General features: G+C 43.8%; 1 protein-coding gene across 2 annotated transcripts; it reads right to left on the reverse strand.

Annotated features, from left to right (window-relative positions):
• Nucleotides 1-57,395: 57,395 nt before the first annotated feature.
• SNX30 (sorting nexin family member 30) lies at nt 57,396-183,091 on the reverse strand. 2 transcript variants are annotated; one of them, XM_082255845.1, is made up of 9 exons: nt 182,835-183,091; nt 109,063-109,251; nt 106,541-106,651; nt 96,664-96,822; nt 89,236-89,431; nt 80,928-81,127; nt 72,991-73,077; nt 62,451-62,603; nt 57,396-58,197 (listed from the first exon to the last, which is right to left on the reverse strand). In XM_082255845.1, exons 1-9 carry the CDS (start codon nt 182,838-182,840, stop codon nt 58,138-58,140), a joined length of 1,161 nt encoding a protein of 386 aa, XP_082111971.1. In that variant the 5' UTR covers nt 182,841-183,091; the 3' UTR covers nt 57,396-58,137. The 2 variants fall into 2 exon arrangements, with proteins under 2 accessions (XP_082111971.1, XP_082111970.1); XM_082255844.1 differs by having other exon boundaries at nt 182,546-183,091.
• Between the last annotated feature and the right edge of the window lie 89,081 nt (nt 183,092-272,172).

Raw genomic sequence — 272,172 nt, forward strand, 5'->3', positions numbered from 1 at the left:
GATGGTGCTGCCCATCAGTGCTTATCAGTGCCGCCCATCAGTGCCACCCGTCAGTGTCCATCAGTGCCACCCGCCAGTGCCCATCAGTGCCGCCTATCAGTGCCCATCAGTGCCGCCCGTCAGTGCCCATCAGTGCCGCCCGTCAGTGCCCCCTCTCAGTGCCAAGCAGTGCCACCTCTGTGCCCAGCAGTGCCACCTATCAGTGCTCATCAGTGCCGCCTATCAGTGCCGCCTATCAGTGCTCATCAGTGTGGCATATTAGTACCTCCTCATCAGTGCCACCTCATCAGTGCCCATAAGTGCCGCCTCATCATTGCCCATAAGTGCCACCTCATCAGTGCCCATCAGTGCCGCCTCATCAGCGCACATCAGTGAAGGAGAAAATTTTATTTATTTTCAAAATGTACTCGCAGAAAATAAGAAAAACTTTTTTTTTCAAAATTTTCTGTCTTTTTTCTTTTTTTTTTGTAAAAAATAAAAACCCCAGAGATGATTAAATACCACCAAAAGAAAGCTCTATTTGTGTGAAAAAAAATGATAAAAATGTCATATGGGTAAAGGTGTAGCATGACCGCGCAATTGTCATTCAAAGCGTGAGAGCACTGAAAGCTTAAAATTGGCCTGGATGGGAAGGGGGTGAAAGTGCCAGGTAGGCAAGTGGTTAAACGGGAAATGTCAGGCCTTAGACTCAGAACACTCAAAATGGAGTCCCGAGTGTTGGCATGTAGCAATGTAAATGGGAGATTTGAAAAAAAATTTCTCCATTTGGCTTTCGCAAAAACTTTTCCAATTTAAAAAAATAACATTTTCATTTAGAAACTTTTTTGTTCATTTTAAAAACATGTGGGATGAAAGTAATGTCTTAATAGAGAATAGTTTCCTCTAAACTAAAGAAGCCCACAATTGGAACATTATGTGGTTGTAAGCCTATTAGATTAAGGGAAAAGCTAAGGTGCTGGATGATTGGATTCCCTGGATTCCAGTGATGAGGGCTCTTCAGGGAATACCATATAAACATGTGCAGAATGAAAACAATTGTTTAGTTTTGATATGGTATTTACATAGATTTGTTTAGTTTAATTAATTTAATTTCGTTTTCGAGATTCGTTTTGTTTATTCGAATTTGAATTGATATAAATTCCATTCAAATTGCATTTGAATTAGAATCAAATTCCATTCTAAATCAAATTTATTCTGTTCGAAATCCAAATTTCAGAAGAAGGTTGAATAGTTTCTATCTTATTCTATTCTTTTTTTTTCTTTTCTATTGTATTCAAACTCAAATTTATTCTATTTAAAATTAGAATTTCAGAAGATTTTGCTTTATTATATACCATTATATTCCTTTATTTTCTATTCTATTTTATTATGTTCTTTTTTTTTCTATTCTATTTTGTTCTGTTTTACTCTATTCTTTTCTATTTTATTCTTTTATTTTCCATTTTATTCCTTTATTTTCTATTGTATATTTTCTATTCTTTTATTTTCTATTCTGTTATGTTTTACTCTATTCTTTTCTATTCTATTCCTTTATTTTCTATTCTATTTTATTCTCTTCGAAAATTCAAATTCAATTTGAAAACTTTTTGAATTTGAAAACTTTTCAAAAACTATTCTAATTCAACGCAAAAACTATTTGAATTTGAATTTCCTCTGAAATGTAATTTTATTGTTTCGGATTCATTTAAATTTGTTACTATTGTAATTCAGAAATTCGGATACATCCGAATTTCAGAAAAATGAAAGATTTGTCCGTATTTCAATTCGAACTAAACGACCCGCACGTGTCTAATACCATACAGCTGAAAACCACCTCCTAAAACCCACTAGTTCTGGGTTTTTTTTTTTTTTACAGCCAGAAAACGCCCCTGCCAAAAACTGCTGATAACAGCCTATGTGTGCATGGACACATAGGATAACATGCTGTGGAGTTTACTGGCTGTAGAAAAAAAACATCTTATGCCAAAAACAGCAGCTGTAAAAACGTTCATTGTGCATGAGGCCTAATATCTGCATCCATAACAGGCAGCACTCCTGGCAGATTAAATAACAGTGACAATTACCATAAACAATAGCAGTTGCAATAATAACAATTTACAAAAGAGATATTATCAAACCTAATTTCACAGGGTACCCGAAACCTGGCTCAAAGGGGCAAATACAAACCCCCTGAGCCTTGACTTATTGGGGAATTCTAAATACAAGATATATTTTGTGACAGTGCTAAGTCCTGTCACTGTGTACATGGAGGTAGAAAGCACACAGGGTTCTTTTGAATGCAGAGTAAAGGGTTCCAGAATACTTGTACTGAGCGGAAAATGTGGGTTCTGGGATTCCCATATTGGGTCATGAAGCCTCCAACCCAGTGTCCAGGTCTTACTAGGACCTGGCAGGCTGTGTGTGCGGATGTGCACATCCTTTATAAGTATAGGCTTGGGCATAGTTCACGACTACCCTTAGGAGACAGGCGTGCTTCATAGAGGGGAAAGGTGTGCTTCACCCAAACCCCAGAGGTCTCAGAATAGGAGACAGCAGGGCTTCATATGGGTGCCAGGAGATTCCCCCATCGAGATGCTAGGATGTGGGCCCAGATAGCAGAGAGCTGCAACTAAAGAGAGATGAGAAAGCTGCAGTTGGTGTATGTGAGAACAACTGTGCTGTTAGCTGGTCTGGTTGGAAAAGGCCTCAGCATCAGTGCTGCAAAGAGATGGAGCCAGGAGTCTTAGTATGATTTTTGTCCTTTTCCTGTTTTTGATTTGAATGCTGTATGAAGCTGAAACCCCTATGTGGGAATCCTGATGTAAGGAACTTTACTTTATTTTTACAAGACAAGCCCTGAAACACAGTTCTGCCTATCGTGGACTCACTGGAAAATGTTAGTACCACTGAGTTACATTCTCCCATATCACAAAACTAGACCCACATATATACTGAGGGGCTAAGGCTCGGTTCACACTGATGCGACATAGAATCCAACTTGTGAGACCCCAAGTTGGATGACATGTGAAATTCAATGTTTCCCTATGAGAGCCGTCTATCCAACTTTAGAAAAGGTTCCTGCACTACTTTGGTCTGACTTGGGTACAACTTTAATGCCACAGAGTGTAAAAAGTCACATCAAAGTCTGACCCCAAAGTTGCACTAAAAGCTGCGCGACCCACTGTGAACCGAGCCTAAAATTGCCACTGTCCAGGGGAAATGTCCATGGCTAGAGAAAAGTCTCCCCATCAACATTCTTGAAATCTGAGCAGTCACTTGGGTATTGAAATACTGAACGTCCAGACTTCGGAGTCAACCTGTCAGGGTGCAATGCGACAATGCCACAGCTGTGGTCTTATATCAACCATCAAGGAGGCACAAAGAGTCAGTCAGCCCAGTAAGAGGTGAATATCATCCTGTCCTGGTCAGAGAAGTCTGGGCCATGCCTGATAGCAGTTTTTATTCCAGGGGGTCCCAGACATAGATCTGTTGGCATCCAGGTTCAACAACAAATTGAAGAGATTTGTGTCCAGGACCAGGGATCTACTCGCAGTCGGAGTGGATGCTTTGGGGACTCTTGGGAGGATTTATGCCTTTCCTCCGGTGCAGCTGATACTGCATCTGTTAAGCAGGATCCAGCTAGAAGGGAAACCAGTAATCCTGGTAGCTCCAGCATGGCCGAGGAGGATTTGGTATGCACAAATCCAAAGATTGGCAGTAACAAGGCCTTGGGTCCTTCCACTGCGTCCGGACCTACTCTCTCAAGGTCCGATATTCCACCCTGCTTTACAGTCTCTAAATTTGACGACTTAGCTATTGAAGCCTTACTCTTGAAGGGGCAGGGTGTATCTGGCCCTGCAGTTTCTACCCTGATAAATGCTAGGAAATTAGTCTCTAGAAGCATTTTTTACAGAGTCTGGAAATTAGTGATCGACCGATATCGGTTTTTCGTTGCCGATACCGATACCAATATTTTGGCCATCGCATATCCGGATTGGCTGATATTGCCCGGTATTTTTGCACATTTAAAATTTTGCAAAATAAGCACAAATTTTGACACAAATCTGTTAATAAACATGTTAATCTTTATTTATAATTAACATTTTTAACATTAAGGGCTCGTTCTTCACACCTTAACTGCATGAAAACTGATAGGAAAATTGCACTTGCAGGGACATCAGTTTCACATCATCTGATTGTGCATAATGCATAATAAACTGCTGCAGTAGTGCATTCACTCACTGCAATAAATTTAAATCACTACTGCAGTGCAGTCAGTGCAAAACTGCTAGAAAAAAAAAAAAAAGCTAGACAACAGCTACACAGTGGATTAGACTGGAGTCAGTGGACTACCTCTGCAGTAGGGCACTCACTGGATTCAGTGTTGGGGTAGTTACTCAAAAAATGTAACTAGTTACTAGTTACTTCTGTAAATTGTAATGAGATTACTTTACTAGTTACTGCATTTGAAAAGTAACTTCACTACTTATTACTTTACTCTCCTCTTTCTTAATTGACCGTGTAGAAGAAGATACATGACACTCTTTCTGCATAGAGTTTACTGTATAAACACAGGCTTTGGGAAACATGAGAACAAAACCTGAAAAAACAGAATAAAACAAAGTGCAACAAAAAGTCATAAACTTCATCCCTCTCTATTCTTCGAAATAACGATTGTATCGCACGGCTTGGGTAACGCAGGAAAGCGCATTCCTATAGCCTAGTAAAGTAGTGTAGTTACTTCCTATAGCCTAGTAAAGTAGTGTAGTTACCAATATTAGTATTGTAACTAGTTACTTTACTTAGTTACCAAAAAAGTAATGTAGTTATTGTAATTAGTTACTTTGTAACTAGTTACCCCCAACACTGACTGGATTTACTGCAGTTAGTGCAAAACTGCTAGAAAAAAAGCTAGGCAACAGCTAGACAGTGGATTGGATTGGAGTCAGCGCACTACCTCTGCAGTAGGGCACTCACTGCAACTACTGCAGTCAGTAGTAGTGGACACATACAAAATAAATAACCATCAAATATAACACGGCTACTAAGACCTGATCAACTATAAGTAAAAATGGGGATTTAGTCCCACCATATGGCCATGCCCACCACTGCGTCAAAGTACCCCATTGTCAGTGGGTCTTACACTGTCCATGCGCTATCCTATGTACTTATGTATGTATATTGGTTTTATAGCAGCACCAGCATTAGAAATGCATGTCTAGAGTGTGCCCCCCCAACCCTTTGTTTGTTATACATTCAGTCCTGACCAGACTGCTGGGGTTGAGCAACCCACTCTCCCACATCTGTACTTCGTTATCAGTGTCCACTAGTAAGCAGATATAGGAAGACTCGGAGTCCCGGTATTGTGCAGTTTTAGCAGTGTTTTCTGCAGTTAGCACATCTCTCCCATGCAGGGAGTAAGTATCTCCAATGGTTTAGAGAGGTTGGATTTATCCTTCTTTTTATGGACAGTGTAGGACCCACTGACAATGGGGTACTTTAAATAGAAAATAGTGTATTGCGCTCAACAAGAATAAGAAATGAAAATAAATTTACATCTAAATAATCCAAATTGTTGGTGATTCCCACACAATATGAAAAACCTTTAAATGAAGGTGTAATGAAAAAATAGTGTACACATAAACATATAAACAGGCATGTTATCTATAACACATATAGGATGAGTAAAGTCCTCAGATCATTCACACTGATCCCAAAACAGCCAAAGAATGAACTTCAATGAATCAGGAGATCTTCAATCCAGTCATTAATGAATCAATATATCCTTATATGTGAAGTAGAGGGAGTAGCCCCTTACCAGATAATGTTGCAATGTGAGCCTTAGTCATGAACAAGCACTTTCCACACGTGAATAAAGTGAAAGATCACCCAAGTGTTAGTGCAAACTTCTTACCAGAAGTATGGAGAGGGTAGACATGAACCAATGTTGATATATGGATGCGCCCGGTGAAAGGTGTCCAATGGCGGTTCCAATACGTGGACTTAGGAATTCCTCCACTACACCTTATCCAACTTGCAAATGTGGCTGGTTATAATATTCTCTAGTGTAAGTGTAGTGGTGTGCCCCTTTATCCAGATGCAGGTGCAAGTCCCTTTAACTCAATTCCCCATAATCCTCTGGGCTCCCAGCATCCCCTGAGTTCCAGGACATGCCCAGGGAGTATAAATGCCAGCTCCGCCCAGCTTCCTGTGCTCAGAGAGATCCTGCCTGATGGGACAGCAGTGACTGGGCAAGTGAGCTGTCCCCAGGTGCTGGGTCCTCATTCGATAAGCCTGGTGTGTGGGCCTCCAGCAGTGAGCACAAGAGCACGCGGTATTTATCCAAGCCCCAGTCACTGGAGAGGACTCTGTTACAGTCCATGTGGAGAAGTTGTCCAAGCAGTGGGTTGGTCCTATCTACGGCCCCCAGAGCCTCCTGACCAAAGTCAGCATCAGCAGTGCCTGTGTGAAGTCTGTGCCAGCAGGAAATACCCTCAACTCCCAGTCTGCTGAATGAACGATTAATCTCTTGGAACACGTGAGAATATTCAGATCTTTTCCTATCTGTAAACTGAACTCAGAACACTCTGCTGCCATCTAGTGGCCATTACTAGAACTGCAATATAATTGTTTTCACACGTTTTATGAATATTTCTCCTTTCCTCATATTGCTGTTTTGTACTGCAAACCCCTGTTCACATGATCTCCTGTGTAATCTACGTTCCACATTGTTAAGTAAAGTAGAAATTGCACATCACCACTGGTCTGATCATTGGCTGATACCATTACATAACACTTGGCGTCACGAACAGGATCAGCCATGTCAGTCAGTGGTGAGGGAAGCAGCACTGAAGGTGTCAAACAGTCTGCCATAGCTTCCCTATTGCTGGCAGGATTGCTACCACAGCAACTGCCTAAGTACACAGGACCAGATCAGGACTTGGATGACTGGATTAGGAGATTGCGGGGCTTGATCCGGTCATATGGGGTGCCACCCACACAGCAGGCAGATCTGGCCATTAATGCCCTTGAAGGGGAAGCAAGGAAGTTAATTTTGCACCTTCCAGCAGAGGACCAGGATTCCCTAGACAAGATAATCAGCCGCTTGGAAGCAGTGTATACCCAACCGGTTGCATTAGGGGATCTTAGGGCTCGCTTTATCAGTAGAAGGCAGAGAGTGGGAGAATCCATTCCGCAGTACGCTCTGGAACTGCAGGATATAGCAGCCGAGATCCGACGCAATGAGAGGAGGCGAGCAGGACGTGCTGGCTGGAGTGATACAGACGGGTGGCTGAAGGATCAGTTTTTGGATGGACTTCTGTCTGACAAAGTCAGGGAAAAGCTACAAGAAAAGGACAGAAGTAACCCAAACTTAGAATTCCATGAAATTTTAGAAGCAGCTATCCTGTATTCAGAGCCCAGACGTGCCAGTGTGGACGTTCTCATGGCCAGCACAGGGGATAAACCATGTAAACTGCCACAAACTGAACAAATAGCTCCATGGGAGGTGGCCATCCACAAGCTGACAGAAGGAATGGCCCAGCTCCAGACAGAACTTGCCACGCTGAGGCGCGAGCGAGATAATCCAAGGGGGCCAAGGGAGAACATCCCTTCATGGAGAAACCGATCACCGCCCCGCCGGCGACCAAGAAGGGAGAGGTCACCCTCCCCATGTTGGGGCTGTCAACAAAAGGGACATTGCTTGAGGGACTGTCCTGATCAAATACCAAGGGGGCCATTAAACCCAGAGCGCCCCGGCGCTAGGAGTCAAGCAGTGGGGCGGTCCAGCAAAACGACTCCCCAGTCACACACGGAGGACGTGGGGGTCGATTGCCCTGTGGTACATGGGTACTTCGATGGCCAAGAGATCGAGTGTCTCTTCGACACTGGCTCCCAAGTCACTATTCTACCAGAACCTTTGTTCCAGCAATACTTCCCAAAGAAGAAAATGAGTCGAGATACCCCATGGCCCTCACTGACAGCTGCCAACGAACTTCCTATAGAAGTGGTTGGGATTACCTGGATAAAGGTAAAACTGTGGGGACAGGACCTTGGCCAAAAAGGTGTGGTGGTTACACGTGTATCCGGAAAAGGACAGCCGCAGGTGATATTGGGCATGAATATCATCCAGGGGCTGAAGCCCGAGCTGTTGAAACGATGTCCTACCCACCTGGGACCACCTAAAGAAGTTAGAAATCTGCTTCTTACCTTGGCAGCACTAAAGGACAAACACGTGGCCAATGCCCTATCACGGTACCCTTCAGTACAACCACAGCGAGATGTGGATGAAGAGGCTGAAGAAGAAGAAATTCCACCCGTAATGAGGGCTAGACCTAAGAGTCAACCACGGGTGGACCTCATCCATGTATTGGAAGAGTATAACTGGGCGGAAATACAGAAGAATGATCCTGTGATTACCCCAGTAAGAGAGGCGATGCAGTTACAGCGGTGGCCCAGTAGAAGAGAAAGATCGCGACTGCTGCCAGAGACACAAAAACTGTTGGGTGAATGGTCACGTTTCCTCTTGAGAGATGGCATATTGTATCGCAGAATAATGTTCCCCCATGAATCTTCGGTAACCTGGCAGGTCGTACTGTCACGGGCCAGAGCTAGACAAGTGGCAGAAAGAATTCATGTGGAAGGAGGACATTGGGGTGTCCACAAGACATTCGCCTGGTTCAAAAGGCAAGCCATGTGTGTGGGGCTGTTCCAGTTGATTAATCAGATATCTCAGCACTGTGCGGTATGTTCCGTGACAAAAGGGGCTGAGGCCCAGGTGCCTCCCATGACTTGGAACACATCTGCCCCATTGGAAGTACTAACAGTTGAATTTCTCACACTTGACATGTCAGAAGATGGACATCGCTATGTCCTTGTTATGGTGGATCACTTTACTAAGTTTGCAGTAACCGTGCCAACTCATGACCAGACTGCAAAGACTGCAGCCCAAGCAGTGTGGAAGTATTTCTGTCTCCCTTATGGCTGCCCTCAGAAGATACATTCAGACTAAGGGCCCTGCTTTGAAAGTGAGTTCTTCCAGGAATGGTGTCACTCCTTAGGTGTCAAAAAGACACATACGACCCCATACCACCCACAGGGTAACGGAGCATGTGAGAGGTTTAATAGTACCCTGACACAGCTGTTGAGAGGACTGGCCCGTGAGAAACGAACCAGATGGACCCATTACTTGGCTGAAGTGGTTTGGAAGTATAACCATACTGTGCACTCAGCGACAGGTCGCTCTCCTTACCATGTGATGTTCAGCCGTACTCTTGGGGGACCCACAGATCTATGGGGAGTTGTCCCCACTGAAGAAATGGAGTATACTCCAGCATCCTGGATTCAAGAGTGGAGGCGACGCCTGTCAGAAGTCCAACAGTTCGTAAAGGATCGAACCTGGGTGGAACAAGAAGAGTCAGGAACGGAGGTCCATGACCTGAAACCTGGAGACAGGGTCCTGATCCGGCACAAAGGTGCACATCAGAAGGGTAAGCTACAAACTCCATGGGAGGAAATGCCTGGAGTTGTGTTACGGCAACCCAGTCTATGACATACAGAAGCAAAATACTCAAGACAGGCCAAGACGGTTACACCGCAGGCTCCTTAAGCCTATTGAAAGCTACAGGGAGATTCATGGGAGCTCATCTAGAGAGACAGAAGAACAGGTTTCAGAGCCACCAGTAACAACCCCAACAGAGAATCAGTGTTGGCTATTCCCTGTTCCCCCACTGCTACCTCCAAGTCTCTCAGGAGAGATTACAGGTACAGACGATGCCGTACAGCCCAATGATTGCCCAGCTCAGATTCCTAATCCTGCTGTGGAGCCCTCTGACCCGCTGTCTACCGAGAGGCCTGAAAGTGAGGATGCACCTTTGCCTGCTCCTGGAGAAGAGCCTGAACCTCAACCCTTGAGATGTTCTCAGAGGCGCAACTTTGGGAAACCACCTGAATGCTTTGCACAAGAGGACTTTGTATGGTCTGTGAACTTGCCTGGGATCGCAAGTTCAAGTGGGGTGGAGTGTAGTGGTGTGCCCCTTTATCCAGATGCAGGTGCAAGTCCCTTTAACTCAATTCCCCATAATCCTCTGGGCTCCCAGCATCCCCTGAGTTCCAGGACATGCCCAGGGAGTATAAATGCCAGCTCCGCCCAGCTTCCTGTGCTCAGAGAGATCCTGCCTGATGGGACAGCAGTGACTGGGCAAGTGAGCTGTCCCCAGGTGCTGGGTCCTCATTCGATAAGCCTGGTGTGTGGGCCTCCAGCAGTGAGCACAAGAGCACGCGGTATTTATCCAAGCCCCAGTCACTGGAGAGGACTCTGTTACAGTCCATGTGGAGAAGTTGTCCAAGCAGTGCGTTGGTCCTATCTACGGCCCCCAGAGCCTCCTGACCAAAGTCAGCATCAGCAGTGCCTGTGTGATGTCTGTGCCAGCAGGAAATACCCTCAACTCCCAGTCTGCTGAATGAACGATTAATCTCTGGGAACACGTGAGAATATTCAGATCTTTTCCTATCTGTAAACTGAACTCAGAACACTCTGCTGCCATCTAGTGGCCATTACTAGAACTGCATTATAATTGTTTTCACACGTTTTATGAACATTTCTCCTTTCCTCATATTGCTGTTTTGTACTGCAAACCCCTGTTCACATGATCTCCTGTGTAATCTACGTTCCACATTGTTAAGAAAAGTAGAAATTGCACATCACCACTGGTCTGATCATTGGCTGATACCATTACATAACATAGCTCCCCCATGGTGGAAAAAAAATATAATGTGCCAATAGTGCAATATCCTTTTAACCGGTTGCCAACTGCGCACAGTATATTTACTGCGGCAGTCAGCCCCGGCCAGGCAGAGTGATGTAGATCTACGTCGCTAGCCTGTCACCGGGTTTTGAGCCAATAGCGGGCGAGCGCGCGCCCGCTGAGGCTCGTTCACAGAGGAGTCCGGGCGTGTGACCGGCGGACCCGATGTCCGCCGGTCACACTACGATCGTCGGTAGAGCTGGAGAAAGGCGGGCGGCTTATGTAAACAAGCCGCCTGTCATTCTCCCCTGTGTAAAAATGGAGATCAGACGGTTCTACTATGTAGAACCGTTGATCTCTGTTTTTACAATAGGAGACCTGTCCCACTACAGTTAGAAACACGCCCCTAGGACACACTTAACCCTTCCCTGTCCAATAGTTAACCCCTTCCCTGCCAGTGTCATTTTTACAGTATCAGTGCATATGTATAGCACTGATTACTGCAGTAATGTCACTGGTACCCCAAAAGTGTCAAAAATGTCAGTCAAGGATCCGATCTGTCCGCCGCAATGTCGCAGTACCGCAAAAAAAATCGCAGATAGCGCATGATCAAAAAATCGCACAGGTGATCAAATACCACCAAAAGAAAGCTCTGTTTGTGGGAAAAAAAGGACGTGAAATTTGTTTAGGTACAGCGTTGCACGACCGCGCAATTGTCCGTTAAAGTCACACAGTAAAAAATCGCAAAAAACCCCCTGGTCAGGAAGGGGGTAAAATCTTCCGGGGCTTAAGTGGTTAAAAAACTTTATTAAAAATAAAAACACACTTGCATGGCAGAGGAGGAACTAAGCACAAACAATGGTTCCAAGATGCAAAAACGTGGCGGCCTGCAGTGCGGACCCTGTGGTGTGACGGCGTGGCTGCTCCTACCGACACGTTTCTCCTTATCAGGCGTCAGCTGGGACCGGAGCACTGGGGTACTTTGACGCAGTGGTGGGCTTGAGCACGATATGGCCATATGGTGGTACTAAATGCCCAATTTTACTTATATTTTATCAGGTCATAGTAGCGTTGTTATATTTGATGGTTATTTCTTTTGTATGTGTGCGCTATCCTTTGTAGTTATGTAAGGAAGGGATTAACATCAGGGGCAATCAAATGGTTAGGTGTGCTCCTAGGGAGTGCTTTCTAACTGTGTGGAGACTGACTGCAGGAAGAGAAAGATCTGTGTTCCTGATTAGTAGGAACACAAGATCTCTCTTTTCCTTTCTGACAGAATGACGGTCTGCCTTGTTTACATAGGCAGACCGTCTTTTTATCATTACTCCGAATGATTGCGGGTGGCCGGCGGACATCAGACCTGCTGATTCGCTCCCCCTGGGTCCAATCACAGCGGAATCGTGGCTCCGGCGGCACGTGCACGCGCCCCAGAGCCGGTAGATAAAATCATGTGCAGATACGTGATTTTGCACTTAAGGGCCTCAATGCTGCAGTATATGTACGTGGGGCGGTCCTTAAGTGGTTAACCGCTTGCCCGACCGCCGCACGACTATTTACTGCGGTAGTCAGCCCCCTACAGGCAAAATGACGTAGGGCTACGTCGCTAGCCTACGAGCCTCTAGAGGCCCCCGCTCGTTCACTAACTTTTCCGCGCGAGTGACCGGCGGCTCCGATGTCCGCCGGCCACTCGCGGTCTCCCGCTGGAGAGGGAGAAAGGCAGGCGGCTAATGTAAACAAAGCCGCCTGCCATTCTCCCTGGTGCAACTGCAGGGATCATACGATCCTGCTATGTAGGATCGTATGTCTCTGTGGTTACATCACACGCCACGCCCCTTTACAGTTAGAATCACGCCCCTAGGGACACACTTAACCCACTGATCACCAATAAAGTTAACCCCTTCCCTGCCAGTGTAATTTTTACAGTAACAGTGCATATTTATAGCACTGATTACTGTAGTAATGTCACTGGTACCCCCAAAAGTGTCAAAAATGTCAGTCAAGGGTCCGATCTGTCTGCCGCAATGTTGCAGTCCCACAAAAAAAAAAAAATCGCAGATCGCCGCCATTACTAGTAATAAAAAAAAAATATATAAAAATGACATAAATCTTTCCCGTAGTTAGTAGACACAATAACTTTTGCGCAAACCAATCAAAATACGCTTATTGCAATTTTTTTTACCAAACATATCCAGCAGAAAACAAATCGGCCTAAAATGTTAAAAAATTTTGATTTTTACATTTTTTTTGGGGAATTTCATATAAAAAAATTTGAAAAATATTGTTATTTTTTCAAAATTGTCGTTATTTTTTTGTTTATAGCGCAAAAAGTAAAAATCACACAGGTGATCAAATACCACCAAAAGAAAGCTCTGTTTGAGGGAAAAAAAGGACGTCAATTTAATTTGGGTACATCGCCGTACAACCGCGCAATTGTTTGTTAAAATCACGCAGTGCCGAATCGCAAAATAGGCCCTGGTCTTTGAGCAGCCAAATCCTGCGGGGCTTAAGTGGTTAAGTACTAATTAAGTGCCAGGGGAACACAGACCTCAAAAAGAATCAAGAAAGGTCAACTTTTAGACACACAAATGTAAAAAGCATAATAAGATCTCTCTTCTAATCATATTTCTACTTTGTATACACTGAAGGCTTAGGCACAAAACATTAACTTTTCCATTCTTTCTACAGGTCAGTCTAGCTAGCACACAAAGGACAGAGGTCAACCTCATAAACCAACTTAACAAATAATTGCAAACAGGATCGAAAAGATAATTAAACTGAAATAACCCTGTTGTCTGGTCTAAGGCCACAGCAGTGAACAAATACAGTGACAGTTAAAGAGGAAGTAAACCCTCCTCTACAACTTGTACCTATAGGCAAGCCTATGATAAGGCTTACCTATAGGTACTGTAAATATCTCCTAAACATGTACCGTTTAGGAGATATTTACCTTACATGTCGCCAGTGACGTCACTGGCGCATGCGCTCTGAAGGAACGGCCGATCGTGCCGTTCCTTCAGAGCCCCGTGCCGTGACTGTCGGCTCCCGCGCGCGTGCGCGGGAGTGACGTCACCGCGGCTCCGGCCAATCAGATGGCCGGATGCCGCGATCCCGGAAGACGGGCGACTAGACATGTCGCCCGTCATAGAGGTAAGAGAGCGGCACGGCGGGGGCTCGTTCTGAGGTAAGTATTGCATAATGAGCTAATATGCGATGCATACTAGCTCATTATGTCTTTCTTTTGCAGGGTGTAAGAAAAAAAAAAAAATTTTATTCGAGTTTACAACCTCTTTAACAGATTAAAGGCATATTATTGCACCTTCTGTAAAAATAAATAAATAAAAAAATACACCCATACTGCAAAAGGAAAAAGTGCGTTCTTATCAATTTGCATGGAAGCCCATAAAAATATTGCAACCGCAATTAGTTGATCACAGGTGCAATGCAGAGGCCCCTGCAGACCCCTCCCCCGCGCCAGTTCTGTACGGAGGTATGTACCTTCAATTATAAAGCTGGAGGAACTAATCAATGGCCTGCAAGTGAGTGGTCCATTGAGAACTATGAGTCTAACTGCAGCCATAGAGAATGGGACTTGTAGTCTTCCATTCACAGAGCTATGTAAATGAATCTGTGAATGGATGACATTAAAGTTAGGCTTCCACCCTTCTGTGCATGCGGGGGCAGGGTGGTTTGAGGTTGTTGAGCTGCGGAATGGCACCACATAACACCCTAAATATGGTTGTAACATAACACAATATTAGAAAGGTAGAATTAGCCTTTAATGATGGACACACAGAAAGAACATACATAGAAGGAAAAACGAAGCCTTTAATGGAGGACATGCAGAAAGAACACACATAGAACACGCAACTCTGCTTTACCCAGCTGGAGGTAAAATAGTAATTTGATGTAGCCAATAAACAGCTGGGGGTCACGACATATCCTGAAGCTTTGTCAGTCAACAGGTGTCAGGATGGGCATGCCAGTAGACAAGTTGGCTTCTCTGGGCTAAGATGTCTCCTCACAGGTAGGGTTGAGTGAACACGGACTGTATTGTTCGGGATCGTACCGGACTTTTGGGTTTTCGGTACCCGGACACGGACCCGAACATTTTACTGTATATTCGGGATACAGTCTGTTGTTCTGTAATTTATTTCATGTTTTGGCGCGGTTTTAATGGCGCGGTTTCAACAGCTGCAGGGCACCCAATCAACAAGCGTTTAACTAATGTGTCCTTAGAAGCTATCACAGCCATTCCTACTAATGGCATGGCTGTGATTGGCCAGTGCAGCATGTGACCCAGCCTCTATATAAGCTGGAGTCACGTAGCGCCGCACGTCACTCTGCTCTAACTACTGTAGGGAGAGGTTCCTGCTGCTGCTTATTTGAGGGAGAGATAGGAGATTATTGTAGGGGCAGGCTGGAGATTGCTTTCAGGGAAAGAATAGGACACAGGACAGAAGAATGTTCTTTAATCAGACAGCGATCTACATCGATTATATTGTGTGGGGGTGCAGTGCACGATCTTTTTGCCCTGACTTGAGCCCAGTGAGGAGGAGGGAGAATTTTTTTTTTTTATCAGTCTGTTAGGTGGGCGGCGTGCAGCGGCCATTTAATGCAAACTCAGTGCATATGTGTCTGCTTAATCTTCTAATCTGCTATTCAAAAATCACCAATTTAAGTGAAAAATAATTATTTTTCAGTTTTTTATTCATACTTTACTGTGACATGCACCGTTTAGACACTGCTGTGTTCTAATGTGCTATTCAAAAATCACCAATTTAAAGGGAAAAATAATTATTTTTCAGTTTTTTATTCATACTTTACTGTGACATGCAGTGTTTAGACACTGCTGTTTTCTAATGTGCTATTCAAAAAACACCAATTTAAGGGAAAAATTATTATTTTTCTGTTTTTTATTCATACGTTACTATGACATACAGTCTTTGGATACTGTTGTTCTATTCCGCTATTCAATAAACACCCATTTAGGGAAAAACAATTAAATTGCGGCCTAGTCTGCATATGTTACTGTGAGATACACCCTTTGTATACTGTTGTTCTGTGCCGCTATTTAATAAACACCCATTTAGGGAAAAAAAATTAAATTGCGGCCTAGTCTGCATATGTTACTGTGAGATACACCCTTTGTATACTGTTGTTCTATGCCGCTATTCAATAAACACCCATTTAGGGAAAAAATATTAAATTGCGGCCTAGTCTGTAGCTGTACGTGTGAGATACACCCTTTGGATACTGTTGTTCTATTCCGCTATTCAATAAACACCCATTTAGGGAAAAAAAATTAAATTGCGGCCTAGTCTGCATATGTTACTGTGAGATACACACTTTGTATACTGTTGTTCTATGCCGCTATTCAATAAACACCCATTTAGGGAAAAAATATTAAATTGCGGCCTAGTCTGTAGCTGTACGTGTGAGATACACCCTTTGGATACTGTTGTTCTATTCCACTATTCAATAAACACCTATTTAGGGAAAAAGAATTAAATTGCGGCCTAGTCTGCATATGTTACTGTGAGATACACCCTTTGTATACTGTTGTTCTATGCCGCTATTCAATAAACACCCATTTAGGGGAAGAAAGATATTAAATTGCGGCCTAGTCTGTATCTGTGCGTGTGAGATACACCCTTTGGATACTGTTGTTCTATTCTGCTATTCAATAAACACCCATTTAGGGGAAAGAAAGATATTAAATTGTAGCCTAGTCTGTATCTGTATGTGTGAGATACACCCTTTGGATACTGTTGTTCTACTGTATTCTGCTATTCAATAAACACCCATTTAGGGGAAAGAAATATATTAAATTGCGGCTTAGTCTGTATCTGTACGTGTGAGATACACCCTTTGGATACTGTTGTTCTATTCTGCTATTCAATAAACACCCATTTAGGGGAAAGAAAGATATTAAATTTCGGCCTAGTCTGCATCTGTACGTGTGAGATACACCCTTTGTATACTGTTGTTCTATTCCGCTATTCAATAAACACCCATTTAGGGAAAAGATATTAAATTGCGGCCTAGTCTGTATGTGTATGTTTGAGATACACCCTTTACATACTGTTGTTCTATTCTGCTATTCAATAAACACCCATTTAAGGGAAAATTAATACTTTTGCAGCATTTGCTGATTATGTTACTGTGAGATACACCCTTTAAATTTGTTTGGCGCATCTCCTTCCACCACGAGGATTGCAGGGCTCTTCAGTTTGCCTCCTGTTGCTAACTCCTCCGCTTCCTCATCCTCATCCTCTACCGCACAGGTGTCAAACTAGTGGCCCTCCAGCTATTGCGGAACTACATATCCCATGAGGCATTGCAAGGCTAACAGTTACAACCATGACTCCCACAGGCAGAGGCATAATGGGACTTGTAGTTCTGCAACAGCTGGAGGGCCGCCAGTTTGACACCTCTGCTCTACCGCCTCCACATCCGGTCAGCGTAACACCTTCACCACCAACTTCAGCACAGCCAGGGGTAAACAACGGCAGGCAGTTTTAAAACTTGCCTGTTTGGGGGAAAAACCCCACACCGCGGAGGAGTTGTGGAGGAGCATGGAACAACAGACCGATGAGTGGTTGGTGCCAGTAAGCCTCAAGCCCGGCCTGGTGGTGTGCGATAATGGGCGAAATCTCGTAGCAGCTCTGGGCCTAGCCGGTTTGACACACATCCCTTGCCTGGTGCATGTGCTGAATTTGGTGGTGCAGAGGTTCCTTAGAAATTACCCCGATATGTCAGAGCTGCTGCAGAAAGTGCAGGCCATCTGTGCGCACTTTCGGCGTTCTCACCCTGCTGCTGCTCACCTGTCAGCGCTGCAGCGTAACTTCGGCCTTCCCGCTCACCGCCTCATATGTGACGTGCCCACAAGGGGGAACTCCACTTTGCACATGCTGGCCAGACTGTGCGAGCAGCAGCAGGCAATAGTGGAGCCTCAGCTGCAGCACGCACGCGTGAGTCACTCTGCGGAACAGCACCACTTCACCACCAATAGCTGGGCCTCCATGCGAGACCTTTGTGCCTTTTTGCGCTGTTTCGAGTACTCCACAAACATGGACAGTGCCGATGACCCCATTCTCAGCGTTACTATCCCACTTCTATGCCTCCTTGAAAAAACGCTTCTGCGATGATGGAAGAGGATGTGGCACAGGAGGAGGAAGAGTGATCATTTCCAAGGCTTTCAGGGCAATCATTCACAAGTGGCTCAGAGGGTGGGTTCCTGAATCCACAAACGCCAGGTACACAATTTTCCAGCAAGGGCACAGTTCTGGAGGATGACGAGGTGGAGGATGAGGAGAAGGAGATGGAGGAGGAGGAACCATGTTCACAGCGGGGTGGTACCCAGGCCAGCTCGTGGCCATTTCTGGTGCATGGCTGGGGTGATACAGAGGACACAGACAATACACCTCCCACAGAGGACAGCCTTTCCTTGCCTCTGGGCAGCCTGGCACACATGAGCGATTACATGCTGCAGTGTCTCCGCAACGACCGCCGAGTTGCCCACATTCTAACTTGTGCTGATTACTGGGTGGCAAGACTCCTGATGGGGACATAGGGTTTCCATGGTCTGCTGAGCCAGAAGGCCTGGCAGACCCCGTTCTTCAAGGTAGCTGAAGCCACCTCGAATACTAGGTCAGGGGGATCTCCCGAAGAGAGACCCCCCCCCAGGGCAGAGGAGTAAGGAACCTGAGGGCCACACATCTAACCTTCCAAGCCCCCATCAATCCAGCAGGTTTGCATAGCCGCCACCCAACCTTGGTCAGGCCGGATGACAGCACAGCGCCCTCACTGAATAACTGATAACAACAGATATTACACTTGATCTTAGCCAAAAGGTTGAGAAGCGATGCTGGAGGCATTCCCACCTGACAGCGGGGGCACAGTGGAAGCACAAGGCGAAGGCAGAGGAGGAGGAGTTCGCCAATGCAGCTAGGACACTGCCAGCACCTCAGAAGGCAGGGTTAGCATGTATGAAATGTGGAAAAGCTTTGTCGGCACGCCACAACAACCAGGACCACCAGCTTATTTTTTTTTTGAACACACTCAGACTATCACGCGGTGGGTGCATAAAAAAGTGCACACCAAAAAGTGAAACACAAAAAGTGCACAGGGTGTACACTAGTGATGTCGCGAACCTAAAATTTGCCGTTCGCGAACGGCGAACGCGGACATCAGCAAATGTTCGCGAATCGGCGAACCGGGTGAACCGCCATAGACTTCAATAGGCAGGCGAATTTTAAAACCCACAGGGACTCTTTCTGGCCACAATAGTGATGGAAAAGTTGTTTCAAGGGGACTAACACCTGGACTGTGGCATGCCGGAGGGGGATCCATGGCAAAACTCCCATGGAAAATTACGTAGTTGACGCAGAGTCGGGTTTTATTCCATAAAGGGCATAAATCACCTAACATTCCTAAATTGTTTGGAATAACGTGCTTTAAAACATCCAGTGTGTGTATACGATCAGGTATGATGTTGTATCGATCAGGTAGTGTAAGGGTTACACCCGCTTCACAGAGACAGACCAAACTCCCCGTTTAACGCACCGCAAACAACCGCAAACAGACCAGAACCGACCAAAATGGGACAGGAACTGGGTTTTAAGGGTTAGGGTTAGGTTTAGTGTTAGGGGCTAGGGTTAGGGTTACGGTGAGATACTTAGGGTTAGAGCTAGTAACCCTACCCCTATGCCTCTAACCCTAACCGTCTAACCCTAAGCACTAAAAATAACCCTAACCCTAGCCCTAACCCTAACCCTAGCCCTAACCCTAATTCTAATTTTTTTTCTGGTTCTGGACATGCTACACAGCTGAAACTTCACAGGTACACTTTTTAGACCCCCGGACACCGAATCACACAAAAAAAGTTCTTAAAAATCGTCATTTTTTGATAGAGAGCCAATTATTGGAAAAATTAAAATAAAAATAGAAAAAAATAAAAAATGTGTTTGGATTTAGCGTCTGGGGGGTCTAAAACGTGTACCTGTGAAGTTTCAGCTCTGTAGCATGTCCGGAACCAGAAAAAAATTACGAATTAGGGTTAGGGCTAGGGTTAGGGTTAGGGCTAGGGTTAGGGTTAGGGTTAGGGTTATTTTTATGGCTAGGCTTAGAGGGTTAGGGTTAAGGTTAGAGGGTTAGGGTTATGGTTAGAGGGTTAGGGTTAGGTTTAGTGTTAGGTCGATAGGGTTAGGGTTACGGTGAGATACTTAGGGTTAGAGTTAGTAACCCTACCCCTCTAACCCTAACCCTCTAACCCTAAGCACTAAAAATTACCCTAACCTTAGCCCTGACCCTAACCCTAGCCCTAACCCTAACCCTAGCCCTAACCCTAATTCTATTTTTTTTTCTGGTTCTGGACATGCTACAGAGCTGAAACTTCACAGGTACACTTTTTAGACCCCCCAGACAATAAATTCAAATAATTTTTTTTTTTTTCCAATAATTGGCTCTCTATCAAAAATGACAATTTTTAAGAACTTTTTTTTTGTGTGTGATTTAGTGTCCGGGTGGTCTAAAAAGTGTACCTGTGAATTTTCAGCTTTGTAGCATGTCCAGAACCAGAAAAAAAAAGATCATTTTTCAGTAGAGCAGGGATGGTGGGAACCCCTTTTACGCCTATATGATCTTTTTTTTCTGGTTCTGGACATGCTACAGAGCTGAAACTTCACAGGTACACTTTTTAGACCCCCCAGACACTAATCCAAAAAAAAGTCATGCCTGCCACCGTATATATCAGTGGTGGGTGGGCAGTGGCACTGCAGTGGGCACAGTACACTCTGTGGACCTGACAGTCACTGGCACCCAGGCAACTGCAATTATAAAAAAAATATATATATTTTTAATTTGCAAGCTGCTGTGCCACCGTATATATATCAGTGGTGGGTGGGCACGCAGTGGCACTGCAGTGGGCACAGTACACTCTGTGGACCTGACAGTCACTGGCAGCCCAGGCAACTGCAATAATAAAAAATTTTTTTTTTTTTCAATTTGCAACAAGATGCTGTGCCACCGTATATATATCAGTGGTGGGCAGTGCACTGCAGTGGGTACAGTACACTCTGTGGACCTGACACAGCACTCACTGCAATTATGACAGAGGAAAAAAAATAAAAAAAATTTAAAATGCAAGGTACTGTGCCTGTGCCACCCGAAATGAGTGTGGTGTGCACACAGTACAGTCTGTGGTGGGTCTGTGGCCTCTCACACACAGCGGGCAGGTAACTGCAGTGCACAATATATATATATATATATATATATATAAAATACTCAAATACCAGCCCTCAAAAGGGCTTTTGGGGACAATAGATATATATATATATATATATATATATATATATATATATATATATATATATATCACAGAACAAAAAAAATTACACAAATACCAGCCCTCAAAAGGGCTTTTGGGGACAATAGATATATATATATATATATATATATATATATATATATATATACATCACAGAACAAAAAAAATTACACAAATACCAGCCCTAAACAGGGCTTTTTGGGGACAATATATATATATATATATATATATATATATATCCAAAAAAAAACTCAAATACCAGCCCTAGGAAGGGCTTTTTGGGGTGCTGTCCTTACAGCAGGAGTGTACCAAGAACACTGGCTAACAACAAGACCGGGAACACTGACTAACTGTCCCTAGCTATAACAGCAGCAGCAGCACTTTCCCTGCTCTCAGTAACACACTGCTTCAGAAATGATCTAAGATGGATGCTGCCCTTGCTTATTTATAGGAGGTGGGAGGGTGTGGGAGGGAGGTATGCTGATTGGCCTGGAATGTGTCTGCTGACTGTGAGGTTCAGGGTCAAAGTTTGCCTCAATGATGATGTATAGGAGGCGGACCGAACATCGCATATGTTCGCCCGCAGCGGCGAACGCGAACATGCTAAGTTCGCCAGGAACTGTCCGCCGGCGAACAGTTCGGTACATCACTTGTGTACACATGGTCCCTGACCCTGATCCCCTGGGGCGCAAGGCTCTTGACAGGGACTGGGGTACTTACACTGGTTAACCTGGCCGAAACCAGGCAGCCCCGTTCTTTAGGAGGTCTGCTGGAACAGACCACCCCAAGTACTAGGTGGGGCTCTCCCAAAGAGAGACCCCATGAGAGAGGGCAAACCAAGCCAGAAGGCCATATCCACCCCCTCCCAAGACTTTCAGGGACAGGCCCAAGGACCTACACCCTACTAATCACACTGTGCAAAATAAAGTGTACCGCCACAATAAAAAACACAAAACGTGAGACACACAACACATACAAGTGGGGAAAGGGATAGTGGAGAAATGCAAGGTTAGTGTCACGTTGCAATACTATGGCAGACCGTTTGGCCAGGAATAAAAAATTCCTCTGGTCCTGAATCCTGACCAAAAGGCCCAGCCCTAGAGGCAGGTGTGAAAAACGTGTGTAGGAAGTGCAGTGTCCTTGGTGCCATACTCATAGTGTTGCCATCCACCGTGAATTATGGCACCTCCGGAACTGCCACTCCAGGGGCACATACACCACAGTACAGCGCACCTCTACATCAGGGACTCCTTCCCTCCTCCACACACCGTGGCAAAACTAAGGGGGGAGGCTGCTACAGCGCACCTCTCCATCCGGGACTCATGCCCCTACAGCAGGGGTGCCCAACCTTTTGAGGAGCGAGGGCCACATTAGTGCCTTGGTAACCGGTCGCGGGCCACACTGAGTGGAGTGGGCGGATGACGTGTGCATGTCCACTCAGCATATGCAGAGCAGACACAGACAAAGCCCTATCTATTCTATGGGCCCCTGATCTGATTCGCCCAAACACAAAAAGACAGATTCCCTTCTGTTTTCTTAAGTGGATTGGATTGGAGATAGGCGGGTGTAAACGGACACAAGTCCATTTACATCTGCCGCTCTATAGAGGAGAATGGAGGGTCCAATTGGGTCCACCCAAAAAACAGACAGACGGACCTAATTAGACCGATTGTGTCAAAGGGGCCTAAGGCTGCTTTCACACGGATGCACTGCCGTTTACCTGCACCTCAACTGACCTCAATCTTCACCTCTTTCTTAGGATTCCTACACGTATCGCTGGCTGCTACTGTCCCCCAGGTGGGTATGGCTGGTGGCTGCTCCTGGCTGTCCTACAGGCTGGTACTGCAGGGTGGTACTGCTGGTGGGTTCTGCTGGCTGGTACTGCTGGTGGGTACTACTTGTGGGTTTTTCTGACTGGTACTGCTGGAGGGTACTGCTGGTAGGTGCTGGTGGGTACTGCTGGCCGGTACTGCTGGCAGGTACTGCTAGCTGGTACTGCTGGCGGGTACTGATCGTGGGTTCCGCTGGCTGGTACTGCTGGCTAGTGCTGGTGGGTACTGTGGCTGGTACTGCTGGCAGGTACTGCTGACTGGTACTGCTGGTGGGTACTGCTGGTGGGTTTTGTTGGCTGGTACTGCTGGTGAGTACCGCTGGCTGGGGCTGGTGGGTACTGCTGGCCGGTACTGGTAGCGGTTACTTCTGGCTGGTACTGCTGGTGGGTACTGCTGGCTGGTACTGCTGGTGGGTTCTGCCAGCTGGTACTTCTGGTGGGTTCTGCTGGCTGGTACTGCTGGTGGGTACTGCTGGCTGGAGCTGGTGGGTACTGCTGTGAAGTACTGCTTTCTGGTGCTGGGCATCAGTGTGACAGGAGACTGCGCTTGAGGAAGCATGCAGCTGCAGTAGAGAGCAGAGCCGATGCTTCCTGTATCGCTCCTGTCACAGGCAGAATACATTTGGTATCACTCTGCCTGTAACAGGAGCCGGCACTATACAGGAAGCAACAGCTCTGCTTCCTCTAGTGCCAGGTCCATTCTTCACACTGATTCTCATGGATGGTGGGTCGGGAACCCGCAATCTGGGCTTGCCGACACGCCATCCCAGAGCAGGAGGTGGCGTCGGGACCCTCGGACTCAGTAAAATTTTCTTGGGGGGAGCAATTGCCCTGTTGCCCCCCCCTCCCCCCCTGGATCCGCCCCTGATCTTGCATGACTCCAGCTTTCTATGCTTGTTGAGTTTTTTCAAGTTTAGCTCTGGGTGCAGATCGCCTGATATATATATTTTTTTTTTGGGCTGCAAACTGGACCAGAATTTTTTGCTTTTCCATCAAATCCAGTAGCCTGGCTGGCTGGAAGTGAGCGAAAGGTGGACATCCCTTAAACCTCCACCAATATCAAATCGATATAGCTGATATAGCCCGCTGATCCTGAATATTTTCCATCCAGGTGTGTGCTCAAAGCTTCATCTGGCTCCCACAGACAGCCCCTGGATGAGTGCACCCTTAAAAGGACTTCTGCTGTTCTCCCAAGACAGGTGCCTTAGATTTTTAAGGCTTCAACAATGAACATTGGGTACTTCCCCAGTTTCCTTCTAATATTTACCCGGGCTGTAGGATTTTGCCTCCTTGAATCTACCCGGGCGTTGCTGCCTGTATGTTGGACCTTTCTAAATTTTTCTGTTTTTTGTCAGATGATATCTGCCCTGACCCTGAGTGGTCACCCTTGAGATGGCTTTATCCAGTCTACTCCCAAAAAGTATCTTGAACTAGTTTGATTATAAGGTGATATCCACCTGACCATGACTTCAGCCATAATGCCCTCCATGCCATGACCGCGTGCAACGTCTCTCTTGAAGAACATCAAATGACGTCTACTGACGTCCCCACCACAGAGTCTCCTGCCAATTTCAGCTCTTACAAAACTGTTACCACCTTCTCTCTCTCTCCACTTCCTCCAGAAGGGCTTCTTTAATATTAACCATCCAACTAGATATTGCTCTACTTACCACTGCAAATGGTATTGCTGGTCTGCAGGCACCTGCAGATGCTACAGTGCTTAAAAGCACTTCAGATTTAGATTTAATTTTTAGACTAGAGTGTACTTGAATGTCACCGAAAGGTGACGTGGATTTCCAGTCGAATTAATAATGCATCCACCATCGGAGGTGACAGCAGCAGACTGACCTTTGGCTCTTTCAGGGGCTACAGTTTTGACAACCTGTTGTTTTCACGGGCCTTTTTCTCTGGCCATTGCTATTCTTCCTGGTTTACCTCCTCCAGTCCATCAATGAAGGGAAATAAGTACGTTTTACCCCTGTGGAGAGTTTCCTCCACTTCCCCTCAGGCAACTGTCTTTTTAACTGCCCTTGTAAAAGGCTCTATTAGGCAAAAGTCAAAGCCTGTGCCCCCTTTAATGTCTTCGTCCTCCGACAAGCTCCAATTTGGACACAATCTGATGGATCTGGTTGGAAGTTCTGGGCAATTTGGCCGCAGACTGAGTAGAGGCTTCATGTATCGACTCCTTGGCTGATTCTTTAATCAAGGCCGCTACATCCCTGACATCCCCTTCGTTGTCACTCGCCACTTCCTCTAAGTGGACTAGCTTGTCAGGCAATGACTTTCCACCACATAGGCAGCAACCATTGTGGCTGGTAAACCTGTGGCGTTTGTAGACGGGGAGCAATAATAATGAGAGGCAAGATGATGACCTTGATCAACATTGCCTGGATGTCTGTGCCTAAATGGCGACTGTTTCGGGATTTAGAGGGCTCCCTCCATCTTGAGGTTCTTGCAGGGCTGTATGCTGCTTGCTCCAGGCAGACTTGACATCCTAACTTGTCAGGCAATGACTTTCTACCACAAACACAGCAACTATTAGCCCTGGTTCACACTGCCGTGACTTGTCATGTGACAAAGTCGCATGACAAGTCGCACCCCATTAACGGCAATGGAACCATTCTAATCGGTGTGTATCCAGTCACTCTGACTTAGAAAAAGGTTCTTGCACTACTTTGGGGCTACTTCATCCCGGCCTTCAATTACTTCTGTTAAAGAAGTCGTATGCAAGCCACGATGAAGTCACGTAGGGATGTCGGCTTCAAAGTCGCGCTGGTGTGAACTGCCACTTGGGGCTGGTAACCTGTGATGTTTGTAGACAGGGAGCAATAATAAGAGGTGAAATGATGGCCTTGATAAACATTGCCTGGATGTCTGCTCAGATGGTGACTTGTCTTGACCTTTAGAGGGCTCCCTCCGCCTTGAGGTCCTTACAGGGCTGTAGATATTACAACAGTATTTGCTCTGTTATTCCCAACACCTCAACTACTTGACTAATAGTGCTTGCCCTGCTGCAGCCATCTTGGAAATGACAAACGCCCATAACACAGACAGGTGCAGGAAAGCACTGACAAACAGCTAAAAGAAGGGAAACGCATATGCCAAAACCCACCACTAAGGATGGGCCGAACACCCCCCTGTTCGGTTCTCACCAGAACATCTCGAACAGGGAAAAAGTTCTAGCGAACATGTGAACTCTACTAAAGTCTATGGGACACGAACCTGAAAAATCAAAAGTCCTCATTTTAAAGGCTTATATGCAAGTTATTGCCATAAATAAAAGGTGCATGGGGACCTGGGTACTGCCCTGGGGGACTCGTATCAATGCAAACATTTTTTTTTAAAACAATCGTTTTTAAAGGAGCAGTGATTTTAATGATGCTTAAAGTGAAACAATAAAAATGAAAAATTCCTACAGATGACCTATATCTAATACGGAACTTATGCAAGTATTCTTTGTTTACTCTCTACATATGCAGAATGTATTATTACCACGATATCTTTGTTGTATTTCTTTTTCTTGTTACGAAGATTAATAAAAAACTATTAAAAGTAAAAATGAAAAATTTCTTTAAATATAATGCCTGGGGGGGTCCCCTTAATGTGCCTGTAAAGTGGCCTATCTGTGCGATTTATAGAGCCTGCTGCAGCAATACTGAACCATACCAGGCCACATGCCCTCAACATGGGGGGGGGGCTCTGCCCCCCAGAGGACCTTGTTCCCATGTTGATGGGGACAAGGGCCTCTTCCTAGCAATCTTGGGCTGTGGTTGTTGGGGTCTGCGGGTGGGGAGCTTATCGGAATCTAGAAGCCCCTTTACCAAAGGGGGCCCCCAGATCCCGCCCCCCCCCCCCCCATGTAAATGGGCATCTGGAACATTGTACCCCTACCCATTGACCCAAAAAAGTGTCAAAAATTAAGAACCACAGGAAACTGTGTTTGACAAGTCCTATAAAAAAAATAAAAAAATAGTGTCCCTCGATATAAATCCATTGTCAACCACAAAGTCTCCCGAAACCGGAAGAAAAAAATGCTTCCGCCTCTTGGGAGGCCTCCTGCCGTCTGCCTTCTCTCCGCTTTGACAGCTCTTACAGTATCTCACAAAAGTGAGTACACCCTCACATTTTTGTATATATTTTTTATATCTTTTCATTTGAGAACACTGAAGAAATTACACTTTGCTAAAATGTAAAGTAGTGAGTGTACAGCTTGTATAACAGTGTAAATTTGCTGTCCCCTCAAAATAACTCAACACACAGCCATTAATGTCTAAACCGCTGGCAACAAAAGTGAGTACACCCCTAAGTGAAAATGTCCAAATTGGGCCCAAAGTGTCAATATTTTGTGTGGCCACCATTATTTTCCAGCACTGCCTTAACCCTCTTGGGCATGGAGTTCACCAGAGCTTCACAGGTTGCCCCTGGAGTTCTCTTCCACTCCTCCATGACGACATCACGGAGCTGGTGGATTTTAGAGACCTTGCACTCTTCCACCTTCAGTTTGAGGATGCTCAATAGGGTTTAGGTCTGGAGTATTGCTTTGCCAGTCCATCACCTTTACCCTCAGATTCTTTAGCAAGGCAGTGGTCATCTTGGAGGTGTGTTTGGGGGCGTTATCATGTTGGAATACTGCCCTGCAGCCCAGTCTCTAAAGGGAGGGGATCATGCTCTGCTTCAGTATGTCACAGTACATGTTGGCATTCATGGTTCCCTCAATGTACTGTAGCTCCCCAGTGCAAATGTCATTCCTTCAGTGTTGTTACATGAAAAGATATAATAAAATATTTACAAAAATGTGAGGGGTGTACTCACTGTGAGGGACACAGAATCAGATCCCTGTCCTTCTCACTAGCTTGTGAGGACAAAGGACCAGCCAATCTCACACCCCGCTGTCACTTACATAACAATGTCCCTCCCAGCTGCAATCTGCACAACGATTTTCCAGCTCGCAGGACCACAATCTAGGTGCCAGAAAGCTGAGAGCGATTTTCACTGGGCTAATTAGGCAATTAACCCTTTAGCTGCCACCACTTCTGTTTGGTCCGAGAGGGAGGAAGCTCTTCATTTTAGAAATACCAATTATGATTTTAGAATAATCGTCTGTAAGACACACTGTCACCACAGACAGGTGTGTTCATAGAATTTATTCTATACAGTAGCATCCTACAAGAGACAGGTTCTTTGTTAGCTTGCATTAAGAGCTTAGGGACAAGGTTAACACTTTTCAAAATAAGGTTTTAATAATAAAAAGGTCAAAGTTGGTGAAAATAAAGTATTTACAGAAAAAAGGTGTTTTCAAAGAAACAGACATAATTCAGCAATAGAAAAATAAGGTAGAATTGAGGAGGAAGAATACTTGCAGTCAATGTCCTGGGCAGGGCCGCTGATAGGGGGGGACCACCAGCCCTCTTGTAGGGGGCCCGAGCACACAGGGGGGCTCACACAGGAAGGGGGATTAGTGATGGACAACAAATACAGAAATCTTCCTCCAGCACCTGAATCTGATCTGTCCCTCTCCCTGCTATCAGCTTTTATCTGTTGAGAAAGAGACAGTCGTCCCTCACTAATCCCCTCCCTTGTGTGGGCCCCCTCCCAGCACTGGCTCTGTTATTTCTGCTCAGGAGTTTATTTGTAACTTTGTTTCTCTCTCTCTGTCTCTCTGATCACTGAGCTCCAACTGCCCAGCCTGTATATTTTTCTCATCTCATCTTAATTTTTATTTAGTTCAGGTTCACATGTGTGCGATCACAGAGATCGCATGTAATTCAGAGCGCACTGCTCCTAAAATTACATGCAATGTCTGTGCGGTGCAAATTCAGCCATATAGTTGGTATGTCTGAATTCGCACCGCAATCGCACTAAAACACGCACAGGACCCTTTTTTTGGTCCGCAGCAGAATCGGATCACATGGTGGTTCACACCAGTGCGATCCAATTCTGTGCGAACTTTCAGATCGCACTACGATATGCGATCTGATTTAGGGGTGTCGTTAACTTTGAATTGACACCCCCTACGTATCGCATATGGCAGTGTGAACTGCCTGTTGTGCGGATGCGATGCGGGAACACGCTGTATGTTCGCAGCATTCCCGCATCGCATAAATGTGAACCGGCACTTAAGGCCCCTTTCACACATACGGTCCGTTTATCCGTTTTTCATCCATCCGTTGACGGATGAAAAAACGGACATCAATGCATCTCTATGTAAAAACGGATGACAACGGATGATCATCCGTTAACATCCGTTTTCATCCTCTTCCGTCAATGTCTGTTTTTTGGAACGGATGAATGCCCTATTTTTCATCCGTCAAAAAACCGGATCGGACGAAAAACGGATGTAAATGGACAAACGGATAAAACATGGATGCAAAAACGGATGAAAAACTGATACATTTTGATGTGACTGAACTGATGAACTGAATGGACCGTATGTGTGAAAGGGGACTAACAGTTTTTTTTTTTTTAGATTTAGCAGGAATTATGTGAGTTATGTTATATTTGTGTCTGATAATAGTGATTTTGTTGTAATTTTAGCTAAATATATCTTTAATATTTTCTTGGGGGGCCCTGCCAGGTCGTCTGTATAGGGCCTCGCGATTTCTAACAGCAGCCCTGGTCCTAGGTATTATCAGAGTTCAATCGATGAGCCAGGTGTGATCGGTTCCTGCTTTGATGTTACCATGAGGATTCATTACTTTTTCTCTGGGATCAAAGGGGTGTTGACAGATGCAAAGAGACACCAACAACCCTGGTGCATTGAGCTGTAATGGGGAAGGGAAGAGCCCTTTTCTTAAGGCCTCTTGCACACGATACTCCTGTTTGGGCATCTTGCGGCTTAAAAATGCTCAGTACAGCTTTTTGAGCTAAAATACAGCCCATTAATTGTAATGTGCCTATGCACACAGGCGCTTAAACAAGCGCTGTGTATTCTTCAGTAAGAACAAAATAAAAAAATCTGCATTTTTGGTCAGTAATTTAAGCCTCAATACTCGCGAATACACGCGAATACACGCGAATACTCTCAAATACTCGCAAATACATACAAGAAAAAAGGTCTGGAAAAAAGGAGATGCTCAAACAGGAGTATCGTGTGCAAGAGGCCTAAGGGTGTAGGAGCTGAAATAGGTTGTCTGATCTAACTGGCAATTGTGGATCGGGAAGTAGGATGTTCTCTACATTGACCTACAGGAAGAACAAAAAGAGACTTATGCTGACTATACACTAGTAGATGTTACAACGAGAGTATTCGTACGAAGATTCTTTGTACATTCAATGAATGAGCGAATGTCATTTTGAGAATTTAACTTGCATTTAAAGTGATACTAAAGTCTAGTTTTTTTCCTAATAAAAACAACAAACATGTTATACTTACTTCCTCTGTGAAATGGTTTTCCACAGAGCAGCTCAGATCCTCCTCTTTCCAAGTCCCTCTTTGGTGCTCTTGGCCCCCCACCCCCTCCTGTTGAGCAGCTTGCTATGGGGGCACCCTAGCCAAGCTGCAGCCTCCTGTGTCCATTCAGACACGGAGTCACAGTTTGGCCCCGCCCCCTCTCTGATTGACTACCTGGGTTTGGTTGACAGCAGCGGGAGCCAATGGTGCCGCTGCTGTGTCTCAGCCAATTAGGAGGGAGATGGCCTGAGGCACTCGTGTACTTTGCTGGATAGAGATGGGGATCAGGTAAGTATTAGGGGGGCTGAGGGGGCTGCTACACACAGAAGGCTTTTTATTTTAACCACTTGCCGACCGCCGCACGACAATTTACTGCGGCGGTCAGCCCCGTACAGGCAAAGTGACCTAGTACTACGTCGCTCGCCTGAGAGCCTCTAGGGGGCGAGCGCGTGCCACCGGAGGCGCGCTCCCACCCCCGCTCGTTCCCTAACATGTCCACGCGTGTGACCGGCGGACCCGATGTCCGCTGGTCACTCGCGATCTCCCGGTGGAGAGGGAGAGCCGCCTGTCATTCTCCCTGATCTAACTGCAGGGATCATACGATCCTGCTATGTAGGATCGTATGTCTCTGTGGTTACATCACTAGCCACACCCCTTTACAGTTAGAAGCACGCCCCTAGGGACACACTTAACCCCTGCATCACCAATAAAGTTAACCCCTCCCCTGCGAGTGTCATTTTTACAGTAACAATGCATATTTATAGCACTGATTACTGTAGTAATGTCACTGGTACCCCCAAAAGAGTCAAAAATGTCAGTCAAGGGTCCGATCTGTCCGCCGCAATGTCGCAGTCCCGCAAAAAAAATCGCAGATCGCCGCCATTACGCGTTAAAAAAAAAACACCAAAAATTACAGAAATCTTTCCCTTAGTTAGTAAACGCAATAATTTTTGCGCAAACCAATCAAAATACGCGTATTGCGATTTTTTTTTAACAAACATATGTAGCAGAAAACAAATTGGCCTAAAATGTTAAAAAATTTAGATTTTTACATTTTTTGGGGGGGGGGGAATTTCATATAAAAAAAATGTGAAAAATATTATTATTTTTTCAAAATTGTCGCTCTTTTTTTGTTTATAGCACAAAAAGTAAAAATCGCACAGGTGATAAAATACCACCAAAAGAAAGCTCTGTTTGTGGGAAAAAAGGACGTCAATTTCATTTGGATACAGCGTCGCACCTGTCCGTTAACGTCACGCAGTGCCGAATAGCAAAATAGGGCCTGGTCAGGAAGGGGGTAAAATCTTCCGGGGCTTAAGTGGTTAATACATAGAATGTATTAAGATAAAAAAAAAAAACCTTCTGCCTTTACAACCTCTTTAACATTCACATTTAAAATAAGTGTAATTCCCAAATGAACCACGTAATTTGTTTGAAAAAAAAAAAAATCCATCCTGCGCCTTCAAATTTTACCCTGCTATCCAGTCTGCTGTCTCCAGTACCAGCTGCCTGCACACCTACCTGCTTGCCAGACTCACCTGGTGATCCAGAAATCTTCAGGCACTCATGCTACTCTACACTCCGGTTCCTCCTGTCTGCACTACCAGGGGCCCCGAGTCAAGGGCGTAAGAGAGGCCTACCTCACCATATCAGGCTCAGCTCCAGGTACGTGATAGGCACACCTAGTAATTTGTGAGTGTATACCTTTAAATGACACACTGACACAAGACAAATAGATTCTTACTCTTTAGTTCTGCTTTACTCAAAGAAGAGACTTGAAAAGAGTTTTATTCAACTAGGCCCTGGACAAACAGCCAGGCTCAGTTGAAATAACATTAAAGAACAGTAAAAAAGTAAATACATCAAATATACACAATATCTTGCAGTAAGTGAATGAATCTCTCAGGAAGCTATACATTACTATAAGAAACGCTTTTACTAAAGGGGAACCCCGGGCCGGCCCATAATACTTGTATACTGATAAAAGACAAGTTCCCACGATGCCTTTCTTCCAGTCTCAGGAGTATGATGCATGAAACCTGAGACCAACACTAGAGGTATACAGAGATAATCTAAAAGAGTATAAAGTAAGTCTGCTTTATCAAATGATGGTAGTCCGCTATATACAGGCAGGAGAGTCCTGAACCTGTTACATGCTTTGTAAATACACGCAGAGAGAAACAGGTTAAGGTGACAACAAACAAATGACTAACATTTTCATGAACCTGAGCTCAAACTCAAAAGGCTCATTTCATGGCACAGAGTTGACAGGGAAACCTCCCACCAATCGTTATAGGAAGGGAGGCTGTTCTGCCCACAGGCCACTTTAACTGGGATAACCCCACCAGATGTGCCAGGGAGAGAGTCAGATTCGTTCTTCACCAAATTTGTGGTGAAGAGATTAGGCACTTCGAGAGTCCATTGAGATGTGAGGTCAACCTCCTCAGAGCTTTCACCCAGAACTCCATATGTCAGTCTCTTGGGCAGGTGAATAATTCCCCCTATCCCTCTGTTCTTTAGGTTCGGGGATCAGTGGTTCACCAACCTCTTCTTCCTCTAATTCAGCTGCGACTTCTTCATCAATGAAAGGGTGAGGGTCCTCAGGATCTGCTGCCTGTAGAGGAGGCTACGACAGTGGCGGCCAGTGTGTTGGGGACGCATGGAGTTCAATGGGGCTTTTTTTTTTTTTTTTTAGTCTCCTGATTAGAGCCAGAGGCTCTAATATGCTTCAGCAAATGGTGGACCTGGGGCGCAGAGCAGTGCGCCCGAGCCCACCCATTGTGTGACAATAGCGAATAAAAAAATGCTATTGTCACACGGATCCTCCTCCTGGCCAATCAGGAAGTAGGTCCGATATGCGCTTCCTGATTGGCCGAAAGGCAAACCCCATGCCATTGGCCGAGGAGGAGGCGGGAGGACTGAGGACTCAAGGAGATGCTGGGGGGGGGACTGAAGAGAAGCCACCGCTACATGTAAGTGCACTGGTCTCGGCGGGAGCTTGGCACGCTGTTCACTCTGCATCGAAAGGGGCATGCTGGCATCTCTGCATTGAAAGGAGGCACGCTGGTATCTCTGCATTGAAAGGGGGCACGGTGATCTCTGCATTGAAAGGGGGCACGCTGATCTCTGTGCATTGAAAGGGGGCATGCTGGTCACTGCATTGAAAGGGGGCACGCTGATCTCTGTGCATTGAAAGGGGGCACGCTGGTCTCTGTGCATTGAAAGGTGGAACGCAGGTCCCTGTGCATTGAAAGGGGGCACGCAGGTCCCTGTGCATTGAAAGGGGGCACGCAGGTCCCTGTGCATTGAAAGGGGGCACGCTGGTCCCTGTGCATTGAAAGGGGGCACGCTGGTCTCTGTGCATTGAAAGAGGGCACGCTATGCCTTAATTACTTAAGGCCCCTTTCACACTTTTGTGACCTCAAAGTCACGCAATTTTTTACTGCATTTTTTGCCGCAAAGCAATGCCTATTACATTTTTCTATTTGCGCCCCCCAAAAATTTTGAGCACCAGCCGCCTCTGGTTGGGGGCGCAGGGGTGCCGCCCCCCCATCCATGCGTCCGGCCCCCTAATCTGCATGCAGGGCGCCAGACGCATGGAGCTTAATGAGGTTTTCTTTTTTTTTTACATCACCTGATTAGAGCCAGAGGCTCTAATAGGGCGATGCAAAGGGTGGAGCCGGGGCGCAGAGCAGTGCGTCCTGAGCCCACCCATTGTGTGACAATAGCGAATGAAAATTCGCTATTGCCACACCGATCCTCCTCCTGGCCAATCAGGAAGCGCGTCCGATACGCGCTTCCTGATTGGCTGCATGGCAAATTCCATGCCATTGGCCGAGGAGGAGGCGGGAGCGGGAGGACTGCAGGGGACGCGCCGGGGGACAGAGTGAGGAGAAGCCGCCGGGACTGAACAGAAGCTGCCGCCGCCGGGACTGAAGAAGAGAAGCCGCCGCCACCGCCAGGACTGAAGAAGAGAAGCCGCCGCCGGGACTGAAGAGAAGCAGCCGCCGGGTAACTGCATTGGCTTCGGGGGGGCCCACACTGCATTGAAGGGGGCACGCACGCTGGTCTCTGCATTGGTGGGGGCATGCTGTGGCACGCTGCATTGATTGGGGGGCACGCTGTGGCACTCTGCATTGATTGGGGGGCATGCTGTGGCACTCTGCATTGATTGGGGGCACGCTGTGGCACTCTGCATTGATTGGGGGCACGCTGTGGCACTCTGCATTGATGGGGGCATGCTGTGGCACTTTGCATTGATTAGGGGGCACGCTGTGGCATTCTGCATTGATTGGGGGGCATGCTGTGGCATTCTGCATTGATTGGGGCATGCTGTGGCACTCTGCATTGATGGGGGAATGCTGTGGCACTCTGCATTGATTGGGGGGTACGCTGTGGCACTCTGCATTGATTGGGGGCACGCTGTGGCATTCTGCATTGATTGGGGGGCATGCTGTGGCACTCTGCATTAATTGGGGGCACGCTGTGGCGCTCTGCATTGATTGGGGGCACGCTGTGGCACTCTGCATTGATTGGGGGCACGCTGGTCACTCATTTTTCTGTTTGCGCCCCCCCAAAAATTTTGAGCACCAGCCGCCACTAGCAGGATCCCTTTTCATAATAGGCCATTTCTTCTTAAAATTATTTTCCATAGGACATATTGCAGCAAAATCTTGGAAGGAGTGAAGAACCTCTTAAACCATCCCTCAGAAAATGCACAATCAATTTGTGCATGAATGCGAAAAGTCTTTTTTGATCTGGTCTGCTTCTTAGGCCTGGTTCACACCTATGCAGTTTGCTTTTTATCCGTTTCTGCAGTGCTTTTTTGTGGCCCATTTTTGCATACGTGTTTTTCGCACGTTTTTTGATGCATTATGCATTTTGCATTTTTTTATGCCTTTTTTTGTTTTTTTGGCCAATTTGTTGTTGGGCAGATTTAAAAATGCAAAGCGTAAGGCAAAAATCGCAGAACCCAAAAAGCATTGTTTTGTGTTTAAAAAGGCCTGTGACCCTTTCCAAAAACACAGCGGCTGAATAAAAGCATAGATGTGAACCTGTCCCATAGAAAACTATGTTAAATGAACTGTAGTGCGTTTCTGCAAAAAGCACCAAAAAACGCATAGATGTGAACCAGGCCTTAGTGCCTATAGGGGCTTTTTTTGGCTCTGGAGAGTTAGGTTCTACTAGGCAAAGACTATTGTCCACAGGAGATAGCATTTAAAGCAAAGCTGTAGCATGTAACGCATAAAAGGCAGAAGAAGTAAAATCCTTTGCGGTTTCTGCTAGAAAATCAAGGCCCTCAATGCTTTTCTCCACATTATCTTCAAATAAAGGAGGGGCTGTCTCTAAATCCTGAACAGGGTCAGGGGGAACAAAGGATGATTACCGTTTCTGGGAGCAATGAAAGTTTCCCAAGTACAATGCTTCCGTATTGTGTTTACATTGGAAGTGTGGTGACATCATGGCACTTCCAGTTAGTATGGAGGCTCAGAATCTCCCTGCAGCAACAGATCACTGCAATAGCGATCTGTTTGTGGATTGCACAACTGCATAGGGGGTCTGAATCAAGTCTGCAATGACCAAAGCTGGATTTATGTAGTAGTAAGGTGGCCGATATTACCGATATTTTGGAAAGTGCTTGTTCCGGAGTGATGCCTGCAGCTAGAGGCATCACCCCAGTACCGGAGGAAGTACATTTCTTCAGAACCCTGTGTCGGGACCGGCGGCTCCCCCGCACACATGCGGGAGTGACGCCACGCAGCTACGGCCTGTAGCATAGCCGGATACCGCGGACCCGGAAGGAAGATGGGTGAAGATGCATGCAGCTTTCAGCAACGAGGAATTTGTTTGGAGGTGTCACATAATGTGCTAGTATGCGATGCATACTAGCACATTAGGCCTTTACTTTTCTGGTAACAAAAAAGGAAAAAAAATGACTTCACTTCCTCTTTAAGATAAAAAAAACCTGGGAAAGGAGGATGCAAAGTCAACCCTTACTTATTCTAATAAATAAAACACACAACTCACCATCCTTAGTCTTGGCATAGAAATGGCCGCGGCACTTTATTGGTTTTATTTTATAATCATTTTAAAATCTTAATATTATTCATTCAACAAATAATCAAAATATTAAACCAATACCAAAATATACAATCTGTATATAAATATCAATAAATAAATAAATAAATCAATCTCGCTTAGTCACAGAACTCAAGCGAAAATATATAACTAAAGTATTAACCAAACCAAAAGTCCCTCTTGATTCAAGGGTGACAATCAACCACATAAAGTGCCTGTGACAGGAGGGAGGGAGGGGAGCTCATCAGGCAGCCTCCAGTCAGGGAATGTGAGAGACCCTCAATGCGGACCCCCTTATATAGAGGCTGCCTGAAGGTTCTAGAAGGGGCGCGCGGGTAGAGCTTTCCCGCCCAAACTGCGCTGCGTTCTTAAAGGGGCAGCGTCCCAAATACATACCACAAATTAAACTGTATATATATATATATATATATATATATATATATATATATATATTTTATGTTAAATACAATCATTGTCGCATCCCCTTCCCCATGTCTGCGGGCGCCAATTCTTTCGCCCGCTTTTCCTGGGAAAGGAGGATGCAAAGTCAACCCTTACTTATTCTAATAAATAAAACACACAACTGACCATCCTTAGTCTTGGCACAGAAATGGCCGCGGCACTTTATTGGTTTTATTTTATAATCATTTTAAAATCTTAATATTATTCATTCAACAAATAATCAAAATATTAAACCAATACCAAAATATACAATCTGTATATAAATATCAATAAATAAATAAATAAATAAATCTCGCTTAGTCACAGAACTCAAGCGAAAATATATAACTCAAGTATTAACCAAACCAAAAGTCCCCACACGCCGGGACTAGTTGGAAACTAGACCCGGCCCACCCACACCCGCGGCCATCTCTATGCAAGACTGCAGCCCTAAATTAAAAATGTCTAAACCTACTTCAGATAAATGCACCCATCTTGCCGATATAATCCTGGAAAAATACCCTCAAGGTCTGTATGACGAAAAGAAAAACCACCTATCAATGGCATAAATTTAGCCATTGCATGGCTGATCCTTCTCCTCGTTTTCTCCAAAGGTCTCAATTCAGGCAAAACCGACCACTTCAAACGTGGCACTATCTCTGAAAATATTATAACCAAATTAGGAAAAAACAGCTTAAAATGATACAAATCCCTATTCATTCGAAATAACAGCTCTAAAGATTTTAAACCTCCAATGTCATTCCCACCCAAGTGTACAACCAGTATGGATGGAGTTGGCCAAGCATCCGATAACCGGTGAATTATATAAGGAAAATTTGACCATCGCAAACCACGAATTCCTTTCCATAAAATATGAAAATGCTCCTCGGGTAATGATACATTTTCTGAACAACATCTCTGCGATGCTCTTTTATGGGCCCAATAAATGAAAGAATGTCCAACCATCCATACTGTGGCCTTGGAACCTGAAATTAGACAAAGAGATTAGGTCTGATGTAAGAGTTAAATCTCTTAGACTCCCACCTACCTAAACGCTTAATCATGGCTTCTTCAAGACCTAATCTGGCTGCTTCGGAGGCCGCCCCTATCCTAAATGAATGAGTAGTGATATTTAGCTGACTAAGGCCTAAATGATTCAAACAGCGGTTTAATACCGCTGAAAATTTACATTTTGTTAATGGACGCATGTCCTGATGAACTAAAAATTTTCCTTGACCCTTAGGCCTGATGGCTAGATTACTAGAAATCACTATGCATGGGCATATAACAGGCTCACCGCAAGCAGCCAGATGTAGCCAACGCCCCTTTCCTAGTTGATCAGTTTTTGAACATCTAATAAAGATGGATACCTTATTAGAGTCCAAAATGACTTCGTTAAAACAAAGGCCCGTATTACTTGTTCTGCTACTAGCTACCAGCTCAGATATCCTTAATGCCCCGAAGAAACATGTAACGAAAGCTGTAGAAAAAAGACAAGACTCAATGTCTGAGAAACAGACCACCTGTGTGGCCAAACAGAGTTTTCTTAACAACTCAAATGAAATAGGTCTACGTGTGTCCTTGACAAACGTAAGCTTCCTATAGCCCTTAACCACTTAAGCCCCGGAAGATTTTACCCCCATTCCGACCAGGGGGTATTTTACGACTCGGCACTGCGTGACTTTAACTGACAATTGTGCGGTCATGCAATGTGGTACCCAAACGAAATTTACGTCCTTTTTTTCCCACAAACAGAGCTTTCTTTTGGTGGTATTTGATCACCTCTGCGCTTTTTATTTTTTGCGATATTAATAAAAAAAGAGCGAAAATTTTGCAAAAAAATGACATTTTCAACTTTGTCTTTTAAAAAATATCCAATATACTCAATTTATGTATTTTTTTTTTGGCCAAAATATATTTAGCTACATGTCTTTGACAAAAAAAAATTCAATGAGCGTATTTTTATTGGTTTGCGCAAAAGTTATAGCGTCTACAAACTATGGTGTAAATACAGAAATTTACGCAGCTTTAATTTTTGACTGCCTATCTCATTTCATGAAGTGCTAAAATGGCAGGGCAGTACAAAACCCCCCCAAACTACCACTTTTTGGAAAGTAGACATCCTAAGGAATGTTCTGAGAGGCATGTTGAGCTCATTGAATATTTCATTTTTTTGTCACAGGTGTTTGAAAAATGACTAAAAATTTTTTTTTTTTTTTTTTTTACACAAAGTTGTCATTGAAATGATATATTGCTCACACATGCCATGGGTATATGTGTAATTACACCCCAAAATATATTCTGCTGCTTCTCCTGAGTACAGGGATACCACATATGTGGGACTTTTTGGGAGCCTAGCTGTGTACGGGACCACAAAAACAAATCCCCACCATCAGAATTTCAAAGGGCGTACATTTTTCATTGCATTTTCTCACTACCTCTAACGGTTTAGGAGGCCCTGAAATGTCAAGATACCACAAAACCCCCCCAAATGACCCCATTTTGGAAAGTAGACACCCCAAGCTGTTTGCTAAGAGGCATGGTGAGTCCATGGAATATTTTATATTTTACCACAAGTTTTGGGAATATTACTATTTTTTTTTTTTATTTTTTTTTTTTTTACACAACGTTGTCACTAAAAGATAAAATTCTCACACATGACATGGGTATATGTGGAATTACACCCCAAAATACATTCTGCCACTTCTCCTGAGTATGGGGATGCCCCATGTGTGAGACTTTTTGGGAGCCTAGCTGTGTACAGGACCGCGAAAACCAATCAACACTCCCAGGTTTTCTAATGGCGTAAATTGTGCATGTCACCTCTGCACTACCTGTCACAGTTTCGGAGGCCCTAAAATTCCAAGATAGCACAAACCCCCCCCCAAATGACCCCATTTTGGAAAGTAGACACCCCAAGCTATTTGCTGAGAGGCATGGTGAGTCCATGGAATATTTTATATTCTGCCACAAGTTCCGGGAAATACATATATATATATATTTTTTTTTTTTTTTTTCACAAAGTTGTCAGTAAATGAAATATTGCTCACACATGCCATGGGTATATGTGAAATGACACCCCAAAATACATTCTGCTGCTTCTCCTGAGTACAGGGATACCCCATGTGTGAGACTTTTTTGCAGTCTAGCCGAGTACAGGTCCCCGAAAACCAGTCCCCGCTTTCAGGCTTTCCAAGGGCGTAAATTGTTGATTTCACTCCTGACTACCTATCACAGTTTCGGAGGCCCTAAAATTCCAAGATAGCACAAAACCCCCCCAAATGACCCCATTTTGGAAAGTAGACACCCCAAGCTATTTGCTGAGAGGCATGGTGAGTCCATGGAATATTTTATATTTTGCCACAAGTTCCGGGAAATATATATATATATATATATTTTTTTTTTTTTTCACAAAGTTGTCAGTAAATGAAATATTGCTCACACATGCCATGGGTATATGTGAAATGACACCCCAAAATACATTCTGCTGCTTCTCCTGAGTACAGGGATACCCCATGTGTGAGACTTTTTTGCAGTCTAGCCGAGTACAGGTCCCCGAAAACCAGTCCCCACTTTCAGGCTTTCCAAGGGCGTAAATTGTTGATTTCACTCCTGACTACCTATCACAGTTTCGGAGGCCCTAAAATTCCAAGATAGCACAAAACCCCCCCAAATGACCCCATTTTGGAAAGTAGACACCCCAAGCTATTTGCTGAGAGGCATGGTGAGTCCATGGAATATTTTATATTTTGCCACAAGTTCCGGGAAATATATATATATATATATTTTTTTTTTTTTTTTACACAAAGTTGTCAGTAAATGATATATTGCTCACACATGCCATGGGTATATGTGAACTGACACCCCAAAATACATTCTGCTGCTTCTCCTGAGTATAGGGATACCCCATGTGTGAGACTTTTTTGCAGTCTAGCCGAGTACAGGACCCCGAAAACCAATCATCGCCTTCAGGCTTTCCAAGGGCGTAAATTGTTGATTTCACTCCTGACTACCTATCACAGTTTTGGAGGCCATGAAATGCCAAGACAGCACAACCCCCCCCCAAATGACCCCTTTTCGGAAAGTAGACACCCTGAGCTATTTGCAGAGAGGCATGTTGAGTGTTTTGCAGATCTCACTTTTTGTCACAAAGTTTTGGAAATTGAAAAAAGAGGAAAAAAAATGCATTTTCCTGTTTTTTCTTCATTTTCCAAAAAAAATTAGAGCTGCAAAATACTCACCATGCCTCTCAGCAAATAGATTGGAGTGTCTACTTTGCAAAATGGGGTCATTTGGGGGGGGTTTGTGCAATCTTGGCTTTTTATGGACTTCAAAACTGTGATAGGTAGTAAGGAGTGAGATCAACAATTTACGCCCTTAGAAAGCCTAAAGGTGCGCATTGGTTTTCCGGGTCCTGTACGCGGCTAGACTGGCAAAAAGTCTCACACATGGGGTATCATTGTACTCAGGAGAAGCAGCAGAATGTATTTTGGGGTGTCATTTCACATATACCCATGGCCTGTGTGAGCAATATATCATTTACTGACAACTTTGTGTAAAAAAATAAAAAAAAATAAAAAAAATGTTTTTCCTCGAAACTTGTGGCAAAATATAAACTATTCCATGGACTCACCATACTTCTCAGCCAGTAGCTTGGAGTGTCTACTTTGCAAAATGGGGTCATTTGGGGGGGTTTTGTGCCATCTTGAAATTTCAGGGCCTCTGAAACTGTGACAGGTAGTCAGGGGTAAAATCAGCAATTTACGCCATTAGAAAACCTGAAGATGTGGATTGGTTTTCGGGGGCGCGTACACAGCTAGGCTCCCAAAAAGTCTCACACATGTGGTATCCCTGTACTCAGGAGAAGCAAAAGAATGTATTTTGGGGTGTCATTTCACATATTCCCATGGCATGCATGAGCAATATATCATTTAGTGACAACTTTCTGTAAAAAAACAACAAAAAAAAAAAAATAATAATTTTCCCGAAACTTGTGGCAAAATATAAAATACTCCATGGACTCACCATGCCTCTCAGAAAAAAGCTTTGGGTGTCTACTTTTCAAAAAGGGGTCATTAGGGGGGTGTTTGAACAGTTCCGGCATTTTATACTCAATCTTATCCACACATCACCCACTCTTCTAACCACTTGAAAACCAAGCCTTTTCTGTGCCTTTTTGTTTACATGAAAAAATATTTTTTTTTTACTAGAAAATTACTTTGAACCCCCAAACATTATATAATTTTTTAAAGCAGAGGCCCTATAGAATAAAATGGTGGATGTTGCAAATTTTTTTGTCACACGGTATTTGCGCACAGATTTTCCAAACGCAATTTTTGCGAAAAAAATACATTTTTTTTAATTTATTGCACAAATACACTATATAATTCCAATTTTTTTGGTAAAATTTAAAAGATGATCTTATGCCGAGTTCATAGACACCTAACATGACATGCTTTAAAAATTGCGCATGCCTGCGCAGCGACAAAAACGTATGTACATTTTTGAAAACCTTTAAAAGTCTCTACAGGTTACCACTTTAGACTTACAGAGGAGGTCTACTGCAAGAATTACTGCACTCGATCTGGCGATCGCGGCGATACCTCACATGCATGCTGCAATTGTGGTTTACATATGACACTAGACCACCGCTTGCGTGCGCCATTGCGCGCAAGCACCGGGGGTAAGGGGGGGGGCTCAATTTTTTTTTTTTTTTTTTTTTTTTTCTTTTGCTTTTTTATGTTATTTTGACACCTTTCCTTTAATTTTTTTTTTTTTAAATCATTTTTATTGTTATCATAGTGAATTTAAATATCCCCTATGATAGCAATCTGTAGTGACAGGTACTCTTTTTAAAAAAAATTGGGGTCTTTTAGACTCTAGATCTCTCCTCTGACCTTAACGCATCTGACCACACCAAAATTGGTGTGATAAAATACTTTCCCAATTTCCCAATGGCCCTGTTTATTTCTGGCGAAACAGAAGTCATAAAATGCTCGTAGCCTCCGGCATCTTAGGCCATAGAGATGATTGGAGCCATTCTCATCTCCAATTAGCTCTATGGTTAGATAATTGAACCACCGGCTGCACTCTCGGGTTAACCGGTGGGACAGGAGAGCCAGAGAAAAACCATGGAAGGCTGCGGAAGGCGGCGGTGGGGGGGGGGAGGCCCCTCCCACTGCATGTAAAAGCAGTCTAGCGGCCAATTACCTGCTAGAATTGCTTTTACATGTAAGCCGACCGCTGGCTGTAAAAAACGATACCAAGATGATGCCTAAATCTGCAGGCATCATCCTGGTATAACCACTCAAAGTCCAGCAACGTACCAGTACATTGCTGGTCCTTGTTTGGCATATAGGTTTTTTTTTTTTTCATGCAGCCTGTGGGCTGAACGGAAAAAAAGAGAACCTATCAGAAATCAGCACAGGAATAATGCGTAGTATTACTCATCATTAACCGCCCAAACAACCACCCACTGAATTTAATGATGGGTATACACGACACTATCCACGTATACCAAAATAGGATTTTAACTGCAGTGCTGAAATCAGAAAATCACCACAGCTGCTATCAGCAAAGGTATCCATATATGCTGAGCGCAAACGCTGTTTGTGTCAGAATATATAAAATCAATGCGTGGTAGCCGACGAGGGACCTGCAAGAGAAACAGGTCACAAAAGAATGAAAAAACAAACAAAGGACATTGAAAAAAAGTATAGTAGGAAGGAGTAGAAGGACATATAAAATGACTGACAACAACAGTTTTTGGATTTTCATCATTAACCGCCCAAACAACCACCCACTGAATTTAATGATGGGTATACACGGCGCTATCCACGTATACCAAAATAGGATTTTAACTGCAGTGCTGAAATCAGAAAATCACCACAGCTGCTATCAGCAAAGGTATCCATATATGCTGAGCGCAAACGCTGTTTGTGTCAGAATATATAAAATCAATGCGTGGTAGCCGACGAGGGACCTGCAAGAGAAACAGGTCACAAAAGAATGAAAAAACAAACAAAGGACATTGAAAAAAAGTATAGTAGGAAGGAGTAGAAGGACATATAAAATTACTGACACCACAACAGTTTTTGGATCCTTTTATTTTTCTTTCTAACTGTTCCTTTACTTCTTGATTTGGGAGGGACTGCGATCATCTGCGATCTTCTCTTCCAGCTTGGGTCTCTCAAAATGTCGATGGACATCCAACATCCTTCGAGACCCTGTGTTTATGTGCCCTACACTGTGTCGTGCTGTACCCTACGCTAATAATCCACTAGTGTATGGTAGCGCTCGAAACATTCCCCGATGCAGAGACCAGGTTGGTCAGGACATTTGGGACAATAATAACGGGTGTCACGCCTAAATCCGCGCTTGCTACAGACACGACATCTTCTTTGGGGCCATCTTTGGGTAGGGGTACTCGGGAGGACATGTGAAAAATGCCTCTCATGCAGCCGGCTCACTGCATCTGGAAGGGGAAGTTGGGCAGGCATGCCTCCTGGGTACAGGTAGGCAAGGATGATCTCTTCCTGGAATTCCCGGAAAGATCCAGTTCGTCCTGACGCCCTGTATAGGACAAAGGCGTTCAGCATAGCCAATTGGTATAGGTAAACAGACACTTTTTTGTACCAGCGTCTGGCTTTACGGGCAACTAAATACGGCGCCAAAAGCTGGTCGTTAAGGTCCACCCCTCCCATGTTAAGGTTATATTCGTGGACACAGAGGGGTTTCTCCACAACGCCAGTTGCCGTAGGAATTTGGATCGTCGTGTCTGGGTGAAGGGAGGACAGAACATAAACATCCCGTGTATCCTTCCACTTCACCGCAAGTAATTTGTCCGTTTTCAAGCAGGCTCTCGCCCCCCGACTAAGACGGGAATCTACAAGCCGTTGGGGGAAGCCCCGGCGATTAGGTCGCACGGTGCCACATGCGCCAATTTGTAAATCAAGAAGGTGACTAAATAGTGGCACGCTTGTATAAAAGTTGTCCACGTACAAATGGTACCCCTTTCCGGATAAGGGTGACACCAAGTCCCAAACGATCTTACCGCTGCTCCCTATGTAGTCTGGGCAGTTGGGGGGCTCCACACAGCTATCTTTTCCCTCATAGACCCGGAAACTAACTGTATAGCCTGTGGCCCTGTCACACAATTTATACAGTTTGACCCCGTACTTGGCACGCTTGCTGGGGAGGTACTGTTTCATAGCAAGGCGGCCAGTAAATTTAATCAGGGACTCGTCAACGCAGACAACTTGTTCGGGGGTAAACAAGGCTGCAAACCGCTGATTGAAGTGGTCTATGAGGGGCCGAATTTTGTGGAGCCGATCGTATGCAGGGTCTCCCCGAGGACGACAGAGTTCATTGTCGCTGAAATGCATAAATCGCAGAATTTGCTCGTATCTCGTCCTGGACATAGAGGCAGAGTACATGCGCATATGGTGAATTGGGCTAGTGGACCAATATAGCCGCAATTCACTCTGTTTAGTTATGCCCATGTGGAGGGAAAGGCCCAGAAAGATCTTAAATTCGGAAACCGTTATAGGTTTCCAGCCGAATTGTCTGGCAAGGTGTGAATTTGGGTTGGCGGCGATGAACTGTTGTGCATACAAATTTGATTGATCCACAATAGATCTGTAAAGATCTTCCGTGAAGAACAGCTCAAAAAAGTTCAGGGGCGTAAAACCAGCTGTCTCCACGTGGATTCCAGGTTGGGCGGTGAATGGGGGAAGTACTGGCGCTGTAGTATCGGTGGGTTGCCAATTAGGAAATGCCAGCGCATCAGGGAGGGCACTATGGGCTCTACGGGCCTGTCTTCGAATACGCGGTGGCTGCGGGCCACTACTTGTGCTAGCCACCGCACCAGCTTCAACTGCACTTAGGGGACTCGCCACGTCACCAGGTCTTACTGCAGTGCTGGTTGTACTAGGTCCAGGTTGTACTAGGCCGCTGGCGCTTGCCAGGTCGCCAGAAGGATGAGCGGCACTAGTACCCACACTCTGCTCCATACGAGCACCCTGCGATTCCTGCATCACAACAACTTCAGAATGGGGTCGGGTACGCCTGGGTCTAACAGGGACCCATCTGTCGTCGGAGCTATCTGTCAGGGAGCCGCTGCCGTCATCAGGTTCATATACTGACACTAATTCGGTCATTGTAGCTTCCCCTTCGCTATCAGATGACTCGGTCAGCATATAACTGAGAAGCTCTTCATCCCTGTACGAACGTTTGGTCATTTTGGCAACTAAATTTACTCGTACAGTGATGCGACTCACAGGTAATAAAAGCACCTGGTTGTCGAAGACTATTTCAAGCGCTACAAAAAAAACTGCTAATGCTAGCAGGGATCAGGCCTGACTCTGCTAACACAGCGGTTTTGTGTCTTGTGTTTTTTTGCAAGTGACAGTAATCTATTGATTACTACACTTGCCTGGGTGAAAGGGTTAAACGCAGGTGCTGGCCGGAATCAGTACTGATCGTGCAAACACCGCGTTTTGGGAACACTAAACTATGGGGGCGCTAGTATAGTTCTGATCAGATCAGATATTGATCTGTTCAAACACTATACTAGAAATGGAAGTGTAGGTGCGTGCGTGCGTGCGTGCGTGCGTGTGTGGCAATCAAGGGGTTACTTCTAAACTATGCGCTGGGGATCTGGGGGGGGTGGCGGGGACCCTAAACCTCCTTTGGGAAAGAAACTAGCTAGCTAGCGCAACCTCAAGTCACAATGACACCAATACAAAATACAGTAAAAACAGTATATTATGTGTGTATTAGTGCTAATGTGACAGAGGGTGTAGGGGTTAACGGGATGTGATCAGGGGGGGATCAGGGGTTTAAATCTTTATTGGAAGGGACTGGCGGGTATCCTAAGGATAAAAGGAACGGTGGCAAGCGCTAAACCTGGTCACAAGTCACACTTATACGGGTATATAGAAAATGCTATATACTGTATACAGTGTGCGTTGTGGCAGGGGGTGTAGGGGTGATCAGGAGGGGATCAGGGGATTAAATCTTTATTGGGCGGGTGGGGGGGACCCTAAACCTGCTTGGGACACAAACTTAGTCGCCTGCGCTAATTCTGATCACAATGACACTAATACAAAAATACAAAAACACAGTATATTACGTTTGTATTAGTGCTGATGTGACAGAGGGTGTAGGGGTTAACTAGCGGTGATCAGGGGGGGATCAGGTGGGATCAGGGGCTTAAATCTTTATTAGGGGGGGGTGGCGGGTAATTCAAGTGGAAAAAGGGGGGTCGCAAGCGCTAGACCTGACCACAAATCACACTTATACGGGTATATAGCAAAATGCTATATACTGTATACGGTGTGTGTTATGGCAGGGGGTGTAGGGGTGATCAGGGGGGGGTCAGGGGCTTAAATCTTTATTGGGCGGGTGGCGGGGACCCTAAACCTTCTTGGGACAGAAACTTAGTCGCCTGCGCTAATTCTGATCACAATGACACTAATACAAAAATACAATAACACCGTATATTGCGTTTGTATTAGTGCTGATGTGACAGAGGGTGTAGGGGTTAACGGCGGTGATCAGGGGGGGTTCAGGGGGGATCAGTGGGTTAAATCTTTATTAGGGGGGGGTGGGGGGTAATTTGAGTGGAAAAGGGGGGGTCGCAAGGGCTACACCTGTTCACAAATCACACTTATACAGGTATATAGGTATATGCTATATGCTGTATATAGTGTGTGTTGTGTCAGGTGCTGTAGGGGTTAATTGGGGGGGCGATCGGGGGTGAAATGTGCCTATCTAACTGTGTGTGGGTGTGCTTGGTGCAGTACTCACAGTAAGATGTGCTCTCCTCTCACGCTGGATCCGAAAAGACCGTTGTGGGGGGAGGGCACATCTCCTCTAAGCCTGTGTTTACATTTCACAGGCTTAGAGGATGATCTGATTGGGCAGGACCGATCAACAGGTCCAGACCAAAAATGATTGGCCTGGACCTGATGACTGATCGGTTCTGAACCCAATCGAGTCATCATCGGCGGCGGGGACGCGCGGGAGCGCGCACAGGGCCGGCAAATTGTGCTGACGTAGGCCTACGTCAGTTTGCCTGGCCGGGGCTGAGTGCCGACGTAGATCGTCGTGCGCCGGTCGTAAAGTGGTTAAGAGCCTGTCTTACTGTGAAAAAGCTATTACAACTATGGCCGTTATCAATTTTTTTAAAAAATTCGATTCCCACTAAGATTTTGTTGATGTGATTGTAAGACAACTGAGAACTCATTAAAGAACCCATAAAGGCCAACACTACTTGTTCATAAGGTGGCGTCGGGGGTAAACCCAGCCCTTGACAGAACAGAACCCATTTATGCCATGCAGCTGAGTACTCAGGCCATGTCTGTGGGGCCACCGACAATTTTATTGCAGAAAAAAAGGGCTCTAAATCAGGTTCCATAAGTGGTCTGGACAAAGAGATCCCTCCAGATCTGCCTTCGGGAGCAGTTCTCTGAATCGTCTGATCTGGAAACTAGATAAAGTGTCAGCAATGCAGTTTGATGTACCGGGGATATGCTTCACTTTCAGCCATATATTAAGCCTCAGACACAGGAGGACCATATAGCGCAAAAGACGTATTACATATATATTTTTTGAAGATAAACAATTGACTGCATATAGCACACCTTTATTGTCTGAATGCACCAAGATCCTCCTGTCCCTGAAACTGGAACCCCAAAGTTCCAAAGCGACCAAAATTGGGAATAATTCCAACAAAACTATGTTTTTTGTTAATTTCCTTTCTACCCATGATGCAGGCCAAGAACCACAACACCAGTGGGATTCCCAAACTGCAGCGAAACCAAATGATCCCGCCGAATCTGTAAAAAGTTCTAAGTCAGCTGCTGATATCCAGTCGCTTTGAAAAAAGGAACGTCCGTTGTAATCTGCTAAAAAACTATACCACACTAGTAAATCTTCCTTTAAATCCGCATTCAATCTAATATGGGAATAAGGTGACTTCAAACCTGACATGGCCAAGGCTAAACGTCTTGAAAAAACTCTGCCCATAGGCATGATCCTTGACGCAAAAGCCAATAAGCCCAGTAAAGATTGAAGCTCCTTTAAAAGAACTTTCTTCCTTCTCAAAAAATTACTGATCAACGCCTGTATCCTAACTATTTTTTCAACTGGCAGCTGGAATTCATTTGAAACAGTATTGATCGAAATGCCTAGAAAAACAATGGAAGTGCAAGGAAAAACTGTCTTGTCTTCAGCCAGCGGGATACCCAAATATTTACAGATTAAGAAAAATAATTTTAAAACTAAAGAACAAAGGTTAGAATCCCGAGGACCAACGAAAAGAAAGTCATCCAAATAATGTAAAATGCCTCTATAACCTGATTCGTGTGTCATGACCCACTGCAAGAAGGTAGCGAAAGTCTCAAAATAAGAACACGACAGGGAACATCCCATAGGTAAGCAACGATCAAAAAAATAAAAACCTTCACAATAAAAACCTAGGGAATTAAATGAGTCCAGAGAAATTGGTAACAATCTGAAAGCGGATTGAATATACTATTCAATACTGAGGAGACAGTCTTAGTTCCCAGTAGGGGTCTCCCTGGGTTGGGGCAGACCTCTTCTGGTCCCCTTTTCAAGGTGCACGGTGTTTAATCTTTATTTTTCTTATTGTGGAACTTAATGGGATGATTTGCCTACTCACCCATAGTGGCATTCGGGAGTTTTAAAAGGGCTGTTCAGTATGTTTACAAGTGTCAAACTTTTGCTTTCTTTGCATGGTTCATAATGCTTGTTATGTATTTGTTCCTTTACATTACAAATAAAACATTTTTGAAAGTAAAAGAAAAAAAAAAACTATATGGTCACCAGCCCACTTTCACCATTTCAGCAGTCTCGTTTTGAGCATGTGATGCAAGTTCCTTTGGCAATATTCTAAAACATTGAAGTGTAGATAAAAAGCTCTTCATGCAATCCTCCACTCTGAAGTGAGTAAATAATGTAAATTCTCTCAGTGAAGTGCTCTAAGTTCAGGAGAAAAATCAATAAAAGCCATCTTTTGTGCTCTTGCTGTCATTCATTTTGTTTAAGTAAGCATTGCAACCAGGTACATTAGAAACCTCCACAATGGTGTAATTCAGTCGATACCACCCATAACAAATACCACAAATTAGCAAATAAAAGCTGCAGGACATCGTATTCAGGTCATACATGGAGGCATGCATGTAGACCCTTGGCACAATAAAAACAAATACTTTGCCTATTAGTCTATACAAAAATAAAAATGTGTGATAGTGTATTATATGAATATGCGTTATTAACCACTTCAGCCCCAGAAGGTTTTACCCCCTTCCTGACCGGGCCCTATTTTGCGATTCGGCACTGCGTTAGTGTAACGGACAATTGTGCGGTCGTGCAATGCTGTACCCAAACAAAATTGACGTCCTTTTTTTCCCACAAATAGAGCTTTCTTTTGGTGGTATTTGATCACCTGTGCGATTTTTATTTTTTGCGCTATAGGCAAAAAAAGAGCAACACACATTCTGCTATAGGACATTCCAAAAAAAAAAATTAAAAATCAAAATTTTTTTAACATTTTAGGCCAATTTGTTTTCTGCTACCGTACATATTTTTGGTTAAAAAAAAAAAATCTCAATAAGCGTATTTTGATTGGTTTTCGCAAAAGTTACTAACTACGGGAAAGATTTGTAATTTTTATTGTTTTTTTTTTTTCTTTACTAGTAATGGTGGCGATCTGCGATTTTTAGCCGGAACTGCGACATTGGGGCGGACAGATCAGAAAGGCACAGCCAGATCACAGTTTTATCTAAGCTGAAACTGCTGATCTGTCCCTGCCTGTCTGACGGAAGATCCTGGGTTTCCTGAACGATCGCAGGAGGTCAGCGGCAAATTCCGCCACTCCTCCCGCAGCGTCTAAACTCTAGTACTACGTGACTGGTCGCAGCCAAGGTGTGTGTGTGTGTGTGTGTGTGTGTGTGTGTGTGTGTGTGTGTGTGTGTGTGTGTGTGTGTGTGTGTGTGTGTGTGTGTGTGTGTGTGTGTGTGTGTGTGTGTGTGTGTGTGTGTGTGTGTGTGTGTGTGTGTGTGTGTGTGTGTGTGTGTGTGTGTGTGTGTGTGTGTGTGTGTGTGTGTGTGTGTGTGTGTGTGTGTGTGTGTGTGTGTGTGTGTGTGTGTGTGTGTGTGTGTGTGTGTGTGTGTGTGTGTGTGTGTGTGTGTGTGTGTGTGTGTGTGTGTGTGTGTGTGTGTGTGTGTGTGTGTGTGTGTGTGTGTGTGTGTGTGTGTGTGTGTGTGTGTGTGTGTGTGTGTGTGTGTGTGTGTGTGTGTGTGTGTGTGTGTGTGTGTGTGTGTGTGTGTGTGTGTGTGTGTGTGTGTGTGTGTGTGTGTGTGTGTGTGTGTCTTCCACTGTGACTAACTAAAAAAAAAAAAAAATGATAGATTAATTTATAAAGTGGGTTTGGTGCTGCTACAGAAGGGGAAGGCCAATTTTTAGGCCTATTCAAATCCTATATACACAGTGTGCCATAATAGATATACAGTGATTCACAATAGAACTAGCTTGTGCAATTAACATATTAAACTGACCAGTGCTGCAAGTGATAAATCCTTATGAGCTTAGACAAATGACAATGGACAGTATTTCAAAATTCATATAAAGTAACCAGTGATGCAAATAAATCCTTGTGTGATTAGAGAATAACAATGAATATTATATCCTGTGACCAATGTTCCAAAGCTCATATAAAAGTGAAAGAAAGAATTTCTTTATAAAAATCACACTTTAGATTATAAACTATATTTGTTTATTGATTGGTTACTTGCACTTTACAGTATGAATTTACTGTATATACATTATCCCACAAAAGTGAGTACATCCCTCACATTTTTGTAAATATTTTATTATATCTTTTCATGTGACAACACTGAAGAAATGACACTTTGCTACAATGTAAAGTAGTGAGTGTACAGCTTGTATAACAGTGTTGCTGTCCCCTCAAACTAACTCAACACACAGCCATTAATGTCTAAACCGCTGGCAACAAAAGTGAGTACACCCCTAAGTGAAAATGTCCACATTGGGCCCAAAGTGTCAATATTTTGTATGGCCACCATTATTTTCCAGCACTGCCTTAAACCTCTTGGGCATGGAGTTCACCAGAGCTTCACAGGTTGCCACTGGAGTCCTTTTCCTCTCCTCCATGACGAAATCACGGAGCTGGTGGATGTTAGAGACCTTGCGCTCCTCCACCTTCCGTTTGAGGATATCCCACAGATGCTCAGTAAGGTTTAGGTCCTTTACCCTCATCTTATTTAGCAAGGCAGTGGTTGTCTTGGAGGTGTGTTTGGGGTCGTTATGTTGGAATATTGCCCTGCGTCCCAGTCTCCAAAGGGAGAGGATCATGCACTGCTTCAGTATGTCACAGTACAGGTTGGCATTCACGGTTCCCTCAATGAACTGTAGCGCCTGCAGCCCCAGACCCTGACACTCCCACCACCATGCTTGACTGTAGGCAAGACACACTTGTCTTTGTATTCCTCACCTGGTTGCCGCCACACACGCTTGACACCATCTGAACCAAATAAGTTTATCTTGGTCCCATGAGACCACAGGACATGGTTCCAGTAATCCATGTCCTTAGTCTGCTTGTCTTCAGCAAACTGTTTGTGGTCTTTCTTGTGCATCATCTTTAGAAGAGGCTTCCTTCTGGGATGACAGCCATGCAGACCAATTTGATGCAGTGTGTGGCGTATGGTCTGAGCACTGACAGGCTGACCCCCCACCCCTTCATCCTCTGCAGCAATGCTGCCAGCATTCATACGTCTATTTCTCAAAGACAACCTCTATATATGACGGTGAGAACGTGCCTGTTCTGAGTGGAACCTGTCCTGTTAAAGCACTGTATGGTCTTGGCCACCATGCTGCAGCTCAGTTTTTAGGGTCTTGGCAATCTTCTTATAGCCTAGACAATCTTTATGTAGAGCAACAATTCTTTTTTTCAGATCCTCAGAGAGTTTGCCATGAAGTGCCATGTTGAACTTCCAGTGATCAGTATGAAAGAGTGAGAGCGATAACACCAAATTTAACACACCTGCTCCCCATTCACACCTGAGACATCTTGTAACACTAACAAGTCACATGACACCAGGGAGGGAAAATGGCTAATTGGGCTCGATTTGGACTTTTTCACTTAGGGGTGTACTCACTTTTGTTGCCAGCGGTTTAGACATTAATGGCTGTGTGTGGAGTAATTTGGAGGGGACAGCAAATTTACACTGTTATACAAGCTGCACACTCACTACTCTACATTGTAGCAAAGTGTCATTTCTTCAGTGCTGTCACATGAAAAGGTATAATAAAATATTTACAAAAATGTGAGGGGTGTACTCACTTTTGTGAGATACTGTATATTTGATGTACATTATCTATTGATTTAATTATTTGCTGTAACATATGGGTAAACGCTGTACATCGTTCGTTTTAATTTAGGGTAATGTGATTCACATTACAGTTACAGCAGCGTCAGAGATATTTGTTTTGGTGATAGAGCGTAATATTTGGTAAAATGATTTTCCAAGAGAACCTTTTTTTTTTTTTTTTTTTGCAATGAAAACAACCGATAGACATATCTGAAAGATACACTATATTGTCAAAAGTATTGTGACGCCTGCCTTTACACACACATAAACTTTAATGGCATCCCAACTCTTCTGGGAAGGCTGTCCACAAGGTTTAGGAGTGTGTCTATGGGAATGTTTGACCATTCTTCCAGAAGCGTATTTGTAAAGGTCAGGCACAGATGTGGACAAGAAGGCCTGGCTCGCAGTCTCAGCTCTAATTCATGCCAAAGATGTTCTATCAGGTTGTCAGGACTCTGTGCAGGCCCAGTTAGGTTCCTCCACCCCAAACTTGCTCATCCATGTCTTTATGGACCTTCATTTGTGCACTGGTCCAAATAATTTGGTGGAGGAGGGATTATGGTGTGGGGTTGTTTTTCAGGGGTTGGGCACTTAGTGAAGGGAACTCTTAAGGTGTCAGCATACCAAGATATTTTGGACAATTTCATGCTCCCAACTTTGTGGGAACAGTTTGGGAATGGCTCCTTCCTGTTCCAACATGACTGCGCACCAGTGCACAAAGCATGTTTATAATAAACAGCATATCTGTGGCTCTGTGGAGGGTGACATTGGCAGTTACTGTGATTCCTGCAGGTAACAGGGTACATACCATTACACATAACAAATGTTTGCTGCTGAATCCCCCCGCAAAAAAAAAAAAAAAACCTAACATAAAGAACAAACAAACCCAGCTTGATCCTAAATGAAAATGTTACAAAAGTGACGTTCTGGAAAAGAACTACCAATGACTTTGCCAACTATGTGTTTGTAGGTGCCCAAGCTGAAAATGGGATAGATTCGTTCAGGGCTTTTTTTCCTCAGAGAATAGGTGCTGGAACTCACCTTCTCCGCCCACAACCCCACCCCAACTCTGCCCACAACCCCGCCCCCAGCCACACCTTCCTCAGAGGTGAAAATTACACGGTTACCAAATAGTACAGGAGACAGTCAAAGACTGCAGACATACTACAGGAGACGGTCAGAGACTGCAGACATACTACAGGAGAGGGTCAGAGACTGCAGACAAACTACAGGAGACAGTCAGAGACTGCAGACAAACTACAGGAAATGGTCAGAGACTGCAGACAAACTACAGGAGATGGTCAGAGACAACAGACAAACTACAGGAGAGGGTCAGAGACTGCAGACATACTACAGGAGATGGTCAGAGACTGCAGACATACTACAGGAGAGGGTCAGAGACTGTAGACCTTCTACAGGGGAGGAACAAAGACTGCAGACATACTACAGGAGATGGTCAGAGACTGCAGACATACTACAGGAGATGGTCAGAGACTGCAGACATACTACAGGAGATGGTCAGAGACTGCAGACATACTACAGGAGACGGTCAGAGACTGCAGACATACTACAGGAGAGGGTCAGAGACTGCAGACACACTACAGGAGAGGGTCAGAGACTGCAGACACACTACAGGAGAGGGTCAGAGACTGCAGACACACTACAGGAGAGGGTCAGAGACTGCAGACAAACTACAGGAGAGGGTCAGAGACTGCAGACATACTACAGGAGAGGGTCAGAGACTGCAGACATACTACAGGAGATGATGTGAACCATATTACATGGGGACACAGACAAGAATACATTTATAGTTCAGCAAGAAAGGGGTTAAACCTCTGACAATATTTTTATGGCTGTTCCTGTCCCAGGGTTAGGAATTGGGAAGGGGGGGGGGAGGAGAAGTCTCCTTTTTGGGGGAAAAGTCTCCTTCCAGTGGTGTCACAGAAATAGGAAATCTCCCCCATTGGTTTTACATGGTCAGGAAGTGAGGGGAAGTCTCCCTCTAGTGGGGTCAAAGGACAGGAATCACAGGATAGGAAGTGAATGGAAGTAAAGACCAGACAGACTGCTCTCCACACTCTATCTAGAACACAATAAAATGAAGGTTGGATGTTAGGCTGTGATGATGACATGCTGAGCCCTGTGCTTCCCCAGAAACTCCCGCCCTCCTGCTGCACACTGACTCTGCATGTTCTATCTGTGTTATGGAGTGGTCAGGGGGGTGGAGCCTCCTGATAACACAGCAATCATCTCCTCTATACACAGATTACCCCCATACCTGTCCAGTGCACATAGTCACAGAGGACCCAACTACAGATTCCACTACATCTGTCCACCTGACTGTCCGCACTCCACCCCTACTGGTCAGAGGACAGAACAACCACCGCTTGAAAGTACAGCCACAGAGCTCTTTATGACCACAATAAAACCACTTGAGCTGTCTCCTGGATGGATGGACAGAGCCTGGTGAATGTCTTAGCTTCAGGCCGCTGTCACTATAGAGGTTGTGTGAACGATGCCTATAGGTCTAAACCCCTGGTGCCCACCATGCTGTCCTTTGGTACTTGTGCACTTGGACCCCAGCAGACTGCAGTGGGAACATTAATTTATAAAGGTAAGATAGCAGAAATCTGTACTTACCTCATGTAATATTCCCCCAGTCTCTTAGTCTTTTGGCATGTCTTCAGCAGTCACCAGCGGCATGGCTCTGAGCCATGCTGGAGGAGGTGGGTGGAGCCAAAACAGACTAGGCACGGAGGAGGAAGAAGTTCCTCCTCTGCTCTGAATGCTGGGTCCTCTCCTCGGCCACATAACGTGACGTCACTGGTTGCTAGATGCCAACCGACAGGCGATTCTAGCATCCAGTGCTGGAGGCAGCGAACAGTGCAGGGCAGCGCTGCTGCTCCTGAATCACATTAAATAATCACCCCATGCACCAGCCCAGGATCGGCCCTGGAGCATGGAGAGGACAGGGTTGCCAAAGGTTCCTGAACTCCGTTCCGGTGCGTTTGCGGCAGAAAAAAAGCTCTGGTCACATTCAGGCAATTTTGCTATGAAGTGTACTGATCTGAGTCTACTAATCCCAAGTAAGCAGATGGAAGCAGTAAATAGTCATATTTCTTTTATAGGATTAGTGGAGGAGAAATAGGTTGTGTGTTTGAAAAGATTGTTCCCCACATACCACCAGCATTTTAAATGGCATCATCTGATCTCTGAACTTTGTGGCAGCATTTTAAATGTCTTGTGCTCCAGTGGACTCCTAAAGTCCACCCATAAATGCTATCAACATTTTACAAAAAACAGTTTATGAATAAGGAGGTCATTATTTTTGGTATTATGATAAGCACTATATAGGTTCCTGCTGATAAGTAATGACAGGGGTGAGTCAGAAGTTAAAATGAGTGGTACAAGATGGCAATGTGTATATTCTCACTGCATAGTCTTACAAGGTTTAAGAGAGTTCAAAAAGTTTATAGGGGGGTGGGATGGACAGCAGTAGATGGGCAGCCAGCTCATCAGAGTAGGAAGGGCTCTGTGGAAGGAAAGCAGACACAAAGAGCAGCGCTGATCTAAGTGCAGTATTTACAGTGGCAAAGATACACTTTATTAAAATGCACTTACAGACCGGAAGGGTAAAGGGGGCATGTAGTAAGCCACATTGTGCGGGTCCGTCCTAAGGGAAGGCTGGGGTCCTCAGCGTGTCACGTTGCAGGCAGCACCAGTGGAATCCGGAGCTTCGGGTCAGTAGCTACTGCCGGCAACATGACATGACAAGGACCCCAGCCTTCCCTCAGGATGAACCCGCACAATGTGGCTTACTACATGCCCCCTTTACCTTGCCTGTCTGTGAGTGCATTTTAATAAAATTTATCTATGCCACTGTAAATACAGCAGTTAGATTGGCGCTGCTCTTTGTGTCTGCGTTATTTTTGGTGGCCTTCAAACAGTTGTCGAGTTGATTTGATCCATTACTATTAGCTGACACACACTTATAAAAGGGGTCCTGTGAAGCCCAATACTGCTTTGATTTATATTGGATGGGGCCATCAACCTAATCACTTCATCACCAACTCACCCTTGTGTTCGTAGGGTGTGTGACTGGCATATGGTCTTTCAATAACAAGCACAACACATTTTTCAGATGTATTTTATTATTTTAAAAAAGTCATAAACATATTTACTTTAAATTTTAGTTTTTTTGCATGGACAATCAAAACCATTAACAAAAAAATAACTTCTGGACCAGTTGTTCCCTTTAATCTGCTTCAGATAAGGCCCCAGTGTAAACAGAACTCTCCTGCTCTAATCTGGCTTTATGGCATGAAATATCAACATGTTGCAGTTTTTACAGCTTTAAATTTCAGGGAAAAGAATGAAGCACATCGAGGGGGAACTTCATGCCACCAACACAGTTCATGCGAACATCTGGAACCTCTGGTAAGGAGGCAAAGGAAACTATACAACAGGACTGTACAAAAAAATCAGTGATGTCAGTCCTCTGAAAGATATATAGAAAAAGAGGTAAACGCCATAGAAACATTTTTCTGGAAACACACTCTGTGAAGAAACAAAATGAGAAGCTGCATTGCTGTGGGACTTTAAACTCCTTTAGTGGCTCAGCTGTAATAGATAAAGCCTCTTCTGCTTAGTGTTACGCAAGTGAAAAGCTCCTCCACCCTGGAGTGGTTGTGTGAGTTTCATATTGTGTCCAGGACTTTTCTTAGCTCAGTTAAAGCAGCTTTTCATGTCGGAATTTTCTAGAAGAGCAGTAAACACACATAATAAATTTAGAAAAGGGGAATGGGGGGGTCAAGAAAAGTTAAAGTTTGGTATATTTGCTTTGTAACAACACAAGTGAAGGGTCCTTCAGGCTGTTAGTCACACTGTATGAAGAATTGTGCAACAGGTTCAAACGTAACGCCAGACGGTCTTCATTTAGGCTCTGGTTTATCTTGCAACAGCGGTATAATGGACTCCCATGCAGTAAGGCACTAATAGAGGGACAAAAAACAAGTGTAAGAGATGAAATTCTGTCTCTAGATCATTTATATTTGACATTTTTTTCACATCCTTGTAAACTATGGTGAATCATTTTGGTAACTTTTATTAAATACTAGAACATCTCTATAGTATCCATTATGTTTGTTCCTTATGGAGAGATGCAAATCAGAAAACGGGCTTTGCCACCAAAGGAGAAAAGGCATTCTTCACAGTGCAATTTATTTATAAATCGTCAGGTTTTCATAAGGTGCAACAAACCGATTCATTAAGGGGTTTTTTCACCTACAATCTGCACAATGCACTGTGCAGAGGAATGTTCAGACTTTCACACAGATGCCTCCACTAAGCGGAATCTGCTTGCTCAGTGGGGGATCTCCCTGCTGATCCTAGCTGAGCAGGCAGATGACAGGTCTGTGTCCGCTATGCAGAGCAGACATGGACACAGTCCCGCTCTCCTCTATGGGGCAATCAGATGGAAAAGGATCATCTGTCCGTTTCCATCCAATCCGCCGGACAGATGGAAAATAGGACCACCATCTGTCTGTTTTTGGCAGACAGGATTGGATCGGATGGTGGCAGGTGTGAGCCAACATGTCTCGGCTGACATCCGCCACTCCATAGAAGACAAAGCAGGGTCCAATAAGGTCCGCGTGAAAAACTGACAGGCGGACTTGATCGTACACCCTGTGTAAAAGGGGCCTAAGGCACCTTTCACACAGGCGGACCGTTCAGACACGCCTGTCAGTTTTTTTGGCGGATCTGAACGGTCCCCCCATGCATTCCTATGGGGCATCGGATGTCAGCAGAGACATGTCCGCTGACATCCGACCCGATCCATCAAATCTGGACGGATGGAAGCCCTGTTTTCAATCCGTCCAGCGGATCGGATGAGAACGGACCGACGATCCGTTCCCATCCGATTTCCCCCATAGAGATGCATGGAGAACTGACAGCTGTGTCTCCGCACACAGCGCAGAAACACAGCTGTCATCCTTCTGCTCAGCGGGGGATCGGCGGATCGATCCCCGCTGAGAAAAGCGGAGTTCGTTTGACGGACAGGGTGTGTGAGAAAGAGCCCTTAATCAACGTCCTCCCCTTGGACAGCGAGCAGCTGACATTTTAGTGTGGCTGTTCGCTCTCATTCCTGGCTGTGAACTCTGACATAGTGATCATATGCAGGCTGCAGATTTTAATGACATAAAGACAAGCCTTCAGGCTGCATTGTTCATCAACAACGCCATCTAATAATATTGTTACCGTCAGTATCAGCTGCACAATTAAAAATAATCATTTGTGCATTTATCAGCCTGTATTAAAAACAGAGCCATCTATTAATAATGTCACCGTCAGTATCAGCTGCACAATTAAAATTAATAATTTGTGCATCAGCCTGTACTAAAAACAGAACAATTTTTATTTTTTTTTTACTAAAACATACCATAAAATGCATTATATTTTATTAAAAATGTATTTAACCACTTGCCGACCGACCCACACAGATTTACTGCAGCAGGGTGGCTCGGCTGCACATCAGATCTACGTGATTATGTGCACACGGTTTCCGCGGCGCACACACGCCACCTGAGCCGCGCTCCCGCTGTGATTAGACACAGCAGGAGGCAGACCGTGGGAGGAGTGGGTTCGATCGCTGCCGGGCTCCCGTGATCTTCGGCAATACCGACAGGAGAACCGTCTGGAATGTAAACAATGCAAGACGGCTCTCTTGTCAGAGAGGCAGGGAAAGATCGTGTGATTCAGATAAGCTGAATCACCGATCTCTCTTTGCCTCTGTTCAATCCACCCCCCCAGATCTAGAAAGCACAAATAGGGAACATATTTAACCCCTTGATCACCCCCAGTGTTAAAACCTTCACTGCCAGTGTCATTTATACAGTAACAGTGCATATTATTTAGCACTGATCCCTGTATTAATGTCACTGGTCCCCAAAAAGTGTCACTTAGTGACAGATTTGTCCACTGCAATGTTGCAGTCCCGATAAAAATCACTGATCGCCCCCATAACTAAAAAATAAATAAATAAACAAATAAAAAGCTTATAAATCTATCCCATAGTTTGTAAATGCTATAACTTTTGCGCAAACCAATTATTATACGCTTTTTGGGATTTTTCTTTTACCAAAAATATGTAGCAGAATACAAATTGGCCTAAACTGATAAAAAACAAATTCGATTTTTTTTTATTGGGAATGTTCTATTGCAGAAAGTAGAAAATATTGGTGTTTTTTTCAAAATTGCCGCTCTTTTTTTGTTTATAGTGCAAAAACGAAAAACCGCAAAGGTGATCGAATACCACCAAAAGAAAGCTCTATTTGTGGGAAAAAAAGGACATCAATTGTATTTGGGTATGGCATCGCATGACCGTGCAAATGTCAGTTAAAGCAACGCGGTTCCGAATCGCAAAAAATGGCCTGGTCATTAAGGGGGTCAAACCTTCCGGGGCTGAAGTGGTTAAAAATGATTTCAGTATACAAATAAGGAGTTTACCGACACATGTTGTTGCTGTTAAATTTAGCCTAGGCATCAATGACTACTAGGAATGAAAAGGTAATTTATATGGTATTCTTAGGATCAGAAGTCTTTTTTTTTTCTCCCACAAGCCAAAGGCATTATGGCTTGTGTATATGGGCCTTAAACAGGTTTGCTATAATACACCCTCCTTAGCAGCAACTCCTGCTGGCATGGAAATGTATGCAACTCACTCCCCTTCCTTTTACAAGTATTTTGTGATTTGCACAAAGAATTGCAATCATCAAATAACCACATTTTCACCCTAGTCCGCAAGTCACCTGCACATTGCATATCTGAAAAATATCATCACAGTGCTGTGATTTACTAAAACTGGAGAATGCAAAAGCGGGTGCAGCTGCCCATGGCAGCCAGTCATCAGCTTCTAACTTCAGCTTGTTCAAAAAGGCCCCTTTCACACATACGGTGCGTTTGTCTGTTTTTCATCCATCCATTGATGGATGAAAAACGGACATCAATGCATCTCTATGTAAAAATGGATGAAAACTGATGATCATCCGTTAACATCCGTTTTCATCTGCTTCCGTCAATGTCCATTTTTTGGAACAGATGAATGCCCTATTTTTCATCCGTTAAAAAAACGGATCGGACGAAAAACGGATGTAAACGGACAAAAACTGAAACATTTTGACGTGACTGAACTGATAAACTGAACGGACCGTATGTGTGAAAGGGGCCTTAAAGCGGTTGTAAACCTAAAATAAAAAAAAAAAACACCTGCAAGACAAAGGCATAATGAGCTAGTATGCATCGCATACTAGCTCATTATGAATTACATACCTTAGAACACGCTGTGATTGGCCGAAGCCGCGATGACGTCACTCCCGCGCAAAGCGCGCAGGAGTCATTTTCCGGCAAGCTCCTGGCAAGGGAAGCTGAAGGTCCGCCGGACCTTCAGAGCGCATGCGCTGCTCACCTGAGCGGCTGCATGCACTGCAAATATCTCCTAAACCGTGCCGGTTTAGGAGATATTATTTGTACCTACAGGTAAGCCTTATTATAGGCTTACCTGTAGTTAAAAGTGAAAAAAAGCGGTATACTACCGCTTTAAGCTTTGACAAAAAAAAAAAACTTGGAAGCAGTTTTTATGCACAGCTGCACCAGATTTTGCACTCTCCAGTTTTAGTAAATCAACCCCTATATGCCTGAAATGCCTCAGCTTTCAAGAAACATAACTCATGGGTAATCAGTTAAAAAACAGTAACTATAACAGCAGCTATTTGAGAGTGAAAAAGTAGTAAAGTCTCTACCTTAACTTGTACCTACTGATAAGCTTTCAACTAAATTCTCCTAAACTTGCACCAATTAGGAGATATTCACATTGGCAAAAGCCGATGACGTCACCTGCGTATGTTCATTGACGCTCTGCATTAAAGGGCATATAGTATGCCGTGGAATGCCAAACAGCCGAGGCCCATGAACCCAGAAGGAAGACCTGGAAAAGACAGACCCCAAGCAGCAGTGACAGGGCAGAGGGCTTCCTTTGAAAGGTAAGTCATAATGTGCTAGTATGCGGTACATACTAGCATATTATGGCATAAACCTGCAGGGTACCCATTTTTTTTGCGGTTTACTACCAGTTTAATGGGTTCCACACATACTTCTAAATAAGAACGCTAGTCAAAAAAAAAAAAAAAAAAAGCTCACAACATTAAAATATGGCATGCATGAATTCTAAAATATTTATTCTCTTAACCTTTTCGTAATATTGAATGTTTTTGTCAGCCATTCCCATGAGCAGTTGGCGAAAATCTTGTCTCTTGTTATTCTGCCACCTATCCATGTCCGCTTTCAAGTCAGCATTGAAGCATTCTACTTTGTCCTGGCACTTCTCCACTTCAGTTGGCACCTGAAAAAAAGAATAATGCATAATTAAAATATCTGTAAAGGCTACATAGCGAGGTTTCTAAGAAAATGAGGTTCGTACTTTTTAGTTTCCCTTTGGTTACACAGCGCTTTACTCAAAAGGTGACTTTTGAACAGCTTCACATACAAAAAGGTTTTTAGCTCCTTTATTTTTAAGTGCATATTCTTCGGGACCTTTCTTTGGTAATTTTTGAAAACAATATATATTTTTCATATTAAGCAAAGAAATTGACAAAAATGATGCAGTTTTTAGTTTGTTTAATGAGTAATGTATTTAGTTTAATCAATACTACTACAGATATTTTTGCTAAACTATTTTGAACCAGGGACCCAAACCATATGTAGATTTCATTAAATACACAACCTATGGTCGATAAACAAGTGTCTATATTTTAGATTTTTAGATATTAGGCATTTTCCTGCTACAATGGCTGTACTTTTCAAACTGGCCTGGGAGGACGATAATGTACAGCAGGGCCATTGCTAACAGGTTAATTAAAAGAAGAAACTATCAGTTAAGAAAATAATTATTTCTAGGCTAGGTTTATGTATGAGTCCTTACTATGTTAATGTGTGTGCATATACAGGTGCATCTAAAGTAGAATATCATCAAAAAGGTAATTTAATTCAAAAAGTGAAACTCCTATATTAGATAGATTCTTTACACATAGAGTGATACATTGCAAGCATTTCTTTATTTTATTTCGAAGATTATGGCTTACAGCTAGTGAAATGCCAAAATTCAGTATCTCAGAAAAGTAGATTACATAAGACCAATAAAAAAAAAAGGATTTTTAATACAGAAATGTTGGTTTACTGAAAGGTATGTCAATGTACAGTATAGTATGCACTCAATACTTGGTCAGGGTTCCTTTTGCATGAATTACTGCATCAATGCGGCGTAACATGAAGGCGAACGTCCTGTGGCACTGCTGAGGTATTATGGAAGCCCAGGTTACTTTGATAGCGGCCTTCAGGTCGTCTGCATTGTTGGCTCTAGTGTCTCTCATCTTTCTCTTGACAATACCCCTCAGATTCTCTAAGGCAGTGATGGCGAACCTTGGCACCCCAGATGTTTTGGAACTACATTTCCCATGATTCTCATGCACACTGCAGTGTAGTTGAGCATCATGGGAAATGTAGTTCCAAAACATCTGGGGTGCCAAGGTTTGCCATCACTGCTCTAAGGGGTTTAGGTCAGGCGAGTTTGCTGGCCAATCAAGCTCAGTGATACCATGATCATTAAACCAGGCATTGGTACTTTTGGCAGTGTGGGAAGGTGCCAAGTCCTGCTGAAAAATTAAATCAGCATCACCACAAAGCTGGTCAGTGAAGGGAAGCATGAAGTGCTCAACAATGTCCTGGTAGAGGGCTGAGCTGACTTTGGATTTGATAAAACACAACGGACCAACACCAGAAGATGACATGGTTTTGCAAATGATCACTGACTGTGGAAACTTCACACTGGACCTCATCCAACTCGGATTCTGTGCCTCTCCACTCTTCTTCCAGACTCTGGGGCCTTCATTTTTAAATTAAATGCAAAATTTACTTTCATCCAAAAAAAAAAACAAAAAAACTTTGGACCACTGAGCAACAGTCCAGTCATTTTTCTCCTTAGCCCAGGTAAGACGCTTCTGACATTGTCTCTGGTTCAGGAGTGGCTTGACCCAAGGAATGAAAGAGCTGTAGCCCATGTCCTGGATATGTCTGTGTGTGGTGGCTCTTGAAGCACTGACACTAGCAGTAGTCCACTCCTTGTGACTATCCCCCAAATTCTTGAATGGCCTTTGCTTCAAAATCCTCTCAAGGATGCAATTATCCCTGTTGCTTGTGCACCTTCTCCTACCACACTTTTTCCTTCCAATCAACTTTCCATTAATATGCTTGTTTACAGCACTCTGAACACCAAGCTTCTTTAGCAATGACCTTTTGTGACTTACCCTTCTTATGGAGGGTGTCAATGACAGTCTTCTGGACAACTGTCAAGTCAGCAGTCTTCCCCGTGATGGTGCAACCTACTGAACCAGACTGAGAGACCATTTAAAGGCTCTGAAAACCTCTACAGAGGTTTTAAATTAAATAGCTGATTAGAGTGTGACAACCATGCGTCTACAATATTTCCCTTTTTTCATTATATTTTATTTTCCGAGATACTGAATTTTGGGTTGTAGCTGTAAGCCATAATTATCAAAATTAAAAGAAAGAAATGCATAAAATATATATCACTCGGTAATGAATCTATATACTACTGTATACGAGTTTCCCTTTTTAAATTGAATTACTGAAACAAATGAACTTTTTGATGATATTCTAATTGTTTTGGGATGCACCTGTATATATCAAGCCAGGCTTGATAAAGGACATGGTTCCCAAATGCATTGCCTTGGTTACCATACCACACACTGAACAGAAAGTGAGCAGATACACACACCAGCCAGGCTTTAGCCACCGATAGTGCCGATAGTGGAAAGCACTGTTGAAGTGCGGGTGTGTGTAATACTCTCTTACTGGTCTGTCAGTGATCTGAAGGTGGAAGATGGGACTGAGCAGTCATCCTGCAAATACCACTGACCCCACTTACTGGCTACTCCCTTTTGCAGAATGGCTGTGCATAGAGCACCCTATTGATATTTGTATATGAAAATAATGCAATGTGTGTTTTAATGTGAATAAAATATTTTTATTATACCAGATCTGTGTTTCCTTTTGTCTTATTTATTTGTAAATGCCTCTCTCGTATAGACATCCAAAAGCCCTAAGACTGCAGAAGGGTGCCGGCACCATGGATGGGATGACAGCAGTCCCTGCAGACTCAGAGCTGTAATTCAAGTGACACTCTATAGTATTCTGCTACACGCCACCCCTGGCAGTACATAAAAGTTTATTTAGGGAAGTGAGGAAGGAGCTTAGAAGCTGGGTCAGCACAGAAGAGGAGAGGGAAATTCCTTTTTCTGGAGAAATCACATTTTTAAGCAAGTTTAAAGGCATATTAATAGTCAAATAATTGATTGAAAGGAAAATGTTTTTCCTTACAACCTGGATATATATATATATATATATATATATATATATATATATATATATATATATATATATATATATATATATATATATATATATACACACATACATACATACATACATACATACATATACACACACACACTATATGGTCCAAAGACTGTGCAAATCTGGCCCTCATAGCTATATAAAATCTGACATACCATTCCAAAATCCCAAGCATTAATATTGAGTTGCCCCCCCCCCCTTTCTTTTTTTTTTTTTTTATTAAAACCTGCATATAGCTACTATATGGCCAAAAGATTATGCTCACCTGCCCTTCATACCTATATAAAAACATATCAAACATCCCATTGCCCCCATAAAAGGCAGGATTTTTGAGTGTGCCTGTGGGAATTTGGGCTCATTTAGCCAAACGAGCATTTGTGAGATCAGGTGTTGATGTTGGATGAGAGGACCTGGCCCACAATCAGCTTTGACTCTCATCCCAAGGGTGTTTAATAGGGTTGAGGTTAGAGGTGCATCAAATGAAAACTGAAAATGACAGTTTTTTAAAAATATATATATTTTTATATAGAATTGTATTATCTTTGACTTTTTAATTAATATAATGAATTTAAATGAATATGAAATTATTTTCGCCCATTATTGGCACCTTTAAGGCAAGAAAAGATCAAGAAAGGTATATCCCTTTAAATTCTATGTACCATATTTTTCGCCGTATAAGACGCATAAGATGCGTCTTATACGACAAATACACATTTTGCCTGCATTAAAAATGCCCCATTAACGACCATTAAACTAACCGGCCGCGGCTGGTACTCGCGAGTATTCAAATTACACTGGCCGCCATCTCTGTCTTGGCTCCAGTGTGTGTGTGTGTCACCTCCCTATGCTGCTGACTGGCCGAGGCGAGCAGGGCCGGGGCGAGCGGCAATGCTGATTGGTTTGGAGCAGTGTGGGTGGGCGAGCTGTGGGCGGGAGCCAGAGCAAGAGAGCGGAGCAGCTTTCCAGGCAGCACAGCACAAGAACGAACCCGCTTAGCAGTTACCACAGACAGTGAAGGCAAGAGAAACAGGATGGTAAAAACCTCCACTGCACCTCTGTGAGCCCCCTAGGTGATAAACACGTACCCTTATGTCATGTGACTGGCGCTTTGTATGATTATTTCAGCCTGGCTCTCCACACACAGATTATATATCAGCAGAGTACTAGAAACTCCTCAAAACTTTCCCTGAAGACAGCAAAGACCTGAGAATCTTTATTTTCTAGATTTTCCTCCTTTAAATATGGTATGTCTTCACACTGGTCCCTTGCTCTTCGATTGTGGTGTTAAAAATCCTGCTTGCTGCATTTTTGTCAGTTAAAAGAACTGCACCAAATACGCACCTCCCCATTTAAATGCATTAAAAAACGCATCAAGAACGCAACTGTGTTAAGTTTTTGATGCCGTTTTTGAGTCACATGACCTATGAAAAACAAACCATAAGCACTGTAAAATTGCAGCGAAAACGTGTGCGCTTTGCTTTCAGCACCATTATGGGCACCTTTTTCAATTGCTTTTAACACCATTTTCGGGCCACCAAATTTTTGGTGCTTTTCTAGTTAAGGTCAGGGCTCTCTGTAGGCCACTTAAAAGGATAACTTCACCTTTAAAAAAAAATAAAAAACAACAAATGCAAATTGTTTTGCAGGTAAAAAATGTGTATTATATTTTGTTGCCTGAAAAGCAATGCACCCGTGAACAGCAGATCTCTGATGCGATACAGGACTACTGCAGACCAGTCAGTGTATCTGCTTGCTCGTACCTCGTATGGACAAGCTGATACCCTCTGACAGGAAGAATCAATTAACTACCACAGTGCTCACTGCTCCCTGGTTGTTTATTAAGAACTACAAGCCGACAGCCGCTATAGCTGTCAGGACTTGTAGTTTTCCATTCACAGAGGACTGTAAATGAGTGACGTGGCCGGGTGGGTGAAGCCCCGCACAGCTGCATTTTTTTTTCTTTACATTTTGACAGCTAGCAGGGGGAGAAGATCCCCCACTAGCTGTCACAGCAGGGGCTGGTCCTTTTATAACATGTTAAACCCTAAATATGGGTGTAACGTAACATGCTATGAAAGGTGAACTTATCCATTAGGCTTCTCCAGATCAAACCATTTCTTTACTGACCTGACTTTGTGGATCTAAACTAATTTTGGTGGGGTGTCACTTTACTTTTTGCCATATAGTGTACCTAGAATTATTTACTGGTATTTAAATGCGGACATTACTCAGTAAACACAATGCTCTCTGTGTATAGCAGATACTGCAAAAGTGGTTGGACCCTGTTCACAAATGTATATTGTAAAGTCCATCTAAAGCCAAAACTTTTTTTCCCCATTATAGGTGAGGTTGTAACAGTTAAAATTCCTGTCATTTTTGCAAGCTATGTGCCACTATGCTTCCTAACCTGTAGCCACAACAGGATTTGAAAGGTGTAAATTCTCCAAGGTGAGAAAAGTCTCCTATGAGACAGCTATCACCACAACAAATGTTCTAATTCGGAGATTTCCCCCTTTATTCCTGTCCTAGTGACAATTCAAATATTTTGGATTTTGCCATCACTTTCTTTCCCAGTGATATTGAAAAATCCCTAGTGGTGACACAACAATAAAAATAGTTGATAGGGGTAAAAAAAAAAGGTTTCACGTTTAGATATTCTTTAGGGCCCTTTCACAATGGTGCACTTACAAATGTGCTATGCATTTTGCAAAGACACATAGAGTTTTTGACATGTTTTTTTATTCATTTTTGGTGCATTTTCGGGATTCATGACTCCCAGCACGCATGGGTAAAACTTGGACATGGGACTCAAAAAACGCACCGAAAACATTTTCCCATTCATTTCAATGAGGAGGTGGGCTTTTTTAACCACTTGCTCTCCAGAAGGTTTTCCCCCCTTCATGACCAGGGTTTTTTTTGCGATTCAGCACTGTGCTACTTTAACTTGCAATTTCTCAGTCATGCAACACTGTAAATTAAATTTCTATCTTTTTTTACACAAATAGAGCGTACTTTTCGTGGGATTTGATCACCACTGGGTTTTTTATTTTTTATTATATAAACGAAAATTGAAAAAAAAAATCATTATCTTCTACTTTCGATTATAAAACCTAAGCAATAAGAAAAAGAAAATCAAATGTCTTCATAAATTTAGGTCAAAATGTATTCTGCTACATGTCTTTGGTAAAAGAAAATCTCATTATGTGTTTTATTGATTAGCTGTTATGACAGTTATAGCGTCTACAAACTATGGTATATATACTAGAATTTATGCAGCATTGATGCTATACTGGTAATGGTGATGATCGGCAACTTAATATGGGACTGTGATAGGGTGGCAGGCAAACTGGCACTAACAGACCCTCGCTGGGAGGTACACTAACTGACATCAATAGTGACACTAATACAGTACTGTAAACCAGGAGTTCCCAAACTGTGGGTCGGGACCCACTGGTGGGTCGCGATCTGCGTTTGAGTGCGTCGCGCTGGGCCGGAAATCACTGTGAGCAGGCCAGCTCAAATTGTGCTGTGCGAGCCCACACAAATTACAGAGAGCCAGAGCAGACAAATCGCGATGGATTCAGGACCACGCCAACACAGTTTACGGAGGCTGGTCTGCATTTCCCACGAGATGGATACTCGCATCAGTGAGTAACCATTTCTATGGCATTGTAATTTTGTATTTGTACGTATGTGGGCTGTTATGTAGGATAGGTTCATGGGGTGCAGAGCCAGCTCCTCAGTCCTGCTGTCAGTCACTGCCACAGTGGTGGTGGCTAGAATGGCAGCTAGATTCTCTCAGCTATAGCGGGCAGAGACGGCAGCCTCGGTGTCATAGGAGGACCAGGTGGTCCAGTGGTGTCAGGAGTTCATGGCAGCTTCTGTGACCCCAGTAGAGGCTCTGAAGGAGAAGAGACAGGACACCAAGACCCGCATAGAGCTCCTCATCATGGAGACTCTGGGTGAGGTGTGCTGGGCCCTAGAGAGGGCAAATAGGGGCTTCACCTTCACTGTGGACCGCTGGGAGAGGAAGGAGGGTAAGTGCCATATAGCCGGCTGATCACTGTCCTGGGGTGGTTGATTTCTGTCCTCTGCCTGCCTTATACTGTCTATGAGGGTGCTGATTACTTACAACTATTATTTCCATTAATATAGCGCCAACAAATTTTGTAGCTCTTTACAATATTCAATTACAAGCAAGTGGGTCCTGAAAAATAACTGAATTCAGAAGGGGGTCTCGGCCCAAAAAAGTTTGGGAAGCCCTGCTGTAAACTGTCACTGTACTAATGACACTGGCTGGGAAGAAGTTAAACTATGGGCAATCAAGGGATTAACTGTGTGCTTAACAAGTGTAATGTGTGTTGATTTTACGAAGATCTGGCTGTTTAAGGCTATGTTCACACTGGCATTAAAAGCAGGCGTTTGAGAGGCGTTAAAAACATCCCTCAAATGCCTATGCAGAAGATACAATAGACAGCACACAGTGCTGTTCACATTATCAAAACATAAAGATTTAGCGTTGCGCCACAATTGAGGCCTCATATTGAGTCAGGAGGCATTTGCGGCCTTTCAACGCCTCCCATTCAGGTCTATAGTAACACTTCGCAAACGATCTGGCAGGCAGTTGTGGTGCATTAAGATTAGTTTATTTCCTGTAAGGGAATGGGTGTTTGTGAAGCAGTTTTAACTTGCCTTAACGCTCTTCAAACGCTTCAAAACTGCCTACTGGGCGTTTGGGGAGCATTGTTAACTCGTCATTAACGCTTGTAAAATGTCAGTATAATGCCCATACTAAAGCTCAATAACGCCAGCCTAATGCACATACTAACACTATAGGAGCGTTTGTTAGGGCGTTAGAAGTTTAGCCAAGTGTGAACAAGCCCTAAAAGCAGGGAGAAGAAACAGCCCGATTGCTGCTCTGTGAAAAGAATCCTGTGTGTCTGTACACACAGGGCTCTGTGCTGTGATTGGACACAGCTGATCAGCAGGTCTCAGCCATAAATCATTGGGTGACAGCTGTTGACAAGATCACACTGTGTCCAACCACAGTGCAAGTCAGCAGGGGGCGTGCCCCAAACGCAGAAGCAAGCTGACAGCAAATATTTACGTTACTGAGCCTACAGCTGCTTCTCAGTCACAGTAAGAGCCGGTTCACACTACCACTACCAGAAAGTCGCCCCGTGACTTGAAGAGACTTGTGCACTACTTTGAAGAGACAGACGACTTTGTCTGTGGGGAATGCCCGGCTAATCTCTTTCTTCTTCCTGGAAAGTCTGATAACAAGTCGTGTCAATTAAGATAAGGAGGCGACTCCCATTGAAGTATATGGGACAGTCGGATCACAGGTAGCCTCAAAGTAGTACAGGACCCTTTTCTGAAGTCGGAGCGACTTCAGTAGTGCCAATTAAGACGGCACTGATTGATTAACATTGCTTTTGTTATGTCAAGCTACCTGAGGCAACACAAGTTGCCTCACAAGTCGCGCTAGTGTGAATGGGCTCTAAATCTACTTAAGCATGCACTAAAAATGCACCATGCAGGACTTTTAAAAACACATCGCACCTGCAGCGCATTGGTGTGAAGAGTTCCATGGGATTTAAAGGGATAGATTTTTCATGCATTTTTGTTACGCTTTTTAACCACTTGCAGACCGCCCGCCGGCTTTTTACTGCGGCAGGGCGGCTCGGCTGCATCCAGTCAAGTAGTACTACGTGATTGGAGTGCATGTGGTTTCGGCGGCAGTGCGCGCGCCACCTGAGCCGCGCTTCCGCTGTGTATAGACACAGCAGGAGGCGGGCCGCGGGAGGAGAGGTGGCAATTGCTGCCTTCCTCCCGCGATCGTCCGGGAAGCCGAGATAAGACCCGCCTGCTTATGTAAACAAAGCAGGCGGATCTTCTCTCAGACAGGCAGGGACAGATCAGCAGTCTCAGCAGTCCCCACACACAAACCAATTTAAATATGCTTTTTGGGTTTTTTTTTTTTTTTTTACAAAAAATATGTAGCAGAATACAAATTGGCCTAAACTGATAAAAAAATTAATTTTTTAAACATTTTCTATTGGGAATGTTTTATAGCAGAAAAGTAAAAAATATGGCGTTTTTTTCAAAAGTGTCGCTATTTTTTGTTTAAAGCGCAAAATATAAAAATCACACAGGTGATCAAATACCACCAAAAGAAAGCTCTATTTGTGGGGAAAAAAGGACATCAATTTTATTTGGGTAGTTAGTAGACGCAATAACTATTGCGCAAACCAATGAAAATACGCTTATTGCGATTTTGTTTACCAAAATATTTAGCAGAAAACAAGTTGACCTAAAATGTTAAAAAGTTTTGCTTTTTAAATTTTTTTTTTGGGGAACGTTATAAAGCTGAATGTGAAAAATATTGTTTTTTTTTTTTTTTTTTTCAGAATTGTCGCTCTTTTTTTAGAAACATAGAATGTGTCGGCAGATAAGAACCATTTGGCCCATCTAGTCTGCCCAATATATCTGAATCCTATGAATAGTCCCTGGCCCTATCTTATATGAAGGATAGTCTTATGCCTATCCCATGCATGCTTAAACTCCTTCACTGTATTTGCAGCTACCACTTCTGCAGGACCGCGTTTGTTTAAAACGTAAAACCTAAAAATCGCACAGGTGATCAAATACCACCAAAGGAAAGCTCTATTTGTGGGGAAAAACAATTTTATTTGGATACAGCGTTGCATGACTGTGCAATTTTCTGTTAAGAAAAATCACAAAAAATGGCCTGTGTCATTAAGAGGGGCAAATCCTTCTGGGGCTGAAGTGGTTAAAAACCAAAATCACATCAAAAACTGATCAGTGTGAAAGCCCCCTTAGAATTTATTTTATAATATTGCTTGATATATTGCAAGATTTTGGAACAGGCATACCTCTGCAGCATGTGTGTAAAGAGGAGAACAATATTCGTGGGACTTTAAATGAGGTAAGTCACTTAGTCGATATCAGGATTAGATAAAATCTAAGAATAATAAATAATTTATAAATGGTTTATTTGATATTTCTAAACCATTTATAAATTATTTATTATTCTTAGAGTTCATATAATTCTGATATCGACTAAGCGACTTACCTCATTTAAAGTCCCACGAATATTGTTCTCCTGGAGAATAGAGGTTTGTCACTTAAAAAAAGCATATACTTCAGATCATATCTTTTTCTTTGTCTGTGTGTAGGAGGCTACAAAATTACACTCCATTCAGAATTGAAAAAAAAAAAAAGATGAAATCTAATGAGGCTGCTAGAACCAATTCTAATCAGATCTAAAATCTCACCCCAGTTCTTTCTTCTCTTCTCACGGCTGCAGCGTCCTGTTTAGCCTCATATTCTGCTTGCACTTGATCCCTTTTCTTTAGTACATTCTAGAAATATAGCAATACAATTATTAGTTAGCAGCTAGGAGGATGGGTTCTTGCAAAGATAACTTTCCGATTAAAAAAACAAAACAATAAAAAAACATGTGAATAGAAGAAACTCAAGAAAATGAGTGTTGAACCGTGTATCTTTAGATCCTTAGACTGGCCATACATGCTAAATGTTCTTGTACAGTTTGCTTTTAGATTTAGCTTAAACTATGTAGTGCAGGGCTGGACAAATTTGCTTGAAATCTAGGAGCCAGCTAAAAAAAGTTAGGAGCCAGTTTTCTTTCACGCATGCAGAATAGCCGGCTTCTGTCGGACCAGCTGCCATACACACGGGCCGAATGGCGGCCAGTTTTTATTGAATCGGCTGATGTTGCCCGGCATTGGGCCCGTGTGTACTTGGCTTGATGGTGTGATGGGCAGTGGCTCACTAGGGAAGGACAGTGCAACAAGTTGGAGGCCATAGGAGATCCAGTAACTCATGCCATCTTAGGTTCCTTTCCCATGGGCACCTCCGCTAAGCGGAATCCGCTTTACCAGTGGGGATCTCTCTGCTAATTCCCACTGAGCAGTTGGACGACAGGGCTTGTCTGCTTCGCTATGCAGAGTGAACATGGACACAGTCCCACTCTTCTCTATGGGGCATTCGGATGGAAATGGACTGCCTGTCCATTTCAATCCAATGCCATCTGATTTGATCCATCAGACGGATGGGAAAGTAGGACCACCATCCATCTGTTTTTGGCGGACAGGATCCGCCACTCCATAGAGGAGACTGAAGGGTCCGATCAGGCCCGCCTGAAAAACTGACAGGTGGACCTGATCAGACAGCCCGTGTGAAAGGGGCCTTCAGCTGTGTAGCATGACAGGGAGAGCATCAAAAATAATTAAAAAAATCATTTTAAATGGGGGAAAAATTTTTTTAAATAAATAAAAAAACATTTTCCAATTTTCAGGGGTTGTATATGGAACAGAGGCTGTTCTGACCAGCTGCCCCAAACTCCCTGTCCACTCACCGATAAGGACAGGGCACCAAATCAAGCCCTCATCTTCAACCTCTTCTCTGAGCAGTGAGAGCAAACAGGGGAAACCCTCAGCGCTGACAGTTGCAGCCCCAGCCACCACAAGAGGGCACCAGTTCCCCAACGTAAGCGTCTCCCTACAGCAGGCCGCAAAGCCACGGCCTCAATTACTAGCTGGCGCGGCATCCTAATCTGCGCACTTGCCGGCGGGAGCCGCATGGGAAAAGACACCTGCGGCAGTGTAGCCCAGATGTCAGGCCGCTAATTCTAGTCGCCAATGTGACCCGGCGCCCGGGGTTTGTCGAGCCCTGATGTAGTGCAAGGGCCTGCCTAATTGGATACAATTAAAAGTTGTTTTTACCTTGTATTATATGGTTTTTGGTAAATCTAAAGGAAAATTGTACAAGAGCAATGAACATGTATGGCCAGCCTTGGTTCTGACTTTGAACACAAATGGTACAATCATTTTTAGGGCTCCTTCACCAGGTGTGGCAAGATTGCTGCCCAGCAAAGTCCCACTGCAAGACAAGGCAATATGACAGACGTTGTACTGGTGTTAAAGCGGTTCTAAAGGCTAGACATTTTTTAATCTTAATGCATTCCTTGCATTAAGGTAAAATATGTCTTAACCACTTGCCGACCGCCGCACGACTATCTACGTCGGCGGTCAGCCCCTCACAGGCAAACTAACGTAGGGCTACGTTGCTTGCTTGTGAGGGTCTAGGGAGCGAGCGCGCGCCCCCGGGGGCGCGCTCCCGCTCCCGCGTGGTCACGGACCCCCCCGCGCGTGTGACCAGCGGACCCGATGTCCGCCGGTCACTCGGCGATCGGCGGGGGAGAGGGAGAATGTCAGGCAGCTTGTGTAAACAAACTGCCTGTCATTCTCGCTGCAAAGACACTGATAAAACAGATCTGGTATGTAGATCCGTTGATCAGTGTCCTTACAGCTAGAGCCACAGCCAATCACAGTAGAAACCACGCCCCTAGGGACACACACAGCCCCTCCCTTCCAAATAAAGTTAACCCCTTCACTACCAGTGTATTTTTACAGTAACAGTGCATATGTATAGCACTGATTACTGTAGAAATGTCACTGGTAACCCCAAAAGTGTCAAAAATGTCAGTCAAGGGTCCGATCTGTCCACCGCAATGTCGCAGTACCGCAAAAAAAATCGCAGATCGCCGCCATTACGCGTTAAAAAAAAAAACAACAAAAATGACAAAAATCTTTCCCTTTGTTAGTAAACGCGATAACTTTTGCGCAAACCAATCAAAATACGCTTTTTGCGATTTTTTTTACCAAACATAGGTAGCATAAAACAAATTGGCCGAAAATTTTTAAAAATTTTGATTTTTACATTTTTTTTTGGGGGAATTTCATATAAAAAAAATGTGAAAAATATTGCTATTTTTGCAAAATTGACGCTCTTTTTTTGTTTATAGCGCGTGATCAAAAAATCGCACAGGTGATCAAATACCACCAAAAGAAAGCTCTGTTTGTGGGAAAAAAAGGACGTCAAATTCGTTTAGGTACAGCGTCGCACGACCGCGCAATTGTGCGTTAAATTCACGCAGTGCCGAATCGCAAAATACCCCCTGGTCGGAATGGGGGTAAAATCTTCCGGGGCTTAAGTGGTTAATAAGTTTATCACTCCCTCCCCTTTCTTTATACTTACCTGAGTTATCCATCCATTGCTGTGTCCGTCTGCACCCACCGCTGCTCTCTCCTTCACACAGGCACAGAGGCAGCAGTGGGAGCCATTGGATGCAAGACTGTCTTTGTCAATGTAATATTATACATCTGACATGAAGGTACTGAAAATTAATAGATCAATCTTGATCACAGGAATTATCCGAGAGTACAAAGAAATTAGGAATCCATCATGCAGATATTAATAAAGAAGCAGTGGAGATGAATCAAGCATAAAGCAGCAGCAGGCATGTAGAAGCAGAGTGGGATTTGCAAGCAGTTTGTTTCCCTTGCTAATCCTGCTCTGACAACCTTGACACATTTGATCTCTGATTCTTAACACCAGTAAAACAGTTATATTCAAGCCATGTATGATCTATACACTCACCGGCCACTTTATTAGGCACACCTTGCTAGTATCGGGTTGGACCCCCTTTTGCCTTCAGAACTGCCTTAATTCTTCATAGCATAGATTCAACAAAGTGTTAGAAACATTCCTCAGAGAATTTGGTCCATATGGACATGATGGCATCAAGCATTTGCTGCAGATTTGTCAGCTGCACATCCATGATGCAAATCTCCCGTTCCACCACATCCCAAAGGTGCTCTATTGGATGAGATCTGGTGACTGTGGAGGCCATTGGAGTACAATGAACTCATTGTCATGTTCATGAAACCAGTGGTGAGATGATGTGAGCTTTGTGACATGGTGCATTATCCTGCTGGAAGCAGCCATCAGAAGATGGGTACACTGTAGTCATAAAGGGATGGACGTGGTCAGCAATAATACTCATGTAGGCCGTGGTTTAACGATGCTCAATTGGCACTAAGGAGCCCAAAGTGTGCCAAGAAAACATCCCCAACACCATTACACCAGCACCAGCCTGAACCGTTGATACAAGGAAGGGTAGATCCATGCTTTCATGTTGTTTACGCCAAATTCTGACCCTACCATCTCAAAGTCGCAGCTGAAACCGAGACTCCTCAGACATGGCAATGTTTTTCCAATCTTCTATTGTCCAATTTTGGTAAACCTGTGCAAATTGTAGCCTCAATTTCCTGTTCTTAGCTGACAGGAGGGGCACCCGGTGTGGTCTTCAGCTGCTGTAGCCCTTCTGCTTCAAGGTTTGATGTGTTTAGAAATGGTATTCTGCAAACCTTGGTTGTAACAAGTAGTTATTTGAGTTACTGTTGCCTTTGTATCATCTTGAACCAGTCTGCCCATTCTTCTCTGACATCAAAAAGGTATTTTAATCCACACAACTGCCGCTCGCTGGATATTTTCTCTTTTTCTGACATTCTCTGTACACTCAAGAGATTGAAGTGTGTAAAAATCTCAGTAGATCAGCAGTTTTTGAAATACTCAGACCAGCCTGTCTGGCACCAATAACAATGCCATGTTCAAAGTCACCTAAATCCCCTTTCTTCACTATTCTGATGCTCAGTTTGAACTACAGCAAGTCGTCTTCACCACATCTACATGCCTAAAAGCATTGAGTTGCCATGTGATTGGCTGATTAGCAATTTGTGTTACCAAGCAATTGAACAGGTATACCTAATAAAGTGGTCGTTAAGTGTATATTATAGCAGATAAGGTGGCTAGTGGTTAGGGTTTAAAGGGGTGGCGCCCATAGGTGGGGAAAAAGGCTGTTCTAATTTTTATGGGGTTGGGGATAGGTGTGTTGTTCTTTTAATAATTTTGCATGTTATAAAAGTTAATACATTTGATATTTTTTTTATTCATCAACTACCTCTTTATTTGAATTTCCCTTATGTAGTAGGGGACCTGCTGTAACTATGGTGGGATGGGCACGTCATCATTTATAACGGAGAGTCCCATTAATAATTTATATATATATATATCTTGGTATTTAAAGGAATGTGCATTTCCTGTAAAGAACGGGTGATGCTCTGCTGTGATTCATATGTGAAAAACATTGATACTACTGATCGTGTCCAGTCATCATAAATGTCATCTTATTGCTTGAAGTAAACTGCACCCAAGCAGGGGATAGAAACAAGTTTACTTTAATAGTGGCCCAACAAGCAGTATTACCTACCAACTTTTTGAGATAGGAACGAGGGACACCAATTAGCAAAACGTATTTAGACATAGGACACACCCCCTGTCAGTTCCCCCTTAAGGCCCCTTTAATACTTATGCAACTTGACCTGCAGCATGGGAGCAAGTCACATGACAAGTCGTACCCCATGATTTCTAACGAGTACCGTTCATATCTGTGCGACTTAAAATTGCAGCAGCTTCAAAGTAGTCCCTGCACTGGTCCGACTTTGATGCGACTTGAGATTCATAGACCTCAAGATTAATCACAGGCATTGCTTCAAGTCCAGTCAAAATTGCGGCGACATCACGCGACTTTCAGGTCGCACAAGTGTAAAAGGGGCCTTAAGGAGAATTATAAAAAAAATAAATAGTTAAACCTACAAGTGCTTTTTTACCACTACTATTCCTTTAATATTAGCTTTCGAAATTTGCAAATGCGCCATTTTAGAAATTGGATGAAAAGTTTAGCACTGGAATTAAGGAAAAAAAAGTGCATTTTATATACAACTATATAGATCAGACCAAAATGAGGGGGAATGAGGGACTTTGTTCCAAATCAGAGACAGTCCCTCAAAATCAGGGACAGTTGGGAGCTATGGTATTACCTACCTTCACCTTGATCCACCACGGTTTTGCTCAGCCGCTGGAAGCAAAGATGAATGCCTGGAGCTTAACCTTATAGAGAGCATGTGATTCACACCCTTGCATTTTGTGTAATAGTAGCACTGGTACTTGGGGAATAGCTGCTCAGACAACCACCGCTTCCACTCTTTTCACCACAACGGCTGAACCAAGCAGTGGATTTACTACACTTACTAAGGGCAGCAGGGGGGAGAGGGAGTTAAGTAGGTTTGTTGCTTTGCCCTTACTTTTCATTTGCAAAAACACAGGTACATTCCCCCCCCATAACAATACACCCGTTTGCCGAATGAGGGATGCTTTATGTCCAAATATATGTGGAAGTTTAGAATCTGGAAGGTGTCCTGAATGGAGGATCCACAACAAGAGGCAAGAGCTGCCTATTGCTACTATTCATTTAGTTTTTTTTTTTTAGTAATTCCTTGTTCATGGTAGGGATTAATACCATATAGAAGACATTCAGATATATCTATGTTCAGGTAAGTTGCTTGTGTGATAAATCAGAATTAAAGTAAACACTAAAGTCTATATTATATATAATATTTTTTTTTTTTAATAATAAAAATAAAGGTCATATTTACCTACTTTGTGCAATGATAATGAACAGAAAGCACCATCTTCTGCTCTTCTGGCAGTTCCCCGCCAGACTTGTCCTGTCACCTTCTCTAAGTGACTCCCTAGCAAGCAGGGGACTAAGGAGGCCACAGTGCATGCGCGTCCATAGTCACATACAGCACCAGTAAGCCACGTCCCCAAACCCTTCCCACAAGAGTATGATTGTCTATGGCTCTGCTGCCCTTAGTCTCCCCTGTAAAAGCAGTAAGTGAGGAAGAAGTGTTTGAGCCAAATGATAGCCCTGGAGCCGTGACAGGAACCAGGTGTTTGGAGACTGGAGGGCTAGGACAGATAGTAAGGCGTTTTTGCACATAATACATTAAAGGGTAACTCCACTTTCGTGGGGAACAAAAATAGCAAATAAAGAAAAAACAATCTAGAATATACAATTGCGGCACAAATCATATTGTAATTACATTTTTTTTTTTTTTTAATTTCCTTTTCTTTTTCAACCTGCAGCTGTTGTAATTTTCTGGAAATGCAATGCAAAATGGTTACCTGGAGTTGTTCTGTACACAGAATGTATACTGACCACACCCCAGAAACATCATTTCCTGCTTGTGTGATTGGCTCACCAATTTTCCCAGAAGTCTGCACTAAGATACAAGTCAGATTTCTGGCAACCTCTGCGACAAAAATGTCATTTTTATTCTACTCCCAATAGAAACACGTCTAAAGGGATGCAGGCCTAGCAGATTTCCTCATTGGTGCTCTGCAACTGCACAGCTGATAAGATAATTATGAAAGCACTCCTATTAGACCCACTCAGCACAGAGGAACAAACAGGGATTTCTTCAGAATAACAAAAGGTAGGAATCTGCAACAAAGTTTGTTAAAATCCTTGTAATGTACAGAGATCACCCAGAGGGGAATGTTTTTTTTTTTTTTTTCGCAACAAAAGTGGAGTTACGCTTAACGGTTGAAAAAAAAAAAAATGTTTCAACTTTAAAATCGACTTTAGGATGACAAAAGCTGGCCATGTCAGGGTGTAGCAGGGCATCTCATACCTATGGTTTTGTTTGTTGGGATGTAGGGTGCCTGACTGGAGTACAGCTTAAATGCTTGCGACAGAGGCTTCCGATTTAGGGAGACAAATGCAGTATTCTTTTTAGTGGTGCTGCCGAAAAGTATTAGCCCGAAAATAAGGTTTTCAGCATTGTGCTGAAATAACAAAAAGTGCAGATAATGGCGGCCGAAAAACACCTGCGATTTTACCTTTCTTATGGTGTTTTTCAAAGATCATGTGACTCAAAGAATGCATCAAAAACATAACACGAGTGCATTTTTGTTGCGTCCTTGCTGCGTTTTCAATAGGGAGGTAGGTGTTTGGTGCGGTTTGCCAAAAATGCCAAAAAAATGCAGCAAGCAGGATTTTTACCACCGCTTCAAAAGGCACAGATAATGGCCAACAGAAAATTCATATTAATTTATATTATTTAAAATGTCAAATATAATACGAGTTAAATATATATATATATATATATATATATATATATATATATATATATATATATATATATATATATATATATATATATATATAAAACTTTTTTTTTTTTTTTTAAATGTCAATTTCGGTTTCAGCTAAGTGCATTTAGAATTTTCGGTTTCGGCACCAAAATTTTCATTTCGATGCACCACTAATTCTTTTTGTTGCTTTGCTTCAAATCTGAGTTGCTTCAAGCGATTTTCCTTTCACATTGCCCTTGCATAAAAATGTAAAGCAAACAAGGCCCATGTAAACAAGATATAAAGTAAATGTTTAATAGAGCAAATCTAGATAGAGGAGAATTTGTTGTAAGCAGGAATAATCAATCACCTTCATGGATTCGGAGTAAAGGATATACTCTCTGAGTACTGGCAGGAAGTCTTCGGTCATGTCCTCCGTCAGCTCTTCTAGTGCTGTGCTGCAGTTCCCAATACAAGCAGACACTCCCTCTAGTGGCTCGCTTAGCTCTCCTTCCAGGGCACTCCAGGTAGAATAGACCGGACCATATTCCCGGAGCTCCACTAGATATTCTAACATAGACAACACAATCGTTTTAAGTCAAGAACAAAATGTACACATTTGGAGCAATTAGAAATGGCAACAAATATGAATTCTGCATTCTGAATATTCAGCAGATACATATACTGGGATTTAACGCTCTTGCGAAACTAACAGGCTATATTAATTTGTAAAAGCAATTTTAAATGACCCTAGAAAGTATCTACAGTATATAAGATGTGTTGCTCAAAACACGTCACACTGCTGTGGAAGAATATATTAAAATTGCTTGCTTTTAACAGAACCACATGAAAATGTTTTTTCTTTTAGTGAAAAAATGTGTCTGTTAATGAGATGTTTAGGAACAGCTTTTAAACGAATAACCCTTGAATGCAATTTTTTTCTTTGATACAGTGCTCACTGCTTTTCTACCCTGTGATTTATCATTTCTGCCTTTGGACTTTTTAATTCATGTTTTTTTTTTTTTTAATTCCATGCTGTGCTTCCTTGCTTTCATACAGATACTGAGAAAAAAACAAATGAAATAAAGGATTACAACACATTTGCTCATACATAAAATTCTAGTATAGGTAGCTCTTCTCAGCTCTCGGGATGTATTCATTCAGTACTGTGTTTTAGTGAATGTTGGTGGCTCTGGCAGGGTTCAACTGCCACCACAATCAATGAGCTCTAGTGGGCTTTTGATTTTGCTACAGAGTAGCCTACAAAAGAGTAATCTGTTGCACCCTAATCCGGAAACTCTGTAATGTCATCACTAAGGCCCCTTTCACACAGGCGGACCCCGTTCAGATCCGCCTGTCCGTTTTTCAGGCAGATCTGAACAGATGCCCCATGCATCTCTATATGGCATTGGATGTCAGCGGAGACATGTCCTCTGACATCCAATCCGATCCAATCCGTCAAATCTGGATGGATGGAAACCCTAATTTCCATCCATCCAGCAGATCGGATCAGATGAGAACGGACAGACGGTCCGTTCCCATTCCGATTCCCCCATAGAGAACAGCAGGGACCTCACACAGCGCGGAGACAGAGCAGCCATCTGCCTGCTCAGCGGGGGATAGGCGAATCGATCCCCCTCTGAGAAAAACTGAGTCCGCCGATGGACTCCCCTGTGTGAAAGGGGCCTATCAGTAGTGGGAATTTCCATTGGTTATCCTTGAACAAAGAACTAGGCTAAAACCTTTACAGTTCTACCCTGTCTTATGAAATGACAGATCACCACAGTAGTTATCTACTGTTCGCTGATGCCCACAAGCCATACCGAGAGACACCAACTGGGTTTTTACCATAATAAATGACAACTATTTTTAAAGAAATTTGACAAATCAGTCATGGATTGCCAGATCGTTATTGATATTTGTCAGGTTCATCAACTGTATACCTGTATGTATGATAAAATGGGGATAACTCTAGGTGACGGCATTGTAGACTGACAGTGTGAGGCCTTGCGATGGTGGAAACAGAAGAAAACAAAGGATTCTTAAAGTTGTAGCTTGAGAAGCTCCAGAGGGTCTGTGAGCGGAGAAAGCAGTGTTTTCAGCTATCTCTTGGTTTTGTAATCCCTGATCGGGCCTGGAGTTTGAAGGTTCCACAGCTTCTTGGGTGGGAAGAAACCTTCAATCCTGTGCCTTCAGCCTGTGTGAGTACACAGGTGTGCAGGGTCTTTATAAGCCAAACCTGAGGATAGCTCCAGCCAGATGGTCTCAGTCAGGGGTCAGGTCAGGTTTGCCCCAGTACAGGAATCAATGACAGGCAACAGTCTGGAGATATTTTGGATCATTTGGCCCCTGGCTCTTTGTTTGGACATCTTCTGGGCCACAGAGAACCACTCTTGTGGGTTAGCTCTCTTTTTGGTTTGACCATGGGGGCTTCCAGATTCCCACAGTTTCTGGGACAAACGTTGGTTGATGGCTGACACACAAAGTCTTTTGGTTTTACTTTCTTGCCTCCTTTTTTTTCAAAATTTCAGTTACATCTGCTCCTGATGAAGTGAATTAATATTCACGAAACATATTGAGATTTAAGATATAATCCAGCCATTCATTGGTTTCTCAAGCTCTTGAAATGTTACCTTTGGTAATTGTAACTCATTATTTTTTTAAAAATAGTTTGACAGAAGTAAACCAACTATTGTGTTCTATTTAACTGTCTGTATGTACAATAAGAAGTGTTTTAAGTTTGGTGGATATTGAATAAAATAATAGGATTTAATATAGATTTCTGTTGTTTTAGCATGCATTGTGTTCCACAGCGAAGCTCTGCCACTATGGAAATGAGCAGGAAATCGACACAGTTTGCATGGCGGCTGACTGCAGGGCTACAGAGCATAGGCTTTGAGTGGTCTGCCAGTTTTCTCTGGATTTGCTATTGCCCGATGGGGCTCTGTAGTTTGGAGACTCCCAAGAGTCTTAGGTGGAATGGGATCTCCAACCAGGTGTCTGGGTGTTATGGACAGCCAACAGGGTGTGTGCCCAGGTGCACACAGCCCAAATAACAGTGGGCTGGTAAGAGCAGTAGGGGGGGTGGAAGGTGGCATGTGAGCAGTGGGACACTGTAGCCCGTGTAAGGGGGATTCTATGCCCAGGGATGAGGGAGCCAGTGAGTTCAGGGGGCTTGGTAAGTTTTTCATTTATATGTGCTCAATGATGTTGAAACCCCTGCGTAGGAATCCTGGGTGGACTTTTGATTTTTTTCCCTTTTATTAAACGTAGGCTACCTGGCCCTTAACGATAACATCTGTGTGACATGGACTCCTTGCATCTACCACTGAGCTAAACACCCCCCAATATCACACTTGATAAAGTTCCGAGGGCATTGTTTTTTTGCGTATTTTGTAGAACAAGGAATGGAGGCAAGTCTATCTATGCACCAGCCCATATTGACTAAATTGTGATGGCTCCATTCATTTTCCTTTTCAGGCTTTCTTTCTTCTATATTCATCTGGTGGTCTAGCCAGTAAGTCGGTTGTTTTTCAACAGAACAAGCTCTCCAACAGAATGTATCAATTATAGAGATGAGACAAACCATTTACCACTGACATGGGTGCTTACATTGATTAGCTTTTATGTAAAACCTTTATCCCAAAAGAAAAAAAAAAAAAAAACTGTTTGCTGTAACTGCTCATACAGTATTAGTTGGAGTTTGGCTTCTCTTTGTCAGTGTATCTAAATTTGTTAGTGCATCTAACACTCCCCTTCCTCCAGACTGACAAAGCTGCTGTCCAAAGGTGGCCCTGTTTTCCTTCATCCAGAGTGGGGTCACTCTAATACAGGAGGTGTGTTACTGGCCAGATCACCGGGTGAAAACAGAGAGGGGGAGAAAAAGCCAAAAGAAAAGAAAACTAATGCAGCAAACACATCGAACGATTGTTAAGCTGCAATACATTACATTTTTGATTTTGGGTTTAATACTGCTTTATATAATAGATCGCAAATAATCTAAAGTTAGGGTTGTTGCTCAAATGCTATGAGCTCTCCTCTAAACAAGTAGGCAATGATCTGAAATGGAAGCTACTTTATGCCTATAAAGTGATGGGAGACTATATGCAGACTACAAAATGCTTCCAGCTAGTCATTTTTACTGCCCATAATGTCATCAATAAATTGCAGTTGAGGGGGAATGTGGATGTTAAGGCAAGAAAACTTTGAGAGCATGTATCTGTGCCAGAATGACACAGGCAAACGTCTTATGACTTCAAAGGATCAGCAGAAAGATTTTGGTTGACACATGCGTGGTGTTGCATCACAGAATTGCTTGCATAAACATGATCTGCATGGAACAGTCATCAGGAGGAAGTATTACCTGCAATCTCATCACAAACGTCAACATTTGAGGTTTGCAAAATAGCAACAGCAGAGGCATCTCGGAAACAAATGCTGTGCACTGATTGAAGTGGGTCTAACTAATCCTCAAACTGCTCTGACCCCTTTCTAACTCCTATTCTAACTATCCTATAAAGTGAAGATGCTTCTACAAACCTATTCTGAGGGTGCTCCAGTCCATTCACGTGATCTCCCCAGTGGCTAGCTTCAGGGGAGCGGAGAGATCACCAATGGGCTGCAGAGCCTGGACAGTGGCGTCACCCATAGACCTAAAGGGGTTGTAAAGGTTTGGATCTTTTTAATTAAAAATAACAAAACATGTTATAATTACCTGCTCTGTGCAAGGGTTTTGCACAGAGCAGCCCCAATCCTCCCCTTCTAGGGTGCCCTGGCGTCGCTCTAGGCTCTTCCTCGGGTGCCCCTACGGAAAGCCGCTTTCCCTGGGGGCACCAGTGCGGCGTGCTCCCGAGTCCTGCTGCTGCATCTATTGACACAGACAACGAGACTTGGCACCGTCCCTTCATGTCACTAGATTTGACAGTAGCGGGAGCCAATGGCTCTGCTGCTATCAGTCTGTCCAATGAGTTGAGAGTGAACGGCTAGAGCCACTGGGCTTGTGCACGCTGCTTGAACACATGGGCTCAGGTAAGAAAAGGGGGGGGGGGGTCTGGGGGGCGCTGCAGCAGAGAAGGTTTTTCACCTTAATGCATTAAGGTGAAAACCTTTGTAACTTTACAATCCCTTTAAGCATAGTACACACAAGCCAAATGTCTGGCGACATCGACAGGTTCAATAAAAAACAGCTAAAATTCCAGTCCGACAGAAGCCGTCATTTGGCTGGCTTCTGTCAGACGTGCATGCTGGAAAACCAGCAGGCAACCAGCTTCTTATCAGCGCTCTCAGTAGGAGTATTCTGGCGGGGGAGCTCAGCAAAAGAGATTGCTTTACTAACATCAGATTGTTAGTACAGCAGCTCCAACCGTAGCTGTCAGTTTTTTTTTTTTTTTCCTTAAACCTGCTGGGTTGAACGAAAATAAACTCATGGTGTGTACTAGACTTTACCATGGGCATCCATGGTCAGCTGTCTCTCCTCTCCCCTGAAGCCATTACTTGGAGCCAATCATGTGACGGGAGAATCCTCAGAATAGGCAAGCATGGGCAGCTTCCTCTTGCAGGGTAGTTCGAATAAGAATTCAGACGGTGGGGGGAGCAGGTTTCAGCTTAGTTAGATTAATCCTGGACTTTCACTTTAAATACAAATTGAACTCTTTGGCCACAACTATAAATGACAAGCTGTGATCTTTGTTGAAGGCCGTGTTACCAAATACTGACTTACTAAAGTGTTCAATCCTTGCACTTACCACAAATTACCATTTTCTTTATTCCTACGTTTTCCTTAGGCAACATGTTTTGTAATTTAACAGTTTCCCTCAGTAGTTTACTACTTTTCACCCACACAATTAACTAAAATAAATTATGTCGCCTAGGGTGCGCAAACTGTAGCAAGTAACTGTATACTCAGCAAAAATGTAAGTTTTTACTAATGCAAACTTATCTCTAAACTCTAGTTAAAGGAGAAGTACAGCAAAAGCTTGTTTAGCTGTACTTATACTATGGATCACAGGAGTGCAGTTCGTTTTGTACTCCTGTGACCCATTTTCAGCAGAGCACGGCCTGAAGTCCGCTCTCTGCAGACGTCACAGATGTCGGCCCAGGTACCCCGTCATCACGACCCCGGAGTCGGAATCCGCCAGGTGCCTGGACCGACACCCGGCTCAGCCTCTCAGCGAGCCGCTGAAAGGCTGAGCTGGCCGCTTCGCCCCCTCTACAGCCCAGCTCTCCAGTGAGCGAGGAAGGGGCAGAGCAGAGAGCTGTGAGAACCGGGGTGTTTGATCGATCGGTTCTCAGCGTAGAGGCGTCGGGGGACCGATACAGCATCGGACCAATGCTGCATTTACCTAGGTAAGTATGAATAAAAAATAAAAAAAGCAGAAACCCATATTTCTCTTAGGATGGCTGTGCCAAGAAATTATTTCTCAAGTAAGCATGCTGGGACAAAGATGTACGCGGCAGACAGGAGGACGCATCTCCTCAGCCTTGCTTCCCCCATTGATTACTCAGAGGTTACATACCATGGGCACAAGGATTTACATGTGCCATCTAGGGAATGGATTTTAGAAGAGTTTATTCCAAATTGATGAATTATAAAAGGCATTCAACTTGGAGAGACACCTATTGATGATTTTCGATACCATTATTTTTCGCCATTTAGTGGGCACATGCAGTTCTGTGGCGTAAAATATTTGCTATTTCTTCTACACTACCTCATCTTTATTCTGTATAAAAATAAATCCAATTTCAATGTGCAAATATGCAACATAATAAATTGCAACTACCTTTCTTTTTATCCTAGAGGGCTTCTGCATTCAGAAAATATAGATTGTTCTGAGGGGTGTAAGTTATTCAGACCTATTTTATCACTCTCATTAACACCTTCTCATCCAGTCGACTCCTTTTACTCACCTTTAACTCTCTACTCCGTCCTTCACTGCCTCCACCCACTAACTCACTCATTGCCCATTTAAAAATAAGATTGATTAAATTTGTGATGAAATCTGATATCCCCCCCATATCCACAGGTACAAACAACACTTCCCTTATTAAACCCTGCTATTATAGACAAGGTTGCTAAACCTATTTCTAATGCCCACTTGACCACCTGTCCCCTGGACCCAGTTTCCTGTCAAATACTGCGGTCACCCTCTGACTCTATCCTATACGCTCTAAACTTACATTTTTAGTCTCTCCCTCTCTTCTGGCATCTTCCCCAACTCTCTTTAACATGCACTAGTTACCCCCACATTTAAAAAGCCTTCCTTGGACCCCACCAATCTTAACAACCTACGCCCCTTGCTCCCCTTCAGTCTGGATTTCGCCCTCAACACTCCACAAAAACCGCTCTGCTAAAAAACTAAAAAAGATTTACTAACAGCAAAAACCAACAGACACTATTCTGTACTCCTACTTCTGGATCTTTCAGCTGCCTTTGATAGGGTTGACCACCTCCTCCTCAAAAAAAAAAAAAGCTTTACTCCTTTGGTCTCAATGACAGTGCTCTTTCCTGGCTCTCATCCTACCTATCCTATTGCAACTTCAGTGTCACTTACAAATCTACTTTTGCCTCTTCCTTTCTCCATCGGGTCCCCCAAGGTTCTGTTCTTGAACGGCTCCTATTCTCAAATTACACCTCCTCCCTGGGTCAGCTGATAGCCTCCCATGGCAATTTAATATCATTTCTATGCTGACGACACCCAAATCTATCTGTCTACCCCTCAGCTCACAAAATCAGTCTCCTCAAGCATCACTAATTTACTAACAGACATATCAGTCTGGATGTCACACCATTTCCTCAAACTTAACATGTCCAAAACCGAGCTCATATTTCCTCCCCCACATGCCCCTTCCCCTAAGTTCTGATCAATGGCACATCCATCATCAACCCTTCCCCATATGCCAGGGTGCTAGATGTAGTCCTGGACTCTGAACTCTCCTTTCAGCCCCACATCCAATCACTTCCCAAAGCTTGCCGCCTTAACCTCCACAACATCTCCAAAATATGCCCCTTCTTAACGAATGTCACAGCAAAGCTCCTAATTCACTCCTTCACTAACTTACAAAGTCATCCACAGCTTTGCCCCCAGCTACATCACAACTGTATCAAAATACCAACCTACTCGTTCGCTTCGTTCCTCCCAAGACCTAATGTTCTCTAGTTCCCTTCACCCAGTTCACCTCCTCTCATGCTCACCTCCAGGAAATTTCCCAAGCCTCTACCATCCTTTGGAATTCCCTCCCCCAATTTGTCCATCTCCTACTCTATCCACTTTTAGGTGATCCCTGAAAACTTTTCTCTTCAGAGAAGCCTCCACCTAACAATTGTACTTTTATTTTCTTCATCAGCTCATCCCCCCAGTTATTACCTTTTGTATCACTTGATCCTCCCTTTTAGATTGTAAGCTCTAAGGAGAAGGGCCCTCTGATTTCTCCTGTATTGAATAGTACTGTAACTGTGCTGTCTGCCCATACGTTGAAAAGCACTGTGGAAATTGTTGGTGCTATATAAATCCTGTATAATATTAATAGCCAAAAATGCAGATTTTAACATATGTGCAAAAAAGATTAAAATAGTTCCAGAGGGAAACTAGATGATGTTTAGTAGAAACATGTAAATGGTAGTGCAAGATCAGCATATAAAAAAAAAGTATTAAAATTCTTACATATAGTGCAGAACATACCTACTTCCTCTTTAATAATGCGTTGTGCTATCCTGTCAATAGTTCCAAGTTTTAATGCAAAGGTGTCCAAATACTCTCCTATGGCTGAAAATTCCACAGGTCGATTTCGGAGCTTGTACCCACTTGTTACATATCGAACAGACTCTCCCATCTTTGAAAGCAGAGTGGCCCCCTGTTTTTTGTGACTGTTCAAATCCTACATGTAAAACACAAGTAGATTATCATTTCAGATTAAAATAGTTGACTATTCCCAGCAACTAAGTAACTCTGGGACTTTTTTGGGTGCACAAGTTACATATAATATCCCAATAATAACAAAACAAAGAAGGGGACATTTTAAGAACTGAGCAGGAACATGCAAAAGTATCCCTTTGTGTACTTGTAGACAACTGCCGATCCAGACCTGCTGATTAATTAGATACAGATACAGCCTGAAAATTGGGCAGTCTCCCATATAACTGCTTAGGATATGTTGGCCCTTAACAAAGCATAATAAATAGTTTTATATATTGGGTTTTATCTAAAGAAAAGTGTTAACCTTCCCATGCATTTCGCCCCTAATGGGCTTAATGTTTGAACCCTTAACAATTAAGCCCACTAGGAGATGAAATGCATTCGAGGGACCTCTCTGGCAGGTGGAAAGCAGAGCTGAAGCCACTTTACATTACCTAGTTTAGTTTTAATCACATTGATTTGACGTCATGTGTGCAATCGGTTGCTATTTTTCTGTGGCATGTTGTAGCCTGACAAATTGTTTTATACAACCTGCACCGGTGCATTTCATGTCATGTTGGTGGATATCAGAGATAGGAGCAAAAAACCTTAGTTACTTACCGGTGACGGTATTTCTAAGAGCCTTTCAGGACAGCACCTGGAGAGAGCGCAGCTCCACCCAATCCACAGGAAACACTGCAAATAAAAACTCCTCCTCTTCCACCATGCCTCAGTCATATAGTAGCCTCCGACATGCTGGAAAACATAAACTACCACAGGTTAAACATTTACAAATTATATTATAAACAAAACCAAGGGTGGGTAGCTGCTGCTGTCCTGAAAGGCTCTTAGAAATACCGTCACCGGTAAGTAACTAAGGTTTTCTCAGATCGCCTTTCAGGACAGCACCTGGAGAGGATAAGCGAGTAACTTACACTTAGGGTGGGACCACTGCCTGCAGAACTTTTCTGCCAAAGGCTTGATCCTGAGCTGACAACAAGTCCAACCTGTAATGTCTAATAAAGGTTGAATAGCTGGACCAGGTAGCTGCCTTGCAGATTTGATCAGACGAAGCACCGGCCCTTTCAGCCCATGAGGTTGCCACAGACCTTGTAGAATGCGCCAAGATGCCTTCTGGAGGTTCTTCTCCTTGAGCTACATAAGCCTGTTCAATTGCCCATCTGAGCCATTTGCCTAAAGTGCTCTTTGATGCTTTTTCTCCTATACGGGACCCTGAGAAGATGACAAATAATGCATTTGTCTTTCTAAATTCCTTAGTTACCAGGAGGAACTGAAGTAAGCATCTCCTCACATCCAAGGTATGAAAGGATTCTTCCCGAGTATTACTAGGAGTTGAGGAGAAAGTTGGTAAGACAATTTCTTGTGATCTATGAAAAGATGAAGCAATCTTTGGAAGAAAGGCTGGGTCCGTTCTTAGGACTACTCGATCTGCAAAAATTGTCAAAAAAGGGTCTGAAATTGAGAGGGCCTGGATCTCACTGATCCTCCTGGCCGAGGTTATTGCTATCAAAAAGATAGTCTTCAAAATTAAATTCTTCAGGGAAGCCTCTTTTAAAGGTTCAAAAGGAAACTTAGTCAAACCTTGTAACACACTGGTCAAATCCCATTTGGGAAATACTTTAAGGGCTATTGGCCTGTTGCGGGCTAATGCCTTGAAAAAACGAATGATTAGAGTCTCTTGGGACAAAGTCTTTTCGAAAAAAACTGAAAGTGCCGCTACTTGCGTCTTTGAAGTACTTGCTGCTAGTCCTTTCTCCATTCCCTCATGGAGGAACTCAAGCACTGAAATTAAATTTTTTAATTCAAAATTTTTGCTGGAACACCAAAAGTTGTATTTTCTCCAGACTTTCAAGTAAATATCCCTAGTCACCTTCTTCCTGCTGGAGAGAAGGGTGGAGATAACTTTTTCTGACAGGCCTCTGGCTCTCAAGATGTCTTCTTCAGTAACCACGCTGTCAGTTGTAAGCGGTCCAGTTCTGGGTACACTAGGTTCCCCTGTGTCAAAAGATCTCTCCTGTACGGAAGTTTCCAGGGAGGTTCTGAGGCAAGATTCAGCAGGAGGGCGAACCAAGGTCTCTTTGGCCAGTAAGGTGTAATCAGAATCAAGTTGGTCTTTTCTTCCCTGAACTTTTTGAGAACCAACGGAATCAGTTGGAATGGAGGGAACGCGTAAGACAAACGGAAGTCCCATGGATGGGCTAGAGCATCCAAGCCCCAGTCCTGATCCTCCCTGTGTAGGGAAAAGAATCTTTGGACTTTGTTGTTCTGTTGACAAGCGAACAAATCTATTTGGGGAAGACCCCAGACTTCCACGATCTGCATGAATACTTCTTGATTCAGACTCCATTCTGATTCCAACACCTTTTTCCTGCTCAGCAGATCTGCTAGAAGGTTTTGTGACCCCTTCAGATGCACCGCTGTCAGAGAGGCTAGATTTTTCTCCGCCCAGGAGAGTAGCTGTATTGCCAGATCTGATAGCTGTCTGCTTCTTGTGCCTCCTTGCTTTGACACGTAGGCCACTGCTGTCATGTTGTCCGACAGAACTTGCACATGATGGCCCCTGACTGTCTGTTGAAAGGACCAAAGACCCAAAAGGATGGCTTTCAACTCCCGCCAGTTGGATGATTTCCTGGACTCTGCTTTGGACCATGTCCCTTGCATCGTCCGGCCTTCCAGGTGGGCTCCCCAACCCCACGAACTGGCATCCGTCGTCAGACGTTTGTTCGTCTGGAAAGTCCATTGCAGACCTTCTTCCAGATTTCTGGAATTCCTCCACCACCACAGAGATCTCTTTGCTTTCGTGGAGATTCTGATGGATTTCTCCAGATGTTCCGGGTATGACCAACTCTGCAGAATGTCTCTCTGGAGAAGACGGGAATGCAGTCTTGCCCACTGCACTGCAGGGATAGCGGCTGTGAGCAAGCCCAAAGCTGCCATGGCCGACCTGACAGTAACCTGATGATTGGTTTGTAATCGAGCAACTGCGTTCTGAGTCTTCTCGATCTTTTCTTGAGGTAGAAACACCTTCTGGAGGACCGAATCTATTCTGTATCCCAGAAATTTTATCTGCTGAGATGGAATCAAGCTGGATTTCTCCAAATTCATGAGCCACCCCAGACTCTCTAGGTGGTCCTGAGTCTCCTGAAGGTGTACCAACGTCTGGCTCTTGGACTCTGCAAAAATTAGCAGATCGTCCAGGTAAGGGACAATTGAAATACCCCTCAGCCTTAATGGCTCTAGGGCATCCGCCATTACCTTGGTAAACACCCTTGGAGAAGATGAGAGGCCAAAGGGGAGGGCCCTGAACTGCAGATGCCAGACCGATTCCCCGAGATTGACCGCCAGCCTTAGGAATTTCTGGCACTCCTGATTTATTGGGATGTGCAGGTAAGCGTCCCTCAGATCCAAGGATGCCATGAAACAGTTTGGGGACAACAGTTTGGTCACTGAATAAATGGTGTCCATCCTGAAGTGCTTGTACCGAATTGATCTGTTTAGGATTTTCAAATTTAGGATCATTCGGTACTTGCCTGAGGGTTTTTTCACTAGAAAGATCTGAGAATAAAACCCACGGCCTTGTTGCCCCCTCGGGGACTTGGATAATCACTTCCTGTTGAATCAGCTCTTGTAAAAGAGACATAATTGAGGAAGCCTCTTCCGGATCCCTTGGAAGGGGAGTAACATGGAATCTGCTTGGAGGTGTCTCCGAAAACTCCAGTTTGTATCCTTGAGCCACTATATTCTTTACAAAGGGGCTTGCGGATACCTCTTCCCAACGTGGGAGGAACCATAACAGCCTTCCTCCCACTGGAAGACTGTTGTCACTTGCTTTTATTGGCCTGGTCAGGTGGTCTAAAGAGGACTCCACCTTTCCCTTTGCCTTTATGGGAGGTCCATCTTGATCTCTGATCTTGTTCACGACCTCTGTTGGTTTGTTGAACAGAACGAAATCTCTTCTTAGGAGGCGATTTCTTTTTTGACGGAAAGGCCTTCTTCTTATCCGCCGTTCTGTCAAGAATTGCTTCCAATTCAGGCCCGAAAAGCAAGTCACCGGCAAAAGGTAAACCACAGAGTTTCACCTTAGAAGCTGAATCACCTGTCCAGGTTTTCAACCAGACCGCCCTCCTGGCAGAGTTGACGAGGGCTGCTGACCTGGCAGACATTTTGATAGACTCAGCAGAAGCATCGGCCATATATTTTACTGCCTTTAGGAGCAGCGGAAATGAATCCAGGAGATCTTTCCTTGCTGTTCCAGCCTCCACATGCCCTTTAAGTTGTTCGAGCCAGCACTCAAGATTTCTGGCTACCACCGTGGAGGCCATGGCCGGCTTAAGGCTGGACGTAGAGGAATCCCAAGCCTTTTTAAGGAGAGAATCTGCCCTTTTATCCATGGTGTCTTTCAGAACACCCATGTCCTCGAACGCCAAATCCGTGCGGCGAGACACCTGAGAAAAAGCAGCATCCACTCTGGGCTTCTTGTTCCATAGGTGCGCCGTATCCTCTTCAAACGGAAATCTCCTTCTTAGGGATTTAGAGAAAAAAGGGGCCCTCTCTGGGTCCTTCCACTCTTTTTCAATAGATTCCGTAAGGACTTTATGAACAGGAAAAACCCTGCGCTTTGTCTGTTCAAGGCCCTGGTACATTCTGTCATGAAGTGAAACTTGCACCTTTTCTTCTGCGATTTCCAACGTGGTGTAAATCGCTTTCAGCAACTCAGCAACCTCTTCCAAGGATAATTTGTATCTGGAAGAACTAGCCACCTCTTCCTTCTCTTCCTCCTCTGAATCCCTGATGGAACAGAGAGCACTCTCCCCCTCATCTTCTGAATCGCTTGACACTGCAGACTTAGAAGTAGACGGCTGGGAAGATGTACCACCCGTTTGTTGGGAATCTGATAGAACTTGTGGCGTCCTGGATAACAGGGAACGAACTGAGGACAGGGTGTCTGTGAGTTCTTTAAATGAAGATATGAATTCATTATTCTGCTGACTAGACTCTTCCTTCACAAGGTCAGCAATACATGCTTTACAAAGTGGTTTCACCCAGGAATCTCTGAGTGGATTCTTGCATGAAGGGCATTTCCTTGATGCTGGGGCTCTTGTCTTCACTGTGGCTTTAACCTAGTAAAGAAAAAGCCACCATGAAAGCCCAATAACCACTATAAAATAAAACCACCACCTAGTGATTTCTTGCAAGGGAGAAAATCGTGACCCACACCAAAAAGGATCAGAAGAAAAGACTCCCAGATGCATATATATCCTGTTAGACTGGGAACAGTTACTCAGTCTACAGGGCAGGCTACAAAGGAGGAAGGAAGAAACCCCACAATAAAAGCTCACACAGTAAAGAAAAAAGAGGCACCACTGCACCTCTCCTACCTGAGCTTGGCCGGCGCTGGCGGTGCCTGCTTCCACCGTCGCTGCAGACTTTTCCTCCATGTTGTTGAAAAGCGCAGCTTGCTGGCAGATCTCTCCATTTAAATACCGCTTCCCGCGTCCTCCTCTGTGGACCGGAAGCGGAAGCGCCGACCTCATGACCTGCCTCTGACCCCTGCGTGTATTGCGGTTGGAGCAAACGCCGCCACGCCCCCACCGGAAGTCCCGTCCACCGGAAGTGACGCCGCGCGTCCCCGGGATCAGAGTCCGAAAGTGCGGGAGATTCGAATGCCAAAAGCGGCTCCCCGCCCGCCGACCGGCCGAAGCGCGGACCTCTGACGCCCGGACCGGATCCTCCGATGGGTTTCAGCTCCCCTGAGCGAACGAGGTGAGAGGCTCCGGAGCATACCCCCTTTGACACTCCAGGGAGGGGAGCTGGGATGGTCTCCATGCTGAAACAGCAAACAAAAACTGGGCAACAAATCCTTCTCTCCCCCTGGAGAGAGTGCAGCCCTTCCACATAGCTCCTGCAATGCTTCCACCATGGCGGAGGAAACACAAATGACTGAGGCATGGTGGAAGAGGTGGAGTTTTTATTTGCAGTGTTTCCTGTGGATTGGGTGGAGCTGCGCTCTCTCCAGGTGCTGTCCTGAAAGGCGATCTGAGAAAATTGTACTTTTTTGGTTGTCTCCAAAGTTTGTATCTATGTTATAAATCAATAATTGTGGATTTGCAGTGGAGCGCAACTACTCAAAGTGAACCTGTGGAGTTAAAAAAAAAAAAAAAAAAAACTGAACAAAAAAAGAGTCCAAAAGTTCGCTTGTTTTATAATGCTAGATTATAAAGCCCTCAAGCAGACTAAACAAGAAAAAACAAAACAGGATTATCCATTCACACAAGGTGGATAGAGGAATAATCCCCACTGACACTGCAAGACTCTGATCAGTGACTGCAGGCGATTGGCTTCCACCCACCTGATCGAGAAAATGTTTCAAACAAGCCTGTTGGACAAAAGTCAATTGTGGATCAAAATTGGGCCAGTCTCTGCTAAACTGCAGCGCTAACTGTGGCCAAACTCCCCTCTGATACTTACGCATTACTGCATGTGGGTGGGTAGGCAACTCAGACCATTTTTCTTGCACTCTTTTTCCAACTAACAGGCAGCCATGAAAGTAAGATATCACAGACCCAGCACCAAAGATAAGTCACTCTGGCTAATCTCTATAGCTTTAGAAATGCTCACTGGCAAGAATGGCATTTTGCAGTTGGCAATTACCACACCACAAGAAATAAGTTGATGGCATGTTAATATCTAAAGGGATCTGTCATGAAGCAAAACATCTGTTTTGTCTTTCCCGGACTTTGCTGCTTACTAGTTTTGGCAGGGAATCCAAACTTCCAGTACTTTTGTTGTGTACTTTTGGACAGATTGGAATGGGCAAAAACATGCTGGGGAGATTTCCTCTCACCTATTGGCCCCATGAAGTCCTGGCACACTGGGTGTCACTTGCACAGGAAGTAAGGGGCAGCAATGAAAACCATTAAAAAAGGTTCCAACTATTCCCTCATGCTATCCAAATAAAAATAAAAAAAATATATAAAATAAAATAGGCAAAATGGTGGCTTAGTTATTAGCACTTGTCCTTTGCAGCACTGGGGTCCCCGGTTTGTATCTGTATAAAATGACATCACTATATTATACACATTTTTTTGGGCTAGAATTCAAAACTTTTTGAGAACAGCCAAAAAAGCATAAGGGAAAAGCCCAGAAGAGGGTAATCCACAGAACTACATACAGAGTCATCTACTGAACGCCAACCTTAGATGTGAGAAAAACATGGAAGTGCTCATTGAAGGAGAGAACTGGGTGGTCTGCAATCCTCTTAAGAAACTTGTCCAAAGCCCTTCTTCTGGTCTCCACAAATTCTTCAGAAAAACGGTCCACTACACCTTTCACTACAAATTTCTCTGGAAGAGGCTGTAATAAAGACAGAAAACCCACAAATGAGTGTCGCAATACACATTACAGCTCATAATATGAGCTGTGTAAACATAAAGAGAAAGACATGACAACATCAGTTTACAAGTAACTAAGTAAAAGGAAACATGTAATGAGAAATAAATTTAGGCTGCTAATGTTAAAGTATATGTAAACCCTTACGTTGTAAAACAACCTATTTCATTTAAAATAGAAATGAAAGGCCAAACATTTGTGTACGGATATACATTGAAAAAAACACACACACAATAAAATAACTTTTTCCCCCTTTTGTTATTAGTGATCACATTCCCTCTGTTCCCAGCTGCATAAAAGCTGGGGGAGGAGGAACAGCAGTATGCAGATCTTCTCAGTGAATGGATGTGCAAGGAGCATGTCAAGACAGATCTGATCATTGAAGGAGAGCACACTGAGTTTCTAGCATAGCTAAAGAAATGACCACGCTGTGTTCTCCTGCTTAGTGTGGTCAGTGTTTAATAGATAAGCAGAGAGACTGGCAGGAACACCAGGGATTTCACATGAAGGAAGCAATACAAAGAGAACAGGGTACTTTTTCATACAAGTACATGGTACAGCAAGCTCATATCAGGAATATGAAATGTTGGTTTACACATTCTTTAATTTCATTCCTGAAAATGATAATCATCTGGCTGTCATGTTGGTCCATCAAAGCAAAAATATAGAAAAACAGTCCCGCTTTCATGGTCTTCAATCTGACTTTGAGTCACTCATCCAGAACAAGCATGCAGATTACAGACAGGCAGGCAGGCAAGCAGCATTTTTACAAAAAACATGCAATGGTAGTGTGAATGTTTCTCTGATGACAGGTTCTATCTAATACCACTGCAATATATAATGCACATAAATGACTCTGTCAGTTAAAGCTCCGCTAAACCAAGAACACACAATAAATTATTAAAGCTCTCAAGGATTTTAGTTGTACTTCATTGTTTTTTTTTTCTCCCCAGGCATTTTTCCTTTTTTTTGTTCATCTGTTGATCCTGTCCATAATACATTGCCTGTCCTAGGATGACAATGCTGACTCAAACATACTGTATACAGTGCTTTAAGTGGGCCAGTATGCACTGGTACTCAGTACCGCCACTTCCAAATATGGTTCTTGAGCATACCGCCACCTCTCTGTGCGCCTTAGCGTACCAGTACGCTCATTTTGGACATCTACGCCCTCAATTGCCCCCCCCCCCAAGAATATTTCCCACTCCAGAGCCAAACCAGTCACCACCAGTGAGTCCCCCTGCTCCGGATTCCCAGCCCAGGCCAGGGGGGGTGCTCTGTGGGGACCCTGATGTGGGGTGGGGGGCGAAAAAATTTATAGGCTATAATAGAGTACCGGCACCTCTTTTGGGCCACTTAAAGCGGAGTTCCGGGCACAAAAACTATATTTTTTTTTTGTGCCCGTCCGCTAGTTCAGCCTAACCTGAAAAGGAATTGGATAGTTAGATTTTTTTTTTTTTAAAAACTCACCTTGTAATTGACGATCGTAAATACTCACCTATGACAGCTTCCTCCCTCGGAGCCGCGGCTCACCCCGTCACTTCCTGTCTCGCTATGATTCCTGGGAGCTGAACGTCATAGCTCCCAGGAATCAATGCGCCGCACCGGCCCCGCTCGTCATTTCCGGGCGACGCCGCATTCCCCTGCTAAACAGCTTCTGGGCATGCACAGAAGCTGTTTAGGAATGCGGCGCCGCACCGGAAGTGACGGGAGGGGCCGGTGCAGCGCATTCTGGGACACGAAGACGCGGAAGAAGATGGAGAAGAGGACCGCGCCGGCTTCAGCTGCCCACAACCGAGATGGAAACGCTGTGGAAGAAAACTTCTAAGTAAGTATTTCTTCTAAAAGGTAAGTGCGAACCGGGACAGATCAGAGGCTAGCCATTGTGGAATGTGCTAGCCCTGACTGTCCCGGGGGTATGTTCAAAAAAAAAAACGATTCTCTGCCCGGAACTCCGCTTTAAAGCACTGACTGTATCTATGAAGGAGCAGGGTTATCATCCTACCACAGCAATTGTGTCATCCTCCTCCTCTCCTTATCTCCATACCAAAAGGGAGATTATGTTCTGCAGCATATACTAGGACAGGGCTAAAAAATACTGCTTGAGATTTCAGTTCAGCAAAGTTGTTAAAAGCTCAGTGGATTTTTGGCAGGATCAAGGGGTATTTTATTGGACTTAACAGGGTGCTGCACCTGTCCCTGCCAAGTACTTCAACGCCAGGAGCGACACACTGCTTCTAGATGGCCCAGTATGCAAGTGGTCTTTGTGTCTACATGCACTTCCACAAATCAAGAATAATTTCACAATGCTTGCAGACAAAAATAAAAAGAGGAAATATTTCACTTTGGTTTAAGGACTTTAAACCAACAAGGTCATGGTATTAAAAAGGCAGATTTTTTTTGTTTTAAAATAACAAACAAGTCATACTTACCTGCACTATGAAGTGGTTTGCACAGAGCAGCCCCGATCCTCCTCTTCTTGGGTCCCCCGCCAGCACATCTGCCCCCTCCCTCCTGCCTTGTGCCCCAATAGCAAGCAGCTTGCTATGGGGGCACCCGAGCAGGTGCTCTGTATGTCCATTCACACATGGAGCACAGCTCGGCCCCGCCCCCGCTCTTTCCTCATTTACCCACTGGCTGTGATTGACAGTAGCGGGAGGCCGGGAGCCAATGGCTACCACTGCTGTCCCAGCCAATGAGAAGGGAGAGACCTAGGAGAGCGGATGATCTTGCGCACATTGCTGGATCAGGCTCAGGTATTAGGGGAGGCTGGGGAGAGCTGCACACAGAAAGTTACGTTCATAAAGGTAAAAAATATGCATGAAGGTAAAAAACCTTCAGCCTTTACAACCACTTTAAGCAGGATAAGATTTTGTGCAGAGAATGATTGAATGTGTGAAAATATTTCCAATCCTGAAAGTGATTCTAAGCCCCGGTTCACACTAGGGCGACCTGTGAGGCGACCTGGTCGCCTCACAGGTCGCCTCCCATAGGGAAGCTACGGACCCGTTCTAATAGGAGCGACACAAGTCGCTCCGACCTAGAAAAAGGGTCCGGAGCTTCTTTGGGGCGACCAGGAGGCGACCGCCATAGACTTCAATGTTATGAAGTCTGTGGCGGCCGCTCCGAGGTCGTGGCGCGCTGCTCGCACCGCGATCTCGGAGGTCGCCCCGGGAAGTAGCGTCGCGTGTATGTGAACTGCCGCTTAGTTGTGGTAATGTGCAGCAACACACATGCTATGCATTGACTTAGACCCCGTTCAGACAGGGGCGACGCGACTTGCTGGGGCGACCTGTGAAGTCGTGGTGCACAGCATGCACCGCGACCTCGGCGCGACATGCACGGACTTCATATCATTGAAGTCAATGCAAGTCGCCTCCAGGTCGCCCCAAAGTAGTACAGAACCGCGATCTCGGAGGTCGCCCCTGAAAGTAGCGTCGCGCCAGTGTGAACCGGCGCTAAAGATTAGCTTAAAAAAACAAATAAATAAATAAACATGCTAAGTGCATCTGCTCTAATCAAAGGTTTTGTACAGAACAGCCTGATCATCTTTCTCTGGGGTCCCCTGCCTGCACTCCTGGCTCCTCCTCCCTTCCAAGTGCCCCCATAGAAAGTTGCTTGCTTTAGGGGCACTCACGCAGGCTGGTGAGGAGCTAATTTTGGAAGGTTTTTTTTTTTCTACCTTAATGTGGAGAATGCATTAAGGTAAAAAAATTTGGCATTTACAACCACTTTTAAAGTGTTACTAAACCCACAACAGTAAAATCGGTCTGTATATGCAGTAAAACGTGCTGGTTATACTCACAGTGGAACCTAAGGGGTTAATCCTCTGCATGGTGTAACAAAGCTGCTTGATCGTGCATGTACAGATCCTCCTCTTCCACTGACTCCAAACATGTCTGGATAAGGCAGAGACTTTGGAGTCAAGGCTGCACATGCTCAGTTTGGTGTGTATTGCTAGAGAGTTATTTTTTTTTTCTTGGGAAAGTGCATGTGATCCACACAGGGCCAATCAGCACTGTCCAGACAGAGGGTCAGAGGTCAGGGATCCCAATAGGAGAGCTCAATGCAGTATGGAAACTCCTCCTACAAGCTTTACTAGGAACTTATAGCAGTCACAAGACTGCTATATACTGCTGATGAGAAAAGGTATTTAGCAGTTTATATTTACTAAAATAATTGCATTTCCATGTTCTGTGTACTGTGGGAGATCAGATATAGTGAATGCAGGCTCCTGGGTTTAGTAACACTTTAGGGTACAAAACCTTAAACCTTTTTCAACCACTTTAATTAATAAATGCCATGATTTCCCTTTGGACTCTAACTGGGATATCGGACATACTGTTCATATAAAAAGAAAGCTGGCAGCCTTCTCTCGGTTTGTCAGACTTTAGAAACTCTGATTTTACCCTGGATAATACATGCAGCATTTCACAACCAGTGATGAGCAAACTTACTGTTGCCAATACATGTTAATCCGTCCGCAAAACAAACTGATTTATAGAATGATGAAGCTTCTCTGAAACACATCCACTGGTTAATCATATTCTATACTATGAAAATAGCACTCTGGTTTAATTTTTATCAAAAGCATCTGCATAATAAACAGCGCTCCCTCAAGAAAGCTGAAATGTAATATAAACATTAAAAAAAGTAGCAATCCATTGATCTACTGATATACAGAATAAACAACATATTTGTTGCCCAGATTTGGAACACCGTATAGGAATCAAATTAGACATGTTCCATCGCAGTTCTCTAAAAAAAGAATATATATCTTTGAACAGTACCTATAATGTAAGAATAATCTAAATGGTATCATTACCAATTTCTCAACACAAAGAACTTATTGCCCAAAGCACAGATTATCTCAAAGTCGTAAAAAGATTTTGAGTGTAAGATTGTATTGATAGTCTAAATTATGTATAATCCTTTTTTAAGTGTTTACTAAACCAGTGGTCTCCAAACTGTGGCCCTTTGCTTGCCGTTAACAAGCCCTTGGGGCACTATTCCTCCCACTGATACAAGACATTATTCTGCCAACTGACAGTGGCAATGGGGCACCATTTCTCCCATTAACACCAACAATCGGGTACCATTCCTCCCAATGATATCAACGATGGGGCACTATTCCTCAACTTAATACCAAATGTGATGTTTAGGCCCCTTTCACACTTGTGCAACTTCAAAGTTGCGCGATTTTAACGCAACTTTTTGCTGTGATTTTGATGCGAGTTTGACTAGGCTTATAATGTCTTTTACTCCAAACACATCAAAATCATGCCAAAAGTAGTGCAGGGACTACTTTGAAGTTGGCGCGACTTCAAGTCACACAGATATGAATGGGGCTCATTAGAAATAATGAAGAATGACTTGTCATGCGATTTTGCAGTCCCAAATCGCATGAAAAGTCGCACAAGTGTGAAAGGGGCCTTAATCCCACTGATGCCAAGCAAATTTCCACTCCCGCTGGCCAAAGTTGGGCCCCTCTAAAGTCTGACGGACAACAACCTGGCCCTTTGTTTAGAAAGTTTGGAGACCCCTGTACTAGAAGTTGCATATTATGCACACATCAGTCATCTCATGATCATCTCAACTGCAGCCAGTGTCCAAAAGAGAAGAGTGCCCTACAGATGCATATGCAGTGGTGCAATGCTTTAAGTTCAGTGTTCTGCAATCTTTTCTAATTGGGGGCCAATTGTGTGGCAAAACTGGGTCATGAGTAGTGGTGATAAACTGGAATTTTATCAAAAACACTTGCAATACGTTTAGCACAGGTTTATGTATTTTAAATGCACTTGTGTTGACGTGCTTTTTTTTTTTTAAAACATATCTATGAAATTGCACAGCAGTCAAAATACTTTATCATTTTTTTATCCCAACATGCGTTGTAATGTGCTGTCCTGCATTTCAATGAAGGATGTGCCATTTCTGCACAGAGTACACCAACACAGTGGGTTATTATGACCTTGGGCTATTGTAAAAGGTGGATTTTAGTCTGACACTGTACTGAAGCCTGCATTGAGCATTTGCTTGTTGTGTGAATGGGCCCTCAGTAAAGTCGTTGTGATGCACTAACTGTCTAAATGTAAGAGCCAAGCAGGTCAACAAGCTTGCTTAAAAAAAAAAAAAAAAAAAAAAAAAAAAAAAAAAGGGGGGGGGGGGGTTCCTGCTGAATTATTTACAGCCCATTCACACAACCCAGTGTGTAACTGTACATTATGTTGTGCTTTGTCGCATTTGAATTGTATGCCTATGCACCAAAAAGGTGCATGTACCATTTCTGGCAGTACATTGCAAGTTAGTGAATTGCCATGTGTTGCCCTGCAATGTATGAAATAATAGCACCTCATTAAGACCCCATTCACACTAGCGCGACTTGTCAGGCGACTTGGTCACCTGACAAGTCGCGGTGGGTCGCTCGCCATTGAATAGTACAGGACCCGTTCTAATAGGAGCGACACAAGTCTCTCCGACTTAGAAAAAGGGTTCTGTACTACTTTGGGGCGACCTGGAGGCGACTTGCATTGACTTCAATGATATGAAGTCCGTGCATGTCGCGCCGAGGTCGCGGTGCATGCTGTGCACCACGACTTCACAGGTCGCCCCAGCAAGTCGCGTCGCCCCTGTCTGAACGGGGTCTAAGTCAATGCATAGCATGTGTGTTGCTGCACATTACCACAACTAAGCGGCAGTTCACATACACGCGACGCTACTTCCCGGGGCGACCTCCGAGATCGCGGTGCGAGCAGCGCGCCACGACCTCGGAGCGGCCGCCACGGACTTCATAACATTGAAGTCTATGGCGGTCGCCTCCTGGTCGCCCCAAAGAAGCTCCGGACCCTTTTTCTAAGTCGGAGCGACTTGTGTCGCTCCTATTAGAACGGGTCCACAGCTTCCCTATGGGAGGCGACCTGCGGCGACCTGTGAGGCGCCCAGGTCGCCTTAGTGTGAACGGGGGCAGTAGTTGGAATATGCCACTAATTGGCAACAGTAGCAATAACAAAAAAAATAAAAAAATATCATGTTTTGCTGCTAGTAATGGGCAAACGAGTTCACTAGATTTTGTGAAAAACAAAAAAGGACTAAATTAATAAATGGTAAGAGTAAAGAAAAAGAGGAGAAAAAAAACAGAAAAATTTTGCTCTGGATTCCCAACTGAGCTTGTATTGCCAGGCCAGCACTTGCAAACCAGCTGGTTGTACAGCCTGACTTGTGAAAAGCCAGCCTAATTACAGGATTACGCAAATTAATTCTAATATAATTATGGGAATATCTGTAATGAGTTTCCAACATTCATATTGTGGTGCAAATCAACTGATTGCTACTTTGAGACACTTCTAAACAAATACCTCTAAATAAGCCTATTGAACTGGGAACAATGCCATAGAACCTCCCTATCAATATTAGTGATCGTTTAAATTGTTCATGTTCAGTAATATTGCATGCGGTGTTATCAGACTAAAAAAAAAAAACACCACAATTTTTTTTTTCAAGGAACCTTGGGGGCTTATCAGTTTTTGAGTGAGGCCACGGTATATAGGAACATCTGTACTAGTCAGCATTTTAACCCCCACCAAATACCCCCTAAACTAAAATTCCCTGAAAATGGAACCACTTTACTCCTAAAGAGAGGCCTTACATTTAAATGTTTTTTTCCTTAGATTTTAGTAGAGATATCCAGACTTACATAATATAGTTTACTTCCTTCCCACCACACCTTCTGTTTGTAGGGGTCTCCTTTAGTTAGCAGGCTGCCAAGGAAACCCTTATGTGTGTACGGTCCCACCCAGGGCTGTGTGTGTCCATTCAAACACACAACTCCCAGCAAGCCACACCCCTGCTCCCTTCCCCTACACGGCTGCTGGAGCCAATTGCTCCCTACCCTCACTGCCTCCTCTACAAATTGGAAGCTTGGGGAACAGCCAGAGGTACAAAAAAATTATCTAGTACTACTTTAACTATATCCAAAAAGGCGGTCTTGACATGTAATTCCCCATCCACCTAAAACCTAACCCCTGCAACAAGCTCCTAAAATCTAACTGGTTCAAACGTATTCAGAAATTAAACCTAAAACACACTTAAATTGGTTCTAAAGGCAGGACATACCCAGCATTAAGGTAAAAAAAAAAAAAATTGTCCCATTGGTTACATTGCACCCTTACTTCCCTTTATACTTACCTGAGTCCTATCTTTATCCAGCGCTGTGGCACAGGACTCTACATTGGCTCCTGCTGCTGTCAATCAACTTCTGTGGGGAGAAAGCAGGGGGGGGGGGGGGCGCGTGTTGGGCCAATCTGCTCTGTGCGTATCAGTAGACGAACACAGCCCAGCTCAAGGGTGAGCCCAGCTCAAGGGTGAGCCCGCAGGTGCGCCCCCATTGGAGATAGCTTCCTATGGGGGCACACAGAGAAGAGGAGGAAACTAGCGTACCGGCAGCTGACCCTAAAAGAGGAGGTTCGGGGCCACTCTGCACAAAACCATGGCACAGAGCAAGTATAGCATGTTTATTTTATTAAAAAATGTAAGCTTTACAATCACTTTAACACATAAACTAAGCCTTAACACTAACCCTTATTCAGCTACATACTTACCTTGGATGCTGGTTTGTAAGCAGTCCCAAGCACAAAGCATGCAGTGCAAAGATAACCAGCACCAAAAGGAACTGTTCCTAAAAACATAACCGGGCTTCTTATGGTAGTAGACCTAAATACATAGTCCCATTAAATACTGACACATGCAGAAGCATCAGCAAGTCTAAACTTAAAGTGATTGTAAACCCTTACATATAATCAATGAAGTGATTGCCCTCAGGTGATACACAGAGATGAAACAAATCCTCCTACATGAGTTGTATCTGTCTATCTGCAGTCTTCTCTTCCCTACAGAATTTATAAAGTTTGTCTGAGCTGTCAGAAATTAGACGGTGGAGAGCTGGAATTACACAGTGAGGAAAGCTCTGAGAGCTTACTGAAGGGAAAGGACACACCCCCTAAGGCTGTCAATCACCGGCTGCGTGCTGAAGCTCCCTCCCCTGTCAATTTTTTTTTCCCTTGGTATCAAGAAGACTTGCCAGAAGTGATTCATGCTGATGGCAGAGGAACAAAGCAGCAGACAGAAATGACACTTAAGCCCCGTACACACGTACCGAATGTCGGCCGAGCGATCGGCCGTCTTTTGTCCGGTGCTGTCCTGTCGGCTGAAAAGTGCAAAAGACTGCACACGAATTTTGTCGGCCAACAACAGCCGACTGCAGAAGTGATGTCATGTGATGGTTAACTTTCCGTGTGTTTTTTCTTTTCTGAGCATGCCCAGTCTTGCTAATCTGCTGTTTGTCGGCCGAATTCTGTACTGACTGGCGAACAATCGGCCGTTCTGGTGACGGCCAACAAAATTTTTTTATAGCCTGCACACCCGATTCTGTTCGGCCGAAAAGTCGCTGTCGGTTGTCGGAAGCATCGTACTAACAAGCCGACAATCGGCCGATCGTTCGGCGGCCGAATATTTACGGCCGACAATCGCTACGTGTGTACGGGGCTTTAGTGCTCCTAACTGAGACAAGTACACACTATATAGAGATATGCTTTGTTCATATTTCACGTCTGAGGTTTACAACCACTTTATACTCCTCAGGTCACTACTTCTGAGCAGCTTATCCAAACAGCAGCAACATACTACCTACGGGAATGAAGTGAGTGGGCTGGGTTTCTTCAAGTTTATTCCTCAACCAATCAAAGTCCTGGTACCTTCGACGTATAGAATACTCAGGGAAGTCAAACTCCGCTCGTGTTGTCTGAAAAATAGGAAAAGACACAGAGGTTTCTTCTCAACTTACATCAGTTTTTTTTTTCCCCCAATATCAATTCCCAAATGATGCAGATATTTAAAACTAGATTTTCCTGTGTGTGGCGTCCCCTGTCAGAACACCATAGCTCAGCGGGGGAGATCGCTATACTAACGTCAGATAGTTAGTACAGCGGTTCCGGCCGGAGCGGTCAGGTTTTTTTCATTCAACACACTGGCTTGAACGAAAAAAAAAAAACATTAGTGTGTGCCAAGCTTTACAAATTTTCCTTTAGATATACCAAATCCATATAATATGAGGTCAAACCTAAACACTTTCAATTTGTATGCAATCAGGCAGGCCCTTACACTACTTAGTTGAAGGTAAATCTAAAGGAAATTGTACAAGAAAATTGTATACTGTATGGCCAACTTTAAAGTGCTTGTTCACCTTAAGGCCCCTTTCACACTTGTGCGACTTCAAAGTTGTGCGATTTACCGTGATTTTGCCACGACTTTTGCCTCGATTTTGACTGGGCTTGAATGTCCTTGGCCTCAAAATCGTGCCAAAGTAGTGCAGGGACTACTTAGAAGTTGGTGCGACTTCAAGTCGCATTGATATGAATGGGGCTCATTGAAAACAATGGAAAACGACTTGTCATGCGATTTTGCGGTCCAAAATCGCGGGACAAGTCGCACTAGTGTGAAAGGGGCCTTACAGAAAAAATGTAAAAGGTGAACACAGTACACCCAGGTGGTGATTTGCTAGGTCCAGAAGTGTTTAGAGGTCAACCTTGCCACAAAAGGGGGGCTTGGGAAGAAAAGGGATGGGTAGGAAGTTGGCTGGGAGAGTATGGCTTCCTGTATGAGAGGAGGGATATTGCACCATCATCTTCTCGTGTCTCTCTTTGCTGCTCCTAGCCCCTCTCTCCTGTCGAGTGCCTCCAAAGCAAGCAGCTTGCTGTGGGGGCACCCAAGCCAAGCTGCAGCTATGTGTGTCTATTCAGACACGAAGCTGCCTTTTAGCCCCACCCCCCTCTCCCAACTGGCTAACTGCTTTTGATTGACAGCCGCAGGAGCTAATGGCATCTGAGCCAATCAGGAGAGAGAGTCCCAGACAGCTGAGGGACTCGTACTCATCGCTGGACAGAGAGGGACCTTAGGTAAGTTTTAGGGGGTGCTGGTTCAGCTGCTACACACAAAAGGTTTTTTATCTTATTGCATAGAATGCATTAAGAAAAAAAACCTTCTGACTTTACAACTCCTTTAATATCAAAGGAAAACTGGCCCAAAACAGTGAAAAAATAAAAAATGTTTTAAATTCAGCTGTACATTTCTTGCCACTACCATAACCATGCACCAAAAAACACCCCAAAATAAATTTTCCTGCTCCTGACGATCGCAGCAATTCCATGAATGTGTATGGTATTTTGTTATTTAAACCCGTAGTACAGCCCAGAAACAAGAATGCACATTTTGCATTTTTTTTTTAACCTACCTAAAAAACACACTGACACTAAAGTGGGTTACACACTACAAGAAAATCGGGCGAACGATCGTCCATTTTTCCGCGTTGTTTCATAGCAAAACAGAACCATTGAACGAAAATTCGTATGAAAAGTCTCGTACCACAAAGGCTTTTTTATGTTGTTTGTTTCTGATCATGCGCAGTCATATTTTTCGGATTTTTCTTGTACAAAAAGCGCCCGAAAATGGTACACATTAAACAAAAATCGTTAGTTTTTTTTCCTGTACAAGAAAAATTTTGGCGTTTGTCCCTTCGAGAATTTTCGGACGAAAATTCGGAATCGGCTGTCGAAAATTGTGTACACACTGTAGGAAAATCATACGAAAATTCTTTGGATGAAAATGTTAGCACGATTTTCTTATAGTGTTCTGGCCTTAACTAACACTATTGCTAACATTTAAAAAAAAACTGGACTCTAAACTCAAACACTAACCCTGGCACTGGCCGAGATCAAACCTTGATCTAGGTATTTTTTTCCATTATTATTTATTTATTTTTTTTTTACACACTTTTTTTCTCTCTCTCTCTGCAAGGACAGAGATACAATGTGAATGGAGGGGAGAGATACAAAGACAGAAAACATGGGAGTAGGCTTCACATTGACTGATCACTTTGATAGCCAATCAAAGGCTATCACAGCGATTGGGTGACCCAGGATCTGGAGCTCCGGGTCCCAAATGTTAGAATGAGGCCTGCGGCTCTTGGTAAGACCCCAGTCTGTGCGTTGCGAGCGCGCCACAGGGATATACGGAAATATGCGGCCCCACAGAAAAAAGCTCAGTGCAGTGGGACTGCATATTTATGTATGCTCGGCATCCAAGGGGTTATTGCAGAAGTGCTAATGGATTATATTTGATGATTTCAATAGCTCATTCCGTGTTTACTTGGCTTACCTTGGTCATAATACGATAGGTTATATACGTTTCCATAGTGCACACATGCTTCTTTGGGTCATCAACAGTAACAAAAAGGTCCCTTGTCTCTCCATCCATGTCATCATCTAGCTGTAGCCTGTTAAGAAGTGAAGATGATGATGCTGGACTTGAAGTATCTGCTGGGGTACCATTGGGTAAACTAAGGTCCTATGACAACACAAAAAATATTACTGATGAAATAAATGCACAATAAAGCACAGTACATTAAGAAGCATTATTCACTAGTACCTTACAAATTGGAAAATCCAGAAATCTTTGGTTTTTCTACCCTAGGACTGTCGGTGTTTAAAATACAGTATAATACACTCCCTCCCTGTATCTTACTCCTTTCAGTTTGTTAAAGGAAATAACAAGAGAGGACAATGCATAGGTCAGCAAAATATCCATAACAGGGGACTTTTTTGGCTTAAATGCTCCTAGACTGGAACAGCATATGTACTTTATAAACACATACACTCTGTAAACTAAAGGCAGAGAAAATAGGGTTTGGTATAGTTCTAGTAGGACTGAGCATTACATTAACATAGTACTGCTATATTATATATAGATACATACATACACATATATTTATTATATACCAAGACAGACTTAAAAAAAAATGACAACTACTGTATATGTTTTACTTGGGGTAAAATAAATGGCTACAGGAGAATCCTTTGTTATTCAGGAAAAAAAGCCTGCATACATATAATGGTACAACGCAGTGTCAGGCTATCAGAAAAGCATAAAGAACAATATAAAGTCCCCCATCCTTTATGTTACAAGCTTTACTGTATAATTAAATGACTAGTAGCTTTAAACACAAGCAAACTTCACTGAACTCAAATCAACAAATGAATAAATAAACTTTAAAGCGGCTCTTCTGTCATTTTTTCCATCTTTTAAATCCTTTGCACTTGTTGTTTTACTTAGGAAAGTAAAACATTTTTTTTTTTCTGCCAGTAAATACCTTATACAGCACTCTTCCTCATTCTTGTCTGGTAAAAAGCCTAAGCTAATGAAATTTCACTTTTGTGAAAGTTTGCCAGCAAGGGAGGAGGGGTGAGTCAAAAGAGAGCCAATGAGAGCTGCAGAGCTGGAGGGGGCTGGATGAGGGTGGAGATAACAGGAGACTGCAGAGATTCATGAGTTTTCATCCAGAGAGGAAAAATGTGCAGGCAAGCAGTGGTGTGAATGTGTCTGTCTGTCTATGTGTGTACATTATGTGTGTGTGTGTCTGTGTATATATATATATATATATATATATATATATATATATATAAATATAAATATATATATATAGAGAGAGAGAGAGAGAGAGAGAGAGAGAGAGAGAGAGAGAGAGAGAGAGAGAGAGAGATTTCTGTAGCATATTTGGCAAGTAAAGAATCACAGTACAGTAAACCCCCGCTCCATCGCGGTTCAGTTTTTGCGGTCCCGGTATATTGCGTTTTTTTTGTAATGTTATTTTACTATATAAATCATTAAAAATGAAATATTTTTGTGTTTTCCATAGCTCTTGCTATGTTTCTCAGTATATTTTATGTGTTTAAATGAGTTTCTATTGTTTTAAAAGTGTGTTTAAAGACCTTAAAATGCTTTTACACGTACAGTGACAGTAAAATAAACATGCCTACAATGCATTTTAATAGGGTTTTTCTATTTCGCGGATTTTCACTTTTCGCGGCTGGGTCCGGAACGTAACCCCCGCAATGGAGGGGGGTTTAATGTATATATAAAATAATATGCAAAGTGGTGTGGAGGGAAGCTGCAGAATGGCAGAGATGTTTTTATTACAGAATATGTGAGCAGACTGCAGTTTCTCTTTAAGCTCCTCAGTCATTTCAAACTTGTAAAAGTCCAGCCTAGGTGCAGGTATTCGGTAATTAACAAAAAACATAATTTATTTGCATGTTTGACTTATTTTCACTGTATCATTAGGGGCATCACTTCCCATACTTCAGGGGTAAGCCTCGCCAAATGTCATTCTCCTTTTCAATGAGAGACTTAAAGTGGAACTATGCTGCATCTGTGCACCACAAACCAAAAATGCTATTCAATAAATTTTTAATATTCTAAGCAAAAAAAAAAGTAGTTTATAACAAGTAAATATGATATACTTTCCTATCTATTTACTAATGCTAGCAGCATGAGGATTAAAAATGATTAATGTTGATTGAGAGAAGGCCCACTTCAAGGGCCCATAAACAGACCTGTAGTGAAAGAGTCACGGACCTGGAACAAGTACCCAGATAAGGAGTTCTGACTTTACAGACTTTCGTATATGCATTACTAGTTATGGGTCAGAAACTGAGAAACGATTTAAGCCAGAGACAGCCTGGTAACTAGTATTGTTAGAATAAGGCCAGGGAACAGTATACTCATTAAGGTAGCATTGAGGTGGTACAAAGGGAACCAAAAAACCCACCTGTGAAGTACTGTGAGATACAGCATTGCCTTCTTAGAACAAAGTAAATCTGCATCCTCACTACCCAAAAACAATAGAGCCAGTAAAGCCATATCTGGCACTGATGAGGACTAAGAGGCCTTAAAACAGCTGTAGGCTCTGTAAAATTATGCTTATATCTGTGCTATATACCAGTGGTTCTGGAGGCACAGATGGTCAAAAGGAGCAAAAAGGGATCGTTTGCAGGACTCTGTCTATTTACATATAAGGCTCCGATCACATCTTGGCATCCTGAAACGTGGGAAGAACCGCCGAGATCTTACGGCGATCCCGAATCAGGGCAAATCGGGGGACGCCCATGCGATTCCCGTCACTTCCAATGGCAACCAAAATGCGGCGCAATTTTGCCACGATTGTCAGCCAAGGAATTGCAGTAAACAGAATCATGGGATGCCTGTCACCCAAAAAAAGTACAAGAACTTCTTTTGGGTGACAGGAGACCTGTGAATTCTGTTTTTGCTCGATTTTACCATGATTTGTCGGGCGACAATCGTGGCAAAAATCGGGCCGCATTTGGGGTACCAATGGACGTGACGGGAATCGCACTGTCGTCCCGTGATTTGCGGTGATTCGGGATTGGGGGCAGAATCATGGCGATTCTGCTCACGATCCGGAATACCAAGATGTGAATGGAGCATAAAGCAGAGTCTAAGCTTCTTGTTTTGGGGGTTTTGGTAATATCTTCTGTTAGAAAGCAATGCTGCATCTGATAGAATGATGTCAGCAATGGCAGCCTCCCAAAATGTCTTTCAGTACAGGCTTTAACAACATGCTTAGGGCTCGTGCACGTGTGTTGATTTCGGAAAATGAAGCAAGTCTCATTAATGCATCTATTAGTTTTTGGACACGTTGTTGCATTTTTGAAGCATTAAAAAAAAAATCAAATCAAGAATTCTTATTAAATGCCCATGAAAGTATTGTTTTCTTAGTGATGGTGATTAAAGAAGAAGGAAATGATCTGCTTTAGGGGGGTTTAGGTTGTGGTGTAATAGCAGGCATATTTGTAAATTCTCTGCAAGATGGATTTGTATACTTTGATGGATGAATGGATTTGTAGATCTGTGATACTTTGACGCTCAAGATGATCATTTAAAGAATGGCCCAACAGAAAAAGTAGGATGTTGCGCCAGTACTGGGTGCATCCCATAGTTCGCAGAGAACTTCAGAGGGGCATCTTTATACTCTTCACCATAAATGTGAGGAGTACCCCCAAAAACTCTTTGATTATACCTGCATGAAGGTGTCCACGGTTGATGCTTCTTGAGATTGTTAGACCCCCAACTGATACGAGCCACATGCGAGGCATCCTGTGCCACCAAAAGAACATCTCCTTTTAGCTTTGTGGTCAGCCATGTCTAAGTATTCTCTTTATTGCTATTTCTGAAAACCCCCAGCAAGTTCCCCTGCCTTGTGATTGGCAGTGAGCAGATTCCATAGTTATTTGTCTCAATGTCAGGTATTAAATCTGTCCACTGCTCATTTCTTCTGAGTACGGATATATTAATATCAGCCTTCATAAGACATGTTGGCACCACCACTTCCATGCACCAACACGAGATAGTGCTGACACCGACACTTTGCTTACACAAACAGCTTTGCCACTGGCAATAATGCTCAATGCCTCTGCTCTTGCCTGGTATTGTCAGGATTGCTGGCTGGCTTTATGCTTTTGCCTGCAAACAGAAGTAAATGGTGTTACCACATGACTGTTCTTTTCAAACAGGTAAGTGGCTGGAGCCCCTCTGTCTCCCGTCTCTATTATTTCCCAGTGTATTCTGGGATGCAGGAACCTCCACTGCCTCTCCCCCAGCACCCAGCTAACACTTTATAAATGCTTCACTAACACACCGTAAATGCTACAGGTACAGTTACGGCATGTCAGAATTGAAATTCTGATAAGCATCAAAGCCTCATGAAAGAAACGTAATGCTTAATTTTTAACACAACACAACTGTTCCTGTGTCTACTGCATTACCTCGTACCAATTGTAATATTCATGGCAGCCACTGAAAGACAGTTATGAGGCTTTAAAGATGCTGCCTAAATACAGCTTAAAACACAGGGTATTGAGGTACGTGTGAACGAGCCCTGTTCTTGTGCACTGGGTTTTATAGCCATATTGTATGCCCAGCAAACGTACATGGTGCCTTTCAGGGCTTGGAGAGCTGTGATTGCTGCAGTACAGCCTGCATTGTACATGCATGTACAGGTGAACACTAATGCATAAAAGAATCGGAGTCCACAAGAGTACCCTTGCGTACAGCTCTTGCTTTTGTGCATCAGCATCTACAAGAGCACGGTTGTGTACAGCCATGTACTTGTATGTCGTGTTAATTTTGACCACGAAAATATTTTCGTTGAGGAAATTAACACTATTTTAGTCGACTAAAACGATGCAGTTGACTTAAATATGACTAAAACTTAAATTGCATTTTAGTCAAAAGACTATGACTAAGACGAAATCAAAATTTGACGTCAAAATGAACACCGCTTGCATGACAGGATGTACACAATACTTACAGTTTCCCGTGTACCAGAAAGTACCCAGAAATTAAACTAGGCATATAATATGCCTCTAAATTCCCTGTGTGCATAAACACCTTAAGCTAGTAACTCACTATTGGATTTTGAGAGCTGACTGCAAAAATCAGTGCTGGAACAAATTTCCCCTTGTGTCCATTATATTCTGACAGCAGCTACATCTGATTAAGTGCAGCCGCTGTTTGGCTGAAATTTTTCAGTCAAGCTCCTTTAGTTTTTTAATTGAAGGATGTTGGGTGAAAGGGGGCCAACAGGGTCACCTAAGTAACATATTTTGCATATTGTTAGGCCAGCTTTACTAGACAGGGCACAGGCAGTTATCAGAGCGTAGCCACAAAGGTTGGGAAATATAAATCCTGGTAACAAAGTGAAGAGGAAAAAAAAAAACTAGATTTTTGTTGTACCGTAAAATCCTTTTCTCTGATGTTCATTGACAGGCACAGCTCCATATCTTCATGACCCTTGGGTTATGCTGCTCTTCCTAGGAGTAGGACACTAGGTGGAAAAAGGGTTAACAAAAGTTAACAAAGCTTAACTAGGCCTAAAGGGCAGTCCCAGGGGGTATACTCCCACTTCTTGCTCTAGGATCTCAGTCTTGTAAACTAGCAGTGTCAGAAGAATACATAACCCAACTTCACAGAGGGGTGGGTGCTGTGTCTGTCAATTAACATCAGAGAAAAATATATTACGGTAACACAAAAATCTAGTTTTCTCTTTCGTTCATTGACAGACACAGCTCTATATCTTCTTGACCCGTGGGATGTCCCAAAGCAGTGTCAACATAGGGGTGGTAAGAACACAGCAATAAGCTAAACGTTGCCAACCAGGTAAAACCAGAGCCCAAACAGGAACAACTGGAGCTCACCTGACAAAAAAAGTACACCCTCAAAGAGGACTAATCCTCTCCAACAGCAGGCTGCAAACCCTTGCAGTCAAAAGGAGGCATCTTAAGATGCCAACACATCCACCTTATAAAAAATGTTGTGAAAAAGTGCGTGGACAACCAGGTGGCCGCCTTGCAAACCTGCACCACTGATGCCTAATGACGAAAGTCCCAAGAGGCACTAAGCGCCCAATTAAAAGGAAGGGAACACATGCCTTATTTATATGGAAACCAGAGACAACTTTTGGAAGGAACGACTGGCAGGGCCCGAAGCACCACTTTATCTCTGTGAACCACCAAGTAAGGTGAACGACAAGACAAGCTGCCAGCTCCGACACCCTACGTGCAGAAGAAAACTCCACCAAAAAGACCACCTTCTGGGACATGTAAGCAGTGGAATCTCGTGAATATTTTCCAACAGCGGTTACTGAAGAACCGACAGCACCAAGATGAGATCCCACAAGGCCAATGGAAACGCACTGGGAGGAGCCAAGTGAGTGGTGAACCCCCCGAAAAAAAAGGTGCGAACCACAGAAAAACGTAGCCAAAGGACGATGAAAGAAAAAAACCGCAAAGGCCAAACCTGGCCCTCGGAGGTACCTGAGGCCAGACGCTGCTCGACAGCTCGTTGGGAGAAGGCCAAAAAATCCGAGTCACCGAAAAGGAGCAGGAGTGAACCCCAAAAGATTCCCATCCGCAAAGTCTGCCCCCACAGTCAACCCGCACAGCGCCTCCCAGGTTAAGGAGGGCGCCAGGCAGACCATATGTCCACCTCCCTGAGGGGGGGGGGCAGCTCGAATAGCCTGCTCAACAGCTCGGTCGGCTTGGCCAGCAGCTCGGACAACCAGCGGCGAGTAGGCCACAAATCCAAGGCCTAAATTTGGGGCTCGATCTGGCCGTGTGAGTCGCGAGTCCGCCAGCAGCTCTGTTAGCTCGATCAGCCATTCAGACAGCTTGGTCAGTCACTCGGACATCCAGCTTCGTCAGCCGCGAGTAGGCCGCAAAGCCGCGGCCTCAATTTTCAGTCCAATCCGGCCGTGTTAGGCGCGCATTCTTCGGCAGTATCGTCCGCTATATTATCAGCTCGGTCAAGCCTCGGACAGCTTGGTCAGGAACCTGGACAGCCGCGAATAGGTCACAAAGCCACGGAATACATTTTCGGCCCAATATAGCCACGTGAGGCGCAGACCTGCAGAGGAGACATCCGCCCCCCCCCCCCCAGGCTATAACCACCGCAGGGAGCCCAAAGGACATTTCTGCCCTAGTCACTAACCCCCCGGGGGCAGGGAACTTGCTCAAAGACCCCCGTGTGCGATCCGGACAGCCCGGTCAGCAACAACCACATCCACCCCCCCCCCCTTACTGGAGAAAGTGGCAAAGCCAGCTCCTACCTCACCCATGCGAGGGGGGGGGGGTGTAGGGGTAGGTTGGGGCCAAAAGACCACCGTGACTGTTAGAGGGGCTGGGGGGAATGGAAGGGAACCCGGGGGTCTGACCATCCCAAGGAGGGGCCCACATCCCCCCTGAGGGACCACAAAGGGAGAGGGGGGACACTACTTACCACACCATGGAACTGGGTGGGCACCACTTTAGGCAGACCACCTTCCCATCTTGAAATGAGGTGTGTTGCCGGCTAGAGGTACACTGTGACTCAGGCAGGGACAAGATTGTGTGCTTCCTCATGAGGTGTTTCAATTGCAGGCCAGTCCACGCCCAGTGAGATTATGTTGCGGTGGAGCTCAGACCTGTGTGCGCTCACTGGCCAGACTGGGGAGACCTTAAGGATCTAGAGTCTGTTACCCAGTATGGCAGTTGGATTGTAGTTCTCACAGGAACAGAAAATAATGAAAGAAGAAAAAAACTTGAGTTTAAAAAAGGAAAAAATGCCAGGACCAAAGATCCCGGCAAGGAGCTGGGTCCTTACTCCTGACTAGTCAGAAAAAAAACTGAGATCCTAGAGCAAGAAGTGAGAGTATACCACCTGGGACTGCCCTTTAGGCGTAGTTAAGCTTTGCTAACTTTTGTTAACCCCTTTTCCGCCTAGTGTCCTACTCCTAGGAAGAGCAGCATAACCCATGGGTCAAGAAGATATGGAGCTGTGTCTGTCAATGAACATCAGGGAAAAAGATTTTACAGTAAAACCAAAATCCATTTCTTTTTCTCTTCACTTGGTTACCAGGGCTTTATTATTCCCAACCTTTGTGGCCATGCCCCGAAAGCTGCCTGTGCCCGGTCTAGTAAAGCAGGCCAAACAATATGTGAAATTTGTTACATGGGCGACTCTGTTGGCCCCCTTCCACCCAACATCCTTCAATTAAAAAACATATTGCTGTGGTCTTCCCAGCCCTATGTTGACACTGCTTTGGGACGTCACACGGGTCAAGAAGATATGGAGATGTGTCCGTCAATGAACGAAAGAGAAAATAGCTTTTTGGATAATAAAAGGTAATAGTGAGGATAAAAGCAGCCTTATTCACACGTGCGAGTAAGTGTCAGTTGCCACAAAACTCCAGCACATTCCTGTGGCTGGATTCACAGGTGGTTGCAGACAAATGTGGCCACTCCGCCTATACAAAGCAATGACAGGCTGACAGGAGTGACTGTTGTTCGTGGGTGTTTGCAGGTCATCATACATGAGTAATTACCTGCAGTTTGGGACTGCCCCTTGTCGCAAATTGCATTCAGGAGTAATCATCTGTCTGTAACTGCAGGTGATCAAACTGCTACATGTGAAATCGCATGAGAACACCAGTGTACAGCTGGGAACACTTTTTCAGCTTTGTAAAGGCTGAGCAGCCGCAACTATCCACATCTACCTGTGAATCCAGCTGCAGGAATAAAGTGGATGCTTGTCGCAACTGTCACTAATCGTATGTGTGCATGAGGCTCTTTGAAAAGTTTAAAATAGCAGACAGGTAAACTTTATGGAAAGTATGAAGAACGGTTTCTGCAAAGCAACATAATAAAACAATGGGGAAAAAAATATCACACTTCCTCTGAACTTTACACATTGTCACAAGACTGCTTGACCAGGTTCTCAACATTAATGTCATTGAACAAAAATATTTAAAAAGCCTGTGCTTCTAATAAGAGTAGTTCGTGCTTAGTATTTTAGGTACACTGCGGTGTGTTTCTTACATTTTGAAGTGTATGTAAACCCTAAAAATAACTTTTTAGCTCCCCTTTGGTCTGTTAGATATACATTTTTTTTTTATTCAGTTTGGCATGTACAAAAAAAATATCTGTTGATCCTGCCAGAAAACACGTGAGCTGATAAATTCATAGGATGGTCTGCTTTAGCTGTTATCAGTTATTCCCACCTATCTCTGAGTACAGAACACATTTCCCTATTTTATAGGGAAGAGGAGAGGGGAGGTGTTCTATAGCCCTAATACACTTCCATAGACAGTGCAAAGTGAAGTGTGAGCATTGCCACCCTGGGGCAGAAGAATGATATTGGCATGATCACTAGGTGATAAGGGAAAAAAATATAAAAGCAAATGCAGCAGCCAGTTATAAGGACTGGCAAATCGCAATAATGGGATTTTTGACTTACCGTAAAATCTATTTCTCTGATGTTCATTGATGGACACAGCTCCTGTTCTTCTTAAACATTGGGTTATACTGCCCTCTACAGGAGTAGGACACTAGGCAGAAAAAAAGTACGGCTAGGCCTTTGGGCAGTCCCAGGGGAAATTCTCCCTGTCTCTGCTATAGGTACTTATTCTGACACTGTTACAAGCAGTGTCAGAAGAATTACACACAGAGGGGGTGGGTGCTGTGTCTGTCAATGAACATCAGAGAAATGGATTTTAAGGATGCGTGGCAAGTCAAAAATCCCATTTTCTTATGCTTTCATTGACAGACACAGCTCCTGATCTTCTTAACCATTGGGACGTCCAAAAAATGGATTTTTGTAAAATCTTACCGTAAAATCCTTTTCTCTTAGCTCATTGACAGACGTAGTCCTCGGTGATACAGCACCTTCGGGTTATGTTGCCTCCACAGGAGCAGGACTAGACAGGAAATTAAAATGCTCTGGCCACACCTTAGGGGCAGTCCCAGAGGGTATATCCTCTCTCTCTCTGCCTCAGCAAATCAGTTATGTCACAAAAGCAGTCTTTAGAGATTTTAACCCAACCCAACTCAAAAAACAGAGGGGCGGGGACTACGTCTGTCAATGAGCTAAGAGAAAAGGATTTTACGGTAAGATTTTACAAAAATCCATTTTTCTCTATCGCTCATTGACAGACGTAGTCCTCGGTGATACAGCACCTTCGGGACGTCCCAGAGCAGTATCACAAATGAGGGGTGGGAAAATGGAAATCAAATCCCAATCTAGAAGGCCCAACCGGTGCCAACTAGAAGTTTACAATGCTCATCCTTAATGATGAGACTCAACAAAAAGAAATTTTTCAAACAGAAAAAAACCCTCGAGGTAGACCACCGGTCTCCTCAAATTGCGGCCTGCAAAACCTTGCGGCCAAATGAGGCATCCGCCGATGCCATCACATCAATTTTATAGAATTTTGTAAAGGTATGTACCAACAACCAGGTGGCCGCCTTACATACCTGGACCACTGACGCCTGATGGCGAAAGGCCCAGGAAGTACTGAGCGCTCGAGTGGAGTGCGCCCTAACAGGGAACGGAGGACTCTGACCCTTAATAGAATAAGCCTGTACCACCGTCTGTCTAATCCATCTGGCAATGGTCGCGGCAGATGCAGGCAACCCCTTTCTGGGGCCATCCGTGATCACAAAAAGTGAATCCGTCTTACGGAATGATTCCGTAGCTTTCAGGTATACCCCGATTGCCCGAACCACATCTAAGGAATGCAACGCATGTTCCCGATGATGCTTGGGCTGAGGACACAAGGAAGGTAGTACAATATCTTCATTCAGATGAAAATCTGAAACCACCTTAGGAAGAAAGGATGGCTTAGGATGAAGTACTACCTTATCCCTATGAATCACTAGGTATGGGGACTGGCATGATAATGCAGCCAGTTCTGACACCCTGCGAGCAGAAGTGATAGCCACCAAGAAGGCCACCTTCTGGGATAAAGTAAGCAAGGGAATCTCCCTGATGTTTTCAAAGGGAGGTTTCTGTAGAACCGACAAAACTAAATTAAGATCCCAGGGCGGTAAGGGCGCGCGGACTGGTGGAGCCAGGTGCCGCACCCCCTGGATGAAATTCCGCACCAAGGACTTGGTAGCTAAAGGTTTCTGAAAGAAGATTGCTAATGCTGAAACTTGACCCTTGATGGTGCTCAAGGCTAGTTTCTGCTCAACCCCTTTTTGCAAAAAAGCCAATATTCGAGTCACCGAATAGGTACGTGGAGGAAATCCTAAAGATTCGCACCACGCAATATAAGTCTTCCATGTGTGATAATAGACCTTGCTGGAAGTCGCTTTCCTTGCTTTAATAAGGGTAGGAATGACTGAAGCTGACAAACCTCTGTCCTTCAGTACTTGGGTCTCAATGGCCAGGCCATTAAAACCAGCGACTGTAAAGCACGATGGTAAATTGGTCCTTGAGACCACAGACATTCCTTGAGACGAAGTTTCCACGGAACGTCTGCGACTAGCATGTCCAAGTCGGCCAGGCCGGCTTGGCGAGGCCAGCCTAGAATTTCTAGGACCACCGTTGCTGACTGGATCTGAACCAGGCGTCCCTAGAGCTATCTGGCCTCGACCATCCGAGAAAGTCTGGTCGTTTTCTGTTCCCACACATTTATCAGATACCTGATTACTATCAGGAAGGGTGATCTTTTCTGGTTGAACCTCAGGGACCAAAGTCACCCGGCTAGAGGCTTCTTGGTCTGTCTGGTCAACCAGATCCGATTCCTGTGGGGAATAGAGACTAATCTTAGGAAAAGGTAAAGGAAAAGATCTATTCAGGGAACGGTGACTACCGCTCCCTGTAGTACTTAAATGTTGGAAGGGAAGAATCGCACCGGTAGTAGTAGTCGATGCTCGATCTAATGTCCTGAATACCGGTGAAAACGTCCCCCCACCCTCAACACGGGTGGGGGCGCACCTTCAGGCTGTGTAATCCTTTGCTTCGGGTTTGGCTGAGTCGGTCCTCTGTTTGTCCGACCAGCCCTTCTTGAACCCTCCTGGAGGAGTCTTGCCTTTCCCGCTTGTTCCAGCCGGGCGTACGAACCCTTTATGGGCGGTAAAGAAAGGTCCTCGCTTGTTGCGAGGTCCCTTAGCTTTAGCAGCCTGTGGCAAAAAAGTGCTCTTGCCCCCCGTGGCATCCTTAATGATTTCATCTAGGGTGGCCCCAAATAGACGATTCCCCTGAAAGGGGAGATTCGTCAAGGTCTTTTTGGAACCTAGGTCAGCTGACCAGCATTTTAACCACAGCACACGTCTGAGGATTACCGCTGACATAGATGCATGCCCTAATAGGGGAGTAGTGTCCAAGGCTGCGTCACAGATAAACTGTAGCCCTTGTATAATCTGTTCCATCAAATCAGATGTTTCCTGGGGAATATCTTTTCCCCTAAGGTCTTGGCGTACCAATCTCGCCCATTCCGTAAGTGTCTGGGAAACTAGACCAATAACAATTACTGGTCTAAATGCTGACCCTATCAGAGAGAAGATAGTGCGGGACTCTGCTTCCATCTTTCGATCCACCGGATCCTTAAAGGACGAAGTGTCCTCCACTGGGATAACCGTGGCTTTATTCAGCCTGGAAATAGGTGGATCCACCACTGGTGGTACCGTCCATTTCTTAATGAAGGATTCCTCAAATGGATAGCGTCTAGCAATACGCTTGGAAATCGTAAAGGTACGCTTAGAATGCTCCCATTCTCCTTTAATTTTATTACCAAAACACTTGGGTACAGGAAAAACCTTCACCGTTTTGATGGGCTTGTTAGTACCAAAGGGAATCTCTGTTTCAGTTGCTTCTGCCGGTAAAACCTCAAGTTTTAAGGTTTCCCGCACTGCCACAACTAGTGCGTCCACCAATGCTTCTTCCTGAATTATAGAGGGAGAAGGAACGTCCTCCTCACTGTCTGAGGGAGCTTTACCTGAGGTAACAGCTCTTGCAGAGGGACCTGCAGCTGCAGTGACCATCTCTGAATCTGAGTCAGAGGTGTCAGATAATATAGGGGTAGGCGGGGGTCGCTTCCTTGACCCTCGTCCCTGACAGGCCGCCTCCACCTGAGCCACCATAGACTCCAAAATTGCTGTAAATGCCTCCACACTCTGTGCACCGGCGGGTCCCGTGGCCCCCTCGAGGGAAACAGGTGGGGGAATTTGTGTGGCAGGGTCCATGATTATTCGAGTAACTTCCCGGATAATACAATTCAAAAATAAAAAACTTTTTTTTTTTTTTTTTTTTCAGACCCCCAGCGCCACAAAAGCCCCTTAGTGTTACCTGCTAGGGATCCCTATCGATCGAGAGAGAGAGAGATAGACCCCCAGGCTCACCACTTGATGCTCAGAGTTTAACTGCAACAGGTTACAGCGCTGTCTTCACAAACAGGAAGTCTCTTGGCTGGCCGCCCCTCTGCACGCCTTCCGGCGCCTCTCCTAGCTCCACGAGGTGTTTGGATCACCTCAAACATGGCCGCCCCCATGCTGGAGACACGAGGCTACGCCAAAATGGCGGCTCGTGCGATCCAGCAAAAAAAATGGCGGCGGCCTATACCGAATAGCGGTGTGCTGCAGAGCACACAACACCTTCTCTGCATGGGGATTTGGCGTGGTTGGCGGTACCGGCCCTGGCGGACCGCCTGGCCGTTCGGAAGGCCTGCTATAGCTGGAGATTTGACTAGGAAGGCAGTCTACATGTCCGTGGCTTCTGACTGGTAGGTACTTTATTATTATCACAGTAAGATTCCCAGACTGCCACTGATTACAATCTTTCTAACATGTATACAATTAGATTGTTAGCTCCCAAACCAAGCCTCCTGGCTTCTTGCACATAAAATCACACTCAAAGTAGGGGGATCTGTGCCAAGTTATAGGATAGAGGGGGACTCTATCTTACCATACAGAGAGGGGCCCGCGTTCACCACAAGACCCGTCAGGGGAAAAGGGGGAACATACTACTCACCATACCGGAACCAGGCGGGCACCAACTCCTGACAGTACCCCTCTCCACCGGGGCGGGAGGGCTGTTGACCAATACGGACGCCGTGACTCATGGTCCTTGGCGTTTCAGCGAGACGTTTAACTCACGGGGTCAGTCCCCCAATGGGATTTTGTCGCGGCCGACCCAGCGCGGAGCTATGGCCTGCACGCGCTCGTAGGCTGAACTGGGGTGACCACCGGATCTCAACATCCAGCCCGTCGACCAGTTCAGCTTTCTTGCTTGAAGATCTCACAGGAACACTGGAGAAAAAAGCGGTCTAAAAAATCTTTTTAAGAAAAAAATCTTGCCAGGACCGAAGATCCCAGCAAGGTATCTAGGTCCTTACTCCTAACTAGACAGAAAAAAACTGATTTGCTGAGGCAGAGAGAGAGAGGATATACCCTCTGGGACTGCCCCTAAGGTGTGGCCAGAGCATTTTAATTTCCTGTCTAGTCCTGCTCCTGTGGAGGCAACATAACCCGAAGGTGCTGTATCACCGAGGACTATGTCTGTCAATGAGCGATAGAGAAAGCTAGTGTTAAATATGAGGGGTGGGAACAGCGGAAAAAAAAATTCCCAAGGCTCAACTATAGCCAACCAGGTAAACAGGAGCTCAACCAAAACAACTGGAGCCCACCTGAAAAAACAATACACCCTCAAAGAGGACCAAGTCCTCTAAACAGCAGCCTGCAAAACCTTGCGGCCAAAAGAAGCATATGCAGATGCAAACATCCACTTTATAAAACTTTGTGAAAGTGTGCACCATCAACCAGGTGGCCGCCTTGCAAACCTGCGTCACGGACGTCCGATGATGGAAAGCCCAGGAGGCACTGAGCGCCCAAGTAGAGTGCGCCTTGACAGGGAAAGGAGAAACCTGACCCTTGATGGAATAGGCTTCACCGTCTGTCTGATTAATCTTAAAATGGTCGCAGGGGAAGCGGTTCACCCTTTCCAAGGCCCACCAGTGAATACAAAAAAAAGGTAGTCTGACTTCTTAAAAGACTCAATAGCTGCCAGGTACACCCTAATTGCCCGAACCACATGCAAGGCATGCAAACGATTTCCTTCGGATGTTTTGGCCTGAACACAGGGAAGGTAACACAATGTCCTAATTCAAATGAAAATCGGAGACAACCTTTGGAAGGAACGATGGACAGGGACAAAGAACCACCTTATCTCTGTGAATCACCAAGTAAGGTGAACGACAGGATAACGCTGCCAATTCCAACACCCTGCATGCAGAGGGGATATACACCAAAAAAAGGCCACCTTTTGGGACAGCGTAAGCAGAGGAATCTCCTGAAGATTCTCAAAAGAAGGCTTCTGGAGGACTGAGAGCACCAAATTGAGGTCCCAAGGCAGCAACGGAGACCCCACTGGAGGAGCCAAATGCCAAACTCTCTGAAGAAAAGTGCGAACCAGGGAGTGTATGGCCAAGGGCGTTAAAAAAAAAAAAAAAAAAAAAGATGGCCAAGGCCGACACCTGGCCCTTAAACCCCCCCGTTGAAGGAAGGTCAAGATCCGAGCCACAAAAAAAATGAAAGAGGATGAAACCTAAGAGACTTACACCACGCAATGTACGTCTTCCACATACGATGGTATATCTTCCTAGAGGTAGATTTCCTAGCTTTTAACAGTGTTGGAATTACCAACCTCTATCCTTCAGCACCTGGCATTCAACAGCCAAGCCGTCAAAGCCAGTGACTGTAAAGTAAGATGAAATATTGGCCCTTGGGACAGCAGATCCTCCCCGAGAGGAAGCTTCCAAGGAATTTCGGCGACCAGCCGCACCGGATCGGCGTACCAAGCCCAGCAAGGCCAGTCAGGGGCCACTAAGATGACCGGAATCCCTTCTGCCTCGATCCTGCATAGAAGTCTTGGCAGAAGCTTGAGAGGAGGGAAGGCCTAGATCAGATGATACTGACCCCACAGGGCCACCTGCCAGAGGATCCCATGACACAAACCTCTGCACCTTTCGGTTGAGCCGAGATGCCAACAGATCCACCTCAGGATGCCCCACCAGAGACACAAGTGATGAAACACCTCCAGATGAAGGGACCACTCCACTTGGTCCAACACCTGCCAACTGAGGTAATCCGCCTGCCAGTTTTTCACCCCGGGAATGTGTAAGGTGGAGAGGACTGGAACGAAATGTTCTGCCCACCTTAGAATGCCAGCTACCTCCAGAGCCACCAGGACACTTTTTGTGCCCCCCTGGTGATTGACATAAGCCCCTGAAGACAATCCGTCCAATGTTCCAGGCACAATCTGATCGCTCGGAGTTCCAGGACATTGATCAGTAGTCTGGACTCCTCTAGTGTCCAGACCACCTGAGCAGAGTTTTTGCCGAGGACGCCCCCCCCCCCCCCCCAGACAGGCTGGCATTCATGGTGACCACTGTCCAATACAATGGGAGGAAGGATTTCCCCAGCTGAAGCGCCAGAGAACAAAGCCACCATATCAGGGACTTTTTCGTTCCCCAGCTCAGCCAGATCTGAATGTCCAGAGACTGTGGATTCTTGTGCCATTTGCCCAAAATCTCCCTTTGCATAGACCTTGTATGGAACTGTGCAAACAGAACCACCTCAAAAGGTAGACACCATCAGGCCCAGCACCCGCATGCAAGTCCAGAGGGATGCAGCGCGTTGGCTGGACAAATCCTTCCTCCCCTTGTATTGGACAGTGGTCACCATGGATGCCAGCCTGCCCAGCTGGGGAGGCATCCTCTGGAAAAATTCTGCTCAAGTGATCTGAACACTGGAATAGTCCAGACTACTGATCAATGTCTTGGAACTCTGAGCGATCAGACTGTGCCTGGAACATTGGACGGATCGTCTTCAGGGATGTCAAGTGCGCATTCAATAGGACAATGCCACAGCCTTGACTTATGTCAATCACCAGGGGGGCACAAGAAGTGTCCTAGCTGCTCTGGAGGTAGTCAGCATTCTAAGGTGGGGAGAACGGTTTGTTCCAGCCCTCTCCACTGTACACATTCTCAGGATGAAATACTGGCAGGCGGATTATCTCAGTCGGCAGGTGTTAGACCAAGGGGAGTGGTCCCTTCATCCGGAGGCGTTTCATCATTTGGGTCCTCGGTGGGTCATCCCCAAGGTGGATCTGTTGGCATTCCAGCTCAACAGAAAGGTGTAGAGGTTTGTGGCACGGTCAGGGATCCTCTAGCAGTTGCCACAGATGCGCTGGTGGCCCCCTGGGGTCAGTACCATCTGATTTAGGCCTTGCCTCCTCTCAAGCTTCTGCCAGAACTTCTACACAGGAACGAGGCAGAAGGGATTCCAGTCATCTTAGTGGCCCCGGACTGGCCTCACTACGCTTGGTACGCTGATCCAGTGCGGCTGGTCGCCGATGTTCCTTGAAAACTTCCTCTCAGGGAGGATCTGTTGTCCCAGGGACCAATCTTCCATCCTGCTTTACAGTCGCTGGCTTTGATGGGTTGGCTGTTGAACGCCAGGTGCTGATGGATAGAGGTTGGTCGGAGTCGGTGATTCCAACGCTGTCAAAAGCTAGAAAATCTACTTCTAGAAAGATCTAGCACCGTACGTGGAAGACGTACATTGTGTGGTACGAGTCTCTTGTCGTTCATCCTCGTTCTATTTCGAGAGCTCGGATCTTGACCTTCCTTCAATAGGGGGGTTGAGCAGAAACTGGCCTTGAGTACTATCAAGTGCCAGGTGTCGGCTTTAGCAATCTTCTTCCAATGACTCTTGGCCACACACTCCCTGGTACGTAATTTTCTTCAGGGAGTTCGGCACATGGCTCCTCCAGTGCGGTCTCCGTTGCCCCCCTGGGACCTCAATTTGGTGCTCCCAGTTCTCCAGAAGCCTCCTTTTGAGAATCTTCGGGAGATTCCTCTGCTTATGCTGTCCAAAAAGGTGGCCTTTTTTGGTGTACATCACCTCTGCACGCAGGGTGTCGAAATTGGTAGCATTATCCTGTCGTTCACCTCACTTGGAGGTTCACAGAGATAAAGTGGTTCTTCGCCCCTGTCTGTTCCTTCCAAAGGTTGTCTCCGATTTTCATTTGAATGAAGACATTGTGTTGCCTTACCTGTGTCCCAGGCCAACACATCCGAAGGAAATTGCTTTGCATGCCTTGGATGTGGACCGGGCAATTAGGGTGTACCTGGCAGCTATAGAGTCTTTTATAAATTCAGACTAACTCTTTGTGCTCACGGATGGGCCTCAGGAAGGGTTGTCTGTTTTCTCTGTGACCATTTCCAGATGGATAAGACAGATGGTAATTCAGGCCTATTCCATCAGGGGTCAGGTTCCTCTTTCTCCTGTCAAGGCGCACTCTACTCGGGCGCTCAGTGCCTGCTGGGCCTTCCGTCATCAGGTGTCAGTGACACAGGTTTGAAAGGCGGCCATCTGGTCATCGATGCACACTTAGACAAAGTTCTATAAAGTGGATGTGTTGGCATCTGCGGATGCTTTCTTTGGCCGCAAGGTTTTGCAGGCTGCTGTTTAGAGGACCTGGTCTTGTTTTTTTCAGGTGGGCTCAAGTTGTTTTGGTTAAGCTCCTGTTTACCTGGTTGGCTATAGTTGGCCTTGGGAATTTCTTTTCTTCTTTTTACGTCACCAGTGCAGTACAGCATCGTCCTATAACTGGTATGACGGTGATCAGGGACACTGACTGGCGAAAATACAAAAAAAAAAAAAAAATAATAAGTTCATTTTTTTTAAATTTTTTATAAAAAATGTTTAACACACTGTTACCATAGTAACATTGTACTCTAAGGGAAGCGATCAGGATTTTTTTTTTGTTTGCTTATAGCAGTGAATTACATTGCTATAAGCAAGATTTTACTGAATGAAACTGATTCACTCAGTTTGTTTTGTTGTGATTAACTTTGACCAATCACTGCTAATCACATGGCACAAATGGGCTGTGATTGACCCTGTCTGTACTATGTGATCAAATTGATCAATCACAGCTAGAAACACAATTGTACACAATGGATGGCATAAAAGGAAGCCATCCATTGGGTACAACTGTCATGTGACCTGCTGTAATTGGTCACGGCGACCACATGGTACCGGACACGGCCGATGACAAATCGCACAGCTGCGTGAGCACCGCTTTCTGACAGGGCGCCATTAGATGTCCAGTCAGGTTGGGAAAGCCACCGTCAGGCCGTCATCCTGCTATAGGCCGGGTGGGGAAGGTGTTAAAGATTAGTGGCAGAATGATGTCACTTATTTATCATTAGTGGCAGAATGAGGTCACTTATTTATCGACATTTCTATAGTTTAGCAAAACTGGAATTATTTTTGTAAGGGTCATAATTAGAAATATGATATACCAGTGCTCTATTGCATAGGGCAGGTCAGTGACCAGACCTGAACCTATAGCTTTCCTACAACGGTGTGTTTGCTCCATTTTGAAGTGCATCCACTAAATCAATAGGCAATAGGCAGGCAAGAGACTGGCCAGGGAGGGATAACTGACACAACCGGCCAACTTAAACATGTATTGCAATGTATCAGAAACATAAATCCCTGTTTTATGCAAAGTTTGCATAGCATTGTACAGAAGGTTCATTCAGGATTTTTTAAAGGGTTATGATTAGTGGCACGTAGTTCATCTCTAACTGAGAGCGAGGTAGAATTACATAGCAGTCATATGACTTTTAGTTGCAGTGTACGGAGAAAGACTGAAGCAGTCATCCCTAACCCCCAAGCAGCCAGACTGTATTTGTTGAAATTGCAGATGCTGCAAAATCTGTGTCTGGGTTTCCAAGGCTGGAGATGCAGAGTACTAAAGGTTTGCACTTACCAACTGCTTCCAAAATGGTCCATTCAAGCTCCGCTACTGAACAGAACTCACTTAGTAAAAGGGTATTTTGTATTTCAGCTAAAACTGAAATTTAATTTGACTGATTTTTGTGCTGTGTGAAAAACTCTAAAGTGTATAACAGTTCCAAATAAATTAGCTCTGGTTCTATAAAGCCACCATAGCATTTTAGAAAAGCCATGGATTTTTTTTCCTGACTGTGCACACAAGATTTCTGCTGCCAATCATGGTGTAATTAACAGAGAGCAGAGGGCTGAAGAACTTATTGGCGCATTTATTTTTAGCTACACTGCTCTTATGTGGGTGACAAATTGTTTAGTTCCCAGTAGCTTTCAATCCTGTATATAAGTGAGACTACTGTCAAAAGGTAGGGAAAGACGGTCATTTATTACTGCCCCTTGCAGAAAATAAAAATGAGCACAAAGGACTCTTGCACTCTTGCAGCTAAATGACTTAAAATAAATATTAATTTAAACAAAATGTAATTATTACAGCAGTAGTAACTTTCTATGTTCAAAGTCTCATTCATGCACATTGTTGCAAAACTGCCGTTAACTGCTGCAAGAAGACAGACCAATAGCATTATGCAAACGGACAAAAATAAATAAATATACAAAAAGTAGAGGATAGCTTTTTTTTTTTTTTTTTTTAATAAGAGTAATCAGCTAAAAAAAAAACTCATTAAAAATGTTAAACTTTTATGTAATCCCCCCAGTTCATATAGCACTTGTTCTGACTCAATGCCCTAATGCAGAATAAAAGCAGCTCTTTATTTTTGTTGATACTGGCTGTAGCTACACCCTAGTCCCAAGCCCAATTTATGGGTTATGCTGTGGGGGGAGGTACAGTCAGAAATGAGCCCCCATCCCATATTTAAGCTGACTGTCGGACCAGCTGCCATACACACAGCCGAATGTCGGATGTTTTTTTATTTAACTGGCTGAGTCGTCAGACATTCGACCCGTGTGTACTAGGCTTTAGTTGGGAGGAGAAGTTTGTATTGCACATGAAGGATATTTTTTGTTCAACCATCCACACATTTGATGTGGATGGGGAAATCCCCCCACTTTGTGTGTTCTGACAACACCATCAGAATACAATGATAGCTATAGATGGCAGTATTGATAGATCGGGAAAAACCAAGGCTGGTTGCAAAGAAATCAATCGGTAGAACAACTTCTGTACAACCAGCACCAGGGTGTCCATACATGCATCAAAATGTGTCCAGTTCCCGCTGAATCGTCCTCATTTCAATCCATGTATGGCCAGCAAGACATACGGGAAAGAAAGACAAAGATGCATCTAATTCAGAGGATTTTATCCGGTGTGCTGCTCAAATGGACTTGCGAGATAGAGATTTTGAAAAGCGCCATGAAGAAAATTACCACCAACACTGAAACAAATTTTGATAAGGGATGTGTACATGTGTTCTGAAGCCTGGTCATATGACACAAGCTAGGGGAAAAAAAAGGAAGTATTTATGAAAATATATTTAACAGAAAGCACAGGAAGATCCTTTATCAAAAACGGAAGGATGACATGTTTTTGACTGTGCAAAAGATAATGGTTTCAAGAGATTACCTGCTGCTCTGTCAACTGTGAAATATAACTGAATCTAATCTATGCCAAAAAGTATTAAGTGCCGGTTCACATGAGTGCGATCACAGAGATCGCATGTAATTCAGAGTGCACTGCTCATAAATGACATGCGATCTCTGTGCGGTGCAAATTGCAGCCATTCAGTTTGTATGGCTGAATTTGCACCGCAATCACACTAAAACACGCACATGACCCTTTTTTAAATCCACAGCAGAATCGGATCGCATGGTAGTTCACACTAGTGCAATCCGATTCTGTGGGATCAGATCAGTTTAGACATTAATGGCTGTGTGTTGAGGTTTTTTGAGGGGACAGAAGATTAAGTGCCGGTTCACATTTCTGCAATCACAGAGATCGCATGTAATTCTGAGGGCACTGCTCCTAAAATTACATGCGGTCTCTGTGCGGTGCAAATTTAGCCATACAGTTTGTATGGTTGAATTCGCACCACAATCACACCTAACTCGCACAGGACCCTTTTTTTGGTCCACAGCAGAATCAGATCCCATGGTGGTTCACATGCAGTTCGCACTGCGATATGCGATCTCAACTGGGGGTGTCGTTAACTTATAATTGACACCCCCCTGAGTATCGCATATGGCAGTGTGAACTGCCACGGGTGTGGATGCGATGCGGGAACACGCTGTATATTCGCAGCGTTCCCGCATCGCACAAATGTGAACCGGGACTAAAGCCCAATGGAAATTTTAAATTAGCTAGATACATTCCAAGTGCATCAAAACAAAAGGCATGCAAAGTCTTGTTTTCTTTCCAAATCAGCCACAACTTAACTAGAAAAGTCTGTCCCCTGCCAGAATGCTGTAGACTTTTGCTTTCTGTGGGGAAGCAATGGACTGTCTGTAGAGATCTGATATGTCCTCTACTGATTCGGTACTAGAGCTCTCAAATAGGCAAGTAGCATGAGCCTTGCTGATTGCAGAGCAAATGGTCTGACTCAGTAGGGAGTATGTTGAACCTCTGCAAAAAAAGATCACTGCTTCCTCACAGACAGCAAGGGTCCAACTTTTACAGGATGTTGGCAGAGGACAGGCTTTTTTACTCATGCTGTGGCTGCTTAAGGCCTCATTCATATAGGCCTGTGCAGCAAAAATAAGCCTGGAGCTGCATGCAGCCAGCCTGTTACTGAATGGGAACACAGTACAGACACAGTCGCAAGTCCAAATTTGACAGGCTGTGTCCATACAGCCACTGCATTCCCATTTAGAAACATAGGCTGCCTGCACACAGCTCTAGACGGCTCCAACTGCATAAACAAAACAGTGATTCATTCACGCTGTACGGACCTCGGTGTCTGTATAAATGGGGCTTTAGAGAGGAAACAAACTAAGACGTTGAACACCTTTTGTTTTGATGCATCTAGAATGCATTTAAAAACAGGGTAAAGGGTTCTTGCGCACTGCAGCTTGAAAAAGCTCAGTACAGCTTTTTTTTTTTTTTACGGAGCTAAAATACAGCCCATTATTTGTAACGTGCCTATGCACACAGGAGCTTAAACAAGCATTCTTCAGTAAATAAAATTAAAAAAGAATGCATTTATGCATATCAGGAATTTAGGCCTATGGCCTCTTACACACGATATTCCTGTTTTGAGCATCTCCTTTTTCAACTGTAAATTTTAGGCGTATTTGTCTTATTGAAATGCGTGCATTTTCAAGCATATGCACTCTCGTGCAAATTTGCTTCTTTTGGCACAAACATATTCTTGCGTTCTTGTAAATAACGTAAATTAGCATTTTTTTTTTCAGATCAACAGTATGTTCACGTGCGTTCATTTGTTCACAATTGTGCGTATTTGCGAGCATTTGCACGCATTAGGCGTAAATTACTGTTCAAAAATGCAGATTTTTTTATTTTGTTCTTACTGAAGAATGCACGACGCTCATTTACGCGCCTGTGTGCATAGGCACCTTACAATGAATGAGCTGTATTTTAGCTCAGACAAAAAAAAAAAAAAAAGCTGCACTGAGCTTTTTTTAAGCTGCATGCTCATTTACATACTGTGCAGAACATGAACGCAAGAATATGTTTTTGCGCATATGCGTGAAACTACGCGCAAATACATACAAGAAAAAAATTGTTATCAATGGGAGGAATAGCGCCCGTCATTGGTATTAATGGGAGGCATAGCGCCCCGTCATTGGTATCAATGGGAGGAATAACGCCCCGTCATTGGTATCAATGGGAGGAATAGCGCCCCGTCATTGGTACCAATGGGAGGAATAGCGCCCCGTCATTGGTACCAATGGGAGGAATAGCGCCCCGTCATTGGTACCAATGGGAGGAATAGCGCCCCGTCATTGGTATCAATGGGAGGAATAACGCCCCGTCATTGGTATCAATGGGAGGAATAGCGCCCCGTCATTGGTATCAATGGAAGGAATAGCGCCCCGTCATTGGTATCAATGGAAGGAATAGCGCCCCGTCATTGGTATCAGTGGGAGGAATAGTGTCTCGTCATTGGTATCAATGGGAGGAATAGTGTCCCGTCATTGATATCAATTGGAGGAATAGTGCCCCGTCATTGGTATCAACGGAAGGACTAGTGCCCCGTCATTGGTATCAATGGGAGGAATAGCTTCCCGTCATTGGCATCAGTGGGAGGAATAGCTTCCCGTCATTGGCATCAGTTGAAGGACTAGTGTCCCATCATTGCTATCAGTAGAAGGAATAGTGCCTCCTATTAGTGGGTGGAAGGGTGCCCCAAGAGCCAGATAAAGGCAAGAAAAGCCCGCATCCAGCATGCGGGCCACAGTTTGGAGACAGAGGAGGATAGAAGGAGAACAGAAGACAAAGTGAAAAAAGTAGGGCTATGCTGTGTGGATTTTAGAACTGAATGAAATGAAATACAAATACTTTGGCAGGTAAAACATCTAACTTTTCTGTATATTATTAGATACTATCATGACCGGATTTAAAAATAAACTTTCTGGAGTCTCAACAGAGGTGCCTCCCTTCACCTCTGCTAGGCCTTTGAGCAATCTATGTAGGGAAAGAAAAATTGGCTGGTTTGCTGCGTTAATATACATGCTCTACAATCTACACTGATCAAATTCTCTCTAAAGAAACACTCATTGTGAAATCCCTGGAATATACAATGACATTTCCTGCAGTCAAATGGAGCATTTCATATACAACACAAACAATTTACCAAACTACACCCTAAAAAGAGTAACGTTAATTATATGGTGCTTTACAAATTCAACACTCTACCTTGAAAAGCAAGCCTGGCTAGAAAAGATATTTGACATCTCTGATGCAAGGCATGCTCACAATTTTGAAGCACTCCTAAAATGAATGCGTTGTTGGAAGGGCACATACACAAAGATGCAGAACCACTTTTGTAGACATCCTTGTGGTAGGTCTAGCTAGGAAAGTTTTATAAAAATGAACATAAGTATGTAAAGACCCATTTTGATATAACCAATGTCTTAGGCGTGACAAGTAGTCATGTAGAAAAGGGTCGGCTTTGAGCACTACATTTTTGACAATACTATGTTGGGGACAGAAGTAGTAAGGGGGGCACTTCAACCAAGGTTTAGAAGCATTTTAGGTCATCTTTCAATCTAGTTTGAATTAGTGTGAAGGTAGCCCAAAAAAAAGACACCAAAAGGAAAATATCATTCTTACAGCATCTGTCTAGTAATTTTTCCCTTCACAAACCTAATATTCTCCTGCACTTTCCAGAACTATATAAATTACTATTTTCTATGGACTCTTTCCAGATCTATACAATTACATTCTTCCATTGACCAAAACCCCCGTGTTAAAAAAAAAAAAAGCACTCATGTAAAGCACTCTTCATTTATAATAATAACAGTCACAAAGTAATAACCCTTAAATTAAAGTCCAACATTTCTACCAGGTAGGCGTTTATTATAGAAGAGGCTCTGTAGGTTTGTTCTGCGAAAAAAGCTACTCTCCTGTCTCTTAGCAATGTTCCAGACTCCATGTTTAAGCTTGTGTTACATTTTACACCCATATTTAGGAAGTAACATGCAACATGCCAAGCAGACCCCCACTCCCAAAACAGCCCCCCGCAGCACTTGCCAGATTTGAAATTGGCGTGGCTGTTTGTGGCACTGCCCACACAGCGGCGCCATTCATTCACAGAGATCTCTGAATAAATAAACTACAAGTCCTGTCTGCCAGTGTGGCAAATGAACTTGTAGTTTTTGATGAGACACAAGTGCGGAGATCTTGCACTCATAGTCCATTAGCACTTTCCCCAGCTCTATAACTGAAAGATGAAGTTCACCTTTTAAAAAAATAAATAAATGCACATAATTTTGCAGGTTACATTTTTATTTATTTATTATATTTTTTACATATTTTGTACAGCTGTCTGCCCGTACCTCCATACAGGCAAATAGATACAGATATGCAGTCAATGAACTGAGAGGGCGCTCACCAACGCTTTTGTAATTCATTGAGAACTGCTGCTGTGAAAGATGGGACTTATAGCGGTCTCTTTCATAGTGCTGACTTGCCCATTCAGAATGATTAAAAAAACACAGTTCATAAAAATTACTTTAATAATTTACATTAAAAAACATATTCCTGAATCACAAATACAATTCTTATACCCAGGAATGATAATAGACATAATAAAAACAAAATACAATGATTCACCACCCTCAAACTATTGAAGTTCTGATCCTCCCACAGATCTTCTGTATCATAAAGTATGACCAGTGTGAATGGAGGACAGCAGACTCCTTCTGACACGTTTTGCCTTTCTGGCTTCCTCGGGGGTACTTCGTAAAGAGGGTTCAAAATGGGTGAATAGCTGAATTATGGTCTCAGAGGGAATTTTTAACCTCCACCTCAGATAGTCAGGTAGTCTCCTAATGTTCCAACGGGAGTGGGGCGGTATGTATCTAAGCCCATATAGGGGAAACCCGCCCGCAAGGCAGGGGGGGGGGGGAATGATCTAAAACAGGGGAGAGAGATACTTGACCCAAACTGGCACAAAAGGCCTCAATTCCAAATGTGCTTATTCCCAAAATTTAGGGCCAGAGTTCAGTTGCTTCTGCCGACACCAGGGACACTAATCCCTCCAGTGCCTTTTAATCCTTGCACCACAACATGAATCCCCTCCTTTTGGGTTTCAAATTCATTATTGGGATGTGGTGCTGACGTGACTGACTAGGACATCACTTTACTATTTAAACATATAGCTATCTCGGTGACCTATCTCTGTGAATGAATGACGCAGCTATGTGGGGGGAACCCTGTACAGGCGCACGGTTACAATGTAACAGTGGGTGTGGGACGAGGATCCCCCACCTGCTGTCACAGGGAGGCTCAGGGGAAAAGGTTGGCTGCTGCATAGGGATGCACCGATCCGATATTTGGATCGGATATCGGCCCCGATACGGGCAAAATTGCTGGATCGGGGGATCAGTAAAATTAACAGATCCACGGGCCGATCCGGTTTTGCTCTTCATAGCTTGTGAGGGAGCAGAGAACAGCTGTCAAAGAAAAGAAAAAGAGCCTCCTGCAAATGCCTTTCAACTCTCCCAGTTAAGTAAACACAATGATTACAATGTATCTTTTCGTTTCGTCTGCCGGAGGAGGGAAGTTTAACCTCAAAAGCCCCGTACACACGTACCGATGGTCGGCTTACAAATGTTCCTCTTTTCTCCCCGGGATGTCGGTGTCTGCTGAAAAGTGCAAAGACAGCACAAGGACAGCACAAGAATTTTGTCCGCCGACTGCAGAAGTGATGTCATGTAATGGTTAACTTTCCCTGTGTTTTCTATTTTCTGAGCATGCCCAGTCTTGCAAATCTGCGGTCTGTCGGCCGAATTGTGTACTGACAGGCGAACAATCGTCCGTTCTGGTGTCGGCATACAAATATTTTCATGTTTGCACGAAAGACTTTTGTCCGCGGATTGTGCGCAGACATCTGTCGGAGGCACCATACTAACACGCGTACAATCGGCAGATCCTTCGTCCACCGACGTTTGTATGCCGACGATCGGTACGTGTGTACGGGCCTTTAAAGACTAAACCCATGACATTTTAGATTTTGAATGCACAATTGTTATAAAAGGTATCTGCCGATACTGATCCGGAAGTATTATTTTGTTATAAGCTCACAAAACAGTACTTCCGGATCGGACTCGGCGATTTCACAAAGCAAAAGATCGGGATCGGGACCTAAAAGTCGGATCGGTGCATCCCTACTGCAAAGTAACATGTTACATGCTATACCCTTAATACAGGTGTAACATGTTACAAAAGATGAACTTATCCTTGAAAGCCCATACCTCAGTACAGACAGGGAACTGGAGGAAGAGCACTGCAGGCTCAAAATAATCCATGCATGTGTGGGAATCATGCAGACCTGACCAATAAAGACAGCTGAAAAAATTGGTCCGGAAAGAACTCAGGACGAAGAGGTCAATGGCAGTTACAAGGAAGATTGCAGCCATCACGTGGGCAGATAATCTGCAATATTGTGCAAGCATGCTGTGCCCTACATGCACATTATGACAAAAGTTCTAAGCACTGCCAGCGGAGTTTAGTTCTGCTCTAAAATAGTTTTGTTGCTCTAAAGCTGATGATACACTGAGGGAATTCAGCTGGTTCCCATAGAGCTGGCCAAATTTTAACCAGCGGATGGCCCTGTCATCACCACTCCACCCAACATCCTTTGATTGAAAAACTGAAGGAGCCAGGTGGAAAGTTGTTGGAGTACCTGAATGTGATCAGAGACCGGCACTGTTCTTGTATGGGAATGGTATGAAAGATGTAGTGTTCTATAACCCTTAATAAATAACATACTATATTAAATACTAAATAAAAATAGACTAGACACAAGTTTGTTTGGAAATAAAAGGCCGCGGCTGTTTTAATGAATGGCTTGACATACATGAAAATAATTCTCATACTTTGTTTTTATTACATCTTCAGATAATATAAACAGCAACCTAGCCCCTACGGCTCAGGTTGACAAATTTCACTCCAACATTTAAAGCCATTATCCAACCAAGGATAATAACAAAACTTACTAACGTCCACCAAAGCCACTTGCTAAGGCGACCGCATTAGCCAAAATTATAAACAGGCCGCGACAACCAAAGGGGCGGGAGGGTGGGGGAACGAGGAATGTCAGTCCTGAGGAGATGAGTGACCCGGAGTCCCGCGGCCACAGCTTAAATAGTGCTCCCAGAACCGGCCTGAGCTGGATTTTCTACCAAAAGGCGGGCTGTTTGAGCGGGAAACCTAGCTCCACGCTCAAATCTGCCCAGATACAGCTGACCTAAAAGCGGGAATAACTTAATAATAACTTAATTTTGAGCGGGAGAACCCCACACAAATGAACCAGGTCAAAAGTTCATATCAGACTATTACATGGCTAACATTCTAGTAGCCAGCACATTAAAACCTTAACCCAGTTTAATCCTGGTAATTATTTAAATTTATTAACCCTTTCTCCCATCCCATAAAGAATTGGGGGCTACAGGAACCCCATTCTTTTTATTCTGACAGACGGAGGCAATGGCTGTTGTAATATATGAGCCGCAAAAGGGAGATTCAGTCATCAGCATGGTTTATATCTCTTTGGTTCATCTGGCAGGCTGAATGAAAGATCTATGGGTGTACAGGCACTTAAAGTGACATTTTGCTATTGTTTCTTAATACCCCTTGTTACATTACTAAGCTCTTGTTCAAAAGTAAAATAATAGCAGATCTTACAACGGATAATACATTTGAGAATCAGAGTGCATAGAATACTCTTCAGTGTACATATCCAATGATGCCTGCCAGTAAAACATCTAAATTTATGACCAGTGATCTCTGGCTTCAAAACTTTCTCAGCCACTGACCTGGAACAAGTACAACGTTTTTTTTTCAAGCGCAGTCTCTTTTTTAGGGCAGCGACCAAGAATATACTGAAGCCACAGGATCAGAAAGACAGGGAACTGGTATTTTGAGGCGAATACAATATTACCTGGAGTATTTCCTTCATGACAGATTGCCTTTAACCCTATATAGATTTATTAATTATTGCTCTTAATATTTTAAGCCACCTCCCTCCTGGTCTATAGTAAAAACAGTTCAGTGGGAGCACTGTTATCATTTGACATCCTCCTAATCGTGTGCCTCATGTGTGCCCTAGGAGGTGTGCAGCGGCCGGACCTGTGACCTGTAAGGGCAGAGGAGGGGTTTGGGGTCTTTTAAACCCCCAGATCCCTCCACTAGAGTACCTGTCAAGTTATAAAAATAAAAAATAATTTTTTTTTTTTTAATGTACGAAAATATCGGCCAATATCGGCAGATACCGATAAGCATTGGCCAAAATATCAGTATCGGCAACGAAAAACCGATATCGGTCGATCAATAATATATATCAGTTTGTAACTCTATAACTTTCACACAGACTAAACAATATAGACCAATTTGGGGTATTTTCCCCCCCAAAAAAAAAAGTTATAAAGATTATTTGCAAAATTGTATACCAAAATGTGGAGGCATTTCTCAAAATTTTAGGTATTTTTTTGTTTATATAGCAAAAAAAAAAAAAAAAAAAAACAAAACACCACCAGAGGTAATTAAATACCATGAAAAGAAAGCGGTCTTAAAAAAAAATATTATAAAAAATGTCATTTGGGTACAATGTTGCATGAGTAACTGTCATTCAAAGTGTGAAAGCACTGAAATCTGAAAATTGGCCTGGGCAGGAAGGGGGAAAGTGTGGCTGGTATTAAAGGGGTTAAAATGACTCCTTCATTAGAAAAAGTATGGGCTGCCATTACGAATTTTCCTTTTAGAATGTTAGTTCCCCAACTTTAATTTTGAGGCTTTGGCTTCAACGTTCTCTGAGACTCTGGATCAGAACAAACCTACCAAAAAAGAATTCTGATGCCTTTCTGATGTTCATTTACAGCATGGGTGTCCAACCTTGTGGCTTCTCTGGGCCACATTGAGTGTAGAGAAATTTTCTCGGGCCGCATATAAAATATATACTATAGTTAAGGTATACAAGTAATAAAATGCCACTGCTTCCTTCCCGCGCCACCACGCCCCCCACACTAATTTAACACAACTAGAGGATGATCGAATGAAATGGAATCAGTATATATGGAGGTTTACTTCTTCTGAGAGATAGTAAAGGAACACTCTAACCACCAAGACCACATCAGTGATTTAAAGTGGTCATGGTGGTAGGAGTCAGAAACACTGCACATGCCCCCCTCCCCCCCCCCTCTGAGGCAGCCTTTGCCTACCGTTAGTTGGCAGCTGCTGTGGCCGTGCCCCCGACCTGACTTCCTTCCTCCCCAGCAAAAAAAAAAAATTGTCAGGGGGCAGTGGGCCGCATTGCCTGAGGTTCTGGGCCGCATGCGGCCCTCGGGCCGCAGGTTGGACATGCCTGATTTACAGCATGCTTGTTTCGGTCTGTGACTTAAAGAGTAACTACATTTTTTGTGGGGAAAAAAAAATAGCAAATAAAAAAAATAAAAATAATAACATTAGATTGTAAACTCTTCTGAGCAGGGTCCTCTTAATTCTCTTGTATTTTATTGTATTGTAACTGTATTGTCTCCCTTTTATATTGTAAAGCACCGCACAAACTGCTGGCGCTATATAAATCCTGAATAACAACAACATATACAATTGCGACAAGTTATATTGTAATTGAACATTCTTAAAAATGACGCAATCTGCAGCTCTGTATTTTTCTGTAAAATGCAATGCAATATAGCAACCTGGAGGTGTTCTATACCAGCGAATGGCCCTGTCATCGCCACTCCACCCAACATCCTTTGATTGAAAAAATGAAGGAGCCAGGTGGAAAATTGTTGGATTCATGTAAGCAAGGAAAGTTTTTCCCCTTTGGAATTGGTGGGCTTCAGTGGGGCGGGGGGGGACTGTGGATATTAAGTAGGAGGGCTGTAAATCTTCCTTCATCTTGGAAGAAGACACGCGGACGAAGAATGTTCCTGCCCTGCAGCCCCTGTGAAGGAGCAGTTATTCCTTAAGTGGTCATCTTGCCTTGGCAATTGGGGTCTTTGGAGGCCTTTTAAAATCTGCTGTGATTATCATATATGGGGACCTATCTGAGGTATGGAGTCCCCTGTGAAAGGACAGTTAATGGTGGGTTAACTGGTAAGCTAAACTGAAAGGTATCTGCAGAATGTTGAGGCTGTCCCCGAACCCGTGCGGTGCGGCTGGGGACTGTGGAAGTAGTTACGCAGATACCAACAAGGATATTTGTCAATTGGGGCCTCCAAAGATCAGCAACCTTATGTTTATTGTTATGTCTATTGTTATTGGAATATTTAATGTTGTTCTTGTTTTTAAGGAATGTTTTGTTTGATTTAATTGGTTAATAAATGGCCGTTACGGCCAAAATTTTTATTCCAAATGGTGTCTTGGTGGTTATTTCGTTTTGTTGGGGTATTAGGGTGGTATAGGCCAGTGGCCTTTATTTCTGGGGGGTGCTGATTACATCCGTGGTGCCTTAGTTATGTTTTTTTTTTCTCAACAAAAGTTGAGTTACTTTTTAAAACGTATTCTATCCAGGCACAGCCAAGCATAGTTATTTATTTTTTATTTTTTAATTGAAGGCCAGCAATGACAATCCTCTAGTTTTCCTATGTCAGATTGATTTTAACAAAGATAATCAAGCATGTTAACATCTTCCCATTTGGTCATAATATATGCCTCACTTGCACCTTCAACATCCAGGTAAACAAGTCATATAACTGCATCATTTGCTGCAATGATAGTATTCAAATACAATTTCAACAGCTCAGCCCTGTTTCCCAAACAACCCAATTGTACAATCTTATTTAGATCCATCTTCCTCAATGGCCTTCCTGATTTACAATTTGGGTTTGTGGCATGGTGGTGTGGGCTTTTAAGGATTAAAACTGGTGCGGAGGAGGCAACATATCGCCTTCCAGCCATCTGGCAACCACAGTGAAAAGCGAACTACCCCTGCCACAAAAAAAAAAAAATAGTTTAGCAAAAATAAGAATAACAGCCCCAGAGAATGCACCTTCAAAAATAAGTTAGCAAGGACAATAAGGCCTAGTTCACAGGGGCATACTACCCGTGCCAGGTTCTTTTTTTTTTTCCAACAGGTGAACCATAGAACAGAGCACAGTTCAGCACAGCAAAAATGTCACTCAAGGGTAGTGATAAACCAAAGAGGATTAAAAGTCAGGCTGGAGAACTTGCTGAGAGCAGGACGGCCAGTAATATTATGCAAGTGAGAATGAAAAATGTAAAGACCGGCAGAAGCATTGGTCACGGGCGAGGGAAGGAATCCGCCAAGACTTTTACATTTATCAGAAAAAAGAAAAACAGAAGAATAAATGAAGGTGAGAAAGGACAAGTGAAAGGAAAATAGCAAAGAAAGGGGGGGGGGGTAGGTTTGGCTGAAGGTAAGCAGACCAAGAGACTCTCCATCTAAAGCTCCGTACACACGAGTCGAAATTCAGCCGGAATTTTCGTCCGACAACCAATCTGCCGATTTTCGGCTTGTTAGTATGATGCTTCCGACAACCGACTCCGACTTTTCGGCCGAAAAAATTCTGGTGTGCAGGCTATAAAATTTTTGTCCTCCGTCAAAACACGTCCGATTTTCATGCAGTCAGTACAGATTTCGACAGGGAAAAATCCTATGAACAAGACTGGGCATGCTCAGAGAAGAAAGAACACAAAGAAAGCAAACCAACACATGACATCACTTCTGAAGTAGAATTTTGTCGGTCGACAAAATTCGTGCGCAGTCTAGAGCACATTCCAACCAACAAAACACCACTCTGGACAAAAGATGAACGACCGGTTGGCGGAAATTCGTTGCGTGTGTATTAGGCTTCAGAGACACTACAACCCCGTCAAGGCAGAGCTAGACGCCAGTAGACTTATGTATTTCTCTGAAAAAATAAACAGAGTCCAGTAAAACAGGTGCAGGTCCCATGTTTCCTCAAGGCGGAAGTGAGGTCCTCCATTCGCATTATGTCGTTCAGCGATTTATTCCACTGAGACACCGTGGAAGGGGATGTAGATTTCAATTGTGCCAGGATACAAGCCCTGGCCAAGTAAAGGAGATGTCTCACCAAGGAATGGTGGTACTTTTGCTTTGAGAGTGAACTGAAACATACACTGAACAAAATGATAAAAATGCAACACTTTTGTTTTTGCCCCCATTTTTCACGAGCTGAACTCAAAGATCTAAGACTTTATCTATATACACAAAAGGCCGGTCGTTCACAAATCTGTGTTAGTGAGCACTTCTCCTTTGCCAAGATAATCCATCCACCTCACAGGTGTGGCATATCAAGATGCTGATTAGACAGCATGATTATTGCACAGGTGTGCCTTAGGCTGGTCACAATAAAAGGCCACTCTAAAACGTGCAGTTTTATCACACAGCACAATGCCACAGATGTAGCATGTTTTGAGGGAGCATGCAATTGGCATGCTGACTGCAGGAATGTCCACCAGAGCTGTTGCCCGTGAATTGAATGTTCATTTCACTACCATAAGCCATTTCCAAAGGCGTTTCAGAGAATTTGGCAGTACATCCAACCGGCCTCACAACCTGCAGACCACGTGTAACCACACCAGCCCAGGACCTCCACATCCAGCATCTTCACCTCCAGGATCATCCGAGACCAGCCACCCGGACAGCTGCTGCAGCAATCGGTTTGCATATCGAAAGAATTTCAGCGGTATAATAAGCATGCTGTCTAATCAGCATCTTGATATGCCACACCTGGGAAGTGGATGGATTATCTCGGCAAAGCAGAAGTGCTCACTAACACAGGTTTAGACAGATTTGTGAACAATATTTGAGAAAAATAGGCCTTTTGTATACATAGAAAAAGTCTTAGATCTTTGAGTTGAGCTCATGAAAAATGGGGGCAAAAACCAAAGTGTTTTGCGTTTATAATTTTGCTCAGTATAGAAGACATACAGCTGGGTCTTACTCAAGGGACAAACCCCCGGGCATGACCAGAAAATGTGGAACAGTCAGTGGCGGCCAGTGTGTTGGGGGCGCAGGGGCACCGCCCCCCCCATCCATGCGTCCGGCCCCCTAATCTACATGCGGGGCGCCGGATGCATGGAGTTCAATGGGGCTTTTTTTTTGTCACCTGATTAGAGCCAGAGGCTCTAATAGGCTTCAGGAAAGGGTGGACCCGGGGCTCAGAGCAGTGCGTCCCGAGCCCACCCATTGTGTGACAATAGCGAATGAAAATTCGCTATTGTCACACGGATCCTCCTCCTGGCCAATCAGGAAGCGCGTCCGATACGCGCTTCCTGATTGGCCAAAAGGCAAACCCCATGCCATTGGCTGGGGACTTGGGGAGGAGGCGGGAGCCGGGAGGACAGAGGACTCGCCGCCACACCGGAGAAGCCAGGAGCCGCCGCTGCCCGGAAGGCAGCAGAAGAGGCGGAGATCACGTGTGGAGTGGACTGGAGCAGAATGGGGTGAAGGAGGGGGCGGCCCCCAGTTCCCCCCTTCGTGCAGTGCCGGTGATTGAGCTGCTCAGGAGGGGGGAGGGATCGGGGAATATAAAGACCAGGGAGCAGGAGCGGAGACTGCAGAGCCTGAGTACCAGCGAAGGGTGCAGAGCCCCTCCATCCACTGAGACCTGCAGAGCCCCACACTGACCCCCTCTACAGATTTCTCTTTCTCCATAGAGGAGGTAACAATTTGCATTCTCTTGCAGAGATTTTCCACACTGTCAGCAAGGCTGAGGTAAGTGCACTGGTCTCGTGCAGGGGGGGGGGGGGACACAATTACGCTGGTCTCTCTGCATTGAAAGGCGGCATGCTGGCATCTCTGCATTGAAAGGGGGCACAATGGCATCTCTGCATTGAAATGGGGCACAATGGCATCTCTGCATTGAAAGGGGGCACAATGGCATCTCTGCATTGAAAGGGGGCACAATGATCTCTGCATTGAAAGGGGGCACAATGATCTCTGCATTGAAAGGGGTCCCACTATACCTTGATTACTGAAGGCCCCTTTCACACTTTTGTGACCTCAAAGTCACGCAATTTTTTGCCGCAAAGCAATGCCTATTACATTTTTCTGTTTGCGCCCCCCCCCCCCCCCCCCAAAAAAAAAATTTTGAGCACCAGCCGTCACTGGGAACAGTGTACCACTGAATGCGCTGCACCTCCAGCAGTCAGAGACCCGACGTCTGGGAACAAGCGGTGTAGCCTTTCCAGGACCCTGCACCATCTGGTGAGGAGTTTGGAGGCAGGATCATATTTGCCCGCACAGGTAGTCCATTCATCCCTGTGCAGACAATCCCAATTCATGCCTAGACAGCCATACAGGTGCACGCTTCAGAATGCACACAATCTAATTTTGGAGATGTGTACCCACACCCGTTAAATTGGGAGCAACGGCAGCATCCATGCAGCCACTGCATTCCAACTGACAATAATGGGATTGCCTGCACATGGATTAATAGAACACCTGTGCCTGCCTGGCTGGGTCGTGTAGTAAGACCACGTGAACTAAATCTGGCATGGCAATTTCAATAGAAGTTGCATGGATGCTCTTTCCTGAGGGATGTTATGGGGAATTATAGGAAGCAAATAACCTTTGATTGGAAAAAGACAGCACAAACAAGCCTTTATCAACCTTTTAACAAGGAAGGAACTCTTGAAATAATGCATGCCTCAGGGAATCCCTGCAAGAAATTGTTATATCTACAGCTCATTGTACATTAGCATGACCAGTTAGCTGTAGATAGAATAAAAAATTGTATTAAACCCTCAGTGTTTTTAATCCAAACACATTGAGCAAAATAAACTACAGTATTTGTTAACCATCTGAAGTTTACAACGTTCACTGCTTCTGGCTCCTGCTTTCTCATTGCTGCTTCTCCAAACATCTGGTCTTCATGATTTAACAGTGGACAGAGAAGTCTCAAGCCAGTCTGTTAGCTTTGAGAAGGGAGGTGGGGGAAGGAGGAGGGAGGAGTAGGGGAGTCTCGTGCCACCCTAGCCTATGGGGCTGTGTGATTCTATAGATGTGCACAGTGTGGGTTAGACACAAGTCTAGTCTACATGCAAGGATGGCTCCATGTAAGTGGTTGAAACTGGAAGCAACTTGCAGGGTGTATGGCCATCATTAAAATACATACCCGGTTATTACCAATCAAATGGCTAATTACCTTTGCAGGTCAAAGTTCTTTTACGCCTGTCAGTTTTATTCATTTATTTTTTTTAATAATGGAACTTGTTCTAAAAATTGGAACATAGAAAATCTATTGAAGTCCACCAACAGCACCGTAACAGATTCCATGCGCAACACCGTTTTTTTAACCACTTAAGCCCCGGAGGATTTGGCTGCTAAAAGACCAGGGGGTTTTTTGCGATTTTTTACTTTACTTTTGACTTTAACAGACAATTGCGCGGTCGTGCGATGCTGTACCTAAACGAATTTGACGTCCTTTTTTTCCCACAAACAGCTTTCTTTTGGTGGTATTTGATCACCTGTGCGATTTTTTTATCATGCGCTATAAACAAAAAAAGAGCGTCAATTTTGCAAAAATAACAATATTTTTCACATTTTTTTATATGAAATTCCCCCCCAAAAAAAATTTTTTTGATTGGTTTGCGCAAAAGTTATCGCGTTTACTAACAAAGGGAAAGATTATTGTCATTTTTTTTTTTTTTTTTTTTAACGCGTAATGGCGGCGATCTGCGATTTTTTTTTCGGTACTGCGACATTGCGGCGGACAGATTGGACCCTTGACTGACATTTTTGAAACTTTTGGGGGTACCAGTGACATTACTGCAGTAATCAGTGCTATACATATGCACTGTTACTGCAAAAATGACACTGGCAGGGAAGGGGTTAACTGTATTGGAGAGGGAGGGGTTAAGTGTGTCCTAGGGGCGTGATTCTAACTGTAAAGGGACATGGCTATTGGTGTAAAAACAAAGATCAACGGTCCTACATAGTAGAACCGTCTGAGATTCATTTTTACACCAGGGAGAATGACGGGCAGCTTGTTTACATAAGCCGCTCCGCCTTTCTCCCTTCACCGGAGCGATCGTAGTGTGACCGGCGGACATCGGGTCCGTCGGTCACACGCACTGACTTGTCTGTGAACGAGCCGCGGCGGGCACGCGCCCACCCGCAATTGGCTCTCAAGTCAGTGACAGGCGAGTGACGTATCCATACGTCACTCTGCCTGGCCGGGGCTGACCGCCGCAGTATGTAGTCGTGCGGCGGTCGGCAACCGGTTAAGCGCAATAGTTCTAGGTATGCTGAATTCAACATATACTACTGTCCAACATTGATGTGTATCCCCACTATCAACTGCTGATTTGGGCCTGTGTCTCCATACTTTAACATGGGTATGGAACATGGTATTTGTTGGCTTTTTCCTTGTTATTACTGCTTCTCTCCTCAGGTGTTATATCTCTAGTGGCCTCCATCTATTCTCTAGTGACATTAAAGTGGTTCTAAGGCCCCTTTCACACTTGTGCGACCTGAAAGTCGTCTGACTTTGCTGAGATTTTTTTTTCACAACTTTGACACAATTTTGCCATGATTTTGACTGGACTTGAAGCAATGCTTTTGTATCCTTGAGGTCTATGGACCTCAAGTCGCATCAAAGTCGGACCAAAGTAATGCAGGGACTACTTTGAAGTGGCACAGATATGAACATTACCCATTGGAAATCATGGGGTACGACTTGTCATGTGACATTGCAGTCCCAAGTCGCAATACAAGTTGCACAAGTGTGAAAGTGGCCTAAAGGATTTTTTTTTTTACCTAAAATAAGAAAAACGTGTAAACTTACCTGCTCTGTGCAACAGTATTGCACACAGCAGCCTGGAACCTCCTCTTCTGGGCATCCTCACCAGAGCTCCAAGCGCTTCTCTTCCATGTCTGCCACCACAGCAAGCCACTTGCTATGGGGGCACATTTTTAGGCTCACTGCAGAGCCAGGTTGTGTGCATGCATAGACACACACAGTGCGAGTTGGCAAGGTTTGATTGACAGCAGCAGAAGCGAATATGGAAAACAAGAGGCTCTGAGGAAGAGGCTAAGCCTCGAAACGCGTAAGCCTTCAAAAGCTTTAAAGGACGGTACATCTTTCGGTTCTGACACTGACGGCAATATATATTATTTTGATATGCATGTATCAAGAACTCGTTTGTGAGTATTTTTACCTTTTTATTCAATAAAACCTTTGTGAAGAATAATGCGCTAGGCTGGTGTGCCCTTGTGTTTGTTTTTTGGTTACACTTCTCCTCTTCCATGTCTGCCACCACAGCAAGCCACTTGCTATGGGGGCATATTTTCAGGCTCACTGCAGAGCCAGGCTGTGTGCATGCATAGACACACACAGTGCGAGTCAGCAAGGTTTGATTGACAGCAGCAGGAGCGAATATGGAAAACCTGACTATTGTAAAGTCATACTTACCCCTTACAGCCTGCCTATACAGCTTGTCCTTGCACTGCCTATTCAGCTTGTCCAAGGCCAATACAGAATAGCAGACGGGGCTGAGCCAACACTTCATAAACTTTACTCACCTAAGAGGTTAGTTTTAGGTGAAGCTGCTTATTAACAAACATGTTCTGAAAAAAGAACAGACTGGTATATTTAGAAAAATGCAAGCAATTCAGAATCATTTGTCGTTCTAAAGGACTGTCTGTAAACGACATATTCAGGAATAGTACTATCTTGTTAAATATTATTTAAATTTCTTACCTATGAAATATTCAGCTCCATAGAAGAGACACTTGGTTATCAAGTAGAGATTGCATTTAAAATGTATAACTATTTGGATTTAGAGTCACAAGGCAAGTCTTACTAATTGCTGTCCGCAAATTTTTATTAAAAAGGGTAACTCCACTTTTGTGGGGGAAAAAAAAAAATCAGCAAATAAAGAAAAAAAACAATATAGAGTATACAATTGCGACACAAGTCATATGGTGATTGGCTGTTATTAAAAATGACCTTTCCTTTTCAATCTGCAGCTGTTGTAATTTTCTGGAAATGCAATGCAATATGGCTACCTGGAGCTGTTCTGTACACATAATGTGTACTGACCACACCCCAGAAACATCATTTCCTGCTTGTGTGATTGGCTCACAGATTTTCCCAGAAGTCTGCCTAAGATACAAGTCAGATTTCTGCCATCCCCTGCAACAAAAATGTCATTTTTGGTGAGATACTCCCAATAGGAACACATCTAAAGGGGTGCAGGCCAAGCAGCTTTCCTCATTAGAGCCCTGCAGCTGCCACAGCTGATAGATAATTATGAAACCACTCCCATTAGACCCACTCAGCACAGAGGCACAAACAGTGATTTCGTCAGAACAATAAAAAGTAGGAATCTGCAACAAAGTTTGTTAAAATCCTTGCAATGTACAGAGATCACCCAGAGGGGAATGTTTTTTTCTCAACAAAAGTAGAGTTACGTTTTAAGCATTTATTTGCAAAAGAAACAGTAATGCCCCACACACAATGGGTGTTTAGTCCCGAGTGCACCATGCAGCCCCGCTGACGGGCAGCATGTAAAACTCTATGAGGAGGCTGAAAGCTGCTGCGGCTGGATGGTGCACCAAGTGGATATAACATTTAGGCTAGTATGTGCCAGGGAAAAATGCAAGGGCATTCATCCCTGAGCATATACTACCCTAAACTCTAGTACCACTAAGATTGCAAAAAAAAAAAACTGACAGCTCAGGGTCGGAGCCACTGTACTAACAGTTCGATGTTGTTAGTGCAGCAATCTCCCCTGCAGTGCTAATATGTTCTGACAGGGGGGCGACCGCCCCACTAGAACACTCAGGTTAGCGCTCCCAGCCATTGGCTGAGAGCGCTGATCGAGAGCTGATCGGCAGCCCTTTTTCCGGTCATGACTCTTCGACAGAAGCCCGTGTGTACTAGGCTTTAGGCACCTGGGCTTAATGGCCAGTGGGCATGGGGCCTAAGGGCTTAGTAAGACTACATGCACATAGAGGATTATTGTGCAGCACTACAATCAAGTTCACTCCAATGTGTGTAAGATTAAAGTGGTTAAAGGTTTTTTTTTTTTATCTTCATGCATTCAAGGTAATAAAAAACCCCAATGCTTACCTGAGATCCCTCTCGATCCATCGATGTACACGAGATCATTAGCTCTCCGGGGACTCTCTCTCATTGGCTCGCACTGCCGTCAAATCACAGGCAGTGAGCCAATAGACACACAGAACCGCAGCCTGGAAGGGCGCCCCCATTGCAAGCTGCTTGCTCTGGGGGCACTTGACAGAAGGTAGGGGCCAGGAGCACCTGAGGGGGCTGGGGCTGCTCTGTGCAAAACCAATGCACAGAGCAGGTAAGTATGACATTTTTGGGTTTGTTTTGCCTTTAATATCACTTTAATGCTTTCAGTGAGAGCATATTGGAGGATCAGAGTGTCTCAGAAGTAAAGATAGGCAAAGGTTCACCAATCTGTGAAAAGCTGCGCCTAAAAAATGTCGAACAATTTCAGAATAATGTTCCTCAACGCAAAATTGCAAAGACTTAAAAATAAAAAAAAAAATAAAATATCTTCATCTACAGTACATATTTATCATCAAAGGTTTGCGATAATCTGGAGAAATCTGTGTGCAAGGGACAAGGCCAAAACTCAATATGGGATACATGTGATCTTTAGGCCCCTAAGACGGCACTATAGCCCAGTGGGGAAGATCGCTGAACAAACCCCACATGGTTAGTACAGTGGCTCCGACTGGAGGGGGCAGCTTTTTTTTGTTCAACACGCGGGGTTGCATGAAAAAAAAAAAACTAAAATAGTGTGTACATGGCTTTAGAGCCCTTTTATACTTGCATGTGGTTTGTTAATGTAAACATTTTAATAACATGTGTTAATGTGCATTGCATTAAAATAGAACTATAGGCAAAACTTTTTTCCCCATTTTGGATAGAGTAAGGGAGGGTAATAACTCCTGTCAGGTTTTTTTTGTCATCTGTATCCCATTGCAGAGATTTCCCTTCACTTCCTGTCTCATAGCCAAACAGGAAGTTAAGGGATCTCTTCGGGACCCCAGGTCTTCAGAAGTAGTGTCCCCATTGGAAGATTTTCCCTCTATTACTTTTCTTGGGACAACCCAAAATTTGGGATTTTCTTTTCACTTTCAACGATAATGGTATACAGGACAAATAGAGAGGGTGAGTTTCCTTAATGGGGGGGTGTGGTATACAGGACAAATAGAGAGGGTGAGTTTCCCTAATGGGGGGTGACAGGTGCTCTAATCCATCTCCACTCAATCCAAAAAAAAAAAAAAAAAAAAAAAAAAAAAAAAGGTTTTGCCTTTAGGTATACTTTAAGGCAGGGGTTGGGAACCTTTGGCCTGCAGGCCGTATGCGGCACGCAAAATCATTTGGTCCGACCCCCGGATGCCGCTGAGTCTGTCTCTCAGCTGAGCTGTCAGAACGGAGCTGATGTTTCCTGAATAGTTCAGGAGCTCTGTCCTCACAGTCTGAGTCACAGGCGGAGTGATATCAAATGCACTCTGCCTGTGATCAATACAGGAAGCATCTCCTTCCTCCAGCACAGCGCCGCTCCTAGCCAGCAGTACCCACAGTAGTACCAGCCTGAGCCAGCAGTACCCACAGCAATACAAGCCAGCAGTACCCATAGCAGTACCAGACAGCATTTCCCACCAACGGTACCCACCAGTGGTACCAGCCAGCAGTACCAGCCTGAGCCAGCAGTACCCACAGCACAGTACCAGCCAGCAATACCAGCCTGAGAAAGCAGTACCCAAAGCAGCACCAGCCAGCTGTACCAGCCTGAGCCAGCAGTACCCAAAGCAGTACCAGCCAGCTGTACCAGCCTGAGCCAGCAGTACCCAAAGCAGTACCAGCCAGCTGTACCAGCCTGAGCCAGCAGTACCAGCAGTACCTACAGCACAGTACCAGCCAGGAGTACCAACAGCAGTACCAGCCTGAGCCAGCAGTGACCCACAGCAGTACCCACAGCATAGTACCAGTCAGCAGTACCAGCCTGAGCCAGCAGTACCCACAGCAGTACCAGCCAACAGTACCAACCAACAGGAACAACCAGCTGTACCCACAGCAGTAACAGCCAGCATTTCCCACCAGCAGTACTTTTCAAAACTTACCACGGCAAAGAGTCGACTGCGCTCCAGACTGACCGATGCAAACCTGGAAAACCAGTTGCGAGTAGCAACATCATCAATACCAGCTAACATCACACACCTCACCAAAGAGAAGCAGTTCCAGCCATCACATTAGGGTGTGTTAATTTAATGTTTGACTAAATATAACAGGCACATTGTTTAAGTTGATAATTTTGTACGGCCCCAGAATGATGTTATAAATATCCAAATGGCCCTTGGCAGAAAAAGGTTCCCCACCCCTGCTTTAAGGCAACCCATTTATTATGGATGGACTGTCAACGCAACACAAAAAGATGATTAAACATGCATGAGCCATTTTTTTAACAAAGCAACACACCAAAACACACAGTATGTACATTGTGGTGCAGTGCAGTGTACTGTGCATTGGGGTGCCATTCCCAATAAAAGGCATGTAACACACAACACAGAGCAGGTTTTTGCCATACGTTGCAGCACTTTTCTACAACATACAAGTGTGAATGGGCCCTGAAATAACACCGGTCTACTCCAGTGCATTGTATTAAGGCAGTGCAATCAAATGAACACACCAGAACAGAAAAAACGGACATTATTATTATTCTAATTATACAGTATTTATATAGCACTAATAGTTTGCAGAGCACTTTACAACATGCACATTTTCTGCAATGTAGCACACCACAATGCATGGTAGTCGGTACCACAACACATAGCAGTGAATCCAGTTTAAAGGATACCTTTAAAATAAAAAAGATAATTTAAAAGAAAGATAATTTTCTTGAGATTGTTGGCTAATCTCCATTCTACAAAAGAGAGGCTAGAAATGCCCGATGCCCAAAGCAATTGTTATGAATTTTCACACCATGGACATCCTGGACTGAACATCATCCTTGTATTGCAAGTGTATGATTACATTTCAATTACTAAAATGATCCAAAACAGCGCACTAAACTTATGGACCATAACTGAGTTTAGCTGCTCTGGAGACTTGATTGTATGAAATAAAATCTCTTTGAAAATGTCCCTTTAGGCATTGTTCACATTATTGGTTATTTAGTGCATTTATTGCTGTGTCAATAAATGGGAAAGAGACCATCCCGATATACTCTCCAACATAAAAAGTATCTTCTAACAGCTGTCCCAACTGGACAAATAACCACAAAAATGGTACTTTAAAAATGGAAGTGCATTTCAGGAACCCTGCTATAACCTGATGTCAATTTGAGAAAACGTACTGCCTGGCAATTGCTTTTGTAGCAGTAATGTAAAAATAGTGAGCCGTGCCTTTATTCCCCTGATTGTGCACTATATCAAATTAAACTGTAGTCCTAGGTGAGATTTTGTAGCAAAAGAGATATTTAGAGGGAATCTATAGTCAATTTTCTGATTTTTTTCTGATATTTATGCAAACCTAATCAAATGAATGTAATCCTTCAGAATGTATATAAAAATATTAAAAATGGTTAATTTTACTAAATACACATACACACACACACATATCATGTGTACAAGTGCCTTGAAAAAGTATTCATACTAGGGATAGACCGATTATCGGCAAGGCCGATATGCACTTTCCCCGATATATCGGTCCCGGAACTGGCCGATATTGATGATATTTTTGTGATGTCACTCTGCCTTCTTGGGTCGCCATCCCTCGCCTTGGACAGCCTCGTCTGGAGTTGTGACTAGTCTCCCGGGAGTGTATTACAGCGAAGGATGCACCGAAATTTCGGCCACCGAAATTATCGGCCGAAAATGAGTTAACATTGCCAAAAATAAATATGGCCGCCGTGGGGAAGGAGGAGGGCGCAGCGCAGCGCAGGGCAGGTTTTAAAAGTCCCGCCTCTGGCCGGCCGGCCGTCCGCTTCTTAATGACGTCCCTACTACGATCTGTGCATTATGAATGGACATAGCAGGCGGGGGGGGGGGGGCGGGGCGAGCGGCCGCTATAGACTATGTGAGTTATCCCTGTCAGCTCAGCGTGCCTATGTGTGAATGAGAACAGAACTGACCTGACACCGGGCGGGGGGGCGGGGGGTGCGGCCGCTATTAGCTGTAACTATGTGAGCGCTTCACTTCCCTGACAGGCATGTATCTCCGCTGACAGGGAAGTGAAGCTCTCACATAGTTACAGCTAATAGCGCCGCTCCGCCTGCCCCCCCGCCCGGTGTCAGGTCAGGTCTGTTCTCATTCACACATAGTCGCGCTGAGCTGACAGTGAAGGATCACATTAGTTCTAACTATAGCGGCCGCTCGCCCCCGCCCCCCGCCTGGTATGTCCATTCGTAATGCACAGATCGTAGTAGGGACGTCATTGAGAGGCGGTGCCGCCGGCCAAAGGCGGGACTTTTGAATGAAGGACACCCGAGGAGGGGGACGCTGAGGGGGTGGGGGGGAGATGGGGGGGGGGGCTGAGGCAGCTTACCAATGGTATTTGTATTATGCAGCATGAGGGGTTAATGTATTGTCACTGCAGGTCACTCATCTATTAGTGATCGACCAGTGGCAGGTAATTAACCCTTTTGTGCTGCATTAGTGCAACCAGTATCAGTGTTAATTAACACTGGTTGCACTGATACTGGTTGCACTAATGCAGCACAAAGGGGTTAATTACCTGCCACTGGTCGATCACTAATAGATGAGTGACCAGCAGTGACAATACATTAACCCCTCATGCTGCATAATACAAATACCATTGGTAATTAAATTAACCTCTTGCCAACCCATCACAGTACATATACTGTGACAGGGTGGCAGCGAAAGGTGTATGTCGCTGCCTGTTTTTGGTGTATGCCCCTGTTCTATCCATTTTAAATTTTTTTTGGGGAAAAATTAATTTTCGGTTTCGGTTTTCGGCCAAGGGCATCCTGCATTTTCGGTTTCGGCCCAAAATTTTCATTTCGGTGCATCCCTAATTACAGCCATATACCCACCCACAGCAGCCCGGTGCCAGCCAGCCACCCACAGGCACTGTACCAGCAAGCCAGCCACCCACAGGCCCTGTACCAGCCAGCCAGCCACCCACAGGCCCTGTACAAGCCAGCCAGCCACCCACAGCCCCTGTGCCAGCCACCCACCCACCACAGGGTACCAGCCAGCCACTGACCCACCCACCACAGGGTGTCAGACAGCCAGCCACCCAACACAAGGTGCCAGACAACCAGCCTCCCACAGACAGGGTGCCAGCCAGCCAGCCACCCACAGCCCCTGTGCCAGCCACCCACCACAGGGTGTCAGCCAGCCACCCACCACAGGGTGTCAGCCAGCCACCCACCCACCACAGGGTGCCAGCAAGCCAGCCATTAACCATTAAACAAAAAATTAAGGGCTCTTTCACACGGGCGGTCCGTTCAGATCCGCCTGTCAGTTTTTTAGGCGGATCTGATCGGATCCTCCAAGCAGCTCTATGGGGCAGCGGGTGTCAGCGGAGGTGACACCCGCTGCCATCTGCATCCGATCCTGTGCTGAAATCTGGACGGATGGAAACCCTATTTTTCCATCCGTTCAGTAATCGGAGCGGAGCAGATCTGATGAGAGCGGACAAGCGGTCCGCTCTCCTCCGATCCCCCATAGAGGGCAGCGGGTGCTGAGACACCTCCCTCTCCGCTCTGCAAACGGAGACGGAGCTGTCATCCGCCCGGCTCAGCGGGGATCGCGGATCGATCCCCGCTGAGCAACACGGATCCACCTGCGGAGGCGGACCGTGTGAAAGAAGCCTAACATGTTCAGTACCAGATTTGTGTCAAAAATTTTCTTTATTTTTCAAAACTTTAAATGTACAAAATATCAGCCCATACCGATACCTTGTAAATAACAGAATCGGTATCTGCCCTGAAAAAAACATATCGGTCTATCCCTAATTCATACCCCTTGAAATTTTCCACATTTTGTCCTGTTACAACCAAAAAACATACATGTATTTTATTGGGTATTTATGTGATAGACCAACACAAAGTAGCACATAATTGTGAAGTAGAAGGAAAATGATAAATGGTTTTCAAATTTTTTTACAAATATCTGAAAAGTGGGGCACGCATTTGTATTCAGCCTCCCTTTACTCTGACTCTAACTAAAATCTAGTAGAACCGATTGCCTTCAGAAGTCACCTAATTAGTAGAGTGCATCTGTGTGTAATTTAAAGTGATTGTAAAGTGTCCTTTAGAGCCGGTTCACACTGGGGCGATTTGTCAGGCGACTTGGTCGCCTGACAAGTCGCCATGGGTCGCCTGCCATAGATTAGCACAGGACCTGTTCTAATAGGAGCGACACAAGTCGCTCCGACTTAGAAAAAGGGTCCTGTACTACTTTGGGGCGACCTGGAGCGACCTGCATTGACTTCAATGATATGAAGTCCGTGCATGTCGCTCCGAGGTCGCGGTGTGCGCTGTGCACCGCGACTTCACAGGTCGCCCAGGCAAGTCGGGTCGCCTGTATGTGAACCGGCTCTTACTTATTTATTTTTTAACCACTTCCGGACCGCCCACCGTGTATTTACGTTGTTGCTTTGATGTTAAATACTAACCCTGGTATTTTTCTACACAACTAGCGGTCTTCTTTCACAAAAAAATGGTCCCAGCGGCGAATCCGCGGTATCACTTTTATGTGCAGCGGAAGAGGTGCCCCCCTCCCGCCGCTTCCCGGTCTTTTTTCCGGTTACTGCAGCAGTCAGTAGCAGGGAAAATGATCCAGTCCGTTCCAGTCCCAGGCAGGAAGTCAAGTGAGGGCAAGATGGCCCCCACTCGACTCTATGACCTTGGAGGACCGGGGCGACATCATACGTCGCTTCCTCCCAACGGCCTTAAAAAAATGTATTTTTTTTTTGCTTTTAAGCGTAGATGTGAGATCTTTTTGACCCCAGATCTCACAATAAAGATGACCTGTCCTGCTTATTTTTATTACAGGGGATGTTTACATTCCTTGTAATAGAAATAAAAGTGATCGAAATATTTTTATTAAAGGGGACAGCGTAAAAATAAAAAGGTAAAATAAGAAAAAAAATAAAACATTTAAAGCGCCCCATCCCTCCCAGCTCATGCGCCGAAGAGAACGCATACGCAGGTTGCTCCCACATATGTAAACAGTGTTCAAACCACACATGTAAAAGGTATTGCCGCGATTTAGCGAATTCTAGCCCTAGACCTCCTCTGTAACCTGTAGAAATTTTTAAAGCATCACCTATGGAGATTTTTAAGTGCCACAGTTTTGTCGCCATTCCACGAGTGTGCGCAATTTTGAAGCATGACTTGTTGAATATCAATTTTCTCAGGGTAACATCTATCACATTATACAAAAAAAGTTAGCTGTTTTCTTAAAACTTAAAAAATTTTTAAAATCAAAAAATGTATTTTTCCCCAAAAAAACGGAATTTTTGTAAAATCTTACCTGTAAAATTCCTTTCTCTGAGTCCTCCGACAGTCGCCGCCTCTTCATATTCGTCACATATGGGGTATTAGACTTTGCTCCGAAGGAGTAGCTAGGCAACAGAATATGTTAACATTAAAGCTTTTAACATATCCCACCCTCAAGGGGTGGTCCCCTCAGTCAATACCCTCCTACTTCCTGCAACCATATCTCAGTTTCAGTGGAATAGCAGTAGAGTATACAACCAAACCCCAAAAGAGGGGCGGGGGCGGCGACTGTCGGAGGACTCAGAGAAAGGAATTTTACAGGTAAGATTTTACAAAAATTCCGTTTTCTCTTACGTCCTCCGACAGTCGCCGCCTCTTCATATTCGTCACATATGGGGACGTCCCAAAGCAGTGCAAACATGAGGGGTGGGAAACGCATCCGCGCCGAAAGGCAACGCAGTCTCCGCATCAAAGAAAGGAACCTTACCAAAGGAAGGAAACCAGCTGGGCTACAGGAAAAATAATTGCTCAACAGGAGCAACAACCCAGGAAAAGACAAATAACCAGGGGATAAAAAAAACTTATCCCAACAGCCAGAGGTCCCCAACAAGGGACCCTAGGGAATTGCCGCACTAAGAACCTTGCGGCCAAAGGAAGCATCCGCCGATGCCTGAACATCTACTTTGTAGAATTTTGTGAAAGTGTGCACGGTCGACCAGGTCGCCGCCTTACACACCTGGGCTACAGAAGCCCCATGACGACAGGCCCAAGACGTACTCAGAGATCTTGTAGAGTGCGCCTTCACAGGCACAGGGGGAACCTTCCCCTGCAAAGCATAGGCCTGTTCAATGGTCTGCCTGATCCATTTGGCGATGGTAGAGGCCGACGACGCCATGCCCTTCCGAGGACCCTCTGGAAGAACAAACAAGGAGTCCGTCTTTCGAAAAGACTCAGTCGATTTAAGGTAAACCCTTATCGCGCGAACAACATCCAAAGAATGTAGTCTCACCTCCTTTGGATGTTTAGGCTTCGCGCACAGCGAAGGCAAGACAATATCTTCATTAAGATGGAATTCCGAAACTCGCTTCGGAAGAAAAGAAGGATTAGGTCGCAAGACCACCTTATCCAAATGAACAACCAGATACGGAGACTTGCAGGACAAAGCCGCCAGCTCCGACACTCTGCGAGCCGAAGTGATCGCAACCAAAAAGGCGACCTTTTTGGACAACATGGACAACAAATTCTCCCTGATCTGTTCAAAAGGAGCACGTTGTAACACAGATAGAACGAGATTCAAGTCCCAAGGGGGCAGAGGATCCCTCCTAGGAGGAACCAGAAGCCGCACTCCCTGAACAAAAGTGCCAACCAAGGAGTTGGAAGCCACGGGACGTTGAAACAGAACGGCCAGCGCAGACACCTGACCCTTTATCGTAGCCAGCGCCAAACGCTGATCGACACCCGTTTGAAGGAAGGACAGCACTCGGGAGTACGTGCGGGGTGAAAACCTCCTGGACTCACACCAGGCAAAATAGGCCTTCCAAGTACGGTAATAAACCTTTCCCGAGGAAGACTTCCTCGCGTTGATCAAGGTATGAACGACCTCTGGGGAGAGACCCTTCTCCTTCAGGACCTCGGTCTCAACAGCCAGGCCGTCAAAGCCAGTGACTGTAAAGCAGGATGGTATATCGGCCCTTGAGACAGGAGATCGTCTCGAAGAGGCAGACGCCACGGGGCGTCGACCACCAGATTCACGAGGTCTGCGTACCAGGACCGGCGAGGCCAGTCCGGTGCCACAAGAATCACCGTGCTGCGTTCCGAGTGTAACCTGCGAAGGAACCTGGACAGCAACTGAATCGGTGGAAACGCGTACATCAGCTTGTACTGATGCCACGGGGCCACTAACGCGTCCGACGCGTCTGCCCGAGGGTCGCGCGTCCTTGCCACGAACCTTCTCACCTTGTTGTTGAGACGAGACGCGAACAGGTCCACATCTGGAAGACCCCACTTCGCGCACAACATCTGGAAGACAGCCGGGTGGAGAGACCATTCCCCCTGATCCAGGGTCTGGCGACTCATAGTCCGCCTGCCAGTTCTCCACCCCTGGAATGTGAACCGCCGTTATCGCCGGGACATGAGTCTCGGCCCAAGACAGAATGTCGGCCACTTCTCGAGCCGCTCGGGCACTCCTGGTGCCCCCTTGGTGGTTGATGTAGGCCACCACCGTGGCATTGTCCGTCTGCACCCGAACTGGGCAGCCCTGCAGCCGGTCCGTCCAGCGATGAAGACAGAGATTTATCGCACGCAATTCCAGAATGTTGATCGGAAGGGAGGACTCCCCCTCAGACCAAGTCCCCTGGGCGGACAGAACGCCCAGAACACCACCCCAGCCCGACAGGCTGGCATCCGTGGTGATTACCGTCCACGAGATAGGACGAAACGACTTGCCCCCGGACACCATCGGGGACTGGAGCCACCACAGAAGGTCTCTTCTGGTGCGATGACTCAACGAGATTCGAAGATCCAGAGATTGAGGTCGCCCGTCCCACATGGACAGGATCTCCGCTTGGAGACCCCGCGTGTGAAACTGGGCGAAGGGAATCGCCTCGAAGGCCGAGACCATCAATCCCAGACATCTCATGCACGTCCGCAGAGACGAGTGCGGAACGTCCCTGAGGGACCTGACTTCCTCCTGAAGAGTTCTGAGTTTGTCTTCCGGCAGGAAGACCTTCGCCTGCACCGAGTCCAGGATCATTCCCAGGTAGGGAAGATGAACCGACGGACTCAGTGTCGACTTTGGAAAATTTATCGTCCAACCAAACTCCTGCAGAGTTTGCATCGTGACAGACAGGTCCTTCTCCAGACCCTGGCTGGTCGCAGACCGAACCAGAATGTCGTCCAGATACCCCAGGACAGAAATGCCCTGGGCCCTCAATAATGCCAGAACCAGTGCAAGCACCTTGGTGAAGACCCGCGGAGCCGAGGCGAGACCAAAAGGCAACGCCACGAACTGGTAGTGATCCTCCGCAATGGCGAATCGAAGGTACCTCTGGTGACCCTCGAAAATGGGGATGTGAAGATACGCATCCTTCAAATCGATGGAGGCCATGAATTCCCCCGGAACCAGGGCAGCCACCACCGACCGCAGGGATTCCATGCGGAACTTGCGAACCCGCACAGAGCGGTTCAGAGCCTTCAAGTCCAGAATTGGACGAACCTTGCCCTCCTTCCTGGGCACGGTGAACAGATTGGAATAAAACCCCCGAAATCTGTCCCGATGAGGCACCGGAACCACCACTCCCTGAGCCCTCAGGTCCCGCACCGCCAGGTGCAGGTCCCGTAAACCCCCCCGGAGACAGCTGAAGATTTGAGGGAAAAAATCTGCTCTCCGGTCGAGAGAGAAACTCGATCTTGTAACCAGATCGAACGATCTCCTGAACCCATCTGTCCCGCACGCGGGCCAACCAGGGTTGAAGAAAACCGAGCAAGCGTCCCCCACCCCAAAACTGGGTGAGGGCGCCCCTTCAGGCCGCACTGTTATGGGCTGCGGATCCGGACTGACCGGACTTCTGTTTCCCAGACCAGGGCTTCTTTTGAGAGCCTCGACCTTTGAACGGTTTGCCCTTGTAGTGCGACCGAAAGGCACGAAAGGACCCCTGAGGGGGCCGAAAATCAGCATGCTTCTTCCCAGAAGCCCCCTTAGCCTTGGGGAAATGGGGCAAGAGAGTGCTCTTACCTCCGGTGATCCCCTTAATCAACACATCCAAGGACTCCCCAAAAAGGCGAGACCCATCATAAGGCAGATTGGCTAAGGTCTTACGTGAAGATTGGTCCACCGACCAACATTTTAACCAAACCAGGCGGCGAGACAACACCGCCACGCTGTGCACACGTGCAGCCAACGGGACTAAGTCCAAGTCCGCATCACACAGATACGCGACACCCTGGTGGATTTGATCCACCATATCCAGGGTCCCCGGCGAGGCCGAATCGGCCACTAGGACGCGCCTAAGCATCTGCGTCCAACTTGCGACAGCCTGGGCCGCCATGAGAGAGGCAAACAGAGCCTTAAGCATAGAACCCGTAACAGAGTAAGTATGACAGGCAAGAGACTCCAATCTCCTATCCGTGGCGTCACGGAACACTGGGGAATCCTCTGCAGGAATCGCAGTGGATTTGTTTAAAACCGCAATTGCGTGATCCACCGGGGGTGGCACACACCACCGTTCATCAGTGGAAGGCGAGAACCACCGTTCATCAGTGGAAGGCGAGAAAGGATAACGCAGCTTGAACCTACTTGGCACAGCAAAAGGTTTGCGTAGATTGCGCCATTGTTCCTTAACAGCGCGCTGAAAATCATCATTGCAGGGAAAAACCTGCGGCGTCCTGCGTTTTCTCTGCATCCCATAAGCCGCCAAGGCAGCGGGGGGACACACTTCATCCTGCAAACACAGCGTTTGTTTTATGGAAGCAATCAATTCATCCATGATTGCAAGCTCTTCAGGCGAGCCAGGGGGAGAATTATCAACCCCTTCAACTTCAGCCTCCACCTCGGACCCCACTAGATCCAGGGAGGAGCGGGACCCCGATAAGGAGGCCCCCGCCATAACAGCCCCATCACCTTCACCCTCAGAATCAGAGGAAAGAGAAACTCTGGGTCTCTTAGTAGATTGAGCAGCCACCAGCATCTGCACCTGAGCAGCAAGGCCAGCGCAATAGTGGCTAAATCCCCCCCTGGGGGGGAAACAGCGGTCCCCTGGCTTTCCACCAAGGCGGTAGGAAATTTGCCCTCCTGAGAATCCATTGCCCCAATATCAAATGCCGGATAATAAAGGGTTAACTGCCCCTTTAACAAGCGCGGCGAGCGCAGCCCACCGCACCACACACAAGCACAATGAGACCCCCACAGGGACAATAAAACTGACACAGGCAATGGATAAGAAGGATATAACCTGAGGAGACCCTCGCCGCTGCTGCTGCCTCGATCGGTGTATCCTGGAGAAGAGGAAGTGATGCGGCCAGGGCGCTCTATTAAAGCCTATGGGAGGCTACAAGAAAATGGCCGCCATGCATGTAGAACATGCGGCCGGAGCGAGTGCAGGCAAAAAGGCGCCGTTTGTATAGTGCCCAAACATGCCACAAAACATGCCCCACAGCACACAGCTTCTCACACTGACAAGGCTGACACACACAGTGTCACACAGCTCCCCCCCCCCCCTTGCAGCCCACAGCATGCAGCCGAGTGATAGGGAGACAAACAGTGAGAACAGAGGCAGGTTACACAGTCCCAGACTGACACCCCCCCAGACAGACAGGTCCCCACATAGATACACTTACCTCACAATGGCGTGGGGGACCCACACAGGCGAACAAGCCGCTGCACATGAGGCAGGGAGAGTCGCATACAAGACGCACAGAATGGGGGTTAAGAAACCGCACAGCGTCCAGTGAGGTAGCCACCTCACCAATCATCCCTGCACCGAACAGGGATGGGTCGTTCACTGTGCCAGGAGCGTTACCTGGCTGAACGCTCGATGGCAGGCTGGGATGCCACTGACCCACGACCTGCGACCAGGGGGATCAGCCCGAGACCCAGCCCGCATGATCCTCTTCATCCGAAGAACTAACTAATGCTGACAAAAAGAACAGCTAAGTAAAGGTAGAGAGAAAACTCAAACAAAAAATCAAAAAAGAAGAAAGAGCCTGGGGCACAAAGCCCCAGCACAGAGAGAGCCAGCCACTCCTGACAAGCTAGACATTGAAACTGAGATATGGTTGCAGGAAGTAGGAGGGTATTGACTGAGGGGACCACCCCTTGAGGGTGGGATATGTTAAAAGCTTTAATGTTAACATATTCTGTTGCCTAGCTACTCCTTCGGAGCAAAGTCTAATACCCCATAAGTGACGAATATGAAGAGGCGGCGACTGTCGGAGGACGTAAGAGAAATTGAGTTTGTAAGACCGCTGTGCAAATACGGTGTGACAAAGTATTGCAACGATCTCCATTTCATTCTCTAGGGTCTCTGCTGGAAAAAAAAAAAAGTCAATGTTTGGGGGTTCCAAGTAATTTTTGCGGTAAAATCGCGCAAATAGAACTTCAGAGAGCCTGTTGCCCAAAAGAAGTTCTTGTACTTTTTTTGGGCGACAGGCAGCCTGCGATTCTGTTTGTGTGTTTTTACCGTGATTCGTCTGGCAACAATCACACCAAAATCACACCGCGTTTGGGGTGCTATCGAAAGTGACAGGAATCACACGGGCGTCCCGCCATGACCCAGGATCGCGGACAGAACCGCAACGATTCTGCCCGTGATCCGGGACGCCAATCTGTGAACAGAGCATAAAGTTTCACTCAAAATTGCACAACTTTGGAGTCGCACTAGTGGGAACGCAGCCTAAAGACTAATATAAGTCTGGTAAAAAAAGGTTGCTAAAAGAGATTAGGGTAAATATCTTTTATCAGCTTCAGGGTTGTCACGTGACGGGAAATTACGGCTCATCAGCTGCAGTGGATGAGAGGAAGCGCTAACAACGGAACAACGGGGGAAATGGAAGTTTGTGGGTGGCGTCATTACTCTGGGATTTTAGCCCTGTCATCAATCGCTCACTGACACAGGGGAGCCGCAGCTCCTAGAACACGTGATGGTGCCAAAGCTGATCAATTAAAGGAGAAGTTCACCTTTAAAAGACTTTAGGAGCCTGTAAAGCATTGCACCCATGTTTAGCAGATCATGAGTGCAATGCCAGGCTCCTGCAGACTGTCAGTGTAGTTGTCTGCCTGAACCTCCGATAAGGGCCGGCAGTTACTAAATGACAGGAAGCTCAATAAACTACCTACAGCGCTCAACAGGACCCTGGAAGTTAATTGAGAACTACAAGCCGCAAAGCCTGATAGTAAAAATGATGACCCTGATGAAGTCAGATCACGAGCTGACGAAACGCGTCGGGTCGTAGGACCTGTGACTGCGCCAATACGTCATTTCCGGCTCCCGATGGAACGCAGAAGGCGTTCCTAACCCGGAGACCGCGATCATCCTTAATGCCTGGATATCGTTTATGTTTGTAAGTGCATCCATTTTATAATAAATTACTTTATATTAAACGTACTTCACTATCGAGACCCTTCTTTCCTTCTGGGTATATTGTGTGGGAGCCTATACCCAGGTCTAATGGTATTGGAGGAGGAATCGCTTTGGAGTATGTGAAGTTGATGCCTATTTTGAAGCCTGGTGTCTATTATATCCATTCGCTTTATAGACCCCCTATAATTGAAGGGGTCCACAGAATCTGGTAAGCATTCATACACTGTGGGTGTTCTGGTGGAGGTGTATATTGCTACCAAGCGTGTATCCCTCATCTATACTTGGATATTCATTGTCAACTCATGGACTATTTGGTTATATATTAATTTATGGACATTTTACAGAGATGTTGCACATTTTGGGAATAATCCATATCTTCCAACACTGCACTTTATATTTATTTGGCATTATTTGCACAGATTTGGTGTGTTATATTTATATTTATTCATTTTGATACAATTTGCACTTTATTTTTCACCATCTGCACAATATTGTATTTGTTCATATTTGTGATTTAGTTGAGCGCAATCTTTTGATTAGTAATAATTATTTATTTTTTTACTTTTCATGGATCACGTGTTGATTGCTGCTTCTAATTTAGGATTTTCCTACACTATTAATATAGAATTTATTGATTTTTACTCACTGTTTTTTATTCACCATTTAAATTTTACTTCCTTTGCGCGGGTATTTTGGTCATTCCACATTTTATCTTTCAAAGCATGATAGTAGTTGTAGTTCAATAATTTACATGGATCTGCGAATGATCATTGCGGCTGTGTGGGCTGTGCCCCTTCTTGAATTGTAACAGCAGATGTGGGGAGAAGATCCCCTGCCCGCTGTCACGGAGAGGAGGGAATCTGGGGAAGAGCAGGTGGATGCTGAACATATTACATCCTAAATATGGGTGCAGCATATCCAGAAGGGTGAACTTATCTTTTAAGTATATACCTTGATCTCAGGGGAGGGAGCTCTAGTGCACAGCCTGTGGTTGATGGCCTCAGCTCTGTTCCTGTGTGCTGTATGAAGGGCGTGTCTCTTCCCTCCAATCGGCTCTCAGAACTCATGTAACTGTAAAGAGCTGTGTAACTTCAGCTCTCTGCCCCCTGTTCTCTGACAAGCTTTATAAATTCTGGCCTTTAAAAAGCTGTAGAGCAGAGAAGACTGTCAATAAACAGGTACAACTTATGTAGTATTTGTTTTATCTATGTGTATCTCCTGAGGCCACTCACTTCACTGGGTATACGGAAGGGTTTACAACCACTTCAAGTCTATAAGCATCAGTTGATCCACCCAGAGATCTCCATCCAACCAATACCAGACCACAATTTCACATAGCCCCGATTTAGGTCTTTACCAGGTGTATTGTCTTTCCACCCCCATATTCAGGAACACATATGCTCAGACAATCCGAGTGTGCAGGTTTACAGAAAGATCTTTCATAAGAAAGATCCTTTGGTGGTTGGATCATATCTCTCCACATCCAATTACCCTGTGAAGTCTACAGGCAGCCTAAGACAATAGAAGCACTAAATTGACCTCCATCTTGGCAGGTTTACATTAAAATTACTAATCTATCTGGTTAGGTGACCTATATAAAACAAATACATAAACAAAGTAGGATTCATCTACTCTCCATACAAAAGGTAGAAAAAAAAAAAAAAAACGTAATTTCAGGAAATCCAGCAGATGCTTTCCATAAAAACATTAGAAGTATGTCTTCCGGGTGACTGAAGATCCCTGTCCGCAGATATGTGCAGACAAGCAGAATAGAGGTGTCCAGAATTTTGATGCCTGCAAGCTGACAAGTTTCAAATCAAAATATGTCCAAGAAGTGAAGAAGAACCACAGACAGAGCTTGACAGGCAGTGCTTAGACCACTGACAGCTCAGAAGGAGAAATGCAGTTCACTACTTCAGAACATGTCAGCTTATTTATTAGACTTACAATTCCCCTGTATATTCTTTCATCTGTACAAAACCCAAAAACAAAAAAAAGTATTATGTTCTAGCTTACCAATCCTTAAGCCCTTGTTCACACCAGTGCAATTTGTCGTACCACTTGAGAGTTCAAAGTTGCATGACAAGTCGCACCCCCATTAGTTGCAATGGAACAGTTCAAAATCAGTGCGACTCAAGTCACAGCATTTTTGAAAAAGGTTCCTGCACTATTTTTGTGCAACTTCATTGCGACTTGCACGAACATCTGTTAAATCGCGCAGCAAGCTGTCCTAAGGCCTCATACACACTGGACGTTATCAAAAACGTCAGTAGAAAGCTGTAGCTGTAAAAGGCGTTTTTCAGCGTTTTTTACCTTTTTTTAGCTGTAGCATTTTTTTTAGCTTTTTTGTTTTAGCAAAACTATACTCCCACAAAAGCTTATGGCTCAAAACCTTGATAAAGGCTGAATAACTAAGTTTTTTTTGCGTTTTTCAGCTTTTATCAGAGTTAAAGCGTTTTTAAAGCTGAAAAACACCTCCTTAAACCCATTATTTTTTGGGATTTTTTTTCCAGCCAGAAAATGCCCCTACCAAAAACTGTGTGTGCGTGGACACATATGATAACATGCTGGGGAGTTTACTGACTGCAGAAAAAAACATCTGACGCCAAAATCAGCCGCTGTAAAAACATCCAGTGTGCATGAGGCCTAAACAGTCAGCTTTGCATTTGGAAGACTGCTGCACAAATATGGTGTGATAAAAAATATTGCAACGATCTCCATTTTATTTTCTAGGGTCTCTGCTAAAAAAAATATATATAATGTTTGGGGGTTCTAAGTAGTTTTCTAGCAAAAAAAATGATTTTAGCTTGTAAACACTAAGTGTCAAAAATAGGCCCAGTCTTAAAAGTGGATAAATGGACAACTTTTTGTAAAGTACTACTGCTGTTAGGCCTCTGTATGTGTTAGGCTGTGTAAAAGTGTTACACATCTGGTATCGCCATACTCAGGAGGAATATCAAAATGTATTTTGGGGTGCAATTTTTGCTATGTACATGCTATGTGTTGGAAATATTTCATAAATGGACAACATTGTGTAAAAAAAAAAAAAATGCATTTTCATTCCACAGTTTCCAAAAACTTGTGGAAAAAAAAATGACACGTTCAAAAGACTCATTATGCCTCAAAAATTATACGTTGGGGTGTTTGCTTTCCAAAATGGGGTCATTTAATGGGGGTTTCCATTGTCCTGGTGCTCCAGGGCCTTCAAAAGTGCGATAGGTTGTCAGGAAATTATATGTGTAATTTCTGCTTCTAGAATGCCGGACGGTGCTACTTGGATGTTAGGCCTCTGTATGTGGCCAGGCTGTGAAAAAGTCTCACACATGTGGTATCGCCATACTCAGGAGGAGTAGTAGAATGTGTTTTGGGGTGTAGTTGCAAGTATACATGTGCTGTGTGAGAGAAATAACCGGTTAATACGTCAATTTGTAAAAAAAAAAAAAAAAAAAAAATTCTTCATTTTGCAAAGAATTGTGGGAAAAAATTACAACTTCAAAAAAAATCACCATGCCCCTTATTAAATACCTTGGAATGTCTACTTTCCAAAAAGGGGTCATTTGGGGGGTATTTGTACTTTCCTGACTAGCTTGTGGACTCTATAACTTTCACAAAGACCAAATAATATACACTTATTTGGATTATTTTTACCAAAAATAAGTAGCAGTATAAATTTTGGCCAAAATTTGTGAAGAAAAATGACTTAATTTGCAAAATTTTATGACAGAAACAAAGAAAAATGCGTTTTTTCACAATATTTTCAGTCTTTTTTTATTTATAGCACAAAAAATAAAAAACCCAGTAGTGATTAAATACCATCAAAAGAAAGCTCTATTTGTGTGAAGAAAAGGACACAATTTTTTTATGGGTACAGTGTTGCATGACTGAGTAATTGTCATTCAAAGTGTGAGAGCGCTGAAAGCTGAAAATCGGTCTGGGCAGGAAGGGGGTGAAAGTGCACTGTAGGCAAGTGGTTAAGGATGTTCCAAACAGTTGATTTGGCCACACCTAATGTTTTTGCTATCTCTCTGATGGGTTTGTTTTGTTTTTTCAGCCTAATGATGGCTTGCTTTACTGATAGTGACAGCTCTTTGGATTTCATATTGAGAGTTGACAGCAACAGATTCCAAATGCAAATAGCACACTTGAAATTAACTATGGGCCTTTTATATATTCCTTGTAAATAGGATAATGAGGGAATAACACACACCTGGCCATGGAACAGCTGAGCAGCCAATTGTCCCATTACTTTTGGTCCCTTAAAAAGTGGGAGGCACATATACAAACTGTTGTTATTCCTACACCTTTCATCTGATTTGGATGTAAATACCCTTAAATGAAAGCTGAAAGTCTGCAGTTAAAGCACATCTTGTTTGTTTCATTTCAAATCCATTGTGGTGGTGTATAGAGCCAAAAAGATTAGAATTGTTTCGATGTCCGTATATTTATGGACCTGACTGTACCTTCACTTCCTGTCCCATAGCCAAACAGGAAGTGAGAGGAAATCCCTGCAAATTAGGGCCCCTTTCACACAAGCTTTTCGATCTGATCTGCCTGTCAGTTTTTCAGGCGGACCGGATCAGATGCTCCAGGCAGCCCTATGGAGCGACAGATGTCAGCGGTGACATGTCCGCTGACACCTGCTGCTATCCCATCTGATCCTGTCCATGAAATCCAGATGGATGGAAACCCTATTTTCCATCTGTCTGGAGGATCGGATCAGATGGGATCGAATGAGAACGGACAGGCGGTCCGCTCTCATCCGATCTCCCCATAGAGGACAATGGGGATCTAACAGCTCTGTCTCTGCACACAGAGTGAAGACTAACCTGTCATCCGCCTGCTCAGCGGAGATTGGCGGATCGATCCCCCACTGAGCAGACTCGGGCGCAGCACTCATGTGAAAGGAGCCTAAGGGAATCTCTTGGGGACCCCCAGGTCAACAGAACTAGTGTCCCCATTGGAAGATTTCCCCGCTATTACTTTTCTGGGGACAACCCAAAATTTGGGATTTTCTTTTACTTTCACTTTCAATGATAACAGTAAACAGGACAAATAAAGAAAGTAAATCTCCCTAACGGGGGCACAGACAGCAATAAAATCTCACAGGGGTTCGAATACCTCTCCTTTCTAGCCAAAAACCCCCAACAAAAAGTTTTGCCTTTAGTTATACTTTAAGAATTAATGGCACCATCAAGTGTCTGCAAATGGGCTGAGCATACGATTTTGTGCACGTTCCCCACAGGCACAAGTGTGAACGCAGCCTAAGGGGCTAAAAATTGAAGCTGAACTCCAGCTAATGCTTTTTAAGCAGTTACAGCAAACTTTTTTCCTTTTGGGATAAAGGTTTTACATTAATGAATAAAAGCCAATCATTGTAAGCACCCCTGTCAGTGGTAAATAGTTTGTCTCAACCCTCTTACTGACACTTTGCCTGGACAGCTTGGTGTGTTAAAATAAGTTGAAAATGAGCAGACTTACGTGAAAATAAAGGAAAAAAGCCTAAAAAAAGCAAACGAATGGAGCCACCACATCTAAGAATTGTTAAGCTTCTATGCAATACATTTCTGTTTTTAGGTTTAGATATGCTTGAAATCTCTAAACCTCCTTTTTCAGGAACATTTAGCAATTTACCCACATAAATCCAGCTGGCACAGGCACTCATCCAACAGAAATTCCTGATTTACTCCCCCAATGGAAAAATGTACTAAATAAATAAAGTGGCTCTAAAGTCTAAACATTTTTACTTTACGTTACTAAACCTAAAAACATTTTTACCTTAATGCATTGTTTGCATTAAGGTTAAAAAAAAAAAAAAAAAAAAAGTTTTCACTTTCCCTGCGTGAAGTGTAAGGACCGACCGGCTCACACCATAGAAAGGCAGTCCAGATGCGTTTCGGCTGCTTTTCTGCATACGTATTTTTGATGTATTCCAGTGCATTTTTCATGCAGTCCAGTGCATTGCCCCCCCCCCTCTTTTTTCCTAACCATAAAGCCCCTTTCAAACTTGTGCAACTTGTCCTGCAACTTGGGACTGAAAAGTCGCATGACGAGTCATACCCCATAATTTCCAATGAGTACCATTCATATCTGTGCAACTTCAAGTCGCAGTGACTTAGAAGTAGTCCCTGCACTACTTTGGTCTGGCTTCGATGCGACTTGAGGTCCACAGACAGAAATACTCACCTTGGAATGAAGCGTTCCAGAGCTGTACGGTCACCGCTGAAAGGGCTAACATGTTCTCCTGGTCTTTCTTCTGGGTTCGTTCGCTCTGGCTATGTGACTGGCCTGAGCTGGAATGACGTCACTCCTGTGCATGCGACTATGGCTTTTGCCGAAACACATCAGCGTTACTGTTTTGTCACTCTGATGTACCAATAAACTACACTTTAAAGCGGAGTTCCGGGCACAAAAACGATTTTTTTTTTTTTTGTGCCCCTCCGCTAGGTAGAGCTCACCTGAAAAGGAATTGGATAGTTATTTTTATTTTTTTTTGTTTACTCACCTTTTTATTGAAGATCGTAAATACTCACCTATGACTGCTTCCTCCCTCGGAGCCGCGGCTCACCCCGTCACTTCCTGCCTCGCGATGATTCCTGGGAGCTAAACGTCATAGCTCCCAGGAATCAATGCGACGGCACCGGCCCGGCTCGTCATTTCCGGGCGACGCCGCATTCCCCTGCTAAACAGCTTCTGGGCATGCCCAGAAGCTGTTTAGGAATGCGGCGCCGCACCGGAAGTGACGAGAGGGGCCGGTGCAGTGCATTCTGGGACACGAAGACGCGGAAGAAGACCGAGAAGAGGACCGCGCCGGCTTCAGCTGCCCACAACAGAGATGGAAACGCTGTGGAAGAAATTTTCTAAGTGAGTATTTCTTCTAAAAGGTAAGTGCGAACCGGGACAGATCAGAGGCTAGCCATTGTGGAATGTGCTAGCCCTGACTGTCCCGGGGGTATGTTCAGCAAAAAATGACATCTGTGCCCGGAACTCCGCTTTAAGGAATTCAGTGTTGCCGCCTCTTCCTACTACTCGTGAGCGCTGGAGCCCTCAGTTCCAGCACGAAGCAAGGTATGCCGGCCCTTCAGACCGCATGCGCCAGTGATGTCACTTGCTACGTGCAGGGTGAAGATCTCCTAAACGGTGCAGGTTTAGGAGATATTCATTTTACCTACAGGTAAGTCTTATTATAATAGGCTTACCTGTAGATAAAAATGACCAAGCAAGGTTTACTACTGCTTTAAAGCTTCCTGGATTTGGCCTTTAATCACCTTACGACCGCCCGCCACAGATTTACTGCGGCAGGCAGCTGCTCCTGGGCGAACCGACGTAGCTCTACCTCGGTTGCACGCAGGCAGCTAGGGGGCGGGCGGGCAACGCACTCCCGCCCCCGCTCGTCAGCAGGGAAGCTGGTGCGTGTGTCAGACGGCTCCGATTGCCGCCTGACATCGGGGATCTCTCCCTGCTGACAGAGAAGGATGTAAACACAGCCGTCCGTCCTTCTGCCTTCAATGATTACAGAGACTATGTGATCCTGCTATATAGGATCACATGTCTCTATGGTCATCGCAGACGCCACACCCCCGCAACAGTTAGAATCACTACCCTAGGCTTATATTTAACCCCTTGATCACCTATACTGTTAACCCTTCCCTGCCAATGGCATTATTACAGTAACTGCATATTTTTAGCACTGATTACTGTAGTATGTCCCTGGTACCCCCAAAAGTGTTAAAAATGTCAGTTAGGGGTCCGACCTGTCCTCCGCAACGTCGTAGACCCGCTAAAAATCGCTGATCACTGCCATTACTAGTAAAAAAAAAAAAAAAAAAAAAGACATAAATCTTTCCCGTAGTTAGTAGACGCAAAAACTTTTGCGCAAACCAATCAAATAGGCGTATTGCAATTTTTTTAACCAAAAATATGTAGCAGAAAACAAATTGGCCTAAAATGTAAAAAAAAAATTTTGATTTTTACATTTTTTTTTTGAGAATGTCATATAGCAGAAAGTAAAAAATATTGGGTTTTTTTTCAAAATTGTCGCTCATTTTTGTTTATAGCGCAAATAATAATAAAAAAAAAAAAAAAATTTGCACAGATGATCAAATACCACTAAAAGAAAGCTCTATTTGTGGGGAAAAAAGGGACGTAAATTTTGTTTGAGTACAGCGTCGCACGCCCGCGCAATTGTCTGTTAAAGTGACGCAGTGCCGAATCACAAAATAGGGCCTGGTCATTAAGGGGAAAATCTCCCGGTCTTAAAGTGGTTAAATATACTTTGGCTGGGACTCAACAGTTTGTGGCTTCAAGCATAGCGTAAAGTGACCTGCAAAGTTTTCCTCTCTTTAGTCCCTTATCTTTACCAGTTCATCTCTCACACCTGTCACCTAAAGACTATATAGACAGAAGTTATTGAGAAACCGAGAGTCAACTGAGCCAGTACATGAAGCATGCAACCATATGCATGTAGCTGCTAAAACAGAGGGTTAGGAACTAGAGAGGGTGGCAACGTTTCAAATGGTATGTCAAACAGTCAGAATCATATATCTCACAATCTGTATTTCCTAATCTCTTGGCATAACACCCACGACACAACACATTCAGTAGTTTCCACATCCAACACACCCTCTGCTCATTATTAAAGTTGAATTCCATGGAAAGTAAAGTCCAATTCAGACGTGCACTGCCTGGTAGTCACAATGGGATTATCGGACGAATGACCCTCTGTTTTTTGGCATGCTAGTCTCCATTATGAAAATGAAGAGGGTACTAAAGTTACACAAATTTTCATACGACAGAATAAAAAAAAAAAAAAAACAGAAGTGATGCAATGTATTGTATTTGTATTGTATTGTATTTTTTTTGAGAAAACTGTACTGATTAAACAAAAATCGTATGATAAAGTATCCTACGAGAAAAATGTGCACGCTTGTCCTATCGGATAGTTTTGCACGACCTGTCCTGATCGGGTCTCGAAAGCCGTGAACTATCGATCAGATTATCGTATGATCGCTTAGAAACCGGTGTTCTTCATACAATTTTCTGATTGTATGTACTAAGCTTAAGGCCCCTTTCACACATGCTGTCCATTTGTCTGTTTTTCATCCATCCGTTGACGGATGAAAAACGGACATCAATGTATCGCTATGTAAAAACGGATGACAACGGATGATCATCAGTTAACATCCGTTTTCATCCGCTTCCGTCAATGTCCGTTTTTATGAACGGATGAATGCCCTATTTTTCAACCGTCAAAAAAACGGATCGGACGAAAAACAGATGACAAACGGATGACAAACGGATGACAAACGGATGACAAACGGATGACAAACGGATGACAAACGGATACATTTTGAAGTGACTGAACTGATGAACTGAACGGACCGTATGTGTGAAAGGGGCCTTACTACGTGCAAGCTGTGTTTGTTGTGGCGTCTGCATCCCCCCAGAGCTGCGTGTATGCAGCCCATAGAAGTGGCCTTCCCATTGCTTCTGGCCATAAGGTTGGGGTGAAATTAAAGTGGACTAGTTTCTCTTCCCTGCATGGCAGCCTATATTTTCCCCCAGTACATGGTTCCTATAATAAGTCAGCAATGACTGCTCCCATATTCCTTTAACCACTTTTCTACCAGAGCCTTTTTTTTGCTTTTTTGTTTTTTGTCTTTTAGGTTTGCACACGTTAAAATGCACATTTTAGGTCTTTAAGAGGAACTAAAGCTTCCTCTAAAACTTTTACCTATAGGTAAACCTATATTAAGGCTTACCTATAGGTAGTGTAAATATCTCCTAAACATGCACCGTTTAGGAGATATTTACTTTGCATGCAGCCAGTGACATCACTGGTGCATGCGCTCTGAAGGAACGGCCGCCCGTGCCATTCCTTTAGAGCCCTGTGCCGTGAATGGAGGCTCCCGCGTGCATCCGCAGGAGTGACGTGATCGCAGCTCCTGCCAATCAGATGGCCGGAGGATGCAAACCCGGAAGGAAGACAGCGGAACATGTTGGCCATATCAGCGGTGTGCAGGTGCTGCTGCGGGAGCTTTGTTCGAAGGTAAGTACTTATTTCATAACGAGCTAGTATGCGATGCATGCTAGCTCAATACGCCTTTGTCTTTCAGGTTTTTAGGGGTTTTTTTTGAAGGTTTACAACCTCTTAAAATGAGTTACCTCCCCCAAATATATGCTATCTGGAAGCTGGGGCCCTGGACAATAAAATTGTAGCAGTTGCAAATTTTTTTATGTCACATACTATTAGGCTCCGTTTGCACTATTGCGACTTGTTGTTGCGACTTGACACATGTCAAGTCGCACAGCAAGTCAAAAGCCATTAATTTCAATTTGGCTCGTTCTAACTGCTGCGACTTCAGTCGCCGCGACTTGAAAAGTAGTTTGTGCACTACTTTTGAGCCGACTTCAGTGCGACTTCCTTCTATAATGAGGGACAAGTCGCACTGAAACCCGCAAACAACTAACACTACAAAGTAGCTTGATTTCGTAGCCGCGATAGTGGAAACGGAGCCTTAGGGTTCAGAGCAAGCAAACAATACATTACTGGATTTCTGGTATAATAGAGCTGCACTGAGTGTGTCAATGGACACACAGGGGGCAGCTCAGAATCAAGCCCGCTAAAGTGCCTTGCTACGGGGGCACACAGAGGGGGAGGGAAAAGTTCCAGGAGTGCCAGCAGGGGACCAAAGAAGAGGAGGATCAGGACTGTCCTGTGCAAACCCACTGTACAGCGCAAGCAGGTATACTATGTTTGTTAAAAAAAAAAAAAAATTAACACACATTAATTATGATACTAGAAATATTGCCACTCACTGACGTGAGCCAAGAGGTGTATAATGTGCAGAGCAATCTTTTTCACATACAGATACACCCGCTGCATGCATTTATGTTCGTGTGTGTGTTTATTATATTATCCTTTTTTATTTATTTTTGTTAACACGTATCTTTTGTACTACTACAAGGGGATCAACAGCCCCTTATTTGACAGCATACTGTAATGACAGGTTCTCTTTCCTGAGACATCAGGGGTCTATTGGACCCCTGATGTCTCCCCTACCATCCACTGATGCTAATAGAACACAGATCACACTTCATTAGCTTCTTTCCCAGCAATAGCTGCCAGGGAAAATGACAGCTGAAGCCAGAATTGACGTTATACACGTTGCTGTGTTCATTCAGCAGAGGAGAGCTCAGAGAATGGATCTCCCTCTGTTACACCTGCCATGCCAGGCCGGAGGGCCCGCAGGTTCTGTAGCAGCTGGGAGTGTGTTTAAAATCCCATTCTACCAACCGACATTTTTAAAAGGCCTTCATAGACAAGGAGTTAAAGAAACCTTGTCATCTTGAACATTCTGGGCAAAATGACATGGTCTGTGTGGACTTATGTTTTTTATTAGTAATGGCGGCGATCAGCGATTTTTAATCGGGATTGTGGTGGACAAATCTGACATTAAGTGGCACTTTTTGGGGACCAGTGACATTAATACAGTAATCAGTGCTAAATAATATGCACTGTTACTGTATAAATGACACTGACAGGGAAGGGGTAAACACTGGGGGTGATCAAAGGGGTTAAATGTGTTCCCTAGATGTGCTTACTAACTGTTTGGGGGATGGATTGAACAGAGGCAGAGAGAGATCTGTGATTCAGCGTAGCTGAACCACACGATCTTTCCCTGCCTCTCTGACAGGAGAGCCATCTTACATTGTTTACATTCCAGAAGGCTCTCCTGTCAGTATTGCCGAAGATCGCGGGAGGCCAGTGGAGATCAAGCCCGCTCCTCCCGCGGTCTGACTCCCGCTGTATTTAATCACAGCGGAAACGTGCTGCCGCCGTCTAAACCGCATGCACATAATCCCGTAGATCTATGCGATTATGCACAGCTGAGCCACATTGCCACAGTAAATCTGCATGGGGCGGTCGGCAAATGGTTAAGATAAAAAAACCTCTGACTTTACATTCTCCTTTAGGCTCCGTTCACATGTAAGCGTTTTGGGGCGTTTTTGGGGAGTTTTTCTGCTCTAGGATCAGCTCTCAAAACGCCCAACAAGACAAATCCTATTCATTTCAATGGCCCCTGTTCACATCTGAGCTTTTTGACGCTGTAAGCAAAATGCCCAACGCTCAAAAAAGTACATGAGCTTCTTTTTGGGCAGATTACAGGCGTTTTCCATTGGTTTCTATTCAATCTAAAAACACCTGCACAAAAAACGCCTGTAAAAACGCCTGTAAATCGCGGTAAAAAAAGCGCGAAAACGCTATGCTCAGGTGTGAATGTAGCCTTAATGCCTGGTTCGCACTAATGGTGCACCAAAATGAAATTTCCGGTGCCGAAACTGAAATTCAGGATGTATTTGGTCAAAAACTGAAACGGACAATTAAAAAAAAAAACATTTTTTAAATGTAATTATTGTGGCTGGCGATTTTGCATTGAAGTCAATGGAATGCAGCAAAACACAGATAACCCTATTTTTGGCCGCTAAATTTCGGCGGCTAAAACATCAGTGCATCTCTAGTTCACATCTATGCAGTTTGCTTTTGATCCATTTCTGCAGTGCATTTTATGTTTTTGCACATGTGTTTTTCACACATGTTTGATGCGTTTTTTTATGCATTTTATTTTTATTTTCTTTAAAAGGGGAGAGGTTTGTTGTTAGGCGGACTAAAAATCACAAAATGCATCAAAAACGCACTACAGTGTGTCCATTAACCACTTGCCTACTGGGCACCTTTACCCCCTTCTTGCCAAGGTCAATGTTTCAGCTTTCAGCGCTGACCACTTTGAATAACAATTGCCCGGTCATGTAGCACTGTGCCCAAATTAAATGTAATGTTTTCATAGAAATAGAGCTTTCTTTTGGTGGTGTTTAATCACCTCTGGGTTTTTTTTTTTGCTCAATCTCAAGTTAAAGATCACATCTGCTTTCACCATTCAATCCCAAAATTCGATTGATCAAAATATGATCCTATTCATGAACAAAGTATCTCAGCTCTGCTGATGCAGAACTACTACTAACAGTTCAGCCTGGCCAATTGACTCAGTTTGACTGAATCTAATTGGAAGTCTACACTGATCAGAAGGGAACAATATCCCAGTTTCACTACTCCACTGGACTGGAGCCAATCCTACTTTCATCTCCAGACTCCTAGTGCAGGTTAAACTGGTCTTTGCTTATCACATGAAGGTACAATGGACTACACTCCAACTTGTGTTCTTCTAATTCACTTTAAACACTTCAACTCCAGAAGGTTTTACCCCTTAATAACCAGGCAATTTATTGCTATACAGCATTGCGTTATTTTAACTGACAATTGCGTGGTCGTGCAACGATGTACCCAAATAAAATTGACGTCCTTTTTTCCCCACAAATAGAGCTTTCTTTTGGTGGCATTTAATTATCTCTGTTTTTATTTTTTGGGCTATAAACAAAAAAAGAATCACAATTTTGAAAAAATATATTATATTAATATATATTTATTACTTTCTGCTATAAAACACACCCAATAAAAAAAAAATAAGTTATTAAATCATCAATTTAGGCCAATATGTATTCTGCTACATATTTTTGGTGAAATAAAATCCCAATAAGTGTATATTGATTGGTTTGCACAAAAGATATCTTGTCTACAAACTAAGGGAAAGATTTGTCATTTTTCTTTATTTATTTTTTACTAGTAATGGCGGCGATCAGCGATTTTTAGCGGGACTGCGACATTGCGGTGGACAGATCGGACTCCTGACACTTTTCAGGAGACCAGTGACATTACTACAGTAATCAGCGCTAAAAATATGCACTGTGACTGTACTGACACTGGCAGGGAAGGGGTTAACACCAGGGGTGATCAAAGGATAAATGTGTGCCTAGGGGGTGCTTTCTAACTGTGTGTGGGGGTTGTATTTACTGGATGAACACAGAGACCTGTGTTCCTAAATAGGAGGAACTGACAGAACAGCGGTCTGCCGTGGGGAGAGAGGAGAGAGAAGAAGAGAGAAGAGAGAAGAGAGAAGAGAGAAGAGAGAAGAGAGAAGAGAGAAGAGAGAAGAGAGAAGAGAGAAGAGAGAAGAGAGAAGAGAGAAGAGAGAAGAGAGAAGAGAGAAGAGAGAAGAGAGAAGACTGAATGGCAGCTCTGTGTCTGAATGGACACACGGAGCTGCAGCGCAGCTCGGGTGCCCCCATAGCAAGCTCTGGGGGAACTCGATAGGTGGGAGGGGCAGGAGAAGCAACAAGGGACCCGGTAAGGAGGATCCAGGCTTCTCTGTGCAAAACCAACGGCACAGAGCAGGTAAGTATAACATGTTTATTTTTCTTTTTTAAAAAGGAGACTTTACAATCACTTTATTAAGTCATCCTCAATACCGCAGAAAAAGGTGCATACACCTTTTCCAAAATGCGACCTAAAGGGAAAATCGCATGGTCATTTTATATATGCAATCTCCCTGCCGTTCCTGCGCCTGCAGACATGCTATGGTTTTACATGCATAAGGGTGCCATTCAGAATGAACGGCACCCCTGCACAATTTTGCAGAGCAGTGCGTTTTCGCTGCAGGAATTGCTGCAAATCCTGCACCCACAGCAACACGCATATTTGTGAACCTAGTGTTATTAGGGTGACCATACAAGATGCGATCTGATCTCATTTCAATTTACCAAAACTATGTAAGAGGATGACAAACCTCTACAATCCACTAAATTTATATCCGATGATACAGGCCCTTACATGACAGTTGTTGGTAGAGATGCCCCGAAATTTCTGCGGCCGAAAAATGGCGTTATCGACATTTTGCCGATAAGAGAAGAAGGTGCTGTTAAAGGACGCCAACGCACGTGATTTTGCTACAATTTTGCTGTGCTTATTCATAGGTCATGTAACTCAAAAAATATTTTAAAAACGTAACACGGGGCAGTTTCAATGCATTTCAACAGGGAGGTGCGTTTTTTTTGTGGTTTCTTAACAGCAGGACTTTTAACACTACAACAGAAGCACAAGGGGCCAGTGTGAAGACATTCATAGAATTTAAAAAGGTATACATTTTTCTTAAGCTTTTCTTGCGCTAAAGGTGCCGATAAAGGTCGACAAAAAATTCATATTCATTTAAAGTGATTGTGTTGTTTTACAAAGTAAAACTTTCATTAAGTTTAAAATAAAAATGAAAGGCAAAACATTTTTGTATAAATATAAAAAAAAACAAAAAAAAAACAAACATTACAAATACCTTTTTCCTTTTTTATAAGTGATCACATTCCCTCTATTCTCAGCTGCATAAGAGCCGAGGGAGGAGGAGAAGCAGTACACTGAGCTTCCCAGTGAATGGCTGTGCAGCGAGGTGTGTCAGGACAAGTCTGATCATTGGAGGAGAGTACACTGAGTTCCCAGCATAGCTACAGAACTGACCACGCTGTGCTCTCCTGCTTAGTGTGATCAGTTTTTACTACAAAAACAGGGGGAAAAGCAGGAACACCAGGGATTTCACATAAAGGAAGCAATACAAAGAAAACACGATACTTTCTTATACAAGCACATGGTACAGCAGGCACATATCAGGAATATGATGTGTTGGGGTAACACACTCTATAAATTCATGATATTGATCAAAAAGTTGAATATAATACAAAGAAACACACTATATATATATATATATATATATATATATATATATATATATTTTATTCAAGCTGCGCGATTAATCATTAAAAAAAAAAAATTGCGATCTCGATTCACCCCCCTCACGATCCTAAAACGGCATGACCTCAGTTCTTAGGCTCCATTCACACCTGAGCATATCATTTTCAGGCGTTTTTATGGGTGTTTTTTGCAGGTGTTTAGAGGCAGGCATTGACATCTAACAAAAGTGCTCGTAATTTGCCAAAAAAGAGCTTCAGGCATCGACAAAATGCTCATATGTGAACAGGGGTCATTCAAAAGAATGGGATTTTGCTTGTTGGGCGTTTTGAGATTTCAGAGATGAGTGTTTTACAAACTCAAAATCGCTCAGGTGTGAAAAGGGCCTTAGGCCCCTTTCACACATACAGTCCGTTCAGATCTGCCTGTCTGTTTTGCAGGCGGATCTGATCAGATGCCCCATTCATCCCTATGGGGCAGCGGATGTCAGTGGAGACATGTCCGCTGACACCTGCTGCTATCCGCTTCCGATGCTGTCCGTCAAATCCGGATGGATGGAAACCCTATTTTCCAAGCGTCTGGCAGATCTAATGTGAACAGACAGGCGGTCCGTTCTCTTCCGATTCCCCATAGAGAGCAGCGGGGATCTGACAGCTCCCTCTCTGCACACAGAGCAGAGACGAAGCCGGCATCCGCCTGCTCAGCGAGGATCGACGGAACGATCCCCTGCTGAGCTGAAAACAGAACAGACATGTGTGAAAGGACCCTTAGGCCCCTTTCACACGGAGCGGACCGCATTGCGATCCGCTCCGGCACTTTTTTTTTTTTCTCGGACACGGATGACATTTGTGTCATCCGGTCTGTATGTCCGCATATCATCCCATCCGTTTGCGGATGATATACGGACATAATGCATGTCTATGGGATTGCGGATGTCGGCGGATGACACCGCTGACATCCGATTTTGCGTCCTTTCCGTTTTTTAAATGGAAGAAAAATAGGGTTCTGTTCCGTTCCAAACAAACGGAACAGAACTGAAAGGAAGAAAATCCGATGTCAGCGGATGGTATTCCGCCGACATCCGCAATCCCATTGACATGCATTATGTCCGTATATCACCTGCAAACGGATGGGGTGACATACGGAACGTCCGTGTGAAAGGGGCCTTACAGAGCTGTTCTCTGCTCACTCACAGCTGTAAAAAAATAAATACAAAAATAAAAAAAGAGCCATCAACATTGTTAAGGGCTCTTTCACACGGCCGCTCCGCTTGTCCGCAAATCATCCTATTTTTTTGTGGATAATTTGCGGACATAATGTAAGTGAATGGCACTGCGGAATACCATCCACTGACATCGGATTTTCGTCCTTTCAGTTCTGTTCCGTTTGTTTGGAACGGAACAGAACCCTATTTTTCTTCTATTTAAAAAACGGAAAGGATGCAAAATCGGATGTCAGCGGTGTCATCCGACTTTCCTCCTTTCAGTTCTGTTCCGTTTTTGGAATGGAACAGAACCCTATTTTTTCATCCATGTAAAAAACGGAAAGGAAGGAAAATCGGTGTCATCCGCTGACATCCGCAATGCCATATACTTACATTATGTCCGCATATCATCCGCAAACGGATGGGATGATATGCGGGCACACGGAGCGGATGACACAAATGTCATCCGCTCCGTGAAAAAAAAAAAAAGTCCCGCAGCGGACTAAAGCAGCAGAGCGGCCGTCTGAAAGAGCCCTTAGGCTGCTAGATAACTATAAACACAATGCTTTACAAGGTATCATTTCCTTCTTTTAGATCAAAGGAATGAACTTCTGTGTGTAAGTGACGGCAGTTTAACCTCTTAAATACTAGGGTCCCTTTCACACCTGTCCATTCCGTGGATGGAACTGTTATGCTCAGCGGGGGATCGATCCGCCGATCCCCGCTGAGCAGGAGGATGACAGCTCCGGTAAGAACAGACCACCTGTCCGTTCTCATCCGATCCGATGGACGGATGGAAAATAGGGTTTCCATCCGTCCGGATTTGATGGACAGGGTTGGATCGGATGACAGCGGACATGTCGCTTCCCCATAGAGATGCATGGGGCATCCGATCAGATCCGCCTGAAAAACTGACAGGTGGATCTAAACGGGTCCGCAAGTGTGAAAGGGGCCTAAGCCTTTTTCTGACACTCGTTGCTTACAAGTTAAACTCAGTGTTTTTGCTAGAAAATTAGTTAGAAACCACAAACATTATATATATTTTTTAGCAGAGACCCTAGAGAATAAAACAGCGATCGTTGCAATCTTTTATGTCACACTGCATTTGCGTAGAAGTCTTTCAAAACTCAGTTTTTTCGGGGAAACAATACACTTTAATTAATTTAAAAAAAAAACTAAACAATAAAGTTAGCCCAATTTTTTTTGTATGATGTAAAAGATGATGTTACGCGGAGAACCCTGAGCTTTATTCTAAGCAAAAAAATTGTGATTGTTATTTAATCCAGACTCGTTCAGCTCTAATATATATATATATATTAAAAAAGAAATACATACATACATACATACATACACAAATATATATATATATATATATATATATATATATACACACACACACACACTACACAAACATGTTTCTCCCCCCCCCCCCCCCACATTTTCAGTTTTGGTTTTTGACCAGATACATCCTGAATTTTCGGTACCAAAATATCCATTGGGTACACCTCTAGTTGTAGATGGATCTAATAGACATTGTACAGTGTATGGTCAGCATACTGATAGGGCTAGAAGCAACAAGAGATATTTGGCTCCAGTATGACAGACATGAAACATTGGAATAATCAATGATCTTGCTAGCAGGCACATACCTTGCGATCACTACTACCCCTTGTCTGCAGTCCTTACCTTATCTCCTATGCTGCTGGGATCAGTGTGGGGTAAGTCTGGGCTGGGGGTGTCATTGACAAGCACCCCAAAGTCCCCCGGTTCCTCTTCAGCCCCAGGAGAGCAGCTGAGTGGATGTTTGATGTCATGCAGAGACTTCTGTCCAGAGGATGGCAAGGACTTAGGAGTGCTGGAGCCTGACATGGCCAAGCAGGGGCTGAGGTCTGCTTAGCAACCAGATGCCGCTGTCATAGAGATGATGTGTACTGGAAGGAAGGGGGATCGCCTCCTAATCACACTATGTACTCACACTCATCGTGCCCTCTCCTTCAGCGTACGGTGACACCCCCGATCCTCCCAGGCTGCTGATCTTGGAGGAGATGTAATCAGGGTTGGGGAGGGGGGTCACGCCTGTCAACTCTATGGGGAACCCTCGGAGGGTGCGATCCACCACAAATAACAGCTGTGCCACTTCAGGCTTTCCCGAGACTCCTCCTTTTTCGCTTTCTCTTTTTTTTCTCCATCCCGATCGTACCCCCCTTCCCCCCTCCCACTGTGGGTGACTTCACCGGAAGTGCAACCCAGCCATGACCACCGGAAGTGCTTGTGGATCCACTCTGATACAGGAAGAGCTCCTAGGTGGAGGCACTGGCCAGGGCAAAACACAGATCACACGAGCTACACTATTCTCATATCTGTATCTGTCATTATACACTGAACAAAAATTATAAATCAAACAAAACATAATAGTCCAAGATTCTCCAGTGAAGCAGAACATATAATGTGTAGAGAAGAAATGGATCCACCACCAGGAGAGGGACATACACTGACTCTGAAGGCCCGTACACACGTACCGATCGTCGGCATACAAACGTCGGTGGACGAAGGATCTGCCGATTGTACGCGTGTTAGTATGGTGCCTCCGACAGATGTCTGCGCACAATCCGCGGACAAAAGTCTTTCGTGCAAACATGAAAATATTTGTATGCCGACACCAGAACGGACGATTGTTCGCCTGTCAGTACACAATTCGGCCGACAGACCGCAGATTTGCAAGACTGGGCATGCTCAGAAAATAGAAAACACAGGGAAAGTTAACCATTACATGACATCACTTCTGCAGTCGGCGGACAAAATTCTTGTGCTGTCCTTGTGCTGTCTTTGCACTTTTCAGCAGACACCGACATCCCGGGGAGAAAAGAGGAACATTTGTAAGCCGACCATCGGTACGTGTGTACGGGGCTTTACCAGATCCAGGTGACCACTGGGGTTAGCACACTCCTATAATCACACAGTCATTTAATCCAGGATACTTAGATTCATGGAAAGGGACTCCACCACTGGTAAGAGACTCCGCAAACATAATAAAACGATGATCAAGCATCGCTGAGAGCAATTAATTACATTTTAAAAAACAAGCTGTACACAAGATACAATCATATATAAATTGAAAGCAGAGTTACAAAGAAGGAAACTGATAAGTTTCAAACCAAAAACATGGGTAACCTCAAGCTGTACGTCTGCGTCACGTGGTTTTTGCTCCTCCCGACGCGTTTTGTCGTATCTGACACCATCAGATAAATGCAACACTTTTGTTTTTGCCCCCATTTTTTATGAGCTGAACTCAAAGATTTAGAACTTTTTCTATGTACACAAAAGGCCTATTTCTCTCGAATATTGCTCGCAAATCTGTCTAAATCTGTGTTAGGCCCCTTTCACACATACGGTCTGTTCAGTTCATCGGTTTAGTCACGTCAAAATGTATCAGTTTTTAATACGTTTTTCGTACGTTTTTTTTTTTACATCCACTACCAATGCAAAAACGGACCGGTTGTCCGTTTACATTCGTTTTTCGTCCGATCCGTTTTTTTTGATGGATGAAAAATAGGGCATTCATCCGTTCCAAAAAACGGACATTGACAGAAGCGGATGAAAACGGATGTTAACGGATGATCATCCGTTGTCATCCGTTTTTACATAGAGATGCCTGGATGTCCGTTTTTCATCCGTTAATGGATGGATGGATGAAAAACGGATCACATGTGTGAAAGGGGCCTAAGTGAGCACATTTCCTTTGCCGAGATAATCCATCCAACTTACAGGTGTGGCATATCAAGATGCTGATTAGACAGCATGATTATTGCACAGGTGTGCCTTAAGCCCCGTACACGCGTACCGATCGTCGGCCGACCGATCGGCCGTCTTTTGTCCAGGGCTGTCGTGTTTGTTGTTTGTCTGTTGAAAAGTGCTCTAGACTTGCCCTGTACTTTTGTCGGCCGACAGAAAATGACGTCAGTACGTTCGACGCACGTCCGCCGCTACAAAAGAGGAAGTGAGTGTTTGGCCGTGACCCTTCTGGGCATCTCGCGCTGATTTCGGTAGCATTTGTTTGGTTGACGACATTTCGCTATTTTCCGAGACATCGTTCGAGAATTCATTATGGAGACCGAGGATTCGACCCTTGCTCTAGTTAGCATTGGAGTTTTCGCTCTGAGGCGAGGTATGAGCAAGAGGAAGAAGAACCGGACCTCCTGGACGAAAAATTGGTTGCTTAACCGTGATCAATTTTCCCACATGTCCTTGCTGAGGCAGCTCCAGGAAAATAATCCTGATGACTTCAGGAATTATTTGAGGATGACGGATCCCATCTTTTACCGTCTTCTTGCCCTGGTGTCCCCCTATATTCTGAAGCAGGATACGTGTATGCGGGTTGAAATTACTCCTGAGCAAAGGTTAATTGCGACTTTGAGATATCTTGCAACAGGGAGAAGCCTGCAGGATCTCAAGTTCACCACAGGCATCTCCCCCCAAGCACTTGGTATCATCATCCCTGAGACCTGCTCTGCTATCATCAAGGTCTTGCAGAAGGACTATATCAAGGTACGTTTAATTTTTTACATTACATTACATGTATTAGTCATCTCACCCGAATTATGATGTTTTTGGATGTACAGCAATTTACACAGGCCATTATTTTGTAACTACCCTCTGTCCGCATGCACATAGTAGTAAAGATGTAGATTATCTTAACCATTTGTAAAATTACCCACTAACCACCCCAGCATTCTCTCCTATGTGTCCCTAAACGCATTGCCTGTTAACAGTATTTTGAATCTGTGTCATTTTATGACTTTCCCTCAAACAATTATTCCTTGGCCAATGTTTTAGTACCTAGTTTATGATTTATCTTAAACACATCAGTCCATCCATTCCCACCTATGATTGTGTATATTTATGTAATGATGTTAAAACCTTCACTGACCACAAGCCCTTATTGATGTATAAATGCATAGTTTTACTTACCCATCCCTCCACCCACATGCTAAATCTAAAAGTCAGCATATACCAAAGCTCTAGCTCAGAGGTCTTCAAACTATGGCCCTCCAGTTGTTCAGGAACTACAATTCCCATCATGCCTAGTCATGTCTGTGAATGTCAGAGATTTACAAGGCCTCATGGGATGTGTAGTTCTGCAACAGCTGGAGGGCCGTAGTTTGAGAATCTCTGCTCTAGCTGGTGAGTAATGGGCCATACACACTATAAGATTTTCTGAGGACTTTTTCCTTAAGATTTACCAAAACCAGATAATATGAGGTCAAACCTAAACACTTTCAATTTGTATGCAATCTGGCAGGCCCTTGCACTACATAGAAAAGGTAAATCTGAAGGAAAAAGTCTTCAGAGAATCTTATAGTGTGTATGGCCCTTTACAATATAATAACATTAGGAGGTGTAAAATAAATGTATGTAGATGTTACATCCCCAAATCCAAACGATTGCCTTCCTGTTGTTTATATTTTATCAAAGTTGCATAAGCATTTAACAGACAACTGTGTGTGTAATTAATAATGTGATGTGCTCAAGCACTAAATCTTGTTTTTTTGTTTCCCCCACAGTCTCCTGCAAACGCAGAGCAATGGCTGGAGATTTCTGCTCAATTTCTGGAAAAGTGGAATTTTCCCAATTGTGGGGGTGCTATAGATGGGAAGCACGTCCGCATTGTCCCCCCTCCGAATTCCGGTGCATTTTTTTATAATTATAAAGGATTTTTTAGTATAGTCATGCTAGCCATAGTTAATGCTAACTGTGAGTTTATTTTTTTGGATATTGGCAAAAATGGCCGCAATTCGGATGGGGGAGTTATTGAGCAGACGGAGTTTGCTCGTCGTCTTCATAACGGCACTCTGAACTTGCCATCCAGGGAGCAAACCGTTGAGGGCATGAGCTTTGTTTTTATAGCAGATGATGCTTTTGCGCTTGGGGAGCATCTTATGAAGCCCTACCCTCAGAGGAACCTCACCCCTCGGGCAAAGGATCTACAACTACCGGTTGTCCAGAGCTCGCAGAGTTGTTGAGAATGCCTTCGGGATAATGGCCAACCGGTTCCGGATATTCCTGACGTCCATACACCTGGCACTCTACAAAGTAGATCACGTGGTCCTCTGTTGCTGCATTTTACACAACTTTCTACGCAGGAATGCAGAAAACTATCTTATACAGCAATTGGATACTGACCCTGCTATGCCAGGGACAAGTGGAGAGGCACAACCTCGTGAGCAAATGGAGTCCATGACCTCAATGCAAGTTGGACGTTCAGGATTGGCATCACAAAGGGCCCGTCAGATCCGCCAGGAATATCTGGAATATTTTGTGGGGAGAGGAGCTGTGTCCTGGCAGCAATCACTGCCACACACCCATTAATGTTCTAAAATATTTTACACACAAGATAAATGTCAGAGATATAAGATTTTTCTACACATTAAACCAAAATTGCAATGATTCTGTATTGTGGATTCTAATAATTTGGGCACATATCCCAAACATAATATTTTGGGTTAATCATGTGTTATATATGTGTGACTTTGGAAGGGTTAATACATTCATCAGTGTGTTTCTTTACTGTAGTCTCTCCCCAGCTGATCCAAAGTGATGATGGCCATGTGTTATTTTTTATCCAGTGGTGTAAATACAAGGGCCTTCTACACCTCATTAAATTTCCACAAATCCTCTCACATTGAGAACTAGGTCACACCCAAGGTTCATCTAATGTCACCTTACCATGTTACCAGAAGGTGCCCATACTATATATTTCATATAATACATTAGGGTATTAACAACGTACCTACACCTGTTATGTTGTGTTCATTTATGACATCCTTCTCACTGCCCACCAATGTTAGGATACAGTATGTCAGTGTTATGTGAAACTTGATCATTGTTGATCTCAAAGTGTTATATATAGGTAATGTAAAGTGAACTAGAGCAACGAACCAGCAATACACTATAGATTACACTGATCTCCCTACACTGATTGCTACTTTGCAATATCAATGCCATATTGAATCATAGGACTGCTAGTACCTTGACTGTTGAGTCACACTTATGCGATGTGGGAAGTCTGCGACTTTGCAGCCTTCCTGCATCGCATAAGGGTGACCCGCCACTTACTTTTTGCACAGGATTGTATTCCACAAGTGTGAAGCACTGTGCGATCCGATCCAGATACATCAGAAATAAAGGGTCATGTGCGACTTGTGTGCGGGTTCAGTGCGAATGTAGCCATACAAAGTGTATGACTCAATTCACACTGCACATCTGATGGCATGTAATATCGGAGCGCACTGCTCCTTTATTACATGCGATCAGATGTTCAGGGCAAAATCAGCTATACAGTTTGCATGGCTAAATTCGCACTGCACTCGCACAAAAGTTGCACATGATGCATTTATTCAGCCGCATCAGGATAGGATCGCACAGTCGTTCACACTTGTGTGATCCGATCCTGTGTGAAGTGTCAGATCGCACTGTGATATGCGTTAAAATTGGGGGGGTCTTTAACATTTCATTGACACCCCCAGCAACTCGCATATGGCAGTGTCAAAACTGCTTTCATTAACATGTAAATATGTGAATAGGACAGCCATCATACATTTAGTGCTTCTTTACACAGCTTTAGACCTGGGCCCCCCAACGAAAGTCAAATAAAGAATCGAACACACATTGTTGAATGTAAAAATGTTTTAGTAACAAACATTCACAGGGTTAGGGTGTTGTAAAGTGCTTTTCCCAAACTTGGGTACACCCTTAACAGCTGAGTGCAATAAATATGCCATAAAAGACAATACAAAATGGGTAAAATCAGGAACATCCCAATAAAAACATTTAAAACGTAGTAAAACTTTTTTTTTAAATTTGCCAATCATGTCCACGAAGTCTCGCATTTTATTCTGTAATGCTGTTGCAGTCTCCTTAATTTTTTCAAGGTCTGAGCAGCATTGTAGAGCCTCAGTGGTCAATTTTGCAAGAGTGCAACTATGTAAAACATGATCTGTAAAAAAAAATTAAACAGAGTCAATGTGAATCACCTACATGAGGTCATAATATAGAAACATTTGGTGTCCAGTTTATCTTAAATTACTCTCGAGTTAATAACTACCCTGTTCTTATGCTCTTTTGCCCTAGGCTCTTCTTCTTCCTCCTGTCCTCCTCCGATGCTGTTGCTGATGATTCTGCTGGTCTCCGGAGCTTTTTTATATATTCATTAGGGGTGTGAACGCATGATGACGTCATTGTGAGGGCATGGTCGTAATGTATATATATTAAGCTGCAGAGATCAGAGACGGGCAGAATCCACGGCAACAGCATCGGAGGAGGACAGGAGGAAGAAGAAGAGCCTAGGGCAAAAGAGCAGACAACATAAGAGCAGAAGATTGGACAGCAGAAGAGTGGAGAGGAGAAGATCCAAAGAGCAGAGTGGAGAAGACCGGATGAAGATATTTAAGAACATTTCAGAAACGTCTCCTGTCGTTATTCACATACACTTCCTTTTATGTGGTTAATGTGTAGGGGTACTATGTACCCCATACCCATTCACATAGGGAGTGGGATCTGGGGGCCACCCTTTGTTAAAGGTTGCTTCCAAAGTCCTAGGAACCCCCTGGCCGCATGACCCCCCAAAACCACCAGACAGGGTTGTGGGAATGAGGCCCTTGTCCTCATCAACATGGGAGCAAGGTGCTTTTGGGTGTGGGGTGCAGAGCCCCCCCTGGCCCAAAGCAACAAAACCCCCCCATGTTGAGGGCATGTGTACTGCTGTGGTCCAGGGGGGGTTTGGTCCGCTTGCTCGTCCCCTTTCCTGGCCTGCCAAGCTGCATGCTTGGATAAGGGTCTTGTATGGATCTTGGGGGTAACCCACGCCGTCTTTTTGGTGTGGGCCTACCCTCAAACTCAATACCACACACAAAGGGCCTGCTTGGGAACTTGGGGGGGACACCCACGGCGGGTTATCCAATTTTTCTGTGTAGTTCCCCCTCAATAATCTTCACAGCGCAAGTGGCCCTGCAAGTCAGATCATCCTTTAACTGAAACAGAATCATTTCTCTAATTTGCTTAATGGTAAACATATGCTGCTTTCTTATGCTGCTTTCAAAATCTTTTACCTCTGTCCATTGAACACTGATGTTTGTTTTGCTTTCTCTTGTCTCTACCCAAATTATGAGCTGTCCTTATCTTTATTACTCTGCCATTCTGCCCTCTTGCTATTCCTTGTAGTCTGTTTTTGGTGTGAGAAGTTTATTCTGTCAGCCATGTGTCCCTCCTATGCAATCCTAATTGATTAATTGGCAATCCCTCCACCCAACTCAGTATAAATGTAAGCCCTTTCTAGGGGATGCACAGGCAGGGGGTTGCACAGGCGGGGATTGCATTGGCAACTATCATCTTGGATAAAGTATTAATATTGGATTAAGTATTACACTTCTGCTCAGCACTTCAGCGAATGCACAAAGCATACAACTGCAAGCCAACAGACAGACTACAGGTGATCTGAGACTCTATACTGCTTTTCCATCTCACATTCAGTTTACATCTCAATCTCACCACCCTGTATTATGCAATCCCTAATTCTCCTTCTCATGTTTGCATCCTCTCTCCTAAAACTTTCTCTCCTTCACCCCTCATCTCCGCCCCACAGCTTGTATATATCACCCTCACTCCTATCTTCACCTTTATACTGCACTCATCAACTCCTGCTGATTCTGAACCCACACACCAATAAAATCTACAGGACACTGAGATGTGTCCCCCCTCATAAATCATACTCCCATATCACCTCCCTCACCCTTTTGCTTCTCCTAACCTCTGGAGATATTTCCCCAAATCCTGGACCCCCATCATTTACCTTTGGCAGACATACCCATCACCCCCTATCCTCTGACACCAGCCGAAATCCACACAATCTGGTTTCTATTCCTCTTCTGCCTCGAGCCAACCACCCCTTCTCCTGCGCCCTCTGGAATGCCCGCTCTGTTTGCAACAAACTCACCTCTGTCCATGACCTATTTATCACAAACTCCTTCAACCTGCTTGCAATTACTGAGACCTGGCTTCAAGACTCCTACTCTCCTTCTCCTGCTGCCCTCTCCCATGGTGGCCTCCTGTGGACTCACTCTCCCAGGCCTAGTGGACGGAAAGGAGGTGGGGTTGAAATTCTGCTTTCCCCTCAAAGCACTTTTCAGGTTCTTCATCCACCGCCTTCTCTGTCTCTCTCCTCATTTGAAGCTCACTGTATTCGTCTATTTTCTCCAGTTTCGTTGAGAATTGCTGTGATCTATCGGCCTCCTGGACCGGTATCAGGCTTCCTTGATGACTTCTCTGCCTGGCTACCCTACTTTCTCTCTTCTGAAATTCACACAATCATTCTTGGAGACTTCAACATCCCTGTTAATCTTAACACTCCTGCTACTTCTAAACTTTTGAGCTTAACCTCCTCTTTTGACCTAAAACAATGGACACATGCTTCTACTCACTCTAATGGCAACAGCCTTGACCTCATGTTCTCCTACCTATGCACCCCTCACAACCTCTCCAACATTCCATTCCCTCTCTCTGATCACCACCTCATTAGTTTCAGTCTCTCCTTGTCCTCCTCCTTACCTTCCAACTACCGAACAATTACCCGTAGAAACCTTCGCCATCTGAACCCTTCACTTCTTTTTTCTGCTACAGATGGTCTCTTCAACACAATCTCATCCCTCTCCTGCCCCAACATGGCCACTTATGTCTACAACAGTTCACTGTCATCTACCCTGGATGCTTTGGCCCCCCTCACTACACACAGAATCAGGCCCCGACCGCTTCAACCCTGGCAGACAGACAATACCAGAAGCCTCAAAAAAAGTAGTCGTGCTCTTGAGCGTCTGTGGCGTAAGACTAAGTCACAGCAAGATTTCAGTCAATATAAATCTGCCCTCCAAAAATACAGTTCCTGCCTCCACACTGCCAAACAGACCTACTTTATCACTCTCATTAACACCGTCTCACACAGTCCCCGTCAACTCTTTTCTACCTTCAACGCTCTACTTCGTCCTCCATTGCCTCCATCCACTAACTTACTGCCCAAGAGATTGCCAATCACTTCAAAAATAAGATCGATACAATTCGTGAAGAGATTTTTACACTAAAGATATCTCCCTCACCTTACACACCTTGTCCTCCTGCACAATCAATACTTCCCTTGCTTAACCCAACTACTGTAGAGGAAGTTACTAAAATTTTTTCTAATGCCCACCTAACTTCCTGCCCCCTGGACCCTGTTCCTTCTCAAATACTACGGTCACCCTCTGACTCTATCCTACACTCTTTAACTCATATCTTCAACCTCTCCCTCTCCACTGGGATCTTCCCCAGCTCTCTAAAACATGCGCTAGTAACTCCCATACCAAAGAAAGCCTCGCTAGACCCCTCCAATCTTAATAACTTAAGACCCATCTCCTTACTCCCTTTTGCTTCCAAGCTCCTTGAACGTTTAGTCTACAACCGCCTGAGCAAGCACCTAATTGAGAATAACCTCCTTGATCCCCTTCAGTCTGGATTTCGCCGGCAACACTCCACAGAAACTTCTCTCCTAAAACTTACAAATGACTTACTAACAGCAAAAACCAATGGTCACTACTCGATACTCTTACTCTTGGACCTCTCGGCTGCCTTTGATACTGTTGACCACCCCCTCCTTCTCAAAAAACTCAGTTTGCTCGGTCTCCGTGACTGTGCTCTCCACTGGTTCGAATCTTACCTATCTCACATCACCTTCAGTGTCACTTACAATTCCACTTACTCCTCTGCAACTCCTCTTACTGTTGGGGTCCCCCAAGGTTCTGTCCTTGGACCACTACTATTCTCAATCTATACCTCCTCCCTGGGTCAGCTAATAGCCTCCCATGGCTTCCACTACCATTTCTATGCTGATGACACCCAAATCTACCTCTCTACCCCTCAGCTCACCCCATCAGTCTCCTCCCGCATCACTGATCTACTAACAGACATATCAGCCTGGATGTCTCACCACTTCCTCAAACTGAATCTATCTAAAACCGAGCTCATAATATTTCCTCCTCTACGTGCCCCTTCCCCAGAATTCTCTGTCAAGATCAATGGAATAACTATTAGTCCTTCCACACATGCCAGGGTGCTAGGGGTAACCCTGGACTCTGCACTGTCCTTTCAGGCTCACATCCAATCCCTGTCCAAATCATGCCGCCTTAACCTCCGCAACATCGCTAGAATACGGCCCTTTTTAACCAATGACACCACCAAGCTCTTAATTCACGCCCTGGTTATCTCTCGCCTCGACTATTGCAACTCCCTCCTCATTGGATTACCCTTACATAGATTATCCCCCCTTCAATCCATAATGAATGCAGCTGCAAGACTTATCCACCTTACCAACCGTTCAGTGTCCTCCAACCCTCTCTGCCAATCCCTTCATTGGCTTCCACTCACCCAACGAATAAAATTCAAAGTGCTAACAACAGTTTACAAAGCCATCCACAACTCTGCCCCCAGCTACATCACTAACCTGATCTCAAAATATCAACCTAGCCGCTCTCTTCGGTCCTCCCAAGACCTCCTGCTCTCTAGCTCCCTTGTCACCTCTTCCCATGCTCGCCTCCAGGATTTCTCCAGAGCTTCTCCCATTCTTTGGAACTCTCTACCCCAATCTGTCCGACTGTCCCCTAATCTATCCATCTTTAGACGATCCCTGAAAACCCTTCTCTTTAAAGAAGCCTACCCGGCTACTAACTAATAACGCTGTTTCTCTTGCTCCATCAGCGCATTCCCCACAGCTATTGCCTTTTGTATCAATTGACCCTCCCTTTTAGATTGTAAGCTCTAACGAGCAGGGCCCTCTGATTCCTTTTGTTCCAAATTGTAGTGTAACTGTAATGTCTGCCCTCATTTTGTTAAGCGCTGCGCAAACTGTTGGCGCTATATAAATCCTGTATAATAATAATAATAATAATAATCCTGATCCGACTTACGGTGCGACTTCCATTCAAATAAAGAGGCTCCCATAGGGAACTAGTGTTTAGAAATGGAGGCTGAAAATAACGCTGATAAAAGCAACATGGCAAAACGTGCGATTACGCAAATTCTCCAAAATACTGAAAACACGTATTTACAGCTGCTTTTCTGGCGTTAAACAAATCTTTGACACATCTTTTAGCTCATGCCCCGTGTGTAAGGGGCCTAGAAACCTGCAAACATCAAAAACATATGTTTTATGTAAAATGTCAATCAGGTGCGCAAAACAATTTAATCATGTGTGTAATATATAATCATATAGTCACAAATCTACACAAAAAAAGATAAATAATGACGAATTTACACTATATGATTATATAATGGACACATATTTTCAAAGCTTGCCACACCTGATTTACATTATTGAACAAACAGGTCGTTCCTTTGAAGCATTACATCAAATACAGCAAATGACAAATACACTTTAAAAATCATTATTAAAAAACCTACGTGGGCACACAACTGGCTCTCCGACACTTGGTCCATGATCCTCAACATTTGCAGATGTGCCGGCAAGGCTGCCTGGCAAGTTGCCATGAGATTTCTCCTCTGATGTTTGAACATCCCATCCGGCTGGAGATGACACATCCTCGCATGAGGGAACATCTGCAATGTAAATTTGTAAGGGAATACAAGAATATAAGGTTAAACAATCATTGCAAATACACATATTTCTATTATCCCACTACCCAAAAATCTGTGCCTACCAACCTTCATGTTGCTCTGGTGGCTGCACACTTGTTGGCTCCACCATTATGCACTCTGGAAGAATGTCTTGATCTACATAATACAAAAAAGTTGCCATATCATAAAAGTCACAAGAGGTACATTTGATAGGACATGGTGCCCTGCTTGATAGCTATTTTATGAACAAATATTAAGACATGTACATGGTTATCTCATAAAAATATGGTACATTAATGTTTGACTGTGCATAGGAACCAATTACCTTTTGGAGAATGTGTGCCAGCATCTGGGCCCATGTCCTCTGCTTCTTCCTCCACTGTAGATGGAGCTGCCAAAGTACCTGCACCTCTCCTCCTCCTTTCCCATTCCTTAGCTTTTAATTTTCTTTTTTCTCCTATTTCAAGGTTAGAATAATAATCTGTGAATAATAGGAATGTTTGCAGAGAGAATTCGTGCCAAGAAAGAACATTCGTTGCAACACAATACATATATTTTTAACTATGGCTTCCTGTCTTTTAATGTAATATACTAAAAAATCAACAATAGATCGATCTAATCACGACATGACCAATAAAATGAGTAATAGTACTTTTTATATAGACATTATAATCTAGACATGTTAATACAACATACACCAAATTTAACCAAAACATATTGCATGATAAAATAAATAATTTACTTTTTTTCAGAATACGATGTATTTGCCCAAGCTGATCTTGCTCACGATGTTTTAGATCAGACCATCTTTTCCTGATTTGGTCTTTGGATCGCTCTACACCATTCTTTTTCTTTAAACAGGCCACCAGCTTGTCCATAATGCGGTCTTTCCTGGCATTGAGCCTCTCATAATTTTCCAACTTGCCATCATAGTCCATCCTTTCAAGTATTCCAACCATCTCCACCATTTCCCCCTTGGTCATGGGTGTAGCTTTGGTTTTTTTGGTGGCCCAACCACTTCGGCCCACACTAGTTGAACTCTCAGATCTTTGAGACATCTTTCTTGCCAAAGATTGTTCCACCGCCTCAGGTGTGTGTGTGTCGCATGTAGGCCTGATCTTCGGCACGTACACACCCCTGCACAAGCCCGCCACTGGAGGGGGAGTTGACGCATGTGCTGTATTTAAAGGACGCCAGATCTTTCAGTCGACGATTCGCTAGCGGACATATCGTTTGTTGGAGCACGAGCGATCGGCGAATCACGACTCTTTCCCGCAAACAAAGGTACGACTATTTGATTATAAAGTGTGTGTTTTGGGCCCTATACAGCGTTTATTGGGAATATCTTTATTATGTCCCAAAATACATGCTATTTTACTATGTTTTGTGTTGTGTTGTGTCTTGCAGGCATTTACTGTACTGCATTATGGTGGACACTACGAAAATAAGCATCTTAAAGAAGAGGCCTATCAACATCTAGTGGCCTTGTACAAGCCCATATATCCGAGGGCAGATATACAATACATAAAAAAAAAAAAATAAACAGCATTAGGACTGCCTACAGACGTGAGGTGAAAAAAATTGAAGACGCCACAAAGTCTGGAGCTGCTGCAGATGATGTCCCTGTACCACGGCTGTGGTACTTTGACAACCTGCGATTCCTGGCAGACACGGAGGAATCCAGGCCATCCATTTCAACACTGCCTTCTACTTTGGCAGAGGCCTCTGTTGATCCCAGCCAGGAGGAAGATATCCTGGAGGAGAATTTGACTCAGGTATGGCATTTCACAATATATTGTCTGCTAAAAATGTAATCATGTAACAAAATTATAAGCAAAACCATAATTGACCCTTTATGTAAACGGGCATAGCAAGGGGTTGGCATGACAGGCAACCGCCAGGGGCGCAGGCCAAGGGGGGGGGTCGCAAAAACATTGGCATTGTTTTAGTGATTTTTTCAAAATCTACTCAGCCTGCACACCCCAGAACCCCCAGTTTGCATGCGGATTCATGCAGGTGTAAAACATTGAGAGCTGCTTCATGCAGGTGTAAAACATTAAGAGCAGCTTCATGCAGGTGTAAAACATTGAGAGCAGCTGAGCCAACAGACCAGGAGACTGAGACTGCCTCTCACTGCATCCCCAGAAAACACTGCTGCATCCCCAGCACACCTCCGGTCTTACAAACACTGCTTCATCCCCAGCACACCTCCGGTCTTAACAAACACTGCTGTAGCCTCAGCATTCCTCCGGCTCAACCTTTTTTTTTAAAAACTAACAAACTAACAGCTCCTGCAAATGATACATCCATCCTTGCTTCCATGTCTCTGGTCTCTCACTCCGGGTCAGCAAGGCAGGTGGCTTCCTTATTCCTGTTTCCCTGCACCGCTTCACCCTCAATGCCCTACATCAAGCCCTCTGCAAGTTCAGGCCCCTCTCTCTCTCTGCAACCCCCTCCTCTCTCTCTCACACCCCCTCTTTCTCTCCCTCTCTCTATCTCTCATCCCTCTCTTTCTTGTTGTTCACTCCTGAGACAATGATTGCCCACTAGAGAGCTCTACACTGGGCAAACAAGGGACAAATGAGAAACTTTTAATGCCCTTTTAGATTTTTTTGGGTGGTTAAATTTTTACATTGATCTTGGGGGGGGGGGGTTGTTGCCAAATACAGCTCCTCAACAAGGGCACTGGAGACCCTATATACGCCACTGTATGTAAAGTCTGCTATTTGTTCACAATAATATAACAAACATGACTTTTTATATACACTATAACATTCTAATCAATTGTTCATTTCATCAACAGGGAAGTATCACTGAGGAGGAGGCAGGTGGCAGCCAGGAGGCTGTGGAGCCCTCGGTATCATTTCCACCTCCTGCCAAACGCAGACAAAAAAAGAAACACGTGGATGATATCACCAACCAGTTCATAAGCGAGGCCACCATAGCCCTCCGTAGGAAACCTGAAGCCCATGAGTCCTTCGGGAATCTAACTGGCAAAACTTTAGGGCAAGTGGAGCTACTCCAGCGCCAATTTGCCCAAAAAATAATATTGGATGTGCTGCACAAGGCCGAAAGGGGCTGCCTTACGGAGCACAGCCACGCGTGCGATGAGCACCCGTGCCCTCCACCTCCACAACACCAGCCACCACCTCGCCAAATGCCACATGGCAGTCAGTGGCAATATGGCCAACATGATGACAACATGCCCTCATGGCAGCCTGAGTATAGCTATAGGCAATTATAATTTTTGTGCCCTATTATTTATTTTACCCCTGTTTCTCATTTTATAAGTTAATTTAGTCTAAATGGACCTTTTTTATGTTTATTTTTATAATACGGAAAGTATTAATGTTTTCTGTTTGTTTTTTCTGATTTAAAAAAATAAATAAGATTGAAATTAAAAATTAATTCATAAAAGAATAAAGGGACATATCAATAGTTAGATCTTTGCAGTCATAATACAAAGATAATGGTGAAGAGTTAAAATTATTTAATTCTAAAATTTAATAGAACAGATAGAATAGACAAACATTATCTTCATCATAACAGAACACATGCCTTTTTATTTGAAAAGTATGGCATTATGAGCAGCAGCTTCCTTCTTCTCACATTTATCAAGATGAGCATGTGCTCCGCATTTCACATATTTTTTGGACTGCCGCGAGCCGAAAGTTCTTTCTGGATAAAATGTTGAGTTTACTTGAGAAAATTCTTCTGGGACGTTATTTGTTTCCGATCATGCCTGTTGAGATTTGTAGATGTGTGTCGGCCGAATTCTGTACTGACTGGCGAACAATCGGCCGTTCTGGTGTCGGCATACAAAAATTTTAATGCTTGCACGACAGATTCTGTTCGGCCGAAAGTGCGCTGTCGGCTGTCGGAAGCATCATACTAACAAGCCTACGATCGGTCGTCGGCCGAATCTTTACGGCCGACAATCGGTACATGTGTACGGGCCTTTAGGCTGGCCATACATTATACAATTTTCTGTAAAATTTTCTTTAGATTTACTTTCAACTATGTAGTACAAAGGCCTGCCTTATAGGATACAATTGAAAGAATTGGTTCCAATTCAGACATTGTCATTTAGGGGTGTACTCACTTTTGTTGCCAGTGATTTTGACATTAATGGCTTTGTGTTGAGTTATTTTGAGGGGACAGCAAATTTACACTGTTATACAAGCTGTACAATCACTACTTTACATTGTAGCAAAGTGTCATTTCTTCAGTGTTGTCACAGGAAAATCTATAATAAAATATTTACAAAAATGTGAGGAGTGTACTCACTTTTGTGAGATACTGTATTTACAAAAATGTGAGGGTGCACTCACTTTTGTGAGATACTGTGTGTGTGTGTATATATATATATATATATATATATATATATATATATTATGTTTGGGGGTTTTAAGTAATTTTCTAGGAAAAAATACTGATTTTAACTTGTAAGCAACAAATGTCAGAAAAAGGCTTAGTCTTGGTTATCGTGACCTCATTTACAAACGCAAGTTCATTCCTTTGATCTAAAAGAACCAATTGATACTTTGTTTATAGTTATCTCCCAGCAAAGAGCAATGTTGATCAAGATTTGTTATGGGCTCTTGCACTGTATGCTGGATTAAGATTGGGAGGGGGGGATGAAACGAGATCACAATTTTATAACGATTAATCATGCAGCTTTAGTGGACACTGATAGGCTACGCTGATGAGGAGGCACTGATGGGCACTGATAGGTGACGCTGATGAGGAGGTACTGATTGGCAACACTGATGGGCAGTGTTGGGACTGCACTAATAATCAGGACACTGATAATCAGTGCCCTGATTATCAGTGTACATGTCCCTTTCACGCAAGCCGGTTACCGACTCTCTTCTCCTCTCCTCACGGGGTCAGCGTGAGGGAAAGAGTGCCAATAAGTGGCTTCTGTTTACATCCGTGAGCAGCTGTGATTGGACACAGCTGATCATATGGTAAATAGCCACTGATTGGCTCTTTACCTCAGTCTGTGATCAGCAGTGTCTGGAGAGTACACGGCGGTTGGGATCATGGGATGCTGTTATATGATGGCATCCAAGAACTAGCCAGCTATGCTGTAGCTGTCATTCGGCTATAGCGCAGTCAGCAAGTGGTCAAAAAACCTGTTACAGGCCACGTATTGCACATGTCTTTGGGCGCATCAAGTGTTTGAGCGTTAATGGATTCCATTGGCCAAAATATTAATTTATTCCCATTGGAATGCATTAATGCACAAAAACATCTATCATTTAGGCACATTCAGCATTTTTTCTGCTGAACTGCAGAACTCCTGGTAGGAAAAAGCTGCTTAACCACTTCAATACAGGGCACTTTCACCCCCTTCCTGCCCAGGCCAATTTTCAGCTTTTAGCGCTGTTGCATATTGAATGACAATTGCGCGGTCATGCAACACTGTACCTAAACCAAATTTGTGTCATTTTTTTCCCCACAAATAGAGCTTTCTTTTGGTGGTATTTGATCACCTCTAGGTTTTTTCTTTTTCGCTAAACAAATAAAAAAATGACCGAAAAGTTTGGAAAAAAAAAAAAAAGTTTTTTTGTTTATGTTATACAATTTTGTAAATAGATATGTTTTTTCCTGCACTGATGAGCACTGTTGAGGCTGCACTGACGGGCACTGATGAGGAGGCACTGATGGGGTGGCACTAATATACGGCACTGATAGGCAGCACTGATGGGCACTGATATGTGGCACTGATAGGTAACACTGATATGCAGCATTGGTGGGCACTGATAGGCGGCACTGCTGGGCACTGATAGGCGGCATTGATGGGCACTGATAGGTGGCACTGATGGGCACTGATAGGCAGCACTGATGGGTACTGATAGGTGGCACTGATGGGCACTGATAGGCGGCACTGATGGGCGGCACTGGTGGGCAATTATGGGCACCGGTGAGCGGCACTGATAGATGGCAATGATGGGCACTGGTGGGCAGCACTGATGGGGAGGGCACTGGCGGTCAGCACTGATGGGGAGGGCACTGGTGGGCTCCCTGAGCCCTGATTGCCATCCCTGGTGGCCATGGTGGGCATCCCTGGTGGTTCTAGTGGCACCCCCCCCGAGGGTTTGCACTGGTAATCAATGATCTGATTACCAGTGCAGACCCCCCCTGTCAGGAGAGCCACAGATCGGCTCTCCTCTACTCGTGCCTGTCAGGCACAAACTGAGGAAAGCCGATCAACGGCTCTTCCTGTGTACTATGTGACCAGCTGTGATTGGTCACAGCTGGTCACATGGTAAAGAGCCTACGTCAGTAGGCTCTTTACCTAGATCGGAGATGCGGTGTGTCAGAGTGACACGCCGCATTACAGATCGGCGCACAGAGCGCATTATCCTGTCGCCGTCATGTGACGTCCAGTCAGGATAATGCAACCACTTTCCCGCCATCAATCGCCTATAGGGCGGGCGGGAAGTGGTTAAAAAAGTGGTAGAAGGAGCGAGCGGTGTCGGCTCTGTATGCCCACCTTCTCCGGGTCCACTCTCCGGAGCTCTCTGGCCTCCATGATCGCTGGGCCCGGGATGTTCCGGACTTGGACTCGGAGGATTGGATTAATGTGTGGGAGGCCCCCTTTAAGATGCTGGTCTCTCTCAGGGACAGACTCATCCAATTTAAGATAGTCCATAGAGCCTATCTCACCCCATATCGTCTCCACAAGATGCATGCATCTCACTCCCCGGAGTGCTGGCGGTGTGGCCAGTCTCCGGGAGATTTCTTCCACATATTCTGGACCTGCCCCCATCTCTCTGACTTTTGGTCCGGGGTGCTTCAATTGATTGAAAAAGTTTCTCAGGTTAAACTTGATCCCAGCCCCAGAGTCTGCATCCTGGGTTTGCTTGATGACCTAGTGCCTCGGGTGGCTGATCGGACGTTGCTGGGTCTTTTGCTTTATTATGCCAGGAAATCTATTGTTTTGCATTGGCGACGACGGTCGCCACCCACGGTACTGCAATGGAAGATACTGGTGAACTCGGTACTTCCTCTTTACAAGGACACGTATACACATAGAGGCTGCCCGAAGAAGCATGACAGGGTGTGGAAGAGGTGGCTCGCTGATCCCTCTACGGCTGCGAGCGGCTGATGTGGGCCTCGTCCTGTCGCCCTAGGGCGGCCGGGGGGGCCCGCGTCGGTCTTATTTGAGGTATTGCCCTCTTGTGCCTACGCCACATGTCTTGTCATGCGATAGCCCCCTGAGCAGAAGTCGGGTTTCATGGGAGGGAAGTGTTTGCCTTTTATGATGTCTTTGCTGCTAATGTTTTTCCATTTGGACCCCTGCGTGGGTACCGTGCCTTAATGCCTTTACTGCCTAGTAGTTCGGGTCAGTGTGGACCCTGGCACCGTAGTTTGTTTTTGTTGTTTTGTTTATTTTCTCTGTTGAAAACTCAATAAAAGGATTTAAAAAAAAAAAAAAAAAAGTGGTAGAAATGCAGAATTGCACACTCATTTAGGTTCCTCAAGCATGTGAGTGTTAATGGATTCCATTGGCCAGAATAATAACTTATTTTGGCCATTGGAATGCATTAACACTCAAAAGCGTCTAACATTTAGGCGCATTCAGCGTTTTTTAGCTGAACAACTGCAAAAGAAAAAGCTGCTTTAAAAAACATGTTAAAAGCTGCGGATTGCATGTGTATTAAGGCTCGTTTCACACAAATTCATTTTTTAATGCTTTTTGCAAAAATGCATTTCATTTTTTTAACAGGGGTTCTTATGGAACATGTTGTCATCGAGTTTTGCATGTAATAAAAATCCATACCAGACCCTTATCCGTGCATGCAGCCTGGCAGGTCAGGAAAGGGAGGGGACGAGCAAGCGCCCCCCTCCTAAACCATACCAGGCCACATGTCCTCAACATGAGGGGTGTGGTGCTTCGGGGCAGGGGGGCTCTGTCCCACCCCCCCGATATGAATGAGTATGGGGTACATCGTACCCCTACCCATTCACCAAAAAAGTAGTGTAATGTGATTATTAATTATTAAAAATGTCTTCTTCCGGTCTTCTTTTTCTTCCCCCGCTCTTCTTTTTCCCCCGCTTCTTCCTCAGGTCTTCTTCTTCCTGCGCTTCTTTCTCCGTTGTACTTCTTCCCCGACTCTCACCACCGACCCACTGAAAATAAAAAAAAGACCCTCCTCCGACGTTGCGCCCCACTGGTCTGTCTGCATTAATGTCACACATTTCATATATACCTATGGGGTGTACCCCATACTCATTGACATAGGGTGGGGCCAGGATGTGGGGGCCCTCTTCTGGATTCTGATAAGCCCCCCACCCGCAGACCCAGACAACCACAGCCCAGGGTTGTCAGGAAGATGCCCTTGTCCCCAACAATATGGGGACAAGGTGCTTTGCCCCCCCCACCCTAGAGCACCACCCCCCCCCCATGTTAGGGGCATGTGGCCTAGTATGGTTCAGGAGGGGGGGCGCTTGCTCGTCCCCTTCCTTATCCGGGCTGCAGGCTCGGATAAGGGTCTGGTATGGATTTTGGGGGGGGGATGCCATTTTTGTTTAAATTTTGGCATGGAGGTTTCCCCTTCAAATCCATACAAGACCCGAAGGGCCTGGTATGGACCTGAGGGAGGACTCCATGCATTTTTTTCTAACAAATTTTTTTTACTTGCAATTCTATTTTTTACATTAAGGATGCGGCACGCTCCTTAGCAACCAGCTATACACAGTGAATGTAAAGTCAGAAAAAAAAAACACAAATCGCGGTAAAAATGCAGGTAAAAACACGCAGAAAGCACAGAAAAAAGCACTGCTGAAACACTCAAAAGCAACATGCATAGATGTGAATTGAGCCTTAGGCACGTCAAGCGATTAGGGCATAGCCGTGCTCAGAGGGTGTGCATGGGCACACCCTAATCACCCAATGCAGCGCTGATTCCCCCTGCTGCCTGGGCCCCTCTACAGCGCTGCCAAAATGTCATTTACCAGCCCCTTCCTTTTCTGAATGAATACAGTGAGTGATCAGTACTAATCGTTCCTGTGTCCATTCATAACTGAAGCATAGTAAGTGGTTTACTATGCTTCAGTTTGTGAATGAACAAGAAGTTGTTCAGCGCAGAGCACTTCCCATTCATTCACTGTCCAATGCAGCTAAGGCTGCAGACAAATGGACTGGGGAGTTTCTGTCCTCATTCCCTTTCTTTGTCTCAAAAGTGAGACATCAGGTGTCTTTTTAGGACCCTGACATTTCATCAAAGCCCCCCCCCCAACAGGGCTTTAAAAAAAAATTGTAAAAAAAAAAAACTACTGACACCATCCACTGCCCTACTGACACAGTTCACTGCTCCAATGACACCATCTACTGCCCTACTGACACTGTCTGTGTTTTAAAACATTTTAACCACTTGACCTCCGGAAGGTTTTTACCTCCTTTATGGGTAGGTTATTTGTTGCTATTTAGCACTGCGCTACTTTAATTGGCAACTGCTCAGTCATGCAACACTATAGGCAAATTGCATTTCTACTTTTGTTTTCACACAAATAGGCATGTTTTTAGTGGCATTTGATTACCACTGGGTTTCTGTGTTTTTATTATATAAATGGAAAAAGACTAAAAAAAAAAAAAAAAACCCCCGATATGTTCTACTTTTTGTTATAAAACATATATCCCAATAAAATCCCAATAAAATCAAATCTCTTCATAATAGAAAAAAGTGCATAGTTGAGTCGCTTAGGCTTGTTTTCATGTCGGAGATTTGGGTTTTTGGCAGCAATTCTTCCACGAAGACCACTTCTGACCAGACTTCTCTGGACAGTAGAAGGGTGTACCTGGGTCCCATTGGTTTCCTCCAATTCTGTGCTGATGGCACTGCTGGACATCTTTCAATGTGGAAAGGAAGTAATCATGATGTATCTTTTATCTGCCGCATTAAGTTTCCTTGGCCGACCACTGCGTTTGCAGTCTTCAGTGTTGCTCGTGAGCTTGATCAGCACATCTTTAAACACCAGTCTGCTTTGAAATCTTTGCCTAGGAGAGATCTTGCTGATGAAGTATAACTACCTTGTGTCTGGTTGCTGTACTCAGCCTTGCCATGGTGTATAACTTGTGACATGAAACTGTCTTCCTCACCTTAGTAGCAGAGTTTGGCTGTTCCTCACCCAATTAAAAGACTCCTAAACAGTTGTTTCAGTTAATGGCTGTATTTAACCCTACATATGAAATTGATGATCATTAGCACTTCCTTGGTATAATTGGCTAATCAAAGACCGCTAATCCTACAAAATTCCTGAGTTTGTGCAAGTGTACAAAGGGTGTAAGTGTAAGAATTGATGCTGGTTTGAAGTCAAATGGTAGTCACACCAAAAATTGATTTGATTTAGATGTTTTCTTCTGTTCGCTCACTTTGCATTTTGTAAATTGGTAAAAAGCAACAATTAAAATACACATTTTTGAAAAATCTCTTACTTTACAGCATTTATTCATACCTGCTTATTATACATATGAACATTAAAATATATTTATATATATATATATATATATATATACATACACACGTATGTGTATGAGCTTTGGGGTGCACACCCTAATGCAATAGGGACATACTAAACCAAATATTGGGATATATTCAGTGGTGGGATTCAGCCGGTTCGCACCGGTTCTATGGAACCGGTTGCAAACTTTCTGCAAGTTCGCAGAACCGGCTAATCCCTCTAAGCTGGCGACCGGGGAGCAGCAGAGCAGTGTGCCCCGAGGCCGAGCCCACCCATTCTGTGACAATAGCGAATGAAAATTCGCTATTGTCACAAGGATACTCCTCCTGGCCAATCAGGGAGCGGGTCCTCCCGCTTCCTGATTGGCCGAAAGGCAAACGCCGTGCCATTGGCCGAGGAGGCGGGAGGACTGAGGAGACGCGGGGAGCCGGGACTGAAGAGAAGCTGCCGTGATGACCGTCCGTGTGGTAAGTAAACGGGTCTCGCTGGGGGAACGCTGGCACTCCGCAATGATTCCGGGCAATGCTGTGGGCGCTCTGCAATGATTCTGGGCAATGCTGTGGGCACTCTGCAATGATTGGGAGCAATGCTGTGGCGCTCTGCAATTATTGGGGGCAATGCTGTGGCGCTCTGCAATTATTGGGGGCAATGCTGTGGCACTCTGCAATGATTGGGGGCAATGCTGTGGCACTCTGCAATGATTGGGGGCAATGCTGTGGTGCTCTGCAATTATTGGGGGCAATGCTGTGGTGCTCTGCAATTATTGGGGGCAATGCTGTGGTGCTCTTCAATGATTGGGGCAATGCTGTGACACTCTGCAATGATTGGGGGCAATGCTGTGGCACTCTGCAATGATCATTGGGGGCAATGCTGTGGGCACTTTGCAATGAATGGAGGCAATGCTGTAGCACTCTGCAATGAATGGGGGCAATGCTGTGGCACTCTGCAATGATTGGGGGCAATGCTGTGGCACTCTGCAATGATTGGGGGCAATGCTGTGCATTGAAAGGGGGGCACGCTGGTCTCTCTGCATTGAAAGGGGGGCACGCTGGTCACTGTGCATTGAAAGGGGGGCACGCTGGTCACTGTGCCTTGAAAGGGGGGCACGCAGCGCTGGTCACTGTGCATTGAAAGTGGGGCATGCTGGTCACTGTGCATTGAAAGGGGGCACGCTGGTCTCTCTGCATTGAAAGGGGGGCACGCTGGTCTCTCTGCATTGAAAGGGGGGCACGCTGGTCTCTCTGCATTGAAAGGGGGGCACGCTGGTCACTGTGCATTGAAAGGGGGGCACGCTGGTCACTGTGCCTTGAAAGGGGGGCACGCAGCGCTGGTCACTGTGCATTGAAAGTGGGGCATGCTGGTCACTGTGCATTGAAAGGGGGCACGCTGGTCTCTCTGCATTGAAAGGGGGGCACGCTGGTCACTGTGCATTGAAAGGGGGGCACGCTGGTCACTGTACATTGAAAGGGAGCACGCTGGTCTCTCTGCATTGAAAGGGGGCACGCTGGTCACTGTGCATTGAAAGGGGGCACGCTGGTCATTCTGCATTAAAAGGGGGCACACTGGTCACTGTGCATTGAAAGGGGGCACGCTGGTCATTGTGCATTGAAAGGGGGCACGCTGGTCATTGTGCATTGAAAGGGGGCACGCTGGTCATTCTGCTGGGAAAGTCGGAACTGGTTACTAAAATGTTTGAATCCCACCACTGGATATATTTCTACATAGTCACCATGTAGAAAAATAATTATACTAAAATTCCTATCAGAAACAGGTGAAATGTGATCTATGGAATGTTTAACCATGATATTCCACCCATAACCATCATGCAGAAATCAAGTTATACCCTTAATGTTTTCAGATACAGGTTAAATGTGTTCCTTGCTAAGTGTAACCAAAATATTCCCCCTATAATGCCTACAGATAAAAGTAATTTTACCCATATTCTTACCTAAAACAGGTAAAACATATTACGTGGGATGTGTAACCATGATGTACCACCCATAATGCCCATGTAGAAAAATAATTATACCCGTGTTCTTATCAGAAACAGGTCAAATGTGTTCCTTGGTTTGTGTAATCATGATATTTCGTCCATAATCCCTTTGTATAAAAGTAGTTATGCTCGTATTTCTATAAGAAACAAGTCAAATATGTTACATGGTATGTGTAGACATAATATTCCGTCCATAAACCCCATATATAAAAATCTTTATACCCATATTCTATTTATGATATTCCATTCATCATCCCCATAAAAATAATGATACCCCTATTCTTATCTGAAACAGGTCTAATGTATGATGTAGGTTCCTAATAAAACAGGTAAAATGTGGTGCTTTCCACAAATAGTACATGTACTGTATTATATCAGTAATCTAGTCCTAGAAATATATTGTGTCATTTTTCTATTATTTGATACAATTCACTGTGATTCCATTGTACAGCTGCATTCTGTATACTAGCAAGTGAATAGTTAAGCATTAGCAACTACTTTTTGCAACATAGTATCAAGCACTGCAAAAAAGAATAACATAATATGAGTTACAAAAGAGCCGTTACAACATACAGTATGTGTAAAAAGTATACTGACAGCTAGTAAGACTGAGAGTGCTGAGTATTGCAGCCAATCATCCCATCATTCTAAAGTTCTGTTTAGCATTTCCTGCACTTGAGCATTTATGGATTCCATTTGTCAGAATATTAAAGAATTCTGGCCAATATTTCTGATATGTGCCTGCTGTACCATGTACTTGTTTGAGAAAGTTTCCTGTTCTCTTTGTATTGCTTCCTTGTGTGAAATTCCTGCTGTTCCTGCCAGTCCCTCCGCTTTCCTATTAAAAACTGACCACACTAAGCAAGAGAACACAGTGTGGTCAGTTCTCTAGCTGAGCTGGGAACTCGGCCTGCTCTCCTCCAACGATCAGACATGTCCTGACACAGCTGAGAACAGAGGAAATGTCATCACTTATAAAAAAGGAAAGAAAAGGTATTTATATTGTTTTTTAAAAAAAAAAAATCTATACATAAATGTTTTGGCCTTCATTTGTATTTTAAACTGAATGGGTTGTTTTACAAGGTGATTGTTTACAATCACTTTAACCTCTTCCCAACGGCCGTATGCATATATATGCGGCCTCTCGATAGGTGGACCAATGTAAACATCGTTGCATTCTGAGAGCACGTGCCTTGTATGCCCTCAGCTTAGATACCGGTGGGTACCGGAAAGCTCCCGATGCATACTTGCGATTGGGAGCTTTCCCATCATGTGACAGCCAATTACAACGTTCACATGATCGGAATCCCTGCCTCCGCCTCCTTGCAAAATCCTCTTAAAGGGCTTGGAGGCCGCAGCAGGAACGGGTTAATGTATTCTTTCCATTGGAATGCATTAACACATCTAGTATTAGGCACATTCAGCATTTTTTGCTAACTTCCTGGCAGGATAAAGCTGCATAAAAAAGCATTAAAGGCCATGGATTGCACACACATTTAGGTGTATCAAGTGATTAAACATTAATATATTCCCTTGGGCAGAATAATAATTTATTCTTTCCATTGGAAAGCATTAACACTCAAACACGCCTAAATGGATTTAGCATTTAGGCGCATTTAGTGTTTTTTCTTTTACTTAGCTGCTCTCCTGAACGTGCCTTTGGTGGGTTTTTTTCCAGATGCGGTAGAGAGCAGCATGATGCACAACACACACACAGCAACATTTTTTTCTTTTTTAATTCAACCAACTTTTTTAAAGTGTACAGTTCATTTATGGCACTGTACTTCTGTACAGCATTGTTTCTCAACCTTTTTTCAGTCAAGACACCCTTTAAAAAGTATGGACAATCTCGAGGCACCCCATTTTAAAATGTAAAAACTATTCTAATAGTTTTACATAATGCAGCAACATCCGCACATAAAGGACACCCAACATTAGAGATGATTTATTCTTCTAAAGTAAATATACTTTTGCCAACTGGTACTGACTAGTATTCCAATGTTTCTCTTCTCTCTCAGTTTTTCTCCATCAGTCAGCTAATTTCACCCCAGTGCTGATGAAGAGAGGCAGGGGAGGGCCAAACAAGGATGCTGTGCAGGCTACTGACATCCTCCTTATCAACTGATGATGCCATTGGTTGTTAGGAAGCCGGCAGCTAGAAGGCTGTGTGTGGCTTTGTGTAACTAAAAGGTAGGCTTCATCCACATACTGGTTTATATACAATTTTTGGGCAATTTAGGCATTTTGCCAAGGCACCCCTGAAGAAACCTCATGGCACCCTTGTAGAAAAAAGACTGCTGTACAGTGCCATGCGATTCTTTGCAGTGCACTGTAATAGAATTCAATATGTCTGCATAATATTGCAACAGGCTGTGTTGCAGTGTGAATGTGACACACAGGAAACAATTGCCTTCTGTGTGTCCTTGCGGTTACAGCTGTCAGAATATACCAATCAGCACTGCAGCTGCATGCACTGATCGAGAAAAAATATACCAAAAGTCACTAGGGTTGATTTACTAAAACTGGAAAGTGCAAAATAAGGTGTAATGGTAGGTGAGTAGTGCTGCACTGCCTATTAAATTATATGATACAATAATATTCAGAGTACAGTGACTCAAATTCACTATTGTACGTAAATATTCCAAATTAAAATTAATAGTAAATGCTCACATTCGTATCTACAATAATATATCTTGCTGAAATATAAAAAAGTGCATAAAAAAACACATATAAACTCCGCCAAAGTGCACTGTGCAATTGTGTAATCACAAAAATATAAATGGTATTACACACACAATGGTCACAAAAGTAAAAAATAAAGTTGACATATACACAAAAGTCCTTAGTATATATCCAAGGTGTATTCCTTCACCAATAATAAGAGTATTCGTGGGGATCTCCTGAAGAAGTCAAGTAGGCGTGACGTAACGCGTAGGGTGGGAGCGGAGCTTACCGGAAGTGACGTAGACACCAAAACGAACATAGCGCTCGTGTACAGTTGCTGGATGTTTTTATCTTAAATGTGAGTTTAAGCTGCTTCATTTTAATAAATTTAATTTTAATATACTACAACATGATAGTATCGTTTGGATATCCCCACTCTGCATCATGTGCCGAGAGGACCTTTAGTAGCTCCTGAGGGTACCTACTATCCATGGAGCCAACAAGGCATTGGGGAAAAGGACAGAGGACATCTAGTGGCGAACAGGATACATAACAGCTTCAGTGGGGATGTAATACTACATGCTTATTTCAAGCAGTATTCAGGTGAGAGGCTAGAGAGCACAGTGGTGTCACTTGGGTGAAGAAAAGAATCATACACGAATACTCTTATTATTGGTGAAGGGATACACCTTGGATATATACTAAGGACTTTTGTGCATATGTCAACTTAATTTTTTACTTTTGTGACCATTTTGTATGTACTACCATTTATATTTTTGTGATTACACAATTTCTCGGTTCACTTTGGCGGAGTTTCTATTTGTTTTTTTTATGCACTTTTATTATATTTCAGCAAGATATATTATTGTATATAGGAATGTGAGCATTTACTTTTAATTTAATTTGGAAAATTTACTATAGTGAATTTGAGTCACTTTACTCAGAATATTATTGTACCATACCATGTAATAGGCAGCGCAGCACTACTCACCTACCATTACACTCTTTGTCTAATAGCTGTTGATAAGCTATAAAGTGCTAGCAGCAGTCCTAAGAGCCGGGTCACACTATTGCGATGCGGGAAGGCTGCGAATTCGCAGCCTTTTCCCGCATCGCACACGCACCCCCGGCAGTTCACACTGCCATATGCGATCCGCTGGGGGTGTCAATGTAATCTTAACGACACCCCCAGTTTGATCGCATATCGCAGTGCGATCGTGCAGTTCGCACAGGATGGGATCGCACAAGTGTGAACCGCTGTGCGATCCGATCCTGATGCGGCTGCAAAAATGCCTCCTGTGCGTGTTTGCACCGGGTGCGATGCGAATTTAGCCATACAAACTGTATGGCTAAACTCGCACCGCACAGCTGATCGCATGTAATGTCGGAGCAGTGCGCTCCGACATTACATGCGAACCCGGCACTCGCATCAGTGTGAACCGGGTCTAACACTTGTTTTTTTGAATACACGTACATTGATAGCGCGAGAGCCATACACTTTATACACAAAATATGGTATAGCTGTGCATGGTAGCCAATCAGCTTCTAACTTCAGCTTGTTCAATTAAGGTTTGACAATAAAAACTGGAAGCTAATTGGTTTCTATGCACAGCTGCACCAGCAGGGCTGGCCCAAGACGGTGAGCTGCCTGGGTCCAAGAATGAAATGCTGCCGCACCCCCCAAAAAAAAAAATTATGCCTACCAAAAGACTAAACATCCTTTAGTTTATATAATTATAACATTTAGAAAATATTATGTATACTATTATCTTCTTCCATAACTCACCACTAAACACCCACTCTGTCCTGAGTCCTCCTGTCACTACTGTGCCTGCCGCGAGCACCGCCCTAAAAGATCCAGCCTGTCCTGCGTGAGATGGAGTGCACTGATGTCTGACGTCATTGCGCACGCCACGATCATGCGAGGGATGTTTACCACAGGAGACGATCCGCCTCCTCATACTCATCAGTTTGTACTACAGGCAGCAGTATGAGATGGGGAAAAGCCACCCACAACATGCCACAAACAGATGACACAAATAACTGCTGAAAACAAAAAACCTTGTGCTTTAATTTGCCGCCCCTCTCAAAGTGCCCCCTGGGTCCAATGGACCCAGCGGGACCCATGGTAGGGCCGGCCCTGTGCACCAGATTTCACACTCTCCAGTTTTAGTAAATCTCCCCTAATAAATACTGTAAATCAACTTCTTATGAACAGGTACGACCATGCATAAATAAAAAATTGTCCGATTCAGAAGGAATTTCGATTCATGTATGGCCAGTCTAAGGCAGATACTTTCTTCTTTCACTCTTTGATGGGTAAACTTCCTGAGTGAGTGTCACCACCAATATCAATATGTTGACCTATTATAAACAAAATAGATCACTATGCATGTTCCCTATTAAGAGGTCTCATCCACCCCCTCAGGATGTCACTGGCCCGTTTCCACCTGGTCACCACAACCTCTATTTTTCAATATGGACTAAACTTTACAGGTGTTTCATCCACTGGCTCCTCCGCTCAAAGGAAATAAAAGCTCCACATAATGTCTTATCATTTAAAAACAAATGGCTTTTTTATTCAAAAACAATTAAAATACCACTCACAAGCAAATGGCACTAATCAATAGTGAACCACCTTAAAAAAATCACTAATATGCCATCAGGGCGCTTGCCCCCTTTAAGATAGAGACCTCAGCATTACCTTTGTGAGTAATCCAGCATCCACTTCCTCATGGGTCGGCAACCCGCGGTTTCGGAGCCGCATGCGGCTCTTTTGAACCTTTGCCGCGACTCCGGGGCGGATGCTAGCGAGGGGAGGAGGCGCACTGTGCGCCCCGACACTCCCCACTGTGGCGGGCGCTGTACTGGCTGTGACGTCGCATGGGGGCGGTGCGTGCGTTAGTCACGCACCATCCCGACGTCACCTTCCCGCCCGCTGTCAGATCGGAGGGCAGCGGCGCGCATGCAGGTCTACTCTAGTCGAGGAGGAAGATGACGTCCGTCCAGACTCCCGTCAGCAGCAGCACGCCAGGCACCAGTGTGAGGTAAGTGAAGTGATGCCTCAGGGGGGGGGGACCCACACACTGCATTGAAGGGGGCATGTACTGTATGCTAGTCACTACATTGTAAGGGGCATGTATGCTGGTCACTACATTGTAAGGGGCATGTATGCTGGTCACTACATTGTAAGGGGCATGTATGCTAGTCACTACATTGTAAGGGGCATGTATGCTGGTCACTACATTGTAAGGGGCATGTATGCTGGTCACTACATTGTAAGGGGCATGTATGCTGGTCACTACATTGTAAGGGGCATGTCACAATGGTTTTCCGGCTCCCAGTTTATTTTTTCCTTTGGAAACGGGTCCAAGTGGCTCTTTTTGTCTTAAAGGTTGCAGACCCCTGACTTCCTGGTAGCATGGTGACATCACTAGACTCCACTCTGATGCGTTTTGTCCCCTTCCACTTGACTTTCTCAAAGGGTAAACTCTTAGAGTGTTTCCATGTCCAAGAGATCTGGCTTAGGTAAGTATAAGTGGGGGCTGGCGAGGGAGCTGAACACAGGGGTTTTTTTGCTAGAGAATGCATTAAAGTGATTGTAAACGATCACCTTGTAAAACAACCCATTCCGTTTAAAACTGAAAAGAAAGGCAAAACATTTGTGTATAGATATATAAAAGAAACATTATAAATACCCTTTTTCTCCATTTTTATAACTAACTCACATTGGTTCTGCTTTAAGCTGCACAAGAGCTGGGGGAGGAGAAGCAACAGCACACTGGGCTTCCCTATGAAAGGCTGTGAGGGGAGGGGGATGTGTCAGGACAAGTCTGATCATTTGAGGAGAGAAGGCTGAGTTTCCAGGATAGGCAAAGAACTAACTGCGCTGTGCTCTCCTGCCTAGTGTGGTAAGTTTTTAATAGGAACGCAGAGGGACTGGCAGGAACACCAGGGGTTTCACAAAAAGGAAGCAATACAAAGAAAACAGGATACTTTCTTATACAAGTACATGGTACAGCAGGCACATATTAGGAATATGAAACGTTGGGCCAGAACCACTTTGATGGTAGGGACTTATTTATTGTGTAAATCGCAGAGTAATTTGACAGCACTATATAAATATCTGTAATAAATAAATAACGCGATAATAAATAAAGTGACAACACTTTTTTGGTGATCCAGTGAGGCATTCGCATTATAGTATTTCTGCCAGTAGGAATGTAGTTGGAAGCCTTGCACCAAATTCATGAAATTTGTGAAATTTTCATTGTTAGCAGTGACGCATACAACAAATTTAAGCAATTCTTATTTGCAACGCTTTCATAATATGGCCCTACTGTTGCCACAAATTCATTATAAAAAATACCGCCATATCAGTAATAACCAAAGTGGAGGTAAATTAGACTTCTTCCATTTTGTTGTAAATTGTTGATTGTTTCGCACATGTAATTATTGTATTGCATCTCTGAGACAATAATGCAATAACATTTTAAACAAAATAAAATTCCACTGCAACAGATATTTATTCAATGTGGTTTATGTGGCATTTTAACAGTAAATTTCTTTTATGGATCTGAACATAGCTGTATTTTTTATTTATTTATTTTTCTATGGGCCCTTGCACAAAGGGACATAAAGATCGGTAAAATTGTACTGCGAACAGACCTGTAAAAAAATAAAAAAATAAATAAATCTGTATCCGTAGTCAGTAATTTACAGTACAAATGCACTTTATTGAGGCAACCTGCATCCTACTATCAGAAGTTGAAGCATAATGAGCCTGCGTCCTAGCAACAGAAGGACTTCAGGTGGCAGAAGCAGCCTGCGTCCTAGCAACAAAAGGACTTCAGGTGGCAGATGCAGCCTGCATCCTAGCAACAGAAGGACTTCAGGTGGCAGAAGCAGCCTGCGTCCTAGCAACAGAAGGACTTCAGGTGGCAGAAGCAGCCTGCGTCCTAGCAACAGAAGGACTTCAGGTGGCAGAAGCAGCCTGCATCCTAGCAACAGAAGGACTTCAGGTGGCAGATGCAGCCTGCATCCTAGAACAGAAGGACTTCAGGTGGCAGAAGCAGCCTGCGTCCTAGCAACAGAAGGACTTCAGGTGGCAGAAGCAGCCTGCATCCTAGCAATAGAAGGACTTCAGGTGGCAAAAGCAGCCTGTGTCCTAGCAACAGAAGGACTTCAGGTGGCAGAAGCAGCCTGCATCCTAGCAACAGAAGGACACTTGGTCGCAGAACCACAATTAGCTTTGTGGAATTTTTAAGAGGAGCTGTGATTTTGTCATTCCTTTTTTTTTCTCATGGAATGAGAGGATAGTCTACAACCCCATGGCCTACTGCAGGATCTTTTTGTGTTGTCTACCCTGCGCTCCCTACTCCACAGGTTTTAATATTGGTGACTTAAAGCATATGGAAACCTAAAAAAAAAATGGAGGAGCAGTATTGTCACCCTAGGCTGCTGTCCTGATTTGGACTACCGAACACCTCCCCTCTCCTCATCTCCATTACATAGAGGGGCATTGCTTTATAATTCACAGATCATTGAGAAAGCTGATTACAAACTGTTAAAAGCTGTTTGAGATGTTTTTTTCAGTCGACAGGAATTAATTAAAACTTGCTGCAACTACATTTAAAGCCGAGCTCCACCCAAAAGGGGAAGTTCTGTTTTAAGTACTCGACCCCCCCCCTTTCTCCTCTTGCAAGATTGGCAATTTCGAGGAGCGGATTTGGGATTTTGACAGGTATCTGCTTCCCACTTTCGTTCGGAAACCCTTCCTCCCTCCCCCTGCTGGCTTCAGGGACACTGACAGGTCCCAGAAGACTGCATCCACCATTCACAATGCGCAGCGTGACTCGCACATGCGCAGTGGGCACCTGGCTGTGAAGCCGCAAGCCGCAGCCGGGTGCCCATAGTTAAAATGTTGGCTCTGCCGAGGGAGGACAGAGAATGAAGACGGCTGGGCTGAGTGCACTGCTGGATTCTGGGACAGGTGAGTGGCTGTTTTTTTGTAGCTGCTGACTTTTATTTTTTGATAGATATGTTATATTAGAATCCCACGCAATGGAAGATGTTTTAAATAAATATAGAGAGTTGCTGCCTGCCCTGGATACTTCTCACTGGTGTGGTAAGTCAAGTAAGTGGGGTGAGTGTGTGTGGGCTGTGGTGCTACTCTGGATATACAGTGCCTTGCGAAAGTATTCGGCCCCCTTGAACTTTGCGACCTTTTGCCACATTTCAGGCTTCAAACATAAAGATATAAAACTGTAATTTTTTTGTGAAGAATCAACAAGTGGGACACAATCATGAAGTAGAATGAAATTTATTGGATATTTCAATCTTTTTTAACAAATAAAAAACAGAAAAATTGGGCGTGCAAAATTATTCAGCCCCTTTACTTTCAGTGCAGCAAACTCTCTTCAGAAGTTCAGTGAGGATCTCTGAATGATCCAATGTTGACCTAAATGACTAATGATGATAAATAGAATCCACCTGTGTGTAATAAAGTCTCCGTATAAATGCACCTGCACTGTGACAGTCTCAGAGGTCCGTTTAAAGCGCAGAGAGCATCATGAAGAACAAGGAACACACCAGGCAGGTACGAGATACTGTTGTGGAGAAGTTTAAAGCCGGATTTGGATACAAAAAGATTTCCCAAGCTTTAAACATCCCAAGGAGCACTGTGCAAGCGATTAATATTGAAATGGAAGGAGTATCAGACCACTGCAAATCTACGAAGACCTGGCCGTCCCTCTAAACTTTCAGCTCATACAAGGAGAAGACTGATCAGAGATGCAGCCAAGAGGCCCATGATCACTCTGGATGAACTACAGAGATCTACAGCTGAGGTGGGAGACTCTGTCCAGAGGACAACAATCAGTCGTATACTGCACAAATCTGGCCTTTATGGAAGAGGGGCAAGAAGAAAGCCATTTCTTAAAGATATCCATAAAAAGTGTTGTTTAAAGTTTGCCACAAGCCACCTGGGAGACACACCAAACATGTGGAAGAAGGTGCTCTGGTCAGATGAAACCAAAATCAAACTTTTTGGCAACAATGCAAAATGTTATGTTTGGCGTAAAAGCAACACAGCTCATCACCCTGAACACACCATCCCCACTGTCAAACATGGTGGCGGCAGCATCATGGTTTGGGCCTGCTTTCCTTTAGAAGGGCCAGGAAAGATGGTTAAAATTGATGGGAAGATGGATGGAGCCAAATACAGGACCATTCTGGAAGAAAACCTGATGGAGTCTGCAAAAGACCTGAGACTGGGACGGAGATTTGTCTTCCAACAAGACAATGATCCAAAACATAAAGCAAAATCTACAATGGAATGGTTCACAAATAAACATATCCAGGTGTTCGAATGGCCAAGTCAAAGTCCAGACCTGAATCCAATCGAGAATCTGTGGAAAGAACTGAAAACTTCTGTTCACAAACGCTCTCCATCCAACCTCACTGAGCTTGAGCTGTTTTGCAAGGAGGAATGGGCAAAAATTTCAGTCTCTCAATGTGCAAAACTGATAGAGACATACCCCAAGCGACTTACAGCTGTAATCGCAGCAAAAGGTGGCGCTACAAAGTATTAATTTAAGGAGGCTGAATAATTTTGCACGCCCAATTTTTCAGTTTTTTATTTGTTAACAAAGTTTGAAATATCCAATAAATTTTGTTCCACTTCATGATTGTGTCCCACTTGTTATTGATTCTTCACAACAAATTACAGTTTTATATCTTTATCTTTGAAGCCTGAAATGTGGCAAAAGGTTGCAAAGTTCAAGGGGGCCGAATACTTTCGCAATGCACTGTAGGTAGTTGGAATTCAAATCCTGGTATATATAGATAGATAATATGGTGTATACCTGGTATAAATAGATAGATAATATGGTGTATACCTTCTATTAATAACACTTGGCATCAATATCACAGTCCAATAAATAATGCAATAAATTATTACATAAAAATACAGTGCTGGGTGACAAATCGGTGTGTGGGTGGATCAGTATTCCCAATAAATAAATTCAATAAATAGATATCTTTCCTGATCTGATTTGTGTCCCAGGATCAGTGCCTCAACATTACAGACAGGCAACTAGCATTTTCAGAAGGAGCTAAAAAGGAGTGGTCCTGTTATTTTGATCATGAGGGGTTTGCTTTAAAGCATATCTAAAACCAAAACTTTGTTTTAAATATAGTAAGAGAGGTTTAGACCCACTGTTGAGGGGATTTGCTCTCTCTACTGGTCAGTTTAGAGGAAATTCAAAATGTTGAGTTGTCACCAGTACAGGACTAAAGGGGACATCTTTCAATAGAGATACTAGTTCTGGTGACAACTGCCTGAGAGTGTATTTACCTTACTTTGGAGAGTTTGCATAATCTGCCCCCCTAGTTTGCATAATTAAAAATTAAAATGATTAATTTTTAAATAAATATTAAAGTAAAAAAATGTTGGTTATATTATCATTTATTTAAAAATAATTAGTTCTATGTGTGTGGCTGTGCACTGTGCGGGGCACCAGACTAATAGATTTCTATTATATCCATCATGTAATTGTCTTGTTTTATGTTGTCCTCGAGGCACAGTGCCCTCCCACTTTGTGATATTAGCAAATCAATATTCACCATCAGTTTCCGGCTTCTTGTCCCAGCCAATCAGGACAGTTGGTGAAGATTTAGAACCTGGAAAGAAAACCAGGTTAACACCGTGATTGCTAGAGGTCTCCATTTGTAGGGTGAGTGAGGACCCAGATGTGTTTGTACATTCCCCGCCACCCCCCACCCCCCCCCCCCCCCAAAAAAAATTTTTTTTAGCACCAGCCACCACTGGCAGGAAGTGAAGGAAAATCTCCGCAATAGACACATATGGCAAAAAGACTGTTAACTTTTCCAGTTATCCAAACTAGGGAAAAAAGTTTAGGCTCTAGATATACTTTAAATGGAGCCAAATATCCTGACAAACATGCAGCTCATACTGTTATTCTGGATACAGACTTTTTGGAGCATTCCAAGAGCTAGTATTGACAGCAATCCGCCACCTACAGTTTGATTTGATTTTAGTGTTAAGTGTGTGCCAGCTACTGAAAATGTCATCGTCCAAACAATAAAGAATTGGATTTCGATCATTTTCCATGCCAGTTGCAGTCATTGGGAACTTATATTGAAACTGCGGATGGCAAATTGTTGTTATTGAAAGCTAAAACAATGGACAAGTCTGTGGTCAGCATTAGTTACTCTGGTGGCTGAGGGTATGATTGGGTCCCCTGACATCCTCTGACGTGGTAGAGGGCAGTCACAAGGGGTGAGACAAAACATATCAGGGGCGGAGCTACGTGACATCATCACGTAACACCCGGAAACGGGAAGTAAAGGTGTTATTAGAAATGATGTAATGCCGAGCATGCCTCTTAAGGGGGCAATGTATTGTTAATGTGGTGTAATCCTCCCAGTGCACAGACTGTTAGTGCACATTTGTGAGCGTAATTCTGTTTGGTTTTATTGGGTTTTTGGTAATAAAAGAGTATTCATTTTTAAAACATATTACACGATGATGGTTTTTTCATTCTGCGTTGGTGTCCTTTGGAGTCTGAGTCAGAATCACCAAGGAGAGAGTTGTTAATACATCTGGAGAGCCCCATGGAGTTGTGAAGCCCAAAGTATAGGGGCAAGGCACACTTTGACCTATTTACATTATAGGTCAATATTTAAAGGTGAGCAGGTGGTGTGACTGGTAACAGAGCACTTTAGAGGTTGCAATTGGTTCAGAAATTACGCAGACACCAGCTTGATTTTTCAGCACTTTATTTGAAATATAAACACACGTTTTTTACAAATGCTTTTATTTTGGGATTCGGTAAAAAAATATATGCTTTTTTGAGTACTATATACAGGACTGATAATTCTGGACTATGTTTTTACCTATTTGATTATACTTATTGGTGATTTATAATGTTTAGCATTCACGCATTACATTATTGGGTGTTTGTTGTAGCATATATGCAATTCATATATATCAGTATTCAGTGGGTGTATTTTCACATGGATTATTTTATTTAGGTTATTGTGCTGTACTTTATATAAAATAAGCACTGAGATAATTTGTTTATGAATAAGATCATATTACATGGCAGAAACAGCTGCAATCGATAATTTACGATTGTAGGCTACGATCATATTCAATCTATCAATTGAAATCCACTTTCCCACATGTGGCATATTGATCAAATGGGTTATCAATAATAGATTGATTATTCCTATCAGATGAGATTGATCGAAAGAGAGATTGATCAATTACCCAAACCTGTTTAGTCAAGGCATCAAGGGGAAAGCAGCAGGTTCTTTCCATAATGAATCTCCACTGCCACTAAAGCCAGCCATAGACGGTTTTAATCTCTGCCAGTTCAGCAGGAACCGGAAAAGATTCAAACCATGTATGGGCAGCCTGCTGGATTTTACATGCAATTATTGCCAGCAACTGCCATAGCAGCAATAATCACTGTGTTCTCCGGGTGGTGACTGCTCCCCATGCCAGGAGAACACAATGGCTCCATGGGAGGGATTCCCCCATCAGCACTGTCTGAACCCCATGATTGCAGGAAAGAAATTTGGCTCTTTCTATGGCCTAAAATTGACCTTTCCTATGCTCCAACACCACCCTATTTGCCAGCTGGGGGGAGTTTGGAGATTACACAGTGTTAACAATCTTCCCAGCCATGATGCCACAGTGCTTGGGTCTGGTGATTGTGTGTGGATGAACCAAGTACTGCATGAGGAAATAAAGGGGTGAAGGTAACATTCTCCCCCATACCCTCATCTAATGGGCATTTCCAAGGAATGCAGCAGGCAAACAGGGCAGTCGGTGGTGTCATGGGGGAGAATAAATAGTAGCAGAGAGGTGGGATATACAAAAAATCTGTTACTGTTCCTTGCTTAAACAAAGTAGTGGGTTTATTTCACAACACTGGGAAACAACCCAGACTCTACATTTACCTGCAGAAATGGTCTTCCACAAAGTGAAGTTGGTCAGCGGCAGGACTAGACTTTTCAGCAGGAAATTAAAGCGCACAAGGGGAAGACCCTTCCTCACCCATTTTCTTACAGACATACTAAGCCACCCTCCATAGTTGCTATCATGTAGTCATGTAGTCAGCCACCCACCCTTCCAATTTTCTGAGATGAGAAAGAGGGGCACCTTCTAGCACAATGTATTTAGGAAATGGGAAAACCCCAGCCACACCCCAGGTATGCAAATCATTTATACTTTATATGCCAATTTAAATGCCAAACATATTGGCTAAACCCACAATTGTTTTTTTTTTTTTTTTTCTAACATTACTTTCCTTTATATTGGCTTTTTAAAATAGCAAAGAAGATAATTAAGCGAAAGGATGAAGGTTTTAGTGCAGAATAACACCTGGTAGTTAAATGGTATTTTCAGAGATATCTGTATCAGACTCAGGCTAAGTTCACATGTAGGCGTTTTGGGGCGTTTTTGGGGAGTTTTTCTGCTCTAGGATCAGCTCAAAAAACGCCCAACAAGACAAATCCTATTCATTTCAATGGCCCCTGTTCACATCTGAGCGTTTTGACGTTTTAAGAAAAACGCCCAACGCTCAAAAAAGTACATGAGCTTCTTTTTGGGCAGATTACAGACGTTTTTATTTTTTCCATTGGTTACTAGTCAACCTAAAAACGCCTGCACAAAAAAGCCTGTAAAAACGCCTGAAAAAACGCCCATAAAAACACCTAAAAAAACGCCTGTAAATAGCAATGCCAAGATGTGAACGTAGCCTAAAGTGAGGGACAGAGGGACTTGTTTCCAAAAGAGTAACAGTTTCTCCAAAGAGGGAAAGTTTAGTTGGGAGTTATGCCTCCCCTACAACATTTATTATAGGTACTTACAGTATATACCACTGTCAATTTACACAGTGCTTTACATATACAGTATCTCACAAAAGTGAGTACACCCCTCACAGTTTTGTAAATATTTTATTATATCTTTTCATGTGACAACACTGAAGAAACTACACTTTGCTACAATGTAAAGTAGTGAGTGTACAGCTTGTATAACAGTGTAAATTTGCTATCCCCTCAAAATAACTCAACACACAGCCATTAATGTCTAAACCGCTGGCAACAAAAGTGAGTACACCCCTAAGTGAAAATGTCCAAATTGGGCCCAAAATGTCAATATTTTGCATGGCCACCATTATTTTTCAGCACTGCCCTCTCTTGGGCAGAGGTAGATACAATGTAAAAAGCACGTTTATTGGAACATAAAATGTTAGCAAGTAAACACAGACAGGTACCATATTATGAAACAGATTTGTGATGTTATACATAGTATAATTATATTTATAGTCAAGTTCAGTATTCTATAGAGCAATCCATGGTAACCCGACGCGTTTTGTGAACAACCGTTCACTTCCTCAGTTTGTAGCATGTAATTAAGATAGTAGATAATGTTATGCTGATGCGAAAAACTAATGGGCCACCAAAGGGCCCATACTTACAAATCTGTTAAAAGAAATTGCATGCTCATGATTCATTGGCTGCCGCTGGGAATGTCTATCCCGGGAGCTGTGGGCCTGGGATCCACGAGGGCCCGGCAGGACAAACAGGGCCAAACGCAAGCACAGACCAACATAATGTGGCATCTACAGTGATAGCTAGAGGAGACATATCTATATATCAGACTCTTATCTAAAGTGTATATGAATAGTAATATCAGCAATCACTACAAGGAGTATAATAATTTTATACTCCTTGTACTGATTGCTGATATTTTATTACACTACAAACTGTTTATTTCTTAGACACTATGTATCGCATCAACCCCTGAGGAAGTGAATGGTTGTTCACGAAACGCGTCGGGTTACCAGGATGCATTCTATACCTACCATGGATTGCTCTATGGAATACTGAACTTGACTATGAATATTAATATACTATGTATAACATCGCAAATCTGTTTCATGATATGGTACCTGTCTGTGTTTACTTGCTGACATTGTATGTTCCAATAAACTTGCAAACTCCAGGAAGGTAGCGCCATGGTTTGGATTCAAACCAACAACTGTAATGCTGCTTGACGGAAGTGCTAACTAATTACCCACTGTGCTGTACTCTCCTTTTTTTGTTACTTTGCCACAATTTGTCATGCTAAAAAGTCAAAAATATAAAAGTTTTATGTAAATTTAAATTTGAACACACAACTGAGTTGTACAATTTATTTAGTTGGTGTAACATTTAAACTTTAAAGCGGTATTAAACACAAAACCAAAAATGTAATATATTGCAGCCAGGGCCGGCGCTACAATAAGGCAGCTTGAGCAGCCGCCTTAGGGCGCCGGGATAGGGGGATGGTAAAATCTGACTGTGAAGCCATCTATCACTTCCACCACCGCCCTGATGTGCTGCCTTCACCCAAACGAGTAACCCCCCACCACCATGTTCACTGGGCTCTGCTGTCCCAAGTGCGGGCACAGTGCTTTCATGGCGGGTGTTGCTGGGAAGGGTGGCGGGAGCTCAGCGGACCACTGTCCTCTCAGCCTCCCTTCTGTATTCAGACCAGGATGTGATGTGTATGAGGCCACTTCCTGGACCAGAGCTGTCATTGTTCAGGATCTGTGCTGGGGGATAGCAGCTAATGGAAAATAGTCTATGTTCCATCAGCTGCAGTGGATTAGAGAGAAGACATGGGATAAAGGTTTTAATAAATACAAAAAAATGATCATTGTATGCACCTCTGTCAGTGGTAAATGATTTGTTTCATCCCTGCAACTGCTACTGTGTCTGGACAGCTTGTTCTGTTAAAGGGAGGTGAAAAAACAGACTTACAGGCCAGATCCCCAGGTGAAAATTAAGGGAAAAAGCCTAAAAAAGAAAATTATTGCAGACACCACATCTAAGAGTTGTTAAACTTTAATATAATAAATAATTATTTTTGGGTGTAATACTGCTTTAACTTACTTTTTGTTTAAGTTCCATATACTGTTTAAATGTGTAAATGCTCCCTCTAGTGGACATCTGTATAAAAAGCAATATGATCGCCAACCCTATTGGTGACAGAAATTCTTAGAGCCCTTTCACACTGCTCCAAAAACATACTAAAAACGCATATGCATTTTGAACGTGTTTTCAATGGATTTTTTTAAAGCATTTTCTGGATTCCTGTCTCCCAGCATGTATCTGTGAAAGTTGAACATGTGACAAAAAATGTACTGCAGGTGCATTTTTGATGTATTTTCCATTCATTTCAACAGGGAGGTGCGTTTTTTGTGTGCTTTTTTAACATGCAGCAAAAATTCCACATGCAGGACTTTTAAAAACGCACGACACTGCATTTTGTTCCACTTTTTAACACAAAAAGCACATTAAAAACTGATCAGGTTGAAGGGGGCTTCAGGCTGACATTGAGTTCTTGGTATAGTGCTAATTGCCTGGTTGTCATGCTGATCCAGAAATTGTCATATCTCTTAGTAATGGACCTAAAACAATCATGCAGCAAGTGGGTTACAGTCAAAAACCTTAAAGCTGTAGTACACTCTACGCTTTTTATTTAAATGGTCCTCCTGCAGGCTCATGCCATCATAGGCCAATACAACCCACATACTAGCACATTTTGACAAACTTACCTTCGAAATGGAGCCTTCCAGTGGTTAGCCCTCCAGTTGCCCCCGAAAAGCATTAACCAAGATACATTAACGAAGATGTCCTCCTAACCCACTGATGCTCACCACGCTAGTGCTCCCCTGCCTCTTCTTCCTTTGTTGTAGCTAATATTAACCACTTAATGTAGGCCTACGTCGGCTGACTTTAGGTGGTTGTACCGGGATGATGCCTCTAGCTAGAGGCATCATCCCGGTACCGTTGTTTAGAGCCAGCGGTTGGCTTTCCGGCGGTAATGACCGGGAGACCCGAGCAACCAGCCGGCGCGTCCACCGGTGGATGGAGTCCCAATCTAAGCCAGATGCAGCTCCGATCGGGTCTCCAATGACGTAACACGGAGGTGGCGTCCATGACGTCACATCCGGGTTACTCAGCAGTTTCAAAAAGTGAATGTATTCAAAAATGCCGTTTTCGGCGTTTTGAATACATGGAAGTGTAGTGGAGGGGTCTAGGGTCTTTTAGACCCTCGATCCCTCCATAAAGAGTACCTGACACTGCATATTGCTGTCACAAGGGATGTTTACATTGCTTGTGACAGCAATAAAAGTGATCAGATTTTTTTTTTTTAAAAAACCTGTGTTAAAATTAAAAAAATAAATAAATAATTAGGAAAAAAAAATTTTTTAGCCTCCCCCGTCGTATATGGAAGTCACGCTGCGAATGAAAATGCCGTTCAAACCACACATGTGAGGTATCGCCACGATCGCCAGAGCAAGAGCAAGAAATTAAAAAAAAAGTGCTACACTCTAACTCTAAACTGGTAACCGTTAGAAATTTTTAAAGCATTGCCTATGGAGATTTTTATTGACCATAGTTTGTCGCCATTCCACGGGTGTGAGCAATTTTAAACTGTAACATGTTGAGTATCTATTTACTCAGCCTGACATCATCTTTCACAATATACAAAAAAAAAAAAATGGGCTAACTTTACTGTTTAGTTTTTTTTTTTAAATGCAGTGAAATGTGATTTTTCGTAACTTTTCCAAAATAAATGGCGTTTGAAAGACCGCTGCACAAATACTGTGTGACAAAAAATATTGCAATGGCCGCCATTTTATTCTCCAGAGTCTTTGCTAAAAAAAAATTAATATAATGTTTGGTGGTTCTAAGTAGTTTTCTAGCAAAAAACTTGTAAACAAAAAGTGTCAAAAATAGGCTCAGTCTTGAAGTGGTTAGTACCCATGCTTTTGGGTATGGAGAGGCACGTGACCGCACTGGGGTCTAGCAGCAAATTGTTGAGCCCAACCATTGACACATAGAGAGTGACAATACTGTACCTCCTTTTATCTGCCACTAGCCAACACTGAGTGCTTTGGTACCAGCAACGATGGGGGGGGGGGGGGGGGCGCCGTAACAATATTTATGAGTGGGTTGGGGATGGATTGCAAAGACAATTGGGAAAGGTAAAAGTGTCTACTAAAAAGTATGAAAACTGCCATTGATGACTTGTTTTTTAAGGTGCAGCTTTGTGTGTTTTTTTTCCCCATCTGTGCTTCGCTACACAGAACAAACATGGAGAAAGTGAAGTGTCAATACACCTAACCTGTGTACTTGTTCAATGTCAGAGGCCCACTAATGTCTGGTACACACAATGAGAAAATTGGACGAAAGAAAAACGTAATTGCCAAATAATCAGTGTTGCCAACCATCAGTATTTTTACTCCTGCCAATAAATGCCAGTAACAGGAAAAGGTTGCCAGTAAAAAATATGGCTGTGACGCTTGGGCTGGTTGAGACCATCCGAGTGCCTGCTACAGTGTGTTTGGGAGTTGCCAGCAGGGGCAGGTCTGGCAGAGGGGGTGCCTGAGCTTGTCTTGTGATCTCAAGGTGCAAGAGAGTTGTGTAGAGTGGCCAGAGCCTCGTGTGTGGGTCTGCACACGGCAAGCCGGGAGCGGGACTGTCCGTGCTGTTTGGACTGGAGTGGACTAAAGGGATCACCTGGTGTGGAGAGAGACTGTCACTGTGACTCAGAAGTCATGTCAGTGAGGTGTCACCATCATCTTTTCTGCTGTACACTGCTGTCAGTTTTACTGTAAGTGTCAATTTCATGTGTGTGTGCCTGCCCATTCTAATTTCTTGCCCTCCTGAGTCCTGTCCCTGAGTCCTTATCTTAAAAATAAGATAAGAAATATGTTTTTTCCCTAATATCTGCCTTAAATCACATTGCTAATTGCATATTGTACTTGTTTGTAGCCTAAATACTAAAATTTACACTTAAAACTGCAATTTTGTAAGTTTTGGAAATGCCAGTAAAAACTTAGCTGTGCCAGTAAATTTTGGGTGTCGTGTCAGTAAATTTTAATCTGGAAGGTTGGCAACATTGCAAATAATCTCTTCATTAGAGCCACACTACCATGAACAGAAAGTCGCCCCATGAAGGAGCGACTTTTTAGCAGAGACTTGCAAGAGACTTAAATGATAGGCTACTTTGTCTGTGGGGAATGCCTGGCTAATCTTTTTCTTCTTCCTGGAAAGTCTTATCACAGTCGCTTGGAAATAGATAAGGATCCGACTTAGAGGCGACTCCCATTGAAGTCTATGTGCACAAGTCGGATAGAGGTCGGCTTGAAGTAGTATAGGAACCTTTTCTGAAGTCGCCCAAGTCGGAGTAGTGTGAACCGGCTCTTATAGTACACAGCTTACAAAAGCCGATCACAACAGATAATGCTAAAATATCTGAAAGGTTAAACACTGAAAATTTTTCTCGTAAGGTAACAAAACAAATGATTTTTGTGTAGTTAGTATGGTGACCATAACACCTGGTAGTGACCAAGAGAATGCATGCTCGGAAATGAAAGAATAGATTGCAATACAATACAATACATTGTATCAGTTCCCAAGTTGTATTCTGTCTTAGTGTCGGTTCACACTATGGCGATCCGACTTCGGGGACGAACTGTGAAGTCGCGTGCACCGCGACTTCGGTGCGACTTGCACGGACTTCACATAATGGAAGTCAATGCAAGTTGCTCCGATGTCGCCCCAAAATAGTACAGGAACTATTTTCTAAGTCGGAGCGAGCGACTTGAGTCTCTCCTATTAGAACGGTTCCCATAGCACATAATGGGCCACGACTTGTCAGGCTGACCGGTCGCCTGACAAGTCGCGGTAGTGTGAACCGGGACTTACGAGAATTTTTGTAACTTTAGTAACCAAATTGTTTTCAATATGAGGAGACTAGCAAGCAAAAAAAAAAAAAAACAAAAAAAAAAACAAACAATCATTCATCCGATATTCTCATTCTGTGTAATGTACTAGACATTAGTAGGGAAGCAAGACTTAAAAAATGCATTAACAATTTCCATATCTTACTGAAAGGTTAATGATTGTTGAAATAAATATTTATCAAAACCACACTGTAAATGACTCCCACTTTCAACAGCTACAACCGAGCCAACCACAGACAAAATACACACCCCTGTGCTCCTCAATAATTACATATACACTATATTGTCAAACGTATTGGGACTCCTGCACGCACATGAACTTTAATAGCATCCCAGTCTCAACCCTCGTACACACGATCAGATTATCGAACGATCTGTCGTCCGTTTTTTGTGGCATGCTAGTCTGATGTGGAAAGTGAAGAGGTTATTTTCATATGAATTTTCCTGTATGACAGAATTCTACTTCAGAAGTGATGTCATGTGTTGGATTGCTTTGTATGTGTTCTTTAGTCTCTAAGCATGCCTAGTCTTGCTCTTAAGATTTTTTTCTGTCGAAAACTGTACTAATGAGACGAAAATCGGACATTTTGTTGACAGACAATAAAAATTTTATAGCTTGCACATCAGGATTTTTTCGGACGAAAAGTCTGAGTTGGCTGTCGAAAGCACCATACTAACAATCCGAAAATCTACAGATTGGTTGTCTGACGAATTTTCCCTTCAGATTTTCTTATTGTGTGTACGGGCCTTAAGACTCGGATGTGATTACAATTCATGTGCGTGTAAAGGCAGGCGTCCCAATACTTTTGACAATATAGTGCATGAGTACTAGCTAATAACTACAACCCATGATATGTAGAAGGACCAGTGATATATAAGAATCTGCAAATCAATCAATACACCTGTGAAAATCAAAACAGTTCAAGAGTCTGTGATATATTTGAAATTAGACTTGACCTCAATACGTTGTGAGATTCGTAACCAATGGCAAGGGATAAGTGAGAGCAATTAAACAAAAAGTCCATACAAAGTTGTCAATTTAAAGTATAACTAAAGGTAAAACTTGTTTTTTTTTTTATTCTGGATAGAGTGCAGATGGATCAGAAAGCTTGTCAGTTTTTTTATTAGTGTCTGTCCCCATTAAGGAGATTCACCCTCTTCATTTGTCCTGGCTCGTCCCCAGAAAAAAGTAATAAAGACTCTTCCAATGGGGACACTAGTTCTAGTGACGTAGGGGTCCAGAAGGAATTGTCTTAATTTGCAGTTATTTCCTCTCACTTCCTCTTTGGCTATGGAGCAGGAAGTAAAGGAAAATCTCCACAATGGGTCACAGATGGTGAAAAAAGTTATAACCCTCCCTTACTGTATCCAAAAAAAAAAAAAAAAAAAAGTGTGGCCTACATTTCTACTTTAACCAGTTCTGGACCAGAAGGATTTGCCCCCTTAACTTCTTCTGATTCTCTTTTGCATGTGTGCGCTATTCTTTTTTAATATGCATGTCATAGCTGCACCAGCTTTAGAAATACATGTTCAGGGTTTGCTCCCCCAACTTTTTGCTTGTTTATTATGTATTCGGTCTGACCAGACTTCTGCAGTTGAGCACCCCCCCCCCCCACCCACACACACACACCTGTACTCTATCAGTGTCCACTATCAAGTAGATATAGGAGAAGTCCCTTGTAGTGCATTAGCACATCTCTCCCAGCAAGGAGTGTTGTCTCCAAGGGTTAGAGAGGCTGGATTCATCCTTTTTTTATGGATAGTGTAGGACCCACTGATAATGGGGTACTTTGACGTAGTGGTAGGCTTGAGCATGATATGGCCATATGGTGGGACTAAATCCCCATTTTTATTTATGGATTGTCTTCATATTTGATAGTCAATTCTTTTGCATGTGTGCGCTATTCTTTATTAATATGCATGTCACTTGGTTCATAGCTGCACCAGCTTTAGAAATACATGTTCAGGGTTTGCTCCCCCAACTTTTTGCTTGTTTATTATGTATACGGTCTGACCAGACTTCTGGGGTTGAGAACCCCCCCCCCCCCTCCCCACACACACACACCTGTACTCTATCAGTGTCCACTATCAAGTAGATATAGGAGGAGTCCTTGTAGTGCATTAGCACATCTCTCCCAGCAAGGAGTGTTGTCTCCAAGGGTTAGAGAGGCTGGATTCACCCCTTTTTTTATGGATAGTGTAGGACCCACTGACAATGGGGTACTTTGACGTAGTGGTGGGCTTGAGCACGATATGGCCATATGGTGGGACCAAATCCCCATTTTTATTTATGGATTGTCTTCATATTTGATAGTCATTTCTTTTGCATGTGTGCGCTATTCTTTTTTAATATTTAATTTCTGGGAGGCCGTCTTTAAACGGCCTCCCAGTAACAGGCTCCCCGCGCTCTCCCGCGAGCACGCATTGGGGAAAATCTGTGTCGGCCATGTCCCTTTGACACAGCCAATCACAGATCGTGGCCAATTACAGCGGCCATTCGCCACGTGATCGGACCGTGCCATGAGAGATGATCTCATATGTAAACATATGAGATCATCTCTCTTCGCCAGCTCTCCTTCCTCACACAGAGACTGCAGTGTGAGGAAGAGGAGAGCCGATCGGCGGTAAGGGGACACAGAGGAATGTAATCAGGGCACTGATCACCAGTGCCCTGATTACACAAGAGGGGAAAAAATGCCATAAGTGCCCACAGTGCCCACCATCAGTGCCCCCCATCAGTACCCACAATCAGTGCCCATAGTGCTGCCAGTCAGTGCCCATCAGTGCCTGCTCACCTAGGCACTGATGGGCACTGACTAGCAGCACTATGGGCACTGAGTGTGGGCACTGATGGTGCTGCCCATCAGTGCTCATCAGTGCCGCCCATCAGTGCCACCCGTCAGTGTCCATCAGTGCCACCCATCAGTGTCCATCAGTGCCGCCTCTCAGTGCCCATCAGTGCCGCCTCTCAATGCCCATCAGTGCCGCCCGTCAGTGCCGCCTCTCAATGCCCAGCAGTGCCACCTCTCAGTGCCCAGCAGTGCCACCTATCAGTGCCCAGCAGTGCCACCTATCAGTGCTCATCAGTGCCGCCTATCAGTGCTCATCAGTTCCGCCTATCAGTGCCACCTATCAGTGCTTATCAGTGCGGCATGTTAGTAACTCCTCATCAGTGCCACCTCATCAGTGCCCATAAGTGCCACCTCATCAGTGCCCATAAGTGCCACCTCATCAGTGCCCATCAGTGCCGCCTCATCAGCGCACATCAGTGAAGGAGAAAAATGTATTTATTTTCAAAATGTACTTTTTTTTTCAAAATTTTCTGTCTTTTTTCTTTTTTTTTTGTAAGAAATAAAAAACCCAGAGGTGATTAAATAACACCAAAAGAAAAAAGCTCTATTTGTGTGAAAAAAATGATAAAAATTTCATATGGGTACAGTGTAACATGACCGCGCAATTGTCATTTAAAGTGTGAGAGCGCTGAAAGCTGAAAATTGGCCTGGGCAGGAAGGGGGTAAAAGTGCCCAGTAGGCAAGTGGTTAATGACCAGGCCATTTTTTTGCAATTCGGCACTGCGTTACTTTAAAAGACAATTACACGATAGATTAGGTAAGTTACATGTCCTTTTTTCTCACAAATAGAGCTTTCTTTTGGTGGTATTTGATCACCTCTGCGATTTTTATTTTTTGCACTATAAACAAAAGAAGAGCGACAATTCTGAAAAAAAAAACAAAAAAAAAAAAAACAATATTTTTCATATTCTGCTATATAACATTCCCCCCCAAAAAAATGTAAAAAACAACTTTTTTCATCCTTTCAGGCCAATTTGTATTCTGCTACATATTTTTGGTAAAAAAAAATCCCAATAAGCGTATTTTGTTTATTTAGTTTCGGCAAAAGTTATCGCGTCTACAAACTAAGGGAAACATTTATGTCATTTTTATTTATTTATTTATTTTACTAGTAATGGCGGCGATCAGTGATTTTTAGTGGGACTGCGACATTGCGGCCGACAGATCGGACCCCTAACTGGCATTTTTGACACTTTTTGGGGGGACCAGTGACATTACTACAGTAATCAGTGCTAAAAATATGCACTATTATTGTAATAATGACACTAGCAGGGAAGGGGTTAACCCAGGGGTGATCAAAGGGTTAAGTGTGAGCCTAGGGGAGTGTTTTCTAACTGTATGGGGGAGGGACTTGTGAAATGAACATAGAGATCGGTGATCCTATAGAGGAGGATCAAAGGTGCTCTGTGATCATTTCAGAGAGAACAACGGTCTGCTGTGTTTACAACAGCTGACCGTCCTTCTCTCTCAGTGGGGAGCAATCGCGGGTGCCCGGCGGCAATCGGTGCCACCGGTCCCATGGATCGGCATCCCCGCTGCCTAGTGGGGGAAAAAGCGCGCCGCTGGTGCACGCATGCCCCCAGGAGTGCTCCCACGCATCACTGTACAGGTACGGCAATTCGCGCAGCCGAGTCAGCCTGCCGCAGTATATATGCGGGTAGCGGTCGGCAAGTGGTTAAGGTTGCCTTACAAGGTTATTCTTGTACCAAAAAAAACCCCACAAAGTGATTGTAAAGTCTTGTTTTAAAAAAACAAAAAAAAACAAACATGTTATACTTACCTCCTCTGTGCAGTTGGTTTTTCACAGGGCAGCCCGGATCCTCCTCTTCCCGGGTCCCTCTTCCCTGCTCCTGACCCCTCCCTCCTGTCGAGTGGCCCCACAGCAAACAGCTTGCTATGGGGGCACCCGAGCTGAGCTGCAGCTCTGTGTGTCCATTCAGACATGGAGCTGCTATTCGGGCCCGCCCCTCTCTCTCCTGATTGGCTTACTGTCTTTGATTGACAGCTGCGGGAGCAAATGGCGCCGATCAGGAAGGAGAGTTCCAGATGACTGAGGGACTCTTGGACATCGTTGGACAGAGATGGGCTCAGGTAAGTATTAGGGAGTGCAGGGGAGGCTGCTACACACAGAAGGTTTTTTTATCTTAATGCATAGAATGCTTTAAGATAAAAAGAAACATCTGCCTTTATGTGGCACCCTCCAGGTAGGTCTAGAGAGAGAGAGAGAGAGAGAGAGTACAGTTTTTGAATCATGTCTGCTTACCAGAGGGATTGCAGGTAAATCTATATTGTTCTCTGCCTACTAGAGAGCAGGATCTGTTAGTGAGGTCTGCTCAATGTGCTCAGGTGCAACTCATTCTGTCTGCAGAGTGTTTTGCGCTGGTCCAATAGAAAGGCATGTTGGACAGTGGAAGGAAAGCTGACAAATGAGTGCACAGGCGTTTTGTACAGCCCTGGTGATTTAACAGAGGAGAATGTCTCGGTGCATGCTGGGATACTGTATAAATGCCAAGAGCAAATGCGCTCGGAGTCTTTCAGGTGGAGAGCGGAGTCCTGGAAGGAGGGGGTGGCTGCCTCCTCCTCTATAGAGGTGCCATGCGGCCTCAGGTGGTCAACCTGAGGGCCTAAAGAGCTAGAGAGGAACTGGACCCAGAGGTCCTGTAAAGCTGACTGAGAGGGGAGACACTGGAAGGATCTGATTTTGCAGTACGGTGAGTACAGTTCTGTGTCAAGGGGCCTGAACTGAAGGGGGCCACCCCTGCAGCTAGAAGAGTCAGTGGACGGGTGTCAGTAAAAGAGATGCTAGAGAGTATTCTGAAGAGAATGTAGACCACCAAGTCTATTGCTGGAGAAAGAGCAAGGCGACTTAACCCTTTCAATACATGTGGCAGTATGGTTTAAGCAGTGTGACTGCTTCAACAAGAAACCTGGTGAAGCCAAGTGAGAATTGTCCTTATCCAATGTATATAATTCCAGTCGGAGTATCCCACTATTCCCTTCTCCCATCCAAGTTCCACAATACTAAAAACCAACACCCCTGTATTTTTTATTGAGCAATGAGTCATTGGGAGTAAGGATGAATGTGTGAACTGTACCCTAAGTTATTTTATGCTGGTAATCAGAGGAGGCCCAATAAGTCATCATACAGCATGCCCTATACAGTACAGTACTATATTTACAACACCTTTAAGTCTTCTCAATTGAGGTACATCAAGAATACTACAAAGTTCCTTATATTTGTGGGCTCCTGCAATCTGCCTTCAACACACTCCCCCATACAGAGCCCTAGACAGGTCCTCCTTATCCCAGCAACACTTTCTGCTTTATCAAGCCACCTATGGTTTTCCAGCAAAGTTAGAAATTCTGGCATAAGGTGGTGGCCAGAGAACCTACCCAGCCTTTCCTGGTGGGACTCCAAATCCTTTTTCATGCCAGTTGTGTGCCTATCTCCTTCTGGAGCCCTTATCCAAGAAACTATTACAGCCTGGGCATAGATCCTGTCCATGAATGCCCCCTGTATGTGCCTGAACAGTTTGTCACAACTTGTAATGACTCAATGGAACAGTGATGTACAATCACTGTGCTTGACTGCTTAGCTTCATACCAATGATGGTTTGTTTTCCTGCTTAAAGTGGAGCTCCAACAAAAGAGAAGCTCCGATTGTTCACACCCTCCCCCCCTCCACTGCCACATTTGGCGCAAACATTCACTTGGTTCACACTGGAACGCGGTACTCTGTTAACGACATCCCAAATGCAGTGCATTTGCCTGCAGCAGATACAAAACGATCATGCAATCCGGGTGCAGTGCATTTCTACATTGGAGCATGCACTACTTTGGTGAGATTTGAACCTATTCAAAATAAATTAGCTCAAATCACGCTGGTTTCCTCCCACACTTCAAACACATGCTGGTAGGTTAATTGGATCCTGTCTAAACTGGCCCTAGTATGTGTATGTATGAATGTGAGTTAGGAACCTTAGATTGTAAGCTCTTTGAGGGCAGGGACTAATGTGATTGTACACTATATATGTAAAGCGCTGCATAAATTGAGGACACTATATAAGTACCTGTAATAAATAAAATAAATAAATAACACCGCACTGAATTGCATGTTATAGTGTGGACCAGGGCTTATAGACCGTGTGTGTTCAGAACCATGCACCCACACCAACACAGCTGTCAAATTTGGAGCAGCAGCTGTATGCTTACAGCCATTACATCCCAATTGACATGAATGGACCTGCCTGCATGGGGATGCATGAAACACCTGTGCTTCTTCAGGCTTGGTTCACACTGATGCGTATTGGATGTGGGTTTCCCTGCATCCAATTCACATGACAGGAGAGTGTGTCTGGCTCTCAATGGAGCCGGTTCACACAGCTCCGGGGGGGCCGGGATCTGTATAACTGGTAGAAAAGATTAGGAGCACGATGAGTTGGTGACATTGATCATACCCACAGCACTTCCGGACACCCCTGATGGGATCAAACTGTCCTGGATCACGTCCAATCATTCCCCCCAGCTGTGGCTCCATCCTCCACCGGGTTGCATAAACATTTGTATTAAAATAATTAAGAAAGTTGAGTAGTTGAGTAGTTATTTAGAGAGGGTTCTCTAAGCACATTGGTACAGTGTCATAGATGAATAGCTTTGATTGGTAAGTATCTTTTCAAGAAATGGAAAAAATAATTTTTAAAAACTTGAATTTTTGTAATACGGGGGGTCAGGTAAGCTGTACTGGACCCCTGTGAATTCTAATGGCAGTCCTGCATTCATCTGTTGCCAGTACCGTCATTGTCTTTATAAATTCCCCAGAATGTTACCCTTAATGTATTTCAGCATTGTAATGTGAATTACACTGGGCACAGGTGAATATATTTTGTGGTTGAATAATCATTTATAATTCTTTGTGCACTTCTGATCTCTGACTCCATCCTATTATCAGGAGAGTCAGACATCATTATCTCCTCCTATCTTGATGGAAGCCAGGACAGCTCTCAGTAGCAGCTCTCCCCATTTAGTAATTACACAGGATCTAGTTTACAATTGCTACCTAAAAAGAGCAAAAACAATGCCAGCTAACAACAGGGCCCTCAATTATATTGATAGCTCGGTATTACCAGCACAGCCATGGCACTTATAAGATTTTTATTAATAGCTCAGAAATATTTGCAAAAAATGGAATTAAAAGAAAGCATGTATGAAAAAGAACACACATTGCAAGCAACAGATTGCACAGCCCCGCTGTTTTGTCAGAAATGTCAAGGCAAATATTTCTGGCACATTCTAAAACAGTGAAAACAAAAAGGTTGGGAATGATTAACTCTGATAAAAATAACTACAGCCTGTCACTCTTTCATTTACCCTGTGCAGCAAAAAAACACCTACCTACATACATGCATATACAGTACTGTAAATGCAAATGGAAAAGTAGATCAGCATAAACGAGGGACCAGCAACCTGTTTTTCCTGTTTTCTCCTGCCAGTTTCAGGTGAAAGAGAGCAAATAAAGTACAGATTAGATACTCTCTAGGACCAGACACCCTTGAAAATGTGCCTGTGTGATAGAGATTGACAGTTGACTGCACATTTATGTTATTTATTATTAGATTACAGGTGGTCCCCGGGTACAAACAAGATGGGGTCTGTAGGTTTGATCGTAAGGCCTCATGCACACGGGGCGTTTGAAAAAAACATACAAAGAATAAATGACTCCTGCGCTTGAGGGGTAGCCTTAGGGCGGGTATCCTGAGACTGCAATTTAGGTTTAATGGACGTGGTCACGGCTGTGCTGCCACTCTCAACAGGTCGTGGTAACCCAAACAGACTCTAGAAAAGGAATGGACAAAGGGCGCACCAGCCTAGCGCATTTTATTTAAAACAATTTATTAAAATGAAAAGACATACACATTATACTCACAAAGCAAATGTGAAACACGGGCAAACATGAGCAATAAAGGACCACCAAGAATCTCCACTGAGCATCCTCTGCTGATGCAGGCCGTGGTAGGATGTGGACCTCCAAAGAAGTGCTTACGCGTTTTGGGGTGTCCCCCCTTCATCAGAGCTCGTTTGAAAAAACGAGCTGCAAAGCCAGTTCTGGCGCCAGGAAAAAGCAGCTGTAAAAACGTGCTTTTAGGAGCGTTTTGTATTGGCATTAACGCACGTTTTAGCCATGTTTAGCAACGTTAGCGTTATGCAGCCTTTCTCTGCCCTCTTCTATTTTCCAATCTCAAATCCAACTACTACAGCTTAAAAACATCTGACCTGACCTAACACTGTATGCAGCCTTTAGCAGTGTCAGGCGTTTTTACAGCTTATTGCTGCTGCTCCAGAACACGCTGGCCCTGGGATTTTTTACAGCTTGAAAACGCCTACGCCATTTACAGCTCCTAAAAGCCTGTGTGTGCATGCCACTGCTGCCAAAATCGAACCAGGGTTGCAAGTTCCTGGAGAGGCAAGGTGCTGGATCGAGAAGGGGCTCAGGTAAGTAATAGGGGGCTCCTGCACACAGAAGGTTTTTACCTTAATATCAGGAATACAGCATTCAACCCCTGTCCAGCTGCAGCATATTTCAGTCTGCCATAGACTATGACCGGCTGCAGACAACAAGGCTGGACTCATTTTAGTGTGCTCCCAGGCACGCTAAAATGTTGGGATTGGACATACACGAGCTAAAAGCTTAGTGTGAAAGGAACCCTAAGGAAAAATATTGTATTTTTTTGGCAGTTAAGGACCAGGCCTATTTCTGACACTTGTTGTTTACAAGTTAAAATCAGTATTTTTTGCTAGAAAATTACTTAGAAACCCCAAACATTAACAATATATATATATATATCTTTTTTTAGCAGAGACCCTAGAGAAAAGAATGGTGATTGTTACAATACTTTATGTCACACTGTGTTTGCGCAGCAGTCTTTTAAAACGCAATTTTTTGGGACAAAATACAATTTTTTGAATTAAAAAATAAGAAAACAGTAAAGTTAGCCCAATTTTTTTCTATAATGTGAAAGATAATATTAGGCCGAGTAAATAGATACCCAACATGTCATGCTTCAAAAGTGCACTGCTTGTGGAATGGCGACAAACATTGGTACTTAAAAATCTCCACAGGCGATGTTTTAAAAATTTCTACAGGTTACAGAGGAGGTCTAGGGCTAGAATTCCCTAGATCGCGGCAATACCTTTACATGTGTGGTTTGAACACTGTTTACATATGTGGGAGCAACCTGCGTATGCGTTCTCTTCGGCGCATGAGCTGGGAGGGATGGGGCGCTTTAAATGTTTTATTTTTTTCTTATTTTACCTTTTCATTTTTACGCTGTCCCCTTTAATAAAAATATTTCAATCACTTTTATTTCTATTACAGGGAATGTAAACATCCCCTGTAATAGAAATAAGCAGGACAGGTCCTCTTTATTGTGAGATCTGGGGTCAAAAAGATCTCACATCTACACTTAAAAGCAAAAAAAATAAAAACATTTTTAAGGCCGTTAGGAGGAAGCAACGTATGATGTCCCCCCGGTCCTCCAAGGTCATAGAGTCGAGTGGGGGCCATCTTGCCCTCACTCGACTTCCTGCCTGGGACTGTAACGGACTGGATCGTTTTCCCTGCTACTGACTGCTGCGGTAACCGGGAAAAAAGACCGGGAAGAGGCGGGAGGGGGGCACCTCTTCCGCCGCACATAAAAGTGATCCCGCGGATTCGCCGCTGGGACCACTTTTTTGTGAAAGAAGACCGCTCGTCGTGTAGAAAAATACTAGGGTTAGTATTTAACATCCTCAGGGGTTATTTTTGTTCCATATTTATTAGGGATGTTGGCAAGATCCCAGGTTTAAAACACAGAATTCGAATTTATCTTTTCTGATTATTCAGGGTGGCAAACACCCACTTCCCCGCCTCATTCGTATTCTGTGTTTTCTATACTTGACTATTATTTCCATATGCACAAAAAGAAAAATCTTTTAGTGCTACCATTTGAGTTACTATCTTAATTAAATACTAGTTACTACTTGAATAAGGTTACCTTATTGTGTGCTCGTTTACCCGAAGTACCCAGGGCCCTGGTTGGCCCCCCTAGCTCTATTTCAGATCCGGGGGACCCCCAGGACCTAGGGTCCATTAGGGTGACGTGAGAAAAAATAGCTTTCACTTCCCTTCCCTTTACCGTCTTACTATTTTTGAGATCTGTTCTAGATCAATATACAATCCTTCTCTTCATATTGTTTTGTTATACATACTGCCCCGCCTCTGGGGACGACCATAGACAGACAGTTAAAACAAAGCAACCTTTTCACCTATTCCGTGCTACTTAGTGCACTATAACCAACAGCTGACCTACATCTCAACAGTCTAGACTTATAGGCGATTATATCCAAATACACCGTTTACAGCATTTTCATTCTTTCATTTTTACGATCCATATAAAAAAATCCCTCGATAGACACCATGTTTAGGGGTACAGGTTTTGATAATCTTCTCCTATCTTATAGAGAACATAGCAAAAAAGAAGCTCAGGACACCAAAATTGAATCCTTGATCTTCGAATTAAAAAAAGCGGTAGAAAAGAAAACCAACCTATACCTCCACATTGATAATTTCGAAACATATAATAGAGAAAATCTTAACCCCCTAGGCCTACGAGTCCAAATCTTTCCAACTATTGAGGACCTCGATGAAATCTTTAAATCCAAATGGGAGGCAAATCTACAATCATGTTCAAAGAACATGATGTGCCTCCTCATCGAAGAATACCATAAGAGAATAAAGGGATTAGACCTGACCATTGAGAAACTTTATGAACAATTAGAGACACATTTGGACACCCCGAAATTCATCAATTTGGAAAATAATATAAAAAATCAATTAGATAAAAATATCAAACTGAACATTAACAAAAAGGAGCAGAAACTCTGTAGGGACAGAATAGCCTTCCGTGACAAAAAGGCTTATAAATGGCATCAACGACAAACACAACCTCGCCCCAAAAGACGCGATTTAACCAGAGCCGATCGTAATCTAGGCTCAAATTCATCTATAAACTCCTCACTGTCTTCATCTTCACTGCCCACCCTTAATAGGGGCAAACAAGTGAAAACAAAAAGATCCTTTGCCCAAGATGACAACACAAATGCGAGCAAACGCCCCCCAACTCCTTCAGGGCCTCCACTCCCATCAGATACACGACGCTTAGTTCACATGAATTTACCGGTTAAAAACACACTAGAAACCAAACACATAGCAATCACAGATACCACGCATGCTATGGCCGCAGATAACACGGATTTTGAGGATCACTCATGAAACTCAACCTCCTCCAGTGATGACAATGATATCATCAACCTTTCAGACTACACTCTGTCACCAGCCCAAATATCTTTACTGCGTAAAGGTCTCACTTTCTGCCCTACTACTGATATAGATAAATTTACCTTCAAAAAAGATTTAAATCTATTTGCTCGAAAAATTCTTTTACAAAGTCAACACGCTCAGAAACATAACCCTAAGCTACTGCAACCCAAAATCAAAAAATTAGAAATGGAAGCTTTAGATACACTAATTGCCTTACTAGAGGAACAAGATGGTTTAGACCTAATAGACAGGATTGATTTGGACTCGTTATTAAACGAACATCCTCAATCCGGTGCAACAAATCGTTTTCAAAAAAAGTCGGACAAATTTCCTGCTCTAAATAGTAATACCAATCTGGCAGCTTTTGTCATGTTGGTATCCCAAGACATTGAGAAAATTAAACTTTCTCCTCAGACTCGAGCTTCTAATCTCAGTTTAGAAGAAAACCAGGCACTTACCGCTCTCACCAAACAATTACAATTGACTATTAAGCCCTCCGACAAGGGGGGCAACATAGTCATTATGCACAACCAACAATACGCCAATATGTGCTGGAAAATCCTTAACAACTCAACTTGGTATCACAAAATATCCAGAACAACCATTGATAAGTATTTTGCAGAATTCTACGCCTTGGTGGACAATGGTTACTTAACAGGTTGCATAGATAAAACCACTTGGGATTTTCTGAGAATCAAATTTCCTACTATTCCTACTTTTTATAGTTTGCCCAAAGTCCACAAAAATAAAAACGACCCGCCTGGACGACCCATCGTCTCGGGCAGGGGCAGTATATCAGAAAACTTAAGTAGATATGTGGACAGCAAACTGTACCCATTTGTGCAAACTCTCCCTTCCTTTGTAAAGGATACCATACACCTTCTTCAATTGTTGGAGGGCATGTCGATCCCTGCGGATGCCCTGCTGGTGGCTATAGATGTTGAAGCACTATATAGCTCCATCCCCCACCAGCAGGGTATCCGCACGGTCGCACATGCCCTCACACAATCTAACTCAGATTCCCCAGCTACACAAAAATTTATTCTACAATCACTTGAATACATTCTCACTCGTAATGTATTCTCTTTCGATGGTTCCCATTTCCTCCAGGTACAGGGCGTTGCGATGGGGACATGCTGTGCCCCATCGTACGCAAACCTGTACCTGGGGGAATGGGAACGTTCTTTCCTCTCCGAGGAACAACACTTGAAATATACCCAGCACATATTGGCATGGCATAGGTATATTGACGATGTCCTCATTGTCTGGACAGGCAATGAGGAATCACTCCTAGACTGTGTTCATTCCATGAACAGAAACAATTTCAATCTTTCATTCACCCTCAACTACAATAGCAAGTCCATTGACTTTCTGGACATTACAATCAATAAAAATCAATTAGGTAACATCACGACCACACTATTTAGAAAACCTACTGCTGCCAATACAGTACTCTACGCAACTAGTGCTCATCCAGCTCCTTTAATAAGGTCTATCCCCTACGGGCAATATTTGCGACTCAGACGCAATTGCTCTGAAGATCCCATTTTCAAGTTGGAAGCAGATAAACTTAGAACAAGATTGACCTCCAGAGGCTACACACAAACTTGCCTTAAAAAGGCCTATCGTAGGGCCAAATCGCAACAACGACAAGACCTCATATTCAAAAAATCGATCAAAACTGTACGTGACAATAATCAGATCCAACATCAGGCACGTATTATAACCTCATATACGAAACAACATGATAGAGTTTACAGTGTCCTTAACAAATACTGGCACTTACTTACATGTGATCCACATCTTAATCCCTTTGTTACTGACCAACCGGCGATAACTTATCGTAAGACCCGTTCACTCAAGGACAAGTTAGTTAAAAGTGAATACACAGGCGAATTTCGCCAAGATCCTTGTAAACGCTTAGGAACTTTCAAGTGTGGAGGGTGCAATATATGCCAATACATCTGCACAGACCCTAATATAATTTTGCCTAATGGATCTCCATACAGACCTCTACATTTTTCTAATTGCCAAACGATAGGAGTAGTCTATCTCCTCCTCTGCTGCTGTGGGTGCTTTTATGTCGGGAAAACGAAAAATGAATTTCATAAACGAGCTCAACGACATATTACATGTATGCGCCAACGCAATCCCGATCTCCCCCTTGGGAGACACGTTCCGACCACACACAGTGGCATTTTTCCACGTTGTTTTTTTGTCATCCTTGACCGCGTGCACCCCAGTAGCAGAGGAGGTGATTGGGACAAAACTCTTTTACAGAGGGAATCCAGATGGATTCATAACCTTAGAGCTACCATCCCCCCAGGACTCAATGAAAGCATTAGCTTCAAGCCCTTCCTTGAGGGGTTTTCATCAGGAGGATGGGATCCATAATTTATCTGTGGTTCAACGACGACACTATGGGGTAATGTTCTTCAATGTAATATCCGCTTCACTTTAAAACTATCAAATATATATATATACCCACTACATACTGGACATGATTTCCTTTCTTCTCCCTCTCGAGGACATTATCCTATGACAACACCCTGGGGCAATGTCCTTAAATGTAATTCATGTTTCACTTTAAAATCACCAAAATACATCTATATACCCATAATATATGGGACATGATTTCTTTTCTTCCTCTCGTTCACATGTATAGAATCTACATCATATAGATTCATTCTTACATAGATTCTGCCTGACAATAAAACATAAATTGGCTTTGCTAATGGATGTATTTAATCTGCACATCCTCATTCCACTTTAATCCCAATATCTGTGAACTCCAGTATTTACATCCAATTTTCCTCTAGTCCTTTTTGGATTAGTTGTTCCATCTTTCTCTAACTTACTATTCTATATTTTATATTACATACCACAGCATATAAGTACCACTATGTGGCTATTCAATATACCCTTTTTGTAGTGGTCGTTTGCTTCTGTTTTCATTGAATGCTATTTCAAAGTACCCAATATCAATTCATATCTTTTTTCTATATCTGTTTTTGGTTTTTTTTCTTATATAAACATGTGGCTATTCAATACATCTTCCTTGCAGTGGTCTTTTGCTCCTGTTTTTATTGAATGCTATTTTAAAGTATCCAATATCAATTTACATCCTTCTTTTCATATTGGCTTTTTTGTGTAAACATAGAGTTTGCCTTGTTTATATGTCTTTAGTCTTGGTTTTGTCCCCTCAGCCGCAGTATTATGTTAATGACAGTGTATGCTCTCCGTGCAGATTCTCCCCCCGGCGCACACAGGGGCGTTTTTTCGCCCCATCACCGGTCACCTGATCCCGCCGTGGGCGGAGACTCAGACCCGGTTATTGTGCGTCGGCGTGCCCGGAACGCACGCCGCGGCCAACCATGTGTGGGCGGCGTCTGTGCGCTCCGGACACGGGGGACCTCTATTGGTCCACACACGCCCTGGGAGGAGACCAGATGTAGGCTCCGGCGCAGGCGCCGGCGTACTTAATGGCGGATCGCGCTCTATTCAGAGCGCGCCGCCATTACTCATACACACAGACCTACACAGGTAAGTTATTCCTTCCCTGGACATTTTGAACTGCTCTTAGGATACCCGCTTTGGTCATAGAACTCTGGCTAATATTTATTTTGATACCTGGGCACTTTTTGACTTCTACTAGGACTATTTTTCCTTCACTCGGTTACTCCTATCTCTGACTCTTAGGATACCCGCTTTTTGTCATAGAACTTTGGCTAACATTTATTCTGATACCTGAGCACCCTTTGAGACTTCTACCGGTACTATCTTCCCCCCAATTGGTGATTCCTATCTCAGACTGCACACTGCTCCCATATTCCTCCTTACTACCCAGTTTTGCTTTTTCTCAGTTTTTCTTTTTTTTCCTATTAACTGTAGTACTCACGTTGGGAAATGAGGCCTTTTTCTACCTTTGCATTTACTCCCTACCTATTTACCCTTTGATATCCCTCACGATTTCATGTTTGACATATTTCATGTCAACAGGGATACATGGCTGGATACATCCCAGCATTATAAATCCATCGGGGGACATGCTCATCCTACTACTATTTTACAGGTAGTCTTTACCAACAATATCCTTCCTCACTTCCCCTTCTATTTTCCATCATAGATATACTTCATTTAATTTTTTCCTTATTTCTTTTCATAACCTTCTAGATGACCTGTGTGTTTTTGACCTCACTTTGGAGATCCTCGTGGGATTTTCTGTTCGTGGAGCTCTTTTCTCACTGTCATTTGCCATACCACTGTGTATTTGGCTTACAACTATTGAAATTTCCCCTGGAAACCCACATAAACATTAACATATTGCTCTGAGTCTATCTTGCATAGACCCAATTTAACTAGCATATACCCTTTGCGGCTATAGACAATTGAAGGCCTTTTTCTCATCCACCAAGGCCTATCCCTTTGGTCTCACGTCCTGGATTCCACAGAGGTCTTACATATCTGGTATGTAATCATAGAGGCATTTTTTGCCCCCCTTTTTTTCACATCTAAATACGACAAACACTATGTATAATGAATAATATGTTATATTGTTTTTAACATTGTTTAATACATGTTAAATCTAACCTTATACTTATCATTTGTATCATACTCATTGTTACCTTTTATGCTCCTAGTCTGAGCTCTGGTGTTTTGTGGACCATTGAGAAAGGCATTTGGACCGAAACGCGTCTAGTCCGATCCAGACACCTCAGACCCTCCTGGTTCCAAGACGTATCTATGACCTTGTTTTTATCATATACTTTATGTGCGATTATGTATGATTTATCTTTATAATACGTGTAATTAAATTTATATATTTTCATACTCAAGTCCTGATTCTTGCCGTTAAAAGTCCCAATCCTCAGGGGTTATTTTTGTTCCATATTTATTAGGGATGTTGGCAAGATCCCAGGTTTAAAACACAGAATTCGAATTTATCTTTTCTGATTATTCAGGGTGGCAAACACCCACTTCCCCGCCTCATTCGTATTCTGTGTTTTCTATACTTGACTATTATTTCCATATGCACAAAAAGAAAAATCTTTTAGTGCTACCATTTGAGTTACTATCTTAATTAAATACTAGTTACTACTTGAATAAGGTTACCTTATTGTGTGCTCGTTTACCCGAAGTACCCAGGGCCCTGGTTGGCCCCCCTAGCTCTATTTCAGATCCGGGGGACCCCCAGGACCTAGGGTCCATTAGGGTGACGTGAGAAAAAATAGCTTTCACTTCCCTTCCCTTTACCGTCTTACTATTTTTGAGATCTGTTCTAGATCAATATACAATCCTTCTCTTCATATTGTTTTGTTATACATACTGCCCCGCCTCTGGGGACGACCATAGACAGACAGTTAAAACAAAGCAACCTTTTCACCTATTCCGTGCTACTTAGTCCACTATAACCAACAGCTGACCTACATCTCAACAGTCTAGACTTATAGGCGATTATATCCAAATACACCGTTTACAGCATTTTCATTCTTTCATTTTTACGATCCATATAAAAAAATCCCTCGATAGACACCATGTTTAGGGGTACAGGTTTTGATAATCTTCTCCTATCTTATAGAGAACATAGCAAAAAAGAAGCTCAGGACACCAAAATTGAATCCTTGATCTTCGAATTAAAAAAAGCGGTAGAAAAGAAAACCAACCTATACCTCCACATTGATAATTTCGAAACATATAATAGAGAAAATCTTAACCCCCTAGGCCTACGAGTCCAAATCTTTCCAACTATTGAGGACCTCGATGAAATCTTTAAATCCAAATGGGAGGCAAATCTACAATCATGTTCAAAGAACATGATTTGCCTCCTCATCGAAGAATACCATAAGAGAATAAAGGGATTAGACCTGACCATTGAGAAACTTTATGAACAATTAGAGACACATTTGGACACCCCGAAATTCATCAATTTGGAAAATAATATAAAAAATCAATTAGATAAAAATATCAAACTGAACATTAACAAAAAGGAGCAGAAACTCTGTAGGGACAGAATAGCCTTCCGTGACAAAAAGGCTTATAAATGGCATCAACGACAAACACAACCTCGCCCCAAAAGACGCGATTTAACCAGAGCCGATCGTAATCTAGGCTCAAATTCATCTATAAACTCCTCACTGTCTTCATCTTCACTGCCCACCCTTAATAGGGGCAAACAAGTGAAAACAAAAAGATCCTTTGCCCAAGATGACAACACAAATGCGAGCAAACGCCCCCCAACTCCTTCAGGGCCTCCACTCCCATCAGATACACGACGCTTAGTTCACATGAATTTACCGGTTAAAAACACACTAGAAACCAAACACATAGCAATCACAGATACCACGCATGCTATGGCCGCAGATAACACGGATTTTGAGGATCACTCATGAAACTCAACCTCCTCCAGTGATGACAGTGATATCATCAACCTTTCAGACTACACTCTGTCACCAGCCCAAATATCTTTACTGCGTAAAGGTCTCACTTTCTGCCCTACTACTGATATAGATAAATTTACCTTCAAAAAAGATTTAAATCTATTTGCTCGAAAAATTCTTTTACAAAGTCAACACGCTCAGAAACATAACCCTAAGCTACTGCAACCCAAAATCAAAAAATTAGAAATGGAAGCTTTAGATACACTAATTGCCTTACTAGAGGAACAAGATGGTTTAGACCTAATAGACAGGATTGATTTGGACTCGTTATTAAACGAACATCCTCAATCCGGTGCAACAAATCGTTTTCAAAAAAAGTCGGACAAATTTCCTGCTCTAAATAGTAATACCAATCTGGCAGCTTTTGTCATGTTGGTATCCCAAGACATTGAGAAAATTAAACTTTCTCCTCAGACTCGAGCTTCTAATCTCAGTTTAGAAGAAAACCAGGCACTTACCGCTCTCACCAAACAATTACAATTGACTATTAAGCCCTCCGACAAGGGGGGCAACATAGTCATTATGCACAACCAACAATACGCCAATATGTGCTGGAAAATCCTTAACAACTCAACTTGGTATCACAAAATATCCAGAACAACCATTGATAAGTATTTTGCAGAATTCTACGCCTTGGTGGACAATGGTTACTTAACAGGTTGCATAGATAAAACCACTTGGGATTTTCTGAGAATCAAATTTCCTACTATTCCTACTTTTTATAGTTTGCCCAAAGTCCACAAAAATAAAAACGACCCGCCTGGACGACCCATCGTCTCGGGCAGGGGCAGTATATCAGAAAACTTAAGTAGATATGTGGACAGCAAACTGTACCCATTTGTGCAAACTCTCCCTTCCTTTGTAAAGGATACCATACACCTTCTTCAATTGTTGGAGGGCATGTCGATCCCTGCGGATGCCCTGCTGGTGGCTATAGATGTTGAAGCACTATATAGCTCCATCCCCCACCAGCAGGGTATCCGCACGGTCGCACATGCCCTCACACAATCTAACTCAGATTCCCCAGCTACACAAAAATTTATTCTACAATCACTTGAATACATTCTCACTCGTAATGTATTCTCTTTCGATGGTTCCCATTTCCTCCAGGTACAGGGCGTTGCGATGGGGACATGCTGTGCCCCATCGTACGCAAACCTGTACCTGGGGGAATGGGAACGTTCTTTCCTCTCCGAGGAACAACACTTGAAATATACCCAGCACATATTGGCATGGCATAGGTATATTGACGATGTCCTCATTGTCTGGACAGGCAATGAGGAATCACTCCTAGACTGTGTTCATTCCATGAACAGAAACAATTTCAATCTTTCATTCACCCTCAACTACAATAGCAAGTCCATTGACTTTCTGGACATTACAATCAATAAAAATCAATTAGGTAACATCACGACCACACTATTTAGAAAACCTACTGCTGCCAATACAGTACTCTACGCAACTAGTGCTCATCCAGCTCCTTTAATAAGGTCTATCCCCTACGGGCAATATTTGCGACTCAGACGCAATTGCTCTGAAGATCCCATTTTCAAGTTGGAAGCAGATAAACTTAGAACAAGATTGACCTCCAGAGGCTACACACAAACTTGCCTTAAAAAGGCCTATCGTAGGGCCAAATCGCAACAACGACAAGACCTCATATTCAAAAAATCGATCAAAACTGTACGTGACAATAATCAGATCCAACATCAGGCACGTATTATAACCTCATATACGAAACAACATGATAGAGTTTACAGTGTCCTTAACAAATACTGGCACTTACTTACATGTGATCCACATCTTAATCCCTTTGTTACTGACCAACCGGCGATAACTTATCGTAAGACCCGTTCACTCAAGGACAAGTTAGTTAAAAGTGAATACACAGGCGAATTTCGCCAAGATCCTTGTAAACGCTTAGGAACTTTCAAGTGTGGAGGGTGCAATATATGCCAATACATCTGCACAGACCCTAATATAATTTTGCCTAATGGATCTCCATACAGACCTCTACATTTTTCTAATTGCCAAACGATAGGAGTAGTCTATCTCCTCCTCTGCTGCTGTGGGTGCTTTTATGTCGGGAAAACGAAAAATGAATTTCATAAACGAGCTCAACGACATATTACATGTATGCGCCAACGCAATCCCGATCTCCCCCTTGGGAGACACGTTCTGACCACACACAGTGGCATTTTTCCACGTTGTTTTTTTGTCATCCTTGACCGCGTGCACCCCAGTAGCAGAGGAGGTGATTGGGACAAAACTCTTTTACAGAGGGAATCCAGATGGATTCATAACCTTAGAGCTACCATCCCCCCAGGACTCAATGAAAGCATTAGCTTCAAGCCCTTCCTTGAGGGGTTTTCATCAGGAGGATGGGATCCATAATTTATCTGTGGTTCAACGACGACACTATGGGGTAATGTTCTTCAATGTAATATCCGCTTCACTTTAAAACTATCAAATATATATATATATACCCACTACATACTGGACATGATTTCCTTTCTTCTCCCTCTCGAGGACATTATCCTGTTTTTATATTTCTTTATTAAATTTTCCAGGTAAAAAATTATTTACAACACTCCAATCGCTGGAGAATTTTTTCATATACATTTTACACATATTACCTTTTATCCCTTTTTTTCCCCCCCTCCCTTCCTTATCCCTCCCCCCCCCCGTCTCTTCTTATCATTCGACTCCTATTATTTCTCTGTATTCCCTTGTGTCCTTAAACTCTTGCCACTCATCCCAAATCTCCTCTTCATTCCCCTGTTCTTCCTCCTCCCAGGTCCTCAGCTGCTCCAACTTTCTTATTTTCTCTACTTTTAACAGCCATTCTTTCCTGGAGGGGGCCTCTTCTTTTTGCCAATTAAAGGGAATCAAGCTCTTAGCTGAGTTTAATAAGTGAGGGAGTAATGTTTTTTTATATTGTTTCACTGACATATGGGTTCCATGAAACATGCATTTCCAAGGATCCAAGGGAATATCTATTTTAGTAATTTTACTTATTAATTCTATAACTTCACTCCAGAATACTTTAATTTTTGGGCACTCCCACCATATATGGGCTATAGTCCCTACCATCTGACATCCCCTCCAGCAAAGTCTTGAACTCTCTACCTGAATTCTTCCCATCTTATCAGGAGTGTTGTACCACCTTGTGATCAATTTATAGTTCATCTCCTCCGTGTTGGTGTCTATCGCGGATTTATGTACTAATTGAAGGCTCTTATCCCACTGTTTGTTGTTACTACACGGGCCGAGGTCTCTTTCCCATTTTTCTTTTAATGTTATTCCTCTCTCTTTTGTTATTGTTAATAGTATTTTATACACATTCGAAATATTGTTTATTATCTTATCTTTAAGACATAATTGCTCAAGAGGGCGGAGGTCGTTTTTATCTCTCAATGGCTGCGGTAGTGACAATGTGAAGTGCTTTAGTTGGATATACCTCCACTCATTTATCTTCCAGTTTTCTTTCCTTTGTTTCAGCTCCGCCAAGGTTATAATTTTCCCCTTCTCTACTATATCCCCTAATTGTGCTTCTCCTTCTTCTATCCATTTACCCAATTCCTTCTCTTCCCCTGGTGCAAAAAATTTTGTGCCCTGTAACGGGATCAGTGGTGAATTGTGTTTCCAATTTTCTTTTTTATGTATATTATCCCAAACCTTAATAGCATGTCTTGTGATTATATGCGTGTTAGTGTCGAGGACATTATCCTATGACAACACCCTGGGGCAATGTCCTTAAATGTAATTCATGTTTCACTTTAAAATCACCAAAATACATCTATATACCCATAATATATGGGACATGATTTCTTTTCTTCCTCTCGTTCACATGTATAGAATCTACATCATATAGATTCATTCTTACATAGATTCTGCCTGACAATAAAACATAAATTGGCTTTGCTAATGGATGTATTTAATCTGCACATCCTCATTCCACTTTAATCCCAATATCTGTGAACTCCAGTATTTACATCCAATTTTCCTCTAGTCCTTTTTGGATTAGTTGTTCCATCTTTCTCTAACTTACTATTCTATATTTTATATTACATACCACAGCATATAAGTACCACTATGTGGCTATTCAATATACCCTTTTTGTAGTGGTCGTTTGCTTCTGTTTTCATTGAATGCTATTTCAAAGTACCCAATATCAATTCATATCTTTTTTCTATATCTGTTTTTGGTTTTTTTTCTTATATAAACATGTGGCTATTCAATACATCTTCCTTGCAGTGGTCTTTTGCTCCTGTTTTTATTGAATGCTATTTTAAAGTATCCAATATCAATTTACATCCTTCTTTTCATATTGGCTTTTTTGTGTAAACATAGAGTTTGCCTTGTTTATATGTCTTTAGTCTTGGTTTTGTCCCCTCAGCCGCAGTATTATGTTAATGACAGTGTATGCTCTCCGTGCAGATTCTCCCCCCGGCGCACACAGGGGCGTTTTTTCGCCCCATCACCGGTCACCTGATCCCGCCGTGGGCGGAGACTCAGACCCGGTTATTGTGCGTCGGCGTGCCCGGAACGCACGCCGCGGCCAACCATGTGTGGGCGGCGTCTGTGCGCTCCGGACACGGGGGACCTCTATTGGTCCACACACGCCCTGGGAGGAGACCAGATGTAGGCTCCGGCGCAGGCGCCGGCGTACTTAATGGCGGATCGCGCTCTATTCAGAGCGCGCCGCCATTACTCATACACACAGACCTACACAGGTAAGTTATTCCTTCCCTGGACATTTTGAACTGCTCTTAGGATACCCGCTTTGGTCATAGAACTCTGGCTAATATTTATTTTGATACCTGGGCACTTTTTGACTTCTACTAGGACTATTTTTCCTTCACTCGGTTACTCCTATCTCTGACTCTTAGGATACCCGCTTTTTGTCATAGAACTTTGGCTAACATTTATTCTGATACCTGGGCACCCTTTGAGACTTCTACCGGTACTATCTTCCCCCCAATTGGTGATTCCTATCTCAGACTGCACACTGCTCCCATATTCCTCCTTACTACCCAGTTTTGCTTTTTCTCAGTTTTTCTTTTTTTTCCTATTAACTGTAGTACTCACGTTGGGAAATGAGGCCTTTTTCTACCTTTGCATTTACTCCCTACCTATTTACCCTTTGATATCCCTCATGATTTCATGTTTGACATATTTCATGTCAACAGGGATACATGGCTGGATACATCCCAGCATTATAAATCCATCGGGGGACATGCTCATCCTACTACTATTTTACAGGTAGTCTTTACCAACAATATCCTTCCTCACTTCCCCTTCTATTTTCCATCATAGATATACTTCATTTAATTTTTTCCTTATTTCTTTTCATAACCTTCTAGATGACCTGTGTGTTTTTGACCTCACTTTGGAGATCCTCGTGGGATTTTCTGTTCGTGGAGCTCTTTTCTCACTGTCATTTGCCATACCACTGTGTATTTGGCTTACAACTATTGAAATTTCCCCTGGAAACCCACATAAACATTAACATATTGCTCTGAGTCTATCTTGCATAGACCCAATTTAACTAGCATATACCCTTTGCGGCTATAGACAATTGAAGGCCTTTTTCTCATCCACCAAGGCCTATCCCTTTGGTCTCACGTCCTGGATTCCACAGAGGTCTTACATATCTGGTATGTAATCATAGAGGCATTTTTTGCCCCCCTTTTTTTCACATCTAAATACGACAAACACTATGTATAATGAATTATATGTTATATTGTTTTTAACATTGTTTAATACATGTTAAATCTAACCTTATACTTATCATTTGTATCATACTCATTGTTACCTTTTATGCTCCTAGTCTGAGCTCTGGTGTTTTGTGGACCATTGAGAAAGGCATTTGGACCGAAACACGTCTAGTCCGATCCAGACACCTCAGACCCTCCTGGTTCCAAGACGTATCTATGACCTTGTTTTTATCATATACTTTATGTGCGATTATGTATGATTTATCTTTATAATACGTGTAATAAAATTTATATATTTTCATACTCAAGTCCTGATTCTTGCCATTAAAAGTCCCAATCCTCAGGGGTTATTTTTGTTCCATATTTATTAGGGATGTTGGCAAGATCCCAGGTTTAAAACACAGAATTCGAATTTATCTTTTCTCAGTATTTAACATCAGAGCCGGTTCACACTGCAGCGGCCTCTAAGTCGCCACATAAGGGGCGACTTGTTAGCGTGACTTTCAGCGCGACTTCAGCGCGACTTTGCGCGTACTCAGCGCGACTTGTATGATAGACGACTTTGTACGACTTTGTATTTTCCCAATCAGAATATGATGGTTCTGGGTCATACTCAATCACACAAAAAAAAGTTTTTAAAAATTTCTACAGTTTACCAGTTTAGAGTTTTTCTTATTTATTTTACCTTCTATTTTTTATTTTTACACTATCACTTTAAAAAAAAATGTTTTGATCACTTTTATTCCTATTACAAGGAATGTAAACATCCCTTGTAATAGAAATAAGAAGGACAGGTCCTCTTTATTGTGAGATCTGGGGTCAAAAAGACCTCAGATCTCACATCTACACTTAAAAGCAAAAAAAAAATAATAATGTCATTTTTTTTCAGAAAGAACAAAAATGTGCCCTTTAAGGCCGTTGGGAGGAAGCGACATATATTGTCGCTCCGCTCCTCCAAGGCCATAGAGTCGAGTGGGGGCCATCTTACCCTCACTCTACTTCCTGCCTGGGACATGGACAGATTAGAACATTTTCCCAGCTACCAATAGCTCCCGAGAGTGGAGAAAATGACCGGGAAAATGCACCTCTCCCGCCGCCCAGAAAAGTGATCCCGCGGTGAATGCGCCGCTGGGACCACTTTTATGTGAAGTCTGCTGCCATAACAACGGTATTTAATGTTGTCAGAATTAATAATAAATTAATAATATCTCGCTGTGCCTCCATTATGTCAGAATGTTTATACTGCTCTGAATATAACAGTGTCTATTTATGGTTAATAATAAGCAAAGATCTTTGCGGAAGGAGAATCTTCACTTATGTCCATAAATCAATATGTAGCGAATTCTTTTTATTGATTAATTTCTTTTTAAAAGCATATACCAATCTTAGTGAAAACAGTCTACAGTATGGAATATATAAAAGTTTTATTCACGAGACATGTAATCATGATAAATGATCAAACTTGAGATGACACAAAAAGATAACTTCACAAAAATACGAACTTCAAACAATAAATGCAATGTGATTTGTAGCTCAATAACAAAAGTAAAAAATAAAACAAGATTACGTTTTTCCCAGATGTAGTAGCATAAACCATAGATAAGTATACTATACAATCAGACCACAATTGTCTGCGCAATGCACAACCTGATAGTCACTTCACTGCAGATGAAGCGAGAATAGGCTATGCAAAACGTGAAACTAATACGCCAATATGCGCTAAATCTGATATTAATAAAAATGTTATAAAAACAAAAATCATCTCTTTAGAGAAAAATCTACATATGGTTTATACGGCTGGGATTGTACTTTCGTTACCCTTTACATATGCAATGTAAAACATTTAAGGAAATACATAAACAATATTGAATAATAATCAAACAGCAAGGCATATTTACCATATTTAAAATGGCCGCTAGCTTAGAATGGTAGTTACCAGAGTCTTTAAGATGGCTGCATTTCCAAGATGGTGGCCAATTAGGGAGGAGTTTCGTTTGGCGTCCCTCAAAGGTTCAGATACATGATGGAGCGAAATGGAGTCTGTGTAGATGAGTCTATGCATAGCTGTAGTAGTGTGTATGTTGTATGTGTGATGTATATTGTGTAAGATGTCATGTGTCTCTCTCATCTGGGCTTTTATATGGTATAGAACAAAGGACTATTAAAATTACCATAAGTTAAACCCAGAGGGAGTAACATGATCCCTATTGGTTGGAACATCTTATTCATTAACTGGTGATGTCATAGGGTGACACCTCTTGGTCAACCAGTATATTAAAATTAAATAAAGATTTCTCCATTTAAGACTATTATAAAACAACATAAAATATAACCATGCTCTCATCTATGACATGTCCATTTAATCCATTTAATATCCACCAGGTTTCTGAATAAAGATTAATCTTGGTAACACCATTCTAATATTTAATATATCTTATTTAAAATATATATATGTATATATATTGGAAATTACTTTCTAACCTAAGACTTCAATTACCGTAGTAGCATTCAGTGACCAGGGATGGCAGTATTGCATTGCCCTTAGCTTCGGCATATAGCAATATAGCAGCATTATTTGTCTTCAAATAAACTTTGCACCCTAAATTGACAGATGGCTTACAATTCAGACTTCCTGGAGTCTAGCAAGGTCTAACAAAATTTTATGATGCTTTCTACAACTTACAAGGATTAACATGAAGTCTTTCTTTCTTGACATGTAGTCATGAGTCATCAAAATCAGTAAAGTGATTTTTTAGCAAAATATGAAACAATTATAATATATATCAATTTTCTACATATCTATGTATGCTAGTTATATATATTTTTCATTGTTAATATTCCTTTACATATAAGATATAACGTATCTACAAATCCTATTTTTAAATGGGTTTAAGCATAGAAAATACTGACTAAGGTTAAAAATACTGACTAAGGTTTATGATTCCAAACAGAGATAAGATTACCTTGGAAGAGTGTCTTAAACTTTATCTTAAAGAAAGTCAACAGACTATTTACTTATTACCTTACGTCAACACAGCATGTCTGGGGTAAACATGTTGAATAGGCACTTTTAAAGGAGGTTTGAATTTTTAACAACCTTTAACAAAATGGACGCCATTGCTTCAACATTTCTATACAGAACAAAATATGACATTTCATTTCTATTTGTAAATTTAACCTCCCCAAATAACCCTGACAATGTTAAAATACCGATGTAAAACTGCGGCGGGCGGTCCGGAAGTGATTAAAGTCATTTTTAATGTGACTATTTTTACATGCTAGCTTTCCAAAATGTTTTTATTGTATTCATTTTAAAGTAGAACTAATGTCAATTATTTTTTTCCATTTTGGATAGAGTAAGAGAGGGTTATAATATAAATAGCCCGATTGTTTTTCACCATCTATGTCCGATTGGGGAGATTTCCCTTCACTTACTATTTCATAGCTAAACAGGAAGAAATCCCTGCAAATTAAGGGAATCCCTTGGGGACCCCCAGGTCACCAGAACTAGTGTCCCCATTGGAAGATTTCCTCTCTATTACTTTTCCGGGGACAACCCAAAATTTGAGCTTTTGTTCTACTTTCACTTTCCATCATAATGGTAAACAGGACAAATAGAGAGAGTGAATCTCACTAATAGGGGCACAGACAGCAATAAAGACTGACAGGGGTTCTAATCCACCTCCACTCTATCCATAACAGAAAAAAAAGAAAGTTTTGCATTTAGTTATACCTTAAAGTAAATGAAATCTCAGTCACCAAAGCCTCTTATAAGGTTGAACATATTTATATTAATTTCAAAAATACATTTTAATTGTTTTTTTCTACAGCTTTTTATTAAAATTAATGTTGTTTCGGACACAAATCTGCTTCGTTTTAACTTTAGAGTTCTCTGTTTCAGTTTTTCTGTTCTTTTTTTCCTTTTTACTTCTTCTTACACTCATTTTCTCTTACCAATCTCAGTTGTTTATTGACAGCTGAATTTAAAGACATGTTCAGTGAAATGTACAGTAACAGCTGCTAGTAAATCAGAAGGACATATGTGTTTTGTGAAGGCAGAGTTTATTCCTGTGATCTTCTGTTTTATAGTAGCAGCTTTATGGAACTTGTTTTTCCTGCGTACCAATAAATACAATGTATGGAAATTTTACGAACATAGACACATGGAGCGTGGCTCAGCCCCCTCCCCCACTCCCTCATCACTGGCTGTGATTGACAGCAACAGTAGCCAATGTCTCCCACTGCTGTCTCTGGGCTGATGAGATGGGAGAGAGCTGAGAGAGCCTCTGTTTTTGTGCACATCGCTGGATCAAAATTGGGCTCAGGTAGGTATAAGGGGGATCTGGGGGGGAATACAAGATAAACTAAAGCCCAACAGGATATGATGAGGTGGGACAAAAGCAATCAAAATCCCTTCAATAAACCAATTCATAGCACAGCAGAGCCTTCTTAGAACAGAACTCATTCCATCACAAATTATTTAACTAGTTTAGGATACTGGAAACACTACACATGTCCAAAAATCATAGTACGCAGGATTTGTGTAGCATGTCCTACTCTTCTGCCTCCCCTGCCAAGGCTCCCAGTCCAGCATTCCCCCGTCACTTCTCAGCTCTGATTAATCAATGATAGGAGTTGCCTGTACAGTGGGGAAAATAATTATTTGATCCCCTGTAGAATTTGTAAGTTTGCCCACTTACACAGAAATGAAGGGTCTGTCATTTTTAGCATAGGTATATTTTAAATGAACATGACAGAATATAAACCAAAAATCCAGAAAATACACATGACACAAATGATATAAATTGAGTTGCAGTTCAGTGAATAAAATAAGTATTTGATCCCCTACCAACCAAAAATAATTATGGCTCCCACAGACTGGCTACAGCATGTGCTCACGTGGTACACAGATTAGTCCTGTCAATTTAAGAAGGTGCCCCTAACAACAACTGGTTATGTGTATAAAAAATACCTGTCCACAGAATCTTTCTTCCATTTAAACCCACCATCATAGGCAAGACCATAGAGCTGTCAAAGGAGGTCAGGGACAAGATTGTAGACTTGCAGAAGGCTGGAATGGGCTATAAGACCACCAGCAAAAAGCTTGGTGAGAAGGAGACAACTGTTAAAACCATTATTTGCAAATAGATGTAAGGCAAAATCACCATCAATCGCCCTCAGTCTGGAGCTTACTGTAAGATTTCCCCTCATGGGGTAAGGATGATCATGAGAAAAGTGGGCGATCAACCCAGAGCTACACAGAAGAAGCTTGTGAATGCTCTCAAGGCAGTTAGGACCACAGTCACCAAACTAACTATTGGTAACACAATACGCCACCATGGATTGAAATCCTGCAGCACCCACAAGGTCCCCATCCTCAAGAAGGCACATTTACAGACCCGTCTGAAGTTTGCCAATGAACATCTTAATGATTCAGAGAAGGATTGACAGAAAATGCTGTGGTCAGATGAGACCAAAATTGAGCTCTTTGGGATTAACTCGACTTGCCATGTTTGGAGGAAGAAAAATGCTGACTATGACCCTAAGAACACCATCCCTACAGTCAAGCATGGAGGTGGAAAAATTATGCTTTGGGGCTGTTTCTCTGCTACAGGTGCAGGCCGACTTTGTCGCATTGAGGGGCAAATGGATGGGGCCATGTATTATAAAATGTTGGATGAGAACCTTCTTCCCTCAGCCAGAACACTAAAGATGGGTCGTGGATGGGTCTCCCAGTATGACAGTGACCCAAAACATAACACCAAGGAAACAAAGGAATGGCTCCCAAAGAAGCACGCTAAGGTCATGGAGTGGTCTAACCAGTCTCCAGACCTTAATCCTATAATTTATGGAGGGAGCTGAAACATTGAGTTGCAAAGCAAAAGCCAAGAAACCTTAAGGATTTAGAGAAGATCTTTAAAGAAAAGTGGACCAAAATCCCTCCTGAGATTTGTGCAAACCAGGTAACCAACTACAAGAAATGTCTTACTTCTGCTTGCCAACAAGAGTTTCTCCACCAAGTACTCCGTCATTTTTTGCTTGGGGAACAAATACTTTTTTACTCACTGAACTGTAACTCAATTTTTAACATTTGAATCATGTGTTTTTGGTGGATTTATGGTTGATTTTCTATCTCTATCATTTAAAATATACCTATTACCTTTGTATCAAGTCTATTTCATTCACCTGCATATGAAAGGGATGAACTTCAGTCTGCAGATGTCAGTTAAAAAAAACTTACAATAAAAAAAGTTTGATTTAATTTAAATATATATTTGCTTTTGTTTAACCCATTAACCTCCTAATCCACCCTCGTTAACTCCTTCTTCTCCTTCTCCTTTCAACTGATATTTTCCTGTGGATTTTTGTGTTCATCTCTGTTTAATTAACCATTAATTTATCACCTTTATTTGTTTTGTTCATTCATTTTTAAGGGGGGCACATTTGAAAAAGAGCAAAATTGAAAACAAAAAGACTTTGTTTTATTTGTAAATAACTTCGCAATGCTTTGTATCAGAATCATAATTTTGGTGTTATTTCTTGTCAGTAAAAAAAGATTTATTGGAAATTATACAAAAGTGTACAAGCCAAAGTACAGCAGTATACATGTAATGAGTACAAAAAGAGCTTTACAATGTAAAACCAAGAAGTATCAAGACACTCGGTGTGGAGCATTTCCAAAATGATGTAATGGGCATTCAACACAGAGATATCCAACTTCCACCTAAGGGGGTGCAGGAAATAGAGGAGAAAATATCACTTTGTTTGTGATATCTATGGACTGTCATGATGGATTTTTTTTATTGTGGTATTTATTCACTGTCACAGTTTTTTTTTTTGAATGCGCGTTATACTTGTCATAATTGTTATATTTGTCATTTTTTTTGATAGTGCTGCACTTTATAAATAATTACTGTATTGGTTTTTCGTCTATTGGCCCATGCTAGCAGCTGTCCAATCATTATAATTTTTTTTTGCCTACACATTTAGCGTAGATATTTTGCATTTTTTTGCTCATAGGGCACACCGGGCATTTTCCGGTAGGCCAGAGCTGCACAGCTGGAGGTAAGCGGCGACTGCGGTGGCTGCTTTCCTCCCGCTGTGCCGATCCAGCTCCAATTCCCCTGGAGCAGCACACAGATGATCACACACAGACAGCTGAGCTGGCCGCTCTGCTGACAGGAAGGATTAAGGAGTGGGGAAGGGGCAGGGCCCAGACTGATACTCAGGAGGAGCATTCAGGGGCCATATTACGCCTGACCATTGGCTGCAGAGCAACTACATGTGACTGGCGAGGAGCCAGAACCCCAATATAGAGGTACAGAAAGAGATACTGTATATATATAAAAAGGGAGAGAAGTACTGTAAAGAGAGGGAGATACTGTATATATAGAGAAAAAGGGAGATGCTACAGAGAGAGAGAGCAGGGAGAGTGCTGCAAACTCCTGGGGGAAGAAAGTGACATCTACTGCACTCTGCACAGAGATATCCCATATACTGAGAGATCTGCTATACAGAGAGAAAGTAAGAGCTCTACTGTGCACAAAGAGAGAGATCTAAACAGAGAGAGAGATAGAAATCTATTATACAGAAATATATTCCATGTTCAGTGAGAGAGAGAGATCTACTATACACAGAGATCACCATATACAGAGAGATATTTACTAAGCAAGGGGATCAACTACAGAGATCTACTATAGGGAGAAATAGACATCCCAGAGAGAGGGTGAGGTAGAATGAGAGAGGGTCTACTACACAGAGCGAGAAATCAAGATCAGAGAGAGATAGATCTACTACAATGAGAAATAGAGATCCCAGAGAGAGGGTGAGATAGAATGAGAGAGAGAGAGAGAGAGAGAGGGGGGGGGGAGAAAGAAAGAAATAGAAGCAGAGAGAATGGAGAGAGCGAGAAATAGAAGAAGAGAGTAAAGGAGAGAAATAGAAGCAGAGAATGTGAAGGAGAAAGAGGGAAGGAAAGGGAGAGAGAAGGAGAGAAAATAAAGGAGAGATAGGGAAGGAGAAAGAGATAGAAGGAGAGAGAGAGAGATATAGAAGAAGAGAGAGAGATCCGTATACAGAGAGATCTACTGTACAAAGAAATCCCATATACTGAAAGAGATTGGGAGAGATCCCATGTACAGAGAGATCCGATATACACAGGGAGAGGGGACCCAAAGACAGAGAGAGACACTATTTAGAAATACAGGGTTCCGATACATTGGTTAGAGAGAAAAGGGGGGGGGGGTGCATGATGGCAAGAGGCACTGTGATGAGAGGCTGTGATTGTTAGGGGCACTGTAATGTAAAGGGGCATTGTAATGGGGGCTGTAATTGCTAGGGACACTGTAATGTGAAGGGGCATTGTAATATATAGGGGACTGCACTGTAAAGAGGCACTGTTACAGTGCCCCTTTACAATGCAGTCCCCTTTATATCACAGTACCCCTTTACATTACAGGGCGGAGGAATGACTCCATAAATATCTCATCACTAAGCGCCCCACACAAATGCCCGTGTCAGGGATCTCGTGCAGTCATTTGGTTCAGCAAGTGCTCACTCAGGTGCGCATGTGCAGAGTCATGAGAATACAAGTCCAAGAGGAGCAAGAACTGGAATGCGCACGGGCATACGCTTGCCACATGCGTGCACACGTAGGCGTGCGCACGCATCCACAGATTCTGACACCCAGCAGCCTATTTAAACTGAGAGTCTCCCTGGCTTCAATGCTGGATTGTCTTCAGCTTTGGTTCCTGTGATCCTGATACTAATCCATGTCTCTCAATGACACCTCTCTCAGATCACCCCTGCCTGCTATATCTGCTTCTTGCTTAAGTTACCGACCTCGGCTTAGATTTTTGACTCCGCTTCCTGATTAGGTACCCATCTCCCAGCATGTTACTGACTTCTACCTGTTCTCGACCTTGAAACTAATCCTGATTCTGCACCAGTCTGCCTGGCTCCCGCTGAACAAGGCTTGTGACCAGACTCCACGCCACCACTGGAAAGACTCCTGTGTCTCCAAGCTACAGCTCACTCCTACAGCTTTCAGGCACATTCGCCCTTCTACTGCCCTAGCAGTCCCTGTCTCCACTACCAGGGCTGCTTGTATGGGAATTTTGCAAGAGGCCACCCTCATCATCTCAGTCTCCATACAGTCAGGTACGTGACAGCCTGCCCCCAACCAGTGGGGATTCAGCCGGTTCGCACCGGTTCTATGGAACCGGTTGCAAACTTTCTGCAAGTTCGCAGAACCGCCTGATCCCTCTAAGCTGGCGGCCGGGGAGCAGCAGAGCAGTGCGCCCCGAGGCCGAGCCCGCCCATTCTGTGATAATAGCGAATGAAAATTCGCTATTGTCACAAGGATCCTCCACCTGGCCAATCAGGGAGCGGGTGCTCCCACTTCCTGATTGGCCGAAAGGCAAACGCCGTGCCATTGGCCGAGGAGGTGGGAGGACTGAGGAGACGCGGGGAGCCGGGACTGAAGAGAAGCTGCCGTGATGACCGTCCGTGGGGTAAGTAAAAGGGTCTCGCGGGGGGAACGCTGGCACTCTGCAATGATTCCGGGCAATGCTGTGGGCACTCTGCAATGATTCCGGGCAATGCTGTGGGCACTCTGCAATCATCATTGGGGGCAATGCTGTGGGCACTCTGCAATGATTCCGGGCAATGCTGTGGGAACTCTGCAATGATCATTGGGGGCAATGCTGTGGCACTCTGCAATGATCATTGGGGGAAATGCTGTGGGCGCTCTGCGATGATCATTGGGGGCAATGCTGTGGGCACTGCAATGATTGGGGGCAATGCTGGGCAGCTCTGCAATGATTGGGGGCAATGCTGTGGCGCTCTGCAATGATTGGGGGCAATGCTGTGGCGCTCTGCAATGATTGGGGGCAATGCTGTGGCGCTCTGCAATGAATGGGGGCAATGCTGTGGCGCTCTGCAATGATTGGGGGCAATGCTGTGGCGCTCTGCAATGATTGGGGACAATGCTGTGGTGCTCTGCAATGATCATTGGGGGCAATGCTGTGGCGCTCTGCAATTATTGGGGGCAATGCTGAGGCACTCTGCAATGATCATTGGGGGCAATGCTGTGGCACTCTGCAATGATTGGGGGCAATGCTGTGGCACTCTGCAATGATTGAGCCCAATGCTGGGGCACTATGCAATGATTGGGGGCAATGCTGTGGCACTCTGCAATGATCATTGAGGGCAATGCTGTGGGCACTTTGCAATGATTGGGGGCAATGCTGTGGCACTCTGCAATGATTGGGGGCAATGCTGTGGGCACTCTGCAATGATTGGGGGCAATGCCGTGGGCACTCTGCAATGATTGGGGGCAATGCTGTGGCACTCTGCAATGATTGGGGGCAATGCTGTGGTCACTGTGCATTGAAAGGGGGACACGTTGGTCTCTCTGCATTGAAAGGGGGGCACGCTGGTCACTGTGCATTGAAAGGGGGGCACGCTGGTCACTGTGCCTTGAAAGGGGGTACGCAGCGCTGGTCACTGTGCATTGAAAGTGGGGCATGCTGGTCACTGTGCATTGAAAGGGGGCATGCTGGTCTCTCTGCATTGAAAGAGGGGCACGCTGGTCTCTGCATTGAAAGGGGGGCACGCTGGTCACTGTGCATTGAAAAGGGGGCACGCTGGTCACTGTGCATTGAAAGTGGGGCATGCTGGTCACTGTACATTGAAAGGGGGCACGCTGGTCTCTCTGCATTGAAAGGGGGGCACGCTGGTCACTGTGCATTGAAAGGGGTCACGCTGGTCATTCTGCATTAAAAGGGGGCACGTGGTCACTGTGCATTGAAAGGGGGCACGCTGGTCACTGTGCATTGAAAGGGGGCACGCTGGTCACTGTGCATTGAAAGGGGGCACGCTGGTCATTCTGCTGGGAAAGTCGGAACTGGTTACTAACATTTTTGAATCCCACCACTGCCCCCAACCCCCCTCCATAGCCGCCGCCTATTTTTTGTCCTATCCTGGGCCTGATGAGGACTGTACTAACACACAATTTAAAATTGTCATACACATCCTTATAGCAGCAAAGAAGTTTATAGTGAATGCATGGAAGACTGACTGTCCCCTTTGCTGACGTCAACCACCGAGTTTCTCAACTGATGTTCTTTGAGAAAACAACAGCTGGACAGAATGAGATGGCTAAATTCCACAAAATATGGAAACCAAGCTTTGAGGCCCACATTCTACCCTCTTTTGACACAGAACCTTTGCTTAGAGAGTGGTATTGAGAAGATTGTGGGTACTAGGAATGTTCCTCACCCCACCCTTTTTTTTTTCCCTTTCTTTCCTGCCCCTTCTTATTCTCTTCCTACCTCCTTTCCTAATTTTTTTTTATTGAGGGTGAGAGGGCCTTGGATCTAGACAGATGTGTTGGGGTCTTAGTTTCTCTTCCAAGTTCTGTTTTGCTTAGTTACAGAATATGTTCCTTTCCTTATCTGTTAGCACTTGGGGCACACCTCATACCCGAGTGAGCGTACTGCTCTTTCTTCCTTTTGGAATGTTAGAACTGTTAACTTTTAACTTTGAACATTAAAGAAAATTAATAAAAATGTATTGGAAAAAAAAATGTACTACTTTGTTATCTTAAGTAATGAGAAAGTAATTGCTAAATAAACAGATCAATAGCAGGGAGTAAGTAGTTACATTTTGAAACTTTTGGGCCTCTCTCAGTGTAACAGGGCAATAAAGGATGTGGACACAGATAACTGGCAGCAAGAAGTTTGACAGCTCTGTGGTAGACGTTAACACACTAATCCAAGGAGATTTTGCTTCCGTTTATGGGAATACTCCTCCATGACACCACCAAGATGATCTGGCATCAGCCTTCAACTTCTACCCTAGTACCCAAGTATTCACAGTCCTACTGACTGAGTAGCAGTCTTGTGTGCCAACAAAGTTTACTACCAGTGGAGCATTCCAGGATAAACCTTGACACTTGGGGCAGGGTTTCTGAATCTCAAAGAAGGCTCTGCAGGCTGCATATTGTATCATAAAGATCTCATTGTATTTGGAAAGCTTCTGACCAAGGCTCCTAGTTTGTCCAAAATGAGCACGCCAGCATTCCATTTGGTACTCCTCTTAGTAAGAGACCTGTAAGACGGAGCAACTCAAAAACAACAGGTGCTAAACTACTGAGCTCTTTCATTGGGTATCCCCCTTTTGACGCATCCCTCTATAAAATAAAGGGGGGAATTCAATAAAGCTATTTAGCTGAAAAGTGGCTATAGAATCTGCCCACTTCCATTCCACTGTGAATTACAGTACAAGGGAGGTGGCTGGATGGGTAGCCTAGTCTCATTATTCCCCATCAGGCTCCAGCTATCCCACAACTCAACGGTACAGCCGCCGTTCCTGTTAGGTGGCTGAAGTCTGATGGCAAACTAGGCCATCCATCAGGTCAGCCTTGCTTGTGATAGCAGTAAATGGCAGTTGGCAGATTTTATAGACCCTATTGTTTTAACAGCAGCTTTGGAATCTGCTCACTGCTGCTCATCTGCTGTCAATAAGATGCAGGACAGACCTGATTGGAAAAAAATTTCTCTGAGTTCCCCATCAGGTCCACCCAACCACAACAAAACTTCTTGGCAATGTGCCTGTCTGTGTGACGGGCACAGTGGTTAGGTAGAAAGTTCAGCATTACTGAGCTGCACTAAGGAAGAAGCATCCAATATGGACAATCCAACCTCATTGCCAGCCTCCACGTGGCAGATTCATGTACCTCTTTTAGATAGATACATGAATCTGTTATAAGCATCAATTGTGCTGCAGAGGCATAACCAAATTCTAAACAGTGTCTACAACACCCTTTATTAATTATTTTTGTTTTCCCTTTTTTTCGAAAGGTCTTACCTTTACCTAAAATCAGGGTTTACCTATTCAGTAAAATTGCAGGGTCATTTTCATGAAAATTAGAAATGCCACCAAAACATGTTTTTTTTTTCCTTTGGATAAAGGAAGAACAGTTTTAACCTTTGTCACATTGCTGTTGTGGTGTGTGTACTCATTGCAAAGCACTTCCCTTACACCCATAGGAAGTGAAAAAGGAATCTCCCAAAGACAGCATCCACAATAGAGGATGAGCATTATTAATGGGATTTTTGGAGCATTCTTTTTGCACGTTTTTCATTCATTTTTAGCATTTAGCATTTTTGTTGCAGCCAGTTTGTTATGTGTGAAATCACACAGGAAACATGTTTTGTGTGTTTTTTTAGGCACCCCCTTTGAACTCTCCTGGGGCAAAAAATGTGTGGTCATGCTCTAAAGAAGCTCCTGTACTTTTTCTGACAAAATATGATGACATATGGGCACAATAGAATAAAATGGAAATCTGGTTTTAAGTATTGAGGTGCATCTGGAAATGCTCTTCAAATTGCTCAGGGGCACATCAAAACTAATAAAAAGATTAAAAAAAAAAAAAAAAAGATCAAAGGGGATTGCTTCAGTGAGGTTAAGACTCATGTCCCTCTTGTAATCCTGTTGCTCTTGACAACTCACTAGCAACAAAACCAGTATGATGTGCAGAGAAAATACTCACCTGTTTCCATGCATTGCTCCCTCTTTGGCCAAAAGAATAGGGTATTTGTCTCTCCCTGATATAAGCACTACAGAATATCACTTGCCAACAATGGAGTGACACCTAGTGACACCTAGCTTATCCCGCCAACAAGGGAGCAACGTATAAAAAGGAAAAGAGCAGAAATATGCCTACTGGGGATTTGGAAGGCAATTAACCACTGGCCACCGTGTATTTACTGTGGCAGTATGGCTCTATTGCGCTTAACAACGTACCTGTGACAATGACCTGACTCTTTACCCATGTTATCAGCTGTGTCCAATCTCAAAGTGTCAGGGTGCGAGGCGAGGAGAGCCGATCAGCGGCTCCTCCTCACAGGGGAGACCAGGACAGGTAATCAGGGCACTAATCATCAGTGCCCTGATTATAGAAAAGTGTAAAACAGTGTAAAACAGTGCCAATCAATGCCCACCATCAGTGCCCACAATCAGTGCCCATAGTGCTGCCAGTTAGTGCCCATCAGTGCCTGCTCATCTGTGCTGCCCATCAGTGTCCATCAGTGTCGCCTGTCAGTGCTGCCTTTCAGTGCCCATCAGTGCCGCCTTTCAGTGTCCATCAGTGCCGCCTATCAGTGCTGCTTATCGGTGTATCAGTGCTGTGTATCAGTGCCACCTATCAGTGCCCATCAGTGTGGCATATTGGTACCTCCTCATCAGTGTCACCTCATCAGTACCCATAAGTGTCACCTCATCGGTGCCCATAAGTGCCACCTCATCAGAGCCCATCAGTGCCGCCTCATCAGCGCACATCAGTGAAGGAGAAAAATTTATTTTTAAAATTTACTCACAGAAAATAAGAAAAACTTTTTTTTTCAAAATTTTTTTCTTTTTTTTTTTTTTTTTTGTAAGAAATAAAAAACCCAGCAGTGATTAAATACCACCAAAAGAAAGCTCTATTTGTGTGAAAAAAAATTATAAAAATTTCATATGGGTACAGTGTGGCGTGATCGTGCAATTGTCATTCAAAATGTGAGAGAGCTGAAAGCTGAAAATTGGCCTGGGCAGGAAGGGGGTGAAAGTGCCCTGGATTGAAGGGGTTAAGTAAGGCAGATCGCCATTCTGCAAGGGGACAGAATGGAAATCATATGTTTTTGCTAAGCAGGAACCAGGATTTCTGTCTTCCCCCAATAAGTGAACCCCCCCCCCCACAGTTATAAAGCACCTCCTAGGGACACATTTAACCCTTTGATTACCCCTGATGTTAACTCCTCCCCTGCCAGTGTCATTAGTGCAGTGACAGTGCATTTTTTTGCACTGATCACTGTATTAGTGTCACTGGTCCCCAAAAAGTGTCAAAAGTGTCAGTTAGGTGTCCGATTTGTCCGCCGCAATGTTGCAGTCCCGCTATAAATCGCTGATCGTTGCCATTACTTGTAAAAAAGTAAATAAATAAAAATTCCATAAAATATTGCATAGTTTATCAATGCTAAAACGTTTGCGCAAACCAATAAATATTCACTTATTGGGATTTTTTTTTACCAAAAATATGTAGTAGAATACATGTTGGCCTATATTGATGAAAAAATTTGATTTTTAAAAAAAAAATTATTGGCTGTGTTTTATAGCAGAAAGTAAAAAATATTGTTTTTTTTTTTTTCAATTGTCGCTCTTTTTTTTATAGTGCAAAAAATAAAAACCACAGAGATAATCAAATACTACCAAAAGAAAGCTCTATGTGTGGGAAAAAAAGGACATCAATTTTAATAGGGTACAACGTCGCACAACCGCGCACTTGTCAGTTAATGCAGTGCCGTATTGCAAAAAATGGTCTGGTCATTAAGGGGGTAAAACCTTCCGGTCCAGAAGTGGTTAAAGTAGAGCCATTTGAGAAAGAGAGGGTTATAATTAGTGATCGACCGATATCGGTTTTTTGTTGCCGATACTGATATTTTGGCCATTGAATATCGGTATCGGCTGACATTGGCCAAAATTTTCGTACATTAAAAAAAAAATTATTTTTATTTTTAGCACTTGACAGGTACTGTTGTGGAGGGATCTAGGGGTCTAAAAGACCCCAAACCCCTCCTCTGCAGTTAAAAGCATTCAAATTGCCAAGTTTGGCTGTTTTGAATGCTTTCATTTTTTTTTAATCTGGCGCCAGTACCTGGAAGTGATGTCATGACATCACTCCTGGGTTTTTGCATGGGCGTGCAGGATGGTTGCCCGGGTCTCCCGGTGGGATGGGAGACCCGGGCGAGCCACGGAAGGCGGTGGGAGGGGGGGGGGGCGTCCCCTCCTGCTCCTTGTAATGACAGCCGAGCAGCTTCTCAGCCGCATCAGTTGTCATAACAAGACAGCCGACCTTCGGCATTGGACGCCGGTACCGGGGTGATGCCTCTAGCTGCAGGCTTGGTGGCCAATTCCAATATATCAGAGAAAGTGCATATCGGCGGCCGATATATATCGGCTTTGCTGATAATCGGTCGATCCCTAGTAATAACCCCTGCCAATTTTTTTTTTTTTCCGCTATTTATGTCCCATTGTGGATATTTCTTTTCACTTCCTGTCCCATAGCCAAACAGGAAGTTAGAGGAAATCTCTGCATATTAAAGGAATTTCCTCAGGATCCCCAGGAAACCAGAACTAGTGTCCCCATTGGAAGATTTCCCATCTATTACTTTTCTGGGGAAAACCTAAAATGTGGGGTTTTGCTTTTACTTTCACTTTTAATGGTAAACAGGACAAATAGAGAGGATGAATCTTATTAACTGGGAGTCTGGGACACAGACAGCAATAAAAGCTGAGAGGGGATCTAATCCCTCTCCACTTTATCCAAAATTGAAAAAAAGTTTTGCCTTTAGTTATACTTCAAAGAGGAAGTAAAGCTTCCTCTGTAACGTGTACCTATAGGTAAGCCTGTGATAAGGCTCACCTATAGGTACTGTAAATATCTCCTAAATATGCACCGTTTGAGAAATATTTACTTTGCATGCAGCCGATGACATCACTGGCGCAGGCGCTCTGAAGAAACGGCCGCCTGTGCCATTCCTTCAGAGCCCTGTCCCGTCGGCTGTGTCACCGGTGAGCGGGCGGCGCTACGGGGGCTTCTTTCTAAGGTAAGTATTTCATAATGAGCTAGTATGCAATGCATACCATTGTCTTTCAGGTTTTCATTTTTTTTTCCCTGAGGTTTACAACCTCTTTAACTGCTTGCCGACCGCCGCAAGTACATATACTGCGGCGGTCAGCCCTGGCCAGGCAAAGTGACGTATTGGTACGTCACTAGCCTGGGAGCCATTAGCGGACGGGCACGCGCCGCTGGAGGTGCGCTCCTGCCTCGGCTCATTCATGGACACCTCCGTGCGTGTGACCGGCGGACCCGATGTCCGCCGGTCACTCGCGATCGTCCGCTGTGAAGGGAGAAAGGCAGGCGGCTAATGTAAACAAAGCCCCCTGTCATTCTTCCCTGTGTAAAAGCACTGATCTAACGGCCCTGCTATGTAGGACCGTTGATCTGTGCTGTTACTCACACAGCCACATCCCTGCACAGTTAGAATCACGCCCCTAAGGACACACTTAACCCCTCCCTCTCCAATAAAGTTAACCCCTTCCCTGCCAGTGTCATTTTTACAGTAACAGTGCATATGTATAGCACTGATTACTGTAGTAATGTCACTGGTACCCCCAAAAGTGTCAAAAATGTCAGTCAAGGGTCCGATCTGTCAGCCGCAATGTCGCAGTCCCGCAAAAAAAAATCGCAGATCGCCGCCATTACTCGTTAAAAAAAAAACAACAAAAATGACAAAAATCTTTCCCTTAGTTAGTAAACGCAATAACCTTTGCGCAAACCAATCAAAATACACTTATTGTGATTTTTTTTACCAAACATATGTAGCAGAAAACAAATTGGCCAAAAATTTAAAAAAAATTTGATTTTTAAATTTTTTTGGGGGGAATTTCATATAAAAAAATTGAAAAATATTGTTATTTTTGCAAAACTGTCGCTCTTTTTTTGATTATAGCGCATGATCAAAAAATCGCACAGGTGATCAAATACCACCAAAAGAAAGCTCTGTTTGTGGGAAAAAAAGGACTTCAAATTAAATTAGATATAGCGTCGCACGACAGCGCAATTGTCCGTTAAAGTCACGCAGTGCCGAATCGCAAAATACCCCCTGGTCAGGAAGGGGGTAAAATCTTCCGGGGCTTAAGTGGTTAAAGAGGAAGTAAAGTCTTGAAAAAAAAATCTTCTTTTTGTTTACCTGCAAAGTAAATGCATAATGTGCTAGTATCAGGGGCGTAACTACAGGGGTTGCAGGGGTCTCAATCGCTACCGGGCCCCATGCTCCAGGGGGCCCGGTAGCAAACCAGTGGGTGAACTTCCAGGATCGCAAAGGTCACACTTGCGACCGGACGCTGGCATTGCACCACTGTGGGGAGGCCCCAAGATTGCAGGAAGGGGGCCCACAAGATTGCAGGAAGGGGGCCCACTGCAGAACCTGTGAAAGAATCCTGCTGCGGGACCGTAATAAAAGGCCATGCAACGAGTGTAAAGAGCCCCAGGATTAGTAGGAAGAGTCCTGGGCTTGAAGGTAAGGGCCCCGGCCAGGGGTCTGGGGGGCCCTTCATGGTTTCTTGCATCAGGGCCCTGAAGGTTCTAGTTACGCCTCTGGCTAGTATGCAACGCATACTAGCACATTATGTGACACTTACCTGCAAATTAAGCCGTTGTTGTCCACACTGGAGGCTGCATCCATCTTCACCCGTCTTCCTTCTGTGGACACCAGCTGTGTGATTGGCCAGAGCCGCGTGACTTCAATCCCATGCATGCGTCCGGGAGCCGCTGGTCACAGCACAGGGCTCTGAAGGAACGGCACCAGCGGCCATTCCTTCAGAGAGCATGCGCTGAATACGTCATCGACTACATGCAATGTAAATATCTCCTAAACGGTACAAGTTTAGGAAATATTTATAGTACCTATAGGCATACCTCCCAACTTTTTGAGACGGGAACGAGGGACACCTATTAATAAAAGTACGTAAGCATAGGACACATCCTTTGCCACACCCCTTAAAGGAGAATCATGCAATAAGAAAGATTAGTTAAACCCACAAGTACCATTATTATTACTTTATACTGGCTTTTAAAATCTACAAATGCAACAATTTAGAAATCGGATGAAAGGTATAAGGCCCCATGCACACGGGGCGTTAGAAAAAACGTACGTCAAAGTTAGTTCTGACGCCGGAAAAAGCAGCTGTAAAAACGTGCTTTCAGTAGCTTTTTCCATTGGCGTTATTGCACGTTTTGCCACGTTGCTTTTAGCAGCGTTTTTTTTTCTTCCATTCAAAATCAATGGTTCCCTATGGGAGCCTATTGATTTGAATGGAGGTCGCACCGCAACACCGCAAGTCGGATCCGACTTGCGGGGCGACTTGCGCTGTGAGAATCTTGAGGGGGAACTCCACGCCAAAATGGGAAAAAAACGGCGTGGGGGTCCCCCCCAGGGTTCCAAACCAGGCCCTTCGGGTCTGTTATGGAATTTGAGGGTAGCCCCATGCCGAAAAAACGGCATGGGGTCCCCCCAAAATCCATACCAAACCCTTATCCGAGCATGCAGCCCGGCAGGCCAGGAAAGGGGAGGGGACGAGCGAGCGGCCCCACCCCCCCTGGACCACACCAGGCCACATGCCCTCAACATGGGGGGGTGTTGGTGCTTTGGGGCAGGGGGAGCTCTGCACCCCCCACCTCAAAGCACCTTGCCCCCATGTTGATGAGGACAAGGGCCTCATCCCCACAACCCTGGCCGGTGGTTGTGGGGGTCTGCGGGCAGGGGGCTCATCGGAATCTGGAAGCCCCCTTTAACAAGGGGGCACCCCAGATCCCGGACCCCCTCCCTATGTGAATGGGTATGGGGTACACTGTACCCCTACCCATTCACCCCATAAAAGGCAGTGTATGGAAATAACGACAAGAGACGTTTTGGAAAGTTTATTAAAAATCTTCATCCGACTCTTCTTGTCTTCTCCTCTCCGGGGGTCTTCTCCGGGGTCTTCTGCTCTTTTGCTGTCCGCCCTTCTTGTCTTCTCCTCTCCGGGGTCTTCTCCGGGGTCTTCTGCTCTTTTGCTGTCCCCCTCTTCTTGTGTTCTTGTCTCCGGGGTCTTCTGCTGTCCCCTCTTCTGCTGTCCTCTCTTCTTTTCTTCTCCTCTCCGGTCTTCTGCTCTTTTGCTGTCGGCTGTCGGCTGTCTTCTTCCTCCGGTCCTCCTCCGACGACGTCTCCGCTGATTATGCCTATCTCCGGTCTCTTCAGCTTATTATATAGCCATTAGGGGCGTGGCCCCGATGACGTCATCTGGAGACCCCGCCCCCTCATGTCACAGATGACGTCATATGTGACATGAGGGGGCGGGGTCTCCAGATGACGTCATCGGGGCCACGCCCCTAATGGCTATATAATAAGCTGAAGAGACCGGAGATAGGCATAATCAGCGGAGACGTCGTCGGAGGAGGACCGGAGGAAGAAGACAGCCGACAGCCGACAGCAAAAGAGCAGAAGACCGGAGAGGAGAAGAAAAGAAGAGAGGACAGCAGAAGAGGGGACAGCAGAAGACCCCGGAGACAAGAACACAAGAAGAGGAGGACAGCAAAAGAGCAGAAGACCCCGGAGAAGACCCCGGAGAGGAGAAGACAAGAAGGGCGGACAGCAAAAGAGCAGAAGACCCCGGAGAAGACCCCCGGAGAGGAGAAGACAAGAAGAGTCGGATGAAGATTTTTAATAAACTTTCCAAAACGTCTCTT

This window comes from Pelophylax lessonae (assembly GCF_965119305.1).
Source record: "Pelophylax lessonae genome assembly, chromosome: 1".
Taxonomy (NCBI): Eukaryota; Metazoa; Chordata; class Amphibia; order Anura; family Ranidae; genus Pelophylax; species Pelophylax lessonae.

Coding starts and splice junctions, on each gene's coding strand:
- SNX30 (XM_082255844.1), bottom strand. CDS start 182,728: ATGTCAGGCTCCAGCACTCCTAAGTCCTTGCCATCCTCTGGACAGAAG. Junction 62,604..72,990: donor GAAGAGAAGAAAGAACTGGG/GTGAGATTTTAG, acceptor TCTTTTTTTCAG/GTGCCAACTGAAGTGGAGAA. Junction 58,198..62,450: donor ACATTCAATATTACGAAAAG/GTTAAGAGAATA, acceptor TCCCTCTATTAG/TGCCTTACTGCATGGGAGTC.